The following is a 285,372-nucleotide window of genomic DNA, read 5'->3' on the forward strand; positions in this document are numbered from 1 at the left end:
CCAATGTGAAGTCACTCTCCAGTGTCCTAACCCCACAGGACCTTCATATCCTCGCCTCCGGGGGCAGCCACCCCGCTCCATTAAGGCACTCACACCCAAGGCCGTGCCTTAAACTTCCTGACCACTCAAATTTACTTCAACTTGGAAAACATAAACTTGAATACGCTACTTTCTAATACTCGTTTGGGTCCTTCTAACACTCTCATTCCTCTCTTCCCTTCCCATCTGTTCCTTGCTTCCGTGCAGTACCTGTGGCCTCTCAGATCTCCTACTCTCTCAATGGAAGCCTTGTTCACTTCCTGTGCAATTAAGCCCCAACTCAAGGCCCGTCACAGGGTCCACCACTGGTCCTCAACCGCATCCGCACTGCAGAGCTACCCCCTGGATTAATCTGTCCACCTTTGCTGCTCTCAGGCCCAGAAAAGCATCGCCCCAAGCCGCTAGAGGAAGTAAACGTGTCTCTTGCTGGGTCTGCAGCCAGTCTCACCACCACTGGTATCATAACAGGCCCCCTCATCGTTCCAGGGGAAGGTACGGGCAGTCAGAAGGACACGGCCTTGACTGGAACACACTAGTTCAGTCTCCCTATGCCCTCTGTTCTGACCCCGTCTGTGTTTCCACCTGTCTGGCTCTCTTTCCTCCTATCCAAAGCTCCACTTTCCACAAGTTCCAATCTTACAACCACCCATTGCTCCGCAGCTCCTCAGACATCTTCCTCAATTATCTCCTCTCCCCTGTATTTTCAAGCTTTCCCTCTCTTCTAGTTTTTCCCCTCAAGCATGTACATATGCCACATGCATGCACTCAGTAAGCCCCAGTCCCAGCTACCGTATCCCCACCCTCCTTCCTTCCACTTCTCTTAGGGCCCAATTCCTGCCTCCCAGTGACTCATAGTCTGGTCTCTGTCCCCACAGCTCCTTGAAAATGGCTAAAACTAGTTTGGCAAAATAAGCACTTACTTCCAGGTTGCTAAGTCCAATAGACACTTCTTGGCTCTCATCTTGGGTGACGCATCCGACAGCTCTGGCCCTGCCTCCTCCCAGCCCTGGGCGCCACTGTCTGTTCCTGCACTCTGTGCCCCCCCCATCCTGAAACCCCCTACAACCACCTGTACCTTTGTGCCTGTGGACCTCCACCACCTGCAGAACCCTTCTGTGTCTGTTCTTGTTTTCCAGACTCCTCCCAGAGAGGAGCTCCCTGCACTTGCCTGGTGTCCTGTGCTGTATGGCAATGACTTTCCTGTCGCCCAACAACACTGGAACTCCTCAGGTGCCTGGGTGGCTCAGTGATTGGGTGTCTGCCTCTGTCTCTGGTCATGATCCTGGGGTCCTGGGATTGAGTCCCCCATCAGGCACCCTACTCAGTGGGAAGCCTGCTTCTCTCTCTGCTTATGTCTCTGCCTCTCTCTCTGGGTGTCTCTTAAATAAATAAAATCTTTAAAAAAAATAAAAGAGAGAACTCCTTGGGAGCACTTCCTTCCTTCCCTATTTTTATTTTAATCACCCTGTGCTCACCTCCTTAAGCCCCATCACCTATTTCACCCAACCCCTCCCCACCTCCGTTCTTGTAACCATCAGTTAGTTCTCTATAGTTAAAGAGCTGCTTCTTGTTTTTTTTGTTTTTTGTTTTTTGTTTTTTTTTTCTTTCTCTCTCGCTCTCTTTTCAGGGACTGTCTTTATTTAACTTGGTGGTATTTGGCCACTCCCACCTTCATGAAGCTCTTTTTTTCTTTTCTTTTCTCTTCTTTTTTTTTTTAAGCTCTTTTTTTTCTTTAGGCCTTCATGACACCACATTTTCCTGGTTTACCTCCCACTTCACTAGCTACTCCTCTTGGATAACTGCTTCTCCTCTGTTTAACCTCAAAATGTTGGAAAATCCAAATTTCACCCTCAATCTGGTTCTATACTCTACCTACACACTCTCTCTAGGCCATCTCCCCCATTGTGTTAAATTCCATCTATTTGCTGCTGGCTCCCAGATTTCTATTTGAATCTGGCCTCTCCCTTGGGCTTCAGATGCATATATCCAGTTGTCTACTCCTCCACATGGATATTTAATAAGGATCTCAAACTTAATGTGGTCAAAATAGAACTCTTGATTCACGGCTCTAAACCTGTTCTCCTGGAGTGCTCTTTATTTCAGTATATGGCACAATCAATAATCACCTCATTGCTTGGCCCAAATACCTAGGAGTAGTGTGACCACCTGTCCTGGTTTGCCTGGGACTTGGTCCTTGTTTCAACCCTGAAAACTCTATTCCAGGAAACTCCTCAGTCTCAGGCAAGCCAAGATGGTTGGTCATCTCCCCCAGGAGTCATCCAAGATTTCCTCCATTTCCTAACATTCTACATCCAGTCAACAAGATCTCCATCCAGACAAACCCTCTTTCCACTTCCACTGCCACCTGGTCCAAGCCTCCATCATGTCCCACCTAGACTATCCCAATACCCTCTTCTTCTGGTCTTCCTCCTTCCTTATTTAGCTCACCCATTTTTCATGCAAAAGCCAGAGCACCTTTACAAAGAGAAAATAGAATTATAGCACCACACACACCACCAATTGGTGCTACCAATTATAGCACCACACAATTGGAGTGCTTGAACTCTTAGAATAAATCCAAATTTCCTTCCTCTGTAGGCTCTACATGATGTGGCCCTTGCTTCCTACCTACTGTCATCTCCTACTTCTCTCCCCCTTCTTCCCATCCCTCGCCTCCCTCCATCATCTTATGACTCACTCCTTCCTACCATTCAGGTATGAGGTCAAAGTTACCCTCATGACTGTCTCCAGAGTCATTCCCCATGTTTTTCCCTATCAGATCTCTCTCTTCCATTATCTTCAAGGCTTATATCATCACCTGATGTGATCTTGTTCCATTTTTGTGTGTGTGTATATCAACTCCCCCATCTAAGACGTAAGCTTGAGAGCAGAGATCTTGCCAGTCTTGTTCACATCTATGTTCTCAGCTCTTGGCTTGGCACATAGTAAGTACTCAGTAAAACTTTACTGAATAAATGAATATTCAACCAAGTACGGGGTCTCTCACTGTGCTCATAAAGGATATTGAATGAACAAATTAATGAGAGTCAACCAAGCTCTGGCTAGGCACTGGGCCCACCTTAAGTAAGCTATGGTTCTTTAGGAGTTTATGGTTTACTGAGAGACAGACACATAAATCAAACTTTTAAACTAGTTATAAGAGTTATAAACATGCTGGGAAGTAAGAAATGTCATCATCTTTTCTTTTCCTTTTATTTTGTATAACTAAGCTTTATACCCAGCATGGGGCTTGAACTTACTGACCCTGAGATCCAGAGTTGTGTGTTCTACTGACTGAGCCAAACAGACACCCCATAATTGCTTATTTTCTTAAATAAAAGGTGATCTGCTCTGAGTCCTCATCCCACTAGGGGATAGGAGATTTGATCTCAATCACTATTTAGCCACTCCCCCAACCTCTAGAGTCATAAGAGCTCCCAGGAGTCCAAAAGACCCTTTAATCTTCTGCCCATTCGGTCCACCCCCCATCCTAGTGCAAGCCTTCACAGTTCTTTGAAGGGTCATCTGATTCTCTACCAAGCTTGGACCTGGGGGAAAGTTTGGATAGGATAGCTGAGTGGGAGTTTTGTGGGAACAGTGTGCCAATCAGGCAATTCATAAGACCTCTTCCAAACCCCTATGCCTTTTTCAGCTTAGGGAAATTGTTCCAAATCTGCTTTTAGTCTGTGAATTCCATCTCTCAGCCCTTCCTTTCTTTTCCTCCCCCACTAGAACTACCCTACAAAATCTCCCTTGAATGGCTCCTGTGGCTGCTTCCTGCAGATAGAGAAGATGCTAAAAATGGTCAGTTATCCATGTAAAGCAGAGTTCTAATGTCTCCCTCCACCAACCTCTTTCAGAATTCTCTAGCTCAATTAATAACATCACCCTCCACTTTGTCACCAAAGATAATAAAGCTGATGCATCTATAATTTCTCCTTCCCCTCTAATCGGCCACCGAGTCCTGCCAACTCTGATACCTCTAACAACTCCTCCCTTCTGGTCTAACCATACCTCTGGTTGAGCTCATTACTTCATACCTAACTTGTTCAAGAACATTGTGCCTGATCTATTCTAGTTTCTCCTCAGTTCAATCCAGCTACCAAATGACCCAGGACATAATCCAGAAGAACCAGTCTGACCATGTCACTGCCTTGCTGGCTTGTCACTTCATGTAGAATGAAACAGACTAAATTCTAGCATGACCTTCAAAGTACTCTATCATTTATAGTAAATTTATCCTCCACTACTTTTCTCCATCCCATACAACCCATATGCTGCTTGACTTGCCTATTAGCCATTCCTCCAACATGCTTTCTATATTATTCCATTGTTACATTTTCTCTAAAGCTTTTTTTTTTTTACTTAAAATATCCTTTGTGGGCAGCCCCGGTGGCGCAGCGGTTTAGCGCCGCCTGCAGCCTGGGGTGTGATCCTGGAGACCCAGGATCGAGTCCCGTATCAGGCTCCCTGCATGGAGCCTGCTTCTCCCTCTGCCTGCGTCTCTGCCTCTCTCTCTCTCTCTGTGTCTCTCATGAATAAATAAATAAAATCTTAAAAAAAAAATCCTTTGCCTCCCTACCTTTTAACTGCTCCCTTCCCCCAACATTTACCCAATTAAGAGTACTCTTTTTCTTTTTTTTTTGGAAGTCTAACCCTATTTCCACCTCATCTATGAAGATTTCCTAAAAGGAGTGAAGCAGGGACTCTAGAGCCAGGCTGGGTTTAACTGCCTGTTCTTTGTCTTCTTCTAGTTACATAGCCTTGGGTAGGTGATATATATATATATATATATATCATATATATTCATAACAGAAAGAGGGAAATAGACTGCAAATCAGAAATCAGGGAACTAGAACACAAACACAGCAAAATAATAGAGAAAAATCAATGAAACCAAAAGCTAGTTATTTGTAAAGATCAATAAAATTGGAGAAGACATAAATTACAAACACTAGGAATGAAATAAAAGGAATCACCAATCCTACTGGCAAGACAAGGGTTTTGCTCTCACCATTTTCTTTTTTTTTTTTTCCACTATTTTACTTATCTATTTGACAGAGAGAGAGAGAGCATGAACAGGGGGAGGGGCAGGCAGAGGAAGAAGGACAGGGAGAAGCAGGCTCTCGATTTCAGGATCCCGGGACTCTGGGATCATGACCTGGGATGAAGGCAACATCTTAACCAACTGAGCCACCCAGTTGCCCTGCTCTCACCATTTTTATTCAACAATGTACTAACTATCCTAGCCAGTACAGTAATGCAAGAAAAAGGAAATAAAAGGGATACAGATTGGAAAGAGAGGCAAGCCTTTTGTTTTAAGGTATGATTATCAATGTAAAAAATACAAGGATACAAGATCAATATACAAAACTAAATTATACCTCCATATATTAAATGCAGCAAAGAACTGGACATTGAATTTTTTTAAAAAGTATAATCTATAATAGCATCCAAAAAGGGGAAATATTTAGGGATAAAAGTAACAAAATATGTACAAGATCAGTATTTTGAAAAGTACACAATGCTGCTGAGAAAAATTTCTAAAGATCCAAATAAATGGAATGATATACTATGTTTATGGGTCAGAAGATTCAGTATTACAAGTTGTCAATTCTACCTAAATCAATCTCTAAAGTCTGTGTAATCCCATTCAATAATTCAGCAGACTTTTTTTTTTTTCAGCAGACTTTTTTGGGTAGAGTTAATATTAATACGTGGCTCTAAAATTTGAATACAAATGCAAAGAGAGCTGAAACAATTTTTGAAAAGGACAAAGTGATTTCAAGATTTACTATAAAAGGGACTCCTGGATTGGCTCAGTGGTTGAGCATCTGCCCCTGGCTCAGGGCGTGATCCTGGAGTGCTGGGATCAAGTCCCACATCAGGCTTCCTGCATGGAGCCTGCTTCTCTCTATGTCTATGTCTCTGCCTCTCTCTCTATGTGTCTCATGAATAAATAAATAAAATCTTTAAAAAAATATTTACTATAAAGTTATAGTAACCAAGACAGTGTGGGGACCCCTGGGTGGCTCAGTAGTTGAGTGTCTGCTTTTGGCTCAGGGCATGGTCCTGGGGTCTGGGGATTGAGTCCTGCATCGGTTAAAAGAAAAAAAGGCAGTGTGGTGTTTATGTAAGCACAGAGATACAAACCAATGAAATAGAGGGTCTAGACATGAACCCAAATATATAGTCAACTGATTTTTTTTAAAAGATGCCAAGATTATTCAATGGAGAAGGGATAGTGTTTTCAACAATTATCTATGTGCAGAAGCATGAATTTTAACCGTTACTTCATATCATACATAAAAGTTAACTCAAAATGGATTATAGGGGCACCTGGGTGGCTCAGTCAGTTAAGCATCTGACTCTTGGTTTCAGCTCAGGTCATGATCTCAGGATCATGGGGCCAAGCCCTGCATTGAGCTCCAAGCTCAGTGTGGAGTCGGCTTGAGATTCTCTCTCTCCCTCTCCCTTTGCATTTCCCCAAACTTGTGCTCTCTCTCACCCTCTCTAAAACTAAATAAATAAAGCTTTTTTTAAAAAAATGGACTTAGTACACTTAATAGACTCATAGACTTAAATGTCAGAGTTAAACCTATAAAACTTCCAGAAGAGCAAAAATATTTGTAACCTCACATTAGGAAAAGAGTTTTGACAAATGGCACAAAAAGCAGGGACCATGAAAGAAGAAATTGATAAACTGGACTTCTACAGAATTTCAAAATTTTACTCTGAAATAACATTATTAAGAAAATGAAAATGACAGCCACACAGACTGGGAGAAAATATTGGCAAAGTATATACATGGTAAGGACTTTCAGCCTTTTTTTTTTTAAAGCCTCAAATACACTCACACACACACACACACACACACACACACACATGCATACAATCTTAGTTTAAAAAATAGACCAAAGAAAGGGGTACCTGGGGGGCTCAGTCAGTTAAGTGTCTGCCTTCAGGGCAGCCCGGGTGACTCAGCGGTTTAGTGCCCGCTTCAGCCCAGGGCATGATCCTGGAGTCCCGGAATCGAGTCCCACGTCGGGCTCCCTACATGGAGCCTGCTGCTCCCTCTGCTGTGTCTCTGCCTCTCTCTCTCTCTCCTCTCTGTGTTTCTCATGAATAAATAAATAAAATCTTAAAAAAAAAAAAAAAGAGTCTACCCTCTAAAAAAAAGAAAAAAAAAGTGTCTGCCTTCAGCTCGGGTCATGATCCTAAGGTCCTGGGATCCAGCCCCACATTGGGCTTACTGCTCAGTGGGGAGCCTACTTCTCCCTCTCCCCCACCGCCCCCCTCGCCTGCTCATGCTTTCTCTGTCTCATAAATAAATAAATAAATAAATAAATAAATAAATAAAATCTGTAAAAAAAAGAAAAAAAATAGACCAAAGATCTGAACATGTACATCACCAAGGAGGATATTTGCTATTACAAGTAAACATATGAAAAGATGCTCTCTAACATTAAGTATCAAGGAAATGCAAATTTATACCGGAGTAAGATTACCACTATAAATTCACTAGGATAGCTAGACTTAAAAAGACTTACAATATCAAAAGGACGTGGAACAACTAGATCTCTCATGCATTGCTGCCAAGTGGTACAGCCTGTGGAAAACTGGAAGTTGTTTCCTTATGAAGTTAAACATATACTTACCATATGATCCAGCAATCTCACTCCCAAATTTATCCAGAAGGAATGAAAATGTGTGTCTAATGTTCATAGCAGCTTTAGTCATGAGAGCCACAAATTGTAAACAAACCAACTGTCCACCTACTAGTGAATGAATAAATAAATTGTGGTGCAGTCATACAATGTGATACTACCCAGCAATTAAAAGGGTGGACTACCAATATACCCAACACCATAAATGAATTTCAAACATATTACACTACATTAAACAAGCCAGACACAAAAGGGTACAAACTCTATGTCAAATGCCATTTTTATGAAACTCTAGAAAAGGTAAAATAGTGATAAAAACCAGATCATTGGCTGCCAAAAGCTGCAGGTTAGTTGAATACGAGGGAGGGGCACCTGGCTGGCTCAGTTGGTAGAGCATGCAGCTCTTGATCTCAGGGTCCTGAGTTCAAGCCTCACATTGTGCATAGACCTTACTTTAAAAAAAAAAAAAAAAAGAAAACCACGTGGGAACTTTTCTCGGGTAATGGAAATGCTCTGTGTTTACCCAGTGAGGAAATGCTTTTCATAACACTGATCAAGTTCCAGTGAACCTCATGCTGTCACTTGAAATATCAGTAATGAAGACATGACATCAACTGATTTAAAGCCATTAAGTTTGGGGCACCTGTGTGACTCAGTGGTGGAGTGTGCCACCCCACAGGGAGCCTGCTTCTCCCTCTGCCTGCATCTCTGCCTCTCTTTATGTGTCTCTCATGAATAAATAAATAAAATCTTAAAAAAATTTAAAGTCACCACTAGTAATACTAGCTTCTCAAAAACATCCTAAGTACTATAAATAAGCATAATGCATACAGTGAAGATAGAGCTTTCTACACATTTCATTGCTTTTTTGAGACACATGAATCAATACATCACTTAATTGTGTGTGTTGGCAGGGAGCCTATCCACTGGGAGGAGGAGGCTATGGAAATTCTCACTTGAGTTAAAGCAAAATATGTTGTACATTTAAGACATTCTGGTTACTATGCTAAGGACCCTTCCAGCAAAGAGGTGACAGTCTGCAGGAAGAAGTGGAAGTGCAAAGCTACAACTCAGTGTGACATGAACAGTAAGAGAAAGGGGCCTGCAGGCTGTAACACTGAAAACAGCGTAATAAACTCCATGAGGATACAGAGATGGAGTCATCATCAGGGAAGCCTTTAGGGGGAAGATAAAACCTGATCGAGGAAAGTAAATACTCCCAAAGGACCCTGAAGGGGTCTATGCTGAATGGGAGGCCTAAGAGGGGACACTGGCTTAACATAACTTGTCATCCTGCTTGAAGTGGCCTGGGAAATTAATTGCAAGAACATGCACCTGCTTCAACCCTTTGACTTCCCAGCAGGACTTTTCTTCTGTAAATCATTATTCCTCTAAAAAAACTGCCATCTCTCAGGCAGTATTGGGCTACACCCGCCAAGCCAATCAAGCCGTGACTGTCTGCGGGCTGTCTCCGGAAGGTTGTAGCTGTTCAGAGGTGGGTGTCAACAAAATGGGGCAATTAGAAGTCAACAAAACAAAGCAACACAACTCCTCTGTGAATTTCTGAAGGTAAAACCCCCAAACCCCCCCAAAACAAAATATCTCCGAGGCTCCCTACTCAGTCAAATCAAGCAGAAACAAAAAGAAAGGAAAAGCACCACTATAATACAGTTGAAAGGTGGCCCCAGGGGCACCTGGGTGGCTCAGCGGTTGAGGGTCCGCCTTCAGCCCTGGAGACCCGGGATCCAGTCCCACATCCGGCTCCCTGCACGGAGCCTGCTTCTCCCTCTGTCTCTCCCTCTGTGTCTCTCATGAATAAATTTAAAAAAAAAAGTGGCTCTGTCACTGCAGGCAGAGGAAAAATGGATGCAAACACACAGTGGCCTGCGTTCTGCACACCTGGAAGTGGGCAGCCGGTTGGAGCCAACGCCAGCTCACCGGAGGGCAGGCCTGGGTATCCACCTGGCCGTGGCTCCCAGCTCTAAGAGGGCAACAGGGAACAGCATGAAACCCTCGCCCAGTAGTTCCTGAGGATCTTTTCCTCCTTCCAAGCCAGTCACATGCACAACTCTGTAATCAGACATAGCGACTCTCCCTGTCTCGGGGTCGTGCCATCCTCTGTGCTCACCGAGAGCCACTGCCCTGGTTCACAGGAATGCAATAGAAAGCAGAACGCTGGGCAGGTAGTTATGGGAGAGGAGGCCCTAACTGGAAAAACCCTGATCCAGAAAACTCAGCAAATATGCGTGCATCAGCCTCTTGGATTTCACCCCCAATCTCCTACTATCCTCCCTCTGTGGAGGTCACGAACAATCAGCTCATACAAATCTTGGTTCTCAAGGAGCAGTTGCCACAGAAAGGTGGAGCCGCAGCAGGCAGGCCTGCAGGGCAGCAGGGCCGTCCCCAGCCTGTTCCCACGCCCAGGGAACCACCTGCCAGGGAGCAAGGGCCTCCGGGCACCCCAAGGTCGGCTCGGCCTCCAGCGGCGTCCACCGCGCATCTCCAGGAATCCGCAGCCAATCTTGGGCCACGAGTGAATACGCGGAAAGTTCCAGTGCTGTGGGCAGGATACTGGGATACCGGGCCTGGGTGGCCCCGCGGTTGAGCATCTGCCTTCTGCTCCGGGGGATCTCGGGGTCCTGGGATCGAGTCCTGCGTCGGGCTCCCCGCAGGGAGCCTGCTTCTCCCTCTGCTGTGAATAAATAAATAAAATCTTTAAAAAGGTATATTTTGGTATTAATACAGAATACTAATTCTGGAAAAGAAAGGTCTCAGCTGACTGGCTCACGTATGAAATTCATAAGTGAACATGAACCTTATTAATAACACTTGAGTTAATCGACGGGGTATCCTTCCTCACATTGGAAAGATGTAATTACACTCTGCAGATTCAGAGCCTACTGCAGCTTCTCTCTAAGGATCTTTCAGTTTTGTGATTTGACATCAGCTAGGATCATGGCACACTTGTTCCTAATCAGGTATGGCTGTGTTGGTGTGATCTCAGTGAAGGCTGCATGGGAGGTGACTTCAGGAAAGTGATTGACTCAGGGCACCTGACTGGCTCAGTCGGAAGAGCATACATGCAACACTTGATCTTGGGGTTGAGTTTGAGCCCCATGCTGAGTACAGAGAGTATTTTTTAAAAAACTTGAAAAGAAAGTGATTAACTCATTCAAAAAAATTTTTTTAAAGATTTTTATTCATTTATTTGAGAGAGCACACGAGCAGGGGGAGAGGGAGAGGGAGAAGCAGACTCCCCACTGAACTGGGAGCCTGATGCAGGCCTGGCTGCAGCCCAGGACCCTGAGATCATGACCTGAGCCAAAGGCAGATGTTTAACTGACTGAAGCACCCAGGTGTTCCAACACATTCAAATCTACACACTAGGCACAGTTCTAGGCTCTGGACTCATTAACAAGACACACAAGGTCCCTGCTCTCACAGAGTTTACAGATTAGTAGAGGTGCAGCACCCACAAAACAGGTGAATATGTTAGCAAGACGTCAGAATGAACATAATTTAAAAGGGTAAACTGAAAGGGAAAGGAAGGGTTGTGGGTAGGTCCCTGAGAGGTCTCTTAGAGGTGCATTTGAGATCCAAAGAAGAGCTCTTCTCGTGATGAAAATGTTTTAAAGATTTTATTTACTTATTTAAGAGAGAGCATGAGCAGAGGTGGGGGAGGCAGAGGTTGAGGGAGACGCAAACCCCCTGCTGAGCAGGGAGCCCAATGCAGGGTTTGACCCTGGGACCCCAGGATCATGTCCTGAGACAAAGGCAGATGCCTAACCAACTGAGCTACCAAGGGCCACCTCATGATGAAATGTTTTTAAAGACCACCATTCCCGGGGCACCTGGATGGCTCAGATGGTTATGCATTCAACTCAAGCTCAGCTCAGGTTTTGATCTCAGGGTCATGAGTTCAAGCTCTGTGCTGGACCCCATGGTGGGCGTGGAGCCTACTTAAAAATAAAAATAAAAATAGGGGTGCCTGGCTCAGTCCATTAAGCGTCTGCCTTTGGTTCAGGTCATGATCTCCAGGTCCTGTGGTGCAGCCCCGGGGAGTCTGCTTCTCCCTCTCCCTCTACCCCTCAGCCTACTCATGCTCTCTCTCGTTGTCTCTTTCATTTTTTTTAAACAGCTTTTTCTTTTTTTAAAGATTTTATTTATTTATTCATAGAGAGAGAGAGAGAGAGAGAGAGAGAGGCAGAGTCACAGGCAGAGGGAGAAGCAGGCTCCATGCAGGGAGCCTGACATGGGACTCGATCCTGGAGACCCAGGATCACGCCCTGGACTGAAGGTGGCGCTAAACCACTGCGCCACCTGGGCTGACCTCGTTGTCTCTTTCAAATGGATAAAATCTTTTAAGAAATAAAGATAAGGGGGAATATAAAAAATAGTGAAAGGGAATAAAGGGGAAATGAGTGGGAAATATCAGAAAGGGAGACAGAACAAGAGAGACTCCTAACTCTGGGAAATGAACAAGGGGTGGTAGAAAGGGAGGTGGGCGGGGGGTGGGAGTGACTGGGTGGTACTGAGGGGGGCACTTGATGGGATGAGCACTGGGTGTTATGCTGTATGTTGGCAAATTGAACTCCAATAAAAAATAAATATAAAAAAATTGTTTAAAAATGTAAAAAAAAGAAAGAAAGAAAGAAAGAAAGAAAGAAAGAAAGAAAGAAAGAGAGAAAGAAAAGGACAACCATTCCCAAATATATATCCATATGAGTTTTCTTTGGTTTTTGCCTTCTGAGACAATGTATGAACTCCATCAAAAAAAAAAAAAAAAAAAAAAAGCAGGCTTGAGAGCACCTGGCTGGTTCAGTCTGAGAGCATATGGCTCTTCATCTCAGAGTTATGAAGTCCCATGTCGGGTGTAGAGATTACTTAAAAATAAGGTCTTAAAAAAAAAAAAAAAGAAAGCCACCAAATATCAGAAAGAAAGGCAGATTTAACTCAAAGCAGCCTACTGCATGCAGCTTTACCATCACCTCTTCCTCTGACCCTGAACGTCTTTGGGATATTTCTGAAAATTAATCCCGTCCCAAGCCACATATATGGTAAACCTAACATTCTGATGGGAAAGTATGTAGCAAGCTCTGGAGAGAGTTAAGAACTCTGGGGTCCTTTCTTCTCTCTTGGTGGATAGTATCTCTAATGAATGCACACCTCTGGCAATTGTACTGTTCTGTTCTTTTGCTGTGGAGGTCCTCATGCTTCATCTTCTAGGAAGGATCTATAAAATAATAGTAAACATATATATGTTATATATATGTATGTATATACATGCAAATAAAAGGGGGAGGAGACGGAGACAAGAATACCCTTAAGACGAAGGGAAAAGTAAAAGATTAAAAGAACAAAACCCTGGGTTGAGGAGCCCCAAAGGTGGAGAGGTGAAAAAAAATATTTTTTAAGATTTTATTTTTTCCTGAGAGACACACAGAGAGAGGCAGACACACAGGCAGAGGGAGCAGCAGGCTCCCTGTGGGGAGTCCGATGAGGAACCCATCCCAGGACTCTGGGATCACAGACCTGAGCCAAAGGCAGATGCTCAACCACTGAGCCACCCAGGTGCCCCTCAAAAATATTTTTTTAATAAAAATAAAATAAAATAATAAAAGAAGCAAACCTGATAATTCACTCCCAAGTCGTCCCGTGTAGTCCAGCTTTCTTAACCTGTCCTCATCAGATCCCGAGGGTATCTTCCCGATGGGTCAGGCAACCCACTTTTCATAAACCTGGTTTCCCTTATCTTCCCTGGTGAGATTAACGAGTCTGCCCATGCTAATACTGTGATGCAACTCAAATGATTATAAAGTGACACATACTCCCACCTCCCCCTGTATTCTCCATTCCATGTGTACAATGGTTTCTTCTTTAAAATCCCTGATTGGCAAACTTGTCACTAAAACATATTAAAAACAATATTAAGTCTTACTTGATGAATCCTCAAAGTGAGCCAGGTTAGAAGAGATCTATTTATCCTATTGATTACCCCTATTGCTATTGGTCTTGATACCACGCTACCTTTGTATTTTAAAATCAAAACTGACCCACACAAACTTAGCCTCCCTGGAGCAAATCAGGGAGAAAAAGACTGATGCTTTGTATTGATCACAAAGCATTCAAACTGTGTCAGTAAGGAAAAGAGCCCAATTACCAACAGAAGGATTCCAAACAACTCACATTTGTGTTAAAGTCCGTAAAATGAAGAAATAGCAAAACCTCTTAATACATAAAAAGAAATTAAGTCCCTCACCTCAGAAAGGTGAACTGGGCAGCATACTTATTTTTTTACAACATAAGAATGCTTTTATAGGTTTCTATATTAGATACTTTCATAAAGGTACATAAAGGAGCTAAAGGAAGTCTCCAAATTCTTAAATTTTTAACTGTCAAATTTTGAGGTCAGCATTAATATTTGCTTTAAACTATTAGAATGGGGGGGAAGCACAATTTCTATGATATCAAGAGTCATAGCAACAAATCTGGCTTGATATGAATATGGCTATTTTCATAAACCTTCCTGGAAATAACCAAAAATGCTTAAATTAACTCCAACTTGATAATAAAGGTATAACCTGGGGCCATCAATTCAATTTGTACTAAATACTGATTATTTGCAACTGTGTTTCTTTCCTTCCAGTTCAGAAATAGATCTGTAATAAATTTTCTTCATTAACTAGGATCTAAGTACCTAAACGAAGAATGCTATTATGCCTTAATCCATGAACAGGCTTGCTATGACCCAAATGTTTTCTTCAGGGTACGAAGTTTGAGTTTCCTGATGCAACATTGTAAATGGGAGTGCGCCATGATTTATAATACCATGGCTATCATTATTAGTAACTCACCAATTAGAGAAAAGTTGATTTCCCTACTACTTCAGAGAAACGCTGCATGAAGCCCAGCATGTGAATTTATTTTACTGCTTCTGTGCCTACTCTATTTTACAGTTTTCTCTGTAGCAGAAGTGGATGACTGGGGCCAATTTTTGAATCAAATCCCCAGTCTCTAAGAAGGGCATTTCATACTCTAAGAATCAAAATTTCGTATTAAAATGTAGTTTGTGGGGCACCTGGGTGGCTCAGTGGTTGACCATCTGCCTTTGGCTCAGGTTGTAATCCCAAGGTCCTGGGATCGAGTCCTGCATTGGTCTCCCCACGGGGAGCCTGCTTCTCCCTCTGCCTGTTTCTCTGCCTCTGTCTCTCATGAATAAATACACAAAATCTTAAAAAATAAATTAAAAAAATTTAAATGTAGTTTGCAATTCTATTTATCCCTTAAAACTCCTCCCCTTTGGGATCCCTGGGTGGCTCAGTGGTTTGGCACCTGCCTTTGGCCCGGGGCGTGATCCTGGAGTCCCGGGATCGAGTCCTGCATTGGGCTCCCAGCATGGAGCCTGCTTCTCCCTCTGCCTGTCTCTCTCCCTCTCTCTCTATGGCTATCATGAATAAATAAAACCTCAAAAATAAATAAATAATAAAAAAAATAAAACTTCTCCCCTTCAATAAGCTGAGGTGCAATTTCCATGCCACAGAACCTTTTTATACCACAGCAATTTGTTCAGTACCTCTTAAATTTATAGTGCCTCTATGGAAATACTTGATTTAATCTCTGCTCAGTAAGTCCAAAACTAATGTAAAATACTAGTACATATAAACTTGAGGGGCACCTGGTGGCTCAGCGGTTGAGCATCTGCCTTTGGCTCAGGTCATGATACCGGGGTCCTGGGATCAAGTCCTGCATCAGGCTCCCTGCAGGGAAGCCTGCTTCTCCCTCTGCCTGTGTCTCTGCCTCTCTCTGTGTCTCTCATGAATGAATAAACAAATAAATAATCTTTAAAAATAATAAACTTGAACCAAAATATCATGTAACATTTAATAATTGCAAATATATTTATTACAATTTACAGATTAGTTAAAGTTATATACACAAATATAATTTTAGCTATAAAATCCCAACAAACTGGTTACATTTAAGTCACTGGATCTGTAGAAGCCAATTTAGAGTCTTCTAGTCCCCTAAATTCACCTTCCTTAAATTATACAAAAATAAAATCTGATAGTTTTGATTTCAAGTTAAAGATGAAGAGGTGCTGTTATCACACTGGACACTCAGAAAAGGAAATTTTACCTGTCTATACAACGCCTTTCACATGCTACATTGATACTTAAAGCACCATTGCAAGACTTAAAATGTGTACAATGTTCAATCACAACTTCCAAGTTTAACTGTGTTCTAACAACTAGGATTGGGATGAAAGGACAAGAATTTTTTTCTCCTTCAGTCCAACTTAAAAACAGCCCTGTCTCTATCACTTCTTTTAAAGGAGGGTAGTAAATGGGAGAATCCTTCACCAAGCTTCTACTCATTTGGTGGTGAGGCTGGAATCCCAAGGGAACAAGTTTCTAAAATCCAGTAGATGTCAAACTATCCCATTATTTTCAAATATGCGGAGGTGCTAGGTTTCAGACTAAGCCTGTGAAATAAAACAGTATATACTTCAGTCTGGTTTTAAAAGAATGAATATACATTTTCAGAAAGCGCTATTCAAGGCAGGTGATGCCTTCTTTCCAACTGACACAGCTGGTGCCAGAAACCAGCCTGTTCTCACGGTGTTAGAGCAGGACTCTGCAAGGGTGTCCCCTGTGATCACCTACCATGGAGGTGCACAACACGTGCTGAATGAGGGCTCTGCAAAAATCTGAGTACTCTGGGTGTGTTTGTTTACGGATATATCTATTACCACTGGAGGCAGTTCTTAGAGCAAACCAGATAGAAAATAACGACCAGGTAGATTGTAAACTGAGGTAGTTAACTCTGCAAGCACTTCTGACAAAAAAATCTGTTCCCACACCGAGATAAGCTCAAACTTGAGAGGTCACCTGTTCTACTCGTGTTTTCTATTACCTACAACAAGGGGCACGTGGGGGTAAAAACAGACCACCAAGGAGCTGCTAACACTGCCTCAGCCTAACAGAGGCAGACCAGGGAGAGCCAAGTACATAAACCAAGGACAACCAGCCCCCGCAAAGCCCTCAATTCAAAAGGAAGCTTTGGGCTAAAATTAGGAAGACTTGCTATTATTAAGTCTACAGTACTGTCCTTTCCTGAAAGTAGAGACAAATTACTTCTCTCACTACGTAGAACACAACAGGTGTGGACGCTGACGGAGTCTGTATTTTACACTGCAAACTGGGAAATTCCTAACTACCCATTTCCAAGTTTCTAGTGTCACCCTGACAGGTTTGAAAAGTGACGGTGCTGAAGCATGGGATTAATAACACTGGTCTTCTGTTGAGAGCATGTACAACAAAACCAAATTGCCCCGAGAAGTCTCCTAGCTTCCTTCCTAAGAAAATTCTTGACTTTTAAATTTAAAAAAGAAATGTCTATGATGCAATTATTACTTTCTGGAGTCTTACAACGTGAAACATACAAAGAACCATGGAACTGGGACGACAGTGACACACACAGCACCCACTCCAAGAAACAGGTTGCACAGGAGTGAAACGTGTGAGATGGTAAAATTTGGCAGAAAGATGCAGCTTTTCCCAAGCAGCAGAGAGTACCACGCATGTTAAATTCTGTGGCAGTCCTTGGAAATATCTCGGGTAGAACTTAACCTTGAAATAAAAACCCACCACATACGTTCACCCCAAGTCATTTTGAGAACAAATGTCATTTTAACAAACGTGACACAAAATAATTTAAGTTGGTAGCATATACAAGATTATTTTCTTAAGCTCAAAGTTAAAAGGACCACATCACTGAAATAAAAATACAGAGAGAAAACATAAAAGCCCATTAACTTTAGAATGTTGGATGGGGAGAGCCCAGGGTTTTCGGGTAGGTACACACAATTTAAATTAGAATGGAAAAAATGGGCTTTGAACCCTATAAATATTGTTTCCCAAGGAAATAAATTTTGAACTATAAAATTCCACCTTCAGAGGTCCCCTTTTGGCCTCAGCAAGCACAGGACACTCCAAATACATCCAACTAAATCAAAAAAGGGAGGATTAGAAATCACACCATCTCATCCTTCATTTACCAGGACTTGTCTTCAAACCTGGACATTTCTGAGTGGGATCAGTTACCAAAAAAAAAAAAAAAAAAAAAAAAAAAAAAAATTAAACTAGGTCACTGGATCCAAGTTGCATATCCTCTAAAAAAAAGGACAGCTGCCAATTTTTGTTTGTAAAAGAAACCTCTCAAGTAAGAGGTAGCTAGCGTATGCTTGAGTTAGAGGCCGTCAAATCATCTTAACATTGCTTGAAAGCATTAAGTCCTTTGAAGCAGGTTTCTTGGAGTCTATTAAACATTCTTTCTCTGTGCTCAAATGTCAAGCAATATCCAATAGCATCTTCTGTTTCTTGAATTCGTTTCTGGAATCTGCACGCATCCCGTGCAAATTGTTCCCATGGTCCTCTGCGGTCCTCATCTTCACTTATATAATACTCAGTAACTTCTTCAAGGAAGGTTACCTATAAACACAAAGACTAATTTTAATCATGCTCTAGGATCTTAAAATCATCATTGAAGTAATTCACCCTTCTTGCTACTAATACTTTCAGAATATCAAATATCTTACAGGAATATTTGGTTTGAACCATTAACAGAAGAAAAAAGGAAGTTCTGATTGATTAGATGGCAACTTAGTAAAAAAAAAAAAAAGAGAGAGAGAGAGAGAGAGAGAGAGAGAGAGCAGGGCAGCCTGGATGGCTGCCTCAGGGGTTTAATGCCACCTTCGGCCCACAGTGTTATCCTGGAGACCCAGGATCCAGTCTTGTGTAGGGCTCTCTGCATGGAGCCTGCTTCTCCCTCTGCCTGTGTCTCGGTCTCTTTCTCTCTCATGAATAAATAAATGAAATCTTTAAAAAAAAAAAAAGTGAGCAAATGCCATCTTAATTCCCTTCACACATATACACACATTCCTGCCCCCCATCTGTCATCGTGTCATCCCGCCTCCCTCCTCTTGGCTTTTGGTGTTAATAAAATGAATCCAGATGGGGAACTGAAAATTTCCTTAAGTCATCAGTTTTGGGGTTTTTTTTCTTAATACTCAGGGAAATACAGTTCTGTGGCACTCTTCTTCCGAAATGACAAATGTTTCCCAACTTTTCAGAAATATTTGGAATAGTTATTAGTCAATGTTAGTCAATGCTTTTATTACAGCACAAAAGCTTTAAAAAGATCTTCACCGATTTCTAGTCTATTTTTAAATTTCTATTTATTTTTCGTAAAGATTTTTATTTATTTATTCATGAGAGACACAGAGAGAGAGAGAGAGAGAGAGAGAGAGAGGTAGAGACTTAGGCAGAGAGAGAAGCAGGCTTCATGCAGGGAGCCCGATGTGGGACTCAATCCGGGGACCCCAGGATCACGCCCTGGGCCGAAGGCAGGCGCTTAACCGCTGAGCCACCCAGGCATCCCCCTTTTTCCTTTTAAATACAATTTCACTTTTCAGTGCTTTGCAATTTTTACATCATGAACGTGTAGTATTACTCTTATATCATTACTGTTGTAATCAGACTATAAGAAAAGTTACTTAGTAAACAAAATGCAGCCTAATTAACCTATCTTTATGGCTATGTTACTAAAAGAGACTTTGTAGTTGAGATAAAAACCCTCTTTATATTCCTCCTCAATATGCTATCACTATATACATATGAAATTGTAAATACTATAAACACATGATTTCATGTAATGAATGACTATCCTTTTTAATCCTACTTAATTTCTTTTTTCAATCCTACTTAATTTCTAATATTGAAGTTTCTTTACAACACAGCAAACTAAGAAAGTAAATACATGCTTTAAAATATGTTCAATAGTTACATCAGCTAATCCCACCGTGGCCTACTCCTTTCATTCCCTTTACAACAAGTTAAGGAATGCCCTCGAGGACAATTAGCAGGAATGTAACATCTTACTAGATATTGCATTCTAGAGTTACTAACTCATTGTGTCACTAAAAATAAGTAATAACAACAGCATTTATATAGTGTTTACCACATGCTAGGCTTATTTCGGAGCACTTTACAGTTTTTATCTCATTTCATCCTCATATAAACCCTATACGGTACTTACTATAAGCACTTCCATTGTATAGATACCTGCCTTGTTGCCAATCACACAGCTTCCCTACGGTGTAGTAATCAGGACTTAAACCTTGAGTGTGCCTCCACAATGGGCACTATGTTGTCACTACACACGGGCGTTTTAAACTCCCCTCTCTGAAAGTCTCATTCTAAGAATCAAGCACTACCCATTACTCCCATATACCTAAAGAAAGGCAAGTAGTCAAAGACTGCCAAATAATTTCACCATATTCTAGACATAATCTTTTAACAAATGTTGCTTCTAGTTCATAGTCAATAGTTTCACATCTACTTGACTCAGCTCATTTTTGCTCAATGAGTAAGCTAAAATGAGACATGAGACTGGCTTGAGGTCTCGGAACAGTAACAGCTACAATTAAGGCGGTGATTTAGGAGTTTTATACAGTCAGCCCATTTAAATCATGCGATAATTCACACATTTATAATTGTCACTCTCAGCAGATAAACGCGTGAATCAAAGCTACGAGAAGTCAAGTTACTTTGCTGTATTCCCAAATTTCTTGGCCCTGACCACTCAGCAGGAGGGAACACAGGCCTCCAGATACCAAATGCTCATTCCGTTGTTCCTTTGTTCTTTAACCTATTCACTAAATAGGTCATTGTCAGGGTCCCCTTAAAAATAAAAAAAGATCTTTTATGACAGCATTAAAAAGTGTGAACCAAATATTCAATATGCCTTATTCTGCTTCTACAGGCAGGACATAAGGTAATCACCACGTAGAGATATTTTCTACCCAGGAAGAGTTTCAAAGGATTAAGCTAGCCATCTGGAACCAACAGATTAGGGCACTGTCCACACGAAACTTTCTCATGCGGCAGAATCTGAGGTCAATAATAATTTACTCTCCTTTCTCTTTCCAAGTAAAGTGTATAGTAAACTACAGAAACTTTCCCTCTACACTAAAAGATACCCTGTGTATTTGGGGGAATTTCTCTCCAATTAATTAACTTCCGCTGAAAAAACAGTGGAGAAAAAAAAAATAAAGCAATTCAAAGGACTTCCCCAAATAAAATTAACCTGGCAAATGTATTCAAAGAGTAAAATGTTCCACGAAGTTTTAAGACTAGCTTCAGACTAGCTTCAAGATTAGCTTCGGAACAGGAGGCAACTACTCAAGATAAACCAAGTAACCATCACTGTTACAAATGATTAGTAACCTGTAAGTGGCCAATGATAACTAGTATTGCGTTCTCAAGAATCAGCAATACTATTTCCTGTATTTTTTTTTTTTACTGTCAATCAAAATCATGTACATGTCACAAAGTTTTTATATTGTAATTTAGTCTCTTCTTTCATGGTAAACTTGTTACTTGGTATTATCATCCCTCTGGGCTCTAAGAGGAATGAAGACACTTATTCTGTAAATAAAATATTAAGTGTCTGCAAGTGACATACAATTAATACCATTTGAAAACTCTATGGCTGTAACAGGACCAGACCAATCTCCAGAAGAAATAAATTGTGTACACACAAGGTGTAATTTTCCTGACCCATAAAAGTTGAAGACTGCATGGAAACAGCCCAGAGCTACAAACGCAAATGAAAAAGGAGTTTTCCTGCTAACATCTATTCTACCCCAGCATCTTCTATTTGGATAGGAACAACATTCCACACGAGGGAAGAAGGCGGTGGTGCTAAGTCCGGTGGGGGTGGGGAGCTGTCATTTCTTAATCCAAGTATAGAGTCCTTCCTCAAAATATACACTCTTATGCCTTCAGGAGTCATGCTACTGTATTTAACCACGTCAAAACAGTATAAATTACCAGGCACGTTAAAAGAAAAAAAACAAAAACAAAAACAAACCTTTTTTCTCTTGATACGCGCGTGTCTTTCTCCAGAAAGGACTCCACCCTGTACCAAGTCTGGACCTTCACTTTCTCGGCTCCCTAATAGTTGCACCTCACAAGACAGGAAGGTGTGACGATCAGAAATGGCCACAGTGGGCTCAGACGGCTTCTCTGAGTCGCGACAGCCTTTCCAATTTTTCCCTGATGTTTGAAAAGGAGCCTTAAAATTTAAAAGGTTGTAGGGGTCTTCGGAATTACAGAAAGAGTTCCACAGTTGGAGACTCTCTGCCTCGTCTGCACTAGATTCCCAGTCATCTTCCTCCCCGGAATTATAGTCAGGAGACTCAGGAAGGCTTCCAGTCTGGGGAGAATTCTCTAGACCAGACTTGCCAGACAAATTCTTCTCCGAGTCCGAAGAGTCTCCTGGAACAATTCTGGCAGCAGACTGAATTGTTGCCGTAAAGTTTTGGGGATCATAAGGATCTACGCTATAGAAAGAGTTCCAGAGGTGCAGCCCTTCAGGGTCTTGTTCGAGGTCTGATGCGGACAGTGGGCTATCGCTATCGAAACCGTCATCTTCGGCTTCCTCGTCCCAAGTCTCACCTCCGGAATCAGAACTGGTTTCCAGATCACTGGACGTACCCCCCAAAATGTAATCTATCAATCTGTTACTACAGGCTGGTCTGGTGGAGGCGGGAATGCTATCTTCTAGGTCTGAGGAGTCCCCGACACTTACTTGGTCCTCTCCAGGCTCCTTCGACGCAGGTACCCCAGCAGGTACCCCCCGCAGACGGGCAGCCTTCCGAAGAAGGGCCCTGCCTTTCCAAAGCGAGTGGAGCCTCTTTGGCCGATAACACGGGGTCTTCCTCGGCGGGGTCCTGGGCCCTTCTGGGAACGACTCCAGCAGAGGGAACACACTGTGCGGGACTGTCCCCGCCGGGCTTCAGATCCATCCGGGACAAGTTCTGTTCCTCCTCCAGGCTGTGGTAGCCATTGTCTTGCTCTGGGGTGGGCAGCGCTTGCCCCTTGCTGGCCTGCTGAAGGAATTCTAGCCGTTTCATGCGAAGATGGTGGATTTCTGGCAGGCCCTCTCTAGACAGAGGCGGACGTCCCTGCCAGGAGGCGCAGGTGAGCTCGGCCTTCGGCCGCTCGGGAGGACCAGCATCCTCAGGCAGGCAGCGGCGCTCGGGGCTGAGGGTCTGGAAACCAGCTGTCCCGCCGCTTCCCACGCCGCTCTGACAGCCGAGCCCCACCCGGGGCAAGCGGTCCAGATGGGTGGGGCTCCACAAATAGGAGACGACGCCGAAGCCGCTTACACGCTGGACCTTTAGAGGCCCAGGAGCCCAGGAGCCAAGCTCCCGGGCGGAGCACAGAGGGGCCTGGGGGCCACCGGGCCACAGCTCCAGCCTCCACGGCTGCGGCTCCAACAGGAGGGCGTTTGCGGCGCGGTCCGGGGCTCCCGCCTTGGCTCCGAGGTCCAGGTCCAGGCCCGGGTCCGGGTCCGGGGACGAGCACTGCCGGTGCATCCCCTTCTGCAGCCAGTCGAGGGGCGGCGAACACGCGGGCTTCTGCGCCGGGGCCCCGGCTGGGTCCTGCCGAGCCTCCAGCGCGCCGAGAGCGCCGTGGCCGGCGGCGAAATCCACCCACCTGGCCGGGATCATCCCGCCGAGGAGCCGGCCCCAGGCCAGCAGCTTCCGAAGCAAGCTGGGGAGCGGCGCGAAGAGCGGGGAGAGCAGCTTGGTCCAGGGGTCGGGCCGAGCCTGCGGCGGGGCGGGGGCAGCCGGTCCGCGGTCCGCGGGCTGCTCCGGGGCGAGGGCTGCGGGCACCTGGCTCGGGCCGGGCTGCGGGCGCCGAGGAGGGAAGGGCAGGCGGAAGCGGGAGCGGGAGCGCGGGCGCGAGGCCTCCGCTGCCGGCTCCATGCCCTCGTGCGCGGCGGTCTCTCCGGGGTGCGGGTCGGACGCGGCTCCGAGAGGCCTAAGCGGTGTCGGGCTCGCCGCGCGGCCGCGTCGGGGCCCCGGGCCGGTCCCCGGGCCAGCGGAGGAGCCACACGGGCGAGCGGCTTCCGCCGCGGGCGGCAGAACACAGTCCGGAACGGCAGGCGCTGGGCGCGCTGGCCGAGGGGACGTTCATCCTGGCGGAACGGAGGTGTCCTGCTCGCAAGAGGCCTCCTGCGGCGACCGCGGCGCCCGCCCGCGACGGACGAGCCCTTAAAGGCCTGGCAGCGAGACCCCGGAAGGGCTGCGCAGGCGGGCGCGGGGCGACGCGAAGCCCAAAATGGCCGCGGGGCCGGCGCGGAGCAGGACAGCCGCAGGCTGGGGGACGGTACGCAGGATGGCGGCCGCCGACGCCGCAGCCCCGCGTCACCTCACGTCACTCCCAGGGCCCCCCGGGCGGGCCTTTCCGGACTCCTCCGAGCTGCCGCAGGTTGGCCTCGCGCGGTCCCCTGTCGGCTTCCTTACTCTCGGCCGGCCCCGCCCCCCCCGCCCCCCGCCCGCGCGCCGGAGGTTGCATCAGCCGGGCCGGAGCTCTGCGCGTGCGCACTCGGTCCTCGGTGGTCTCCTAGGAGACCGCCCCGCGCGGCCGTTCCCCGCCCCCCGCTCCCCGCCCCCCGCCCCGCCCAGCGATCTGGGCGAAAGGGGAACGTTTCCAGGTAACGCAAGAATTCCTGGAAGCAAAAAAATAATAATAATAAAATAATAAAATAATAAAATAATAAAATTAAATAAATAAATAATAAAATAAAATAAATAAATAAAAAATAAATAAAATAAATAAAATAAAATAAAATAAAATAAATAAAAATAAATAAATAAATAAAATAAAATATAAAAATAAAAATAAAAAAAAAGAATTCCTGGAAGCCCTTTTAAGGTCCCAGTACACACCCGAGGGTGCACACGTAGCTTACACTTGAATATTTCGGGGTTCCCGTATCGTTGAGTGCCAAGCAGATCATCTGCAGGAGACCTCAGCATAATAGGACTTGGCAGTACTGCGTAAACCGGTGTCTGGTGTTAGGACAACTAATAATTTGGAGTGAGGGGTGCGTGGGTGACCCAGTGGAGCACGTCCCTCGGGCGCGGGTCGTGACCCCAGGGTCCTGCGGTGGAGGCTCAGGTCACGTCCCTGCTGGGCAGGGAGCCTGCTTCTCCCTCTGCCTTTGTCCCTTCGCCTTCCCCTGCTCCTTCTCTCTCTCTGTCTTCCAAATAAATAAATAAAAACTCAACAAAAAGTAATTTGGAGTGAATGATAAGAGTGCAAACCCTCAAGTGAAAAACGGGTCATTCATATGCATCCCCCACCCCCACCCCTAGTGTTTTCAGTTTCTGAATCACTATTTAGCTTTGTCTAGGACCCAGCTTTCAGGATCTGACCCACATACATCCCCCATGAAAATGTGAGCTCTTGTTTTTCAGGTTCTGTCCCCTTTCAGTGGGACAAATCCGAGTCTCAGAGGAGTTAAGAAACGAGGGCCTCAGAGTTGTCACCCCATAGGCTCCCCAGCAGTCCTATTGACATCCTGAGCCCCCAGAGCAACAGGTGGGATGCAACAGGTGAAGAGGGGCGCACAGACCATTATCCTTGGAAAGAATTTTGTCTGGTAATTTTAATTGCTATATTTGATTCTCTGTCGTGAGTCGGTCTCCGTCCGTTTCTTTATTTCTGCCAAAAGTTTCTCGTCGACTCCTCTGAAGTCGAATGTCTATTCCAGGGAGAGTGTGCAGGATTGAGCAGGTAGGGAGGGCAGGAAGACCATTTTGGGAGCTAGGAGGAAGCAGACTGCTCTTCCCACCTCGATGGGGCTATTCAAAGAACAGCCAACTTCCTTCTAGGAAACTGAGAGGTCCTCAGTCTCTGGTTTTACCCCCTTTAGGATCGTATCCATATCTCTGGAAATACCTCATTTTTGATTCTAAGAACTTTAGAAAAATGTATTAGTAATGAAAGTCAGCTTAATAATAGAAAAGAGATCCAGGCATGCAAAGTAAATCCTTGACGCCTCAGTTTCTTGGTTGTCGAGTGAAGCTAACAATTCTTCTTTCAACAGGTTGGTGAGAGAACTAATTCTAACACCCAGATGGAGTAGGAGTATAAACATCAGCTAGAATCTGTTATTTATTGGCTAACATTTGTTTCCTGTTGTCTACACACTAAAGGCTCTGTATAGCCTGTCCACCCACTACACTTTACCAGCCTTCTCTTGGGTAACTTCCCTTCATGTATGTTAGTACTCTGGAACATTGGACTGGTTTCCTGCTTTTACTCGCGCTCTCTCTCAGCCAAGAAAGCCCTCTTGCTCCCTGTTAGATAAGTCATGCTTCAAGGTCCAACTCAAATGTCACCTCCTTCTTGAAGTCTTTGCTGACCTTCCCAGCCAGAAGTCTATCATTAGATACTGTTTGAGCACTCAGCATGCTACACTATGTATACCTGTAAACGTTCTTTCCTGCTGGCTTCAGTTCCTTGAGGGCTGTATCCCAATACCTAGACCAATGGGTCCCAAAATATGATCTGGGGCTCCCATTTTAAGACCCTTTCAGGAAGCCCTCAAGGCCAAAAAATGTTTCTAATAATACAAAGCTGTTATTTTCCTTTTCTTAAAAGTTTTTTTTTTAAGATTTTATTTATTTATTCACAAGAGACACAGAAAGAGAGAGGCAGAGACACAGGCAGAGGGAGAAGCAGGCTCCCTGCAGGGAGCCCAATGTGGGACTTGATCCCAGGACCCCAGAATCATGCCCTGAGCCGAAGGCAGAGGCTCAACGTCTGAGCCACCCAGGCATCCCTGTTATTCTCCTTTTTTACTCTCATTTTCTCATGAGTGTACAGTGGACATGCATCTTCTACAGGATACATGATAAGTGACCTGGCAACAGGTGGAATGCAAAAACAGATAGGAGACTTGAGTTGTCTTCTATTAAAAGCCAGATATTAAAGACACTTGGGGAAATGTAAAGCAAGGTCACTCTTCTCCAGTTTTTTGTTTTGAAAAATAATTTTTCATTAAATTTTTTTTTAAATATTTCATTCATTCATTCATGAGAGACACAGAGAGAGGCAGAGGCAGAGGCAGAGGCACAGGCAGAGGGAGAAGTGGGCTCCCTGCAGGGAGCCCGATGTAGCACTTGATCCCAGGACCCGGGGATCGTGACCTGAGCCGAAGGCTCAACCACTGAACCAGCCAGACACCCCTAAAAGTGCTGTGTTAACATGTAGTGGGTTTATGAATTTTTAAAAGATTATTTATTTATTAATTTATTTATTTGAGAGAGAGAGAGAACAAGTGGGGTAGGGGCAGAGGGAGAGGGAGAAGCAGGCTTCCCATTGAGTAGGAAGCCAAACATGGGGCTCAATCCCCATACCCTGGGAACATCACCTGAGCCAAAGGCAGACGCTTAATCAAATGAGCCACCCAATCTCCTCTGGTTTATTATTTTTTAACAAATATTTAAAAATTCCTCAGTTTTGAGTTCTTAGACAGTAACTCTTGGCAGATAGAATACAAATAAAAGTTCCATGGAGTCTTCAATAACTTTTAACAGTACAAAAGTGAACCCGAGACCAAAAAGTTTAGGAACCCCTTACCTAGCATGTTGACTGGCACATAATAGGTGACCAATAATGTTCACTGAATGAATGGAAAAGTATTAATAACTTAACAACATCTTCCTTATGGCTAAGCTTTTTCTTTCTTTCTTCTTCTTTTTTTTTTTTTTAAGATTTTACTTATTTATTCATAAGAGACACAGAGAGGCAGAGACACAGGCAGAGGAGAAGCAGGCTCCTTGTGGGGAGCCTGATGTGAGACTCGATGCCAGGACCCCAGTATCATGACCTGAGCCGAAGGCAGATGCTCAACCACTGAGCCACCCAGTTGCCCCAGCCTTTTGCTCTCCATTCTCAACTTTGTCTCTAACACTGCATGCCCCCAAAAAACATGTCCTAAAGCTTTCTTGAATGAGCCTCTTCTTCCCCATCTAGTAATTAATACATAACTTTATTTTCCTTACCTTGGAAGTTATTATAAAGGGAAAACAAAAAACCCACAATCATTAAGTATCAAAAACTATAGGAATATGTGACTTTGTCCTGTCAGTCCCAACAGGAAAATAAAGTGTAAACCAGCCTCCTCAAGCCTGCTCTCAACTAGCAGGCAGACAGGGGGGAGCTCTGGACACGGAGATAACAAGGTGTTGCCATAGCTGCATGTGTGCTGGTGAAGACAAGAAGTCCTGGGACTGGCAAACTGACTGGCACTTTGGCAAAAGATAACATTTAAACCTCAGTTAATTATGTTTATTTTAAAATATTTTGTGGGCCTGGTGTAAAGGGTATGTAGCTTCTGACTTCATTTTTCTGAGTCAGTACCACCTCCAAAATCTTATTTCTAAGTATCCCACACTTTGGCTAGTTGCCACCTCCCATCTTTCCAACACACTGCCCTCGTATTCAGCAGCTTATCAACCCCCAGAGACCCTCCTTCCCTTCCCTCCTTACACATCATGAATTCCGTGAGCCCCTTGCAAAGACCCCTCATTCTCTTACCCTTCTCTGGCAAAATTCCAACCCTAGTTAAACCCAACTACTGACTTATTCTGAGTCTACACACTTGAAGCTAATCATTGCTGAAGAAAAGTGCTCAGCCATGCCAACTGACTTGCTTCATATTTGTGATCGCAAATTTCATCAGTGCCAGGCACGGCAACAAGAGTTGATAGTTCCAGGGTAGTTTTGTTTCTCGCACACTCTGAGACGGTTTCACAATGCTTGTTCTTCCAATTTCCAGCATTCCGATAAACACGCATTCTCAGCTGAGGATCACACCTCATACCTCATTGAGAAACCAGATACAATTGTACATAAACAACTTTGTCTTTCCACCATTAAATCCACCAACCTACCTGCATTTGGAGCCACTACTCTGCCTTCACTCCCATGACAAGAAAAGGAGCCTCCTGGATCCTATCCCTTCATGTCTACCAAAGGAATTCTGGCCTCCCTTAGCCCTTTTCCTGTAACATATAATCTTCTCCCTCAAGCTTCTGGAGTACTCACATGCAGAGTTAGTATCACCTATCTTAAAAATTAAAAAAACAAACAAACTTGGAGCACTTGGTTGGCACAGTCAGTAAAGTGTCCAACTCTTGGTTTCGGCTCAGGTCATGATCTCAGGGTCTTGAGATCAAGCCCCATTGTTGGGTTCCAAACTCAGAGTAGAATCTGCCTGAGATTATCCCCCTCCCTTTGCCCTTCCTTGTGTGCACACATGTGCATGCACCGTCTCTCTCAAATAAATAAATCTTTTTTAAAAATTTAAAGTTAAAAAATTCTCCCAGATTCGTGCCCCTCCAAGTTTCTGTACCACCACAGCAAAGTTTCTCAAGAGTCATCTATGGTTACTAGTCTCTATTTTCTTATGACCTATTCTTTCTTCAACCTCCTCTGGTATGGCCTTTGTCCACACCGCTCCATCAAACAGCCCTTATCAGGGCACCTGGCTGGCCCAGTGGGTGGAGCATCAGACTTGATCTCAGGGTCACCAGTTCAACCCCCACCGCGGGCACGGAGCCTACTTAAGAAAACAACAACAACAAACAACCTTTATCAAGATCGCCAAGAACATTTTACCAAGTCCAATATTCCTACTGTTGTGGGTTGAACTGTGTTGTGTCCCCCTAAAAGATGGTGAAGTCCTAATCCCCCAGTACTTGTGAACATGACCTTATTTGGAAATAGTCTTCACAAGTCAGGATGAGGTCATTAGGGTGGGTCTAATTTGGTACGATTGTGTCCCTATACAAAGGGTAAATTTGGACACACACACACACATGCAGGATACACCTTCACGTGCAGGGAGAGCGCCATGTGAACACGAAAGCAGATTGAGGTGATGTACCTACAAGTCAAGAAACGTGACCATTTCCAGCAAACCACCTTCTGGTAGAGGAGGCATGGAACAGATTGTCCCTCTCCACCCTCGGAAGGCACCAACTCTGCCAAATCTTTGATCCTGGCCCTTCTAGCCTCTGGACCTATGAGCAAATTAATCTTGTGTAAGCCCCAGTCTATGGTGCTTTGCTCCAGCAGCCCTGGGATACGGACAGTACTTTTCTTTAGGCTCCCATGACAGCTCTGCATTGTTTTCCCTACAATTCCAGGGGCTTTTCCTCCACTGAATCTTGGCCTGTATCAGAGCGTGATCCACCTACATCTTTTTTTTCTAGCCTAATCTAGGTGATCTCAATCTAATACTGATAATGTCCATATCTAAACTCCAGGCTGAAGGCTCACTCCCATGAGCTTCAGATTCCATTCTCCGGCTTCTCCACATGGATATCCACACATCTCAAACTTACCAGGATCAAAACAAAATTCCTTTTTTAAAAAAAATTTACTTATTAAGTAGGCTCCATGGCCAACGTGGGGCTTGAACTCACGACCCCGAGGTCAAGCATGCAGTCTTTACCAACTGAGCCAGCCAGGGGCCAGAAACAAAACTCTTAACTCAGCTCCACCAAGCCCATCTTGCCCATGCTCCTAAATGCCTGCCCCCAGTCTTCCTCATCCAGTTGCCAAGGCCCTACATGTAGGGTCACCCTCACTTCCCCTTTCCCTCAACTCCACATTTCATCCATCAGCAAATCCATCAGCTCTACCTTGAAATTCACTAATTCCAGAATTTACTCCTCCCCATCCTCCCCACCCCATCATTTCCCTCCTAGACCACTGCAAGAGCCTTCTCTGCTGCTTCCATTCTTGGTTCAAGCAGCAGCCAGCATGACCTTTTGAAACATAAACTGGGGGGGGCAGCCCTGGTGGTGCAGCGGTTTGGCGCCGCCTGCAGCCCAGGGTGTGATCCTGGAGACCAGGGATCGAGTCCTGCATCGGGCTCCTTGCATGGAGCCTGCTTCTCCCTCTGCCTGTGTCTCTGCCTCTCTCTGTCTCTCTCATGAATAAATAAATAAAATCTTAAAAAAAAAAGTAAAACATAAACTGGACCACTATAGTCCCTTTCTCAAAACCTTCCAATGGTAGCACCATCGCACTAAAAATAAAATCTGGGGGATCCCTGGGTGGCGCAGCGGTTTAGCGCCTGCCTTTGGCCCAGGGCGCGATCCTGGAGACCAGGGATCGAATCCCACGTCGGGCTCCCGGTGCATGGAGCCTGCTTCTCCCTCTGCCTATGTCTCTGCCTCTCTCTCTCTCTCTCTGTGACTATCATAAATAAATAAAAATTAAAAAATAAAAAAATAATAAAATCTGGAGTTCTGATTGACTTTAAAACTGTTCAAATATCTCCTTGGGAAGCCCCCCTTCTGCCTGCCCGGCCCTTCCCCCTTCCTACCTCCGTCCTGAGACCCTGAATCTGCCTCCCTAGCTGGACAGTGACTTCCAGGCGGATAGGATCTACATCTTTGTCATTTTAGTGACCACACTGCTGGGTTGCCTTGCCTGACCCCAAAAAGGCCCTTACACTGTGGTTTGTTGAACAGACATGTTCCAGCCACCAAAATTACCCAACTTAAGAATGCTGCCTCATTTTTTACCTTTCAAGTCCAATCTAATCTTTGCCCCCAAAAACCAGCCAGTCAGGTTACTTCATTTTTGGCACCTCTCTCTGTATTCAGAAAACCCAGCCTCTTGGGCTTGTTTCTCTTTTCCCTGAGCACAAACTTTCTTCCTCTGCTCCCAGATCCTATCCCCACCCCCCACTCCCCAGGCTGGTTCAGATTTCTGCCCCATTTGGCCAAGAAATTTCCTTAACTAAGACTCTTGCCAGATTTAAGTTCTAACTTTTAAAAGGTCCACTGGGATTTGTCCAGAACTGCAGTGACATCTCAAAACCACTTAGAAACACAGCAGATAGCTAAAACTTCCTACTGTTTACTACTAAAAGTCCCTTGGAAGCCCCACAGAATTTCCCAGTGTGAAATAGGACACCCCACTGGAGGGTTTTGAAAACTTCTGGGTGAAATGCTTGAATGAGGGTCATATTGCCTCCTTCTTCCATCTGGACTACGGCTCTACTCTAATGACTTCATAGTTGTAAGCCATCTCAGAGGTTCAGTCTCTTCTGTTATAAAATGTGCTTGGTTAAATGTCACTAGGCAGTAGACATCTTGAGATCATAACCCGAGCTGAAACCAAGAATCAGACGCTTCACCAACTGAGCAACCCTAGGCAGTAGACTCCTTAAATGCATTGTCTTCATTTATCTTTGTAAGGCTCAGTCTGGTATGTGGTCCGCGGCCCAATGCACAACTCTAGGACCTCTATCCTTTGTGAATCGAGGCATGCCACTGGGTAGCACTGGTAACCATGGTAAACGTTTGTTGACAGAGTGAACTGTATTGACTTTCCACAATAGTTGTAATGAAAAATTACATTATATATAAAACACTCTGAAAACTAACAAATAATATACCAACTCAAGGGACTGTGTTAAACATTACCCATGAGGTTGCCCAAGGTTTGGAGTCAATCCTAGATTCAAATTCCAGACCCCAGGCTGACTGGCTGTGTCCTTAGGCAAATTACTTAATCTCTCTGAGCTTCTGTTTCTTCATCTGTGAAATGGGGATACTGCTACTCACCTGATCGAGTTGGCTAGATTTGGCTGACAAATGTTAAATGCCCAGTGTACAAGGGCATCTCCAAGTCACCATCTGTAAGTCCATCTGCTATTATTATTTTCATCATGTAAAGCAGGTGTTTTTTTTTTTTTTTTTTTTTAGATTTTATTTATTTATGAGAGATACAGAGAAAAAGGCAGAGACACAGGCAGAGAGAGAGAAGCAGGCTCCAGGCAGGGAGCCTGACGTGGGACTCGATCCCGGGTCTCCAGGATCACGCCCTGGGCCGAAGGCAGGCGCCACCCAAGTGTCCCTAAAGCAGGTGTTTTAATCTAAATATTGACAGATCTTGAAAATGAATAGTTTCGTTTTTCTCAAATGTCATTTATTGGAAAATACAATTCCAGAGAAAGTAGCAGATATAAGGATGTCTGGGAAGTGGGTACAGTACACAGACCTCTTTAAATCAGGGGCACAGAAGGTCAAAATAAAATGAGCTACAGGCAAAAAGCCAGTAACACAACTATGGTCCATTCATCTGGAGAAGTTCCACCCCTGTTCCCCACTTCCCCCCAGCCCTTCCCCTCAGTGGTCACTTTACCCTTGACATTTTTAAACTAAAAGAAAAGTTAAATTTCCTCACTACCCCTGTGGCTTCAGTGAATGAAACTTCTTTCTCCAGTTATGGAATGAGTCAGTAAATGGGGGAATTTCTGACCTTGGAGCTGAGAGGGAAGCTGGGGAGGGATAGTTGAGAGGATCCTCGATTACCTTTGTGCCCCAATCATGGGGTATATTCCGCCGATTGTGGTTCAAAAAGTTACCATCAAATTCAAAGTCTCTCCCTCTTTTTCTAAGGAATACAACCCTCTGGAGTAAAGCACGGTGTGAATCCGAAGTCCGTCTGGTTGGGAATAGAGTGTAAGAGCTAAGAGACCCAGTCTCCCTCCCAGCTCAGCTCCAGGGGACCAATCACGCCCTCCCATCCAGCCTCCTCACAACCAAAGAACATCACTGGAATCCCGCACCCCATGCCCCTTTACTCCACTTAGGGCATCCCTTTGGCTCCAGACTAAACAGGTTTATGGCCCCATAGAATGAGGGAAATTCTTATTTTAAAAATGTGACAGAAATGGAGTTTGGGGAAAGCAGCACATGAAAAAGGACTGGGTGACGGGTGACAAGACACCCTGGCATCTGCAGCTGAGGCCCCTTCCCAGGGCCAGGATGCCCTTGGGTGGACGCAAATCTGAGAGCTGAGGCAGCACTTTATCCCACCAGAGAAAAAGGAAGGGAGACAGACCTATGGAGGAGCACCCCCAGCATATTCGCAGAGACCATATGGTCCCCAGAGGGCCCGTGAGAATGGAGGGGTAGAAGACAGTATTTCAGGGCGAGTCCTAGCAAAGCAGGGGAAGAGGAGAGGAAAAATCTTCCCTGAAAGAGCCTAGGTCCCTGAATTACAGGTCCTCTGCAGAGCCCCATTCGGAAGGCCCTTCCTTACAGATGTAGGTATCACATCGCTCTCCTTTGGAGGCAAAATCAGAAAGGCCCCATGTGGGCCTCTGTCCAGCACACCAGCCCTCCCTGCCCCTCCCCGACCTGCCCTCAGAGAGGGAGGGCTCTCACCGAGGACCCACCGGGCCCCTCCCCAAGTTAGGTCCTAGAGATAGAAAAACAAAAAACAAAAACAAATAAGCAAACAAACACAAACCTAACAAAAAGTCCAATAAGAACCTTAATCATACAAAAATCCAAACAGTCTTCCTCTTTTGCCTTCCGAGGCATATGTTAAGTCCCTTCTCACAAGGCTTCCTGTCCAGTCAGGACAACGTTACTATTTCATTTTTTAAAAATAAAAATAAAGATATCCGCCCACCCTCCCCCAAAATGCTACTTCCTACAGCCCACCCCACTCACCCCTAAACCAGGCATTGCTCCCTTGACACAAGGTAAACTTAAAACTTTGCTGCCACCTCACAGCCTCCAAGGGGCTGCTTATCACAACCAACCCAAATTTGTTTGGCAGAGGAGGGGATAGCAGAGAGCATCTTACTCTCCCTACCTCCTATCACGGAGGCCTGACCCACCTGGGCAGAGGGGAGGCCTGCCAAGGGCCCCGCCCCTTTGCAAGGAAAGGGCACATCAAGCAGGGGAAGAGTCTACTTCCCCTGGCTTTCCCAGCAGCAGGTGGTCCCCAGGCAGGGCGGGGAGGGGGGTTTGCTTTGCTGGGCTCACAAGGTCTCATGACTTCGAGATCCTAGCGCAAACCAGCCAGTCTTCTCCTGGGCCAGGTCCAGCTCTCGAAGACGGATGTGCACCTCCCCGAGGAGGACATTCTCCCAGAATCCTTGCTCGCTCAGCACACTCAGCTGCAGCTCCCTCTGCTGCAGGTCTCCCCTGGGGATCCCGTCATACACCAGCTGCCAGCACACAGAAAAGGGAGACGCTTAGGTCTGTGGGGGTTTGGTCTGGCTGAGCCCCCAACCAGAGTCCAGGGGGATAGAGAAGGCCCTCGGAACCCAAGAAGAGCTTTAAAGAACTTTGCTCTTTGCTGAGAGGTCAGGCAGGTGAGGGCTTTTGACTGGGCTGCCAAAGGACCAGCAGTCTGCTCTTCCTGATGGAACAGGACAGGGCTGAGGCCACGTTCCAGCTGTGGGATCCTGACCCCCAGGGTCACAGCAAACTTGTTTACGGAAGGGGCCAGATAGGAAACATCTTAGGCTTTTTAGGCCAAAGAGCATGGTCTGTGTCACAGGTATGCAATCCTGCGGGCTGCAACAGGGAGAGCAGCACAACTGAAGGGATAGGTGTGGCCGCATTCCAATACAATAGGCACGGTCCCCCAGCCCCAGCCCTACCCTAGCACATGCCCCACACACCATCTCATTGTAGGTAGGGTTGCAGGTTTTCCGGGCCACCTTGGTTTTCTTCTTAGTCGTTTTCTGAGGATCAGGGAGGAGGTAAATCTTCACGTAGGGGTCCGGGTCATTCCCATCCTGGAGCACTTGCTACAAAGGAAATGACAATTGAAAAAAAATTTTTTTTAAAAGAAGATTCCTATGTCTGCGTCTTTATCCCCACTTCTGCGAACATACCCTGATCCCGACTCTGACCCCCCACAACTGGCTTCTTGTGAGGCACAGTAACATGCTTCCCAGTTCACTCCACTCTGAGAGAAATATCTCCCATGACAGTATTAGATGTCCTCCTAAAACATCAATCTGATTGCCTATTATACAGTCTATTCTTTTCATACAAATGCTCGGGGCATGCCATAGCTTGGTCTGTTTTGACGGAGCCATCATGTCCCTAGAGATCTTCCTGCCTTACCCAATGCCTTTGTCTATTTTGTCACTTGATCCAAGCAACCCCCAAGAGATGGAAGATGAGTCAGAGAGATGAAGGTGCTTGAGGAAGGCCAGCCAATTAGCGCTTCATCCAACCTGATCCTTTTATTTTTTATTTTTATTTTTTTTTCAACCTGATCCTTTTAAATCATAAATTTGATCTTGTCCTGCCTCTGCTCAAAAAGCCTCTAATAGTTCCCATCTCACTCAGGGTAAAAGCACAGTCTTGACTGTGGGACCTGGGCTTCTGTGTGCTGTGCCCTCTCCAACCCTATTGTCCATCCACTATTCTCCCCTTTGCTCTGTAGCCTTCAGCCACCACAGGCCCCCTGCACTTCCCAGCACACCCCAGGCAGGCTCCTGACCCAGGGCTTTTGGGTTTAACTGCTCCCTCTGCTTGGAACAATCCTCACCTCCTTCCATCTTTTCTTAAATACCTCCTCATCAATGAGGGCTTCCCTGACCACTCTTTATAAAACTGCCACTACTTCGCTCCACCCCAGTATTCCTTCTTTGCTTTATTTCTTGCCAGAACACTTACCACTATCTGTTATATGCTCTGTATGTACCCTCCCAACCCTACCAAGTAGATACTAACATTATCTTCATTTTAATAAGGCTCAGGGTAGGAGCGGCTGGTTGGCTCAATGGGTTAAGCATCTGCCTTCGGCTCAGGTCATGATCCTGGGGTCCTGGGATGGAGCCCCAAATCAGGGAAACTTCCCTCTGCCCCTTTCCCATGCCCTTCATCACCCATGCTCTCAATCTCTCTAAATAAAATCCTTAAAAAAAAAAAAAAAAAACTCAAAGTAATTAGGCTACTTGCCAAAGTAAGAAAAAGTACAAGAGATAAAGAACCAAATGAAGACCATGTGTGTACTTACCAAGCCCCGAATATGCATCACCATAATGAAGAGCTTATTGTTTTTGTACGAGATGGATAGCTTCACTTCCCCTCCCACTTTCCCAACGGGCCGGGCCCAGGAGCCATCTAGAGGGACAAAGAAACTCAAGAAAGGTCATGAACCCAGTTCTGTCCCCATTTGGTGCCATGCAGATGTTTCTGTTTTCTTTTCCCCATCCCAGTATCTTCATGTTGGGTTCCTGATACCCCCATGGGGGAACTACCAAGTAAGGTTCGTGAACATGATTTAGAATCAGGTTAAGATGGTCTATTCAATTTGTGTGTGTGATCACCAACTGAATATCCGGTCCCTGGGAAACCTGTGTGAGGAGTTACAGGACCCACAGCCTGAGTGGGAAGCCAGAACCTTGAGCTAGTAAGCAAAGGAACAGAGACACATCAAGGGAAGAGAACTAGGAAGGGGCGGGGTCAAGAGGAACTACCCCTAGGAATGGTTCAGAGAGGTTGGCAGGGACATGACAGAGAAGACAGTATACCTGAGGACTTGGGAGCTGGGCTGGTGCCTGCAGCCTTCTCATCTCGGGACAGGGGATGGAAGAAGGTATACACTAAATCACACTGAAATGGAATCAGAGACAGTCATTCTTCAATAAGACAACAGCCCCAGGGCAGCCCCAGGGGCTCAGCGATTCCCCCTTCAGCCCAGGTCGTGATTCTAGAGACCCGGGATCGAGTCCCACGTCAGGAGCCTGCTTCTCCCTCTGCCTGTGTCTCTGCCTCTCGGTCTCTCGGTCTCTGTCTCTCTCATGAATAAATAAACAAAACCTTAAAAAAAAAAAAAAAAAGACAACAGCCCCATAAAAAAAAAAAGGAAAGGGACTATTCCAGATTAAAAGAGGCCTATGGTGGGGATCCCTGGGTGGCTCAGAGGTTTAGTGCCTGCCTTTGGCCCAGGGCTTGATCCTGGAGTCCCGGGATCGAATCCCATATCGGGCTCCCTGCGTGGAGCCTTCTTCTCCCTCTGCCTGTGTCTTTACCTCTCTCTGTCTCTCACGAATAAATAAATAAAATCTTTAAAAAAGAAAAAAGAGGCCTATGGGGTGCCTGGGTGGCTCAGTTGGTTAAGCGTCTGCCTTTGGCTTGGGTCATGATCCCAGGACCTGTGTCAGGCTCCCTGCTCAGCAGGGAGTCTGCTCCTCCTTCCGATCCTCCCCCTACTCATCTCTCTTTCTTGCTATAAAAATGGAACAACCAAATGTAATATGTACTTCTTGTTTGGATCATGGCTCAAACCAACCAACTGTAAGAAGAATTTTGGGGATGACAGAGAAACTTTGAATATGGACTGTGTATTGGATGATATAATGATACTGTAGTTATATAAGAATATGTCTTTATTTTTCAGAGATGCATACTGAGTATTTAGGAATAGAATGTCATGATGTCTGTGAATGACTTTAAAATTACTTCATACAGAAATAGATGAAGCAGGGGGACCTGGGGGGCTCAGTAAGTTAAGCATCTGCCTTCAGCTCAGGTCATGATCCCAAGGTCCTGGGATGGAGCCCTACCTCGGGCTCCCTGCTCAGTGGAGAGGCTGCTTGTCTCCTTCCCTCTGCCCCTCCCCCTATCTCATGTGCTCTCTCTCTGTCTCTCAAATAAATAAATAAAATCTTTTTACAAAATAGATGAAATAAATATGGCAAAATATTAACTGTTTAGGTGGTGGACATATAGGCACACATTATTATTTCTCCGTTTTTCTGTATGTTTGAAAGTTCTCATAATAAGTTTTTAAAAAGGAAAGAAAACCAAAAATACTCGGTCACATCAGGTCAAAAGCAGTCTGTTCTCTGCCACACCCTCCCCATGGACACACATACCTTTCAAGCAGAGAAATAGTTAAGCCAGCCCTGGACAGAGACCATGAATTCTACTTTTGAGAAAGTTTTTAACTATATTAGGGAAAACAAAAACTAAAATGTATGAAAATACCTACTCTAGCATTAATAGTGGGGGAAAAATGGACATAATGTAAATATTTCTTAAGAAGCAAATGGTTAAGGAGATTTTGGTATTGCAAGTCAAAATATTAACTTGGTACAGATATTTAAAGTTATACTAAGTGAGAAATACATTACAGAGTGATCTTGAAGCTATGATCATAAATGGTTAAGAGTCACATTTGCATATAGACAAATAAGAAGGAAACATGGAAATGGGGTTAGATGATTTGTCAGGGGGATGGGGCTCCTGGTGGCTCCATTTGTTTTTATGCTCATTATAACACCAAATTGTAATAGCATCTGTTTAAAAAAAAAATCTAGGTAAATACACAACCAGCTCAAAAAAACTCCTTTTCCTCAAGAACCCCTTCCTTCCTAAGGTTCTGATCACTCCCACACTCTGGAAGCTTCTGATACGTCAATGTCTCATAATGTGTCTCTGTGCTTGAGGCTGCACATTGCCTGTTTGGGCACAACCCTCCCTCCCTTCCTCCCCCTCCTCCCGCCTGTCTCCCCTTCCTCCCCCTTCCTTGCCTCTCTCACGCCCCCTCCTCCTTCCCCTGCAGTCAGACAGACCCCAAGAGTCAAGTCCATCCTTGATGGCCAGCAGGCTTGCCCCCTCCCTGCTTCCCCCCACCCCCACCCCCACCCCCACCCCAGCGCCCCCAACTGCTGGGAGCAGAGGAGAGCCCACCCACCTCGGCCACCTCGGGGGCTTCGTGGGTCAGGTGCCAGATGTAGCGGTTTAACTCCTCCCTCCGCCGCTCAGCCACCGCCTCTCCCCGCGAGCGGCCGATCACGAAGCGACTGGGGAAGCTGTCGAGGCAGGTGGGCAGTGGGAACGCAGGAGGGGCCAGCAGGGGCAGAGGAGGAAGCAGCGACAGGCTTTTGTCACATTTCATTTGCATGTTCAGCGACCTGCCCCACACTTCCCAGCAGCTGGCCCCATTCCTATCATGGCTCCCTCGGTGGACACACTCTGGCCCATCTCACGTGGCAGTTCCAGGGAACCCAGGCAAGAAAACCAAGCTATTGGACAGAGTCCTAGGGCTCCCCGGAGGAGCTCACGGTTTTCCTCAACAAGGTAAAAATTCATTTGAAAACTCAAAACTCATTTTTTAAGAATTGTGGTGACATACACAGAATATAAAATTTACCATCTGAACCATTACAGTCCAGTGGCCTTAGATACACATTGTTGTGCAACCATCACCAACCATCTTGCACAACTAACCCTCTGGACCCGTTAAACAGCTCCCTATTCCTCCCTCCTTCCCTCCGAGCCCTGGTGACCACCCTTCTACTTTTGGTCTCAAGGCATTTTGACTACTCTAGGGACTCACATAAATGGAATACTACACAGTATTTGTCTTTTTGTGACTGGTCTATTTCCCTGAGCATCATGTCCTCAAGGTCCATCCATGTTGTAGCATGTGCCAGAATCTCCTTCCTTTTAAGACTTAATATTCCATCATATGTATACACCACGTTTTATCTATTTACCTTTTACTCTTTAAAAGCTAAGAAAGTTAGAAACATCTTCAGATCCACTCAGTCCTCTGCCTTTTTAGCTCTAGTTTTCTCTCCTGGCATGTGGACCCAAGCTCATTTTCAAGACTGAACAGAGTCCGGAAACCCGGCCAGCAGAGGGCACACCTGTTACCCCACTCATTACTAGGCCAAGAATACCAAGCAGCAGTCCTGCCCACCCTCTCTCCCATCTCCTTCCCCAGGATCCCCCTGTGCAGAGAGGAAAGGGGGCAGGTACCTGGGTAGGAGGGAAGAAGGGAAGAGCAGCCGCAGCTTATTGTGTAATTCCTGGAACTCCTCAAATGTCCGTTGGATGTAAGTGGCCTCATGAGAGTTCTCTCTCATCACCTTTACCACATATACCTGCAAAGGTCCAAGTCTTAGAAAATACCTGCCAAACGCTGTACACTCAATGAAGGGAGTAGGTAAGGAAATAGAAAAGGGAAGGGGTGTGTGCGTGTGTGTGCACGCGCGTATGTTGGGGAAGCCCACTTTCCAAAAGGAAAAAGGCAAAAGTGTCTCCAAAGAAAAAGATGATAGTACATTTGCAGGAATCTGAAAACAAACATTTTCTGCACATGTTTCATAGGACCCTTGACCCAGAAGGAACACACATCCAATTCAGCTCCCTGATTCTAGCACCCCACTGGGGCAGGGGAGAAGCTTGATCTGTGACTGCACTGCATCCAGCATGGGATGCTCACAACTGCATTGTCCACTATGTGGCTGTGAAGAGACAGAACCCCAACATGATGGGCTGGTGGGGAACAAGATGGGGCCATATTGGAGAAAACACTTACGTAGCCCTTGTTGGGGTGGAAAATCTTCTCATGGCGGCAGAGAAAAACATCAGTGATGCGGCCAGAGCTCTTGAGCGTGTGTGTTCGGGGGGCAAAGGAAAGGGTCAGCCGATCGTCTGAGCCTGTAAACTTCATCTGAGCCAGGTTATGGATGAAAAAATTGAGCTTTGTGGCTACACTGCCCAGGCTGGACTCAATCAACCTGTTGGTGTAGGAGGATGGGAAGAAAAGGATGTTACCATGGACCCAAGTCCCCACTGCTGGGACAGAGCAATCTCAACAAATATGCTCTGACACCTGGAACTAACTCAACTCAGAATCATTTTCCTTGTGAATTATCCTCACAGAGTATTTGACTGGCACACAATCATCTATATGCAATTTATTTATGTGAATCCTGGGGTCTTATCTCCCCTCGCTGCCCTCCTGAGCCAAAGATGGTTAAACCAAGGTAGGAAGGAATTAGGGATTCCACCACAGGGTCAGTATGAAAACGTCTACATACAGTAGACCTCCAGTACGCTGGAACCTCACCATGCACTGTTCAATCTAGAGATTTCAGACCAAAAGGAGAGGTTCTATGTGAGACATACAGAGAAAATGTAGTTTGCCAAATTCCGAAAAGTGCCTGACAAAACGGAGGCATCGCCTACAGGGACAGGACTATAGACATGAGTACAGAGACACTTCCTTGCTTCCATGCAGAGTACCTAGAAACACTGTCAAGTATGGGAAAATGGAATCATGGAATTCCATGTTTTGATAAGGGCAAAGGTTCTGATCCAGAGAGCTAAGAACTAAGAAAAATCCATTGACGTCCCATAAGCAAAGTCTTTGACCAAGACCTGGCAAGAATGTGAGTTAAGGGATTGCAGTAGCTCTATACACAAGAGTAAGCACCAAAGCGCAGACAGGCAACGGAGTCAGAGAAGTCAAGCGATTTACCTAAGTCGGAGGCTGAGGTAGGACAGCAGACACATGTTGTCAACTCTAGGCTCTGCCATCTGAGCTACACCTGTTTTCCTAGCCTTCCTCCTCCCCATCAGGCAGCCTGGAGATGAATGGCAGGGGGGGCAGGGGGCAGAACTGTTCCGTGCACAGGGTGTTACCTGGTGAAGTAGGTAGTAGCATTGGCTTCTGTGTCCTGAGGTCTCAGAGCATCATATACATATTTGAGGTCCTCTAGGTCTGAGAGCTCAGGGATCCCACAGGACAGCATCTAGAAGGAAAACAAAAATGGAGAATGGGCAACCAGAAATGTTTGCTCCTTCCTCCCATAGGCAAGATTTTCTATAGCTAGGCTCCCTAGCCCTCCTAGACGGTGGTGGACGGATGCTGTGGGCAGTGGCTGGAAGGCCACAGGAATTGAGGGGCTGGGGTGGGAAGTCGGACACTGCGCAGACACCACTGTTCCCGGCTGTCTGGGCCCTGCCTTATCTAGACCTCAGAGAAGTAGATCTCCAGAAATCCTTTGAATCAAGACAGGAAAGTCTTAAAGATGGCACCAGATGATAAGAAGGAGTTGTTCAGAAAGAGATGGAGCTCCTCACCAGGCCCAGGAGGTTGAGGAAGAGGTGGGTGTGCTTGCGGATGAGGTTGTAGGCTTGGCAGCAAAGGTCAACAAAATCATGGAAGCGGCTGGAAGGCTTGTCACCCCCGTTGATGACATATGCCATATCCGATGTGAAGACAAAGGGGGCGCGGTCCCTGGGCCAAAGGGAACATACAGGTAGAATGTCAACATGGAGGAAGAAGCCCCCCTACCTTGTGGGGTGCATCAGGGAATGGTTCCCCTCACTACCTGTGGGAACCGGGATAGATGGGGCTCTCTCTAACTTTTTCTTTTCCTACCTTAGTCTTAAAAAATCCCCAGAGATGTCCTTCATTGGTTCCTTGTCCGTGAGCTACCAATATTTTTCCTGGGTATCTAACTGTATTCCCTTTTGCTGCAGTTTGGGCTCATTTCCCTTTGCTCAGTCCTCAGCAGGGAGAGAGAAGAGCTGGTCCCCACCTCCTGCAAGGCCCTGCAAGGACTTCTTCACTTCTCTCTCAGGCTTTTTTCAAAAGCTGCTCAGCCCGGGGGCTCCAGTGCCGCCCCTTCCATGATGGGCTTGTGGTCAGCTTGGAACCATTTCTTTTGACCTCCTTGCCCTCCACACATGGCTGGGCTTCAGGAGATCACTTACCGCTTGATGTTGCCGAACATCTGAGCATGGCCCAGGAAGCGGCCAAAATCTATGTGGAACATGTGGCCGGTGGTCTTCAGCATGATATTATCATTGTGCCGGTCACAGATGCCCAAGACATATGTGGCCACGCAGCAGCCAGCACAGGAATAGATGAAGTTCTCCACAGCCTGGGGGGAAGGCAGGCAGATGGGAGGAGAGGACAGAAAGGGACCCCAAGGGCCACGGCCAGACTGAATTCGGCCAGCCCCGCTCTCTCCCTCCTGAGCCCCAACAGCACCTCATGCCTGCCAGTTCAGCCTTCATCACCCACGCACACAGAAACCTCTCTCCTGTCTTATGGGCTCTACGGAGATGGAAGGCTTCATGTGTATCTCCACCACTTTATCTGCAATTCAGCTTCCTCTGCACCTTTCTTTCTCCCAGAGAAATCGGTGGGAAAGACAGTGAACCTATCTGGGAGCCCAGATTTGCCCAGCCCAGACTGAAGAGACCCTAACAGACAAGAAGACTGGTGCTTTCAGTGTTCCCAAATGCTTGTGACCATCTCAACTCACGCACAGCACCGAGGCAGCTGACCCTGCTCAGAATTCTTCTAGACTTCTCTCTGCCCCATATACACCTCTCATTCCCAGGGTTCTTGGTAGCAGCTAAGTGCTAATCTAATTAAAGTCACTTCACTCCAAAGAAGAGCTGAGACAGTTTAACACTCCTAGGGGCGTTTTACACTTGAAAAATCAGACATCTCTAGTTGGTAAACTGTGTGAGAGATTTTTTAGTTTATAATGGGGTAGGACTGCAGGGTGGATGGCTAAGGGGTTAGATCCACCTTTTCCATATGGTAATTTGTCCCCTTATCTGTCTCTCCAAGAAGGACAAATAATGAAATTAGCAAATGGATATATTTCACCCTCTGAATCATCTTTGTGAGGTTTATGGAATTTCTAAGGATTCAAGAAAAGACTCCTCAGCAGAGTGCAAAAACTGGCATAGCCAATAAGGAATGTACAGGCTTGAGAATTAGAGAAAGCTTCCAGATATAGAATGTGCGTCCTCCCTGCTCTCTGTGCAAATTTCCCTCCATCCTTCAGGGCCTGGAGTTCCAGGCCTTCCCAGCTCCTGCAGACTCCTCTCTTATTGAGCCCCAACAGCCCGACCGCCACCCCCATTCACCCAGCCCTCATTCTTTTCTTTCTCCTGGGTCTAAGGGTCTTATCTCCCAGCAGCTTCTTGGCTTTCCACAAGGCCGGTTTCAAAACTAGCCACACAGAACTGCCCCCCTCCCCAGCGACTTGTCTATTTAAACCAGATGGCGAATCCACAGGAATCTAAGAACAGAAAGTCTATAAAGAAATCACAGAATGCACCTTCTGGAAGAAAAAGACTATTTCCAAGGCAGAGAAATAGATGAATGAAAAGAAACCACACAGTAAGGAGTACAACCCATCACCTCCCAGTCTTGACCTTCATCTCCATCAACTTGTCTTCCTGCCACAGATATTCTTTCTCCCTGGAATGCATCCTTTTTCTTTTCCTTTTTAAGATTTTATTTTTAAGTAATCTCTATACCCACTGTGGGGCTTAAATTCACAACCCTGAGCGAGGATCAAGAGTTGCATGCTCTACCAATGAGCCAGCCAGGCGCCCCTACCTGGAATGCATCCTGTCTTGACTCACAGAATAGCTATGTGGCCATGGGTAAATGACTCAGGTCTCATCACCTGAGTTATGTGGCATGTTTGGCTGCAGGAAGTCTCACCAGACCAAGAGAGCTCTCCTGATTTAAGGGATTTTCATTTGAAGGATGTGGGCAACTCTCTTTGTTCAGGAAGTGGCCAGGAGACAAATAGCTCTAGTTCTTTCCTACTGGAAGTCATCGGAAGAAACTACCAGCACAATTCTAGTAGAAAGCCTAGAAGAGCTGACAGGCTGCCTTTGGAGGACTGATATTAAACACAAAAGACACAGAGTGAGTTTCTCCGTGCATTCTTCTATCACATTTGTTATGACTTCTTATTACATTGGCCAGAAGACATTATAAGTCCAGCACCAAGCACAGCACCTCTGCATGGTCGCCACTTAATACCTGAAGAATACATGTTAGTGGGAAGTAGTATATGGGGTAGAGGAGTGGGAGGAAAGAATTCACACTATTCTTCTCCAAGGGTAGAGGGCCTTGTGACTGGCAATGCACAGAGGGTGGGTTTTGAGGAATGGGGAAGGGAACACTTGACTTTCCAGGCAGAAGGAACAGAATCATCTAAATTTGATTTATCTAAATCATCTATTTTCTCCTACTGGGGAAATAGGAGACTCCTAGGTTGGGGCATAAATTATCCTAAGAGGGGAGGTGCGATAGATGGGACTGCAGGGGTAAGCAGGCCTGGATTACAACAGGATCTGTGTGCAATGCCATAGATTGTATCTAACAATGTATAGATTGGATCTATCTTTTAGGACATACGGAGCCTTTGAAGAACTTAGAGCAAAGGTGTGACATGAGCAGTTAATACTTTATTGAGGGATCCCTGGGTGGCGCAGCAGTTTGGCGCCTGCCTTTGGCCCAGGGCGCGATCCTGGAGACCCAGGATCGAATCCCACATCGGGCTCCCGGTGCATGGAGCCTGCTTCTCCCTCTGCCTGTGTCTCTGCCTCTCTCTCTCTCTCTCTCTGTGACTATCATAAATAAATAAAAAAATTAAAAAAAATACTTTATTGAAAAAACAACCTCTGACATCAAGCAGAAGATGATGACAGGAGAGCATTCCAGTGGTTCAGGGACAGATAGCACATAGCTGAGAGAAATGGAAAGAAGAGGACAGATGTGGAAAGATGCTGGGGGAAGAATTAACAGTGCTTGGTATAGCCGAGGTGAGCCAGAAGGAAGCATCAAGACCCATGGCTCTGTCTTGGGTGACTTCAGAGACTCATACCATTTACTGATAGGAAACATACAAAAAGCAGGTTTTTCTTGAGAAAAGGAGACAGGGAAAGCTTGGGTTTGCCTATACGGAGTTTGAGGTTATGGGTAAAGTACAAGGGGAGATATCCAGCAAGCAGGTGGCTTAGGGCATACAGCTCCAGGGAGAGAGGAGGGAATGGCTTTGGAAGACGTCAGCAGGTGGGTGGTACCTAAAGTAATAAGAGATGATGAGCTGGCACAAGAATACAGAGAGTCCAGCAGGCCAGGAATTAAATCCTGAGGACACTTGATGGGATGAGCACTGGATATTATACTATATGTTGGCAAATTAAATTTAAAAAAATTTTAAATAAAGAAATAAAAATAAAATTTAAAAAATCCTGGGATATGCAAACATTTAAGGCCGTCTACAATCGTCTAGTTCAATGTTCACTGAACCTTCTGATTATAATTTGGCTGTCCATATGGGTTTTCCCTTAGGAATAAAATGCATAATAAATAAAATGCATTGATCCATATATATTAGTATCAGGGTCCCCTTGGAAGTTAAGTTATATAATTTAGCATTCTGGCTTATAGTAAATCTCTTATGAGGTGGTTATTATGACTTGTTCCCTCCCCTAAACTCAGTTAACCCAGATTAGCGCCATGACAAGCCTTGGACCACGGCAGGCCACCAAAGCCCTACCAACTAGGAATGCTCCACCTAAGGAACAGGCCAGCCTCCTTTCCTATTACTTCTGTCTCCTATCTAACCTTAATCCTGGCTCCTGCTTCTAGCCTGGCCTCAAACCAGCTCCGCATCTAGGAACAACTGAGTGAATATTAATTCACATTCGTGAAAAGAGGATTTGGATTAAAATAATCTCTAAAGTCTATTCCAACTAACTCTTGCTCTATAAAGTGCACAGAAGGGCACAGGAGGAACGGAACAGGATGCACAAATAGGAGAGATCCAGGCAGTTTCTTGAAAGTTGGCCCCCTCCTCCTCCCAAAACTCGATCTGCCAGGAGGACTCAACAAAGGTTTTCCAGCTGGATGCCAGGGGATTTTCTCTCCGCTTATGACAGTCATTTGACCCAAGCCCTCCAGATGTGGAGGCACCCATCAGCTGTGTCTTTTTCCTCTTGACACAGCTGAGCTGTCTCCACAGTGCACATGCAGACCTTGTATAACAGAGCAATGTGCCAGAGTCAGGCACCCACCCCACCCCCAGCCTCACCCCCACCCCCAATCTTACCTTCTCATACTCGTCTTCCCCGGGGTTGTGTTTCTGCAGCCAGTCCGCCAGGGGCCTGTCCTTGAAGGAACCAGTCACCCCATGCTCCACCTGGATCTTGCGCAGCGTCTCGGCATTGGGAATCATCTCCACCATCCCTGTGAGAGGAGGCATGGGTGTAGCACTCCCGGGGATAGCAATGGGGACTATGGGGACAGAACTACAGGAGCTTTGCTGCAAGCTTCCCTAGAAATTAGGCTCTAGAATATTTGGATAAAGTCTGATAATAAGGAGAAAAGGACAGTAGAGGGAATACTGTTCCCACGCTTCATATTCCACACTGGGATATCAGGGCTCTTTGCTCTCCCAAACTCATAGTTGCTATTCTTTTTTTGTTTCTAACTTTTACAATTGGAATTTTCAGATACATATATGTATACGTATATGCCATATCCGAACAATGTTCATATACGAACAATGTTCATATGTTCATCAATAATTATTCATATATATGTATGAATTTTATACATATACACACACATATATGAACAAAGAGAATGAGATCATGAATTCACACATAATGATCACCTAGTTTCAAAAATTATCAACATTTTGCTAATCTTGTTTTACCTGTTTCACTCAGCCAACCGTGCTTCTTCCCTCCTTACTGGAGTACCTTTTCTCTTTTCTTTTCTTTTCTTTTCTTTTCTTTTCTTTTCTTTTCATTTATTTATTTATTTATTTATTTATTTATTTATTTATTTATTTATTATTTATTTATTTATTTTAAGTAAACTCCAGGAGCACCTGAGTGGCTCAGCTGGTTAAGCATCTGCCTTCAGCTCAGGTCATGATCCCAGGGTCCTGGGATCAAGCCTTGCCTTAGGCTCCCTGCTCAGTGGTGAGTCTGCTTCTCCCTCTCTCTCTCTGTCCCTCCCTCTGTGTGCGCTCGCTCTCACACGCGTGCTCTCTCTCTCTCTCAAATAAAATCTTAAAAAAATAAAATAAACTCTGAGCCCAATGTGGGGCTTGAAGTCACAATCCTGAGATCAAGAGTCACATGACTCTATGGACTAAGCCAGCCGAGTTCCCCTTTACAAATCCCAGACATGTCTTTTCACTCATAAATGTTTCGAGTACCACTAACAAGGGCATAAGCACCATGCCATTAGCACACCCAAAAAATTAACAATCGGCCTTCAACCCAGTCTTTATTTACATTTCTCCCTATTGCCTGAAAAGTACCTTTTCACACTTGATTAGTTTGAGTTAGGACCCAAAGTCTACACGACATGTCTGGTTGTTACATCACATCGTTTTATTCCGGTTTCTTTGTCTCTGCTCTGCCTTCCTTTTCTTAATGCCCTTCCATAGCTTCTATTGAAATTATCTTGTCCGTTTCACTTTTCTGGAGAAGCACACAACCCATGTTGGGGAATGGGCAAAAGAGCAGTAAAGCAAAGGGGTGCCCTTCATGCCAGCTGCCTGGGCACAGCCCCCTCCCCCTATTCCCAACTGACCTCTCCCCCGGCCAGTGGAGAAGCAGCGGAAAATGACCATGCGCATGTCCAGCCCCTCTTGAACCCAGATCTTGTTCATGATGCGAATCATCTGCAAGGTTAGCATGTCCTGGCGAAGGTCATCCCCGCACTGGAGAAAGAAAGTGAGCAGAGCTCATCTCCACTGCCTCCCCAGGCTCCCAGATCCTCCAAGAGAGCCACGCTGGTCCAAACAGCGACAGAGGACCGCCCAGTTTTCCCACCTCCCATCTCCCATCTTCACTCACACCAGGTCAAACGACCAGAGATGTGCCAGTAATTACATTCGCCCATGCAGTGTTCTGGCTCTTGCTTCAACCCCGCGGCCCCATTTGAACCAAATTTAGATTCCTGATTAAGACCTTTTAAAATCTGAGCATTTATCGCTGGGATTTGGAGCTCACACACAGCCAACATATAAATTACACAGTCACATACACGCATCTCCTCTCCCCCCAGATGACATGTTCTCAGACTATGGTTTACTTCTCAGAATCATGAATGTATGAATGTATCAGGAAGGACCTGAGGGTTCATCTAGTCCAAACTGCACCTGTTCTCTTAATTTCCTCTTCAACACTGCTGCCAGGCAGCCATCCAGCCTCCACTTGACTACCCTCAGGGACAAGCAGATCACCCCTGTATCCATTCATTCTCGGGATGGCTCTGCCTCCTAGCACACCTCTGTAAACTGAGCTGCCAGTAGCTTTGCTACACCTGCCAACATCCTATTCCTAGCCTGTGGGGCCATGCAGAATTCCTTTTTGATTTGGCAGGCTCTCACATGTGAAGATGGTAGCTCGGAATGACAGGAAAAGAAGTGCCTGAGGCCACTCCTGCCACCCTTTGACTCCCTTCTCTACTCTCCTCTATCACTATCATCCCACCAGGCTTTCGAGGTGTCCTCACCTTGAAGATGATGCGGATGTTCTCACCCAGAGGATCCACATTCTGGAAAGACAGCTTGAGGGGGACAGCATTGGAGTTGAAGTAGGAACAGTCCTGCCACAGGAGAGACGGTAGTGACGAGGGTCAGGAAAGACAACGCCCTCAGGACTACGCACCATGGGTCAAGCTGCCACCGGCCCACCAGCTTGTAGTTTCTGCCAGATTCCTCAGGAGCCCGCACTCCTTCCACACACACCACCACCCCCACTGGCCCTGGGCAGTTTGTTACAGCCTCAGCTTCGGCACCTGCTCTCTCATCCCTTCAGTGTATTCGGCATACGACCTCCTAGGACAGGACTCCTGTCTATACCTCAGTGTACCCCTCTGCAAAATGGGTCTCACGACAGGACCAACTTTGTAAGAAATGTGAGCATGAGACACCATGCCCAGTGTAAAGCACTCAGAAGAGTACAGGCACAGGCACAGAGATGGTGCTCGGCAAGAACAGATGCCAGCTGCGGTCATGATCACCAGCCTGGACTTACACCCAGTGGCATCAGGGAGACACCCAACTCCCAACCCAACTCCTCCCTCCCGCGCAGCTGTCAGGTCAAAGTCCATACACACTAGAGCTGGAAAGAGGCCCCAAAGATACCTTTCTTCTTCATACCTCTCAATAACCAGGGTGTGGGTGCCTCACCTCCATTGAGCCCTCCCTGCCCCGAGAGCCCCAACCCCCCGTCACTCACCCTGGGCACAATGCCCTTAACCAGCAGACTAGGGCTGAGTGGCAAGCGGCAGGAGCCATTCAGGGCAAAGAACTGCCTCACCTCCTCCAGGCCCGTGCGGAGGATCCCCTGAGAGGGAGAGGGAAGGACAGTAGGGGTGAGTGGGTTGCCCATAAGCTCTACTCAGAACCAAGCCTCTCCCGGGGCTGGGCACCCAGTAGTAGCTGGTGTGAAAACCACCATCTGAGAAGTGTGGACAACTCCCAGGAGACCGTGAAGAAGGAAAACCACGCAGCCTGGGGTATGGCGCCTGGGACAGTGCACAGGCAGCAAGCCCAAACAGCTTACAGAGGCGAGGCAGATGACATCACGGTGAGAGGCAGGTGCATCTCAGAGGGGTGACGCTGCTCAGGCTGTTGCCAAGAAAGGCCAACAATCCGCACTTTAAATTCTCCCAATTTTTAAATGTTAGCAAACAGGAATACTGTTGGCTTAATACAGCCTGGTTATACAAACAGATAAAGGTCCCGCTCTGGGTAGCAGCAGCACTGAGCTATGACTCATGGCATAGGGAACAACGTCAGACTGGATTTCAGCCCTTGTTTGCCCTCTCCAGCTGGGTGCTCTCATGCAGTGAACAACTTATAAACTTCTACAAATGTGCTTAGCCTTCAAAGCAAACAGTTAAATAAAAACTGTAATACTTTGCAGGCTAACCAAAACCCATCCGTGGGCTGTATCCAGCTTGCAGACTGTCAATTTGTGGCTTGTGGGTTAGAGACAGAGGCACCTCCTTCCAGTCCCTAAATCGGAGACGGTCAAGTGCCATCCTGCTGGTGAGGACGTTGAACAAATTAATGACTTAATGGTTAAAAAAGCCCAAGACCAGAAGTGGGTGGAGGTGGCCCCGCCCCCCTCACCTGCCGTGTGGATGGGGTGGCCTCTCGGACTTGCTGCGCCAGCTTGGCCAGGGTATTGACAAGCCAGCACTGGCGGTTAAACTCCTCTCTCAGCCCCTTGCCACAGCAGCACAGCAAGGCTGCCAGCAGGTACTGGTAGCGGATGCTGAACTGGGAGTCTTTGAGGCCATCCTTTAGCAGCCTGCAAAGCAAAGGGAGCAGGGTGGGTCGGGACACTTGGGATCACAGGCAAGGGTGTGTGGATTGGGGGATAGGAGGGGTCAGACCCAGCTCCAGCTCCCTGGAAAACCCACCCCAAGCCTGGGAGGGAAAGCCCCTCTGCAGCTCCTTTGTCCTTTCTGTTTCTGCCATGTGTGGATGGAAAGGAGGGCCAGGGATGATCCACATGGTCCTCTTGGGACCGAGACCACAGGAGGAAAAGGTGCTAGCCTGTGGCCACATGGCAAGTCAGCAACATACTAGAGCCCAGGCGGCTCAGCTCCCCACCCTCGCACACCCAGGATTACAATATTCCTGAGCGAAGGCAGGCACATGTCTGCCTCCCACCTCTCCCCACACAGTTTACCAGAAGAAGTAGTGAGTCACTCTCAAGTCAGAGACCGCTCGTTTCAGGAGAAAGCGCACCAAAGGGCTGTCCAGGTAACACTCATACTTCAGAGCCTTAGGGGAAAGGAAATGTGAGGCTGTATTGACGGCCTGCAATCTACACCTGCCACTATCCTGCCAGGGACCCTGGGTTCCACAAGGAGGATGCAGACCAACTTGGGCCTGCAGAAGGATCATCAGAACCAGAGGGAGGCCGGTCTGCCTACCTGCACGAGCTGAGGCAAGTAGTCAAGGAGCTCAGCATCTGACAGCGAGCCGATCCACTGGACAGCCATACGACGCACCTCCTGGTCCGGGAAGCTGCGAAACAGAGCCCAGCCCCCTGACAACCGAGCTGCAGACTCTGTAGCATAGGAGTGAGCACCCTCATGCCCGGGCTTTGGAGATATAGGTGGAGACAAGCCAGTGGCCCTCAGAATCTGCCAAACCCACTTAGAAGGATCCTTAGCACCTTGTCTGGAAAGCAACTTTTTTTTTTTTTTTTTAAGATTTTATTTACTTATTCATGAGAGACACACAGAGAGAGGCAGAGACACAGGCCGAGGGAGAAGCAAGCTCCCTGCAGGGAGGTGGATGTGGGACTCAATCCCAGGACACTGGGATCACACCCTGAACCAAAGGCAGGCATCCCTGGAGAGCAACTTTTGAGAATGGCCCTGTCCCCTGGTCAGAGTGGGCATGGGGCCACGAAGGACCAGGAGAGTGGCCATTTTCATTCCTTGTATTTTTTTTTTACTTTATTAAAAAATTTTTTTCTTGTAAGATTTATTTTTTTTAAATAACAAACTCCTTCTTTTTTTTTTAAAAAAAAGATTATTTATTTATTTATTCATAGAGGCAGAGAGAGAGAGAGAGAGAGGCAGAGACACAGGCAGAGGGAGAAGCAGGCTCCATGCAGGAAGCCTGACGTGGGACTCGATCCCGGGTCTCCAGGATCACACCCCAGGCTGCAGGCGGCGCTAAACCGCTGCGTCACGGGGGCTGCCCTCCTTGTATGATTTAAAGAAAACTAGACAGTCTTCCACCCCATTCCTGAAAATATTTTCCTTAACTCCCACCATGCTCAAAATTCCTGTCGTCGAAGAGCCCTTACGTGGATTAAGGCATGGTGGTATCTTGGGACCATCCTTTAACGTAAAGCCACCCAGGCAAAGGACAGAAAATCACGGAGTTTTATGTAAGCGAGTACCCCATAGCAGAATTGAGTTGAGCAGAGATTAGCAAAAACGTTTCCAAAAGTCCTGAGGGCAAGCCACATGGATTGGGTACATTTTAATTACCAAGAGCAGTAAGAAAGAAGCCAAGAATACTGGGTACCATCTGGAAAAGGCAGCCCAGGGGTCTGAATCTGGGAGGCGCATGTCCCCAGAGAACCCTTCTGAGGGAAAAGAAGGAAGAGAGGCCTGTTAGAGTCGAACTAAGTGGTAGGGTTTGTGTTACACGGGGTGTGCAGGCATCAAGAACCAGCCCACATATAGGTAAGGCTTAGGCATCTCCTTACATGTAAATTTTGCCTCAAAAGAAAAAACAAACGTTGAGTTCTAGTTAACGATATACATAGGCCTAAGTATTTAGAGGGAGGCCTGATGTCTGCAACTTACACGGAAATGTATTTAAAAAGTAAGATGGACTGATGGTGGGATAGAGGGATACACACGCAAGAAAGCAAATAGAGCAAACAGAACAGTTAGGATCTAGGTAGTGGGCACATGAATGTTCACTGTAAAGCTGTTTTGTAGCATCCTTGGACAATGTTCACAATGTAACACTGCGGGGCAATGAGACAAAGAAAAAGCCAAAAAGGAGAAGTGAAAACCCCCTGGATTTCCTAGCCCACTGTACCACTTTCTCCAGTACTGGCTCAGGCTAGTGACGGGCAGTGCCAACCCTTAGTTCTGGAAGGACACGTAGTCAGGGAGAGGTGGTGTTAGGACTCACGTGGCATGCAGGAGCCCCAGGGCATCCTGGTGGTTCATGTGGGTCCACTGCTTCAGGAGAGCATAGATGTCGGGCAGGCAAGCCCACTCCCAGCTGGGGGCGCTGGCAAGCACCAGGGGGAGGGAGCTCACCTCCGAATGGCAGTAGTATCGCTTCTCCCACAGGCGCTTCTTGTCAGCATCAGTGAGCCTGCGGGTGGGGGTTGCAAGGGAGGTGAGAGAGCGCCCTGAAGCCACAGGGTAGGGTACTCACTCTCCAAGAGAATGCTACGCTCTCCAATTTGGTGGTTCCCAAACTTTGCGGCACATGACAATCACCTGCAGAGGTTTGTAAAGTTCCCACGCCTGGGCCACACTGACACCAATGGAGTCAGAACATCTGGGGAAACCAGGACATCAGTATCTTTTTTTTTTTTTTTTTTTTAAAGATCTTATTGGGATCCCTGGGTGGCGCAGCGGTTTGGTGCCTGCCTTTGGCCCGGGGCGTGATCCTGGAGACCCAGAATCGAGTCCCACGTCGGGCTCCCGGTGCATGGAGCCTGCTTCTCCCTCTGCCTATGTCTCTGCCTCTCTCTCTCTCTCTCTCTCTCTCTCTGTGACTATCATAAATAAATAAAAATTTAAAAAAAAAATAAAAAAAATAAAAGATCTTATTTATTCATAAGAGACACACAGAGGCAGAGACATACAGGCAGAGACACAGGCAGCAGGAGAAGCAGGCTCCCTCCAGGGAGCCTGATGCAGGACTCAATCCCAGGACCAGGGTCACACCTTGAGCCGAGGCCGATGCTCAATCACTGAGCCCCCTAGGGGCCCAGGGACATCGGTATTTTTTAGAAGATTCCTAGGTGATTGCAATCAAACTTTGAGAAGCAAAGTTTGTGAAGCAAGGCCCACCTCTCATCTCTGATCCTGCCATCTGAGGACATCTCAGACTGAGAGAGAATACACAGGTCAAGGGCACCCAGCCAGCTACCCTTCCTGTGGATTTCCCTACGAGCACCACTCCCAAGATGAGCCACCAGAGGGCAGTAGTCCTCGCAGGTCAGGGTCTGGATGCTGAGAAGCCTCTGGGGCTTCTCCCGCCAGCTGGAGGTTTTATAGCAGCCACAGCTAACTAAGCCTTGCCTGAGATCAGGTGTCTAATGGGAGAAGGGAGCTGAGGGGCTCGTGAAGCAAGGGGTCAGCAGAGGGGTGGGAGCGGGGGATCTGTAGTCACTCAGCTACTCTGGCTCCCTGGGTGGGACATGAGGGAGAGATGAGCCTCATCTCCATTCCCCAACCCCGGCCCCCCAACGTGGCCTAGGATCATGCAATGCAGATCAGGCAGGGGAGGAGCCCCATTCCACCAGCTCCTCCTTCCCTCGGTTCTTCACCCCACCCCTTCCAATCCTGGTAAGAGAAGCAGCCCCAAGGATGACATCAGCTTGGACTCCCTTACCCTTGAGGGCTGCCAGCTTGCCCCGACACCTGATCCTTTTTGGAAAGTGACAGGGCCAGAGAAATGCAAAGGCTGTGGGTGTGGAACGGGCAGGAGGTGGGGGCAGGTTGGTGACGACAGGAGCCAGCTGTCCCCATGGATAGCAAGTAGTAGACGGCATATCTGGGGTGTGGGGCAAAGCTCTGGTCCTCTGGCAAGCTGAGGGGGCCAGGTTCCCATTGTGGGGATGGGCATTCCTAGATCTAATCTCCTGAGCCTGGCCTCTCCACCTTGCCTAGCGTCAGCTCACAAAAAAAAGCCTGGAGGCTGCCTTCGCCACTGGTCCTGCTTCAGTGGCAATGCCCCCCCCCGCCCCCCCCATCCCACCTCTACTCCCAAAGCAAGAGGGCAGGAACTTGGAGCTGGCAGGTGAGACATCAGACAGGATGGGGGCCTGAGCAGCACATGGGAAAGGCCCCGGTTCTCACCAGTACAAGGACTCCTTCTGCATGATGTTTTTAAGCACACGTTGGTCTTCCTCCCGGAGGCTACTAAACACATAGCGGGGGCTGAACTTGTCTCTAGGGGGGCTGGTGAACTTGATGTCGAAGGCTGAGGTGGGGAAGTCGATCTGGAGGATGGCGTCAGTGAAGCAGGGAGAAGAGAACAGGCAGGTGAGTGGGGGCCACCGCCTTCCCAGGTCTCCAGCACCCTGTCACATGCTGGCAGTCCTGCTTTCCCCCCTCCCTCCCTTCCTTGCCTGCAGGTGGTTTGTAAAATAACCCTGTTGGGACTTGGTGGGAACTTGGACTTTAGGGAAAGTCCCTTCCAGCCGTCACTTCCAGCAAAAAATGAGAAGGAAACAGAGAGAGTGAGAGGAGAAAGGGCAAGTGAGAGGTTGGGTGGAGATGCAGTGGGGGGGAGGGGAGGCCCCAGGCCAGAACTTTTTTTTCCTAAGACTTTATTTATTTATTTATTTATTTATTCATTCATTCATTCATGAGAGACACAGAGAAAGAGGCAGAGAGGGGATCCCTGGGTGGCGCAGCGGTTTGGCGCCTGCCTTTGGCCCAGGGCATGATCCTGGAGACCTGGGATCGAATCCCACGTCAGGCTCCCGGTGCATGGAGCCTCCTTCTCCCTCTGCCTGTGTCTCTGCCTCTCTCTCTCTCTCTGTGTGACTATCATAAATAAATAAAAACTTAAAAAAAAAAAAAAAGAAGAATAGCATCTTGCTCTATGCTGCCAGATGTTCATCCTCCTAAACTGGATCTCAGAGCTGAGTGGGTCCTACATTCCCTCAATCAACAAATGTTTATTGAACCCTTATATGTGCCAAGTGTTATTCTAGGTCCTAGGCACTGAGTATAGTCAATTAAAATAGACAAAAATGCCTGCCTCTGGAGCTTTTGTTCTATATCATTATGTTTCATGCTATATCCACTTTGATACTCCACATTCCATACCAAAGCATCTCATTGATCGGACAACAGGGGAGCCAGAAAACGGTAACAAGACCTTGGATATGATCAGCTCCAGGTCTTCCTCCTCTCCCCAGAGAATGGCCCCACTCCACAGGAGCACTGAGTGACCGGCTGCACGGGGAGGAGGCAGGGGTGGGGGGCTTCCCCTCAGGCCCCCAGGCATATAGCTCAGATTTTATCAGGCTCCTAATATAAAAGCTCAATACAAAGGACTCCAAAGAGCTGAGCCCAGAATGGGGGTGGAGATGCTCAGGCCCTGCCTTCAGCCTCTTTAAAATCAAAGTTAACCTCCAGGAGATGGCACACAGATTCCACAGAACTCCTCCGCACACTGGGGTTCAACCAAATTCACCCAGTTCCTTCCAATGCATTAGCATCCTATGCCCAACATCCCAGCACTTTCTCTTACTGCCCAAGCCCAAACCTCAAGGCGGAAAACTTGGAGCTGACTCTTGAGTAGTCTGGAGCAATGGGTAGGAGGGAGCTGAAGCTGGGGTCTCACCTGCAGGATGACACTATCTGGCTGGTGGAAATTAGGTGCGCTCCAACGGGCACTGGGGTTTTCCTGTGTTGCTGGCCATAAGCCCAGAAGCTTCCGCCCACAGGTCAGGACTCTAAGGAGGATGGGGGCGGGGAGGAGAATCAACAAGTAGCTAAGGAGATGGTTTTCCTCCCCCTCCCCAACCAAAAATCTGCCTTTGAAGCCACTACCCAACTCTGTCATTCTCCCCATAGACTATAGGCTCTCCCTTCTTCCAGGTCCTATACAAGCACACTAACTTCAGGAAGCCTCTGGATGACCTCGGTTGCCACTGAGGCAGGATGCAGTGGAGAAGGGGGCTCTGCTGGGGGCAGCAGTGGGAATGCCCCCAGAGGCACAGAGGTGGACTAGATGACCTCTAAGGCCCTTTCAAGGACAGGGCCAGATGACACGTTACCCAAGCACTACTTTTCCACACCCCTCTCGCCCTTCCTGCACCACCAGTCCTGCCCAGAAGCTCTTGGTTATGTCAACTGTCCTGGTGTCTACTCCTGTGCCTTGGTCCCCTGGCTAGGGCCCTGTGGACTCTGTTGGTGAGCCCCACATGGCCAACCCTCCCAAGGGGCACTGGCCAGGGCAGCAGCCAGGCCCCTCTCTCTATCCCTCTCCTTCCCTCCCGAGGCCAAGAAGCCGCTGCCCTGGGAACCACATACTGCCTGAAGTTGAAGAGTGGAGTAGTGACCCAACCCAGGGCTTCTGGCAGACGCCTCTGCTTATTGGCCTCTGAGGAGCTCCCAGGCAGGGGGATGGGCAGAGCATAGAGCGTGGCACACAGCAGGGTCTCCCGAGGCAGCCGGTTCACCTGCACAGGGAAGCAGATCCTAGGGAGGAGAGGAAACCAAATCAGGAGGGGCCACTTTCGTGGCTTCAAGGGACAGGCGGCCCAGGAAGTTAAGTGGAGGCTGAGAACGCGGCCTGCCTCTTGGGATATCAGATGTGCTCCCCGGGGAAGCCTTGAACCAGGACAGGTCCCAAACTGTAGGCGAAACCTCCCCCGATGCTCCCAGAAGTACATCATGCTGTTTTTGTAATTGCAGACTCTCAGTAGTGTGCGGCTAACATCCCGATTTTGAGGCCACCCCCAGTGACTGGACAGAACTTGGATAGCCAGAGCCATCCTGGAGTTGAGGTGACTGTAGTTCCCACAGTGAAGCCATATGCCCCTTGTCCCGGGGTTTCTGCAGAGGGTCACCAAGAAGCTGCCCCTCTGACAATCCTTCTGCACTGAACCACCCTCGTCCCTCCCCCACTTCCCATGCTGAAACAAAACAAGGAAGAAGCAGGGTGTCCTTTGCCCTCAGGTCACCCTCCTCCTGACAGTCCTCCCACCTGTCTGTCCTCTCCCATCCCCTTCTTCTCCCAGCCCTCAGGGCACAAGATGGTTTGTTCTCCCCACCCCCACCTCACCCCTCCCCACAAAAAAAAAAAAGATTTTCAAAGCTAGAGGGATAAAGAGAAGGGGTTTCCCAAAGCCCCTGCAGGGAGAGAACACAAACTGGCCAGTGAAGCCTTGCCACTACCCAGTCCAGATGTGCTCTTCCGGGGCTCCTCCGCCCCAGGCGCACCCAGCCACTCCCTCCAAGTTCAGGATGAGGCACTGGGGTGGGGTGAGGGAGAGAGAGGAGGGGAGCTCTCAGGGAGGGAGGACCCACATTACCTTTTGGGGAAGCTGTCCCTGGGCCAAAGTCCACACTGTCACGCCCTCCTGGCCAGCCCAGGGCAGGTTCTACACCAGAAGGCACAGAGGCAGGGTGGCCACCCTCAAGGTGCTGAGTTGCCTGATTAAGCAGCCTCCCTACACTGCTGCCCCTCACTCCTGCAGCAAAATCTGCACCTAAGTGAGACTCCCTCCCTCCCACCCGCCAGAGACTGGCAGAGCCCTGCCGTCCCAGCTGCCTGTCCCCTGGGGGCCCACGGCTATAATTAGGGCCCCTGCAGAAGCCAGCAGACATGCCAGGCCCAGGCTTGGCTAGGTGGTGGAGCGAGGCTGCTGGGCCTATTTTGAGAGTTAGCTGATCCCTGTACTGAGGCGGCAGGACAGTCAGCTGATCCCACAGCAAAGTGGAGGGGGGCTGGAGCTGACCCCCATCCTGTCAGCCCAGAAGAGGCTTCCCACTGTGTATCTGGAGGCAGAGAGGAAACCACGACCCCTAGAACCAGCCAGAAACCCCTTCTCCTCAGTCCTCGAGTCCATCTAGCATTCCAAAGCCTCTTCCACGGATCATTGCCTGGGGTCAGTCAGGAAAACCATATGTTGGCTGCGGCCTGAACCTCCTCCCTGCCTGCGAAACCCCTCTTCTTCCCTCTGCAGCCATTCCTCAACATCACATGGCAAGGGCTGCCTCCTCCAGAAAGGACTCCTGGGATGTGCCGGTTCCAGTCCTGGTTTTGCCGCTCACAACCTCAGAACTACTCATGCCTCTGCACTGTTTCCTCATCAGTGGAGAGGGGAAAACAGCTTGTGTGATGTGTGTATACACTGTGTACCTTTTGCTGCGAAACACTGAGGGTTCTGCACCGGAACAGGGCTATGCAAATAGGATTTACATGTACAAATATGTCCATGTATCAGTCACTGCGTCAGTCACTTGGAACGGGGAAACCGGAACTGAGCAGGCTCCCCCAGCTAAAAAGATGACAAGAATGAAGAAGAAAGCATCTATTGTGTGCTAGGTACCGTGCAATGCCCTTTACCGGCAATGTCCCAGAAGTTCTCAAATAGCCCTGTAAGTTAGGCCCATCACTTCCCAAGGTTCCACCTATAGTAAGAAAGGGAGTGTGCCCAGGCCTGTGCTTTGAACCCTACAGGGTAGCATCTTCTCCCAGAAGCCTTGATCTTGACTATGAAGGCAGGGACCAGCCTTTAGGATTCGAGGCCAAACCTAAGACAGGGAGTGGAAGGAGACGCACAGGACAGGCAGGCTGAGGTAGACCAGGCCTACCAGGAATCTGATACTCCATGGCAAGAGGGTCTCGGGCTAATTTTGTGGGGTCTGCCTGGGGTGGGGCACTGTACGGCATGATCCCCTTGGCACCGGTAGTCACTGAAGCCAGAGGATCGGAAGGTGATGGTGAAATTCCAAAGCCATTTGAGGCAGCCATCCCTGCCTCCAAAGAGCCTCTCCTGCCCTGGCAGTTATTTGATTAGTTTTATTTACAGCTTTATTGCTCTATAACTTACATAAGTGTGAAGACAGAAGAAAGGGTCTGCCTCCCCAGCTGCCCCTCTGTAAATAACCCACCTCTCCTGTTGTTTGCACAGACTCTGCATTGGCCTATTTTGGCAATCTTGGCCTCCCCAAGCACCCTGTTCAGTCTCTCATCTGCACTCCAGATACTGAAGTTCCAGTTCTGCTCTGCAAATAAGGACTCAGATACAGTCAGTCTAGGGAAGTGAAGCTGGGGGCAGCCAACAAGGGGCTTTCTGACAGTCTGGAGGGAGGGCAGGGTGCAGCACAGAGAGGGCCCAGGGCGGGTGCACACCTGCAGTGCCACCACTTGGTTCACCTCCATTTCCCTCCTACTCTGCTTGGCTGATGCCTTTCTTCCCGGCAGCAACACTTGCTAATAAACGCTGATTAATACTACCTTGTGCTCGTGGTTTCATATTCATATTTATAATTTATCTCATTTCATTTTATCTCAGCCACAACTGCCTCTGAATTAAACAACTGTCCCCACTTTACAGTGTGAGGCACAGACAGGCCAAAGAGAACATGGGACTAGACACAGAGCTAGAAATAGAGGCTTCTTCCTGCAGCTCCCAGCCCATTATTCTTCTGTCTAGACAACCTGTTTTTTCCCTTCTAGAAGGAAGAAAGCACAGGCCCCTCTCCCTAGTCTATATGAAACTTTGGGAAGAAGGGAGAGGATGAGAATCCCTCAGACTAGTTAAACCTTTTAAGGAAGACAAGATCAAGACGATGGATTATTATGAAAGCTAACCACTAACTTTTTTTTTTTTTATGATCTTTTATGTTTTACAGAGAATCTTTGTGGATTAGAAATGGTACTTGTCCCCATCTAAGGGTTAGGGAAGTGGAGACTCCAGGCGCTGAGGGCTCTTGTGGGGGTAGGGTTAGTGGTAGAGACTGGTTTAATGCAGATGTGGGTTCCTCCGTGGGGTCTGCAGGGGCCGGGGCCAGGGCTTGGGCGGGGGCGGGGGGCCTTACTGCTGGTCCCAGATGATGAGGTGGAAGAGGTACTTGGAAAAGTGAGCCCTTCGGGTGTACAGGGGGTTGCATAGTTCCTTTCCACCATGGCTGAGGGAGCAGGAGAGGTAGAAATCTTCATAGCTGCAACAGAAAGAGAGGAAGGACGCTCAGCTCCCAAGCCCCATCACAGTCACCCAGCGTGTGCCAAGCTCCATTTCTCCAGCTAAGACTCCTCCTTGGTCTCTGGGAGCTAGAGCATGGGGTCATGGGGCATTTGTGAATAGGAGCTCCAGGAGAAGCAACTGGATCTGGATCCCTCCGCCCAGCTTCAGGCTCTTCCTCCCTCTTGATTGGGGACCAGCCCACGCAGCCGCCTTCTTACAGTTGGCGGTGGCAGCCCATGGGGGTGTCTGTGTGCGCATGCGCAGGTGACAAGGGGAGGGGGATGCAATCGACATATGCCGACGAGAATGCCAACACATGGGGGTCCCTGTGGCTGGTGACAGGTGCCTGACAGAAGAGGTCAGAGAAGGCCCTGGTTTCCCAGGCTGGCTCCTTTGTTCTCTGCCAATCTCCCAGAGGAATACATTAAGTGAGGAACAAAGAGAGAGGGGGAAGGGAGAGGGAGGGGGGTCTGGAAAGGGCGGGGGGTGCGGGGGTGGGACCAACCCCCCCCCCCCATGCCAAGGCACTAGGCAGAGGAGCTGAGGATTACCAAATGAAGGTCCCCCTTCACTCACCCCTGCAGGCCTAGGGAACACCCAACAAAGGGTCATTTCCCCCCTCCCCGCCCCCTCCCATTGTGCATCTGCAGGGTAGTGCAGTCATCGGCCTTGGGGCATGCACTGGATCTGGGAAGCTGCCATCTGTCGCAGTGTCTCCATCAGCGGGTCTGGGATGGGTGGGGGGCAGGGATGCCGATGCAACCAGCACTGAGAGGGCCCCGCAGGATCTGACTGCTGTGGCTGCCTCTCCATCTCCCAGGGGACCTTCTGGCTCTCCTTGGGATGTCCCTGCCTGCAATCCCCCTCAGGCACTCGGCTCATCCGGTTCAGCTAAGGTGCACTGCAATGCCACAGACCACCATCAACTCAAGACAGGGGGTTGCACCCAGACAGGGAGAAGCCATCTGAGAGTCAAACTCAGCTCGCTCCCTACAGGACAATCAGCCCTGGGCTCACCTGGTAGCCCAGGTAATGGGGATGCGGTGGGTGGCATAGACAGTGAAGGCCAAGGGCCCGGAGAAATGGCAGGCCTCCTGGACCAGATCGTGCTTGCGGCTCCCGTGCACAGCCGTCTGGAAGTCCGCATCAAATGTGCTGCAGTATAGCTCCACCAGATCCAAGATGGAAGCTGTCAGAGCTTCCACAACCTTCTCTGTGAAAGGAAGAGGTCACAAGGAAAGGTCACAAGGTCTCAGCAAGTGCCATCCTGTTGCCATGGCATTGGCTAGGATGGTACACACCGGGACAGTAGTCCCCAAATGCCAGTTGGTTTCCAATAGCCATGACAAAGTTCACCCATCTGTAGTGAAATGAGGGGAAAAAAAAGGCAGGATTGTATCATGACCTGCTCATAAGATGATGCTCAACTTTAAACATTCTCCTTATTTTTACTTATTGCTACTTATTTTGTGTTAAATGTCCTTTCTTTTGGGAAATACTGGGAATGATAATGGTCAGTGACTTTAAAAGTCATTCCTTGGCAAAAGCAAAGCAGTCAATTTCTATGTTGGTCCCTAAAATAATGTTTTGTGGAACAACAGGTTATTAATTCATGAAATCCAAAAGACTGGGAATCACCAACCAAGAATCCCAGAGGTGTGGGCTTCATAGAGCAAAGTCTGTTTAAAAGACTCACTCCTAGTGAAAAATTCTTTATCACCTTCTCCCCAGGCCCATTGTGAGTTGGAAACACAGGCATTATGAGCCTCCTGGAGAATAATGACAACCCTACACAAGTAAGAGCTTTTTCTCATCTGGAGCCCAGGGCTAACTTTGCCTTGCCACCCCCACCCTCACACGGACACCACCTCATCGCCATCTCCCAGGGACACCACAGGAATAACTAGTAAAAATAATGAGATAACATTTTGTGGAAAGAAATGTGCTCTCCAGCTGGAAAACACACAGATATACACACATGCAGAGGCAGACCTAGGCCCATAAATCAAGGGGCCAGGGACAAAAGAAATCTGGACAGAGAGCTGCTTTCAGCTGCCCCTGCTGAATAACGATGGAGACTAGTTTCCTTACCTCGGTTTTCCCTCACAGCCAAGACAGTGGGATCCTATTGGGGAAAAGCAGAGGGAGGGGAGCTTCAGGGCTGTGGCCTTTTCCAGCACAGCTGGAAGAAGGCCTTTTCACAGCTGTGCTCATCTGGATCAGACAAGCCTGAAATTTGAGGAGCAGAGACTCCTCAGGGAAGACCGCATCATGGTTTGTACCAGAGCCATGTGATGGATAGAGTGAGTGAGCCAGGCCAAGGTTAAAGTTGTGTCCACCCAAATGAGACGCTTCCCCCACTCAGGCCACTCCGGCCCAGGTCATGGTGCCTATCCTGCTGGCCCTGTGTATGGCCCACGGCCGCCACTGGGGAGTCACAGAGCCCCTAGCTCAGGAGAGGGTTTGGTTTTGCACCCTGATGGGGAGGCAAAGTGCCAGGCAATGCCTTGGTGATTATGAATAAAGTCTTTGGCCAGCCCAGGCTCCTGGTGATCAGTGCCAGGGCAGACCCTAGCCTACCCTCATCCTCAGGAAGAAGGGACACGAGAATTCTTGTGGTTAAACTCCAAACTTGCAGGAAGGAGGTGGAGAGAAGATCTTTTTAGTAAGTGGACATCCAGTTACCCAGTTTCCCTGCAAATACTGTTCTCTTCCCTCCCCCTACTAGTGCTCTGAGCCCGTTACCTTCTGAATCTTAGGCTGCATGCGGGAGGGGCAGGGGGGCAGCTGGTTGAGGGCGTTGGTGATCTCAGGGGTTTCCACGGCGGCTAGGGCATTGCAGATGGCCTTGACAGACTGGACCACCCTGTCAGCCTTCAGTGGGAAGTCCCCCTGTGGGAGGCGGCACAGCAAGGCTGGCAGGTGAGCACTCTTAGCCTCCAGCACCCGCCGCGCTGTTGAAGGAATGGGTTGGGGGGAGTAGGGGTTCCTGACCCTCGGGAGGAATAGTGGAATCTCACGCTTGACTGTCAAGCATCTGGCATTAGCCCCCAACGGTCACTCCTTTTGAATTAGATGAGCCATGCCCACGCTCCCAGGTCTTTCAGCCATCTCCCCTGAGCCTCTTCCTATTCCCAGACTCCCTCTGGCAGCTACTGTACAAACACATAATACAAACACATCCCCCGGAGACACAGCTTTAATAAACTCAATCCATAGGGAACAGCAAAGAAGCCAGAGACCCTGTTCAGGCCCCTTTGCCCAGGCAGCCTTATTTCTCGTCCTGTCATTTAGAATTTCCAGGAGGATTTCATCTCAGTACCACAGACAGGCTGCACTGCCACATCCTCCTCTGCCCTTGGGCCCCTGAAGTTTTCTCACTTGGAATTCCCTCACCTATCCTGTGCTGAATACCTGTATAAGTGCAAATCAAAGACCAGTGAAAATCTGGCCTCCTTCTCAGAGTGCCCCCCTCCTGCACTCTACTCTGTCTTCCTATCACTCTCTGAGAACCCTTGATGACTCATAGCCACCTGTTCTGTCTAATAGCTCTATGTTACTGTCCCATCTTTCTAGTGGGAATATGGGCTCCCCAAGACGAAGACCATGTTTATGCTCCTCTACCCACAGCAGCCATTAATGTAGGGCCAGACTAGTGCACAAAAGGTACTCAGAGACCCTCCGTCTCATCACAGTAAAGGAGGGGAGGAGCTTTGGGCAGCTGGGCCAGCCCTATGATTTATACTCACATCAGCCAGCAGGAAAGCATCCACTTCATTGTGGTATGTGTCGAACAGAAGACCCAGGGCCTGCCTGGGGAGTTGGGGACAGGCAAAAGTCACAGGAGAGGTCAAGACAGACCCAGGGTACTGAGAGACCTAGTCTCTTCCTCCCTCCCCACAGCTTAGGATTCAGATTCTAGTTTAAAGGGGTCCCCACTCTTTCCATAGGTTCACCACCCCTCATCTGGAGAACGAAGGCAAAGTACTAGAGGGAAGAAATGCAACACACCCTAGAGTGAGGCTCTTCTCCTATAATACTCTTGGGTCTCATCCCAGACACCTGTAAGAACCCCTGGCCCTGGCAGAAAGGTAAGTGGGGTTATGGGTTGGGGTACCCTCACAGTTCCTGGCTGGCCCACATCCAAGATGGCACCTGCTCTCACCTGCTGATGGTCTGTTTGACTGGCCTCTCTTGTAGATGGACGAGGTAGTTCAAGGTGGAGGGGCTCTGGTCATCATTCACCTGTGTAAGAAGCGTCCTATTCAGAGAGGAGCAGTACCTTTATTGCAACCCCACGCTCCTACCCTACTCCCACTGAAGGTGTTCCATATCACCTCTGCCCACTCCACGTCCCCATCCCTGTGCAGCCTCCCGAAAACCCAACCCCCGCACGAACCGTCCGGGCCAGGTCACTGCGTACAGCTTTCTGCTCCATCAGCTGTAGCCGGATGTCGATGTCAAACTTGCGACAATACTGAATGTACTCGTGGCTGCCCAGGGCATGCTTGCTGGTGGAGTGGGGGGACAAGACCATTAGCGCCCTGGGGACTCAGTGGGAAGGGGGATGTATACCTTAATCCCAGGAAGAGAGAAATAGGGAGAAGGGGGCAGTGAGGAGGTACTATCTGAGCTCCTGGAAATCTATCATTATAGAGCTCAGGGAAAGAAATGGAAGTCTGTCTAAAAAAAGCCATCTAATAACTTGTAACCTTAGTCTACACAAACACAGACTTTCCCAGGCATTTATTACCCATATCATCATCACAACAATCGTCCCAGGGCTGGGCCTTCTGGAGTGAGTGGGGAACAGAGACTTCTCAGGGGGACAGTGATGGAACCTCATTCTCTTGGCTCAGTATGCAGGACACTCTGGAATGCACCTGTGCTCTGGCTCGGGTGTGGTGCTCCCTGAGAGACACTCTCCCCACACCGTGGCCCTCATCTCCTGCCCCCCCACCATCAGCGACTGGGGTGCTGAGGCCAACCAAACAAACCCACCAAGATTCTAAGTCTGTTATTCCCAAGCCCAAAAGAGTCTGCTTCTCCCCTCCCTCTGTGGGTCCTGTCCGACTGTGATTAACACAAATCTCTACAGACTTCCTTACCCACATCCACCTGCAAGCCATTCACTGCTCCAGCAACAACATATGAGACCCTGTCTACCCACATTTCGGAGGAGGCCACAGGAGTCCATCCGTAAGCCAGACTTTTCCTCCCTCCCAAATCACACCATAGTCAGAAAGGAAACCCAGGATAAGGGGTAGAGTGAGTCTGTCCTGCAGGCCAGCATTGCAGGCCTGGGCTGGGTCCCAGCAGCTGGGTAACAGAAGCCGGAAAGGGACTTCCTTCCTCAGTAGAGCTGGGAATCTAGGCCAGAAATGGAGGGGAGAGGAGAGGAGTATGTGCAGAAGCCCAAGAGGTACTGGCCTGAGACCAGTCTGGGTCCAGCTAGGACCAAGCCTTGAATCCAGGCTCCAACCTACCAAGGCTGAGCAGTAGCTAAACCCCGGGGGCGAAGCGGCTGGGCTGGTGTGTCTGGTGGGAGTGCCCCAGGAGGAAGGAAGAGTGAAGTGGGGGTGGAGGAGGCAGCAGGAAACTCAGCCCTCCCCTGGGACTGTCTCAAGGTTCTTATCTGAGAGCAGCTTGCATCCTGGACCCACCACGCCCCTTCAGCATCAGCCCCTGCTAGGCATGAGTAGGAAACCACAGGGTTTCCTTGGGAGCTAACAGCCTTCTGGAATCCCCAGGGAGTCTGTCCATCCCTACCCAAGACAGCTGTCTTGCGCTCAGAGGTCTAAGCTTTTCTGTCAGGTGGGAGGGAAGGGAAGAGCCTTGGTGGAAGAGGGGGGCTTCTGAACCAAAAGTGACGGACACTGGGGTCCCCTGGGGACTTAACTGACCTTCTCTATGGAAGGCTTTCCTCTGTGTGTATTCGGCTTAAAGGGTAGGAGGGGCATGACCCCAGGACCACTGATCCAGTTGCACCTCACACTAAACACTCCAGCTAGGTCTTGGCAGGACATCAGAATCTGGCAGCTTATCTACCACCTTCAGCCCTGGAGGCTCAAAGACTTTGGAGTGTCCAGCTTTCTTCCATTTGGGCTGGTCCTTCTCTGCTCACTGGGTCATTCTCACATTCAGTCCTTACTACATTTCAGGGAAGAAACTGAGGATTGGGTTTTACAAGCCAGAACCCAAACCAGCCCTACTGCTGTGACCCATTATGCCCCTTATTCCCTTATAAGAGTGCCTGGGGCGCTCTCTACCAGGGGACCCTGAGTCTAGCCCCTCTTATTCCTCCAGGGAAAATGAGTACACATGGAACACACTTGAATGGTGGTCCTGGAGTGGCACCACAAAGGCCCTGCCCTTCCTTTCCCCAGAGTGAAAGAAACCAGTCAAGAACTGCTCTAGCCAGGGGCACCTGGGTTGGTCAGTGGTTAGGCGTCTGCCTTTGGCTCAGGTTGTGATCCTCGGGTCCTGAGATCAAGTTCTGCATCAGGCTCCCCATAGGGAGCCTGCTTCTCCCTCTGCCTGTTTCTCTGCCTCTCTCTGTGTCTCTCATGAATAAATAAAATCTTAAAAAAAAAAAAAAAAAACTGCTCTAGCCATTGGTCAAACATCCTTGCATCTAGAGAGAGTGCTGGCACTCCTGAGGCACTCCTAAGGATGGAGATCCAGGTCCCTCCTTTCCCCACTGCCAAGGCTGCTTTCTCTGAGTGGCCAGAGGAAGCAGGCAGTAAGCAGCCAGAATCTTAGGGAGGAAAGCACATCTTTGTTTTTTTCTCTTATCTGCTGCCTTCTGGCTGATTCTAGAGCCTGCCACACAGCCCAGGTGGTGTACCCTCTCCGCAGCCCTGCCCCAGCACCCAGAGCCCCAGGGCAGCGGATAGGGTTTAGCTGTAGCTGGTCCACCTCAGACTTTCCAGGAGGCTGCCCACTGGCAAGGCACTGGATGGAGAGGAGCTGGAGGCAAGCCTTTGCTGAGGAGGATAACCAGCTGCACATGCCAGCAGGGGAAAGGCTTAGGGGCAGGGAAAGGGGGAGGAGGGAACCATTGTAATTTCTCCACTAAGTTCCATAAGGGCATTTCTGCCCAGTCCTCCATCTGTCCCCGGCCACAGAGACACACAGTCTAGGAGAAGTAGCCCCTGACAGTCCCCTCCACCCCCACCCCCCGGCCCCACACACGCATCTCTCCACATGCAGACGTCTGCAAGCAGATAGGACTTCATCTTTGCCTGGTCCCAGCTCCAAGCTCTTTCCACAGCAGACTTGGCTCAGAAGCCGACCAGCCCTGCTGGAAGACACAGTGCCTGGGGAAAGTGCGACGTGGCTGTGCAAGGGCCCAGAAAGTGTGATCAGGGAGGAGCTGCCGGCCCCAGGCCACAGCCCAGCACCACCCTGAGGGAGCCCCCTCCCAATGCTACCACCCAGAAGGTAGGTGCCACCTCCTATCCGCTTTCCTGACAGTTCACTTACTTCTGCAGGAACTCCTCGAGCCCACAGGGCTTCAGCACGAAGTCCCCCACGTCCACATCCCTCAGTTCATCATGGGTATAGCACAGGGTCTGGTGGATGAGCAGGTCTACAGTGGAAGAACCTGTAAGGGAGGGGCAGGGGAGCAATGATGAGGAGTGCCAGGGCAGGCAGGGCTCAGGGTCCCCATGCTGATCCCCCTGTTCCTGACTAAGCACTCTTCAGCACAACTGCTATCCAGAGAAAGCAGGCAAACACACAGTCTGGGCTTGGGGAAAGTGACTGTGGGGCCCATAAAACTGGCCCTGGAGCCAGTCCCCTGGAGGAGCTTCCCCATTGCCCCTCATCAGGGGGCCATAGGTGGGGTGGGAATTGAGGTCACATTACTGTCCTCCGTGGCCCCCCCCTCAAGGGTTACTCATCCACCCTCCCCACTTACAGTTGCAGGTAAAAGTGAGTGGCTCCTGTAGGCTGTCACACAACACAGTCACCTTCAGGTTGACCTCATCCCCAAGGTGCTCTGGGCTCGGGGTGACAGCACTCCAGACATAACCGGTGAGGGAGTAGTCTTGGATGTCAGAGCCAGATCGAAGGCTGTGCAGGAAGAGAGGGAGAAGGACCCTCGCTGTGCCTTCAGAAGAGAGCAGTCGAGAAGACACCTGCTGGGACCCTCCCACCCTGAGGCCAAGGGCTCTTCTGTCGCTGCTCAGCCTGGCTCTCCAGGCCTGCAGGCCAGGATGGGGGCAGTGGGGAAGCTGCTCCTGGAAACCTTGCTCTCGACATATTGGCTACAGTTACAAAATGTTGCCCAAGCCCCACTGCATGGTAGGGACAGTTCTACAGTGACAAAGCTTTCCCTGCTAAATTCAAAGGGAAATTCTCCTGGCTCCATTTCCTTTCTCTTTTAGCTCCAGGTAAAATACTCTTAGCTCTATCAGTGGTGCACTTGCTCCTGAGGGAAACCAAGCCTGAAGCCATTAGGATAATGTGACTGTTGGATGGAGGGTTCATAAATGTCCAAAATGTGAAACTTCTAAGATTTCAAAAAGTCCGCCGACACCTGTTGTTGGAAGCACCTCGTAGCTGTGAATTGAGATTTATTCAGTATGACCCTCCTTCCTTCCTAGAGAAAGCTCTGAATGGGCTGGCCCTCCTCCCCAGCCCCTAAGAGCCCTTCCAGGCACCCCATTCATGAACTCTTACATATCCAGCATGTGGCAAAATGCAGCAACTTCCTCATCTCTTTCCTCTGAGACCTCAAATAATTCATGGCCGTTGGCAATAGTATGGGGCCGTGAGTCCACCTTTAAGAGAAGAACAGGCGACTCAGCACCTTTTCCCTTACGGCACCCTGTTCCCACAGGTTGCTCCCAGATCTAAACCCTGAAACTCTGGATGTAAAGGCTTTTCAAGCATTGAACATTCGGGGGCACAGGAAAATGTGGGAAATTTAGGAATAATACATCCGCTGTCCTAGGAGACCAGGAACCAAGCAGAAAGAGAGAACCTGACGCTGTAAGTTTGGGTGGGACGGACAAGGTGTGGCCAAACCTCCTCTCCCGGGGTTGGAGGCAGAGGCGCGGCATCTAATAAGCTCAACCCAGGTGAGGCAGCACATAGCACTGCTGGGTCGCTGGGCGGCTTTGGGGGGGTGCTCCCAGGGGTGTGGCGGAGAGCTCTGCAGACGGCTACTCTTCCCGGGCCTGGTGTGGAGGCCAGAGCACGTGGGCGGCCCAACCGTGCCCACGGAGGCTGGGCTCTGGGCAGAGGCCCCGCACCCACCGCAGGAGGCGGTGACAGACACACAGGCCTCCTCGGCCAATGCTATTCGAGCAAGAAAGTCTTCAGGCCGCTTCCTGGGCAGGAGAGAACCCGGAGGAGGCTTAGCTCCTCCTGGTTCCCGAGAGGCTTAGGTTCTGCCCGGCTGGCACGTCGGGGAGCCCGTCCGGGCCCCGTTCCCACCGAAGAACACGAGGGCGGTGGCGGGGGTTCTGTCAGCGGGGCCTCGGCGTCCCTCCCGGCGCAGAGCAGCTGGCGGCCGGCGGCTGGCGGCTGGCGAGCGCCTGCCAGGCCTGCGGCGGGGCCCGGGGAGGAGGAAGGGTGCGGGGAGCGGGCATGGCAGGTCTCCCAGACAGGCCTGCCCAGAGGTGCCGGGGTCCGGGGGCGCGGCCACTGCCACCAGCTGCTTCCGGGGAGCTCCAGGCCTCACCTCTCACGGTCTCGTCCTGCCCACCCCTGGGGCAGATGGCAGCAACTGAGCTCCGCACTTGAATATCCAAATTGTTTCCTCTGAGTGCCCCCTCTCATTAGCCCTGCTCCGGGGAGGGCGGCAGCGGGGCCCTGGCACGTGAGGCCCTTGCTCTGCCAAGTTCCAGCCCGGGTCCCACTCACAATAGTGCCACTGTCAGCAATTAGCCCCCAGAAGTGAGGCAGAGAGGCTGACGGAGACGGAGAGACAGGAGGGGAAGGCCGGGGAGAGGAAGAGCGTGGCTACCGAAGGCCATTCTCATGCCCCCAGTACCACTCCCTGGCTCCACAAGAAAACAAAAGCCACTTACGTTTGCCCTGCTGGCAGGCCCTGGTGGCATCGCCCGACGCTGGCTGGGGGAGTCTGCCAGGCAGAGGCTGGCAGTGGGGGTGCCAGGCTGGCATGTGGAGCCCACCATTTCCAGGGCTGGCCCCGCAGGCCTGGGATAAGGAGGGTCCCTCCGTCCGAAAGCCCGGTGGAGGCGGGGCGGCGGGATAGGCCGAGGGCCCGAGAGGTGCCCCCTCCGGGTGGGATGCGCCCCTGCCCCGAGCTGAGGTGGGGGGGACCAAGGCCGCATTTCCCCCCCTTAGAACTGGCACGAGCTCTTGGCTCTGCCCAAACTTCTTCCAGGACACGCTGGACCCAGGGCCCCCTCAGAACCCTGGTGACACACGGGGGTGACGGGGAAGGGTGAGGCCGTGGGAGGAGGCAAGAGAGATAGGGAGCAACAGAGGTGACCACCTACCCGGGTGGCCTGCCTCCGAGCAGGCCCAGCTCTGGGCGAGGAACTCGGAGCTGGGAACAGGAATCTCCCTGTCCCTATAAATAGCGGGAGCAGCCCCACCTCTCACAGCAGGGCCTTTAAAAAGCCCTGAGCTCCAGAGTCGTGCCTTCTCCCAGAAGCGGATTCTGCTCTGAGGGACTCTCTTAGCAGCAGCACAGGAAGGAAGGACCATGTGGCTTTTCCAGAGTTGTGAAGGATCCCAATTGCTGGGACACACGGTGGGAAAGCCCCTGTGTCCCTTAGACAATGGATAAGGAGGAAACAGGGATGGAATGAAGTGGCACGCCATTCCTACGGAAACCTCCAGCCACAAGGGTACCTCTCGACTCCTTTTGGGGTCAGGGCTTCCAGACCCAAGGGTGAAACTCCAAGTGTCCTCAGGTCCCACCCATGGAGATGCTACTGATACTTTTTAAATCAGAAAAAAAAAAAAAAAAAAAAAGATCAAAGCTGCCCTGGAACCTACCCTGTGCTTCTATGTAGATACTATGCCATTTTACACTATCCACTCATGAAAATAAAATCATTATTGTCATACTGCATTTCTTTTAAATATTTTTTAAAAGATTTTATTTATTTATTTGTGTGTGTGTGTGTGTGAGAGAGAGAGAGAGAGAGAGGCGCAGAGACAGAGGGAGAAGCAGGCTTCATGCAGGGAGCCCGACGTGGGACTCGATCCCGGGACTCCAGGATCACGCCCTGTGCCAAAGGCAGGTGCTAAACCGCTGAGCCACCCAGGGATCCCCTCTTTTAAATATTTTTACTGTGAAAGGAGGTAGACGGTGGCCACGGCAGCACAACAATGTGAATGTCGCTAATGTCACCAACCATACTTTGCAGATTGGCCAAGATGGTAAACCTTGTTATGTATATTTTAGTGCAGTGAGAGAGAGAGAGAGAGAGAGAGAGACACGGAGGGAGACAGAGAAATAGAACCAGAGAGGAGAGGGAGAGAGAGGGAGAAAGGCAGAGCCGGGGGTGGGAAGGGAAAGATGGAGACACAGAGGAAGGCAAAGCAAGGACCAAACTTTGGGACAGGAAAGACCAGAGCTGTGTGCCTAGGACTATCAGGCAGACTTCTTGAGCACGAAACACTGGTTAATACTGTGACTGAGCCTCAGCACTACAGCACTTTGGGCAAAGCAGGTCAGAAAGCAGAAGCAACCTGCTCCAGCCCACAGGGTCATTCAGCCACAGAGTCACAGAGAATCCCCTGAGCCCGGTGCGGAACTTACCCTGTGAAGCGAGCACATGCTAGGAACCGACATCACAAACACCTGCCCTGGCAAGGGCTGTTTTGGTACAAAGCTCAGCCCTGAAAAGGAGCCACATCTCTAGTGGTGTCCCTCTTCCTCTCCCCAGCCAGGGCCCAGGGGCCAGAAGACAGGGGAGAGAGGAGGAGAGGTTGACAGGGTGAGCCGGTAGCAGATTCGAATTTGGAACAACAAAGATTCAGAAAGAAGGCCCACTCTCTGTGTCCGAGTGGCACTGGGAGGGGAGGCAGAAGGGACACACTGAGGTCCTCACCGGGGCAGCGGAAATCCGGCGGTTCTTGCCTGGTGTCGTATTCTTTCCATTGGCATAGCGGGAGGCATAGGTACGGGGAGGCACCTGAGGGGGCATGGTCTTGCTCCGGGCCACGGGTTTTCCGGGAGTGTCCTTGCCGCTGAAGTCCAGGGGCCCCCGGCCCTCCTTCCAGCCCCTGGTGGTGTCACGCAACATCTCTGTATCATAGGTGGACTTGAGGTTGAGCCGTGTGATCGCATCATTGATACCGTCATAGTCCACAGGCCCGAGCAGGCGCCCCGGAGCCCCACCCCCCAGCTCCTCTTCCTCTTCCAGGATGCGACGCCCCAGCAGCTTGCCTGGAGGCTGCTCTGCCAAAGAAAAGGTGTTGACGTCATTGGGCTGGGAGGTCTTGGAGGATGAGGGAGACCCCTTTCTGGGAGGTAGGGGAGGGGTGTCCCAGATAGAGACTCGGGGCGGCAGAGGAGGTGGGGACAGTTTCTTGGAAGAGCCATCTATGTCCCCCTGTCCTGGGGACAAAGAGAGTCCCTCATCTGAACCATCGAAAATGTAGAGATAGTCTCCAGCCAGAGAGCCTTTGGGCCAGGGATCTGGGCCAGGCTGGGAGCCCTGGGAGGTAGAGTGGTTGGGTAACCCCTCCTGCGGGGAGAGTGAGTTGTAATTGAGGGTAGGATCAGAGCCAGAAAGACCACGTAAGAGCTTGAGGTCCTTCTGCCTTCCTGCCGGCTTGCTGTAGAAGTCTAGGACAGGCTCGTCCCAGCTGATGAGAGAGGAGTCTGTGTTCTGCTTGGCTCTGCTTTCCTCCTTGTCGTGCCGCAGCCGGGACAGTGCATCATACTCCATCTGCAGGGCTTCGGCCATGGCCAGCTCTTTGCGGCTGATGCCCACTGACTCCAGGGACTTCCAGTGTTCCCCACTGCCCTGAGTCGAAGACATGGTGAGGACGGGGGATGGAGGAGACAAGGAAGTCTTTTACTTTCTCTCAGTGTCAGGTGTGCAGGATTCCAGCATGGTGTCTGGGCACCTGCAGGTGAGGGGTTGAAAACATCAATCACTCAGTCACAAAAAGGCTTGAATTAATAACGTGACTTAGGTGACATCATCTGGGTCACTGCTGCTCCTCGAGTGTCTACAGCAGATGGGAAGAAACAAAAAAATGGAGAGAAGAAATGCAGACAACTCTATCCATTTAATACATCCATTCACCTTTCCATTTATCTATAGATGTCTGGTCCCTCACTCCCACATACCCTGGGAATGGCAGAGGAGGTCCGGTCCTCTCTCTCCCATGTACCCTGAGGGAGGAAGGAGGCACCTTGCATCAGGCGAGAGAAGACAGAAAAAGGGGCTCTTCAATCCATTTAAAGAGGACCGCTCTCATACACTGCTGGTGGCGAATATAAAATGGGGCAACCACTTTGGAAAACAGGCAGCCTGCTGAAAGGTAAACATCCACCTACCATATGACTCAACTAACCCACCCCTAGTCACTTACCCAAGAAAACTGAAAGCACGTATCTTCACAAAGACTTATACGCATATTCGCGGTGGCCTTATTTGTCATATCCCCAAACTGGAAACAACCCAAGTCTGTCCATCAACAGGGGAATGGATTAAACAATGCGATTCTGTCCACGTAATGATACTAACTCAGCCACAAAAAATGAGTTACCGGCACATGTCCTAACACGGATGCATCTCAAAATAACTATTCTGCGTAAAAGCAGCTAGACAAAAAAGCACGAATATGTAGGATTCCATTTATATAAAATCCTGGAAAATGAAAACTCTACAGTGATAGCAGATCAGTGGTTAACTGGGGAAAGGTAAGGTGGGAAAAGAGGCATGGATGACAAAGAAGCTTTAAAGGACACTTTTGGGGATGATAAGTATGTTCATTATCTTGATTGTGGCAAAGGTTTCTTGGGTATATAAATACGTCACAATTTACCAGATTGCACATCTTAAATATGTACAGTTTATTGTATGTCCATTATACCTCAGTAAAGCTATAAAGTGAAATAGAGTCCAATGAAACAGACTTTGTAATTACTCAGACTGCACTAAGTTCCTCCCCAAATAAACCAATGTGAGTAATAAAACAAAGCCTGGCAACAGGTGAGACCCAGATACCTGACGGATTACAGGTGTGCCACATCGATTCCCCTTGGCCCTCAGGACACCAGACAGGAAGCCAGGACCTCCAGGCCAGCTGCCACTGGCTGAAAGCAGCCCCCTTCATGTACTCCAGCGTTAGCATCCTTTTCTTTAGAAGCCATGACATGAAGATAGCCCTGAATGAATCGTTATCAGGACAAGGCTAGCCTGGCCCAGCAGTTCTCAACCCTGATTACACATTAAAAACACCAGGGGTCCTTTTTAAAAGTACTGATACCTGGGTACTCTTAAGAGTGTCTAATTTAACTGGTCTGCCGTAGAACAGTAGTATTTTTTTTTTTAAACGCCAAGAGATGCTGGTCTATAGCTGGAGCTAAGAACCACAGACTTATGTGTATATATGTTTCGGTTAGGTTGTGAGGTGAGTGTGAAGTAGCCACTTCAGATCCTTTTTGCCAGCAGCTAAGAAGTTCATGATTTCATAAAATTATCTAAAATTATTCATTCTTGGACAGCCTGGGTGGCTCAGCAGTTTAGTGCCGCCTTCAGCCGAGGGCCTGATCCTGGAGATCCAGGATCAAGTCCCACATCGGGTTCCCTGCATGGAGCCTATTTCTACCTCTGCCTGTGTCTGCCTCTCTCTCTCTCCCCATGTCTCTCATTAATAAATAAATAAAATCTTTAAAAAAAATTACTCATTGTTGTACTGCTTTATCCAGCAGGTAATTAACATGAAGCATGTTGTTTTTCTTTTTCTTTTTTTTTTTTAAGCATGTTGTTTCTTATGATTCGAAAGTTGAAAACATCAAAAGGACAAAAGGTTCAGACAGATACTGGGTGGCAAGTTCCATCAGCTCCCAAATGAGTTAGGATGAAGGTATCACTTGACCTGAGGTGCCCGCCCTGATGGTCTCCCCATTAGGCCCAGGCGAAGAACCCTGTCCCCAGAGGGCTGTGGCTGGCTGGCTTAGTGAATCTTTTTTTTTTTTTTTTAAGATTTTATTTATGTATTCATGAGAGACACACACACACACAGAGAGGCAGAGACACAGGTAGGGAGAAGCAGGCTCCATGCAGGGAGCCCGACGTGGGACTCGATCCCGGGTCTCCAGGATCACGCTCTGAGCCAAAGGCAGACGCTCAACCACTGAGCCATCCAGGCATCCCTGGCTTAGTGAATCTCAGCAAGTAGTTCGCCGAAGACTGAATAGCCCAAGCCCAGCTTTGGGGCATATGAAGTGACTCTCTGCCTGTTGAGATCTACATCCTTCAACAACTTCTTACAGATTACTTTTTACCAACAGAGGGTAAGAGGGAGTCTTACTATTTGAAATTCAAAGGAATTGGATGAGCAGATGGAGGTACCCAGAACACAGTTGCTGGGAGTTAGGAAACTGGCCCCAGGAAAAGGTTCTTGTACCTTAGATAGGAGACACCAAATAAATGCTCCAGCTGGACCAAGCATTTCATTCCAGAGAATACTGAGACTTAGGGGTGCCTACATGGCCTCATTTTCAGACAGACAGACACACACACACCCAGCTGTCTCTTCTCTGGCTGTATAATTTCCTGGACTGAAGTTTCTGGGCCTCTCTGTCCCTCTAGAGAAGTCAGGTCAACCTGTGCTCACCTTGCTGTCCTTGGGGTCACAATCTCCAAAAGGCAGAGTCTCCATCAGCAGTAAACACCAGGAACATCAAGTGTGAAGTCACCATGACAGCTGGGACGAGCCCTGAACACCTGCTGTCCTGGGATGAGGCTGATGCTTAGGACTCCCAGGAGTCTCTGTCCCCGTGGGCAGCTCAGCCCCTGACCATCTCTGGGCTCCAATCAGTGCCGAGGCTGATCAGTACATTGATTCTGGGACCCCAGCGTCAGTGCAGCTCCCCTGGAGCTCAAGTCCCACAAGGATGTGAGACACACCCTCCCAGTGCTCTCAGGGCTGGGCTGCCACTCTCTGTCACCCCCTTAACCACCCCAAAGAGGCTAGACCTCTGCTGAGATTCAGAGAGGGCCACAGAGCCGATGACCTCAGAGGCATAGTCCCTCTTATCTCCCCCTCTTCTCCACTCAGATGTGGGGCCTTCAACAAAAACTTCCAGGTCTGATTGGCCTTGGGTAATAGAAATTCCTTCTTCTAGTCATGGATGGCTGAATGAATGATTGCTCTGTCCTGAATATGCTGAACACCAGGCACAGGGAGTACAGCTCTGCCTACCCTGAGTCCAGCTTGATCCCAAATCTTTCCTGCCTGGAAGCTCTGTGTTTGGTAATTCATCTCTGAGATGGCTCTGAAGCTCAGAGGAACAGCTTCTCCTTGCGTTTCACTGGGCCCCACATCAGGTTATTTTACCTGCAGGACAAGACCCATGAAACAAAACTCCTGACTACAATAATAATAATAAATCAAATGGTTTTATTTTTATTTTTTTTAAAGATTTGATTTATTTATTCATGAGAATACACAGAGAGGAGAGAGAGAAGCAGAGACACAGGCAGAGGGAGAAGCAGGCTCCATGCAGGGAGCCTGATGTGGGACTCGATCCCGGGTCTCCAGGATCACACCCTGGGCTGAAGGCGGCGCTAAACCGCTGAGCCACCGGGGCTGCCCCAATCAAATGGTTTTAGAAAAAAGTTTATAGACCCCTATTCAACTGGAAACAGGAAGCATTTCTTTTCCACTGTTTTTCCAATCATGCTTTTTACCATAAATTCCATTCATTTTCTCTCCACAATAAAAAAGACTTAGGGACACCTAGGTGGCTTAGTTAGTTAAGGTGTCATCTCCTGATTTTCGCTCAGGTGGTGATCTCACGGTCGTCGAGCCCCACAGCAGGCTCTGCGCTGGGCATGGAGCCTGCTTGAGATTCTCTCTCCCCCTCTGTGCCCCACAACCCCGTTTGCATGTATACTTTCTCTCTCTCTTGAAAGAAAAGAAAAAAGAAGGATTTGCCTTTGCCAGGCACCACTATGAAGAGGAAAACTGAAGCTATTGGAAATAATCTCTCTCAACTTCCTGCAGCTCTCATGCATGAATTTATCCACACTTGCATGCAGTCTCCCTTTCTTCCTTTTGGTCTCGGGGAGAGTGGGTTCCTGCCTCCTGCTGAGGCACAACCTTCTTGTCCTCTTGCCCCATTCACTGGATCTCCTCCGGGATCATATCCCTTCCCCCACTGTACCTTTGCCCCTTCTCCTTAATGAGGTCTCTCTCTTCAGCACATACACATGTTCAGACTGCTTCTAGCCTTAAAAAGAAAGTATGAGAAAACAACAACAAAAACCCCACACCCTACACCCTAAGCACCTTCTCTTGCCTTTTTGTCCTCCAGCCAGTATCTTTTCTGTTCCTCCTTCCCAGTAGGCTCTCCAAGAGCACAAGACACATGTACTTTCCCAATTCCCATTTACCCTTCGATTTACTGTAATCTGGCTTCTGTCCCCATCCTTCCAACAAAAACCACCCCAGGAACAATACCCAGGCCATCCAATTCCACATGCCTTTTTTTTTTTTTTTTTTTTTTTTTTTAAGATTGTATTTATTTGCGAGTGAGCAAGCACAAGTGGAGGTAGGGGAGGGGCAGAGAGGGAGAGGCAAACCCCCTGCTGGACAGGGAGCCTGTGCATGTGGGCCTCAATCTCAGGACCCTGAGATCATGACCTGAGCTGAAGGCAGATGCTTAACTGACTGAGCCACCCAGGTGCCCTTCCACAGGCATTTCTACTGACCCAGACATGGCTGCTGCATTTAGCTTTCCAGACCCTTCCCTTCTTCCCTAAACTCTTTACCCCTTGGCTTCCATGACACTTTTTTCTTCTTGTTCTCTACCTCCTTCTTTGTCCACCCCTGAAATGCTGGTGTCAGGACTCCGTTCTCAGCCACTGTTAACACCCTCTGCTCGGGCAACCTTGCGTCTCATCTCTGATGCGTCCCACTCATGCGCTGGAGCGTATCCAATGGTGTATCTTGCCCTCAAGTTTATGTGCCCGCCCATACCTCAAGCCCCAAATGCCCCAAAACTGAACTACCACCTTGTCCTTTCCTTCCCACAACCCCTCCACCCTCCTGGTTCCCCACCTCAGCAAAGGGCACAAGCCAGTCCTCCAAATTAGAAACCCTACAGCCTCCCTGGATTCGTCCTTTGCCGTGTCCCCATAGCCAGTCAACAAAGTCTTCCGGCTCTTCCTCATTAAGTGACTTTGCCTCTTTTGTATTCCTGAATCTAGTCCTTCCTGCTAGATGCCCTAAGGAAGCCCTTATCTTCTCCCATTTGGGTTATTACAATAGGCTCCTCACAGTTCTTCCTCCTAATCTGCCCCTCTCATAAGGCATTCTCCCCAGAACAGCCAGAGGGCTCTTTCTGAAAGGTAAACCTGATCATCTCACTGCCTGCTTCCACACCTTCAAAGGCTCTCTATTTGCTTCCTTTATCACCACCCCCCATCTTCCTTTCAGCTGTAGTCATTCACTGCCAGGGACCCAATACCTTGCTGACTTGTTCAACATCCTCCTTCCCCTGGGCCTGCCCTTCCCAATTCCCTTTTGCTTTCTGCCTGTGGGACTCTAACTCACTCCTTAGCCTTTGCTCAGACATCACGTTCTCCAGGAAGCTTTCTCTTAGTCCCAGATGGGATTAAGGGCCGCTTCTTTATGCTCTCAATAGTAACTTGTGCGTACCTCAAATATAGTCTTAAAATAGTTTATTCAAAATTAAATAAGCATCAATTGCACTACTGGGTATTTACCCCAAAGATACAGATGCAGTGAAATGCTGGGACCTGCACCCCAGTGTTTACAGCACCAATATCCACAATAGCCAAACTGTGGAAGGAGCCTCGATGTCCATCGACAGATGAATGGATAAAGATGTGGTTTATATATACACAATGGAATATTACTCAGCCATCAGAAAGGACAAACACTCACCATTTGCTTCAACGTGGATGGAACTGGAGGGTATTCTGCTGAGTGAAATAAGTCAATTGAAGGACAGTCATCACATGGTTTCACTCATATATGGAATATAAGAAATAGTGAGGGCAGTCCCGGTGGCGCAGCGGTTTAGCGCCGCCTGCAGCCCGGAGCGTGATCCTGGAGTCCCGGGATCGAGTCCCACATCGGGCTCCCTGCATGGAGCCTGCTTCTCCCTCTGCCTGTGTCTCTGCCTCTCTCTCTCTCTGTCTCTATGAATAAATAAATAAAATCTTAAAAAAAAAAAAAAAGAGGGATCCCTGGGTGGCGCAGTGGTTTGGCGCCTGCCTTTGGCCCAGGGAGCGATCCTGGAGACCCGGGATCGAATCCCACATCGGGCTCCCAGTGCATGGAGCCTGCTTCTCCCTCTGCCTGTGTCTCTGCCTCTCTCTCTCTCTCTGTGACTATCATAAATAATAAATAAAAATTAAAAAAAAAAAGAAATAGTGAAAGGGATTATAAGGGAAGGAGGGAAAGTGAGTGGGGAAAATTAGAGAGGGAGACAAACCATGAGAGACTCCTAACTCTGGGACATGAACAAGGAGTAGAGGAAGGGGAGGTGGGTGGGGGGATGGGGTGACTGGGTGATGGGCACTGAGGAGGGCACTTGATGAGACGAGCACTAGGTGTTATACTATATGTTGGCAAATCGAACTTCAATTAAAAAAAATTAAATAGGCATGGACCTGTCACCTCCACCACCATCAAGCTCCTTAACTTCCAAATTCACCTCATTTCCATTGAGAAACATACTTGAACTGGGATGTAAGAAAAGAGCTTTCTGGTAGTAAAAGTTTTTAGACATAAGATCGGTAATCAGGATGCAGCTGGTGCCCTTCCTTGGGGTCCTACCAACACAGGACTGGGTATCACCTCACTGGGCTGGGTCTGGCATCTGTAAAGGCAGGTGGGCGGCCACACAGAACCACCTCACAAAGTACCTTCCAACTCTGGGCCCTTGATTCTAACCAAGTGGTTTCCTCAAGTCAAATTTCTCAGAGGATTCCAACGTCACCTCCTAGAGCAGCCTTAGCCCTGGGAGGAAAGAGAAGAAAGGCCCACGGGTGGGCCAGCCAGTGGGCCTGGCTCCTGAGGTTCTTCCAAAACTGGAATTCAGATGAAGAAAGCCAAGCTACCCCTGTCTAACCACCGTCCCCTGGTGCCTGGCCAGGTCTCCACCAGACTGCCTGTCAGCCATGCAGAGAAGGAGGCCCAGCCTGCAGACAGATCCTGCGCCCAGGGCCACACTGGCAGCTGCTCCTTCAGAAAGGCTCAGCGCTCTGCTCACTCTGAAGGTGAGGAGGTAGACAAGCAGCACACCCTGACCCCCACCCTGCAGGACCAGGAGAGCCACCCGCTAAGGCGGAGTGAAAGTACAGAGTGGCAGCCAGGCACAAGGGAAATCCAGAGGGGGAAAGAGGGAAGGCAGGGGCAACGTTCCCAACAACCTAGAGTTAGAGCGAGCTGGCGTCCTCTAAGAACTCAAGCCCCAAATTTCATTTTCTGGGACGGGTGGGGATACACAAAGTATTTTAGGAATCAGAATCTCATGTTTCCTGCCTCCGCCTCCCCTTCCCCAATTCAGCTCCCTCTCCGCCAGCTTCTGCAGGGTTGACAAATTAGAAACTGCTCTATTCCCTTCGTCCTCAAGGGCTCCTAGGGATGCTGTAAAAAATTCATGTAAATCCCAGGAAAGAAAGAAAAAAAAAATCCCAGGAAAGAGGTTGGGGTGGTGAGGGCCTGGGTCTTTGCAGCCCATCCAGGAAGAAGCAGCTGGGCCCAGTACTACAGTGTCACACAACTCCAAGGCACACCCACGCATTGGATTCTACGTGAATGCCACCCTCTGACCACAACAAAGAGAACCGTGTGAATGGCGCCCTCTGAAGTCGCACACCTAAGTGGCCCAGGCTGTGGTCTCCTCTCGAGTCCGTCTTTCAGAGAGCAAATACAAATTGTCCACAAGACCACCTTCAGCTGGGTTCCACTCACCACCCGCAGGCACTCTGTCTACACTTCCCCATAGGCAGGCTCTCTTTCTCTGCTTAACCACTTGATAGTAAGATGCAAATACTTCCCCTCTAAATACTTCAGCCTGAATCTCTAAAGATCTAGGACCCTCCCCTATATAAACACACTGCCATCAGGCCACTCACCAAATTTAAGGTCCACAGGATAATATTATCTAATACAAAGTCCACATCCGAATGCTCCCGATGATCATCTTGGAAGTTTTTCCAAATGTACAGATTCCTGGCCCCTCTTCTGGAGGGTCTGACTCAGGGTGAATCCCTGGATTCTGATCATTACAAACCCTCCCCAACCCCCCCCCCCCAGGCAATTCAGATATGTCGCCAGATTTGACCCTACAGACCACAGTTTTGGGACTACCAGAAAGACAGGTGGGAAGTGGGGAAAGGGACTCCACCAAGCCCCATGCAGTCAGCTGGTAGAGGAAGAGAGTATGCTTCTGGGTGAGCAGGTCAGTGCCAGGATCCAAGCAGCACCAGGCACCAAATAGTCCACATGGCTGCCAAAGGATGGCTGGAGGCTGGCCACGGAGGAAACAGGGTCAGAGCAGAGCCACACAATGGTCTGGAGTCAAAGGGTGGAGAGAAAGGAGAGGAAACTCCCTAGAATGAGCTTGCTCTGCTCAGTCCCTGTGCCAGAGAGGGTGGAGCCCCAGGGGCCAGCTGTGGGCGGAGAGGGCTTCCTGCTGCCTGGCTGTAGGGTGCCTTTTCAGAACTGCTCTGCTCAGCCTGAGGGGTCTTGGTCATTTCCCACCCAGACCCACAGAACTGAATCCCAATGGCCACTGAGTACCAGCTACACGCCAGGTGCCACACTCCTCCTCGAAGTATTCAGATAACTGTGGCACAGTCATGCAGGGAGCTCACCATCTAGCAAAAGTGACAGGCATCCCCATAAATAATTCAAGCCCCACCCATCTTGGGGCACAAAGCAGGAAAACACTGCATGTCTTGGCCCATCTTCATGGGGCAGGGAACATGGAGAGCTGTCAAGCAAGATGGTTAGAAATATATATATATATATATATGAAGGGTCTCAAGCCCCCAGCCTTGGGCATCCCACCTTTGAACAGTTTTTATTTAAAAAAAAAAAAATTTAGTGCTCGCTTCGGCAGCACATATACTAAAAAAAAAAATTTATTTATTTATTTATTTGAGAGAGAGAGAATGAGTGGTGGGGAGGGACAGAAGGAGAGGGAGAAGCCCTCTATCCCAAGATCATGACCTGAGCCAAAGGCAGACACTTCACAGACTGAGCTACCCAGGTGCCCCTGAGCAGTTTTTAATAAGGGAAGAGGACTCAGTTCTAGGACTACCTTGGAAGGGACCTTCAGCACCTTCTCTTAGAACAACATGGGTCAAGGAGACCATGCGGACTTAAACCCTTTGGCTTCCAGAGTTTTATCTTCAGAAGACCCCTGCCCCTTTCCACCCCCCAACACCCACACTCACCCATATCCCAAATCCCACTGGTTTTGCAGCCAGGGATCCAACCCCCACCTCTCCCTCCATACACTTGCCACCCTGTTAACCCACCCACCCCAGCCCCAAGAGGCTCGGCTCTAGGAGGGAAGGTCAGTGTGCCCTGCATCACGAATCCAACAGGAAGGTGTATCTGAAAGGTCAACTCCCTGTCTCAGACAAATACCCATCTGATGCTGGCTTCCTCACGGAAAATCTATAGGTCTTCAAGCCTCTTTGGTGTAGGCCCATCACTGAATCACATGGACCAACAAGGTCTTTCTCTTATCTACGTTCCCTCTCTGTGGGTATCACTTATTTCCAAGTGTGAAGACACAGAAAACAACCGTCTGTGCTTTCCTCCTGCCCACCCATCCACTCTCTAGCATCCTCTTGGCCAAATTAAAGCAGGTCCACATGGTTCAGTCTTTGTTCTTGGAACTTAACTTTCCATCCCTGGATTCCCTGGGCCTACCCAAGACATTCCACTTATCTGAAGCCCAAGTTGATACCAGGGTTAGTAGAGGGCTCTTCGAGTCCTAGAAGAACTGAGACAGGTGCTAGGGGCCTGTGTGACAGGCTAGATGGAGCTGGGTTTGCCTTCAGAGCCCTAGAGTCCTCAATCCCACCTCAGAAACCATGTGTGCAGCTGGTCCTGTGCACGCACACACAGAAGCCCTGAAAATCACAGATCCTACCACAAACCCTGCAAATTCAGGACTTGAGTGAGAAGAAAGTCAGGGATGGAATTGTTGAGGCAGCTTGTGGCTCCTTTCAAAACTTTCCTTCCTAGAGCTGGCAATGTAGATCAGAGACGGGGAGCTGGCACTCAGCTCAATGGAACCCCTGGCCAAGAGGGAAGAAAGGTCTTGGCAGTGTGCGGATCTCTAATCCAGGAACCATCCCGGGAGCCAGAGCAGCCACATCTCCTCTTGTCTGGTCTGCACTTCCTGCACTCCCTCCTCTCCCCACTCCAAGCCACCGCAGCCCATAGAACCAGCCCTTCTAGTTCTGATCAGCTGGGCTCCCTGTAAGCAGCTTGGTGATTAAGAATTACTCTTCCAAAAAAAAAAAAAAAAAAAAGAATTACTCTTCCAGCTTCCTTGGCCCTCTAGAGAAAGGCAGTAGGATGGGGTGGGGGGAAGGAGCTCCCAGGATGACCTTCCCTTGCCAATCTTGGGTCTCCAGCTGAGGGGATTCCTAAGGAAAGTTCTTTACAAACAAGATTCACACCAGCCCATCCCATATCAGAAAAACCACCCCAACATTTCTAAACATCAACGTCTAAGAAACTTTAATCTCTCTGAGGGTATTGGAGACCCCATGAAGTATAAAGGAAGCCCCTCTCGGAGGAGGATGTAAGAAAGTGGGTGGAGTGGGGGATGGGGACACAGCCGCCCTCGTGGTCTTTTGCCTCCCCTCCTCATCTTTGGGACACAGCGCCATTTGCTAAGAAGCAAACCAAGGCCTCCGGCAAGGCCTGTGCTATCACCTGTCACCTCCAGCTCAATCTCCAGTCCAGCTTCCCCAGCTCATGTCCTTTGGAATCCAGTTCTCCAGGATTCCTGTGTGGGCTGGGGAAACTCCCTGGAGGAGGCCAGCCCATTAAACAGAATCCAGAAAGCGGGTCACAGCTGTTCCCAAGCAGCTCTGGCGCCAAAAAGAGAGCAGAACACACCAAAGAGTCTCTGCTCTGCCTGGAGGACTCACCAGACGGAAGGGATGGGAGCCACATAGATGCTTGTGTCCCAAGTCCTCATGAACCTTAAGGCCTCATGGGTTGGGCACGCTGGGTGCACCTAACCCATCAGAGTCTGCAAGAATGAAGGAGCAGCACTTCAGATTATGGCCCAAGCCCATGGCTAGGGGAGGGGGATGTATCTTGGGATAACTACAGAGGCACTGAACTAACCAGTGTGCACTGAGTAATGCCAAGTGGGACCTCCTCCTGAAGGACACCTTTGCTGGGGATCAGAGCGTAGATTTTTAGGGAGCATTTCCAATTAATTCAATTCAAACAATGCTTTGGTTGTTTTCTGGTAGCAACCTCCCAGACATCTGAGAGGCTCTCTTCTCTCCTCCATGACAGCGTCCTCCTGTCTGTTAGAGATAAGCAGATGGAGGCCTACCAAGTGTCAGTGACTTTGCCCTGCGTCTCACACCGGATCTGTGGCAGAGTGGAGAGAGGTCCACAGACCAAATGTGGAGAAGCTACATGGCACTGACACTCCAGAACAATCTGAACCCGAACCCTGTGCTGTCCCCCAACAAGTACACACCTGGCCCAGATGTGCTGGAACCCCAGGATGAGGAGGAGAAGGACCCGGAAGACTGGTCCCCAGAATGATCCTACACACAGCCTGCAGAAAGTAAGGCCCACAGCACCCCCCCCCCCCGGCCCCCCACATGCTGCCTGAGGGAAGGTTGGAGGCGAAAGCCTGTAAGCCTGCATGAAGGAGCCAGCGGGCAGTCACAGGCTGTGTGGGCGGTGGGATGCCAGCAGCTGAGAGCCACCTGCTTGGCTTAGAGGAGGGCAAAGGGAAGTCAAGCAGAAAAAGGCTGAGCCAGTCTTCTATAGAACCTGAGGAGCTGAGGCCGGGGCCCCACACCATGCCCAGGGCAAGCTCCCTGCCCCCTCCCAGTAGGAAGGCTCTGCATAGGTTCACAAACCCTGCCCACTGTCCCTCTGCCACCACTATCCCTAGACCAGCAATCTAGACATGTGGCCTGATAATAAGGGTATCTTCAGTAGTGCTAACTCCCCGATGAAGAAAGAAAATCCCTGATAGACTACAGTCATTCTCAGGGACCTAAGCCATGGTAATCACATAAACTGCACATACACCCCCACACACTCGCACTTTGCCCACACTACTCACTCCCTTCCCTGTGCACACTCCACATCCCTCAAGACCTACCTCTCCCACCCCCTCCCTCTCCACCCTACACACACTCATACCTTCCCCACACGCCCACAAGCACCCCACACTCTCCATGCATACTCCATGCCCCAACCCCCACACCTCCATACCCTGCACGCCTCGCACAACCCCCATACCCTACACAATTACCCACATCTGCCCCTGCACATCTCCCATGCCTTCCCATCCCTCCAGCCCCCTCCCACATCCCCTCCACCTTGCTCTCTCCCTCATCAGGCCCCTGAGGAGAGGAGATGAGTAGAGAGGAAACTGGCTTAAACACCACAAGATCACAATCTTAGATCTTTGTGTTATCGCAAAGAAGTCAGAGAAAAGCAGACAGGAGGTTGAACCCGGAAGTAAAAGGGAAATAGGACCTTTCAGCGCCAGGGAGCAGCTCTGGGCTTTCAGAGTTCACATTCCAATACACCGGAGGCAGGCCCTGCCAGCCAGGAGGCCACTGGGGAGCCAGAATGCCAGGCAAGGGGACTCCAGGCAGCCGAGCCCAGCAGAGCCTTTGCCCGAAGGCCACGTAGCTTCCAGCAGACCTCAGGAGTGGTTGGTTATTTTCCTAAGTCAGGGTACATTGGAGAGGCCCTGGTGTCTTCACAAACCAGGGTGCTCCCCTCTCGAGCAGCCCCATTTTACAGCCCAGAAAACACACACACACACACACACACACACACACACACACACACACAAAACACCACCAAACATCTGACACTACTTTACAGGGGGGTGCTAGAGGCTAAGGCGTTAGTCCCCATCCAGGGACATTTGCATTTAAAAAGCAAATGTCGGGGATCCCTGGGTGGCTCAGAGGTTTAGGGCCTGCCTTTGGCAGGGGGTGTGATCCTGGAGTCCAGGGATCAAGTCCCCGTGTTGGGCTCCCTGCATGGAGCCTGCTTCTCCCCCTCTGCCTGTGTCTCTGCCTCTCTCTCTCTATGTCTATCATGAATAAATAAAAAATTTAAAATAAAATAAAATAAAATAAATAAAAAGCAAATGTCTCTCTCCTCTGAGGAGAGCGCGCCCAACCTAATCCGTTCTGGAAGGGGTAAGGGAAACTTCGAGAGGCTGGGAGGAATGATCCATTAAAAGGTAGGCGGGGGTGGGTCTCTGGTGCCAGCTGTGCCTCTTCAAGGCTTCCCTGGTCTCAGGGCCTGAGGCTTAGGCATGTCTTGCCCCCGTTCAGAACACATGTCCCCCTCAGTGTGGCCCAGCAGGCAGCCTGTCACCAAGTCACTGACCCCTGCCAATCCCTGGCCTTGGCTATTGTCAGCCAAAACTGACCCACGTGGCCACCAGACCTTCCCCCCATCCCCTCACCCCCCTCCATCTCCCATCCCCGCCGTGAAGTTCCCCTCCACTTTTCCTGGTAACAGACAGAAGGACCCTTCTGCTCAGGGTCAGCCAAGGACACTGAACCTCGAAAGAGACCAAGGATTCCATTTTACCCAGGTCGACAGAGAAACCCCCCCTGTTGCCCTCCTGTGCCTCTGTCCCGATGGTAGGTTCCAGTGTCCTCAGCAGGACCCCTGACAGCATTGTAGAGACTCCCTACGCTCTATTTTGCTCTATTTTCTTGCCCAGCTGAGTCTTAGGGCCTCAAAAGCCCTTGGTGCAGCAGGAGGTTCCTTCTTCCCAGTTTTCTGTCTCTCCTCTTCCCGCGCAGACTCAAGAGCTTCAGAAGCCTTCCCTGGTCAATTCTTCCAATTTCTCCTGACTTCTACTCTCTGTGTCTGCTTAACACTTATGCTATGTGTGTGTGTATGTGTGTGACACAACAGATTGAAATGGTGGCCCTGGGGTCTGGGGCACAAGAACACCACATATGCCTTAGATGGCATTAAAACAGCAGTTTTCATCTGTGCAGAGGGGTCAAGAAGACTTATTTTCTAAGCAGGAAGTGACCTAGGGGGTGGGGGAGCAGAGCAAGGAATCATGGCGATTTCTTAGGGTGTTGCTCTGTACATGCTCTGATGTCCTTCTATCTCTGATGCCCCACTCCACACAGGAAGGTCCCAAGGGAGACAGAGGTCTCCATAAGACATGGTCCCAGTCTACATCCAGCAAAGGGGACACTTGACAGAGGGGTAGACCAGCTGCCCACCCGGCACAGTGGCACATGCTCCCTTTCCACCAGTCCCATTTTCATGAGGCTTTGTCCATGTGACTCTCCCCCGAGATCCACAAGGGCAGCAATAGTCACAGGCCATTCTCAGTAGGGATTAGTTGAAACTGCTTTCAGCTGGATAAGTGTAGCCAAGGTGTGGCCGTGAGTACAGACATCTTAGGGCCGACGTTCCACAGGCCACCTTACAGAAATACCACTCCAATGTATGGAAACACCATTACAGTCTGCCAAGTTAGTACCCCCAGGGATATGCCCGCTGTCGTGACTGGAGTGGAGGAGCCTTTATTCTGGGGAAAGGGAAAGAGGAGGAGGGCAGGGCTGGGCAAGAGGCTAAGTGAATATGAATATGGCAGAAATATAAGGAAAGAAGGAGGGCAGCCCCGGTGGCACAGTGGTTTAGCACCGCCTGCAGCCTGGGGTGTGATCCTGGAGACCCGGGATTGAGTCCCACGTCGGGATCCCTGCGTGGAGCCGGCTTCTCCCTCTGCCTGTGTCTCTGCCTGCCTCTCTCTCTCTCTGCCTCTGAATAAATAAAAAAATAAAAAATAAATAAAATAAATAAAAAGGAAAGAAGGAGACCTGGTTTTCCCCTCTGCAATTTTGTCCCAGGTATCCTGTTTAATCCTCACAACAATCCTACTACATGGGTATTAATATCCTTATTTAATGGATGAGGTAAGTAGTAAGCAGAAAGGGGACTCATTAATTTACCCAAGGTCACAAAACTAGTAGGCAGTAGAATCAAGAATCAAATTGAAACCTGTCTGAGGCCAAAATTCATAGTGTTTTTCCCATCCCATAGAATGCGCCCCAGGCACCTCCCATTTTGCTGAAAGTGCAAGCTGACATTGTGATTATCCCAATACAACTCTGTACCCTCCCTCCTTACCCCAAAACACTCTTTTACCTCCCAAGCCACTCAAAAGCAAGCAAATAATAAACAAGCAAAAACCGAAAGACAACCCACCATCATACAGATAAGGGGACCAATGGCCAACTGTCAAAATGGGTGAAGAGGAGTGAGAGATCCAGGCCTCCACGCATGGAATGAATAAGTCATGGGGATAAAGGGCACACACAGCACAGGGAATCTAGTCAGTGATACTGTACTAGTGTTGTGTGGTGCCGGATTGTAGCTAAACTGGTGATGAGCACAGTGTAACAAATGGAGAAGTTGAATCCCTCTGTTGTACACCTGAAACTAATGTAATGTTGTGTGTCACTGCGATGGAGGGAGGGAGGGAGACAGAGAGAGAAAACCAATGACCAGAGGGGAGAAATGACTTGTCTGGAGTCACACAGCTAGACAGTGGCAGAAGCAGGACTAGAAACTAGAGGCATGTCCTTGACTCCCACTCCAGTGCTCTTTCCAGACTGAGCCACAACCAATCCACCTCCAGGGAAGGAAATACCCCCTGCCTTCCTAATCCAATCTCTCTCAAATTGGTCCATTCTTTTCCAAGCTTTGGATTACTTTTCTTAATGAAACAACATCGAAAGCACATATCAGGGGGATCCCTGGGTGGCTCAGCGGTTTAGCGCCTGCCTTTGGCTCAGGGCGTGATCCTGGAGTCCTGGGATCGAGTCCCGCGTCGGGCTCCCTGCATGGAGCCTGCTTCTCCCTCTGCCTGTGTCTCTACCTCTCTCTATGTCTATCATGAATAAATAAATAAAATCTTTAAAAAAAAAAAAAAAAAAGCACATATCAGGCACCCAAAATGATTATTCTTTCTCTTACCTGAATAACTAAAGTAGCCTTCTGAAGTCTGTCTCCCCACTAACCCCTAAAGCCCTATGCTCCTCTGGCAAGAAAACCCTGCAGCAGTGGCTCTATTCACATCATCCTTCTGAGGAAAAGGTTTCTAGCTCTCCTGCTCATTATCAGACATTCAAGACTCCCCACACCGAATCCCAGCCCTGTGCCCCGCACATTCCCTAAATGCTGAGGGTTATTAACCATTCCCCAGAGCCATGAGTTTTCCCACAAATCTTCAGTCATGCTAGCGCCTTCTGGAATACTCTGGCTTGCCTTCTTCAAGTGCCTGCTCTTATATTTGAGCCTTCTCTCACCTCCTATGACCTAAAGTGACTTTTGCTCCCTTTTGAACATCTTTAAATATATACAGCATTTACACTGTTTGGCATTATACCTACTAGTGATGGGAACAAAGATAATTTTTATTCATGTAGGTGATTTATAGATACAAAGCACTTTCACAGGGGCGCCTGGGTGGCTCAGTCGGCTAAGTACCTGCCTTTGGCTGAGGTCATGATCTCAGGGTCAGAGTCCTGGGACCGAGTCCTACACTGGACTCCCTGTTCAGTGGGGAGCCTGCTTCTCCCCACTCCCTCTATCGCTCCTGCTTGTGAAAGTGCGCGCTCTCTCTCTCTCTCTCTCTGTAAAATAAATAAATAAAATCTTTAAACAAACAAACACAAAGTACTTTCACAGACATAAGCCCATTCATCTTAAGAATAGGAACTATCTCTTATTTACCTTTGTCTTCCCCACGATGCTCAGCACAGTGTTTTACACCAGGGACACAGCCCTTAAATACTGTGTTCTGAGCATGGTCAGACCAACCCAGAGGAGAACATTTAACATCTCCCTGCTGTAGGGTTAGAGATTCTGAATGAGGAAGGCAAGTTGTAATTTATTTTTCCAGGCTCATACCCCATAGCATTTATTCAACTCTCAAGAGTTTAGAGGCCCCAAAATAGGAAGCACTACAGTCCCAGCTTCTATACTTCTCTGAAATGCTGCCTCAGATTACTCCAGCTCTTGAGGCAGCTGTGTGACAGCTGCCTCGTTGTGAGTTTATAGGATTACCTCCCGTCATAAAGCAACTCATCCATTCACTTGCAGTTTTTGGAGTACAATGTGGTTACCTCAAGGTCATGGACCATATTGGATTGAAGTTTATATCCCTCTAACATAACTGTAACTACCATCATTTACTAAGCCCTTACTACGTAGCAGGGGCTGTGCTAGAGTACACTGAAATGAACTAATTTCATTTTTACCACAGCCTTTTTTTCCCCCTGGTATTATTATTTTCCCCCATCTTACAAATGAGGAAACAGAAGCACAGAGAAATTAAGTAACTTTCCCAAGATCAAATGACTAATATGTGGGAGAGCCAGGTTTTGAACCATCCTCTTACCTATATACTGAATGTTGCCCTTCAGTTGATGAATCAGTAAATATAAGAATGAAGGAACAGAGGCACTGAAGATATTTTTGTTGGAGGAAGAATTAACCAACCATTGACTAACCCACCTTCTGCCTCTACGCTATGTTACCTGCAGGACTATCAGAAGAGGCTCTTTCAAACTCCCCCCAAGTTCAGGTGGATCTACACGTATAGAATCCCAGTCGGCAAAATAAAGATGCTCGGTTTAATTCTTAATGAACTAAGTTCTCCCAGAACACAAACTCCAGAAGGTCAGGGAACGTGTCTGTCTTCTTTACTCCCATGCACTGAGGAGAGTATCAGATACATTGTGAATAAAAGATAAAATACAAGCTCCTTCCATGGCTCTAGCCAGGTTAAACTACTTTTACTTCACCTGCTTTGCCTTTCACTTCATCCCCCACCCCAATTTCTACTCATTGTTCTGATCTTGGCTGACATCGAACTTCTTCCAGGAAGTCTGACTACCCTCAATGCCCCACTTAGGAGTTTTCAAAGCATCCCGTACTCACCCACTCACCCACTCCACAGCCTATATATTTGTCTGTAGTCCCCACTCAACTGAAAGTTCTGGAAGGCTCTCTGCCCTCATCACTTTGAAAGCCCTGAAAGTCATCAGTAAGCCTTCAAAAAAAACATCTGTTGAATGAATGAGTTCTTTTTAAACATTATCTTGAGAGACTTATGTCCCTTTGTGACCATAGCTTCTTCCACAGACAACTCTGAGAACAACCCTTTCTGTTGTCAACTGACTCTTGGGGAAACCCCCATCTCATTCAGAACTTGGGCCTCACGGACACTTTTTTTCTCAGAGGTCCCTTACAGGGGAGCACCGAAGGAAGAAACAACAGGTGTTGGAGGTATCCTGACCTGGATTCAAACTTTGGTTCTGCTCTAATTATCTTTGGCATGTTTCTTAATCTTCACTTCAATCGAGCCTAATTGGAATCTCAGCTATCCCATTGGTAAAGGGGAAGACACAATTTCATCCTCATGGTTTTCTCCAACATTAGGGGAAGGGGAAAGTAAAGATAATGTCTGAAAAGTTACAGGAGGACAACACCTGAAACTAATATAACACTGTATGTTAACTGGAATTAGAATATTAAAACTTAGGGGGGAAAATAAAGAAGAAAAGCTTAAAAAGTAAACACGCAAGCAAGCAAGCTACCAGTGGACAGACACTCAATGCTGCTGGCTATTCTTCAGCACACGCTCTTGACTTTCTTGGTACTTGAACTTTTGCTCAGGTGGCTCCTTTTTGCCTCCTGTGCCAGAACCATTTGCAACAGTGTCGTCAAAATTGCACTTCAGAGAATTTGCCAACCCCTTGGAACCACTCTATCTTTCAAAGTCTCCTGTCAGGGAATTATAGCTATCTTTTCTCTTAATCAAAAAAAAAAAAAAAATCTGCCTTCTTGAAGTCTAGAGTGGAAATGTGAAACCCTGGCCATAATATTTTTGGGGGTAAAATAAAGATGTTTTCTCCCAGGTTCCCATTAATACTCAATTTGCAAACAATCTCTCCTTTTTGGATCAGAATTAAATACGCTCTAATGGTGCTCCTTATCAGCTTAACTTCCTCTATTTACCCGTAGGAAAACATAACAGCATGGTGAATCAAGAAAGTGGTAGATGCTCTGCTTCCAGCAAAGCAGGGCTCTCAAGAGATGTCTCAACTGTGGAAGAGCCCCATCATTACACTTACCTGTCTTCTGGGTTAGTTTGGGCCCTAAGACAAGAAAGGCTCATATCCATTTCTTCTCCCTAGCAAGGCAAAATGTAGCATTTCCTCAAAATGGAATCTTCTTAGTTCTTTCCTCTTTTTCCCCTCACCCTATGTCTTCGGGTCTGCTGCCAAGGGTACCAACTACGTGAAGATAGAATAACTTGGCTGGAGAGAATGCCTCCATACAAACTTACTCCTGGTGGGCCTGGCCTTAGCCAGGCACCAGACATGGGCAATTGGCCATGTTGAGTAAAGCAGCTCTCATTACTGACACTCACCTCCATTTGGGGAGGATACAGGGAGAGGAGATGAAGAAGCAGCTAACTTCTAGGACAGGACCCTCAGGAGCACAGACTTAGGACACACAGAGCATAGTAGGAAGAATTGCCAAGAAGAAAAGAAAGCACTGCCTCCAAGGGGATTAATCTCATGGTGTCTAGGGTTGGTTGGCTGGAGAGAGGGAAAGGTCTAGGAAGGAGGGAATTGAACAGTGTTTTCAGGAAGGAATGAAGGCAGGAGTAATAAAGCACTGGTGAAAGGAAAACATTCTCTAAAGAGGCAGATGATCTCTGGTTCCTCTTGGAAGTACTACTGAGCCTTTGCTGGATGAGACATCCTGTGGGAAGTATCCCAAAAGAGGAAGGAGTGAATTGTTAGAGTCCTTCAATCATAGGTTCTGTACTCTGCCAGAGGATTATTGAGAACCTCTTTCCTCTTCCTTCTCCAGACTTTGAGGGCCTCTGCCTTGAAGTATGTTGTCTTCTGTGTCCTTAATGTCTTTAACCAACATAGAAATTCAGGGTGAGTGAATCCCATCACCAGTGCCCTAAGAGAATTCCCCAAAAATAAAGTCACTGGCAGGGTCTACGTATGACTCTGAAGTGCTGCAAGACAGGTCCTGTCATTGGTCATATGTGGCCTATGGGGCAAGCATAAAGTTCTAGCACCACTAGTATCTGTGACCTTGGGAGAGTGACTTCTTCTCAGGGAAATGAGAAGTCCTTTCCAGTTCTGAAGCCTTAGGTGGTCATAGGATGTGCAAGAATAATAGTCTCCTAAGTTTCATTTTATAAGACAGATGCAAAATAAAACAGATATAGAAATACAAAAACAAAAGATTTGCCTCAATTTTCTGGAGTACCCCAAGTCCCAATTCTCTTATTAATGTTGCCCAGAAGGTAGCAAAAGTACTTGACTTGATTATCCCCTGTCTTCTCCTTACACTGAAGGTAGGGATACGAATGAGAAAGCAGAGAAAAGCTGGCAAGGAATTCGCATACATGTGCCTCGACCCCCAAACACCTGGGAATTCAGAAGGAGCTATGCTGGGCCCCTGCCCTTGAGAAGTTTAATATCTAAGGAGTGTCCCAGTCTGGTGACATGACATGAGCGTTCAAGTCAGGGAATCCAGTATAAATGAATTCCATGACTCCGCTACCCCTTCTCGTTCTCCGAAGACCCAAGATGTCTCTATTGGTGGTATCGAAGTTATGAGCACAGGGTCTGGAGTGAAACAGCCTGCTTCAAATCCCTCCTCTGTCATTTATGAACTGATTGACATCAGTAAGTGTTAGCTATTATATTATTTGCCAGCTCAGCACTACCCTGTCAATGAATAGTAGCCAGAGTTTGAGGGCTGTTTCCCCCTTTCCTATAAATATTGTTAAGCAGTGTTTCCTTCCCTCTTGGCCCCCATCCTGCCAAAGCTTTTTTAAAGTACACCACCACCCCCCCCACCACCACCAAAAAAGAGAAGTAACCCAAGAAATAGGTACCTTGGTATTGGCACACTACTCTTCCCTTGTCCCACGTCCCAGAACATTCTCTATTCCATCCCTTTCTCCCATCCCTGTCCCAACTCTCACCAGTTCTCCCTCCCTTGTTACCAAGGTTAAAACTCAGGGCGAATGACACGCATTGATACAGTAGTCTGCAGTTTCCAGAATGCTTCTGTACACATGATCTTATTCAGTTCATGGTAAGCAGGGTATTTCACCCTTAAAACAGTCTTATGAGCCAAGGGTATTTTCTCTCCCATTTTACAGATATGCAAACGAATTCTTAGGCTCACAAGTTGTCCATGCTCACACAGCTAGGAAGTAAGTCACACCTGGACTCAAAGCCAAGCCCCCTGGCCTCAAAACCACCCATTGTTTTCTCTACACCTCAGCATTATCATGTCCAAGTTCACATTCTGGGAGCGTGGGGAGCATGAGCAGCTTGAAGTTTACGGCCAGTCACAAACCCCTCACAGGAAACGAAGTTCTCTCATTTTTCTCCCTGCTGGCTGTGGCAGGGCTGTCCAAACTGAAGGACTATACAGATGAGGTACCTGCAAAGCACCAGGCCAGATGTGGTGAGGAAACCAGAGAGGGGACCAAAGGCCCACAAGGCTGTGGGGTGTCTGCTAGAGGGCCATTATGTCATGGCAAGGACCAAGAGCATTCCAGGTCATTGGGCAATCCCAAAGGAGCACCCCAGAGAAAATTGTGAGGCCTCAGATACCCGTAGCCTTCCTCGGCCCGGCACACCTCCCTCACGGATGCTTCCAGGGAGAAGAAAATGCACAGGCTCCCTTCTGGCCAGGGCTGAGAGCTTGATCAAATTCAGACACACACACCCATGCACACTCAGCAGTAAATTCAGAGCCATGGAAATCAAACCTTAAGCTCACCGAAAGGCCAAAGGAGAAGCAGCCGCAGCCTCAGTCCTGGGCTCCGGCTCGCAGCCACCATCTCCTCAGATGCTAGCTGCCAGGCAGAGCTATAAAATGTGCCTCTACTTAATTTTTCCATGGACACAACCCCAGATGGGAGTGCCAGGCTCTGGAGGAGATGCAGTTCTGAAGTCTCATAACCTCTCTGCTGTAGTCCACAGCTGGACTTGGGGAAGGAGGAGTATCTGCGGATCCAGTTTGCCACCTCCTGTAATGTTGCTCTGCCAATACCTTTCCGAGGCCTAGTGTGGCGGTGGAGTAAGTTTTCATTCAAACTGATACAGGTTTGGAATTCAGAGCAAATTGCTTACATCTGCTTGGCCACATCTCGGACAGGTAGTTCAGAGAGAGAAGGAGGGCAGTGTTGGCCCACTTCTGGAAGCCCCCGGAATCTGGTGCCATGCTGGGGCCAGCCAGCCGGGTACGGAAATCCCCCACCCGAATTGAAGGGGAAAAACAAAACAAAACAAAACAAAACAAAACAAAACGCATCAGGGCAAGAGGGGGTGATAGAGATTCCATCCCAGGCGTGGCTGGTGGAACTGGGACAGGGGAGCCACGAAGCCCCCGAAAGGGGGTGGAGATGGAGGGGGAAGAAGGTTGGCCTGGAGGAGCCGGGGCAGTGGCAGATTCTGCACACACACACCCCCCCTCAGCCAAGCAGGGTGTGTGCACTGACTAACCTCATGCATTCGGTAATCTCTTCTCACAGCTAGGAGCTTGCCAAGCCCCTTGGCTCCCCAGCCTACCCCACCCCGGCTTGGCAGCGTCCCCCGGGCTTCCTGCGGCTGCGGCTGCTCCCCGACATCAAAGCCGCCGCTGTCGGGAGCCGAGCAGGGGACAAGCGCCAGCCGGGGGAGCAGCGCCTCCCGGGAGGGCCCGGGGGCTCAGGCCTGAGGGTGCCCCGTCCCCTGAGCTTCTCTGCTGCTGCAGCCCTTATAAGGCAGAAGCCGGCTAAGGCATGTGTGTATTCCCAGGCTGGATGCTGACTTTTCACCCGCTGCAAGGGAGAGCAGCACCCCACACCCCCACACCCCACACCCCCGCTCCGGGGCGGGTTTTGCTTTTTATTTCTTATCTTAAACAAACCCCCGAACCAGTGGTTGGTTCAGATCGCCTTGCAGCTGGGAGCCAGGAAGTGTGCTTAGAGGAAAGGGGTGGGGAGGGGTGCCCGGGCCGGGGCGGGGCGGCGGATGGAGTCTGCAACCTGCGGGGCGCCGCGGGCTGGGTCTGTCCCCGCGTCCGCGTCCGCGCCCGCCCGGCCCCGCGCATTGTCGCGCCTCGGCCGCTGCCAGGTGGGAGGGAGGGCAGAGCCCCCGCGCCCCCCGCGCCCCCGTCCCCCCGCGCCCCCGCGCCCCCCGCGTCCTACCTGAGCTCGCTGCGGGCTTCCCTGCGGGGCGCGACGTGCCGTGGGCCCCGCTCCGGGCCGCTCCCCTCTGCGCGCCGCGAGCGCAGGTCCTGGGGGTCCCGGGCGGGGGGCGCGGGGGGCGCGGGCGCGGACTCAGGCCACCCCGGGCGAGACAATAGCGGGAGCCGCGGGCGGGAGCGGGGGAGCCATGTCCCGGAGGCCCGGCGCTCCGCTCGGCCCCGACAGGCAGCCGCCCGCCGCCCTCCGCCCTCCGCCCGCCTCCCGCCTCCCGCCTCCCGCTCCGCCCGCAGCGCCGACTCGGCCGCGAGCGCGAGCGCGGGCGGGGCGGGCCCCGGAACCCCGGGCGCCGCCGCCTCCCCCCGCCCCCGCCCCCGCCCCCGCCCCCGCCCGCCTCCTTCCCTCCCCCTCCCCTCCCCCCTCCCCCTCCCCTCCCCCGCGGCCGTCCCAGCGTGCTCGGGAGCCGGCGGCCGCGCTGCGCTTCCCACTCGAGCGAGGCTCCGCACATGGCCGAGACCCTCCCCGCGGGCGCCCCCTGCTCGGCGCCAGAGGATGCCAGGTGGTTCCGCCGAGAACCCGCGGCCGGTCGGTGCGAGGACCCCCCCCGCCCCCCCGCCCCCCCGCCCGGGGTCATTCGGGTCGCGGCGCCTGCAAAAGCCCCACCTGCAGGGCGGAGGCGGGGGGCGCCGTCGTGCGACCTGAGCCCCGGAGGGTCGCGGCCCGCAGCAGGAGGGGGAAAACCCACTCCGTTCATCACCAGGCTGCCGCATGTTTGAAATTGGGACTCCTGGTGCTGCCTTCCAGCAGCGGTCTCCAGGAGAATTTTCCTGAAGACTCCCCCCGGACACACACCCAGGCACGCACGGGCACACACGCACCAAGAATTGGCCAGCTCCTCGTTTGCATTTGCTTTGCATAGTAACCGTGGTCTTGGATCTCAAAGTACAATTTCCTCCAAACTTGACTTAGTTCTTCCCCCACCCCCACCCCACCCCTGCCCCGGGGCCCTCCTTCCTTTCTGGCCGGTCAGTAAGGAAGGATCAACACCTGCTTCCCAAGCCTCCCTCCTCTACAATTCCCCTTCAGGTATCAGGGGCTCCAGGCTCCCAAACTCCTTTGGAAGCCTGAGACTCCCCAGCCAGGGTTTCCATGGAAACGTCTGCCAACCTACCCCTTTACTGGTCTCAAGGAAATATTTGTTAAAATGCTACTGTTTCAGTCTCTTTAGGGTTTACTAGGGTTTAAAAAAAATGTCAGGAAGACCTCTAAAATTTCCTCATCAATACAAAATTGTGCAAAAGCCCAACAAGATTCTTAGGATTCACAGAGTTCTAGAAATTGAAGAGACTCCAGAGCTCAGTAAGAGGATATTGATTAGGAAGGGAATTTGATTAACCAGAAGTCCTACAGGGGGAGGAAGGGTAAAAAGTGAGTTCACAAGTCAGGACTTCTTGGGATAGTTTTGTTCTCATAAAAGATGAAATCTAAGCGAATGCAAAGGACCCTTAATTGTAGGTGACCCTGAGCAAGGCAGGAGGAGGAGAAGCCCATGAAAGGGGAGACTCAAGCCTGTGTTTCTTCTCTCTGCCCTCTGCCGTGTGACTTCAGGTAGCCCACTCCACCCTCTGAGCATCAGTAATAACACCAGCTTCACTTAAACCACTCGGGGCTTTTGTGAAGAGCAAATGAGAGAATGTATGTGAACCATTCCGGTGACTATAGACAGAATGCTCTGCGCGTACATCAGTCATAATGGAAATGTGATCCCATTCCTAATCCTCAAGAGCCACAGGGGATAAAAACACTCATTCATTCATTCATTCATTCATTCACTCATTCACCACTTGTTCACAGTATAAATATCTGTGACCCTGTCATCAGGCTAAGCTCAGAGGCCTGAGAGAACAGAGTGACCTAGTGGCCGTCAGTATGTCTGTTGCTGGAGTGAAAATTTCCCAAATGGAGAGCTAACAGGAAATAGGGTTGAACATTTTATCAGAGACTTTATAATGCACTTTGGAACGGAGAAAAATATTTCCTTATAAGAGAAACCAGGGCGTGCCAAAAAATTTAGATTTTTTTTTCCCCCTGCAGGTGACAGAGAACCTAGGGTATAGACAAGTGGAGCTGGGAGTGATATGATCAGAAAAACCTTCTGGCATATTGCATAAGAGGATTTGGAAGATGCTCTGTGTATCTTCCCTTTGCTACTGCAGACTCAATCTTGGCTCTCTGGCTTCCTAGTAGGGGATGGCCCCTGGGAACCCTGGCAGGAGATTGGAAGGAAGGAGGTCGAATAGGTCTGGATATTTGTTTCTCAGGATTTCCCTCTCTTTGGAGTCACTGTGGGCTGGCTGCAACCCTCAACCAAAGTTCACAGCTCCCTCTGGGTGGTTCCCTCTCCCTCCCCTCTTTTCTCAATTCAGATATCTCAATTGCCTTCTCTGGCCTGGGGGTGAAAATTTCCTTTCCTGCTGGCCCTAAAGTACTGCACACTATTCCTGTGGCTTTCCTTTACCCTGCTGACCCTTTGTAAATAGTATCTTCAAAGTGGAGAGTGCCATTTGCTTCCTGCCACGTTAGGAGTACAGGATGACAGCTCAAGGAAGCTATGGCTACATTCAGAGTTGCAAGATCAGAGAATCTCGAAAACTGGGCCAGGGCTGTGACAGTGAGGATGGAAAGGAAAGGACAGACACACAAGATGGTTAGGAGGTCAAATCAATCATATTTGATTATAGATGTAATGTAGGTAGTGGGCAGAGGGATCTAGAATCACTCTCCACTTGATGCCATGGGAATTAGTGGCAGACGGTGCCGTGCACCAAGTGGGGGACTGGAGTAAGACAGGGCCCAGGTGTTGTGGGAGCGAACATGGGTTTAATTTTGGACATGTTGGGTTTGAAGCATCTGTGGAATGTTTAGTTGAGGATGTCTAGCAGAATGGATTTATGAAACCAAAATCAGAGCAGAGGTATAGACAGGTGATGGCAATTTTGGATTCTTCGGATAATAGATGGTTGTGGGGATCCCTGGGTGGCGCAGCGGTTTGGCGCCTGCCTTTGGCCCAGGGCGCGATCCTGGAGACCCGGGATCGAATCCCACATCAGGCTCCCGGTGCATGGAGCCTGCTTCTCCCTCTGCCTGTGTCTCTGCCTCTCTCTCTCTCTCTCTGTGTGACTATCATAAATAAATAAAAAAAAATTAAAAAAAAATAGATGGTTGTGAAGCTGTGGGCATGTGTGAGATTACCTAGGTGGGCGCAACAGAGAAAGGGCCCTGCCAAAGGAGCTGAGAAGAAACAACCATGTTGATAGGGAAAATCTGAGACCACAGGGTATCAGAAAGGAGGGTGGGAGGAAACGTCAGTGAAGTGACCAGAACACAAGTTTGGCAGAAGGGCAGGGCTAGAAAATGCCCTTTGCATTAACAGGAAAGTCACTGGGATGCTGGTATGAGAACAGTCACAGTTAAACCAGGCTCCAGTGGGTTAAGGAATAAGAGACACATGAGGACATTGAAGCTTCTTTCTAGAAGCTTGGCAATTAATGGAAACTATAAAGCAGTGGATAGGGGGTGAGGAGTGCAGGATCAAAAGGAAGATTTTTGTGATGGCTTTTTCAGATTGGAAGAGCTTAAACATACTCAAATGTTGAAGGGAAAGACCAAGGAGGTAGAGGATTAATAAAAACTGTGACAGAGCAGATGGACACACAGGGGGTGGATGGGAGGAATGGGGCTGCTTGGGATATCTGAGAGGAAGGGTGCACAGGCGGGTACTTGCATAGGTTGGTAAACCTAGAGGTGAGGAGTTAACTGGTAGCCACCTGATGGTCTGTAAGCAATCTCCTGATAGAGAAGGGGTCAAGCTGGGCTTGAGGACTTAATGAATGTAGATATGGTTAAAATAGCCACCAAAAGGGATGAGAATGGTGGCTTCTTAGAGAAATGGAATTGTCGGCAGAAGCAAGGATGTGGCTGGAATCAGGTATTCTGATACATAGTGGAAGTGCTATTTACATTTTCATCCTTTTCTTCTGCCGCCCTGGGAAGACCAGGTGTAGAATGTTAAATCGGGGCTGGGGTAGGATGTTGCAGAATTGGTACAGTTGGAGGATAGAGGGGAAAGGAGGTTCCTGACAAAAAAAGGAGGTGTCCAAGGAGTGACACAAAGCTGGAGAAAGACTGTGAATCTTGAGGAAGGGAGTTTAGGGGCCTGGCTACCTCTGGTTTTGCTTCCCTCCAATCTCTTCTCCAATACCTCAGCCAGAATGATCTTTCTAAAGCAGACACCTGCTTCCCTTGCTTAATTAACATCAACTAGCACAGAAGCTCTGTGAGGGCAGGGGTTCTTTAGGTTTTTTTTGTTTTTGTTTTTGTTTTCCCTTTAGTTCTTAAACTTCTGTATTCCCAGAGTCTGGAACAGTGCCTGGCACATAGAATGTGCTCAATAAAATTTGTCAAATGAATGAATGGATGACTCCACATAACTCTTGGATAAAGCTCAAACTCTTTAAGAAGGTCAACAAGGCCTCTCATAATCTGGCCCTTGCTTCTCACTGTAGCTTCAGAGGACAGAGACTTTGTCTTGTTCATCCTTGTATCCTCAAAATAGCACCTACCATATAGTGGGCATTTAATAAACGTGCGTTGAGGGGAACCTGGGTGGCTCTGTAGGTTAAGTGTCTACCTTCAGCTCAGGTCATGATCCTAGGTCCTGGTCCCAGGGTTCTGGGATCAAGTCTCACCTACTCATCCAGGAGCTTGTTCTCCCTCTCCCTGCCACTCCCCCTGCTCATTCTCTCTCTTTCTCTCTCTCTCTGTCAAATACATAAAGAAAATCTTAAAAAATAATAATAAATGTGGGTTGAGTGAATAACTCCCTCCCTCATTCCAATGAAAACTCCATGTTGTTTCTGGAATACATGTGATTCCCACCTACCGGTCATTCTACAAGCTCTCCCAACTGCTTGGAAAGGGCCTCCTACCCCAAACCCCACCTCTGTTGCCCTTCCCCTTATGTGGCTGTCTTTCTACATGGTAAGCAGAATAATGGCCTCTGCAAAAGGAATAAAAGGTCTGCTTCCCAATCCCTGGAAAGTGCAAATATGTTATCTTACATGACAAGAGGATTGTGCAGATGGGATTTCATTAAAGACTGAGATGAAGAGATTAGCCTAGATTACCCAGGTGAGCCCAATCTAATCACATTTGTCCGTGAAAAGCAGAGCACCTTCCCCGGGTGAAGTCAGAGGGAGATGTGGCGATGGAAGAATGGTAAGAGGGATACAACACTGCTGGCTTTTAAGTCGAAGGATTGAGGTCCTGAGCCAAGAAATGTGAAAAGCTTCTGGAAACTGGAAAATGCAAGGAAACAGATTCTTCCTCAGAGCCTTCAGAAAGGAACACAGCCCTGGTGACACAGTGATTTCTGCCTCGTGGGACCCATGGTAGAATTGTGATCTACAGAATTGTGTTAATCCACTAAATGTATGGTAATTTGTTACAGCAGCAATAGCAGACTAATACACCCTACAATTAACTTTCCAGAAAGTTACCCTAGAGTGCCTCCTGAGCATCTCTAAATACACCCAAGAGCTGCCTGGATTGTAGCACTAATCACAGAGTGTCAAAACTACTTGTTTGCTTTTTTCTGAATTGGGGAGGGGACAGAAGAGGGTAATTCGACTATAAGCTACTTAAGGACCCGGCACTCTCTGTTGGGTTTACCTTTGAATTTCTAGAGCTAATTTATTGCCTGATCCACAGCTGGTTTCAATAAATACTTGGTGAATGTGTGAATGAATGAGGACCTGGTTATTAGTCCGGGAGCAAGTGGTTGAAATGAATGAAAGGAAAGGGTGTGTGAATCTGTGCTGTGTTCTCTCAGGGCTCTGTTCTGGGCTAGGGTTTATCTGTAAAACAATTTTAAGCTAAAATCGCAAAAGGCAATGTTGGCACCATTTCCATTTAAAAATCCTGCAGTAGACTCCTCAAAAAAAGATCCAAATATTTTTGAAAGGTGAATAGATGTTGTAGATGGGGTAGGGGAGCTCTGTAAATATTCGGTGGTCAGACTGACTTCTTCGCTTCCATTGAATCCCACTGGCCTTGGCATCAACAGTCCTGTTTTTCTCTTACATCTTTTCACTGATCCAGGACATTTGAGGGCTGTCTGGTTCAGGGAGTATTTATCCTGAACTGTTGAGCTGGTGTCTGAGCTGTTGGTGCTGTTCAGGATTGTTGGGCTGCTGGCTTCCCTGTATTCTCAGAGAGAAGAGGGGTGGGAGGGCTCACTGGAACCCCAGGCTGCTCTCACTTGGTTTAGGGTCTCCAAACAACTTCTCTGTACCATGCATCTCCCTGGTACCTTGTAATGGTCTTAACTCCAAAGACTCTATACAATAATGATGGTAGACTGGGCTTTGTGTAGGCAGCTACACTGGGCATTGGTTTGGGAAACCCTGGGAAAGCCTCCCCAAATTAAACCTTTCCTCCTGACTTAAATCCCACCGTTAGAGATGTGCTATCTGGCTCTTCAATACAGTTGTATTCAATGCACAACTATCCATGTGCTTTCCCTGCCTTGTGCCACTGTGGGACTCTCAGGATGAGGAAGACACAAAAACCTCACTGTGTAAGGCGGCCGCCCCCAAGTCCCTGTGAAAACACTTTCCACTCCAAGGTGTAACTCCTTAAGGCAGCTGCAGGAAGAGGACTGTGTCAGGATTCAGGATGATGTCACCGAGAGGGCAAGAAGTGGGAGAATCGCGAGACCTTCCTTGCTCTACAACTTTTTCCTGCTCTGATACGGAGCCAGTGGTGATTTTCCAAGACAGATGAGTCTGGTGAATGGGGAGAGGGGTCGGGGTGAGGGTGAGGGTGCGGGTGGGGGGTGGGGAGGGAGGCGGGGAGTGGAGGGGTTGTGGCAGGTAAAAATGATCCGTCTACAAATTAGTGGGAAAACACCTGAGACTAATTTAACACCATCTATTAGCTGTACTAAATTAAAATAAAAACTTATTTTAAAAAGGACAAATTAGTGGGGGAAATAATGCTTAAGAAATGTGGGGCGGGGTCCCCAATATAGAATCTGTGGGTTTAGACTGCCCTCTAACGGGAGGATTAAGTTAGTTTGTGGGGAGTGAGAAACTTGAAGAAACTCCAGGAAGGGTCAACTGAATAGTACAAGATGGCACTCCTGCCCGGTGTGTGGAAAGGCAACGTGGGGATAAGCAGATCCAGTTCCTGCTCCCTCAGGTGGGACATTGCAATGTTAACAAACCAGACTTTTGATTCAACTTTCCAACTTTGCTGTTGCCTATATGATGTAGTTTTTTTCTCTGGCCTGAAATAAACCTGGTCAGCTGTCTCCCGCCTATCTCTACCTCCCTCCATTTCAGCCACAGTAACCTGTTCACCATCCTTCAAACCCAATTTACACTCCCCACTTTCCTTCAGGGCTTACTGTTTTTCTTCCCACTGTGCCTGGTTTACTGCTGTGGAAATAGCAGGTACTCCATAAGCAAATTGATGGGTCAATCTCATTCCATCTGTTCAACTTTTAACAGCGGGTTTATTATCCTGAAGGAAAGGGAATAAAGCCACTGGGGGGGGGGGGGGGAATCTTCAAGACCCTCTGTTCCTTCCCTATTAGGGATCCTGGACAGATACTGTTTCCCTTCCTTAAAAAGAAATGGTATAATGCATTTCCATATCTCATTCATAAAAACAGAGCAAGAAGTTTTTGCATTTAACAAAGTGGGTGCTCAAGAAATGTCTGAATAAGTAAAAGACAAATGTCTGCTGGCTCATTACAATTTACTCTGTATACCTCTGACAGTTACTTGCTTAAATCAAACTCTGACCATGTGCTTTTCTTGCTGAAAACTCGAGGGCCACCATCCTTGTTTTATAATCCAGGCCTTTCTATCCATGCCCATCTCCTGCCATGCTGTACTTGATCCTTATTACTGCATTTGTCACTTTGTTAAAGTGGTTTGCTTAAGGGTCTGCCTTCTTTCCCAGGCTGTGAGCAAGATCTGTGTCCTGTTTATCTTCTACTCTAGAGCTAGCGCAGGACCTAAGGCATAATAGGTGATCAATAAATGCTTGTTCAGTCATATCATTTCTTCCTGTTGCATTTTGAGTCCATTCCTTCTAATTTTACTTACAATGGGAAAAGCAATAGCATGGTAAAACTTTAGACTTAGAGGGTATCCTACAGCTCAACCAATCAATTCCCTCATTTCATAGATATGGAAACTCAGGCCTGCTCAGGCTCACAGAATTTGTGGGTCTTTGTTCTAAAAGAATCAGACAATTGTAGGAAAGAAATCCCTCCAAGCGAGGCTGAGCTATTTTATTATTCATTGTGTTCAGAAGCCTCAAGTTCCCAGAAATAAAAATGAATTCCCTTATCAGTGTTCAAAATTTCATAATCCTGTGTTCCACACCCTATGTGTCAGGGCTGATGAAACTGATTTTAGGGAAAACTAGGCTGATCTGGAGGTTTTTATTCTTAATACTCCATGTTGCTCCCACTGCAGCACACGAATACTGGTTGAGGATGGCTCATTTTGTGAGTCTGACTTGAAACCTGCCACTTGCCTGGGAGGTGGGGAGAGGCAAAGCTTCAACCGAAGCCTAAGTTCCTTCTCTCTCAATCTAAATTTGGACTCACCTTCCCACCGTTACTTCTATTTTCTCATATTAGCTACTGCATTCATGAATCAAATTCCTTCTTTTGTGCTGAGGAATGCTTATCTAACAGCCACATCGTCTGGCGAATGGCAATGTATTTTTCATTAAGGGGAAAGATACTGTAATCTGGTTCTGTAGAATAACGAAAATTAAGAGGTCCTATCTGCAAAGTGATAGATGGAAAACAGAAGAATTGTAGTAAAAAGAAGTTGCAGTTCTGTCTGAAAGTTTTCATGTTGGTTGCCTTGTCTTGTAAGTTATTACCATTTCGTTTCAGTTTTGTAGATTTTGGCAATTAATCAAACATGAAATATGAAAGAACTCGAAGGACACATGTCTTAAGTAAACGGAGAAAAAGGATAGAAAAATAAATGTTTGTTTTTCTTTACCTTGCTGATAAAAGCACTTTAAATGTGTTGCACCGGAGAAATAATTTATTAGAATTATATCAAGTAAACAGAAGAGCAAGCCTCCCTAAGAGCGCCCGGATAGCTCAGTCGGTAGAGCATCAGACTTTTAATCTGAGGGTCCAGGGTTCAAGTCCCTGTTCGGGCGTTTGTGGCTTTTGCCCCTTACTGGTATTACCAAATACTACCAAATGAAATTCTCGTGACGAAGCACACTTTACACTTCAAGTTGAATTCATTTTTTCATTGCTTTTAGAAAATGCAAGGTAAATGTGTTCTCAGGGAAAGAAAAACTATGTAAAAATCACTTAATTTTTTGGCAAATATGGAGGTTTTTGCACAGTTGTTTCCCGTTGAGATGGAATTTGTGTTTCTTAGCTTGTTCATAAGTGAAGGAAAAAAATAAAGGTGAAAGTTAAAGCAAAGCGCCCGAACAGGGACTTGAACCCTGGACCCTCAGATTAAAAGTCTGATGCTCTACCGACTGAGCTATCCGGGCTCTCATGAGAAAGGGCTCCTACTACAATGCCTTACATAAGAATAAAGAACCTTGTGTAATCGATTTTCATTACCTATATTTCGTGAAATTGTTTTAAACCCAAGAAAGCTCAGGATTTACACAACAAAGAGAAACAGAAGACTTAAATCACGTACTTTTCACCAGCGTAAGCAGGTACCTCAGAATTATGAGGTATTTATATGCCCCCAAACCATTATTACATAGGTTTCTTTGATTTGCAATCTCTCTAAATAGGTCCAGGATTAAGAGGACACAAGCTGTGTCACTTTTTGAAGCATTGCGGTAGCATCAGATCTATTTTTACTATTAGTAATAGGGTGGATATTAGTTCTTTTTTTTTTTTGGATATTAGTTCTAAAACTGATCGGAAAACAGAAAAGAAAGAGTCTAAGAGAGAATATAAATATACTGCTCGGAAGCTACTGGGTTAAACTGTGTAGTGTGGAGTGGTAGAAAGGACTCTGCAGAGGGATAGGACAGTGTGATTGTCCTGTATGTCCCTTGAAGACGTCCAAGTAAGTTTTAAGTGACGCAAAACCCTGGAGGAAGTCACCAGCCATGACTCTGGGGGCAGAAGCCTTGCAAGCTAGAAAGACAGGAAGCTGAACGTACCGGCAGAGAGATTTTATTGATCGTAGCATTGGAGGCTCTTCTCTTCCACAGCCGTCAGTAATCTGAGCTCTGCCTTCTGCTACAGGGCTGGCCTTGAGAATTACTCACCATGGGGTTTAGCGTGGGACTCTAAAGAATCTCCCTTAATCCCATCTGCTTAATTCCAACACTTGAGGAGTGATTGTTCTGGACCAGAAATTTCACTTTTAGGAATTTGCTAAAAATATGTTAAGTGTTGAAGTATAGATAGTGTTAGAATGCTAGAAAGAGCAGAATCTGTAGTCTGGTCTTGTTACATCTTTGCCATTAAGTCTTTGTGACTTCATAATTGCTTATTTTGCCATTTTTCCAAGAATTTGTTTTCCTCTATAACATGACTATTAATAGCTACATAATAATCCGTGTATTAAGGCTGTACCATAATTCATATAGCCATTATGTCATTTGCAGTATTTTCCAATTAAAATGCCATGATGATCCCCCCTACCTGTAATTCTTTTTATGCATCTCTGATTATTTCTTTAGGACAAATTCAACACTTAACATATTTTTAACAATTTTTAAATCAAGGTATACTTGACATATAACATTAGTATCGGGTGTACAACATATCAATGCCGTGTTTGTATATATTGCAAAATGATCACCACAATAAATCTAGTTAACGTGTTACCATACAGAGTAACAAGTTTTTTTTTCTTATAATGACAACTTTCAAGATCTACTCTCTTAGTAACTTTCAAATAAGCACTATAGCATTATTAATGATAGTGAATGTGCTGTATATAAGGCTTAACATGTTTGACTGGATTGGAGGGAGATGTAAAGAATATTGAAAACTAACAATACTTAATTCCAGACAAAAAGAATCACTTCATCCCCTAAGTAATGGGGAATTATTAAAAGTTTGGCTCATTTATGTTCCACTTAACTAGTCAAAGGAGCACACTAAAAACAATGACAAGGACTATCACATCAAATGTTCTCTATAAGAATCACATTGCCAGAATTAATCATCTGTCCAGAGCTAATGGACAGATTTCTAAAATTGGCTGTGTGCAGACAGGATGCTTAGTCATTAAATTAGGTATATTAGACTGCCTTTCTTTTGCTCAACACTCTTTGATTTTCTCCTACTACTTTATTGAGTGACACATGGAACTTTTTACAGCAGCAAAGTCCTCTGCATCTGGCCCCTGCCTACTTTGCTGGCATTTCATACCAGTCTCAATATACATATGATGCAAACCACAATTATTATCTACAATTCTCTAGTAGCCACATTAAAAAAGGTAAAAAGAAACATATGAAATTAATTTTAATTATATATTTTACTTAACCCAATATATCCAAAATACTATTTTCATATGTAATCAATATAAAACATTATTAATGAGATACTTTACAGTATTTTTTTCCTACTGAGCCTTTGAAAGCTGGTGTGTATTTTACACTTATAACACATCTCTACATGGAGTAGCCACATTTCAAGCCATGTGTACCTGGTGGATATTACACTGGGTACTGTGATTCAGTACCATGCCAATCATTTGACTCTATAACCAAGTTGATCAAAGTAGATTATTTTCAGTTTTAAGACCATCTCTTCCTTTTTTTTAAGACCGTCTCTTCTAAATTTCTTGTGTTTTTCCTTTCCTCATTATTTGTGCCATGTTTCTTCAAATGACTTCTCCCATTTCTGCCTCTTTAAATCCTATGCATTTTTTTTAAGATCCTACTCAAATGATTCCTCTTCTACAAAACCTTCAATGATTGTGTTAAATAGGCAGGAAAGATTAATTCAAGACACTAGAGATAGGCTCACATTTATATTCAGTAGAGCCATACATTTATTTTTCAAATTGAAAAAATAAAATTGCATCTCCATGTTACAACATGCACAAAAATCGATTTCAGATGAGTCAAAGGCCTAAATGTGAAAAGTGAATCTTTAGAGCGTCTAGGAGAAAATATATGAGAGTGTCTTTATGACCTCCAAATAGGGAAGGATTTCTTAAATAAAAAAAAAAAGGAAGTGAAACTAAAGAAAATAATAAATCTGACTTCATTAAAAAACTTCTGTTCATCAAGTCATTAAGAGTGAAAACAAGTTATAGATTTAAAGATTTATTCATAATACATATAATCAAGAAGGATTAATAACCAGATTTGGCAGAGAACTCCAAAAATCAGTAAAGACAAGACAAACCAATAGAAAAATGGGCAAAAGACACGGACGGGCAATTCATAGGTGAGTAACCATGGTTGATAAATAGGAGAAAACACTCAATCGTACTAATAATCATGGAACCTCCATATAAATCAAACCACCATGAGAAATTCTCACATCTATCGGATTGTTTTTTTAGTAATCTGACAATACCAAGGATTGGATGTGGAGCAATAGAATATTTTATTTATTTTTCTTATTTAAATTTATTAGTTAACATATAGCTTGATATTGGTTTCAGGAGTAGAATTCAGTGGTCCATCACTTACATACAACACCTAATGTTCATCACATCAAGTGCCCTCTTTAGCCCATCCCCCACCTAGCCCATCTGCCACCCACCTCTCCCCATCAACCCTCAGTTTGTTCTCTATCATTAATCTCTCTTTTGGCTTGTTTCCCTTTCCTTCTTTTTCTTTTCTCCCTTCCCATATTTCATCTGTTTTCTTTCTTAAATTCCACATGAGTGAGATCACATGGTATTTGTCTTTCTCTGACAGACTTATTTCACGTAGGATAATACACGTTTCATCCACGTTGCTGCAAATGGCAGGATTTCATTCTTTTTGATGGCTGAGTGTGTGCTTGATTTCCGTGTGTGTGTGTATGTATCACATCTTTTTTTTTTTTTTAAGATTTTATTTATTTACTCATGAGAGACATAGAGAAAGAGGTAGAGACACAGGCAGAAGGAGAAGCAGACTCCATGCAGGGAGCCCGATGCGGGACCCTGGGATCACGACCTGAGCCAAAGGCAGAGGCTCAACCACTGAGCCACCCGGGTGCCCCATATCGCATCTTCTTTATCCATTCATCAGTTGATGGACATACAGACTTTTTCCAAAGTTTGGCTATTGTTGACAATGTGAGCAATTGAATCGTATACACACCCATCAGGAGCGTATACTTCTACAACCACTTCGGAGAGCACTGTACTATGATCTGGTAGTGCTGATAATGTGTTTGTGACACAGTGATTCTACTCCCTAGAATGCACAACTACAAGAAATGTCCATGGCAGCATTGTTTGTAACAGCAAACAACTGGAAACACCTATTCATGAACGGAGGCGATGAATAAAAATTGTGATGCAGTCATTACTATTATGGGGTGGATTGTGTCCCCCCTACCTCCAGATTACTAAATTGAAGTCCTAACCCCAAGCATCTTAGAATGAGACTCCATTTGGAGGCAAGCCTTTCTTTTATAGGAGTGATTAAGATAAAATGAAGTCATATGGGTGGGCCCTAATCCATTATGGCCGGTGTCCTTATAAGAGGAGGTTAGGACGCTGACAATTTACAGACCAAGGAGTGAAGACAAAATAAGAAGGCAGCCATGTGCAAGCGAAGGAGATGTATCAGAGGAAACCAAATTTGCCACACCTTGATCTTGTACTTTTAACACCCAGAACTGTGAGAAAACACATTTCTATTAAGTCACCCAGTCTATGGTATTTTGTGATGGTAGCCCTAGAAAAGGACAGTTGCTATATAACAATTAATTATACAATTCAGTCTATTACTATACAGCATTACTAAATATTGAAAATTAATTATGCAGGATTTAACATTGCGGAATTTCACCATGATCAGCAAAAAATGCAAGTTGCAGTAGAATACATACAGTTTGGTGCCATTTATAAAAATTTTTAGATATTTTTAAGGAATATATACATATATAAATCCTAAAAAATCTAAAGAAGCGCATGGCCGGGGTAAATACCAAATTCAGGATAGTTTCCTTTGGAGTTGAAGGAACTAGATGTCATAGGAGAAGGGCCTATTGGAAACTTTTTCGTAATAAGTAAAGTATATCGTTCTTTAGGGGAGAGTGGTGAGGAAAAGATTATATTCTTCTTTATATCCTTTTGTATATGTGAAGTAGTTCATTATAATTTTTAAAGAAAGGCTAAGATCAGTAACACTGACTTCTAGTTCCTTTAGAACTCTGAGGGGCTCGAGAAAAAATCTGATTTAGCCCTTTTATTTACAGACTGGGGAAACTGAAGAACTGCGTAGCTTTCTGGTTTCTAGAAATAACTAGGCTAAACCCAGATTTCCTGTCTCTTTATTAAATAAATGGTTTTTGAATACAGTTCTTCGAGAAGGAAGTGGTGATCACTGAGTCAGTTATGAGCTTGTTAAGCTGATTTCATTTTCTTCCCTCATCCAGGTCACTTGATAAGGAGAAGAAATGCTCAAGTCACAGTTTATTTTCATTAGAGCGAGTCACTTGGTGAAGTTTTGTGAACTCCTTGGGAAAGGAGAGCGAATGTTGCCAGGTATTGACTATCATTAGGTGGGATAATTAGTGGCTTAAGAACAACATTGGAAGATGAGTTATTCATCACGAGTCAGTGTCAACCATGAGGGGGAAAAGCTCTATTTTAAACCACGTGACTTTTGATAAAGACAAGTTAAATATGTTGATTTCAAAGGGCAAAAAGTAAAAAAAAAAGAAAAAAAAAAAAGGGGGCTGACCTCCTGACCTTCCAGGCAAAGTTCACTGCACTTACCACATTCTTTTTATCTGGACTGTCTGATTCTTCCACTAGACAGATTCCAGGGGGTTATTTGCTTTGGAATCTTCTAGGTTTGGTGCTTGGCACACAGTAGGTTTTCAACAAGTGTTTGTTGGCCTTAAACACAAGGAGTTGCCGGACAGGATCATAATTCCAAGAGTCCAGGAGACAGGAGAAGAGACTCAAGCTAACTGGATACTATTTTAAAAGATACAAATTATTGCTTGGGAATTAAAACAACAACAACAACAACAAAAAACACTTAATATTAATTGCACGAAAAAGAGAGAAGCAGTCGAGAGTGGCTCAGCTCAGCAAAAAAAAAAAAAAAGCCCCTCCCCCCCCTCTGTTTTTTTGAGACAGGTGGTTGCTGACTTCAAGCTCTTTGGGAGCAACTGTGGAAAGGGCATTAGTCCTTCAGTTCATTTGCAAGAAGCTTAGGTCTCCGAGCTACGCGGAAGACGATGCCAGAAGCAGAGCAAGGGCAAGGCGCAGGGTGCAGAGTCGGGGAGGTCATCGCCCCCTTTTCCTTGGCGCGGGCCCGTGCCCAGTCCGGGGGCCGCATCTTAAACGGGACAAACAAGTACTTGTTCAGACCGCGGCGACCTCTGGTTCTTCGCACCGCTTTCAGCATTTATCACGTGCCTCGCTACTCGCGTCCAGTCCGGTCCCGGCGAGCTGTTCGCCCCCGCAAGCCACCGCCTCCGGGGAGCGCAGGACGCCAGCTCCGAGGCGCAGACGGGAAGCGACTCTCTCCCCGGCTTGGGCTCCCCTCTATGGTAGGGGCAGGTCAGTCTCTCCTACCTCTCTAGCCCTCCAGTGGAGCCTCTATGGTTCCCGGAGGCCCCCTCACCGGAAGCCCGTGGGAGGGGACGGCTTCCGCAGACCGGAAGTTGCGCCCTCACTGCTCGCCGTTTCAAAATGTCGCGGAGGCCTCGGGGCCTGTGACTGGCGCCCCCTCCCCCCGCCCCGGGCTCGGCGGGGGAGCGACTCATGGAGCGGCCGTGAGGTGTGGCTCTAGGGTCTCGGCGGCCGCGGGGGGGGGGAGGGGGAGCGGGCGAGGCGGGGGAGCCGGGGGTGGAGGGTTGTGCGGTGGGGCCCCGCGGAAGGTAAAAATGGAGGTGGAGTCCCGCCGCCGGGTACAGCCCAGGGTCGAGATGGTCGGCGGCGGATGCTTAGCGGGACGCAGCGTGGGGGGCGGAGGCACAGGGCCGGCCCCGAGGCGAGAAGCGGCTGCAGACTGCGGGGCCGCGCGCCGTCGCGGCGGGGGCGCTTGAGAGCTTGAGTGATGGGGCTGTTTGGGGCCACACCCAGGCCCGCCCAGCAGGACCTCCGCGGACGGGGCTCGGGCGTCTGTGCCTCCAGCCGCGCACCTTCCCGCTGGTTCTTGTGCGCCCTGAATTCCGAGACCCCCGCCCCGTTAAAGCGGCACCCGGGACCCTGCTGCTGCCCCCTCCGCGCCGTCGGGAAGGCGCTGGTGCCGGCCGGGCAGCTCCGAGCGCGTGCATCCTCGGTGCCAAGTGTCCCGCATCGCCGCCGCTTAGGTTTTGGCTCCTCCCTCCTCCCTCCCTCCCTGACAACGGAGAAGGTAACTTAGAAGTATTTATGTCACAGTATTTTCGTTTCTCACCGTGCGGGGCAGGATCACACATTTTTGTGGTTTATTAAAAAAAAAAAAGAAGAAGCAGGCGTGTATCTCAAGTGAGAAAACGCACGTGGTCCAGAAGCGTGTAAAGTTTGGCTGGCTCTTGGCCAACTCTAGCCGGTTCTCTTCTCAGGCTGGCTGTCCATGATGGCTTCATAACATCCTTCCTGACTTTTCCCCTACGGTTCTCATGTTTTTATTTTTACTTTTTTTTTTTTAATTTGTTACTTTTTTAAAGACATTTATTTATTCACGAGAGGCAGAGAGGCGGAGATATAGGCAGCGGAGAAGCGGGCTCCCGGCGGGGAGCCTGATGTGGGACTGGATCCCTGAACCTGGAATCACCCCCCCCAACGGAAGGCAGCGGCCCAACCGCTGAGCCACCCAGGCGTCCCGGTCGGTAGTCATATTTTTAGATGTACATTTTTAAAAATTTTTGTTTATTTATTTATTCACGACACAGAGAGAGAGGCAGAGACACAGGCAGAAGGAGAAGCAGGCTCCATGCAGGGAGCCCAACGTGGGACTCGATCCCGAGACTCCAGGATCACACCCCGGGCCGAAGGCAGGCGCTAATCCGCCGAGCCGCCCAGGGATCCCCCAGTACTCATATTTTTAAACAGTAGGATCATTTTGTATGCATTGCGATGCGCCTTAAGTTTTTCAGATAGTATCAGGGACTTTCCATCAAATAGACATATAATACTTTCGTTTAAACACTTGCCACGGTACTGTTTTAGAGGGTTGTACAACAGTTTGGCCAGCCAGTTCCCTACTGATGGGAGTTTTAGGTTGTTCCTGGCGTAATGTTCTGCACACTGTGCTGGAGTATGCTCTTGCTGCATACACATTTTACCTTGTAGATGTGTAGCTGACTTGGTAAGAACTAAAACAACGTCTGAATAGTACAGTAGTTTTATTTTTTTAAAGTTGTTTTTATTGCCCTCAAGTATATAGTTGAAAGAATCAGACAGTAGTGTTTAGTAGAGGTCCTTAGGGCTTTAAAGAATTAAGAATGATTTTTTTAAAAATTTTTATTTATTTATGATAGTCACACACACACACACACACACACACACACACACACACAGAGAGAAGCAGAGACATAGGCAGAGGGAGAAGCAGGCTCCATGCACCGGGAGCCCGACGTGGGATTCGATCCCGGGTCTCCAGGATCACGCTCTGGGCCAAAGGCAGGCGCCAAACCGCTGCGCCACCCAGGGATCCCAGAATTAAGAGTGATTAATTCTGCTACCTTCTGACAAATTTTTGATTTGTCTTAAAATCACACTTGTTTTCAAAGGTAGAAATTTGGAGATGAAGCATAGGAGTCTTTTGGACTAAATGATGGTAAAACCAGTCTTCCATTATCACTGAGAGACGAATAAACTGTTGTCTGATTTCAGTCCAGTAGAGGACACAGAAGCACAAATATAATGTGATAAGTGGTAATAGAGGGGCTCTAGTGTCATCAGCTTCCCTTGGAGTGTCAGCCTTGACCAAGGAAGTGACTTTTTTTTTTTTTTTTTTTAATGATAGTCACAGAGAGAGAGAGGCAGAGATACAGGCAGAGGAAGAAGCAGGCTCCATGCACCGGAAGCCCGATGTGGGATTCGATCCCGGGTCTCCAGGATCGCGCCCTGGGCCAAAGGCAGGCGCCAAACCACTGCGCCACCCAGGGATCCCGGAAGTGACTTTTGACCTAGGTAGAAGAATAAGAATTTTCAATAATAGAGAGTAGGTCACAGAAGAGGAGAAAGGACAGGTGTCTGATATTATCTGAGTCCATTGGCAGTGGATTTCAAACTTTTTAAACCATGACTCCCAGTAAAAATAAGTTTTATATTGTGACCTAGATACATAGGAGGGGGGATGGTTAAGAACTCTGGTTCTGCAGCCAGGGTTCTTGGACTCTAAGACCATGATTTTGAGGAAATTATCTTCCTCTCTACCTCAGTTTCCCCCTTGAAAATGAGGACAATGATATATCTACCTAATAGGATTTTTATAAAGATTAAATGAGTCATTGCAAAATGCTCTAAAGAGTGCCTGATACCAGGGTGCTTAACTGTGTTGCGTTGGTTATTTTTGGTTATTTTCAATAACAGAAACAGGTTTCACAGAACAAAGCTTTGTTACTTTTATTTTCTGTACTATTTCATTAGTGGAGGGGATCAGTAATGACTCACTGGGGTGCAACTTGTAGTTTGAGAATTTCAGTACAAAAAATGCCTAGGAGGTGAGTAGTAAAAGGGCTTGACGCATTCAAGAAACTGAGTCATCATTCATCACAGTGGGCATTGTAAGTTGGAGACAGGTCCAGATGTATAAGCTCATGCACACATACCCAGTGAGGGGAGTGAGAATATGGAAATGGAAGTGCTCCCTGAGTCAGCTCTACTGGCCCATGTGCAGTAGTTCTTCAGTCTTCAAATGCACTGAAAAACCAGAGTACTTTGGCCTGCCCTGGGATACCCTTAGTTCTGTTGTGTTGTGGAATGAAGTGGTGGAATTGACTTCTCTCTCTCTCCTTCTTTCTTGCTTTCCTTTCTTTTCTTTCTTTTTTTCCTGCATTTTATTTATTAGAACAAGAGGGAGGGGCAGAGGGAAAGGGAGAAGCCGACTCCCCGCTAAGCAGGGAGCCCTCTGTAGGGCTCACTCTGAGGACCCTGAGATCATGACTTGAGCCAAAGACAGGTGCTTAACCGACTGAGCCATGCAGGCACCCCGTGGCTTCTCTGTCAATAAACCCATCTCTCTTGAGGAAGTCCTCTTGGGTTTTTGTTTGTTTGTTTTTTAAGTTGAAGTATAAACACACGATGTCGCATTCATTTTAGGTGTATACAGTGTAGTGATTTGACAGCTCTATACATTATGCTGTGCTCACCACAAGTGCAGCTACTACCATCTGTCACTCTACAACGCTAGTACAATACCATTGACTGTATTCCCTGTGTTGTACCTTTTATCCTTGTGACTTACTCATTCCATAACCAGAAGCCTGTATCTCCCATTCCTTCACCCATTTTGCCTGTCCTTCTATCTCCTCCTTTCTGGCAACCATCAGTTTGTTCCAGGGAGAGTTTTTTTGAAAGCAAGAAAGCTGCAAAAAGAACTTTCTTCCCGGGATCCCTGGGTGGCTCAGCGGTTTAGCCCCTGCCCTCAGCCCAGGGCGTGATCCTGGAGTCCCGGGATCCCACGTTGGGCTCCCTGCCTAGAGCCTGCTTCTCCCTCTGCCTGAGTCTCTGCCCTCCTCTCCCCCTCTGTGTTTCTCATGAATGAATAAATAAAATCTTTTTTTTTTTTTTAAAGAACTTTCTTCCCTCATTTATTTATTTTTAAAGATTTTATTTATTCATGAGAGACACAGAGAGAGATAGAGGCAGAGACACAGGCAGAGGGAGAAGCAGGCTCCATGCAGGGAGCCTGACATGGGACTCGATCCTGGGATTCCAGGATCACAACCTGGGTTGAAGGTGGCACTAAACTGCTGAGCCACCTGGGCTGCCCCACCCTCATTTATTTAAAAGTAGGCAAATTCTTTTCAGCTTTTTATGCTCATCTCTGAGGTTTATTATTAGCTGGAAAGAAACCTTTCCGGAGAGCCAAAGCAGTTCCAATTAATAATGTAGATTCTTTTTTTGTAACAAGTATTTTCTAAGAGTACCAATTTTTTCAAGATACAGTAGATAAATGGAATTTTTGTGATTTCTTTCTATTTGGTGTATGCCATTCAATAAAGTAAAGACTATTGTTTTAATTCAGTATTTTTTCTATTTTTTCTAACTTTTTAATGGAAATATTTTTTTAAAGATTTTGTTTATTCATGAGAGACCCACAGAGAGAAGCAGAGACATAGGCAGAGGGAGAAGCAGGCTCTATGCAGGGAGCCCAACGTGGGACTCCATCCCGGGACTCCAGGATCATGCTCTGGGCTGAGGGCAGGGGCTAAACCGCTGAGCCACCCAGCTGTCCCTTAGGTCAGGATTTAAAAAAAAATTACCACCGTGCCTTTTTACTACAATTAACACTTTCTTTATATCTACTATCTAGTATATAATTTAAAATTTTAGGATTGTTTAGAGAAAAATAGAATTTATAGATGGTTTCTTTGAATCAGGACTTGAATGAATAAGGTCCAAATGCTCAATTGTGTTTGTTTTTTAGCCTAAGTACGTCTGCCTACTTAGCCATACCCCTCCCCCCATCTGAAATCCCTATGTTCTGAGATTTCCTACATTCTGGGTTTGGCTAATTGTTTGCTTTTGGTATTATTTATTCCTTTATCCATTTTTCCTACAAACAAGTAGTTAGATGTAGAAGCTTGGTTAGTTGTTTTATTGTCAAGAATACTTCATAGGAGGTTCTGAGTGCTTCCTGTTGGTTCATATCAGGAAGTGCATGATGTGTGAATGACTGTCTCTTTTAGAGAGTTTTGTTAGTGGTCAGGTATACTCAGTCGTCTTTGTGTTTTAAGGTCCCCCCCCATCCCCCAGTCTTTTAAAAGGTTTATCATCTATTAATGGTTGTTGAGGTGATATTTAATCTGAGACTAGAAGGTCTCAGATGAGTCAGTCTTGCATGGAATTCACAGTGCTACAAATGAAGGAGCAGTATGTGCAAAAGCCCTGAAACAGGAAGTAAATGCTCTGAGAAACTAAAAGATCAGTTGGTGAGGTGCAGGGAACATGGAGAAGAACATGAGGTACCAGAGGAAAGACTGGCAAGAATAGGGCTAGATTCTGTGTTTAGAGCAGTAGCAAGCTTTAGAGCAGGGCCTGGCACTGTAGGATTAGGTGTTTGCCTTTTTTTTTTTTTAAGATTTTATATATTTATTCATGAAAGAGACACACACACACACACACACACACACAGGCAGAGGCAGAGGGAGAAGCAGGCTCCACGCAGGGAGCTCAACATGGGACTCAATCCTGGGTCTCCAGGATCACGCCCTGGACTGAAGGTGGCGCTAAACCGCTGAGCCACCGGGACTGCCCATTTGTTTGCTTTTTTATTTTATTTTTTTAATCCTTTTAACTCTATTGTGGAATTTTGTTTGAAGCAGTTTAGAGAGACCGGTTAAAAGTCTATTTCAGTGATGCGTGCTGGAAGTAACACTTTCTGGTTTGGGGAAATAGTCATGGAAGTGAAAAGTGGTGGTTTTGAAAGATTTAGAAATTAAAATTGATAAGGTTCAATGATGTGATAATGGTAAGAGGGAGAGATAAGACTCAACTTTCTGGATTTATTTATTTATTTATTTATTTATTTATTTAGAGTGCAATGGGGCTGTGGGGGGAGGAGCAGAGAGAGCGAGAGAGAATCCCAATTGAGTGAGAATCCCAATGGAGAAAGAATCCTCGGACTCCCTGCCCAGCAGGGAGCCTGACTTGGGTCTCCATCTTACAACCCTGGGATCATGACTGGAGCTGAAATAAAGAGTCCGTTGCTTAACGGACTGAGCCACACAGGTGCCCCTTAGCTTTCTGGTATGAGTTACCGAATGTGACTGCTCATTGGTAGCATAGAAAGAATAATAAGCTCTAGACTCTGGCAAGTTATTTGACTTCTTTTAGGCTCAGGTTCCTCTTTTAAGGAGCAAGTAACAGGCCTAACCCTGCTGTAATCAAAAGAGACTCCCAAGTGGGAAAGTGACAAGATCTTGCTTTGGATTCAGAGTTTGTCAACTGATCTCATTTCTCATATACGTTCTTGAACAGTGCTTTTGCTCATGTTTTCTCTCCCATTCTTTCTACTCTTCTTTCATTTTAAAATCCTTCCACTCCTGTCTCTATTCCCTCTCATTCCTCCTCTGCTTTGCAATCAAATAATGTGTCCTACTCTTAACTTTCATGGCCCTTAAAGCAGTGTCTTTTTAATGGCACAACACTTTCTACCAGATGTTAAGGCAAAGTAGGAAAACCTTGTTGATGTTAAATTCTTCAGATCTGCCAAGCAGTCAGTTCCTGTTCCTGGTAAGATGCTGAACTCCTCCCTCTCAAAATCATCCCTGCAAGTTTAATAATAAGAGAATGCTGTGAGAAAGAGATGGGTGACATGGGCTGTTTTGAACTTGTGCATGTATGCATGGGGAGGCAGTGTTTGGTCTGGGACAGGAGTCAGTCAGACATGGCTGTAGGAGACTAAAACCATCAGGGAGGGAACTGTTGGAATACTGGTCTAGTTTCTCCCCTGTCTCATTACCTTAGAATTAACCTTTTTTAATCCTTGTGACCCAGAGTCCTACTCCATCTCTCCTCAAGAGTGAATCATGGCATTACAGAAGTGTATACTTGTGAGAAGCTGACAAAAAAATAGGTGATGACTGACTTTAGTCACTTCTCTCTTACATTCTAAATCCTTAGGTCTCCCAAAATCCTATCATGGTGCTGCTTCTCCTTGGGGAACAAAGGATGAATCTTTGATCTGGGTAATGATTGTGTGGGGTGGAGAGTGATTGTGCTTTTCTGGTGCTTGGGGCTTTCTACTTTTGTACTTGTTCTTTATTTTTTTTTTTCCTTTAAGATTTTATTTTTGAGTAATTTCCATACTTACTGTGGGGCTTCAATTTATAATCCTGAGATTAAGAGTCACACACTGTTCTGGCTGAGCCAGCCAGGTGCCCCTAGTACTTATTTTCTACCTTACTCCACCTTACTGTAGTTAATATGGGCTGGAATCTGGTCTTGCCCCATATTGTTTGCCTGTCAGAGTATCTGCTATCCTCTAGGGAAAAATAGCAAAGACAGCTGAAGAGCACAGGTATTTTAAGAGAAGAAGAATAATGTGTACATTATTGGAACAAAAATAATAGGACGGATGGATCTAGAGTTTAAAGTTAGACTGATAATTATTGTAAAAGAAACAGAACATCTTAACAACTTGAAATAAGAATAAGCTGTGACTGAGAGAACCGAGCTGAAATCTTAGGGTTGAAAAATGCAATGATTGAAATACAGTATTTCCACTGAGGCCAAGCCTCAGTATGGATACAATTGAAGAATGGATTAGAACTCCAGATTGAGAAAATCTAGAATTAAAAAAAAGAAAAGGATAAAAAAAAAAGGATAAAAAGGAAAAGCTGAAAGGTAAGGAAAATAGATGGGAAGTACTCACATCTAAATAATAGGAATCTTTTTGTTAAATTTCATTTTTTAATTTTTAACTCTATTTTTTAAAGATTTCATTTTTAAGTAATCTCTGCACCCAACATGGGGCTCAGATTTGCAACTCCCAAGATCAGATTGCATGCTCCACTGAGTCAGCCCAGCACCCCTAAATAATAGGAATCTCAAAAATGAAAAAGGAGGGGCACCTGACTGGCTCAGCTGTTGGAGCATGTGACTCTTGATCTCTTGATTATGAGTTCAAGCCCCACATTGGTTGTGGAGCCTAGATTTTAAAAATATTAAAAAATATATATTTAATAAATATTTTATTTAAATAAAGGAGAACATGCTTGAAGAAATAATGTGAAAAACAGTTCTCTTTTAGAGTTAAAAAAAGGGGGGGGGGTGCCTGGGTGGCTGGATTGGTTAAACATCTGAGCCTTGATTTCAGGTTATGATCTCAAGGTTGTAAGATGGAGCCCCTGCTGGACAGGAAGTCTGCTTGAGATTCTCTCTCTCCGTTGGCCCCTCCCCATGTGCTTTTGTGCATTTTCTCTCTAAAATAAATCTTAAAGAAAAAAAGAATAAGAAAAATAAATGTCCTCAGGAAGAAAGTTTACTTGGAAGACTAAAGATGAGAGATCACGGAAAATTTGCTTCCAGGAACATTATACTGAAATTTAAGAGTAACAAAGCAAAACAAGCCTCAGAGAGAGAACAGATTACTACAAGGAATAAAAATTGACGCCAGAGTTTTGAACAGCATCATTAAATGCAAGAAAACAAGTGTTTACAGAATTCTGAAGGGAAATTTAGAATTTTATACCCAACTGCATTCATTTAAGAAGGACGGGATGATAAAAATATTCTCAGGTGTATGAAGTCTTAGAAGCCCTGCCATACAGAGACCCACATTGAACCCAGTTCTGGATGAAGTACTAAGAGTTTCAAATCTAGAAAATGTTACAAGAGATCTAGGAAGTAAGGGGGATTATAATTCCTTGATATTTATTGTAAAGGCTGAGACAAAAAAAAAGAAAAAAATATCTAAGAATTTAAAGTCCAGATGTCATGCTAAGTTCTTATTAGCAAGGAGACGGAGATAGAATTTTTCAGAAAGGTAATAACATATTAAGCATAGGAAGAGTAGAACAAACAAGAATGCTAAGTCAAGATGGTAAAAACGATCCATATGTATTAATAAGAGTGAATGGACTAAATTTACTAGTTAAAGGTAAAAACTGACAAATTGGATGAAAAAATCCAAAGTCCAGATACATTTATGTATGTATGTATTTATTTATTCATGAGAGACACACAGAGAGAGGCAGAGACACAGGCAGAGGGAGAAGCAGGCTCCATGCAGGGAGCCTGACGTGGGACTTGATCCTGGGTCTCCAAGATCACACCCTGAGCTGCAGGCGGCGCCAAATCGCTGCACCACCAGGGCTGCCCCAGATACATGTATTTTACAAGGGACACACCAAAAGTTTAAGGGCATGTAAAAATAGAAAGTAAAAGTTGAGAAAATACATACCTGGATACTAAAAGAAGGCTGGCATGACCTTACTAATATTAGCGAAAATGTGTTTTAGGACTGAACATCTTGGGATGGAAAGAATCACTATATAATGATGGTATAATAATAATAAGATGTCAATTCACCAAGAAGATACAGCAATCAATTTCAAGCACATATGTCTCTGATGAAAAGTCCTTAAAATAGATGATGCAAAATTGGTAGAGAACTACACTGGGATAAATGGACAAATCCACCATTATAGTGGAAGATTTCATTATATCTCTCTTAATTATTTGTAGGTCACATTAAATTAGTAGATATACAAGATTGTAAAAAGCCAACAGGCTTAACTTAACGAACATAGAGTTTTGCAAGCATACATTATAGGATTGATCACCACTTAGGCCAAGTGAAAGCCTTGAAAATTTCAAAGAACAGGTGTTACAGAGAATGGTATCTCCCCACAGTGCTGTTAAATTAGGAGTTAATCACAAAAACATTTAGAAAATACAGTATGCATACGCACAGCTATCCAGCTCATGGATTTAAAAATATTAAGGAAATTGAAAAATACCTACAGCTGAATAATAAAAGTTTCTATAGCAAAACCTGTCGATTGTATTAAAAAATATTGCTGGGATGGAAGGGGGAAGAAATTTATAGAGTTAAATATTTAAATTAGAAAGGGTAAGCTAGATGTCCAACTTAAGAAGTTAGCAAATGATCAACAAAATAACTTTTGTATCATAATAAGATAGGAATGGAAAGGAAGATGCATCTGTACACAGATTAAAAGAATACCATCGACCATATGCCAGTAATTTTGAAAACTTACACAAATGGAAGAAAAAATAAAAACCTCGAATAACCTTAAATTTATTAAATTAAAAATAATTAAAAATCATTCCATGTGACACCTGGGTGGCTCAGTAGGTTAAGTGTCTGCCTTCAGCTCAGGTCATGAGGTCCTGGGATCAAGTTCAGCATTGGTTTCCCTGCTCAGCAGGGAGTCTGCTTCTCCCTCTGTCCCTCCCTGCTGCTTGTGCACTCTCACACTCTCAAAATCTTAAAGGGATGCCTGGGTGGCTCAGTGGTTGAGCATCTGCCTTTGGCTCAGTGTGTGATCCTGGGATCTGGGGGATCGAGTCTGCATCAGGCTCCCCGAGGAGAGATTCTTCTCCCTCTGCCTATGTTTCTGCTTCTTTCTCTGTGTGTCTCTGATGAATAAATAAATCTTTATGAAAAAAAATATGTTTTTTTAAGGTTTTATTTATTCATGAGAGACACAGAGAGAGAGAGAGAGAGGCAGAGGGAGAAGCAGGCTCCATGCAGGGAGCTTGACATGGGACTCGATCCCTGGACTCCAGGATCACGCCCTACGCTGAAGGCAGGTGCTAAACCACTGAGCCACCCAGACTGCCCTAAAAAAAAGAAATCTTAAGACAAAAATCTTCCCACAAAGAAAACACTGAGTTTTATGTTTCAGAGGTGAAGTCAGTCTACCAATGTAAGGATCAAAACATCTCGGTTTTTTAGAATTTTTTTCCGTGCCAGTAGAAAAAAATAGGGATTATTCAAAAGTTAATTCTATTAGGTTGGCCAGCCCTCATAGTCAAACTAGACAAAAACATGACCATGGAAAATTGTAGGCCCATTTCACTCTCTAATAGTAGACTTTATAACCTAAAAGTAGCAAGTCAGAACCAGCCGTGTACAAAAAATAATACCCCCAACCAAGTTTGGTTTATCTCAGGTGTATAAGATTTAATATTAGAAAATTCATAAATGAAAATCAAAAGTCGGGATGCCTGGGTAACTCAGTGGTTGAGTGTCTGTCTTCCGCTCAGGGCATGATCCCGGAGTGCTGGGATCAAGTCCCGTATCGGGCTCTCCGAGGAGCCTGCTTCTCCCTCTGCCTATGTCTCTGCTTCTCTCTCTGTTTCTCTCATGAATAAATAAGTATTATTTATAATAATTTATAAATTTACAAAAAATTTATAAATTTTTAAAAAAATTCAAAAGTCACTGTATTAATAGATTAAAAGAAAAAAATCATAATCATTTCAAAACATTCACTGATAAGATAAAAATCAATCATTTCAATAGATTCAGAAAGAATATTTTATAAATTACTTATTCATGGTATGTTTTTAGTTAATGAGGATGAAAAAAAACCCTTCTAAACAGGTAAAGAGTAACTGTTAAAGAACAATAAACATTAAAAAAAAAACAGTAAACATAAGGAAACATTAGAATCATTTCCTTTAAAATTAGAGACAAAGATACCCACTAATACTGTGTGTGTTTGACATTGTGTTAACAGTCCTAAGCAGTAAAAAAGACATTAGAGGAGGACAAGGATTGGAAAGGAAGGAATAAGATTTTATCTGCATATGATATAATCCTTTACATAGAAAACTGAAGCATCTACAAATTATTAGAAATAATTATGTAAATTTAGGTGACTGGATAGACCATTAAGGAGTCATCTGTATTTCTGTATATATGCAAAAACTACTAAAATCATAATGAAAAGAGAAGGTATCACAGTAGTAGCAGAATATCAACTTTAGAAAATTTTATTTATTTGAGAGAGAGAGAGCACAAGAAGGGGGGGGGGAGTGGCAGAGGGAGAGGGAGAAGCAGGCTTCCGGCTGAGCAGGGAGGCCAGCTTGGGGCTCCATCCCAGGACCCTGGGATCACGATCTGAACTGAAGGCAGATGCTTAATTGACTGAGCTACCCAGGCGCCCCTCAACTTTAGAAATTATTCTGACACAAGTGTGTTAGCTTTCTAAAGGGAAAATTGTAAAATTTTACTAAAAGAAATTAAATAAGTCTTTAATAAGTAGAGAAATATATGTTGTTAGTGATTAGAAAACCATTTGATCTGTATATAAAGGTAATTTCATCTAAAATCCCAACAGGGATTTTTATGGAACTTGATAAAGATGATACTAACATTTATATGGAAGAGATAGAGGACCAGGAATGTAACTGGTGCAGCCATTTGGCAAACGGTGTGGAGGGTCCTCAAAATGTTGTAAATAGGATTACCCTATGATCCAGTAATTGCACTACAGGGTATTTACCCCCAAAATACAAAACACTAATTCAAAGGGCTACATACCCCCTGTTCATTGCAGCATTATTTACAATAGCCAAATTATGGAAGCAGCCCAAGTGTCTATTGATAGATAAATGGATAAAAAAGATTGGCATATAAGCACAGTATGTTGGAATGTTATTCAGCTATAAAAGAGAAGGGAAATCTTGCCATTTGCAACAGCGTGGATGGATCCAGAGCTTAATGGTAAGCAAAATAAGAGGAAAGACAAATGCCATATGATTTCACTCATGTGGTATTAAAGAAACAATATAAAGAGCAAAGGATAAAAAGACAAACTAAGAAAACAGACTGTTAAAGAGAACAAATTGATGGTTACCAGAGGAAAAGTGGGTGGGGGATGGGTGAAATATGTGATCGGCATTAAAAAGTACACTTACATGATGAGCATTAATGTAATTTACATTACTGATTAATGTAAAGAATTGTTGAATCATTATATTGTATACCTGAAACTAAAAGAACACTGTGTTAACTATATTGGAATTAAAATTGAAACTTAAAGTTAGGGGGCCAAGAATAGCTGGTCACTTCTTAAAAAGAATAGGGAAGAGAAAACTTGCTTTGCTGGTTAGTAAGACTCATAAGATAGGAATGAAGACTTTTAAATTGAATAAACATAGATCAATGGGAATGTGAAGGGGGCGAGATCAGTGGAATAGAACAGGGAACTCATAAACACTCATGTATTTAAGGAAAATTTGATATACAGCAGAGATGGCTGGCAATCAGGAAAGAGGCATGTTCAATACATTGAGCTGGAAAAAAATGGCTCCCTATAGGGAAGAAGAGTAAAATAGATTTCTAAAAAAAAAGTCCACTACAGATGGATTAAGAATTTAAATGTCGGGCAGCCCCGGTTGCGCAGCGGTTTAGCGCCGCCTGCAGCCCAGGGTGTGATCCTGGAGTCCCGTGATCAAGTCCCGTGTCGGGCTCCCTGCATGGAGCCTGCTTCTCCCTCTGCCTGTTTCTTTTTTCTTTTTTTTTTTTTCTGCCTGTGTTTCTGCCTCTCTCTCTGTGTCTATCATGAATAAATAAATAAAATCTTTTTTTTTTAAAGCAGCTCAGTTTTTATTTTATTTATTTATTTATGATAGTCAGAGAGAGAGAGAGAGAGAGAGAGGCAGAGACATAGGCAGAGGGAGAAGCAGGCTCCATACACCAGGAGCCCGATGTGGGATTCGATCCCGGGTCTCCAGGATCGCGCCCCGGGCCAAAGGCAGGCGCTAAACCGCTGTGCCACCCAGGGATCCCAAATAAATAAAATCTTAAAAAAAAAAAAAAAGAATTTAAATGTCATTTTAAAAATGTTATCCTTTTACCATACACACTCACAAATTTTAGTATGTGAGGTGAATATGAGACCTTGAGGAATGAAAGATTGCTTAAATCAGGTCATTGGCTGAAAAAGAGATGATAAATATAAATTTGATTTTATTAAAATTAAGTTTTCATAAAAGTATCTTCTAGGAAATGGAAAAAATGTTACAAGTTAGAAGACAATATTTGCAGGACACCCAATTTACATAGAGGTAATATTAAAAAAATATAAAGAACTATTATGAATTAATGAATATAACAAAATCCATTAGAAAAATGTCCAGAAGACATGAGCTGGTATTTCATAGAAGAGGAAACACAAGGCTGATAAGCATATGAAGAGATTTAGCATCATTGTCATTAGTGAACAGAGAAAAAGTCAATTCCTATTTGGCAAAAATTAAAAAGTATTAGAGGAAATAGATTCATAGAATATTTTATACATTCCTGATGGGACTGTGGATTGGTACAAACACTTTGAAAATAGTTTGGTGTCAGTTCCTAAAGTTGAGTATTCATACATGCTATGATCTAGCAATTTCTCTTGTAGATATACTCGAGACACTTTTTTTGCACATGTACAAGAATATTATTAGTAGCATTGTTCATAATAGTGAAAACCTAGAAACAACCCAAATGTTCATCACACTGGAATATTATATAGCAGTCAAAATAAATGAAAAATAAAGTATGAATCTTAAAAACATGCTAGTGAAATAAGCCAGACACAAAAGGACAAATACTGTGGTTTCACTTAGATGAGGTATCTAGAATTGGCATATTCTTAAAGATAGAAAGGATTGTGGTTATCACGGCCTGGGGAGAGGAGGTCATCATGAGAGTTCGCTGTTTAATGGGTGCAGAATTTCAATTTAGTTGATTAAAAAGTTCTGGAGATGGATAGTGTTGATGGTGTACAGTACTGTGAATGTACTTAATGTCACTGAATTGTACATTTAGAAATGGTAGATTTTACGTTATATTTAGTTTACAATAAATTTTAACTAACGTGACACAAGTAGGAATTTTAGTGAAATAAAAATCTAAGATTACCTGCTTTTTTTTTTTTCCTTAAATGCGACTGAACTAAAAATATTTACTCCTTAGCATTCCATTTTGATGCAGTAAAATGCATAAAGAAAAAGGGAAGAAAATCAAAACAGGATTCAGGATGATTGTTGGGGAGAGATAGGGGTATTACAGTTAAATATAGGTTATTGTCAAGCATACTGCTTTGTGGATACTTACTGCATTAGGAAGAATCAAGGAAAAATGGGCCATGTGTGGGTAAACAAAGTATGTTGAAGGAAAGGATTATGATTAATTCTGTACATTGAGGTCTAATGGGCAAAAAATATTACTCAGCGGAGATTTCAGAACTCTTGAGTTTGAAATCTTGACTCTAGCAGTTCATAGAATTCTATTATCTTGGGCAGATAACATCTCTGCTTCTCTTGTGTTAGATGTAAAAAAAGCTGATAACATTACCAATGTCATAGGTTTATTTAAGTGTTAAATGGGTTAATCTGTGTGCCTGTACAGAGTAAGCTCTATGAAAGTCTGTGCCATTTGTTTTGATTATCTAATGCTATGTAATAAACCACCTCAACAACTTAGTTAAAACAGTGGCCATTTTATTTATTATGATTCTGTGGGCTGAGTTGGATGGTTCTTGTCTGGCATGCAGCTGTAGTCAGGTGTCAGGTGCTTTTGGAATGTCCTGTAATATGTGGTGCTTTGGAGGGAATGGCTGGAAGAAGACTGGGCTCAACTGAACCTTTTCTCCACATGGCCCTTTTATGTGATCTCCAGTAGAGTAGTCAGATTTTAGGGGCCTCAAAAAGCACAAAAAATGAAACTGCCAGGCTTGGAATTGGCACATTATCACTTCCACTGTATTCTGCTAATGAATGTTGCAGAGCCACTTGGAAGATGTGGTTCAGTGGGGACCATTTTTGGAAACCATCCACACTGCTTATTTTTATTTTTAAGATTTTATTTTTAAGTAAGTGTAGATCTAACGTGGGGCTTGACCTTACAACCCTGCTCCACAGACTGAGCCAGCCAGGTACCCCTCCCTCCGAAATCCACACTGTTAGTGATATTTATATCTATCGTGTTTCTCTACAGTGTGTAATAATTGTCAATTTAGGCAGCAGGTATTTATTAACAAATAAATACAAATCCCTGCTACTTGCTGCTTATGTTTTACATGATAAATAAAATGTATAGTGTGTTGGTTGGTAACAAGGATAGTAAAGAAAACTAAGGCAGAGAAGGAGATAGGGAATACTGGGGGTTGGGAGTTGCAGTTTTAAAAATGGATGGCCCCCTTGGTAAACTTGACATTTGAACAGACAAAAGGGGGAGGTTAGGAGCTAGAGAGGCAAGGGTGGGAGCAAGAAGACCTTAAAAGGGTAGTGCAGTTGGGAGGTAGGTGGTTTGGATTCATGCAGTAATAATGGAAGTGGTGAGAAATGGTTAGAGTTTGGATATATTTCAAGATACAGCTTTAGAATTTATTAACTGGATGTGGAGTGTGAAAGAAAAAGAAATCAAGGATGGCTTCAAGGTCATTGACCTGACCTACTGGAAGGATGGAGTTGTCATTTGCTGAGATGGGGAAGACTGCAGGACTGGCAGGTTTGGGGAGATCAGGATTGGTGTTTTATGTATAAGGTTTGAAATGCTAATTAAAAGCTAGCTGCTTTAAAATTGTAAATTATGCTTATATCCTATTTGACTTCCCATTTTGTAGCAAGGGAAGCAGTTGGGGGGGAGAGGAATTTCTATTTTGTTAGAGTTAGTAAGTACTCTCAGAAGATTGAGGAATTTTTTTAGTTTTAGCCAGAATATTTGTCAGTTTTTCCAGGCCCCTTTCACCGTTTCCCCGATGTGTTTATTTCATAAATCTCATTGATCATTTATTACCTTTTTTGCAGTCAAATGCTCTACCCCTGAGCTATACCCCCATTTATTACCTTTTTTGTTAGAAAAAGGCCTGAAGGTAAACTTAAGCTTATTTTAAAATTTGTTTTTCCTCTTACACCTTTTTTTTTTTTAAGGAGAGATGGTAGAATGTGATTCAATTCATGCTACATCTTTCCTTGATGCTATATGTCCACTTTGTTTTATTTATTTTTTATTTTTTAAAGATTTTATTTATTCATGATAGACAGAGAGAGAGAGAGAGAGGGGCAGAGACACACACAGGCAGAGGAAGAAGCAGGCTTCATCTTGTGACCCTGGTATCACGACCTGAACTGAAGGCAGATGCTCAACCTCTGAGCCATCCAGGCATCCCTCCACTTTGTTTTAACCCATTTTGTAAATATTTAGTTGTACTCTTTGGGGTGGGCAGGTATTAAAAGTTGCTTTAGTTGATACTGAGCATTTTGACTATCATTTTCTTGTGGTCCCTTGCCAAGACATGTTTCAACATGTTGCAAAGGTTTTTCTTGATGTGCTCACAGAATCTTAACTTTATTACTTGGTAATTCCCCCAGCTCTTACATCTGTTGTCTTCCAGGGGGTGCTCTTGAGCACTACCCAAGAGAGGAGGAGTTCCTGAAACTCCGATATTCATTGGGTAGATAATGGTTGTAAATTTGACTTCCCCTTAAAACAGTTTACTCATTATCATCACTGTGGAGGTTGGAGCATGCCTGAACCTGTTTCTGTTTCAGGCTTCACCTGAGGGAAGCATGGATGGTTCTTAACCTTAATTAAGCCTTTGAGTTTTTTTTAGGATCTGAACTTAGGGATCAGAAGAGTATCAAGAACTTCATATGAATATATTGCATTTGTGTAGGGCGCTCTGATATGTGTCATTTTTTTTCTTCTGCTATTTTGTACATCTTGAGAGAATTTTCTGCTTTAGAAGAGATTTCATAATGCTTTTTTCCTTTCAGATTTATCAACAGACTGCGATTTCTTCACTGCCAAAATGACATCATTTGCCACCTCTGCCCAGTGTTCAACTTCTGACAGTGCTTGCAGGATCTCCCCAGAACAAACCAATCAGGTAAATCATTTTTAGGCATTCCTAGTATTCTGTATTCTGACTGTAGGATTTATGTAGAACAAAAAGGATTATTTTTTAAAATGGCTTATTAGGGAAACCAGGAAAAGGTGTCAGTGCTCAAAATTTGAATTGATTATTGATTAAAGATGTAGAGTTTACAGATTGCTCAAAATATTGGGACATTTTGAAAACTATTGCATTTTAGGGTATAAGTGGCTTGTGGAGAATTTGGGGCCAAATTATATGTTTGTTTTTTCTCTCATTTCGTTTTAACAAGCATGTTTTCTTTAAAAATTAATTTTGAATATAGCAAATGTATTCTTATTAAAAATTCAATTTTATAATGTGTTTATAATGTATTTATCATAGAGACTCCTTGACCATCTATCTCTTCCCTTCTTCCCCTAAAGTCCCTTCCTCCTAAGACAACACTGTGTCTTATTCCAGATCTTTTCCTCTAACATATAGAAATACATAATTTTGTTTTGTGTTTTCATAAACATTGCACAATATTTAATATATACCTTAGTATATGATGAAGTGGAATTTAGATTTGTTGGGGGAAAATGTGGCTTATATAATAGATAGTTTTGATGTAATTGTCCATCTCTGGAAGGAAACAAATGAAGTCCTCAAGCTTTGTATAAAAACAAATTCCAGATAGGTGAAAATTTAAATGTAAAAAGCGAAATAATATTAGAAGAAAACTTAGGGGATGCTTATGAAAAGAGGGGCCTTAAATAAGACAAAACCAAAGAGGCTGTAAGAGGAAGAGAGACAAGTTTGACCATAAAAATTTTAAAGATTGTGTGGCTAACGACAGATTCCACAGTAAGAGTCAAGATAACGTCAAAAGTTACATCTCTGGTGTGTTTATGCCACATTTGGCTTATCTGCTCATCTGTCGGTGCTATTTGGGTTGTTTCCATTGTTTGGCTAGTGTGAATAATGCTTCTGTGAACACTGGTGTACAAATACTTATTTGAATCCTGCTTTCAGTTCTTTCGAGTATATAGCAAGGAGTCGAACTGCTGGGTCATTTGGTAATTCTGTCTTTAACATTTTGGGGAACTGCCAAACTATTTTCCATAGCAGCTGAACCATTTTATCTTCCCACCAGCAGTGCACAAGGGTTCCAGTTTCTCCATATCCTTGCCAATACTTATTTTTTCCCCTTTTTTTCTTTTTGTTATGGCCATCCTAGTAGGTGTGAATGTGCTGTCTTTTGGAAATGTGATTTTTCAGGAAGGTAACAAATAGTAGTCTGATTATCTGCCAGTATATTGTGTATTGGAAGATTGTATGTTATTAGATCATAAGTATCCAACAGGGTTTGTTAAAAAAAAAAAAAAAATTTAAGGTTTTCTTGTTCCTTAGGGTTTCAGAAACCAATTTAGTTGAAATGTAAATAATGGGTTTATTTTATGTTTATATCAGGTACGACCAAAACTTCCACTTTTGAAGATTTTGCAGGCAGCAGGTGCACAAGGTGAAATGTTCACTGTTAAAGAGGTAAGCCATTAAAGAGAATTCTCCATTTTAAGAACAGCTGAGAAATAGAAGCTGATGAGAGAAAAAAAAAAAAAAAGTAGAAGCTAATGAATGTATGGTTCTGAAATCAGGCCTAAGAAAGAAAATTCTACTCCTGAGGTACTAGAGAGGCAACTTTTGCTTTATTTTAAAGACCATTGAGGGCAGCCAGGGTGGCTCAGCAGTTTAGCGCCCGCCTTCAGCCCAGGGTGTGATCCTGGAGACCCGGGATCGAGTCCTGCATCAGGCTCCCTGCATGGAGCCTGCTTCTCCCTCTGCCTGCTTCTCCTTCTGCCTGTGTCTCTGCCTCTTTCTCTCTCATGAATGAATAAATAAAATCTTAAAAAAAAAAAATAAAGACCATTGAGCTAAGTTGAACTCCATATTTTCTTTAAATTTCCTTTTGAAGTATTTGTCAGCCAAACAGAAGACTAACCATGAAATCATTGATCTCACAGTTAAAATGCAAAGCCTGTACAAGATTTAAAAAATGACACTGTCTATGTCTATGATTTATAGGATGTACTGCCAGGCAGGAATTAAATGCAGTAGTTTTTCATTATAAATATGTCAGATACTTTTCTGAGCACTGTGAGTTATTTTAAACACACCTTTAACTTATTTAGACCTGAAGGTTTGTTTGTTATTATTTATTTATTTATTTATTTATTTATTTATTTATTTATTTATTTTTAAAAGATTTTATTTATTCATTAGAGACACACACAGAGAGAGAGGCAGAGACACAGGCAGAGGGAGAAGGAGGCTCCATGCTAGGAACTCCATTTGGGACTCATCCCATCCCCAGGATCACGCCCTGGGCCGAAGGCGGCGCTAAACCTCTGAGCCGCCCAGGCTGCCCTGTTTTGTTTTTTAATAAAAACAAATTGAATTCCTTTAAGTAGAGAAGACTCAATATTAAAATGTTAATCTCTTTGAATTGCTTACATTTATTTGGATAAAAATCTAACCTTTCCTAATTGAAAGAAACAAAATTATCACGCTTTTAAAAAACTTTTCTGAAAACCATAAGCAACACTGTATTCCCGAGCCATTGTATCTCTCGAGGAAACAAATTGGAAGCATTTTAGATTTTTTAGAATAGTCATAATTTCCTTTATAGTTTTATATTAAGCACATCATTTTGAACTATATCTCTAGAATTCTTTTTTTTATTTTTTTAAGATTTTTTTATTTTTTTAAATTTTTATTTATTTATGATAGTCACACACACACAGAGAGAGAGAGAGGCAGAGACACAGGCAGAGGGAGAAGCAGGCTCCATGCACCGGGAGCCCGACGTGGGATTCGATCCCGGGTCTCCAGGATCGCGCCCTGGGCCAAAGGCAGGCGCTAAACCGCTGCGCCACCCAGGGATCCCTAAGATTTTTTTTTATTGGTGTTCAATTTACCAACATACAGAATAACCCCCAGTGCCTGTCACCCAGTCACTCCCACTCCCCGCCCTCCTCCCCTTCTACCACCCCCAGTTCGTTTCCCAGAGTTAGCAGTCTTTACGTTCTGTCTCCCTTTCTGATATTTCCCACACATTTCTTCTCCCTTCCCTTATATTCCCTTTCACTATTATTTATATTCCCCACATGAATGAGAACATACAATGTTTGTCCTTCTCCGACTGACTTCTCTCAGCATAATCCCCTCCAGTTCCATCCACGTTGAAGCAAATGGTGGGTATTTGTCATTTCTAATGGCTGAGGAATATTCCATTGTATACATAGACCACATCTTCTTTATCCATCATCTTTCGGTGGACACCGAGGCTCCTTCCACAGTTTGGCTATTGTGGACATTGCTGCTGTGAACATCGGGGTGCAGGTGTCCCGGCGTTTCATTGCATCTGAATCTTTGGGGTAAATCCCCAGCAGTGCAATTGCTGGGTCGTAGGGCAGGTCTATTTTTAACTCTTTGAGGAACCTCCACACAGTTTTCCAGAGTGGCTGCACCAGTTCACATTCCCACCAACAGTGTAAGAGGGTTCCCTTTTCTCCGCATCCTCTCCAACATTTGTTGTTTCCTGCCTTGTTAATTTGCCCCATTCTCACTGGTGTGAGGTGGTATCTCATTGTGGTTTTGATTTGTATTTCCCTGATGGCAAGTGATGCAGAGCATTTCCTCATGTGCGTGTTGGCCATGTCTAGGTCTTCCTCTGTGAGATTTCTGTTCATGTCTTTTGCCCATTTCATGATTGGATTGTTTGTTTCTTTGGTGTTGAGTTTAATAAGTTCTTTATAGATCTTGGAAACTAGCCCTTTATCTGATATGTCATTTGCAAATATCTTCTCCCATTCTGTAGGTTGTCTTTAGTTTTGTTGACTGTATCCTTTGCTGTGCAAAAGCTTCTTATCTTGATGAAGTCCCAATAGTTCATTTTTGCTTTTGTTTCTTTTGCCTTCGTGGATGTATCTTGCAAGAAGTTACTGTGGCCGAGTTCAAAAAGGGTGTTGCCTGTGTTCTTCTCTAGGATTTTGATGGAATCTTGTCTCACATTTAGATCTTTCATCCATTTTGAGTTTATCTTTGTGTCTGGTGCAAGAGAGTGGTCTAGTTTCATTCTTCTGCATGTGGATGTCCAATTTTCCCAGCACCATTTATTGAAGAGACTGTCTTTCTTCCAATGGATAGTCTTTCCTCCTTTATCGAATATTAGTTGCCCATAAAGTTCAGGGTCCACTTCTGGGTTCTCTATTCTGTTCCATTGATCTGTGTGTCTGTTTTTATGCCAGTACCACACTGTCTTGATGACCACAGCTTTGTAGTACAACCTGAAATCTGGCATTGTGATGCCCCCAGCTATGGTTTTCTTTTTTAAAATTCCCCTGGCTATTCGGGGTCTTTTCTGATTCCACACAAATCTTAAAATAACTTGTTCTAACTCTCTGAAGAAAGTCCATGGTATTTTGATAGGGATTGCATTAAATGTGTATATTGCCCTGGGTAACATTGACATTTTCACTATATTAATTCTGCCAATCCATGAGCATGGAATATTTTTCCATCTCTTTGTGTCTTCCTCAATTGCTTTCAGAAGTGTTCTATAGTTTTTAGGGTATATAGATCCTTTCCCTCTTTGGTTAGGTTTATTCCTAGGTATCTTATGCTTTTGGGTGCAATTGTAAATGGGATTGACTCCTTAATTTCTCTTTCTTCAGTCTCATTGTTAGTGTATAGAAATGCCACTGATTTCTGGGCATTGATTTTGTATCCTGCCACGCTACCGAATTGCTGTATGAGTTCTAGCAATCTTGGGGTGGAGACTTTTGGGTTTTCTACGTAGAGTATCATGTCATCGGCGAAGAGGGAGAGTTTGACTTCTTCTTTGCCAATTTGAATGCCTTTAATGTCTTTTTGTTGTCTGATTGCTGAGGCTAGGACTTCCAGTACTATGTTGAATAGCAGTGGTGAGAGTGGACATCCCTGTCTTGTTCCTGATCTTAGGGGAAGGGCTCCCAGTGCTTCCCCATTGAGAATGATATTTGCTGTGGGCTTTTCGTAGATGGCTTTTAAGATGTTGAGGAAAGTTCCCTCTATCCCTACACTCTGAAGAGGTTTGATCAGGAATGGATGCTGTATTTTGTCAAATGCTTTCTCTGCATCTAATGAGAGGATCATATGGTTCTTGGTTTTTCTCTTGCTGATATGATGAATCACATTGATTGTTTTACGGGTGTTGAACCAGCCTTGTGTCCCGGGGATAAATCCTACTGGGTCATGGTGAATAATTTTCTTAATGTATTGTTGGATCCTACTGGCTAGTATCTTGCTGAGAATTTTTGCATCCATGTTCATCAGGGATATTGGTCTGTAATTCTCCATTTTGGTGGGGTCTTTGTCTGGTTTTGGAATTAAGGTGATGCTGGCCTCATAGAACGAATTTGGAAGTACTCCATCTCTTTCTATCTTTCCAAACAGCTTTAGGAGAATAGGTATGGTTTCTTCTTTAAATGTTTGATAGAATTCCCCTGGGAAGCCATCTGGCCCTGGACTCTTGTGTCTTGGGAGGTTTTTGATGACGGCTTCAATTTCCTCCCTGGTTATTGGCCTGTTCAGGTTTTCTATTTCTTCCTGTTCCAGTTTTGGTAGTTTGTGGCTTTCCAGGAATGCGTCCATTTCTTCTAGATTGCCTAATTTATTGGCGTATAGCTGTTCATAAAACGTTTTTAAAATCGTTTGTATTTCCTTGGTGTTGGTAGTGATCTCTCCTTTCTCATTCATGATTTTATTAATTTGAGTCTTCTCTCTCTTCTTTTTAATAAGGCTGGCTAATGGTTTATATCTTATTAATTCTTTCAAAGAACCAACTCCTGGTTCTGTTGATCTGTTCCACAGTTCTTCTGGTCTCGATTTCTTTGAGTTCTGCTCGAATCTTTATTAACTCTCTTCTGCTGGGTGTAGGATCTATTTGCTGTTTTTTCTCTAGCTCCTTTATGTGTAAGGTTAGCTTTTGTATTTGAGTTCTTTCCAGTTTTTGAATGGATGCTTGTATTGCGATGTATTTCCCCCTCAGGACTGCTTTTGCTGCATCCCAAAGATTTTGAACGGTTGTATCTTCATTCTCATTAGTTTCGATGAATCTTTTTAATTCTTCCTTAATTTCCTGGTTGACCCTTTCATCTTTTAGCAGGATGGTCCTTAACCTCCACGTGTTTGAGGTCCTTCCAAACTTCTTGTTGTGATTTAGTTCTAATTTCAAGGCATTATGGTCTGAGAATATGCAGGGGACGATCCCAATCTTTTGGTATCGGTTCAGACCCGATTTGTGACCCAGTATGTGGTCTATTCTGGAGAAAGTTCCATGTGCACTTGAGAAGAATGTGTATTCAGTTGAGTTTGGATGTAAAGTTCTGTAGATACTGTGAAATCCATCTGGTCCAGTGTATCATTTCAAGCTCTCGTTTCTTTGGAGATGTTGTGCTTAGAAGACCTATCGAGTATAGAAGGAGCTAGATTGAAGTCACCAAGTATAAGTGTATTATTATCTAAGTATTTCTTCACTTTGGTTAATAATTGATTTATATATTTGGCAGCTCCCACATTCGGGGCATATATATTGAGGATTGTTAAGTCCTCTTGTTGAATAGATCCTTTAAGTATGATATAGTGTCCCTCTTCATCTCTCACTACAGTCTTCGGGGTAAATTTTAGTTTATCTGATATAAGGATGGCTACCCCTGCCTTCTTTTGAGGACCATTCGAATGGTAAATGGTTCTCCAACCTTTTATTTTCAGGCTGTAGGTGTCCTTCTGTCTAAAATGAGTCTCTTGTAGACAGCAAATAGATGGGTCCTGCTTTTTTATCCAGTCTGAAACCCTGTGCCTTTTGATGGGTCATTAAGCCCGTTCACATTCAGAGTTACTATTGAGAGATATGAGTTTAGTGTCATCATGATATCTATTCAGTCCTTGTTTTTGTGGATTGTTCCACTGAACTTCTTCTTAAAGGGGAATTTTAAGAGTCCCCCTTAAAATTTCTTGCAGAGCTGGTTTGGAGGTCACATATTCTTTCAGTTGCTGCCTGTCTTGGAAGCTCTTTATCTCTCCTTCCATTTTGAATGAGAGCCTTGCTGGATAAAGTATTCTTGGTTGCATGTTCTTCTCATTTAGGACCCTGAATATATCCTGCCAGCCCTTTCTGGCCTGCCAGGTCTCTGTGGAGAGGTCTGCTGTTACCCTAATACTCCTCCCTATAAAAGCCAGGGATTTCTTGTCTCTTGCTGCTTTAAGGATCTTCTCTTTATCTTTGGAATTTGCAAGCTTCACTATTAAATGTCGAGGTGTTGAACGGTTTTTATTGATTTTAGGCGGGGATCTCTCTATTTCCTGGATCTGAATGCCTGTTTCCCTTCCCAGATTAGGAAAGTTTTCAGCTAGAATTTGTTCAAATACATATTCTGGCCCTCTGTCCCTTTCGGCGCCCTCGGGAACACCAATTAAACGTAAGTTTTTCTTCCTCAGGCTGTCGTTTATTTCCCTTTATCCTCATGGTCTTTTAATTGTCTCTTTTTCCCTCAGTTTCCCTCTTTGCCATCAACTTGTCTTCTATGTCACTCACTCGTTCTTCCACCTCGTTAACCCTCGTCGTTAGGACTTCTAGTTTGGATTGCATCTCATTCAATTGATTTTTAATTTCTGCCTGATTAGCTCTAAATTCTGCAGTCATGAAGTCTCTTGAGTCCTTTATGCTTTTTTCTAGAGCCACCAGTAGCTGTATAATAGTGCTTCAGAATTGGCTTTCTGACATTGAATTGTAATCCAAATTTTGTAACTCTGTGGGAGAGAGGACTGTTCTTATTCTTTCTTTTGAGGTGAGGTTTTCCTTCTAGTCATTTTGTTCAGTGCAGAGTGGCCAAAAGCAAGTTGTATTGGGAAAAGGAGAAAAAGAGAGGAGAAAGAAGGAAAGAAAAGAGAAAGAGGAAAAAAAAGGAAGAAAAAAATGAAAAAAAAAAAAAAGAAAAAGGAAGAAAAAGAAAGAAAGGAAAAGGGGGTGGGGGAAGGAAACAAATCAAAAAGCAAAACAAAACAACAACAAAAAAAAAAGAAAGAAAGAAAAAAAGAACCACGGGGGAGTATCTTCTGATTCTGTGTACTCTAAGTCCCTTGGCTTCCCCTGGAACTTGTCTGTCTAGCTGGTCTTCTGGGGGAGGGGCCTGTTGTGCTGATTTTCAGGTGTTAGCAGTTGGGGGAGCTGCTGTGCCCCTGCCTGGTGCAGGGCTCAGTGGGGGTTGTTTACCCTGTGAGGCCCCAGGAGCAACAGACCCAGTGGTGGGGCCAGCTCTGGAAACCTGGATTCAGCTCCGGCAGGAACTCCGGAGCTCTCCGTCTGCAGGGCCTGGAGGCTCTGGGGTGGGGCCGCTGATCTGCTCAGCTCGGGGCAGTGGCGTCCTTGCTGTGCTGTCCTGCGCCCTCCGGGCCTCTGCCTGTCCGGCGGGGGTGGGGGGGGGAGGGGGCGGATCCTGGGCTGTGTCCCGGCGCCCTGTGCTCTGGGCCTGCGCTGTTGGATTCGCGCTCCCGGCCGCGCAGCCCCCTCCACGGAGCCCCTGCCCGAGGCCCTCCGAGCTGCTCCCGCCCCGCAGCCCCCTCCGCGGAGCCGCCCCTGAGCCCCCCCCCCCCCCCAGCTGCTCCGGGTCCGCTGTGCGCGCTGCAGCCCTTAGGGAGCTCGGCGCACTCTCCTGGGGCGCAGGTGTCTGTTAGTGTCCCCGGGAGCCCGAGGGCATCCCCGCCCTCCTGGGTCCTGCTCCACCTCCCTGGAGCCCCTTTCCGCCCGGGAAGGTCGGTGCAGCTCCTGCGTCTCCGGGTCGGGGCTCTCCTGACCTGGGGACACTCGCCCCGGCCTCAGCTGGGCTCCTCGCGGGGCCCCTCCCCCTTGGAGGCCTTTTGTTTGTTTCTTTCTTTTTTCCCCGTCTTCCTACCTTGATAGAAGCATGAACTCTACTCACTGTAGCATTCCAGGTGTTCTCTCTTTAATTCTCAGGCCGAATTCATAGATTTTCAGGATAATTTGAAGGTTTTCTAGGTAATTTGGTGGAGACAGGTGATTTGGAGACCCTACTCTTCCTCCATCTTGCCCCTCCCCCTATCTCTAGAATTCTGAAACTATTACCGAAGTATGGATTTTTTAAAAAATTATTTGAGAGAGAGAGAAAGAGTGCATGGACAAGTGTGTGTCAGGAGGGGTAGAGGGAAAGAATCTTCAAGCAGACTCCATGCTGAGTGAGGAGCCTGGCACAGGACTATCTCCAACGATCCATGGGATCATGACCTGAGCAGAAATGGAGAGTCAGACACCTAGAATGACTGAACTACCCAGGCACCCCAAAGTACGGATTTTTATATCAGTAAAGTTGTTGTAACGAATTGTGCTATCTCCTTCAATAACATGGTAAAATTTTCCTGGGTTAAGAAGAAATTAAGTACATATTGGTCAGAATGTTTTACTGTGGAAAAAGTTGGACAGAGTTTACATGAAGCTCTCTATTATGAATTTTGACCCTACCTGGTGCGTAGAGAAGAATTTCCTAATTTTTAATTTTTTAAATACTGGTTCTTAGTTTGTGTGCATTGGGGCAGTATGGTATGAGAGTTGAATTATGTACATGTTAGTTTTTTTTAGTTTAATATATTTATTTTTGTCTTATTATTTTAAGATTTTTTTTTAAATTTTTTTTATTTATTTATGATAGTCACACAGAGAGAGAGAGAGAGAGAGGCAGAGACACAGGCAGAGGGAGAAGCAGGCTCCATGCACCGGGAGCCCAACGTGGGATTCGATCCCGGATCTCCAGGATCGCGCCCTGGGCCAAAGGCAGGCGCCGAACCGCTGTGCCACCCAGGGATCCCTATTTTAAGATTTTTATTTTGAAATAATCTCTAGCTTTGTGCAGTGGCAGTATTGTAGCCAATGAGGTTTATCCGAAGCGTGATTGATTATTGCTAATTGAAAACTGTAAATAATCTCTACACCCAACGTGGGGCTTGAACACACAACCCTGTGATCAAGGGTTGCACTTATGGACTGAGCCAGCCAGGCACCCCTAGTTTAATGCCTTTTATTTTTATTTGTTTGTTTATTAAGATTTATTTATTAGAGCATGCAAGTGAGCACACAGGTAGGTGAAGGAGCAGATGGAGGAGAAGAGAGTGTTAAGCAGAGTCCAATGTGGGGCTCGATTCTCACAACCCTGAGATCACAATCTGAGCTGAAACCAAGAGTTGGATGCTTAACTGACTGTGCCAGCCAGGCACTCCATTTAAGGCATTAAAAAAAAAGATTTTATTTATTTATTAGAGCATGAGCTGGGGGAGGAGCAGAGGGACAAGCAGACTCCCTGCTTAGCAGGGAGCTCAACACAGGGCTCCATCCCAGGACCCTGAGATCATGACCTGAGCTGAAAGCAGATGCTTAACCGACTGAGCCACCAGGTGCCCCCTATTTGTTTTTATTTTTTATTTATTTGTAAAGATTTTGTTTATGTATTTATGAGAGAGAGAGAGAGAGGCAGAGACATAAGCAGAGGGAGAAACAGGCTCCTTGCAGGGAACCTGTTGCAGGACTTGATCCCCAGACCCCGGGATCATGCTCTGAGCTGAAGGCAGATGATCAACTGCTGAGCCATCCAGGCGTCCCCAAGCACCCCCTATTTAATACATTTCATTTTATTATTATTATTTTATAGGTTTTATTTATTTATTCATGAGAGGGAGAGACACAGGCAGAGGGAGAAGCAGGCTCCATGCAGGGAGCTCGACATGGGACTTGATCCCAGGTCTCCAGGATCACACCCTGGGCTGAAGGTGGCACTAAACCGCTGAGGCACCCGGGCTGCCCTATTTTTATTATTTTTAAAATATTTTATTTATTTGACAGAGCACAAGCAGTGGGAGCGGCAGGCAGAAGGAGAGGGAGAAGCAGTCTCTCTGCTGAGTAAGGAGCCTGTTGTGGTGCTCTATCCCAGGACCCTGGGATCATGACCTGAGCTGAAGGCAGATGCTTAACGGACTGAGCCACCCGGGTGCCCCTGCCTAATCAATTTTAATAGCAATCTTACAGGAATAGCACAGAAGACAGACGACATTAAAAACATGAATTTGCATATAGGACAACTGTTAGGAAAGTATAGTGAATGAATGGATCTACTGTATGATAAATATGCTACCAATCCCATATAGTTACTGTTAGTAAGAAATTTGCTTGTTTAAAGTAAATCCAGGTGTGCCTGGGTGACTCAGTCAGTTAAGCATCTACCTTCGGCTCAGGTCATGATCTCAGGGTCCTGGGATTGAGCTCCACGTCTGGCTCTGTGTTCCGTGGGGAGTCTTTCTCCGTCTCCCTTTGCCTGTCCTCTGCTTGTGCTCTCTTGTGTGCATTCTCGTTCTTTCTGTCTCTCAAATTAATGAATAAAATCTTTAAAAAAAATTTAAAAATCCAAATTGTCCCGAAAAATATAACAGGTTTATTTATAATTGTTATGAAGTTGAACTGCTGAAACATGTTTACTGAAACATGAATGTCTTAGGTCCCCACATTTATTTTTTTATTTTTTTAGGCCCCCACATTTATATTAAAAAATTCACACATGGGGATCCCTGGGTGGCTCAGCGGTTTGGTGCCTGCCTTTGGCCCAGGGCGCGATCCTGGGGTCCTGGGATTGAGTCCCACGTCAGGCTCCTGGCATGGAGCCTGCTTCTCCCTCTGCCTGTATCTCTGCACCTCTCTCTCTATGTCTGTTGTGAATAAATAAATAAAATCTTAAAAAAAAAAAATTCACACATGTAAAAATGGAAAAAATGCCAATACCTGATTTCTGTTCCCTATTTTTCCACTTGTAGTTGTATACTTCGGTACCTTTTGACCCCATGGGAAAAAAGTCTAAAGTTCAGAACTACGAAGAAAAAAAATTTGTTTTAAAGAATGAAATGTTTTCCATCAGAGTTGATTCTTAGGCACATTCTCTGTGACATGCTAGCTGTATGTCTTTTGATGTAATCGTCACATGTTTGGTATGGATAGCACACAGATTGGTGTCTTTAAAAAGGCCCACCAGATAGGCCTCACTTGTCTCCTGCAAAGCAGCAATAGCTGCACTCTAGAAGCATAGATTTCTTTTAAAGTCCTGAGCAATTTTTTGCAGCAGATGCTAGAAAGGAAGTTTGTGAATCAGGAGTTCAGTGGACTCTTAATAATGTCCAATTTCATGGAGTGCCACAGTCCCAAGGCTGTAACCATGAGGTTTCTTCACCCCGCCAGAAGAGGGCATACTCTTCCAAATTTCTTTTTGTAGTCAGTTGCTTCCTCAGCGCTTAGCACCAGTCAGTTTATGAGTGGTCTGCTTTGTACAAGCCATGGTATAGAGACCTTATTTACCTGCCTCCTCTCCCACTGGCGCTTGAGGAGCCTAGAGATTATGATGGTGTGGCATGGCTGCAGGCACTTAATTACGTACACATTTATAGATAATAGTTTCTATTGTATTAGAAGACCTTATTACTTTGAATACTTAGAGTGGATTTATTTCTTCTGAAAGTTTGACAGACATAAATTAAATCTTTCTTCTTTTTCTTCCAGTAAATACTCTTCCCCATCTTATTTCTCCCTAGATACTTGATTATCCGGGCAAAATGTTGCTTGGTATAGAGGGGAGCCTAGGAGCATTATTGTACCAATATAATGGGAACAGTATTCGGAAAATCTGTGCAGATATCTGATAATTCCTGAGAAGTTGGGGCCTAAAGTTAAAGATAGCTGCTTTGATTTGCCTGTAATCTGTGGCAACAGTTTTTACTGTCATTAAGTGAACTTAAATATTAAGCAGTTTAAAAAAATCTGCATAGGGAAAACATTAGGAAAAAATAAATAATTCAAACTTTTTTTAAAGATTTTATTTATTTATTTGAGAGAAAGACAGAGATAGTGACAGAGATAGCAAGAGAGAGCACCAGCAAGGTGGAGAGGGAGAAGCAAGCTTGATCCTAGGACCCCAGGATCATGATCTGAGCTGGAGGGAGATGCTTAACCAACTGAGCCACCCAAGCATCCCTAAAACTTACGAATCATGAACTTGTCTGAGTTTCTTCCATTTTTGTGAACTCTGTGGAAAAAATCCAGATATACTAAATTTTTATTTGATAAACACTATTTTATGCAGTTATAGTGCTGATGGCTTATTAAACATTGTACTTCATTTGTGAAAAAGAATGAAATGAATATGCATCAAAAGCGTCTTGTGAAAAAAACAAAACAAAACAAAACAAAAGCGTCTTGTAGTTGTGTGTCCCTGGATTTGGAAAATATTTTTATGACCCAGGCACATTTAAAGTTTATTACTTCTAGTTTTAGAACAGACCTCTTTATTTGAACTGGTGAGATTTTTTAACGGGATAGTAGGTAAATTCAATACTTTTCTCACTGTCAGACCACTACGTTTCTATTCTAAAAAGTAAGAATCTCTTGATGTCTAGCATGGTAATAAGTGGATGAACCTAGTGATTGGGGACAACTGTCTTGTTGTAGGACTCCTTACACAAGCACTGACAGTCACGCTCATATATGTTTTGTCTTTCTTTAGCAAACTAACTTACCTATCTTCTCATAATAATTTTGTGATTTTTGGAGCAGCTGGACAGACCTCTCATGCTGCTTTATTGCCATGCAGGTCATGCACTATCTAGGCCAGTATATAATGGTGAAGCAGCTTTATGATCAGCAGGAACAGCATATGGTGTACTGTGGTGGAGATCTTTTGGGAGAACTGCTAGGACGTCAGAGTTTCTCCGTGAAAGATCCAAGGTAAGAAGAGTGAAGGTTTGTTTATCTTTTTGGGTGCTTATAACCACTCAATCTTTATAGGATATTAATGGTTATTTATTCCTTTAGTCAGTCAATATTTAAGGGCCTACACATGTCAGGTAGCCTGTGATTCCCTAAGACCATGTTAGTGAGCAATAATCTCAGATTCTATGGAGCTTAAAGAACAGTGAGACTGTAGATGCTTTTCCCCATCTTCATGAGATTATCACACCAGCACATGGTAAAATTATACTGTGGATGTTACAGAAAAAAGGTACATGAAGCTGTGTAGGGGGTGGGATTTAGGATCTTAGGGGTTGGGATAAGATTCCTTTAGGAAGTGATATTTGAGCTGAGAGCTTCAGGATAAGTGAGGAGTGAGAGGTGCTGCAGGAGAGGGTTGGAGGAGAGCTTCTGGCAGAGTAAACATTGTGTGCAAAGGCCTGAGTAGGATGAGCTTGATGTGGCTAGGTTAGAATTTTGTGCAGCAGCTGTTATAGAGAGGAAGAGTGAGCTGATGAGAGAGATGTAGCATTGCTGGTTGATGATGGGCTTCATAAGCTCTACGGTAGAGCTTCTCTGACCTGTTTGACTTTCTCCAGCTGCATAGAGTTACAGAGTTATAGAGTCAAAAGGTAATTAGTAATGAACCAATGTTTTCTTTCTCAGCTTTGTGATGACAGAGATAGCGAGAGAGAGCACCAGCAAGGTGCAAAGGGACAAGCAGGCTTGATCCTAGGACCCCAGGATTATGACCTGAGCTGGAGGGAGATGCTTAACCAACTGAGCCACCCAAGCGCCCCTAAAACTTATGAATCATGAACTTCCACCCTTTCCCCAATTAAAATTGTAAAACTTAATTCTTTGTAAGTAGGAAGGAAAGAAGGAAGGAATGGTCTCCAAAGGAAATCTTGTGTTACGGTTAGCTAATTAAATAAAATGTAAATTAATCAGTTTCTTTTTTTTTTTTTTTTTAAGATTTTTTATTTATTCATAGAGACAGAGAGAGGCAGAGACACAGGCAGAGGGAGAAGCAGGCATCATACAGAGAGTCTGACGTGGGACTCGATCCAGGGTCTCCAGGATCACGCCCTGGGCTGCAGGCGGTGCTAAACTGCTGCACCACCGGGGCTGCCCTATCAGTTTCTTAATAGGGGCAAAGTAACACAAGTGCTTGGACATTATCATCTTGACATTTAAATAATTACTAACCTATTGTGGGGAAAACATTCTCTTCTCCATGTGTTATAGAGAAAGTTAGAAGATCACATATCTGATAGACATGGAATATTTTAATGGAAAACTATGGGGTTATTAATTTTTTTTTTGTCTTTCACAGCCCTCTCTATGATATGCTAAGAAGGAATCTTGTCACTTTAGCCACTGCTACTACAGGTATGTCACATCCTATTTCTTCAGTCTGTATCACAGCTTTGAGCTCAAAGGGGGCAAATGATGGGAAAACAAGGAGGATCAAGATGGAAATGAATTGCTATGTTGGCATGACTGGGAGAGATACTGTAATACAGAATGTTATTAGTATGTTAATTTTTCATTGTGAAAAATTTCAAATAGACTGAAAATAGATTAGTATAATACCCACCTCTTAGTAATTGTTAACATTTTGCTACATTTGCTTCATCTGGATATACTTTCTTTTTCCTTAATTTTACTTCTTTTTTTCATCTAGACATACCTTTAAAATCTCTAACAGTTAAGGACCTTTTTCCTTTAAACGTAACTATAAATGTCATTCTTACATCCAACAAAATTAATAATAATAAGATGAATAATAGGGGATCCCTGGGTGGCGCAGGGGTTTAGCGCCTGCCTTTGGCCCAGGGCGCAATCCTGGAGACCCGGGATCGAGTCCCATATCAGGCTCCCGGTGCATGGAGCCTGCTTATCCCTCTGCCTGTGTCTCTGACTCTCTCTCTCTCTCTGTGTGACTATCATAAATAAAAAAAAAAAAAAAAAAAAAAAAAAAAAAAGATGAATAATAACTTCATAATGCTATCCAATAGCCAGTGTATGTATAGTTACCCCCAATTATCTCAGAAGTATCTTTTTTATTTGGCTTGTTGAAATCAAGAGCCAAAGTCCACACATTGCATTTGGTTGGTATGTCTCTAAGTATCTTTATAAAACAATCCTCCTTTTATTTTTATGTCATTTATTTGTTGAAGAAATGGATCATTTGTCCTGTAGAATTTCCCACATTCTAGTTGAGGTTGCAGATTTTGTCCTTGTGATGTTAACATGTTTCTCTGTTTCTTTTATTTTTGGTAAACTAGTGTAATGCTGAATAGTTTCAAGTTTAGATTTTTTGCTGAGAAGGTGTCATAGGTGGTGCTTTGTACATCTGTTGCATCTCATCTGAGTCATATAAGGTCTGCTTGTCCCTTTTTCAGCGATATTGATTCTGTGGGCTCATGGTGTTAACCCAATCCATCTGTTAGAAAGGTCCCTGAAGAACTTTCATCTAGCTAATGATTTTAGCTTTCTGTTATATGAATGCCAATTTGTCTAACACCCTTTGTTTAATTCCATATCTTTTAAATATTGTCCTTTGAGTTTAATTTATTAGGTATGTGAGGAAACGGGCTGCTTTGGGGTCTGAAGTATGGTGTATTAGAGATCAGTGGATCAACTGGATATAACTGAAATGTAACACTATCTCTTAATCATTTCCAAATAATGAAACTTTTCCCTTCCATTCCTAAGTGAAGCGCTTTTGTGAGCTTCAAATTAGATTTTAGGTAACCTTATCCTTTGAAGAAAGCCCAAGTTTGTAATTCTTTTAGATTGGTTATCTTTCCAGTTTACTGAAACAAATAATTGAGAAGAATCCATTCTTAATAAAGGTTTATGATTTAACGTGAGAACAGAGAAACTATTTTCATATTGAAATGTGATTTTTAACTTATATTGAATTTTGGAGCCTGTTGACTTCATTGAGCCATTTGCTCACTTTACCCACTTCACCCAGCTGTAAATTTCTGTTCAGATGGAAGGCCTTGCAAATAATATAGTGTCTTTATTGAAATTCAGTCACTTGTGAAATAGTAAGGCTTCCCTGGGATACTCACTGCAGGCCCAAAATACACAGAAGAGTGATTGATTGATTGATTTAAATTCAGTTTGGCAACATACAGTGTAACACCCCATGCCCATCCCATCAAGTGCCCTCCTTAGTGCCTGTCACCTAGTCACCTCATTGCCCCCATCCCTCTCCCCTTCTGCAACCCTTTGCTTCCCAGAGTTAGGAGTCTTTCATGGTTTGTCTTCCTCTCTAGTTTTTCCCCACTTGATTTCCCTCCTTTCCCTTATAGTTCCTTTCACTATTTCTTAAAAATATGGAATGCTTCACGAATATGCTGTCATCCTTTCACAGGGGCCATGCTAATCTTCTATTTTATTTTATTTTATTTTATTTTATTTTATTTTATTTTATTTTATATTTTTATTTTATTATTATTATTTTTTATTATTTATTTTATTTTATTTTTTTTTTAAAAGATTTTCTTTATTTATTCATGAGAGAGAGAGAGAGAGGCAGAGACATAGGCAAAGGGAGAAGCAGGCTCCCCACAGGGAGCCCGATGCAGAACTCCATCCTGAACTGAGATCATTCCCTGAGCCAAAGGTAGATGCTCAACCACTAAGCCACTCAGGCGTCCCTCGTTCCAATTTTAGTATATGTGCTGCTGAAGCAAGCACTACACAGGATTTTGTATTTGTTGATCTACTCTATTAGAATTTGTTTTCTGATCTTTTCTCTGAATATCTGGAGTGGGTGTAATTCTCACTTTTTCTTTCTTGCACTACAGTATTTAACATGTCATATATATATATATATATTTTTTAGATTTTATTTATTTATTGACACACAGAGAGAGGCAGAGACACAGGCAGAGGGAGAAGCAGGCTCCATGCAGGGAACCCGATGTGGGACTCGATTCCGGGTCTCTAGGATCACACCCCAGGCTGCAGGCGGTGCCAAACCGCTGCGCCACCGGGGCTACCCTAACATGCCATATATTAAAGTGAACATTTCTATAACATTATTTTTTTTAAGCTATTTATTTGAGAGAGAGCGCACGCAAGAGGAGGGAAGAGTCAAAGGGTGAAGCAGACGCTGCACAGGGCTTGATCCTTGGACTCCTGGATCATGACTTGAGCTGAAGGCACATGCTTAGCTATAAGACTGAGCCTCCCAGGCACCGCTTGATAACATTTCAATTGAATTATCACAACCACCCCATGAGGAAGGTCTAGAGATGATGAAACTGAAGGGTTTTAAAATATTGTTTTATTTGTGTTTTTGTTTTTTGCTTTTTTTAATAGAATGAGCGATTTGTCCAAGATTGGTTGCCACTTACAATTGGTAGAACAGATATTTCTGACTGACCATTTCTTGCTCTTTTCATTGTGCCACACACTTGATATTATAACAGAATTTGCTCCAGTTAATTTTTCTTAACACAAATTTCTCTCTGAACTTTAAATCTTCAAAACATTTTATTCTTAAATTTGTCACTTTGAAATAATTTCAGTTACAAAAAAAGTAGTAGACGTATTATAAGGAGTTCCAAATATTCTTTACCCAGATTCCCCAAATGGTAACATCTTATATAACCCTAGTACAATGCTCAAAACCAGAAAGTTGCCACACAGTAATTTTGATAATTGTCTGCTCTGACTTGAACTTGCATTGGTGCTTGTGGTTGGTCATCTCTGTTCTAAATAAATTGGGTTGCGTGTATTTTATTTAAAAAGACAAATGAGAAAAAATGTGTTTTTTTCTTTTTTTTTTTTAAGATTTTATTTATTTATTCATGAGAGATACACACAGAGACAGAGAGGCAGAGACATAGGCAGAGGGAGAAGCAGGCTCTCTGCAGGGAGCCCGATGTGGGACTCGATCCTGGGACTCTAGGATCATGCCCTGGGCCAAAGGCAGGCACTAAACCACTGAGCCACCCAGGGATCCCCAAGAAAAGTGTTTTCTGTATCATCTATTGTACACCTTTGCAAGTGAGTTAAACCTTTATTTTGATGGTTGAGAAAATGCCATTGTTTAAAGTAAAGTGGTCCTTTATGAATCATTTGTCCAGATCTCCATATGTATATGAACAAAATGAAATATATGACAAACTTTGTTATTTTAAAGTTCCTTTGTACATTATAGTTTTCCCAGATAATTTCTTTTTGCTTCTTAATATTTTAATCTAAGGAAGGTAGTAAGGCGTTAGAACTATAAATGACAGTAATCAAGTTGCTTTATTAAAGAAATGCTTAATCTGTGTTTTCTTGTTTATCTTTGAAGACCACTGTGGTCAGAAAATGCTTTCTCTTGAACTCCTCAGTATTCTCTGTTTACCTATAAAAATGCTTGTATAAAATCATGCTCTTTATAATTACAGTTTTGAAATTGTTTTGTGCAGAACAACTGAATTACCAGACCAGTTGTAGGATCAGTATTCTTTTCTCTGGCAGTCTTTATTACACAAGGATGAGGTTTACCTTAAGTATCTTATCTCTGGACTTGAATAGTAGTTAGTGAATCCAGCCCTTGGTAGACTTGTTTGGGAACATTTCAATTACATATAACCTCATATAATGAGCGGTCTAGATTATTAAATTTTCTACAGCTTATTGTTTTCCTGTAGTTAAGTTTTCATTTTCCATTTTGCTTGGAAAATTTCCAAGTCCTATCAGACAATCTAAGAATTTCACTCAGGTTACTGTTTTTGCTTTTCATTGACTTTGGGAAAAACTTTATTTGCTTTCGCTTCCCTCTTAGGAAATGTTTAGAATAACTGAAATATAAAACTTGTTAACTACAAAATTACTCTGTATTCAGGTAATGGGAATTTAAATCAGGAAATCTTCATTGACACTGTAGAATGTAAGTTTACATGAGGTGCTATTGTGTTATGAAGCAAGTGGGGAAAATTCTAGATTTTCAGATTTCATAAGCCTGCATAACTTTTAATAGTTGAAAATAAAAATTAAGGGCCAAACTTTTTTTGCTGTTGTTTACAAGTTAGGTGGATTACCTGTGGGAAGAAATGATAAAAAATATTCCATTATTTCTTGGTTGGAATCACTTTCATATTAAAATTTGAAATTTTGCTCTGAACATTTTTAGTTATTTTTCATTTTCTTCCAGATTACATTTTGGTAATACATTTTGAATATAGCCTGTCTTGGTCTTTACCATTTTTATCAGTTTTGATTTTTCCCTTTTGGATGAGAGCTTTGTCCAACCAACATGGAGAAGTACAGCTTTAGGGAGCAAACCTGGCTCCAGGGTTGTTTGCTGAGGTCCTTTTTATGTGGAAAGAATGGTTATTACCAGGGAAGGTTTTCCTTTTGTTTTACTTGCTATCCAGATGCTGCTCAGACTCTCGCTCTCGCACAGGATCACAGTATGGATATTCCAAGTCAAGACCAACTGAAGGTAAAATCACCACACGGTGACTTCTTTTGTTGTACAGAGTGGCCCCTTCTCTGTACCTATGGATCTTGGACTCCCAAGACCTTTCTCTAAATGTGGTAAGAATTTAATAAGAAAGGTTCTTGGGAGTTCACAGACCAGGGACAGAGTGAAACTTCTCTGTTCTGCCCATAACAGAGTTCCAGTCTCTGAATCTTTCTTTGGGATGTAGCACTTCTGATCTTCAGTTCCTCCAGTTGCATTTTCTTTGGGGTTTGTGTGTGCCTGTGTGTGTGATGGTATATGTATATAGGCGTTTGAAGAAAACTGCTTTATTAGACTTCAACAGGCTTGTTGCAGTTAAGTTCATGTCAGACCATTCTGAAAGCTTTCCCAAACCAGACCTGGGAAAACTTTATGATCATTTTGGTATGTGCTGAGGGTTTCACACGTTTTCTGAATTATGCCTAATTTTATAGTCTAGAGGTTTTATATTGATTGATAGCCTGTTTTTAACAGTAGATTTTGGCCTTTTGTGCAGAGATTTTTTTCCCCCCAGGTTTGGGATTCTCTTAGCTCTGCTCACAGTGGGTTGAGGAGAGGTGTTGCCTTTATCTGATGACTGTTGTGAACTCCAGAGATCTCTTTCTCGTGCGTAACCCATTGTGCCGCACAGTAACTGGTGAGCCAGAATGGAACTGCTACATCCCCTGGTCTCAGTCATTTTTACTGCACTAATAGAAGTCTTTCCCTTTTTTTCAGCAAAGTGCAGAAGAAAGCTCCAGTTCCAGGAAAAGAATGGAAGAAGGCAATATTCCTACACTGCCTACCTCACAACATAAATGCAGAAATTCTAGAGAAGGTAAGTTTTGGATTAAAGCTATACAGACTTTTTCTTTCTTTTTTTTCCTCTTCTTTTGTTGATGACATCTAGAAAGGGGATTTATTCACATTAAGCACTATCTATAATTGAGACCATTCTATAGACCACAAAAAAATAATAATGCACTTTCTTTGCATATGAAGTTGGAGGGAGCATATGTCATACTTACTCATTCTTTTCAGAATACTTTTTCTTAAGCTTAGTGACCATTGTTAACTTTGAAGAGATGGTAGTGCACTTTTAGCAACTTGTGTTTACTGAGATGGAGCAAGACTAGGAAGGTTAACATACTAATAGAAGATTGCTGCAGATTTATCGGTTTGCCACCTGGTAAATCAGCTGCCTTGGCCTTTTCAATCTTGACATACTTGTATATATTCAGTCTGGTTAGGATTTTTATTTTGGTTTGTTTGCTTGAGGCAAAGGCTAATTTTGTAGAGTTTTGAAGTTTGCCAAGATGATATATACTTGGTATGTCTAAGCCAAGAATGAGACCTTAGAGACCTTAGAAGCCAAGTAGTTCCTCTGCCCTTGGATGGTGGTCCTCAAGATCTTTAATATCCACCCTTGATATGCTATGGTCAGGTTAAGTGAGTTAACCAGTATTTTAGTTTTTCCCAAGCTCTGCTTTAGAAAATACCTCCTAAACTTTTTCCTACAAAGGTATATAAAATCATAAATTACTCAGAGGTATTAGATGGCATGATAGTTTCTAGTTTAGGTACCTGGCTCATACTTGGAGCAATGACAGGTTAGACTTTAACAACATCCCGGAAAGTGATACTGCTGAAATTGTTTTATATGTTTAAAATTGGATCCATTTATCATGCAACTGAATTTTGAACTACCTAGTTGCCTTGGAGCTTATTCCAGTCTGTATGGTATTAAATGTGTAATTTTTTCCTTAAATGCAGATTCTTGCTAATTTGCTACTCAGAAGGCTATTTGAAATATAAGAATCACCAATTCAAGAGACTATTACGTAGTTTGTGCTGTACATTTTGAGAGTAAAGAGCTTAGTAGTTTCAGGAATGTGTGTAGGTAGAAAGGACAGGCTTTGTATACATGGAAGAGATGTTTCTGTTCCCTTTACAAGATGTTAGCTTGACTAGACGAGGATAACTTTAATATGGCATCATCTCAGGAATTTAGGTTTTGATAATTTTAGTAATGAGTAAGTAAAAAGCTGAACTTTCCCCTGAATTTAATGGGCAGAGTTCAACATAACTTGTAAGTAGGTAAGGTCATCTTTTGTTCTGACAGGGACAGGGACATTGCAAAAGTTTTCAAGCACATGTACCTCAGCACATTAAAACACCTGTGGTTGCTATTGGCATGGCTGGTGCATTTGGAAGAGGTAGAGGAGAGGGAGAAAGTAGGAAAGGAGGGAAGCACAACAAAAAAAGATGGGATGTGTGGTAGCAACAAACTTATGTTTGTAACCACCTTGAATGTCATTTGGGTGTATAACACGAGATCTTTTAGTTGGAATATGTGGTGCCTTCTTATGTTTCGAGTTTGCAATATTTCTAGATCTTAGATAACTCCAAAAGAGCCCATTGATCCAGAAAGGACATAGGTATATATTTACTTAGACAACCTAGAGTTCAGTGTTCTGTAATGGTTGTTACCTATCCAAACATGAATTTGTGAGGAACATCCATAAATATGTGGTAGCAGTGAGACTGCCTTGACAACCTTGTGAAGGCCCATTTGGTCTGGACTGCCTTGCTTTTATCTCAGGTTGGGCATTCTGCCACCACCATTTGCAGTTCAGTGAATTAAGCTATTATCAGGCATCATGTACTAGAGCAAGTCCTTCTTTAGTTATTGCCATGGTATGAATGCCTAACATGGCAGTAAATGACCATTTTGAAATCCTCTTAGAACAATGTCATTGTTTGAATGCCTTCAGAGTTTAGATTTTTTGATAAGTAATGATACTAGAAGCAGATGATCATTTGCTAATGAACAAGGCCTAAATTCGAGAGGTGGTCGGGGCTCTGTGACTGAGATACTTGATTTTGGTTTCTTTCATACTGGCCATAGAAATTTCTCTTTGCCTGTCTTATAAAGAGATTGTTAAGTGTTGCGAAGTGAGTTTTAATTCTTAGTGTTGTGTACGTAGTTACTTTCCTTTCCATTTGACTGCTGTAGATGAAGACTTCATAAAAAACTTAACCCAAGATGAGACATCTAAGCTGGACCTTGGGTTTGAGGAGTGGGATGTAGCTGGGCTGCCTTGGTGGTTTTTAGGAAACCTGAGGAGCAACTATACACCTAGAAGTAATGGCTCGACTGATTTACAGACAAATCAGGTAAATGTCACATTTGAAGAGGAACTTTTTGTTTTTTTTTTATGGAAGAGTAACATTCTTGGTTACTCTTGACCACACATTGCATTCTGTAAGAATTCTCATTCAGTGCTATGACTTTAAGTACCATCTGTGTGCATCTGATGCTCAAATCTGTATCTGCAGCCCTGACCTCTTCTCTAAATGCCCAACTTCTAAATTCAGCTGCCTACTTAACACCTCCAGTTAGATGATCTGACATTTAACATGTTCAAACCAGAGCTCTTGATTTTTTTTTTCTAAATTTTTCCCCATACATTTCTATTTAGCCTTTCCTTTTTCACAAATCTACCTTCTCTCCAGTTATTCCAGCCAAATCTAAGGGATATTATTGATTTCTTTCTCTGTCACACATCACACTCAGGTTATCAGTTCTTTATCCAAAGCAAATCCAAAATCTAACCACTTTTATTACTTCTGGTGTTAACACCCCAACTTAAACCATAATCATTCTATTCCTTTATCTTATTTTATATTCTCTCTTACACTTCTCACTTTGAAAAACTATTATTCTATTTTGTTTATGTATTTGCTCCCACTGAAATGTAAGTCCAGGGCACTCTATTCTGTTACCTTGTACCTAGGAAAGTATCTGACACCCAATAGGAGTTCAGTGAGTTTTTGCTCAGGAAATGAATGGATATAGAATAGTGGCAAAATACTAAGTTCTTTCCTAGGAATATTGGAGAAAAGCATGTCATGGAATATCCATAGGTGAATGCACAAAGAAGGTTATATTTAAAGTTGTTCAGGAATCCAGGAAAGAGGATAGAAGATACGAGTTACCATCAGTATTTCTCATATTCCAGTAAACATTTTTTAAAAAGATGTTAATTAAGTAATTAATTTAGAGAGAATGAGCGAACAGAGGGATGGAGAATCTCAGACTCCTTGCTGAGCACAGAGCCCAACATGGGGCTCGATCTCACAACCCTGAGATCATGACCTGAGGCCAAGTCAAGAGTTGGATGCTTAACTGGCTGAGCCACCCAGTCACCCCTCAATAAACATTACTGAACATAAAGGAAGTAATATGTCACAGTTAATGGAATGTTTTCTAGATTCTTCGAGTACTATCTTTGGAAAGGAATTTAGGGAACGGATTTTTTTTTTTTTTTTTTTTTTACTTGAGCAATTACAGAGTCTTTAACTTTTGAGCTCTTTGGTACAGTTTCTTAGATGTTATACCTTATTTACTGTTAAAATAGAAAATTCCTTGCCAGGCTCCCTATATCCATTCATTAGTTTATACATAGTGGGTGCTAGGTAGGTACCTGTTGAATAAATAGATGTTTGCTGAAGAAAGGCTATAGGTATTCTTTGGAGATGTGTGAAGATACTGACTTTTGGGTCATTTCTGTTGGTTCAGTGTCATCGATAAGCCTCTGACTACAGAAACTCACATTTGTTTTTTTCTTTTAGGATATAGGTACTGCTATTGTTTCAGACACCACAGATGACTTGTGGTTTTTGAATGAATCTGTATCAGAGCAGTTTGGTGTGGGAATAAAAGTTGAAGCTGCAGACACTGAACAAACAAGTGAAGAAGTAGGGAAAGTAAGAGACAAAAAGGTATGTTTGGAAAAATTTCATGTTGTATTTATGGGCACATAGTATAATCTGTTCAGATCTGGTATGTGACTCTGTACCACAGAAGACTCACATAATACCACTCTTTTACTTTTTAATGTTTTCCTGTATCCAGTTTTAAGATTCACATTGTCTTAAAAATACACTGTCTTGAAAATAGGATAGGACTGTATTGGTATAACTCCTTCTTCCTTAAAACCAAGAAGCTGCCCTTTCCTACTTGTCTAATCTCTCAGAAGTGGAGTTTTTTATTCTGGAGACCTTACTTTGCTAATAAGGGGCAGAGTTGTTGTTGTTGTTGTTTTTGTTGTTTTAAAGATTTTGTTTATTTATTAGAGCATGCACAAATGTTGGGTGAGGAGGGTCAGAGGGAGAGGGAGAAGCAGACTTCCTGCTGAACAGGGAGCCTGATGTGGGGCTTGATTCTAGGACTCTGGGATCACCACCTGAGCCAAAGGCAGATGCTTTAATAGACTGAGCGAGGTGCCCCTTCAAAGCAAAGTTCTAAATGGCTACAGCAGCCTGTAGGAAAAACACTTCCTGGTTCTTGGACATCTCAGTATCTTCCATAGTCATTCATATCTAAATGGAAATAGACAAGTGAGTTCTCCTTACATAACTTAGAGTTTAAGTAAGAGGAAAGAAGAGAATTAGAACTCTGAATACACATGATGTGAGTACACCAAGGTAAAGAGTCATAGAAACATGTGCTCAAGTCTCAAAAGAAATTGGACAGCAGATCTAATGTTGACATTGACAAGATTCTTAGTAAACATCTATTGAGTAAATATAGCAAAACACAGACCTAAATAGGTTCATCTTTTTAGGAGATCTTCATAGTGATTTGGGTTCCTGAAGGATATCCTGGTATGTCTGTAGGCAGATTGATGCGTGGGTCCTGCTAGAATAATTGTATGAGTAGCATTAGAAGAGACTGCAAGTGGCTTGAAAGAAGACAAAGGTGACATTTGGAAACTTCCATTGAGAGAGATGGGACTGGGGGATCCCTGGGTGGCGCAGCGGTTTAGCACCTGCCTTTGGCCTAGGGCGTGGTCCTGGAGTCTCGGGATCGAGTCCCGCATCAGGCTCCTGGCATGGAGCCTGCTTCTCTCTCTGCCCCCCCCCCCCCCTCTCTCTCTATGTCTATCATGAATAAATAAAATCTTAAAAAAAAAAAGAAAATCTTAAAAAAAAAAAGAGAGAGATGGGACTTAAATACTTGAACTTGTGTGAGAAACTTGTGTGCCATACTGAGGTTCCTAGTTGTGCCATAATTAATTTTACTCCATTTACTAGATCACAAAATAGGGTCTTAATTTTTAGAATTTTAAATTCTAAATTTAAAAATTTAGAAGATACTTCCCATATTTCTTGACTTTGTTTCCTGGTCCATGGGCACATTTTTATAGGAAAACCAGAGTATCACATAACTAGTTTTACTTTTTTGTTGTTTTTAGGTTTACTTTTGAATACGAAATTTACTTTTCATAAAATACTTTGTTTTCATTCTTCACATCTCAGGTCCTTATTTTATGTAGTGTCTTTCACTTCATTTTTTTCATGCAGTCCTTATTCTTGTGTCTGCCTGCCTAGATTCCCAAAATAAAAAATTTCCACATTTAACGATTTGTAGCTTTCCTATTCTGATACTGTTTATTTTAATTCAGATCATACATTTGGGTACCCTCTTGTATTTGGTGACCCTTTTGCACACTTTTCAATCATTTCTTCTACTGAGCTGCCAGCTGGGCATGCACAGTCATTTATGCCATTTTCTTTTTTAAGTGCTAGTGATAGAGGCAGAATGTGAGCTTTAAATTGAAGCTCTTCTGTCTCTTTTGCTCTCAGGTTATAGCCTCATCTTAACTAGGTGAACCTTACTAATGAAATGTCTTTGCCTTGCAGGTGATTGAAGTGGGGAAAAATGATGACCTTGAGGACTCTAAGTCCATAAGTGACGATACTGATGTAGAAGTTACCTCTGAGGTATGAGGAGCTGTTTTGCACCACACGTCTTCACTGAGAATGTTCTAGCAGTGCATTTGTGTTGCAGAAGGCCATTTCCCCCATTTCTATCTCCCTTTCCTTGATGTTAAGACATGTTGGCTTCTCTATATCTTGTTAGAGGTATTAGAATTTGGAGAAGAGGAGAATAAGTTGATCTAATCCTCTCCCCACCTTGAAAGGGGTGACTTAAATGCCTGTCTGTATGCCCTTCTCCCTGCTAACAAAATTCTTTGGATGTGATGCAGTGGATACACAGAGTTATTTAAAATAGTCCTGTACTACTTTGCCCACTAAACAACTCTCCATAGGTAGATCTATAAGCTATCTAAAATTCTTTGTCAAGGATAAAGATCATATTTTCACTGCTTTCTTAAAAACAAATTAATGGAAAATGACTTAATTTCTACACAAGTTTACACTAATGGAGGGCTAGTAAATGAACATGTAACATTAAGCTATTAGGTATTAGGTGTGGATTTGTCACCAAATGTGACAACTGATGTTTAGACTCAGACCTTACCTTGCTTTTCTTTTTTCATTCTAGTTCTCCACTTTCCTTTCAATGCTTCCCTCAGCTAACTTGCTGGAAAGGAGGGTGGTGGGGGAAGGAGAAGGGAGGGGATTTTACAGTTTGCTGCTTGGGGATAGAAAAGTTGTAGGTTGTCTCTGGTGTTGATCCTCCCCCAACTCCCAGCCCGCCACTGTTGACCATTATGATAATGCATTGCAAATTAATCTGTGCATAGCTAAGTAATAAGGTGGAATATATTGGTCCATTAAGTGTTCTTGACCATAATACAAATAGCAGAGATAAGTGTTTCCATCTTAATCAGACTTCTATGGCTACTTGGGCCCAGAAAACCTATTTAAGCAAATAGACTGTATTTCATCAAATCAAAGATGCCATTGAATTTAATAAGCCCTATTATTTTATGTACTACTAAAGAAGAAAAAGTGATGCCAATTAGACTGTGACACACCATTAGTTATGAGTTCTAAGTCTTTATGAAGTCCTTTTGAGTATCTGTATAGCATTTCATTTTTTTCTTTAAGATTTTATTTGTTCATGAGAGAGACAGAGAGGTAGAGACATAGGCAGAGGGTGAAGCAGGCTCTTTGTGGGGAGCCTGATGTGGGACTCGATCCCAGGACCCCGGGATCATGACCTGAGCAGATGCAGATACTCAACCACTGAGCCACCCAGGTGCCCCTAGGACCATCCAGTTTAATAGATTATTGTGTCCCCTGTCTCTTGGCCTAGGCAGTTGAGTTATGCCTTCTAAACTTGAAGTGTGCAGCCTTCATTCCGAAAATTACCAAGTCTGCCTGTGTCAAATCATTGGTCCTGTCAAAAAACCAGGCAGTTATCCACATTAAATACTCTTGTTCTAGGTAGCTACCTTTGCATTAAGCAAGGCATTTAAAATTCGTTGAGCTCTAGTATCTCCTAATTTGAATATGGAGAAGTAGGCAAAAAGTTACCGGCATCCAAGGATGGAACATTCATTTTTCAGAGGGTAGGGCTTAGGCATAGAGTTTGTAACCTCTGATCCTGAGAGCAGTGTGAGAGCTTGAGTAATGTAGTTTTCAAACCTCATTTTAATTTTAGGTTCCTTTTTGCCAAATTTTATAACATTTCTTAATGGGAAGGAATGTTAGCTTTTCTTCATTCTTTAGTGTCTTGCTCAATAAAAGAGTAAGTTGTACAATGAGAAATGAACTAAAAAGAAGGCAGCAGGGAAAAGCAAGCAATGTAAATTCCATCCAGACTAGCTAGATCTCCAGAATAATGAGTTTAGCTTTCTTAAAGATAGCTGTTTCATATTTTGACTTGAAATGGCTATTGTAAAAAAAAAAAAAAAAAAGAAATGGCTATTGTGTCACTGTCCTTGTAAAACTTCTCAAGACTTTCTTACATGTGGCTGTGGGATTTGTTCACATGCAAGGCTAGACCACTGATGTGGAATGTCTGGATTCTGACTAGCTTGGTGAGATGTTGAGATTTGGCCTACTCTCCCTTTTTCTCAGTTTCATGTTCACCACTGACTATTAATTGGCTGCACTTGTCGTTTTAGGATGAGTGGCAGTGTACTGAGTGCAAGAAATTTAACTCTCCAAGCAAGAGGTACTGTTTTCGTTGCTGGGCATTGAGGAAGGATTGGTATTCAGATTGCTCTAAGTTAACCCATTCTCTCTCCACGTCTGATATCACTGCCATACCCGAGAAGAAGGAAAATGAAGGCATTGATGTCCCTGATTGCCGAAGAACCATATCAGCTCCAGTTGTTAGGCCTAAAGATGTATGTACAAAGGAAGAAAAAAACCCCAAGCTTTTTGATCCCTGCAACTCAGTGGAATTCTTGGATTTGGCCCACAGTTCTGAAAGCCAAGAAACCATATCAAGCATGGGAGAACCATCAGATAACCTTTTTGAACAGAGAACAGATACAGAAAACATGGAGGATTGCCAGAATCTCTTGAAGCCGTGTAGTCTGTGTGAGAAAAGACCACGAGACGGGAACATTATTCATGGGAGGACAGGCCATCTTGTCACTTGTTTTCACTGTGCCAGAAGATTGAAGAAGGCTGGGGCTTCATGCCCTATATGCAAGAAAGAGATTCAGTTGGTGATTAAGGTTTTTATAGCATAGCTGACTCAGTGAATTGTAGAGAAATACTAACAGAGCTAGGGCATGTATCAAAATGTCAGTATTCAGCATCTCTACTCAGCATAACCCACTGCATCTGTTTATTTATTTATGTAAACATCTGTGTTTCACGACATTTTTGCTTCTATACGTAGAGGAATTTTGAGAATGAGTTCTTTAGAACTAGACTGTCAATTTGGGGGACTCCCGTTAACATGAAACAATACGTTCATTACTTTTACTCTCTTTAAAGATGAGGATCTGGGAGAAAGCAACTCCCAGTACAAACAAAAGTACATTAATTCACTCGCTTACAAAGTTACTTGAAGATTTATTATTTCTTCAGTTAATTTTATTCCCTGTTCTTTTTTTTTTCTGTTATGGAATGTTCTTAGGCATCAAGATAGGGTGGCTGTTAGAAAAATATTAGAGCTAACAATGAAAAATACATAAGTAATTTGATTAGTGAAGTTATGTAGTGCTGTAGATCACTTTATAGTTGGAGTCAGGCTGCACAATTTGGATAAGCCAAAAGAAAAGTCTTGAAAACGAGATTTCTTCCATGTGTGCCTAGAACACTGTTATTGAGCTTGCTTTTTTTTTTTTTTTTTTTTAAGATTTATTTATTCATGAGAGACACACAGAGAGAGGCAGAAACACAGGCAGAGGGAGAAGCAGGCTCTTTGCAGGGAGCCCGATGTGGGACTCAATCGCAGAATCATGCCCTGAGTTGAAGGCAGATGCTCAACCTCCGAGCCACCCAGGCGTTCCAAGTATTGAGCATTTTTGCTAACATACCTCTGAAAGAATTTTGAAAAAATATATATAGTCTTTTGCACATTTTACACCTTGGGGTATGATTAGCAAACAATATTCTTTTCTGGTGAGTTGTAGACATCTGAGCAGCCAATCTAAAACAAGCCCTGGACCGTTTCTGTCCCCTTAGAGTGTTCACCTGTGCCCCTTTCTAAGCAGTTCCTCCTCCCATTTCCTGGCTGTCATTCTAGGTTAGTTTTCCTTTTGCACGCGTTTAATGTGACCTCTAAATTTTTAAAATTAAGTACTTACAAAGGATACTCTATCCAATATATTGTATATGTGCCTTAAAAATATTTTTCTCAAAGCCTTGGAGCTAGCTGTAGGTTTAGCTGATGGAATTTATAGGAAAAGTCCTATCATTTAAAGTAGCAAAGCCTGTTCTCATTTTAAAATTCACCAGCCAGATCAGATTTCATTTTCATGCAGAAGATGTTTGACTTTATTTTTAATTCAAATAAATGCATTAACACATTTCTGGCACAACCTTCTCAATTATAGTCCTAAGATCGATGTGGTACAGAGTTTTAAACTAAGCTCTCTGCTTTACTCTGTCCTCATTGTCCCTTGAGAATTTTCTGGTTTTGTTGTTGTTGTTCTTTTGTTTGATTGTCTCCAGAGTGTTTTTTACATTCTGAGGCAATGCCCCATAGTAAGATTCTAGATGGGCGAGAGTCAGCCTTTCTTTTGGAAATTCGGAACATAGCAGTTGTGAAAATGAAAATAATTAAAGAAAAATGTTAGATCTGAAGAATCCTTATCTGAGCACGTAGTCTTAGAGCAATACATATGGAAATTGAAGATCTTTAAGCTGATGTGCTTATCCATATCCTTGTCTGCTGTCCCCATGGAAAAAAATCCTTTAAAAAAAAAAAGATTTTATTTATTTGAGAGAGAGTAAGTACATGTGAGAGAGCGCAAGTGGCGGAGAGGGAGAAGCAGGCTGCCCATTGATCAGGGAGCCCAATGTGGGGCTGGATCCTAGGACCCTGGGATCACAAACTGAGCCAAAGGCAGCTGCTTAACTGAGCCACCCAAGTGCCCCTCCCCATGGAAGAAATCTTGATGTATACCCATGGGTATGCATATGAGATTTTGAAGACCATGGCCCTAGAATTAACAAATTTATGGATTGAAAAATCACCTGGGTTGCTTGTTAAGAAAAGCAGAAGTTACAAAAAAAAAAAAAAGGAAAAAAAAAAACAAAAAAACCCAAACTCAAACAATGCCTCCCCGTCTCTCCGTCTCTCCCTGCCCCCTACCAGGGGTATCCTTCCATTAGAACATGTATTCCTGGTAACTGATCAAGTGGTCCACAGACCACACTTTGGGAAGCCCTACCCTAGGAGGAAGGGTTTTCCCATTTACAAGAAGTACAATGAACAGGATCACTTTTAGCATCATACCTAATTTCTTGACAGGGAGTTTTGTTAAAAGTTCTAGAAGTTTAAAACTAGAATGCACTCTTCTACTCAACCCCTGTTACTTTGCACTTGAGGCTAAAAGATGAAATGATAGCCAAGAGTCACAGCTAGTGATGCAACTGTTACTAGAACCCGAGTCACTTGTAAATCCTGAAACCATACTCCTCATTATTTGCTAAATATTTAAAAGGTGTTTGTTGAATTTGGATTCAAGATGCTCATCGTCTTAAAATCTGACAAAATGTGACTTGCAGCCAAAGTAGGACTTTAGGAAGAATAATGACTTTAAACACCTTTTCCCCAAAGAGAAAAGGTCCACTAAATATCATCTTTTCTTATATAATCAGATAAGGGAGAGGACAGATGAAGGTGCAGAGGAACCTGAACCATTTTGAACCAGTATTCTTCCTTCTTAGGGAAGGAAACCCAACTCTTGCTCTCTTTAGGTACCAGGGACAGTTTTCCCCCCTCAAAGTAGAGCAAGTTGTCGGACTTCAGTGCTCCATTCGACCTTGCTGAATGCTCTGCCACTGCAGCAAGCTAAAGGTCTCTCTTCCCTATTTTGTCCTTAGTGCTTCTCTTTTCATAATAGTTTGATAGCCCTTAATTTTGTCTGATTTTTGCCAGTTAGGGGCTTTTGCAGGTGATGACTTAAAGGATGGAAAGGAAGAGCTGGGGATCTGCACTTGTACCCTCTGATTCCTCTTATGTAAAGCTGCAGTTTTTTTGAGAACTTAAGGAAAAATTTAAAAATTGTATTTATTTGTAGATATTTGATGTTAATTTTCATACATCCTTGCCTAGCACAGGATCTTCTTTATGCTACTCAGCTTTCCTTTACCCCTTGCTCACTTGGGATTTTATACAGTTCCTGTTACCACTAAATACTTTGCTTAGAAGATCCCAAGCTGCATGTTTGAGCTGTGAATATTAGAATAAAACTACATGTGGGTTTACTGTCCCTCTAGCAGGAACCTCGTGAGTGACTGCAATTTATAGGGCAAGAGCTGATATTCCTCAATTGCTTATCTGAAGTCTAGGATGCTGCTTCTCCGCTTCACCCTGAATCTATATTTAATGTCTTGTGGGAGCATAGGACAGCAAGGAGGAGTCCTCATTTCTAGGGGTAGAATGGGCCAAGGATCCTACAAAGAGCCAAATAGTGTTGTCAGAGCAGTTCTTTACTTGCAAGAGACTTTAAACCATCTTGATTTCATTTTTGATTTTGTTTTTTTTTTTCAATGCCACTGCGGTACAGTTTTATTTTACTCACTGCCATGAAAGCGAAACATGGTTTGTATGTGAAGTCTTCGTAGTTTTACTTCTTTGAGATAAACTCTTAATTTCTACACACTACCATTTATCTTTTAGTTGTGGTTAGAATAAGCTGCCAGTTTATCCCTCTTTTCCAGCGGCCCATCTGACTTGTCTCCTTGTCTCCCCCTCTCTCAGGTGCTTGAGTTGAAATCTTGATTGTGAGGAAAGGATCTGCTAAACTAGGTGCAGTGGAATTGTTTGTTTCTGCTGCATCACATCATAGACTTGTGATTGATCTTGTGATTAATGAAATCATCCTGCATTAGCGCCAGATTTCTTTACTTTCCTTTTTTTTTTTTTTTTTTTTTTTTTTTTAAAGTAAATCTCTACGCCCAGCGTGGAGCTTGAGATCAAGAGACTCATACTCTACTGACTGAGCCAGCCAGGTGCTCTAGCACCAAATTTCTTATTTTAATTGCCATTTAATATGTATGACCATGTTATCCTGGACAGAAAGCTCAGCAAAAATGACAAATCCTTAGAAAAACCATGAATTTCTAGGTTATACCAAAAATGTCTCCTGTCTCATTGAGTTAATGAATGAGTTACTGTACTTGCACCATACGTATAATATTTGCTATGCTTTTGTGTTAAATACTTAAATCAGACTTTATGAAAATCTTAAGACGAAGCCTTCAGCTGCATATTGCCATTTCCCCACAGTCCACCTATGAAATAGCAAAGATTCACAATCCTAGGCTTGAACCAATGGGTCTGTGTCTGCCGAGCCAGCTTACAAACTGCCATGAACTTTTCTAATATAAGATGAAATCACTGCCAAGCATTTGAAATATGTAGTTGTTTTAATAATAATTTATGTATACTTAGGTGTATATAATGCTTTGTGGAACATTGTGTTGTTTGTAAGAATTTATTTTTAAAGGTCAGGATCATTTGTAACATTTTTTTGTAAATGTTAATTCAGTGCATTGTTGGCTCCTTTGAACAGTCATTGATGAGAAATCGATGAATGTTAGATCTTGGATTCTACGAAACTATCGTAGCGTTATCTCTTGGTTCTCTTTAGAAAGGAGGAAACTTCTTAACCAGATATTTGTTTTTTTTTCCCACAGAGTCATGTGAACTTCTGAAAGTACATGCCTTTAGATACTGTGAAGCCATTGTTTTCCTTTTAGCCAAGTATCCATTTAAATTGTTGATTGGCATCCTAAAGAAAAACTTATTTTGATGGTTCTCTTCATTCATGGGTATATATTATGCACATATAGTATCAAGACTGCTAATGCCTTTGCTGAAAGTGGCTATAGAATAGGAACTAGCTATGTTTTGAACTTTCACTTCAAAGATAAAGAACCTATAAGCTCTTCCCTGTGCCAAAAGCAATAAGTACAGTGTTTACAAATGTGTGGAATTTTGCACTGCCATAGGGTATGTTGAGGTTACTTTGCTGGAAACTCCCAGATGGTGATTAGTACAGTTGCCGTTTAGCATATGAGGAGAGATACTGAGGCTCTAAAGCTAAACTGAAAGTGTCTGAGATAGTGGTTCAGGTGACCCCCTGATCTAATTTGAGGACACTTTTTCCAGATTGCTCTGATATGTCCTATCAGTGGACAGTGCTTTCCTTGGTCACCATTGCTACAGTTTTCCTTTAAAGGAGCCACCAGATCTCTTCTCTCCTATGGGAGCGGGTCCCCCCAGCATTCTGAGATCTTTCGATAGAAGGAATGTGCAATCCCAAGTAACGTCATTGTTGGCAAATGTGGCATTGTTAAAGAAAATAGAATATTAAGAACCCCTTGGGTTTACTGTGCCTGTATCAGAGCTTTTCAAATGACTGAAAATGTTGCAGATTTGTGTGTCTGCAGACATAGGTAGCTGATACTTCTGGGTAGCTTATCTGAAGTCCTCCATGCTGCTTCTCCTGCAGATTGTTTTTCTTCACCCTGGATCCATATTCAGTGTCATCTGGGAGCATAGGGCAACAAGGCGTAGTCCTCATTTCTTGGGGTAGAATGGGTCAGGGATCTTAAAAAGGGTCAAATAGTGCTGTCAGAGCAATTCCTTTCTCAGAATAGTTGCTATAATTTGGCAAATGCTTTCTTGAAAATTGACATCCCTATGACACTGACAATTTATTAGAGCACCTAATGTCTTATCCCAAGGCATTTTTTTTAACAGTAACTAATGTCATAGATTTCTCCTTTTTTCCTTCTTCCCTTTTTGTTGCTCTTTTTTCCTCAGAGTTCAAAGTGATCTACTTCTGGATATTACTTTTATATCAGAGGCCTTCTGTATCATCCCTTGGGTTGCTGCAACCATAGTATCTTTGGATAAGATTCCTCTGTTCCAGTCAGTTCTGGGGAATTTTTTTCTTTAGCGGAGGTAGGTGGTGGATAAGGAAGAGAAGCTGTGACATCAGAGCTACTATCTAATAAAAAACAGCTTGTAGTTGAGGCTTCCTTTGTGTCCATGATGAGAAACGGGAAAGAGCACCCCTATTGTCTCAGCACTAAGAAACTGAGGGCAGCCTTCCCTCTTCCTACAGGAGGCTCTTCATCCCCTCCCCCCCATAATTTGCCTTGTTTTTCACTTCCTTATAAAATGTCTCCTCTCATATTTTTCCTTCCTCCTTTTAAAAATAATAGAAAAGGTTTTAAAAGGGGAATGAAATGTTTCTGGGTTCCTTGGCACTTTGGCAAGGTAGAAATTCTAAGCAGCCTCTGCCTAGGACTTTGTCCATAGTCTGTAGCAAGGCACTGTTAAGTCCCTTGGATAGGGATAAAGGGGTAAGGCCCTTCCACCGTCTGTCCCACTCTTGACATTTTTCTTACCTTTTAACAGAACACACATAACTACGCTTTCTACCTCATAGTTTGTTATGGAAACTAAGGATGCTGGAGCAGCTTAACCTATATACACTGCCTTGAATGACATGTTAAAAAAAATGGCTCTACCAAGCTCTGGGGTATATATTCAGAATACCTCATGTCCTGGAAAGTGAGCACAAGCTCCCCTCAAGTGCCTGCCTAGCAGAGCCTATGTTGCTTCCTTGTACCTGCGCCTCTGACTCATATAGCCTTTCCTTGCTCTGAAGCTCTTGACTAGAAAAGAATTCTGTTTCTAGGTTCTGAGAGAAGTGTGTGTAAATTTGGATAGTAGAAGTGCTCTGTTGTGGTCTGGATGGACAAAAATTTTCTGCATGCACTTGAGTAGGTTGCCTAAAATGCACTGTCACTATACAGAAAACATGCAGTTTCCCAAATAACATATCTGATCAGGTAAGCATAATCAACAGGAGTGCAGCAAATATGGTTTCATAAAGTGGGCAGGAAAAAAGCAATGTAAATAACTTTTTGAATAGTCCCCAGCTCACTAAGGAAAGGAGACATTTTCACATGTTTTTGCCTAGTTTTAAGCACCAATAAGTTAATGACTCTGTATCTTTCTGGTTTTTGCACTATGAAAGGCCCTTAATACCAGTTGATTCTGTTTGCTTTTTTTGTGTATTAAATATTTTTCATTTTGCCATTTTGTGGTGTCATCATTGGGGAAATTTGTATATAGCACAATCTCACTTTGTTTTTATATGTAATCTTTAGTCTGATTTGGGGACAAAGAATAGATTTTGCAGTAGAAGTTACTGTACTTAAAATTGATGGGGACTTTTGGTACTCCAATTACCTATGAGAGTATTGTGTTTCATTTTTAGCTTCCCATTCCTGAAGGGAACCTCAAGATTTTGCAGAGTATTTTTTTAACCTTGAGCTAGTTAGGCCAAGTGGAATTTCCGCAAACTAGAGCCCTTGAGAATTAGACTGTATCAAACCTGCGTGCCTAAAACAAACAAACAAACAAACAAAAAAACAAAACAAAAAAACAGAACCCTGCATGCATAGAGTGATTTAAGGCAAGCCTTCTCTCTAGGCACAAGTCTGTACCTAACTCTTCGGAGCCCACAGGTATATCATCTTGTCTACCTTCTTTGCTGCTGGAGAGAAAATTCAAATGGTGAGATGACAGATTTGCCTCTGTTGACAGAGGTGCTAGGTGCGGGGGTTCTATTTTGTGTTTTGAATTGGGGTTAGTTTAAGAGTTACTGAGGGTTTGTCACAAAGTATATATTCATCACTTATCTGCCTAACATCTGCTGAGGTCTCTAGCAGTGGTTTTTTTTGTTGTTGTTTTCTTTTTTAGATTTTATGTATTTATTCATGAGAGACAGAGAGGCAGAGACATAGGCAGAGGGAGAAGCAGGCTCCATGCAGGGAGCCTGATGTGGGACCTCATCCCAGGACTCCAGGATCACTCCCTGGGCCAAAAGCAGGCGCTAAACTGCTGAGCCACCCAGGGATCCCCATCTAGCAGTGGTTCTAAAATTGGGGGGTGGATATAGCCCTCTTTGAAAAGCTAATGAAACTTACTAAATCTCTTATTTAAAAAAGCACAACATTTTACATTCACTTTGAGCAGTTTCATTGATGCCAATGGTCTGTGGCCCTCAGGTTCTGTTCTGTGGAGGGATATTGAAGAAAACCTGCCCACAAAGAGCTTGCTAGCCCACATTTTTCAAAAGCTCATGTCCTTACAGCTAAGACCGTTAAGGTGAGTGAAACATCTGGTCATTTGTCCTGAGCTCATGGCCACTGCAGAGCAGGTGCAGATTGGTGCACACTGAACAACTTTTAGGGGCATACTTCATAGGCCATTTTATCTAGAAATACGTAGTATACACCTGTATGAGGAGCACCTGGGTGGGGGTGGGGGGGGTGACACTGGAAATAACCAGGGAGAGCATTTTAAAAATGAAAGAAGCAAGAGGAGCATTAGAGCCAGGATTAAGGATTAAGCCAGTTTCTGTGTCCATGCAACCCTTTCCATGTTGTGTGACTTCTTTAAGGTACTTTGTAATGATTTCCAACTGCATAACATTTTGTTTTCTGGATTTTGCATCTTACTCATCTTGAGTCCTGGTGCTGCAGGTTAACCGTTGTTGAATGTAGTCTTGAGGCCAGAGGAAGACAGGCTGAAACCAGTAATTGATTTAAATTGCCATTAGCAGATAAATGCCAACTTGGTGTTTGGCTTCTGGAATTCGCACAAATCCGTCCTCCAATGGTATTTCTAAAATTAGTGTTACTAGAAAGATTTCAGGTCATTACAGGTTTGGGGACGCAGGGATAATCTCATGTACCTCCTCAACCCTAAACTCATTTGTTTGCTTTCCTCTTCAGAATAAAATATGGGAGGGAGTTAAATTCAGTATCGCTTATTACTTACTTGGTATTAATATGAGCCAGATCATGCTTGGTACTGGGAGCAGCACAGTGAATTAGGAAGCTCCCTAAAGTTGCCTACAGCCTAGCAATGGACTTAGGGACATCTGGCAGTTTCCACGTGGGCCTGGGACACGGCAGTGAAAGAAGTGCCTTGTGAGAGCAGGGCTTGTTTTTGCACGTTCAGTTCCGTATGACTGGAGCAAGGTGTGTGGTTGGAGGAGTGACAAGAAAAGGCACTGGAGTGTTGGAGGGGCTGGATGATAACAGTGTGCTATGCCAAGCCAGGAAGTTGGAGTCTTATCCTGAAGGTAATGGAGAGCCATTAAAGGATTTTAAGCAGGTGTATGACATGATCTCATTTACATTATTGGAAGATTCTGGCTTCATTGTTGAGAATGGACAGGAGTGCTGGCCAGACTAGAAGCAAGGATAATAGGTTGTGGCAGCAATCTGGCTGGAAACGATGATGTTCCTGAGAAAATGCAGTGGGCCTGGAAAGAAGAATAGTAGATAACATTTACTAAACACATAGTAGGTGCTGACTTGGCATTTCTTACCCCATGGGTGTATTTAAGGTTTAGAGGAACTAAATGACCTGTTCAAGGGAATTAAGAGTTACAGAATCAGTCACTGCTTAAAACCATTGTGTCTCAGACAAAAGTCCAAAAGAAGTGCGTGAAAGGGACACACTTCCTGAACAAATGCCTAGAGGTGTGAGGGAAGGAGAGGAGTCATTAATGGCTTGGGCAGTTGGTAGATGGCTGTGCCATTCACTGAGGGTTAAAAAAAAAAAAAAAAAAAAAAAAAGGCAGCTTGGGTAGCTCACCAGCTTAGCTCCGCCTTCGTCAGGCTCCCTGCATGGAGCCTGCTTCTCCCTCTGCCTGTGTCTCTGCCTCTCTCTCTCTCTCTCTGTGTCTGTCATGAATAAATAAATAAAATCTTAAAAAAAAAAAAAGGTAGGTTTGTGGTGATGGTGGTGAGGTACGGAAAAAATAGTGAGTTTTGTTTTAGATGTGTTGATTTTGTGCATATGAGAAGATCCAAATGGAAATAGACTTGAGCTGTAAATATTCTTAGGTCCTAGGGATACTGTGGTGAAGATGACGAATGTGGCTTCACTCTTGTGGGTTAGGAAAACTAGCTAACACATAGTATAGGGTGCCTGGGTGGCTCAGCGGTTGAGCGTCTACCTTTGGCTCAGGTCGTGATCCCCGGGTCCCAGGATGGGTCCCACATAGGGCTGGCTCCCTGCTACAGGTAGCCTGCTTCCCTCTCTGTCTCTCTCTGTGTCTCTCATTAATAAATAAATAAAAATCTTAACAAAAAAGGTATGGCTTTAAACACTGTGGCTTGTGTAGGAGCACACATGCTGCTATGGAAAATAGAGAAGAGAGGCCCCATCTAGTCAAGGGTTGAGGAATGGCCTCCTTGAAGAGATGAGCTGAGAGCTCAAGGAAGGATGGGAGTTGGGAGAGGGGGGAACATTGAGATAAGAGCAGATGTACAAGGGCCTTTAGGTGAGGAGCTCATGGTGTCTGGAAGACCAGAAAGTCCAGTTAGTTCAGTGTGGTTGAAAGCAGGGAAGGTGGGGCAGCCCGGGTGGCTCAGCGGTTATCGCCGCCTTCAGCCCAGGGCGTGATCCTGGAGACCCAGAATCGAGTCCCACGTCAGGGTCCCTGCATGGAGCCTGCTTCTCCCTCTGCCTGTGTCTCTGCCCTTCTCTCTCTGTGTCTCTCATGAATAAATAAAATCTATTAAAAAAAAAAAGGGAAGGTGAGAGTGGAATCTGATGGAGGAGGCAGTTGGGGGAAGTTTGAAGAGAATGGAGAATGTGTGAAGTGGAACTCTGGGAAATGGGAGTGAAAAGACCAGGGAAACCTGTGAGGCCATTGCCTGACATCCTGTCTCTGGCCTGAGGCTCCTCAGCCTCAGCACTATTGATTTTTGGGGGGCTGGGAAATTTTCTTGGGGTGGGGGTGGGGGTGGGGGTGGGTGTTCTGTGCATTGTGGCACCCCTGGCCTCTGCTCACGATGATAGGTCACTTAAGTTGAGAATCCTCTGTGGCTGAGAACCAATAGGCCCAGCCACTGAGGGTTTCAGGAGAAAAATCATACAAGTTGCAGATGGCTGTTACTGTGCACTCATGCCCTCAGCCTGGGCTCTCAATTCTTCCTGGTTCTCCTGTTGTTTCCCTAATAGTTGAAGTGATGGTTCTCACCTAGAGGATAGGAAGAAGAAAGTGAAGACAGGTTATTTAACTTCTCTAAGCCTCAGATCATGGGGCAATAGATGTTAAGTCAGCACCTATGGAGTGTTCAATGACGGTTAACTATCATCATTATTTCTGGGAGGAGGCTGATAGGAAATGGAAAGCCTGAATGAAATTGAAGGGACACTATGGTAGGAGTGGACTGAGCAGGTTTAAGGACAGGACAGGCTGCTGTGTTCAGAGACGGATTGGTGTTCTAATAAAGACTTCAAAGATTGTGGTAGATTGGATTATCAAAACGTCTTCTCTCTACCACACTTTGGAGAGGATTATGCGCTCTGCCCCAATGGCACCAGTCTTGTCAATGAAATGTGAGTGGGAATGAAGTATACTACTACTACTTTTCTTTTGTCTTCTCTTGTCATCTCTTTTTCTTTTTCTTTCTTTCTTTCTTTCTTTCTTTCTTTCTTTCTTTCTTTCTTTCTTTCTTTCTTTTTTTTGAGAAGGAGGCAGAGGGAGAGGGAGCGAAAAGCTTAAGCAGGCTCCGTGCCCAGCGTGGATCCCAAAGCAGGGCTCAGTCTCACAACTCTGAGATCATAACCTGAACTGAACTAAGAGTCAGATGCTTAACCGACCGAGCCCTCTGGGCGCCCCAAGTATACGGCTTCTGAGCAGAGGTTTAGGGACCATTGCGGGAGTCAGTTGATAGTCCTTTCCCTTAGCATGGAGCTCTTGTACCCCAGAATGGGGGCTGCTTCTTCAGTCTGGCTCCAAGGATGACGAGAACAGGAAGCAGAGCTGTGGCTGTCCTGCAGTGGGCAGCGAAACACATTTTATAGGAAGCCACTGAGATCTGGGGGGGTGTTACCACAGTGAATTTGAGCTGACTGGTACAAAGGTGGAAGGATCCTAGGTGAGGGTAAGTCCCAGCATGGCATAGAGTGAGGGTTCAAGTGTCATGGAAAGGAAAGTTTTTGATGTTGAGGTAGCCAATGAGGGAGGGTCCTGTGAGGCTGGGGTGTTGGATGAGTCATTCATACAACACTGATATATTACCCAGGATGGTCACAGGATTGTAGGAACCCAAAGTATATAGTGAATGAATGGAATATCTGGAAGATAAGCAGATGACACAATAAAGGGGGGCCCCAAGTGTCAAAAGAGCAGAGATGTCTTTGTGGAGGGGTAATGGCCTGGATACAGCATAGGGGAAACTGACCACAAGATTCTCTGGGGGAAAGCCGGATATCTTAAGGCAAAGCAACAGGAAAGCGAAGAGTTTGTGAATGCAGACGGGAATGTTTACTATGAAACAATTCATATAGAGGAGTAGTTCAAAACTTGTTTGAGGTCAAGAGGTGGATGGATCCCCTCCCCAGAGAACTGATATATATGTAAAATTTTATATGCAAACCCGAGGAAGTCTAGACTCCCTAAAACTTCCCCTGGACCCTAGATTAAGAACCCTGTTCTAGAACAGCAGCTCTCAAACCTTATAGCAAGCACACAGAACCACTTGGAAGGCTTTGCCGGCAGATTGCCAGGCCCCATATCCAGAGGTCCCACTCGGGAGGTCCAAGTCTCTGTCAGGTTCCCAGGCAGTGAGGAACCACAATCTGAGAATCACTGCTATAGTTTAAAACTATAATTGAGATTTGGGGGAGGGAGAGGAAGAGTATGGACTGGTTAAGGACAAGGTCATGGGATTAAGGATGGGTTTTTGTTCCACTGGACATCTAGCTCTCAGGCAGATCCTCAAATGTTTCTGCCACGCACACAAAACATCTTGCTCAGATGGAGAAGAGAAGGGAGAAAGGAGCAAGGACTCATTAAAGGTTTAGGTCAGGTGTGCAAAAAAAAAAAAAATCTCTTTTAGGTTAACATGTCTTTAAAGACAATTTTCTTCCAACACACAGAAGGGAAGTGATATCCAGCACCACTTAACTGATGAACACATTTAGTCCAGGTAATCCCATCTTGCCTCCTCACAATCTGGGCCTGAGTCACTAGTGGGAAATAAAACCATGTATTTGAGTCAAATGAAAGAAATGTGAAACTTCTAGTGCCCTAAATTGGGACATTTTAACTCAAAAACTCTAGCTATATGCTGCTTGAAACTGGGTAAAGTGGCTAAGGGACACATTTTGGTGAAAACTCTGCTGTCTTCTTTCTCCGTGTGTGTGTGTGTGTGTGTGTGTGTGTGTGCGCGCGCGCGCGCTAGAGAGAGAGAGAGAGAGAGAGAGAGACACGGAGACAGGGACCGATACTTCTTACCATTAGGAGTTCGGGATACTTGGTCCTGAATCAGAATTACCCCTTAGCTACTCGCACATAATGTCTCTAAGCTTCAGCTCACTGATCTGGAAAGCAGAGTGTGGTGGACAGAAGAGCTCATGCATGTGAGGTGCACAGCTGCTGAAATTTCCTCCTCCTCTTGCTGGCATCAGAGCTGGGGCGGCAGGTTCCCCAGGGAGGAGCGCCCAATCAGAGCTCTGGCCTCTTACCCACAAATGTAACCATGTCATCCACCAGAGGGCACCAGGAACCTGCAAATCTAAGAGGAAGGGCTTTTGCCCTTAAAATAGTTGATTGGGCCTGAGGATAACCCCTTAGGTTCAAGTCTTTATTTAAATATTCTTGCTCCTGGTGCTTGAGGGAATCATTTGTAAAATTTCTCTAAAATGCAGGAGGGAAAAAAATAAAAATAAAAATAAAAAATAAAATAAAATCCAGGAGGGAGGGCACCTGGATGGCTCAGTGGTTGAGTGTCTGCCTTTGGCTCAGGTCACGATCCCCAGGGTCCTGGGATCGAGTCCTGCATCAGGCTCCCCGCAGACAGCCTGCTTCTCCCTCTGCCTGTGTCTCTGCCTCTCTCTCTGTGTCCCTCATGAATAAATAAATAAAATCTTAAAAAAAAAAAAATCCTGGAGGGAAATCTGGAGTAAGAAGTTGAGAGTAAACGGTGCTCTTACTCCACAGGAGCCATCAGAAGAATTGTATTTCCATTTTTAAATTTTGTCCATTTCCACCATCCATTCTCTGTCCCTTCAGACTGTCTATAAGCCCGTTACAAATTATTCTCTCAGTGAAAGCATTGGAGTTCCCTTCTCCCTGGTTTATTCCTGTTAACTGGACTGCTGTTCTTCCTTTGCTGAGCAGCCTCTCCCCTGTTCCCCCAGCAGTGGGGGATGGTGGCCGGGAGCTATTTCTGAGCCTCCGCCTTACTGCCAAGCCTCGGCTCTTTCCCTGAATCTCTTTGGGGTGTGAGTCTAGTGATGGACAGGTATCCATCACAAGAGGCTGTGCTCTGTGGAAAAAAGCACTTTTTTTATCTGAGGAAGGGGAACAGTCAGGAGAAGTTAAGGCCACCAGTCTCTAGAGCCTCCCTTAAAACATCACAGATTTTATTTTATATTTTTAAAGACTTATTTATTTATGAGAGAGAGAGAGAGAGAGGGGCAGAGACACAGGCAGAGGGAGAAGGAGGCTCCTCGCAGGGGTCCTGGACCCCAGAATCACAACCTGATCCGTAGGCAGATGCTCAACCCCTGAGCCACCCAGGCATCCCCGTCACAGATTTTAGGGGGAGCAGTGATATCCAGTGTACACACTGCTTACTCTTTACCTGTCAAGTTTATTCTTTAATTGGGGGGTAAGGGCGGAAATCCAGCCTCAGGTCAACTTCCAACTTGGTACCTAGGAATGCTGGCCCAGACCAGAAAAGCCTGAAAGAAAACCAAAAGGGTATGTCATGCATCATTTTAGGAACACAGAAGTATAGAAAATTTAGGGTGGGTGGAGAGGACCCCCAAGAATCTAGCGCAACCCCTCCTTGCTGGGAGAGGAGAAACAGCAGGACCAGGGTCACAGGGTTGGTTCCTAGAAGACTGGCTCTTCTCTCAGGACCAGCACTTAGCTCTATGGGCAGACATGCTGGTTCCTACCTCACCATCCCCTTTACTCAATCAGTTGTTGTCGCTGACATTTACTGTATGCTTAGTATGGGGCAAGTATGTGTTTGGTTTTATCTCCTGTAATCTCCACAACAACCCTATGAAAGTAGTGTAAGGTTATGTGAGGGGCACCTGGGTGGCTCAGTCGGTTGGACGTCTGCCTTCAGCTTGGGTCATGGTCCCGGGGTCAAGCCCCACGTCTGGCTCCTGGCTCAGTGGAGAGCCTGCCTCTCCCTTCTCTGCTGCTCCTGCTGCTTGTTTCTCTCTCTCTCTCTCTCTCTCTCTCTCTCTGTCAAGCAAATAAAAATCTTAAAAAAGAAGAATTGTAATGTCATGTGAATGCAGTATACTATCCTCGTTTCACAGAAGCATAGAGAAGCCAAATGAAAGATAGGACAGAATTAGCCATCATTCCATTTCAGTATTTCACAAGGACAAGTTTTGTTTTGTTTTGCTTTAGGGACTGTCCCTTGCACAGTAAGGATATTTAGCATCTCTGGCCCCCAAGCACCAAGTGCCCCAGCCGTTAAGGTACTAATTATACCTTCCAGAAACCCCAGAAGGTACAGTAGAGGGGGTCCTGCTGCTGGTGGGAACCGCTGACTTAAATGCATGGCCACAGGAAAGGGAGGATTAAACAAAATTGCTCTGCTGCTCTGGTTATTTTTATATTAATGAAAGTCACTAGATGAAGATAACGGGACAAGGGGAAGGAAATCCCGGGAGGCGAGCAGAACTGTGTAAGGGAAGAGGCTAAATTATAAAGGAAGGGAATGAGCACCAGACAAGGAGATCTTCATTTATGCTCCCTGCTAACACCTGGAGTGTGCACGAAGCCTGGCCTCACAAGCTCATACCTGTAGAGACCAGGCAGACCAGAAAGGCAGCTGTGTCAGGGACAGTTGGGAGGGCTGGGGCTACAGGAGAGTCTGGAGAGTCATGCCTACATAAAGGGTCTTTTCATGTGGTAATGTGGGCTCATGGCTCCCAGCCTTTCCAGAGACTCCACCAGACCAGATTTTTATAGGAAATCCCTCTATTGTTTTTGTTTCAAAGATTTTATTTATTTATGTGAGAGACAGCGAGAGAGAGTGAGCACAAGTGGGGGCGGGAGGGGCAGAGGAGAGGGAGAAGCAGACTCCCTGCTGAGCAGGGAACCTGATGCGGGACTCCATCCCGGGACCCTGAGATCATGACCTGAGCTGAAGGCAGATGCTTAACGGAGAAGCCCCTAAAAACCGGTTTTTCACATTAGTTAGGCCAAGAAAAAGAATTCCTGCAGGTGAATTTGGGGAGTCTGTGACCTGCGGGTCAGGCCATTCCCATGTAAAGTGCCACAGTGTACACCCACCGTGCGGGTGACAGAAGGGGTGCAGGCACTCTCCTCCCCGCTCCTCACTGCAGACGGCAGGGCAGTCTGGGCAGAGGACTGGGAGCGTTCCCTGAGGACACAGGGCAGCGGAGGTGGGACTGCTGTGCAATATTCGGTCCCTCTGCATCTGAGATTCTGGGACTCTAGGTTGTTGCCTTGAAGGCAGAGCTGGGAACATGAAAACCCTAGAGCCTGACCAGCGCCTAAGGTGCGAGCAGCGGAGGCCCTGGCCATGGCTTCTCAGTTTGGTCCTGTGTTCCCCGTGATGGGAGGAGCGAGGAAGACTCCTCCCCAGGGTCTCTGCTCCCTGGAGGCCCTCCGCCCAGGTCCGGTACCTGCACTTCACAGACGGAGCTGCCCTTCTGCCCTCTCAGTCAGTGGGACCCTGACGCCAACGGCAAGAGCTAAACAGCCAGTTTTCCAACTGCGCTGTCCGGCTACACCGAGTTTAAGTGTGAACGCACTTTTCCTTAGCACCGGGAGCTGTGTCTGCTGTCTCCTTCTCTGCTCATTTTCCTTCCCGTTAATCCAGCAGAAAGCAGCACTCGGGGCAGCAGTCTCCCACGCTGAGCGCCGGCGCCCAGAGCTCCTGTCGGACCGCAGTGCCTTCCTCTTAGGGTCACGACGGGGTCCCGCGGGTCCGAAGGCGACTCCGGCCTCCAGCGCCCCGCTCTCCCTACCGCTCTCCCTACCCGGGCGAGGGTCTTGCCCTCTGGGGGCGGTGCTGTGCCTTTAAAAGCGGCGCCTTGGCAGCACGGGCGGTCGGGCCGGGAGGCTGCAGGGCCTTGCCCACCACGCTCCTGTGCAGGAGGCAAAAACCCAGGCTGCACGTGGTAGTAGCGAACACGCTAGAAGCGTCTGTTCCGCTTCCCCAGAGCTAATCAGCCTGCGGCTTCTCACGTCCGTCCGCAAGCGTCTCCTTCAGGGCTTTGCCTACATCCCTGCCCCAGGGGCCGGGGGCAGCTCTCAGGAAGGGAGGGGGTGGCCCCAGCCCCCATGCCCGCCCAGACCACGTTTTAATGAGCCCCAGAAGCTTCGGTGCTACAGCCGGGGAGGATGGTGGAGGTGACGGCTGCTGACGAGCCATGCAGCGTAATGTGCACAGTGCATCTGCGAGCTGCCCCAGCCGAGGGAATTTCTGCCTCAGCCTCCCTCTGGCATCCCCAGGAGTCCACCCCTTAGTCTCCTTTACTTCTCCCTGCTCACTGCAGCCTCATATGTGGAAGCCCTGTCCAGGTTGGCTGCCTGTCCTCCCCCAGGACCAGGAGAACTCAGCTTGGCTGGTGCCGGGTGGGGGGGCCTGGGCAGTGGTGTGCAGGATTTCCCCTCTAGCCACTTTACCTGTAACAAAATTTCAGAATTGTCAATGGGATCGGTGTTTCTAGACATTTGGCTATCACAGATGAATAAAATAAAAAATTTAAAGACACAGAACAACAAAAGCCATATTTATGTTTATAAGATGGGGGCTTACCCATAGGGTTGCTAACCTTTATCTCCTCAAACGAGTATATTTTAAAAACAACTAGTAATAGTACCAGTTACTAGTGTGTGACCACTACGTGTTCAGAAAGGAAAGGACATGTGAATGCCATATATGTATGAAGGATGTAATCTGCGATAAAGACAGTCTCTTGAAAGGCATCCTAGAACTTCACGGGGAGAGGATGCCTTATTCTTGTTTCTCTAACCTCATCCCGGACGCGTCATCGTTGTCATCGTCATTGTCACAGACTTCGTCCACCTCACAGAGGACTGGCGCTGCTGGGTAGTGCTCCCCTCCCGCTGTCTGCACCCATTTCTGTCTTTCGTGCTTTGTTGTGAAAGGAAGATAATCGTCAGGCTAGGAAAAGTTGTGAGAGACTTTGAAATGGGCAGAAAAGATTATTATTGGCTGTCTGGTCTCCCTCTGGATGATCTTTGTCTCCTTTGTCTTTGAGCAAAACTGTAGAAAACCACTAGGAATGCAAATGATTTTGCCCATAGAGATACAAATCGTATCCAGCAGAAATGCATCTGATCACTGCCCCGCAGACACTGACCAGTTCGGGTCTATTCAGTGAATTAAGTGCCGCCTTCTTCTTCTTCTTTTTTTTTTTTTAAACATTATTTATTTATTTATTCATAGAGACAGAGAGAGAGAGAGAGAGAGAGAGAGAGGCAGAGACACAGGCAGAGGGAGAAGCAGGCTCCATGCAGGGAGCCCGACGTGGGACTCGATCCCGGGTCTCCAGGATCAGGCCCTGGGCTGAAGGCAGCACCAAACCGCTGAGCCACCCGGGCTGCCCAAGTGCAGCCTTCCTGATGGCTTGTCTGGATTCCCTGAGCACTTGTGACGTCTTACTAGGTCCCTCGTGAATTGCTGAATGGAACGGAATCACTGACATGCGTTATTTCTACATTTGCACAAGGGTCTTGATTTGATCTTTAAAACAGTTGTCCATGGCTGGTGGCTACCTCGGCCGGTGGGTTGGAATGGGGTCACGGACAGCATGCACCTTGCCTTCTTCTGGGTTTCTGAGCCCCAGGGCACCCTGTGTTTTCACAAATAAAATAAACAAAATCTTCTGATTAAACTTCTCATGTTACAGTATTAGTGACCTTGACTCCCCAAGGATTTTCATGTGTCCAAAGAGGGCCCTGGGGGGAGAAAATAATGCTTTACCCAGAGGAATGGCTATAATGGTGGGATTCCAGAGGGATGCGGTACCCAGGTACAACTGTGCATATTCAGGGCCAGGTGCCTTTAAAATCACCTGCCCTGAGGGGCACCTGGGGGGCTCAGTCATTTACATGTCTGCCTTTAGCTCAGGTCAAGGTTTCAGGGTCCTGGGATTGAGCCCCACGTTGGGCTTCTTGTTCAGTGGAGAGTCTGCTTCTCCTCTTCCCCCTCTTGTTCTCTCTCGCGCGCTGTCAAATAAATGAATAAAAAAATCTTTTAAAAAACCCACCTGCCCTGCTGGGGTTCTGCTGCTGAGGACAGCTTGATTTTCCTCCCCCTCTTCCTCTTTCCAGTGCTGGAAGCACCACCTTCCCATGCTAGGGCAGGTGGTTTCAACCTTGTAACCAGGATCTTAAAATATATATGTATAAAATCCTCTCCTCACATCCGTGAACTGGATGCATTTATTCCTGCTCTTGATGAAGAGCTAGGAGAGGTTGAATGATTTGCCCAAGGTTGTGTTAGGATTTAAGTCTAGGGTCTGAATCCAGAGCTATGGATTTGGGCCATGGAGTGGTCCATCTGGTCAAGACACTTTTCCCTCCCCCACACCCATCGCCGCTGCTGAAATCCACTGCTGAGTGTCACACGTGGGTCAAAACATTGTTCCCATTAAAATGGAAATGACCTGGAAGACACAGCACACTTGCAATGAAAATAATGTCAGAAACAAATTGATCCAAGGGTTAGAGCGCAGCCAGAGAAGAGCAGGGGCGGGTGACCTGGGAGCTCCTTCCAGCAGGGGCCTCTGTGTTCAGCGGGGATTGAGGCGGGTGGAGGGAGGTGGATAGATTTGACAGGAGAAGGAAGATGCCAGGGAGGGTCAGACAAGTAGGTTGGTGGGAGAGTGGCGAGCACTTAATCTCTCTCTCCTTGGACCTTGAAAACTGGGGAAGACAGCGAAATGTGCAGGCCTCAGGAGCTGGCCAACCCAGTAAATAGTTTTCTGAAGGTTAACCAGACAGAGCTCCTCCTTTGCAGTGTGCTGGGCCGAGGAGACACCATGGCCCCTGCCAGGTGTGGCCGGGCATGAGGATGCTGGGATGGCCCTTGATGCTATGGATCAAGGACCCTGAGTCAGGCCAGGACAGCGTCTGTGCCAAGCTGGAATACAGGAGGCGTGGACACACGGAAGTCAGGTAAGTGGGTGTCTTGGTGATGGATGGGAGTTCCCTGGCAAGTGTGACCGTTCCCTCCACTGAGTCTGGCTGGGCTGACCCAGGGGCTCCAGGGCCCCCTGTCATCCACTGATTACTTTGTGATTAATGCACTTATTCCCACCTCCTGTCCCTGCTCCATGTGCACCCAGCTCCCATGGTGGACCCTTCTGCACTTGGGTAATTTACTCAGAAATTATCATCCCTAGAATCTCTCAGCATGCTTGGTGTACAGGGAGTGACCAGGGTCTACATGGGGTTCCCCTGCAGAATTCAAAACCCACGACAGACAGACCAATCACAGCAGTAGGGAGAGACTTACGTGTCTGTGGTGAGTAAAGTGGGGCCTAGCTGAAGCCAGAATCTATCCTGCAGGCATCTCCGCTCCCTCCCTGCACATTTCTGGGCTCAGCAGGAAAGGCATGAATCCCCACACGGCAGTCAGGCAGTCAGGCAGTCATTCACCGGGGCTGCCTGTGGGGTCTCAGTGCAGTTCCACACAGGAAAGCAGCCTAACCCTGATTTGTGTGGGAACCGGAGACCTGCAGACAGAGAAGGGGGAACCTACCCTCCACCCCAGCACCACACCAAGTAGACCCTCCCCTACCAGAGAAAGCAGATGGTCCCAAATGGACAATCTCACTTCTTTCCAAACACTATTTTCACCTTGGCTGGGGGTTCTGAAACAAAGACTCCATGTCAACTAGCTCGAATGCTGGTTTGGCTGCATGGACGTTATGACCTATCAGAGTCGGAAAGACAGATCACATGCTGTTCACAGTCATCCATTCAGCAAATATTTACTGAGTACCAGACAGGAGAGAGGGGTTGTTTGGGTAAGTTTACTGGAAAAGCAGCACACTGTAAGGCTGTATGCCGTTCACTCTCTGATGCTGTAGCAGCACATCTGTCCCTATGCCCCCTGCCGCCCCCCTCCCTTCCTCAACAGGGCGCATCAAAAATGCTTTTTGCTCCAGTCAAGGAAGCTTTATAAGGTAAAGGATGGGAGACTAATGCTCTGTTTTCAAAATAAGGCCGGGATTCTGAGTTCTTGAAAGAAGAATTTTTTTTTAAAGATTTTATTTATTTATTCATAGACACACAGAGAGAGTCAGAGACACAGGCAGAGGAAGAGAAGCAGGCTCCATGCAGGGAGCCCGACGTGGGACTCGATCCTAGGTCTCCAGGATGACACCCCAGGCTGCAGGGGCGCCAAACCGCTGCGCCACCGGAGCTGCCCTTGAAAGAAGAATTTATTAATTCCCCACGAGGCCAAACAGGAGCTTTGGGAAGAAATTGATCTTTTAGTGGCAAGGGATATTTGGCTTCAGACCTTATTGGAGGAAGCCAGGTGCTGTGAGTGTGGGAAGCCCACATTCAGAGGGCTAGAGATGGTCTCCTGCAAGGAGTGCTGGGCCCAGAGCTCAGCCCTGCCCTCTGCAGAGCCCGCAGGCCTCCCTTCCTGGGTATGCACTGAGGACACAAGGGCATCCAAGGGTTCCGAAGTGCTTACTCCCTCATTCCCTGACTCTCCTCACTTGCTCCCTCCAAACTCCTCTCCCAGTGAACTCCTCCCCCATCGTGGTTCCCCATGCCCCCACTCAGGCATAGCCTGGAGGTCCGTGCACAAGGGAATGTTCCCAGGTTGGGGAACCAGGCGCGGCCTGGCTGAATGAGAGCACATACCACCACTTTGGAAAGGAGCCCCGGCCAGCTGGTCCAGTGGGATGCGGTCATGGCAGTGATAATGGCCTGTGCTTACACAGTGTGCTCTTCTAATCGGATATTTACTCATAGTAGCTCATTAACAACAACCCCATGAAATAGGCATTGTTACGATACAATTTGACAAGTGAATAAACTGAGGCACAGAGAAAAATGATTTGCCGGGTGTCACACAGCATATGGTGACAGAGACTTGAATCTGGGCAATTTGCCTCGAAAGCCCACATACTTAACTATCTATTCTGCCCTCTTAGATGAGCATTCTCTTCTGTTAGACTGTTTTGAATGCAAGTGACAGAAGCACAGTCCAAGGACACTCCAGGTGGAGCGTGCAGCAGTTGCAGAGGTGGAGAGGCCCAAAGGAGAAGGTGAGTGACAGGTGAGGGCTGTAAGTTACTGGGAGCAGAGCTGGAGGGAAGTCACAGCAGGGATTTTCGGTTGAGTCAGGTGCATGGAGGCAGGGGCCTTGCTGCAATGACCCAGAGCTGAGGACACAGGTCATCTTGTCCCTGAGGCCAGGGATGAGGAGAGACACCAAGTATGGCCTGAAACCTGGGCTCTCCTTGGCCTGTACTCCCCATCCGCTCTCCTACTCCCAACTCTCCTCTTTCCTCATCTACTTTCTATGGTTTTCCAAACCCTTTTCTGCTTCCAGCTCCCCTGGAGAGCCAGTGCTCCAGGGAGGGAGCTTTGATTTGTCTCAGCTCTCGGGGAAGGGTGGTCTCTTGTACAGATTAAGCGTGTAGCTGGACACCCACCCGCATGTATGTACTGTTCTTTTAGATAAGATCCAGGGGTGTCTGGCTGGCTCAGTCCATAGAGCTTGTGACTCTAATGTTGGGGTCATGAGTCCCACATTGGGCATAGAGACTATGTAAAAAAACGCCCCAAAGATTCAGTAGGATGAGTGCTGTGCCAGGTACTAGGAGCTGTAGTGGGCCAAGGAAGTGGATCTGTGGATCAAAGCCTCTTTTCTTTAGGGCAGGGGTCTTTGATTCATCATTTTCCCCTTTGTACTCCCACCTCTGCCAGTTTTACAATTGGAGTTTTCTCTGAATCTCCACAGTGAGCTGACATAGAAGACAGAGCACCTCTCCTGCACATCTATCTATTCAACCACTATATTGGATGCAGCTATGGGGTAGGGGGACAAGGTGGCCTGGGGGCCTGGCCAAGCATCTATCAGACAGTGAGAGTGGCTTCCTCCCTCTGCTCCTGCATGTGAACTTGAGCAAGCCAGGCAACCTTCCAGGGCTTCTAGAGTTCTAATGTGTGAGGCAAGGTGGCCTCTAACTGCCCCTTCCAACCTCGCACACAGGGAGCAGCCCCAGGACAGGTGGCACTGAGAGGAGGCCCAATGAGCAGAGGCCCAACTCTTCTTCCCCTGAGATGCTCATCAGGTCAGAAGGCTCTCCTGTCCCCCCAGCAGAGTCCAGCTACAAGTACTTCTGGCTGTTCACCGTGGCATCTGTTAGGTTCCTGCAGTTGGGGCTCGGGTGCAGGGAGGAGAGAGGGGACTGGAGGGGATACAGTGTCAGAGCGAGTAGGGCAGGGGTGGCAGCTCTGAGTCAACACACTTGGTAGATATGGGCAAAGCAGCTATGAATACAGCCTTTTCCCTTCTCTCCAGCTGGCTGCTGTGCTGACAACTGCAGGCAGACGGACAGGGGGCAGATCTGTTCAGGAAGCAGGAGACAGGGGCACGGGGCGGGCGGAGGGGTCAGAGAACAGTGCTGTCAGCCCATATCTGGGAGGCCCGTGTCCTGTGAAAGACGAGGAGGCCCTGGCTTGAGATTTGGTCTTCACCCCCTCTGCGAATGCCTAGGAGCCCCTGAGAACCGGAAGAAGGGATCTTGGAGATCTCAAGGACAACCGCTTCATTCCACAAGGAGGAAGGCAGAACAGGGAGGGAGAAGGCCAGGCTCAAGGTCTCAGGGCTCCTGGACTGCAGAGCTGAGAGCTAATTACTCACCGAGGGTTTCAGACATTGCTGATCATCTCCCGGAAGTGTCTCACCTAGTCGTAACCAATGCATGAATAAGGTAGGGTGGCTCTGGGTGTGACTTCTGATGGCAGGAGCCCCCAGCCCTTGACATCAAGCCTGTTGGATAGTAACTCTATGTGGTCTGGGCTCTGCCCCTAGTTCCCGTGTGACCTTGGCCATGTCTTCTGCCTTCTCTGGGCCTGGTTTCCTCATGTGGAGTAATGATGCCTGCCCTTTTGTGCTTCACAGGGTCAGAGGCTAAAATGGGACCATTATCTCATTTCAGACATCTGCAACTCGATTACAGACTAACTCTTCACCCCACTTGCTGGGAGAGATTCTGAAACGTCCCTGTGAAATTTAGAAGTTCTGGGCTTCATTAACCTGCATCATTTTTCTGGGAATGCAGGCAGGACGGGAAGACCACAGGCAGGGGCTAGCTGAGTGACGCAGCCACGAGTCTGGGAGTCCCCACCCCTGCCTGAGTAGCGCTGCTGTTTGATGGATCCCAGAGGCAAAAAGAGTCTACGTTTATGGAGAGGTTTTTTCTTTTACGTTCCAGGTTTTCCGTATGTGTCATTTCATTTGAGTGTCACCACCCACGCAATCATGCCGACGTTCTCATTTGATACTGAGGCTTGGAAGTATGTCAAGTCACCCAGCCTTGTGTCACACAGTGACAGTGGCAGAGCCAGGTCTCTCCACCCAGGGTTTGCTGGGCTCCATGCAGCTTCTCTGCCCTCTGCTTCTGCTGGCCTTGTGGGCCTGGCCAGAGAGGGTGCTGCGGAGGCACTGGAGCCAGGGCTTCCAATGGTAGGGTTGGTGGGGGACCCTGGGGGGGTGTGGGGTGGGGGGGTGCTGCGGCTGCCACAGGCTTTGCCAGGGCCCCTCGCCAAGGTAGCTTTCAAGCCAGCCCCTCCTTTAGGAAGCCTTCTGGAAGCCCCCAGGGGAGCAGTTCCTGACTATGCTTCCACAACACCTCGCTGGGCCTCTTTGACAGCATCTCCTTGTGTTAATATGTTAATGTTCTCGTGTGTTGTAGGAAATAGAGTTACACCAGGGCTTCTACCTCATTACCCTGCAAGCTCCTTCGGGACACGGACTTCATTAGGCACTGCCCGGGGCAGCTTGTAGAGGCCCTGCAGAGACTGGTAGGTGATCAATGAATATTTGTGGAATGAACTCTTAATCGTGATCGCTCTGCAGACTGTCCAAAGTGACTCCATGTACATCATCTTATTTCCCCATTCATTCAAGTCATATGTGCCCATTGGGCCTCCAATGACATGCCTAGACTTCACTAGAATCCAGGATGCGGAGATAGATTCCACACCTTGCAGGAGGAGCTCATGGGGGAGGGGCGTGGTGTGGGCAAAGGCAGGAGGCTAAGAGACAAAACAAAATAAAACCTGGAAACACAGACAATTGTAGGATGTGCAGCTAAGGGGGCGAGCACAGGTGTTGGTCAAGGCCAGAGGAGGCCCCCAGACTGGGGATGGGGGCAGGAGGAGGAGGGATGGGGAGGGGGTCGGCCGAGGTGACGGGGCAGGGCTTGGGGGGCCCCCCCCAGGGAGGCCACCAGGACGGTGGGGGAGGGGAGCCTCTGGGGAGCCTGTTTGGGGGGACTGTACACATTTAGTAGTTTGGTATGGCAGCCTGGTGTGAAGAAGGAATTTTGAGAACCTAGGTGGGAAGAGGGGCAGACAGAAACAACACCTTTTATTTGAACCTGAAGTTGGTTTCTATTTCTCAGATCACTCCCACATCTATGGTCTCAGATCAGCCTGTTACCAACTGGGCCCGTTGTCCACTCAGCGTGTGTTACCTGCTCCCGTGGGGGGCACACGTGTGTTCCCTGTTCCCACGGGGGGCAGTGTGTGTTAGGTGCTTCCACACCCAGCACGCGCGTGTTACCTGCTTCAGCCCCCACCACACCCCTGAGAGTACGTGCTGCATCACCGCCTGCGAGTGGAAGGGCCTTTGGGGCCTGGAGAACTGACTTGTCTGGGAGGGGAGGACGGGGCGCTGTCATCGCTCTACTCTCGGGGGTTACTGGACATACGTCTGCTCCTGTGACATAGGGTGGACTTGGGACTTGAACTCAGGCCTCTAGACTCCCAGCCCAGTGCTCTGCCCTGGAAGCTTCTCTGTCCCTTCAGGCCAAGGTGTCTGAACTACAGCCAACAGCCAGACTGTGAGTGAAGACCAGCTCAGGCTGCCTGGGCGTTTCTCACCGATGAGCTTGTGCCTCTGACCCGGAAAGGGCCAGGCGGTCACTGCCAACTGCAGCGACCAGCGGGGCTGCAAGTGCCCTTCAGTGGGCCAGCTGCGGAAGTGCAGGAGCTAGCCCCTCCCTCCGGTACCTGTGCCCCAGCCTCCCCTGCAAGCCTCCTGTCTTGCTGCTCAATTCAGTCTGCAAAGTTCATCCGGTGATCCTAAGAGTCTCTGGCCTCCCTCCTGGTGCTTCCTGTCCCCTTGCACCCACCTGTCCTGGGGTTTGCAGTCACCAATGAAGCCGAGGCCTCTCTGTTGGCTTCCTCGGGCAGGGTGCAAACTCCGGAGCCCTGAACCACCCATGAAGTCCTTCGTTTTCCTTCCATTCTCAAAATTCCCTCGACTATGGTCGGCTGTAGAAACATAGTCCCCTCTGTCTTCTTGCCTCAAATGGACTTACTTCTGGGGAAGCAATGTTCTTTGTGGCCACACCTGCTATTTCAGCCTGCATCAAAGTCCTCTTCTTTTGAATCCCAGTTTCTGAAATACTTTTTGCTTTTCCTTCTCTTCCTCTCCTTACTACCTGTCTTGTTCTTCCTTCCCAGAGGTTGCTCAGAGCACCACCGTGACAGTGACCCTGGCACTGACCCCACCACCCTCCCTGTAACTACAAACAACTAACCCTCGGTCCTCCAGCTGGATGCCCAGTCTGTGGCCTACTTTGCCCCCTGCCTGTCCCTTTCTACCATCTGGCTCTGTCAATCCTAAAATCTTGCCTGGTGACCCCCATTTGTCACCTCAGATGATTCTGGGATGAATCCTACGTCCACCTGTTCCTTGTACTCACAAATCCTCAGCCACTGGGGCAGGGAGCAGAGTAGATAGGTAATTGGTTCTCAGGGTAATCTGGCTTGGATTTTGGCCACTGCCCACAGCCATGTGACCTTGACCGAGACTTAACCATATTTCTTTGAGGTGTTGTGCAGAGATCATGAGATGCAAATTGTAAGGCATCTAGTATAGTACAATAACCTTTCAATGAGTGGTAGCTATTTAACTACTAATAGTAAAGGCTTTTCAAAGGATTCCTACGATTGTGAGTTTGAAAGTGGTTGGAAATTCCAAAGTGCTTTGTCTTCTCAACTGGAGACTCCATGAGGTCAAGGGCCTTCTCTTTTGTCCATGAGGTCTGGTGTTTGGTAGACTCTTTTTTTTTTTTTTAATTTTTATTTATTTATGATAGTCACAGAGAGAGAGAGAGACAGGCGCAGAGACACAGGCAGAGAGAGAAGCAGGCTCCATGCACCGGGAGCCCGACGTGGGATTCGATCCCGGGTCTCCAGGATCGTGCCCTGGGCCAAAGGCAGGCGCCAAACCGCTGCGCCACCCAGGGATCCCGTTTGGTAGACTCTTAATGTACATGCAGTAGTTCCCCCCGCACCCATGGTTTTACTTTCCATGGTTTGGTTGCCTATGCTCAGCTGTGGTCTGGAAGCAGGTGATCCTCCTTCTGACCTATCCTCAGAAGATCAGTAGTAGCCTAATGCTACGTCACTGTGTCTACATCATTCCTCTCACTTCATCTCATCATGAAGGCGTTGTATCATCTCAAGAAGAGTGAGTACAGTACAGTAAGAGATCTCAAGAAAGAGACTGCATTCACATAAGTTATTACAGTGAATTATTATAATTGTTCTATTTTGTTACTAATTATTGTTAATCACTGTGACTAGTTTATAAGTTAAACTTTATCAAGGTATGTATTTTTTTTTTAATTTTTATTTATTTATGATAGTTACAGAGAGAGAGAGAGGCAGAGACACAGGCAGAGAGAGAAGCAGGCTCCATGCACCGGGAGCCCGACGTGGGATTCGATCCCGGGTCTCCAGGATCGCGCCCTGGGCCAAAGGCAGGCGCCAAACCGCTGCGCCACCCAGGGATCCCTCAAGGTATGTATTTATAGGAAAAAAACATAGGCTACATAGGGTTTGGTACTATCTGTGGTTTCAGGCATCCACTGGGGGTCTTGGAACATATTTCCCACAGGTAAGGGGGGAGACTACTGTATTTATTTTTGGATGAATGAATAAATCTATGCTATCTTTAATTCTGATTCTAGGATTCCTTTTTTCATATTAATTTTTTCCTGATTATAGAAGTAACACATGTCCATTACAGAAAAATCAGAAAATAATTTCAAAAACTGGGAAACAGAAACTAGCTATGGGCTTGCTCCCTCGAGATGGCCATAGTTGATGTTTTGGTAAATTTCCCTGCAGCCTTTTTTCTGTGCTTATACATATTTAAAAATTTTTATATATATTTTTTCAGTTGACCAAATGAGCATTTCCCTGTGCTATTAAATAATCTTCACAAGCATAATTTCAAGTGCTACGTATATTATTCTGTGATATGAATGATCACAATTTATGTAACCATGATGCAGTGGTTGGATATTCAAGTTGTTCCAATTTTTCACCGTTATAAATAAAGCTTCAATGAACATCCTCCTGCATAAATCTTCGTATATATCCTTGAATTAAGATTTTTCTACCACAAATAGATTCTAAAAAGTCAATTGCTGGATTTAAGAGTGAACATTTTAAGGCCCCTGATACTGTTAAATGATTCTTCATAGAGTTTGCAATAGTTGATTTTCCTCCCACTATCAACATAGGAGAATTCTCACCACTCAATGTTGTCATTTAATATAAAATAATTTTTGCTAAATGGAGAAGTGATAATAGAATTTACCTTTATCTGGTGATGTTCCCACCTTAGACATACATGGTGTATTCAGTTATACCAGAGCTTTTCCATGGCAGCACTATTGATGGTTGGATTGTATGATTCTTTGTTGTGGGGGGCTGTCCTGAGCATTGCAGGGTGTAACAGCACCCACAAGCTCTACCCACTCTTGGCTGCCTAGTTCCGATAATCAAAAATGTCTTCAGATATTACCAAATGTCCCCTGGGGAACAAAGTCACCCCAGTTTGAGAATGACTGAGTTATACCCCACTAACTATTTATTGGTGGCAAGTAACAGAAACTAACTCTAAGCAAAAATCGAGACTTTATAAGAAGAATCCTAGGGTATCAGGGACCCCAAGGGCATAGATATAACTGGGTCTTCTCTTTCTAGGTCTGGCTCATTCTTTTCTTTTGCTGCAGGCCAGCTTCTTCCGTATTTTTGCCTGTGTAGAGGAGAATGGCCATCATTAACATTTCTGAAGCTTATAGCCCTCTCACTTATGAGAAAGCCAGACCTCACTGGAATCTCTCAATTCCAAATTCTCAAGGAAGAATTGGCTCAGCTCAGGTGGTCTTCTACTGCTGGTCTAACTGCATGGCTGTAGCAGGAGCAGAAAGCGGGACTCTTGCTGTGACCACGTGGATGTGCAGTTTCTAGAAAAGGGGCTGCTGGGCTGCTGATCCTCTGAGAATCTCCTGTATGTCTGTGTATCTGGAGGCAGTTTATCAGCTGTGCCCAGGCATTACTGTACAGACATCCAGACTGCACACTTTCCTGGGAGGCCAGGGACTATATGTCTCAACTGGTGTCCCCCTCCCAGCTCTTCCTAGACTTGCAGGCATTGGTTTAGGGCACTTGCAAGATGGAGGGGCCCATTTCTCTGTGGCTGATTGACAGGGCATACTCAAGCAGGTTCAACTGAGCGAGCCAACTTTGGAGCTCGGTATTTGCAAGTCCATAAAGGTGTTTTATGGGGAAAATAGTGGCTGGTCCTCCTTCATAAAGCTGGTTTTGGAGTGTGCAGCCGCTGAGGCAGAGGAGCCCTGTGCTATCCCCACACCATGCTAAGCTCCAAAGCAGTGTCAGACAAGAGCAGACTGGTGCATGGGCAGCATGCTCCTGAACCACGGAGTGGAGACATTTCCACCCACAGATGGCCTTGGACCACTGGAAAGTGGCAGAAGGGAAGGCTGTTCCCAAACACATAGGAAAGACCAGCTTGCTTCATCCTATCCTGAAAGTCCTTCAATCTCACGGATGCCATTCCCACCCTTGCCATCCTGTGACCGTGGATGAGTCACTTCTCTCAGGGTTTCAGTTTCCTTATCAGAAATAGGAGGATCTCTGCTTCTTCATAGCACCTAAAAAAGATCTTTGGTAGGAAAGTGCTGTCAGAGTACATGCAAAAGCAGCACAAATCTTATTGTAGTAAAGGCATTTGTGATCATTAATTTACCTCCTTTGAGGCCTCCTGTTGCTCAGCAGAGGCCCAGCAGGAGCCACTGTTTCCTCCAAGGCAACCCTCTTAGACCTGGAGCTGACTCCAGATTTCTGCTGCAATATGACTATTTCAAGGAAGTTTCATCTAGAAATCTATGAGGTTGTATGTGAGTTGGGTCTCACCCGTGTGACCATGGGCATGTTAATTAACCTCTCCAGGCTTCGGGCTCAGCCTCTGTAAATGGGCACGGTAGTGGCATTTACCTCTTAGATTAATACGTGTAGAGGACTTGGCAGAGAGCAAGTGCTCACTCAGTGTATTCATATCACAATGTGCCAGTCTCCGTGCCAAGTGCTGAGAAAGAGAGACGAAGAGAACATGACCTGGCCCTTATGATCCTCGTGGGGTAGCAGAGGAGGTAGGTACTAAGGCATGTCATAAAACAAAATGGGAAATCCAATGACAGTGATCCATCTGCCCCGGAGTTGGGCCCCTGTCCAATTCCCTGTTCAAGCCCAGGCCCTGGGGCTCCAGAGGGGCCAGGTAAGGCAAGACACAGAGAAACACCACTTTGCCAGGCTCTCTGCAGAGCACACATTCTAGGACTTAACTGCTCCCAGATTCGGGAGGAATGTACTCCTCATCTCTCGGGCTCATAGGGAACACTTTGGTAGGGGGAAACCCTCTCTTTAAAAAAAAAAAAAAAGGATAATTGCCCAACATTTCCAACTGTAGGCAGTGGTTAGGTTGAGGGCACCTTGCAGATGGGATAGAATGCATCAGCGAAGCTGATAGCACACGGATTGTGTATGACGTGGAAAAGCACTCACGTGGTATGTTGTAGAGTTGCTGGTCCCTGATGGCCCAACCCCTCTGATCAGGAAGGAATCGCAGGAATCACACAACTGTTAGTTGTGTGAAAACCTGCCAGCCACCTCAGACCAAGGAAAGGGGGTGGTCAGGGGGCTCTATTGAGAGAAGGCAGAGAGGGATACCTGGGGGGCTCAGCGGTTGAGCGTCTGCCTTCGGCCCAGGGCATGATCCTGGAGATCAGGGATGGAGTCCCACGTTGGGCTCCCCGTAGGCAGCCTGCTTCTCCCTCTGCCTGCGTCTCTGCCTCTCTCTCTGTGTCTCTCATGAATAAATAAATAAAATATTAAAAAGAGAGAGAGAGAAGGTGGAGGTTCCTCAGTGCTGGAGAAGTGGCTGCTCCACAGCCAAGGAGTCAGTGACTCAAACCCCAGAGGGACAGTGATGCACTCAGAGGGAGAAGGATCTGGACACTGACAGCAGATGCAAGGACAGTGCATAGAGCGGGACCCCAGTCGGGTGGGAGGAGGGTCGCGGGGAGGGGATGGCCAGGGGGAGGTGACTAGTTAGTAAGGAGTTTGCTGCCTGCGGTGGAGGACTTTGCTGGATGGGGCATGGCTTTGCTGTCCTCAGCTGGCGATCAACCCTAATAACCTAGAGCCTAAAGCCTCGGCCTCCCTCATCTCCCAAGGCAGACATGACAGAGGGCCTTGCCTCTCAAGTGTGTGTGTGTGAGAGAGAGAGAGAGAGAGAGAGTCAGGAAGCAGAATACAGAATTCCGGCGTCGTTATGATTGTAGTGAGGTGAAATCACACACGCACATGTGTGCAGACAGGAAATGAAAACAGGTTCTTTAGGGCAGTAGAGGGGCAGTTTGCCTCCCTTTAGACCCATTCCCCATTTCTCTTCGTCTTGCTGAGGTGTGTTCTGCATCCACACATCTCCCTCTGCACTTGTTCGCACCCGTGTCTGTCCCCATCCATGTCCATGTCCATACCCACGCTTACACAGACCTGTATCCGCCTAGATGGTAAGAAGCAACCTTCTCACTGCAGGTAAATGTCAGCTTCCAGAAGTAAAGAAAAAAAAAAAAAAAAAAAAAAAAAAGTCCAGCAGCAGTCCTGCTGGATTGGCTGCCCCAGGCCTGGCTCTCCTTCCTTCTCACCTTACCCTTCCTTTCCTTTCCCTCCTGTACCTCTTTACTCTCCTGTGTGTCCCCTCTCCCCCTCAGGTGCCCCCAGAGCTCCCCATTCGTACTCTCAGTCTGCCAAACCCACCCCCACCTGAGTGGGGGTCCTGAAGTTTCTGACCAGGTTCCTTTTCCCAAGAGGAGGAACCCCAGCTGCCTGCATTTTGATGAGGATTGGAAAGAAGACCCAACTTTGGGGTTCAGAGGGAGGCGGAGGGGGCAGCTGTGGCACACAGGAGGTACCACGCACGACCCTTGCAGAGACTAGGCCTACTTTGCCGTCCCTTCACGTTGTCCGGGGCAGTTTCTCCATCTCTTGGCTTCCACAGCAGCCTAAACGTACCAGTGCCTCCCAGAGCTACTCCTCATCTCTGAACTTTAGAGCCATAAATTTAAATGCCCACTGGCCACCCGACTGTCCCTTGGCTGTTTCACATGCTTCCCGAAGCTAGTGTGTCTAAGACCAGAGTCCCATCCCACATGCAGGCCAGGTCTCCTCCAGCAGACCCTCCATGGGGCCCCTTACCCAACCCCCAGGGCCTGGGGCCAAACAGAGAAGCCCTCCCAACCCTCCTCTGTCCCTCACCCCAGTTCATCATCACCGATTTCACTTGTCTCTGTCTCCCTCCCCATTGAGCTGCCTTGGTTGACTTTTCTTTCTTTTTTTTAAAATAGGATTTATCTGTGTTTTTGTGTTTTTTTAGAGCTGTTTTAGATTCACAGCAGAACTGAACAGAAAGTATTAAGATTTCCCACATCTCCCAGCCCCACACATGCAGCCTCACTCATTATCACCATCCCCACCAGAGCGGGGCCCACGAACCGACACTGACACGTCATCACCCACAGTCCGTGGTTGACATGAGGGCTCACTCCTGGTGGTGTCCATTCCATGGGTTTGGACAAATGGTAATGACAAGGGTCCATCACTGTAGTCTCATACAGAGTTTCGCTGCCCCCCAAATTCTCTGTACTTCACCTGTTCATCCCTCCCACCCCCCACCCCATGGCAAACACTGCTGTTTTTACCATCTCCAGAGTTTTGTCTTTTCCAGAATCTCCTGTAGTTGGAATCACACAATACGTAGTGTTTTCAGATCAGCTTCTTTCACGTGGTCACATGCATTTAAGCTTCTTCTATGTCCTTTCATGATTTGATAGCTCATTTTTTAGTGCTAAATAATATTCCATTGTCTGAATGTACTATAGTTTACTTATTCAACTACTGAAGGACATCTTTGCTTCTAATTTCTGGCAATGATGAATAAAGCAGCTGTAAACATCCCTGTGCAGGTTTTTGTGTAAACATGAATTTTTAACCCCTTTGGGTAAACACTAAGTAGGGTGATTTCTGGATCATACTCCAAGAGTTTTGATAAGAAACTGCCAAACTGTCTTCCAAAGTGACTATACCTTTTCACATTCCCACCAGAAACGAACGAGAGTTCTTGTTGCTCCACATCCCCAGCAGCGTCTGGTGCGGTCAATGTTCTGGACTTTGGTCATTCTGATAGGTTGTGTGGTGTTTTAATTTGCATTTTCCTGATGCCATATGATGTGGGGCCTCTTCTGTGCTCATTTGCCATCTGCGTATCTTCTTCAGTGAGGTGCCTGTTCAGATCTTCTGCCCATCTTTTTAAAAAATTATTTTATTTACTTATTCATGAGAGACAGAGAGAGAGAGGCAGAGACACAGGCAGAGGGAGAAGCAGGCTCCATGCAGGGAGCCCGACGCCGGACTCAATGCCAGAACTCTGGGATCACGTCTGAGCCAAAGGCTCAACCACTGAGCTCCCAGGCATCCCTCCCGCCCATCTTTTAATCAGATTGTCTGTTTTTTGACTCTTGAATGTTAAAAGTTTTTTGTATTTTCAGATAGCTGTCCTCTATCAGATGTGTCTTTTGCAGGCATTCCCTCCCAGTCTGTGGCTTGTCCTCTTATTCTTTTGACAGTGTCTTTCACACAGCAGAGGTTTGTAATGTTAATGAGTCCGGCTCATCCATTTTTTCCCTCATGGGCCATGCCTTGGGTGCTGTACCTACTTTTACGGGGACCACACCAACGGTCTCCTGACTGCTGGCTCCTCCGGGTCCTGCATCTCCACCCCACCCCCCTGCCCTGCGCTTTGAGGATCTCTGTGAACTCCATTAACACAGGCCTTTCATGTCCTCAGATGGTCTCACTGGCTGCTACCTTTGCCCAGCCACCTCTGGCCCATCCTGTGAAATTCAGCTCATGAATTTCCTTAGGGGCATCTTCCCTGAGGTCCTTGTCCAGCTGGGCATCCCTCCTAGCCCCTGGCTTCTACTTCCTCCCATGGGTCACAATTGTAAGATTCAGCTTCCTGCTAACATGTAAGGTCCTTAAGGGCAGGTGTAATTTCTTTATTGATCCACTGTTTATCTCTGCCTCGGACTGTGTTTTGATCATGGCACTAATGATTATTTTTTTAAAAGATTTTATTTTTAAGTAATCTCTATACCCAATGTGGGACTTGAACTCACAATCTCAAGAGTCACAGGCTCCACTGACTAAGCCAGTCAGGCACCCTAGTAATGCTTATTTTAATAGCAAATACATCGACAGTGGTATGTGCCAGAAACCCTCCAAAGCAGGTTGCATATTTGACTTAACTCTGCAATAACTCTGTGAGTCAGTATTCGATTACTTCTAGTTCATACACAAGGTATCTGAAGTATAGTTTGCCCAAGATCACAGGGCGAGTAAGTGAAAGAGCTGGGGTTCAAACCCAGAAAATCTGGCTGCCAGACTGCTTCTCAAGTTCATTATACCTTTGTTGAATAAATGACTGTATCAGCAAGAAAGACAGAGACAGAGATGATGAGGAAATAGTACCAGAGAGCAGGTGGCTAAAGATCAGAGTGAATGAAAGAGGCGTTTGCCTCTGAAAAGCTCCTTAAGGTTGTTGATTGACTGATGGGATGGCTTCTGGAACAGGGACGCTATCCTGCCCCAGCCCCTCCTTCCTTCTGGGATGAGCAGCACGAGGCAGATAATTGATGAGACAGAGCCTGAGTCTTCTGTGAGGGGTGCGTGTGCTGGAAGGTGCCACGGGGCACGTTGGGCCTGAGCCTCAGATAATGACTGCGGAGATGTTTGGGACAGCAATTAAAGACATTCCGTCAGTCATTCCCAGCAGCTCTAGCTCAGCCACAGTCTTTTAAGGGGAAGACACTGGAGCATCCAGGGGGCCCCGAGGTCACGGCCCCACTCCTGTGTCTGACCCAGTTCGGGTCACATCAGGGGTCTCCATTGCAGCGGGTCCTCCTCCCCTTCCCAGTCACCCTGTGCCAGGAGATCTTGCTCTCCAGTTGTGTCATGTATAAAAGTGATTTTCCCAGGCAGTGAAAATATAATTGAGCAGCCTTGGGGAATGTTCTGCTCCTCCCTGGGGAACACCTGGATGTCATGCCCTCAATCGACAAGGCTGGTTCCTTGAGCTAACTTGTTCATTCTGTGAGTCAAGGCATTCCTGTTGTTCCTGCTCTTTGAAGGAGAAAAGCGGCACTTTTTACACGGGGAACAGAGACTTGGGGGGCCTCTGGAAAGGCAAGCCCACTTTGACAGAGCTAAGGGCGTGGGGCAGGTGCTGACTCCCAGAGAAGCTGGTGTGAAGGCCGAAGCCCAGCAGAGATTGCGCCCACTGTAGAGGCTGCCAAGCTCCTAGAAAGCCAGAACCAAGATGGTGGCCCAGGGCCTTCAAGGAGACGGTGGACCTCCCTGAACGAGACTAGATTCCTGCCTCCTGGAAACATGAGGAAGGTGTGGCCAGGCAAGTGCAGGACAGCCTAAAATGCTGGCAAGGAATCTGGAGGCTGGATAGAAATGAGCCTTTCTTACTCAGGAGGCTAGAGTAACTCCTGAGGTCCAGGGCAAGAGAAGAGCAGATGACAAGCATACTCAAGTATGCTCCCAGTACTCGCCCCTTGAGAAGACATAAGGGAAGAGTCCTGGAAGGGTCAGAGGTTCCCCAGACCCAAAAAGTTGGGGTCCCTGAGCTTCTCTGGCTAACACCCACCTCCGAGAGGGTTGAAGCAAATACATGGAAGTAGGGATTTGGGAAGCTTGAGCAGTGCCATCCAGCCTCACCTTTTCTCTGCTTGGGGAGATGTCATATCATTGTGTTGGACATTCCTGAGGGATTGCCCTTAATTTCTTACAAAAATCCCCCTTTATTATTTTTATTTTATTTTTAAGTAATCACTACACCTAATGTGGGGCTCAAACTCACAACCCCAAGATCAAGGCGCCCCACAAAAGTCTATTTTTAAAACTTTCCCTTATTATGTTAAGAGGAAGAAACCCAGGTGCCTGGTTGGCTCAGTTGGTGGAGGTAGAGCATGCAACTCTTTTTTTTTTTTTTTAAGATTTTATTTATTTATTCATGAGAGACACAGGCATAGGAAGAAGCAGGCTCCCTATGGGGAGCCCGATGCAGGACTCGATCCCTGGACTCCAGGATCACGCCCTGGGCCAAAGGCAGATGCTCAACCGCTGAGCCACCCAGGCGTCCCTAGAGATGACTTTTTAAAAAAAGTTAAAAAGAAAGGGAAGAAACCCTTTTTATACCTTTAGGTTAATTTATGTGAAGCTCAAGAACTGGCAAAATCAATCTATGGCAAGAAAAATTAGAATAGTGGTAGCCTCTGCTGGGAACTTCCTGGTGTGATGGGAATGTTCTATGTCCTGATTTAGGTGTTTGTTACATGGTGTATACAGTTGTCTAAGTGTACTGAACTGTAGACTCAGGATGTCAAATAAATACACAAAATAACCCTATCTCACTGTTTTTAGGAAAGAGATTTTCCCACTCTTCTAGACTGTAGATAGGTGGCTGGCTAGGCCCCCTGGGAAGTCGTTGAGTGTAGTAGAAAGCACACTGGCTTTGCAGTCAGTCTCTGGTTCTAATTCTATTCTCTCACCATTGTGACCTTGAATAAGCTGCTCTCTGATTTCCTAATCTTTAAAATGAGCTGGGAGGGGCGCCTGGGTGGCTCAGTCAGTTAAGCGTCTGCCTTTAGCTCAGGTCATGATCTCAGGGTCCTGGGACTGAGCCCCCCTCCCCCCCCACACACACACCGAGACAGGCTTCCTGCTCAGAGTGGAGTCTGCTTCTCCCTCTCCTTCCCCCTCCCTCCTCCTCCCCTGCTCATGCATGCACATGCACATGTGCTCTCTCTCTCTCAAATAAATAAAATCTTTAGAGAAAAGTAAAATGAGCTGGAAAATTGTTATAAGTAATAAGCTATACAGCAAATTGCCTGGCATGTAGATGGTACCCAGACATCACCTCCTACAAGAAGCCTTCCCTGCCTTCTCCAGCCTGTGTCAGATATATATTCCTCATTTCCACATAACCAGCCTCAGTGTGTGTATAGTTCAAATCTGTGTCTCAACAACAGTGCACATCTCTGACAGTCACAGGCCTCTGTGGTTGCTTATTAAATAGTCACACAGCAAATATGGAATCCATCTACAAATACCAAGAGTCACCTTTATTGCAGTATATTTTTAAAGATTTTATTTGTTTATATGGCAGAGACAGAGATTGTGACCAAGAGTGCATGAGGCATAGGGAGAAGCAGACACTCCACTGAGCAGGGAGCCTGATGTGGGGCCCGATCCCAGGACCCTGAGATCATGACCTGAGCTGAAGGCAGACGCTTAACTGGCTGAGCCACCCAGGTGCCCCTATTGTAATATTTTTATCTTTCTGGTCCCCACCCCTCCCCCAAGCCTCTCAGATCTTGAGGGCAAGTGCTGGGTGTTGCTCAGCTTTTTATCTCCTCTGCTATAACAAGTGCTCAATACATGTTTGACCAGTGAGTGAGCAAATAATATATAAATTAGTACAAACGTGAGTCATTGAATTGATGCATGAAAGAATGCACGCACTAGTGAATGTATGAATAAATGAATGAGTCCAGCAGGGCTTAAGTGAGGTGAATGGTGAATCAGAGAAAGAGGAGAAAGCTGAATGAAGGAAGAAATGAAGGCTGTTTGAGGGACACATCTGAGGGCTCAGCCATTGGAACTCTCCAAATACAACTATTCCAGAGACTTCTCTCCCCTTCCTTCCATCCACCATCCACCACTGCTTCGTGGACATAGCTGAGCTGAGGGACTGTGAGGCAGGGCAAGCCTCCAGGAGGCAGGGAGCAAAGTCCATGGCTCCCCCCTCGGACGCCGTGTCCCCAGCAGATCACCCCTGTCTTGTCGGCAGCAGCACAGAGCGGCTGTCAGGAGTTTGCATTATTTATCTGCTCTGTAACATTTACTGGGATGTAGTGTTTAATAACTGTCACTCCAATATATCTTTTCTTAATCCCTTCAGATCTGCTGCTGTAGCAATTTTAAATATTTATAAACACTCTTCTTGTATTCGGTGGTTGGGTTGCAATTTTCTTGTAATTAAAGATTTACAAGACACTGCTTGAGATTTACAAAGGATTGGTATAGATCAAAGGGGGAGCAGGGGAGAGATCCAGTCCTGGAATCTGTTGCTGGGGATTCCCAAGCTGGGGTTTGCTCTTCCCCTGGGAAAGGTGGAGGCTCCTTCACTGGCCCCCACTGTCACCTCCTTTCCCCTCTTTTCCCACAGCTCAGCCTTCTAGTAAGCAGACCCTTCAGTGAGATCTAGGCCTCGGTGTGGTCCTGCCTCCCTCTGGAGCCCCCATCACCACATGCCAGCCTGGGGCTGGGTGCTGGGGGGCAGCAGAGAGCTAGGCAGGAAGCGTCCCTGCTGACATGGGGCTTACACTCGAGTGGCAGAGGCAGACAATAAAGGTCAACAAATGTTTTTTAAAAGAAGTTTATTTTATTTTATTTTTTAAATTATTATTATTATTATTATTATTATTATTATTATTATTATTTTGAGACAGAGTGAGTGTGCATGAGCTTGCAAGCAGGGAGGGACAGAGGGAAAAGGAGAGAGAATCCTAAGCAGGCTGGATCTCACGACTCAGAGATCCTGACCTGAGCCAAAATCAAGAGTCGAACACTTAACTGACGGAGCCACCCAGACACCCCAGAAACTGACAGATTTTTGAAAAATCATTTTGGATTTTGAAAATTGCTATGGAAGGAGTAAGCGGAGAGGGACTGAGGATGGGAAACTAGTATCTGAGTTCTTTCCCTTGAGCAATAGAGATTGACTCAGCAAAAAGAAATTTCTGGAAGGATAAGGGGAGTTCATAAGGGATCAAAGCAAAGGATGGAAGAGAAAAAGGATAGGGGGAAGCGTAGGAACCAGGGTTATTTTGTGGCAGGCACCAAAAGACATTCTCTTTAGAGGGTGGCCTTTGGGAAAAATGTCTCCTGACAGTGTTCTTTTTCTGTCACATGCTGCTCAGGAGTCACAGTCCAGAGACGGGGATGTTCCCTCTTGGGCAGGGGAGAGAGGGACTCCCTGCTCACAGTTTCACCAGGACTGGTTCTGTTGGGGGAGAGGTAGTTACCCAAAACGTAGTCTGAGTGATGAAACTCAAAGAAGGGGTCACGGGTGATGGCATGCTGAAACAGCAGGTGCACAGTCATTTATTTATTTAAAAATTTTTATTTAAATTCAATTAATTAACATGTAATGCATTATTGGTTTCAGAGGGAGAGGCCAGTGATTCATCAGTCTTTTATTTGTTTTGTTTTTATTTTTTAAAATATTTTATTTATTTGAGATAGAGAGAGAGAGAGAAGGACGGCATGACTGGGGGAGGAGCAGAGGGAGAGGGAGAAGCAGGGAGCCAGACACGGGCTCGATCCCAGGACCCTGATCATGACCTGAGCCAAAGGCAAACGTGCAACCAACTGAGCCACCCAGGTGCCCTGTCATGAGACTTATATACCACCCAGTGCTCATTACATCACGTGTCCTCCCCGGTGTTCATCCCTTAGTTACCCCATCCCCCCACCTACCTCGCCTCCAGCGACCCTCAGTTTGTTTCCTATGATGAAGTGTTTCTTATGGTTTGTCTTGCATTTTTCCTGTTTGTTTTTTATTTTTTATTTTATTTTATTTTTTTTTGTCTTGCTCTTTGATTTCATCTTGTTTTATTTTTCCTCCTCTTCCCCTATTTTTGTTTGTTTGTTTGTTTCAGGTGAACCTTTATCTCAGAAGGCTTCCCAGGGGATATCTGAGCTGACATAAAATGATGAGAAGGGACCGGACCCATGAAGAACCGAGGGGAGAATGAGCTAGCGAGGGCCTATGGTAGGAAGGCGGTGGATTTTCAATGGTCTGGGTGGCTGGTTCTGTCTGCCCTCACAGACTGGGCTTGGGAATGGGCCCATCTCTAGGTCCACACAGGCATACCTGGGCCATATTATAGAGCCAAAATTTTGTTTATTCTAGATGGAATGGAGTAAAAGTCTCAGGCCCAGGAGGCATTCTCTAGCTCCTAAAACAGGGAAACTAGTGAGGGCAGACTCTGGGTCATGTCAAGTCATGTTTCTGGAGGCCTGTGGGGGACCAGGCATTGTATTCAGTTCTGTAGATTAAGGATGGATAAGATATGTGCACAGTCCTCAGGGTGCTTACACCCTTGTAGGGGAGATGCACACTCATCACAACAGCAGGACAGTGATAGCAGTAAGCCTGGAGAGGTGATTGAGAGCTTGCTTCTTTTCTATACCATGTGTTTAGTGCTATAAATTCTCTGCAAGGACCTCTTTGATTTTTGTTTTTTTCTCTAAGTCTCTCTTTATCAAGTACAAGATGAGAATAATATTAATACCTTATTCACATGAAATTTTTCTGGGGATTAAATGAGATAATATATGTAAAGTGCTTACATATATGTGGCACATAGAAATAAGTGCATGATAAATGTTAGCTATTATGATTAATAATAAAAGTCCTGTGAATACTACTATCCTGACACCAACAATTTTGATATGTTGTATTTTTATTTTCATTCAATTCAAAGCACTTCCTGATTTCCCTTTGCTTTGGCCCATGAATTGTTTAGAGGGGTGTTACTTAGTTCTCATATATTTAGGGACTTTCTAGTTAACTGTTTGCATTGATTTCCAATTTATTTCTCTTGTGGTCAGAGAGCATACTTGGTATGACTTCAATCCTTTAAAATTTATTGAGTGTTATTTATCGCCTAGAAGATGATCTTTCTTGATCAAAGTTTCGTGTTTACTTGAAAGAATATGTGCTCCTGGAATTGTTGGGTAGAGTGTTCTGTAGAAGTAACTAGGTCCAGTCAGGTGAGAATGTTGTTCAAATCGTCGATAGCCTTACTCATGTTCTGACTGCTTGTTTTACCAATTATTGAGAGTGGGGGATGGAATTCTCTGATAGTAATTATGAGTTTGTTTTTTCTTGAGGTTCTATCAATTTTCCCCTTGCATTGTGAGACCAATTTCATGACTTTGGAGCTCTGTTATATGGTATATAAATGTTTACAATTGGTATACAATAAAGAAAACTATCTGGCCCAAAAATGTCAATTGGGAGAGTTGAGAAGTCATAATCTAGAGCTAGTGAGATAAGACTCTCTAATGTGCCCTCTTCAGTGCCCCATATGTCAGGGCACCATTTCCGGCTTGTATGAGTGGTGAGCACTGTTAACCTTAAACCTTAACCCTTTCGGTTTCCTCCCCTCTCCCCCTCCATACAGATTCCTCACATGCACCTGCTGACGAGCACTCAGCTGAGTAATGGAAGGAGATTCTCTTTGTGCATCTCCAGAGTTCACCCTCTGTGCAACTCTTTCTCTCCAGTTTCCTTCCTGCAAATTCTACCTGCCCTGCACCCTCAGCATTGTCTCCTCAACTCCAGGAGACCACCAGATGCCACCTGGGAGTCCCGCCCTCCTGTGGCCTGGACATCCTCTGAAGTTAGGGAGCCTGAACAATCATAGAGATGATCTTATTTATTTCCCATCTCAAAAGGATCACTGTGCTGCATCGCTGGCATGCCATGTCCTGTAGAGGGTCGTTTCAAATAGTTTGTCTGGTTTTTGGTTGTTTTAGGGTGGGAGGGTAAGTCCTATCCCTGTTGCCTCATCTTGGCTGGAAGCTGGTCCCCTTGCATTTTGAGACCAATTTTATGATGCTGATGCCACATGTGGCAAACTCAGTAGGAGCATCCCAGTGGAGGTCCTGAGGCATCAGAAGCAAGCATACACTCAGTTTGTCAGGTCACTCTTCTTTTCAGCATTAGTTTTGGCTTTGTCCTGGCCCTGATGGATAAGACCCCTGACCCTTGGATAACACATGAACTTGCAGCCAAAGCTACTCATCATGTGGACCAAGCCATAAATTCAGACATGCACAGTAGCACCTCCTCATTGAGCAGAAATGATATCAATAGAACTTGGCCAAGCAGATACCAATGGCTCATGTAAGTTCTAGTAGCAAGTGACTCACACTCTTGAGTGTGCCCACTCTTGTGGCTCTGCCTCCTCTTTCTCAATCTACACCCATAGATTCATGGAAAGTTCACCAAGGAGAGAATGATCAAGATTGCTTTGCAAGACTCTTCATGATATGCTATTATGCACCCAAAGTAAGCTACCTTAGCATTATAGCTCTTCAGAAATGTCCCTGAAATAGAGAAAAGATATCCTCCTGGTGGGAGACTTTGAGTAGTACAACTTGTTGACTACTTTGCTTAGAAGGAAAGATGGCCTGAGGTAAGGTTCTCACTAATTCATGTGCTTTACTAATGGTTTGGCCAGATGGTCAAGAACTTGAAAGGGAGGGATGCCTGGGTGGCTCAGTGGTTGAGCATCTGCCTTCGGCTCAGGGTGTGATCCCGGGGGTCCAGGATGGAGTCCTGCATCAGGCTCTCTGCAGGGGGATTGCTCCTCACTCTGCCTGTGTCTCCGTTTCTCTCTCTGTTTCTCATGAAAAACAAAAAAAGAAAAGAAAATCTTAAAAAAAAAAAAAAAAAAAGATGGGGCAGCCGGGGTGGCTGAGCAGTTTAGTGTTGCCTTTAGCCCAGGGCCTGATCCTGGAGTCCTGGGATCGAGTCCCACGTCGGGCTCCCTGCATGGAGCCTGCTTCTCCCTCTGCCTGTGTGTCCGCCTCTCTCTCTGTTAGAGTTTTCCCTTAGCAACCCCAGGTTTTACTCTGGGCTTTTGAACCGAGTGTCCACGGTGTCAAGTTGAGGGCTTGGCAAAGGCCTAACTACAGAGTCTCACTTAAGACTAACTTACCAGGGGATCCCTGGGTGGCTCAGCAGTTGGGCATCTGCCTTCGGCCCAGGGCCTGATCCTGGAGTCCCGTGATCAAGTCCCACGTCAGGCTCCCTGCATGGAGCCTGCTTCTCCCTCTACCTGTGTCTCTGCCTCTCTCTCTCTGTGTCTCTCATGAATGAATAAAAATAAATAAAATCTTTTTTTTTTAAAAAAGACTAACTTACCATTGTTAAATGCCCACCATCCCATAAGCAAAAATCTGCCCTGAGTTCCTGACTTGGTTCAATAACCTATGGGGGCCGGTCAGCTGCTTTAGGCCAGGTTGGTTACCTCAGACCCCATCCATGGAGAGGTTATGATTTGTTCTCCTGAAACAGACAATTTTTCCTAGTAGAATGAGGGTCCTTGCTATCCAGGGTCACTTTTGTCATGATGGGGGTCTGCAGAGCTTTGTTTTCCCAAGGAATAGATTCCTGGAATAGAAGCAGGCTGTGGCAGACAGATTTGGCTGCCATGAGTGGATCATCAAGAGGGTTAAGAGACAGACTGGGGGGTGGTACATGAGCCAGAGCTGGTTATAGGAATGAATGAAGAGCCAAGTCCTGAAACATTTATGTTTTGCACAGAGTTCAGTGATTGTTGTGGTGTCTGTGTCAGTGTGTGTGTGTGTGTGTGTGTGTGTGTGTGTGTGTGTGCGCGCGCCAATATCTCATTGTTCTGATTAGCCAGGGAGGGCTTTCAGGCAAGGGATGATTAAAGAGTTCTCAGAGGGAAGGGAAGAGCGAGGTAGTCTCTTTATTCAGGGGCTAGCATAGGTTCTATCACAGAGTAGTTTCATTTGTTGAATCAGAAAGAAGAACAGGAGAAAAGTGAGTAAATCTGTGTACCTTCAGCTTAGAAGGGATCTCAGAGATGATCCAGCATCATCCCTAATTGTATGGAGACTGTCTTTGTTGACCTCTGCCAACTGGTAGCCCTCTCATGTTCTATATGATGATTGTTCTAGCTACAATTTTATCAAGTACTTTCTTAGCCTTGTAAGGTAAGGTTAACCTCATCTAAGCCTCAAGACTCGAGGAGGTAATTATGTGTATGTCCCAGTGAAGAAAGTTTCAAGTAACTTCATCAAAGTCAGTAAACGAGAGAGTCAGGAATTGAAGCCAGATGTATCTGACTTGGTAGCTTCCGTTCGCAAACACTCGGCTGTACTCGTCGGAATATGTACTGTGACAGCTCTCACCACCTCACAAGATAACGCAGGCTCTAGATATAGACACAGATAGAAACGATAGCTTATGTATGGGATATATATAACTTAGCCGGCTTTGGCTGTTAGAAGATTCCCTTACGTCAAGCTGAAGCCTACCTCCCTGTAACTTGTGCAGCCTGCTCTGAGCGTCCTCCGAGGACTTCTGAGCGCCACGCTCCGCTCTCGTCCCCGCCACCATCCTACTGCTGTCTGAAGCTGGCTCTCACAGGCCGCGGTGTGGAGGGGTGTCATCTGGCCCCACCTCTGGGGCGCTCGCTGACCGCTGGCCGGCCCCACTCTATGGATTCTTTTAGCATATGGTGCTAAGGCCGGGCAAGGTGAGGCCTGCCCAGCACAGAGACTTTCCAGACCATTGCCTCCTGTCTAGACACTGCACTATTATTAATGCCGCTTCACCTCGCGCTAGCTTTTTTGGCAAGAGAAATTCTTCCACTGCTCTGGCCTGTTTGGCCAAATGACTGTGGAACTTAGCTCAGAGCAGGAAGTAATATGAGAGGGCAGGGACGACAAGCTCCCTTGGGTCTGGTCTGAGTCACCCATGATTCTGGTCTCTGGGTCTAAGTGCTGGGCTGGGAGGGCAGGAGGGGAACTTGCACATGAGCTGGAGCACTGGTCCTGATTTGTGGGGTGAGGCTTGGCAACAGTCTCTTCCGGAGCAGAGTTGTGCTCTGTGTGTGTGCGTGTGTGTGTGTGTGTGTGTGTGTGTGTGTGTGTGATGTACCCGAGTAATCTAGAAAACAGTTGTTGAGCACTTCTCTCAGCCTCATCTATCTGGGCCTTTCCATTCTTACTTTGGGTGTGATTGAATCTCATTTCCCTGGAAAAAGCATCTTCTAGACCGAGCTGAGCTCTGCACATGAGATAACCTCCAGACCACCCCCATACCTCCAGCCCTCAGTGCAAAAGATAAGTCAGGAGGCTATAGCCATAGGCAGTATACTGGGCAGGGGGGAGCCAAGAGGTCCAGAAGCCAAGTTCTGGCAGCCTGTCCAAGGCTGCAAGGAGTTGGCATGCTACTGCTCCCCCTGTGCCTGGGCAGAGTCCTCTGGGGCCTGTGCATGTGGGGTTCTCCACAGATGTGTTCCTTGCACACGACCTCTGCTAATTGCCTTGGATTTCCTCCTAATGAAGATGTAACGTGGTTCCTGATGCATAGAAGGGGATGAGCACAAGAGATCCTGGACACTATCTGACTCATTTCCTGGAATGGGTAAGAATGGGGAGCCAAATGCACCCAGGGGCAAAGAGAAAGGGCGGCGTGGGGCTCTGCTCTCCCCTACCCGCCACATCATGGCTGTTGAGAGAGGGCAGGCATCTCGGGCTACCATCCCAACATTGCCGTCAAGTGGTGGTGTGTCAAAGGGCTACATTTCACCCACCTGCCACATGAGGGAGTGGCTCTGGGACCAGACAGACTCTGGTTTGAATCCTGGACCTGATCCTGGGTAAATCACATAAACTTTCTGGCCCTTTGTCTATAAAATGAGGTTAAAACTCTTCACCTCCTGGGATTTCTGGGAGGATCGGAGATAATGTATGCAAAACACCTGTTCTCACAAGGATGCTTGAAGAATAGTAGCTATCATTGTAAGGAGCCCTTGCCTGCCACTTCCACCCTCTCAGTGAGAGCATAGGAGTAACAGGCTGATGGAAGTAAAAGCTCTTTGGGGTCCTGCATGCTGTTACTATTTAGTATAATAACAACAGAGTATTTACATAAAATTCCCTAGTACTCCGTGTTCCTAGAATGTACGGTTCTGGGGGTCCCAGGAGAGTACCAGCACTTTGGGATGGATCCCCTTTTGTATGCCTCTCCCCTAGACCATTGCTCTTTCCTTCCAAATGTTCCCAGTTTGGAGATTCACTGTTTATCAGTTGTAGGAAAAAGATTCAGGATGCTGTAGGGGAGATTTTTCTTGTGCTGAGTCTCTCCACTCTGCAGGGAATGGCCAATTATAGCCCAGCTCGGAGAGATGCATCACTGTCACACCTGGCTCCCAGGGCCCCCTGGTCAGGCTGGCTCCCTGGGCCATAGGCCGTAGATCATAACTGTCTCCTAGCAATAAGCAGGAGGGCTGAGGGGGAAGGACATGATCACTGGGCAAAAGCTGGGAAGCCAGGGAGGCCTTGAAGAAACCATAAACTTTTCATTCTTCGGTGTCACAGGACAGTGGACAGCTAAATAAATTCAAATACACCAATAATCCAGAGACTTGGATCAGATTCCAAAGGAACTTCAGTGTTTGTGTTTCATTTGCTTGGTCCTCGCCCTGTTTTGCCTACCTTCATTTCCCATAACTCTGGGGAGCACTGAAGGCCAGAAGACAAGGAAGAAGTCAAAAGACCCGGCTAATTTTAAACTTGACATTAGTGGCTACATGTTAGAACACGTTATGTGGGTGGAAGGAGGCTGGAAGTTGGCCAGCTCTTCACTCCTCCCGTGTCTCATTAGTCTCATGATTCAGGCCTCCGTGCACTTATTCACACATTCATTCACTCATCAAAAACTTATAATGAACAATAGCCAAACTGTGGACACCAAACAGCCTCGGTGTCCATCGAAGGATGAATGGATAAAGAAGCTGTGGTCTATGGATACAATGGAATATTCCTCAGCCATTAGAAACGACAAATACCCACCATTTGTTTCAACGTGGTTGGAACTGGAGGGTATTATGCTGAGTGAAGTAAGTCAATCGGAGAAGGACAAACATTATATGGTCTCATTCATTTGGGGAATATAAAAAATAGTGAAAGGGAATAAAGGGGAAAGGAGAAAAAAATGAGTGGGGAATATCAGAAAGGGAGACAGAACATGAGAGACTCCTAACTCTGGGAAACGAACTAGGGGTGGTGGAAGGGGAGGAGGGCGGGGAATGGGGTGACTGGGTGACGGGCACTGAGGGGGGCACTTGACGGGATGAGCACTGGGTGTTATTCTGTATGTTGGCAAATTGAACACCAATAAAAAATAAATTTATTAAAAAACCAACCAACCAACCAACCAAACAAAAACTTATAATGAACACCTACACCGAACCGGGCTGTGTTCTAGATGCCAGGGATAAAATGTGAACAAGACTCTGTTCCTTTCCCAAGACCTAGTGCTTTAGGAACACAAGCACGTCACCCCGGAATGCACCCAGTGTGAGAAGCCTCTCATGGTCCCCATGGTGATGCCTGGCAAGAGGCTCCAACTCAGAATCGGGGAGGCCAAGGAAGGCTTCCTGGAGGAAGTGACATCTAAGCTAAGACTACTCATCTATTCTAAGGATGAATAGAACCAGCTAGATGAAGAGAGGAAGGATGGTGTTATGGGGAGAATGTTCCAAGTTGAGAGAACACTGTAAGCAATGTCCCAAGACAGATAGCTAGGATGGTATGTTCTAGCAATTGAAACTCATCCATGTGGCTGGATCTCACACAGCAAATGTACTGAGAGGTAGGCAGGGCAGGGTGGTGAAGTGCTATGATGATGGTGTCCAGGAGTTTAGTTTGAGGGCTGTGGGGAGCCATGACACATTTTAAGCAGGAAGGTAATAGGATTGGATTTGAATTTTGGAAGGAGCCTTTTGGCTGCTGATTTCCTGCCACATGTAAGAAGGGAGGCCAGGAGGCCAGGTTGGAGGCTGTCACAATGGTTCGGGGGAGAGTGGACGGTGGCCTGGACTTCCACACCTGTCTCCTCAGCCAGCCTCTCCCCCTTTCATCCCCTTGCCCTGAGCTATGACCACCTCCCCACCCCTGCCCCCCCGCAGCCAGCTCAGGAGGGGGTGGCAGCCCTGCTCTCTTTACCCCAAATCTTTCTCATTGCTGAGTGCTCCTGAGCTGGAGCTATTACATGAGCACCATTGTTCTTGGGCATTTGCTTTACTCACTGCCTTGGAAGTTCTTGGTTTTTTGTTCTTCTCAGGCCTGCTGGAGGACAGGGCTCAGCAGGGCCCAGGAGATGGCCACGGAACCGCCCTGGACACAGAGTTGGGGGCTCTGAGGAGAAGGCAGGGGGGACAGGGCCACACTCGTTCGGACTGGACCGAGGTTCTCATTTCGAGTCTGGAGGTGCCGGGGAGCCCCTTGTTCTCAACGACCTCTTAAAAACAAAGCAGGGTGGACAAGCTGGAGCCCTTGTGCGCTGCTGGTGGAAATGCGAAATGGTGCGGCCGCTGTGGACAGCGCTACGGTGGTTCTTCAAAAAATTAAAAATAGGGCAGCCCCGGTGACTTAGCGGTTCAGCGCTGCCTTCAGCCCAGGGCATGATCCTGGATCTGGGGATGGAGTCCCACATCGGGCTCCCTGCATGGAGCCTGCTTCTCCCTCTGCCTGTCTGTTTGTCTCTCTCTCTCTCTGTGTATCTCTAATAAATAAATAAAATCTTTAAAAAAATTAAAAACAGAATTGCTATACGGTCCTGTAATTCCACTTCAGGGTATATACCCAAAAGAAGTGGAAGTGAGGTCTCAAAAAAGATGTTTGCACACCCCTGTTCACAGCAGCATTATGCCCAATAGCTAAAAGTTGGAAGCACATCAGGTGCCCATTGATGGAGAAATATATAAGAAAATGCGGTTTATACATACAAGGAAATATTATTCAGCCTTACAAAAGGAAAGAAATTCTGACACAGGCTACAGCATGGATGGACCTTCAGGACTTTATGCTCAGTGAAATAAGCCAGTCACAAAAAGGCTGTATGGCTCCATTTATTTGAAGTCAAATTCACAGAAACGGAAAGTAGCATGGTGGTACCCAGGGGCTGGCGGAGGGGACAATGGGGACTTGTTACTTAATCGGTACAATTTCAGGTTTGGAAGATGAAAAAATCCAGAGCCTGGTTGCAGAACAGTGTGAATACCCTTAACATTTCTGAACTGCACACTTAGAAACGGTTATGAAAGTAAATTTTTTAAAAGATTTTTATTTATGAGAGAGAGAGAGAGAGAGAGAGGGAGCCCGATGTGGGATCGATCCCCAGATCCAGGATCACGCCCTGAGCAGAAGGCAGACGCCCAACCGCTGAACCACCCAGGCATCCCTATGACAGTAAATTTTATGTTATGTGTTTTTTTAACCACAATTAAAAATTAAAATAAAGGGATGCATGGGTGGCTCAGCGATTGAGCATCTGCCTTTGGCTCAGGGTGTGATCCTGGAGACCCAAGATTGAGTCTCACATGGGGCTCCCTGCATGGAGCCTGCTTCTCCCTCTGCTTGTGTCTCTGCCTCTCTCTGTATGTCTCTCATGAATAAATAAATAAAAATTTTTTAAAAAATTAAAATAAAGAAACCATATCATTTACACATTTTTTTTTTTAAGCCAAGCAGGAACAAGGGTGGGTGGTGGGGGTATTAGCAGCTCCCCTTCTCCGAGGGCAGCAGGGAGTGAAAGAAGGTGAATCCAGATTGGGACTCCCCTCACCGGGGCTGCCCCAGGTAAGGACGTTAGATCCCCAGACTCCCCTTGTCCTCACTGGGCTTTGGGGGGTACTGAGAGGCAGCTGGAGGAGGAGGAGAAGCAGCTGAGCATTTAGCTGGTACCCACATGGCCTAGGATCACAGCAGCCAACTCCTCAGCTGCATCTCTTCTGCATGTACACTCTTCCCCTTCGAATACATATTTACAACTTACTTCCCCCTTTGTATAAATCTTGGCCTGTTTCTTCTCTGCAAAAATAATGGGGAGGCTAAGAGGTGGGAAAAGTGGTCCCACACTCCTCTAGCGGTGTCTCTCCCTCCCTCTTGCTCTTGCCTAGTTTCTCCCCAGAAAACTAGTTGAGGTGCAGCAGGAGGCAGGGCATGACAGCGGGGAGGTCCCTTCGGTCCCTATGGGGAGGAGACACCGTGGAGGGAAGGCTGCTGAGATTTCCCTTTTGCTCACGTGTCACGTTGCCCTTCCTCATGCCCCCTCTGCTAAAGCAGCCGGACGCCCTGGGGTCCCAGCATGGGCCTGTGGGCAGCCCACCGCCATGGGCTGGGCCTCGGTCACCCAGGGCTTGCATGGCTTCTCAGATGCACCCTTCTCTGCTATCTTGGGGGTTCCTCCAGCCCCAGGCCCCGCCCTGCCATCTGGCCTGACATGTTTGCGCTGTGGGGTCCGGACCACACACCCGAGGGTTGAGCTCCTCCACGTGCTGGGTGCTCGGTCTTCCTATGCTTTGGGGCTTCTCTCCACCAGGATGCGGTGGGTGCCGTCAAGGGGAAGGGGAAGGCTCAGGGCTGACGGTGTCTTTCTTAAAAACAGGCTCCCTGGGATGCCAGGGTGGCTCAGTGGTTGAGCGTCTGCCTTGGGCCCAGGGTGTGATCCTGGGGTTCAGGATCGAGTCCTGTGTCGGGCACCCTGCATGGAGCCTGCTTCTCCCTCTGCCTGTGTCTCTGCCTCTCTCTCTCTGTGTGTCTCATGAATAAATAAATAAAATCTTTTAAAAAACAAAAACAGGCTCCCTCTTGGCAAGGCCTCCCTAGTCTTCGTTGGTTCTCTTCTTCCAAGTTCTTAATCTGAGCTCCCCTGATCTGACTCCGGCTCGCCACTGTCGTGTGTCACCGGCATAGTCCAGGGATGCTTTCACCGGGGGAGACTTGACTCCCTAATCACAGGGTAGACTCCTGGGCTTGGGGAGGGGGTGCGGGGGGCAGGCTATTCATTTCTTCTTTGACGCAGGTTTTGTTTTGTAAAAATGCTGGAGCGCTTCATCCGTTCCCACGGGCCTCAATTCTTTTTTCTCTCCAGCTCATTTACTTCTGAGGGAGCTGTTGTGTCATGATCCCTGTTGATTTTCTCGTCTCCGGTTATTTATTGATCCCCCTCTGAGCCTTATTTTCTCAGTGGCTCTGTGGGTGATTTAAACACTGCTTTAAAGTTGGGGCCCCAGAGGCGTGATGTCAGGGCTTTTGTATCGTATCTGTTTGGGGGGGCGCCGAGCACCCGCGGTGAGCAGAGGCCGGCAGAGGCCCCCGAGGCTGTGGACGCCCGGGAACCGGCAGTGGAGTGGGGGTTAAGGCCAGAGAGTGGCCGGCACCGGTGAGTATTCTGGGTAACGGTCACCTTCGTGTCCCTGCACAACCTGTGGGAGCTGGGGAGTTCTCTCGCGGGTGGTGAGGGCCTCTGTCTCCCCATTTCGGACTCCCAGTCTGGGGGCCTGCATCCCTCCCGCCACCCCACCGGAGGAGCCCACGAGCCCCGGGGGTGCTCCCCGAGTTCAGAGCTGACGAGTAGGGATTTCGGGTCAGTCTAAGCAAGAACTTTTTTTTTTTTTTTAAACAATTTCTTTTTTTTTTTTAATTTATTTATGATAGTCACACAGGAAGAGAGAGAGAGAGGCAGAGAGAGAAGCAGGCTCCATGCACCGGGAGCCCGACGTGGGATTCAATCCCGGGTCTCCAGGATCGCGCCCTGGGCCAAAGGCAGGCGCCAAACCGCTGCGCCACCCAGGGATCCCTAAGCAAGAACTTTTAAACAAGTAGCATTGCTAAACCGATGGGCTGCCTTATGAGGTGATGAGCTCTCTGTCACTTAAAGTATTGCAGCGGGGATGAGATGAGGAGGCAGCCGTAGAGCGAGCTTCTGTACAGTGAGCTGTGAGCCGTAGGGCTGGAGGACCCTTCCAGATCCGAGAGCCCATTAGTCTCTGTCTTTTGTATCACGGTAGCAACTCCCGAGGACAGGGCTGGCTTTTATTCGTCCGTGTCCCCCCAAGCACAGCGTAAATACCGCCAAAGCACCTTAGCTGATGATTGAGCAAGTGCCTGCCTGGGTTCGTTGAGTGTGGGAACCAGTCCTCATCGTCCCAATGGGCCTCAGCTCCTGGCCCCTCTAGAAGCCAAAGGAAAGGTGATTTCCCCATAGTCCTTCCTGTGGAAACCAGAGCGGGCAGCTGCGCCCCCGAAAGGAGAGAGGCCCTGAAAAGAGGGGCAGCTGGCACAGGCATAAAGGTGATTTTGAATGTATTGAGCTCTTAGTACGGTGACTCTCAACCTTGACTGTCCATTTAAGTCACCCAGGGAGCTTTCAAAAAAGGTAGCAATGGCTGTATCTCACCCCCAGGGACTCCAGTTTAATTGGTCTGTGGAGTTGGGCTTCAGTTTTTAAAGCTCCCCAGGTGATTCTAATGCGCAGCTAAGGCTGAGAACCACTACGTTGCTAAGTGCCAGGTGCTTTACATGTATTTTCTCATTAATTCTCACAACACCTCATGAGTCAGGCCATAGCTTCTTAGAGCATGGTCCTGAATCCTCAGCACCACCTTGGGAACCTGTGTTAGAAATGCAGATTTTCGAGCTGCACTCCAGACTCACGGGGCTGAGCCTCTGGGGTTAGGCCCAGCAATCTGGGGCTTGACCACCCTCCAGGTGGTTGTGATGTGAGCTCCTGGTTGTCTGTGAGGACCAGAGTTAGGGCTTAGCCGCCCTCATGCACAGATGAGGGGGACAGGCACAGGCACAGTCACTAGTAAGGATCACAGCAGGGATTTGAATCCATCCGTATTCCTCTGTCCAGACCTGGATGTCGCCCCTTTTATGTGTGGTCCTCTAGGGTCAAAGCCAAGACACAGCACACTGCTTGTGGGGAGGTGACTGGGTTCTCCTGCTAGACCTGGGGTGATTCTTTCTCCTTCTCTTCACTGTCAATATGTAGCTCCATCTGGAGCCCAACTGCTCTTGCCCTAGGGAAGCAAAGGGCAGACTACCATAGGATTCACTCTAAAACAGTTTTATTAGGTGCTTAAAATAGCTTCTAGCAGATGGTGTGTAGAATGGGGGATGGGAGCAGAGCTGCAAATGACATTTACAAAGTTGTGTGTGTTTGTGCAAGCACACACATATGCACGTGTGCACACAGCTGGTGTGTGTACACACAGGGTGGGAAGAGGTGGTCAGAGAACTTGATGAACTGTGGAGGGGGAACTAGAGGAGATTTAGAACAGGATGGTTGATTCTAATCTACCTAAGATTAAAGAGGAAAAAGGCTTGGGAGACTGGTCTTCCCAAGGCACTTGGGGATCCTGTGCCAGCCCAGGGCATGCAGTAGCCAGAGAGATGTTGTGGATCTCTAATGTGGCTCTTAGGGTTGGGGAACCCACGGAGTTGACATGGGGGTGCTGCAGAGTTCCAGGAAGCTTGCCAGTTTTGATGAGCTGAAGCCTGAAGTTAATTGAAAGTTAGGGGCAGACACAGAAGCCCTTGCTTTGCAAATGAAAATACTGGGAATTCATTTTCCTCATTTTCAAGGAAATATCTTTACGTGTAAGTCTGAATCCCATTTAGGTGCAGAGATGATGGGTGTCATCAATCAGATCCTCCCGAACAGACTCTCACACTAGTGGGGGTCTCTGTTTCCCGTGGCAACTCCCAACTGGCTTTGTACTTGTGAATGTGTCTCTTGGACCTTCTAATGTGGTGATTCTTGATTTTTCGGAGTTTCGGACCCATTTCAGAGTCTTATTAAATCCAAGTTGCCTCTCTGCAGAAACCTTTACAATCATATACACAGAAAAATTTGTCAGCAAATCAAAGAGGCCCATGGGCTCTCCAAGTCCATCTTTGAAGCACTGACTCTAGTGGAGGGCCCTGAGGTGGATGGCCCTCCTCTTCGGATGGCTCAGTCCAGCCCAGCCCTGAGTGAGGACACTAGAGCGCTAGTTCCCTTGCACCCCTCACTGTGATGTGAATGGAGATAATGACATTGAAGCCATTAGAGGGCAGGAGCTGGAGTCAAATGACTGTGCCTGGCTTCAGCTGCGAGAATTGGGACTTCACCAAGTGGTGGCCGGTGGCCATTGGGCTCTGGAACTAGGACTTGCCGCAGCCCACTCTCTCTGCTGAGGCTCCTCTGCTCAGTGACCCCCACTCCTATGACTCCTGGGACTCTTGCTCCTGCCCACCACACATCCATTCCTTTAATCCTTGCCGGCACCAGTAAGAGCGTCTCCTTTTTATCCTCTGTCATTTGTGCCTGATTGTTACCATCTAGCATCCCATAGCCCCCAAGAGGAGTGCACTCCATTTGCTCCCTTGTTTTCGATGTAGAAGGTGGATAGAGCATGGGAGTTTGGAATTAAAACGCCTGTGTTCAAATTCCAGCTCTACCCTTACTTATTGGTGTGTGACCTTGGGTAAGTCATTTAAATTTCGAGCCTCAGTCTCCTTACCTATGAAGTGGCGATAATAATCCTATTTGGGCTAACTCCTTCAGTTCTTAAAAGCAGATGAGAAAGTAGATATCCATGAGCTTTGTAATGGGCTGCAATGGGCCTCACATTAGCCTTGTGAGGATGAGCCTGGGTTCCTTCCTCCCTCCTTATAGGCTGACAGCCTGCCCCTTTTTGATCTCTGACGATGGCAATGAGGGGATGAAGTAGAGATCTTTACCACGATGCCAACCTACTCGTGTTCTCTTGTTGCCAAGGGAGCTGCCATTTTTCAATGATGGCTCTTTAAGAGCTCTAAGACATCCACCAGCAAGACCACCTCTCTCTGCACAGTGATGCTGAAGATGGGAGTGGTGAAATGTAAGAACTGGAAATTTCTACAAATGAGGCAGAGAGGAACTCTGGGTTCCTTGGTTGGGGACTGTAGAGGCACAAAGACTCTGAGTGTTTTCTGGGGACAGGGTGGGGGCACTGACTCACGACTATAGCTGGGGAGTGGAGGGTCACAAGCAGTAGAACTAGCTTTTGGGTGACGATAAAAGAATGGCTCAGGCAAGCATTGTGGTAGGACAGTGATCCGGGCCACTTGGCCAGAAGGAGGCCACCAGGACCACATTTTCTAATCGAAGCTAAAAAATAGGTACAAAGGCCAGATGAGGCAGCCACAGGTACTCCTGCCATCTAGATACTTGCTTGGTGCCTTGCTCGGCTCTGAGGAGCTCCTGACTTGCCCAGTTGATGTCTGGGCTCAGAAGCAATGGAAACCCACTGGCAGAGGCTGCTTCAGACATAATTCTGACCAACAAAAAAAGAACCAGTTGGTGGGGAGAGACCAGAACCCCTGGCGGAAGCCACTACGAAGTTCTAGAGTTCACAGTATCTAAGGAAGGGGAGGATGGGGGGCAACAATCAGACACACACACTCCCCAGACCCCTACAAAGCATGCTTCAAAATTCAGAGAAAGGAATCAAAAGTGTGATTCTCAAGAGAATAGAGTTCAAGAGGTTTTAACACTGAAGTCCTGACAATGAAGTCACAAATTATCCTGAGTGTAAAAAAAAAAAAAAAAAAAAGAAAGAAAGAAAGAAAAGAAAAGAGGGCAGCATCTAAAAATAAAGGTGGCTGCACAGGGGATCTCTTCAGTGCGTGCAGATTTTAGAAGTTCTCGCGTTCTTGAAAAACTACTGACATACTTTTAAAGTATATGAATTTGAATTTGAATATAGTCGAGCAGCGTTGTTAAACCTGGGCCCGTGGCATCAGATGGTGTTTGAATCCTGGCTCTGTCACCTACTAGCTGTATGACCTCGGATAAGTCGTTTAACCTTTCTGGGCTCTGATATCTAAATTTGTAAAATGGGGGTAGTAGTATCCCCTCTATAAGTTGGCTGGAAATGAAATGAAATGGGGCACGTGAGTGCCTATCAGAGGGCTGGCATGTAGGAAATGCTCAGTAGCCACCATTACTACCATCCTATAAAAAATACAGGAGATGCTCTTGATCAGCGGGCAACTGCAAAAGGATCACACAGAAGGGTAAGAATTGTATGGGGAGGATCAAAGGCGGGTTGATCTGACACTTGGGAAAACTCTGCAGAACACACAAGGGTTCTCTTGCTAAAATCATCAAGAAGGAAGGTAGATGTCAGGCCTGGAACAGCCAGCGCGTTGTTGGCACTGACAGAGGAAGGTAGGGTAGGGACTCCTACTGTCCCTGCAGCCTCTCCCTCAGAGGCACCTGCCTGGTGACAAGCACAAGGTGGCACTGATGGCCAGTCAAGGTCATTCTGCATGCCCTTGAATGTGTTCCACTCGCCCTTGCTGGGCAGGGCACAGACAAAACCTGCCAACGTGATGGAGCTACTTTGAAGAATCACTGTGACAGGCAGAGCAGTTATGAGTCTGCAAAAGAGTCAATGTGGCTTTGATTTTCAAAAATGGGCAAGAGGATAGATTTAGAAGTAGAGATGCTTAGTGCCCATGCCCAGTAAAGCTCTAGAAGGGCTGACTAAACAGAGAGGATTATTAGAGAGGCCCACCTGGGACACCACAGCCAGAGGATTCCCTCAAGTCCAGTCATGCCACACCTGCCCAGGACCCTGCTGTGGTGCCCCTTCTTATGAGAGGGAAAGTGCACGCCCCTCCATCAGCCTGGCGAGGCCTGACCTGACCCCCCAGCTACTCATCTGAGCTCACAGTTGCCCCCTTTTCTTTTCTTCTCTTGCTGTGGCCAAGCTGACCTCCTTGCTCTTAGCTTTCACCCTTGGTGGTCTCTCTGCCTGGATTACTCTTCCCCCAGACAATGGCTTGGCTCCCTCCCCCAAGTTTTGGCTCCAAAGTCAGCTTCTCAGTGAGGCCTTCCCCACGCACCTCATATAGGGCTCCAGCCTCCCATCCTCTTCCCTGAGTTATGCTTTTCTCCATAGTTCTTATCACCATCCTACATACTATTGATTCGTACTTATGTGTCCTGTTCATCAACTTGCCCCACTCACAAAAATGCAAGGTCCTTGGGCCCAGAGATCTGTACCTGCATCCCCATTTCCTACCACTGTGCCAACCACATACTTGTGTTCAGTAACTGTTTGTTGGTTGGCACAGAAAGAGGCTGCTAGACTAGGGTGACCAGTCATCCCAGTTTGTCCAGGACTGGGACACTTCCTGAAACGAAGGATTTTTTTGGTACTGAGACCAGTAAAATCCTAATCGGTCACCTCCACCAACTTAGCCAACCGCGTTTCCTCCTCTGATGCCGGGGCTAGAGGCTGGCTCTCAGGAATGCCTCCAGCTCACTATCTCCGCGTTTCACACGGTCTCCCACAAAGTCTGTGTGAGGGTGCAGAAATGTGGGCCGCAAGATAGTGTGTTTGAGCAGTGTGTAGTCGGCTGACTGGCCATACCAGACACGCTGCATGACGCAGCCTGTCAGCCTGGTGGCAAGGCGGCTGCGGTGAGCCACAGAACTGTGTCCCGGTTCCACAATCTGAGCCGTGGCTGAGCACGTGTGTGAGCACGTGGATGAGCACAGAAGGCAGGGGAACCTCGAAGTGGTGTGTACTAGAAGGGGAAGCTAATATGCTCAACAATTAGGCCAGATTTTGAAATCATCTTGACAAGTGGAAGTAACAGGCCCTATGAAACAACTTAAAATTTAAAGGAGAATAAATATAGCTTTCTATTTAGGGTTAAAAAAAAAAAAAGCCATCTTAAACGTACAGAAGAGACCAGGCTTAATAGTATTTAGCTTCCACGCTAGACCGACACAGGCTTGGTCGGAAGCAGAGGTTCTCCCCGCAGAGTCCGCCTCTAACCCGTCTAAACAGACTTCGCGGGTGTGGTGGCACTGTCCTCCCACCCGGCCCAACACACCTGAGCCACGCACCGGCTCCGGCTCCGTACCGGGGAGAGGCTGCTCACTCTCCTTTGCTGGGCTCCTGGCTATTCTAGGACACAGCACCCTGCAAAGCGCCTCTTCCTCCCTTTCCCCAGCTGTATGTCCCTGTGGTGGCCTCTCTGCGACAGAGGAGAGGCCACCCCCTCCATCCTCTTCCAGCTCACCTAATTGCTCTGGGCTAGCCACCCTGTTTAGGCCTGGGGATTCAGCTGAAAGATAGGTTCATATAACTATAGCTGGTTCTCCACCCCGCCCCCCCCAACCAAGAAGGAGGGCTTCATTGTCAAGGGCGAAGCAGCATAAGCCATGACAACTGGGAGGCTGGGAGGCGGCAGTGCAGTGAAACCCAGGAACTGTGAAGACTGGAAGGCCAAACCGTAACCCCTTTCCTGGGGAGCCCACCGCACCCACCGATTCCGCGGGGCTTCCTGCCTGCCACTGAGAAGGCTGTGCGCAAGGAGGGCAGCAAAGAGGTCTTCTACCTTCCGCACTCTGAGCTAGCAGGTCTAAGGCACGGGCCCACAGCTGTGCGGGGCTGCTCTTCGGGTTGCCATGACCAGCCTCGGGGCTGGCACAAGGGTTCTTGGGTGGCAGTGGAGGTGGTGAGGGGAGGGGGCTGCAGGGCTTCCCAGGCTTCCCAGGGCTCCAAGGGTGATTTAAGGTAACAGACCGTGATTCTTCGTGCCATGGGCCCGCCAGAAAGGCAGCCAGTGCTCATTGTCCTCGAGGAAAGGATAGGCACTGATTTCCACCTCCCGTTTTTTTTCATGCTCAGCACAGGCCCTGCCCCACGTCTTCCCCCTACAGAGCTCTGGAGCAGGGTATGGATCCGACCATCAGGGCTGCAGAACAAGCTGGACCCCACAGGCCAGCTCCAGTCAGTGGGCGGGCTGCCCGGAGTAGCTCACAGGATCCCAACGCTCATCGGGAAGGAGCACCAGGAGATATTAGGAATGTGGACCAGGGGTGCCCAAATGGGAAGGGAGCCGGTGTGTCATGTCTCTGCTTTCCCAGGTCTCTCCCCTCAAGAGCACATAGCTGGCCCATGAGAAAAAGCATGCAGGAATGGGGCCTGCCGACCTCGGGGCAGAGGGTGGGCATTTGGTAAAGGGGCTGAGCAGCCCACCAGTTGGCGGGGGAGTGGGGGAGACACGGGCCTCCAGACCCACTGGGGCCAGAGCCTATACCATTACCCACAAACACACCGGGGCCTGCAGTGGAGGGAGTGAAACATTCTAGCCCTCACAGGCCAGACGCCGGGGTCCCCTTGACCAGCAGCAGCAGCGTCGTCACCTGAACCTTTCCAAAAACCCCAATTTCCAGGCCCTCCCAGATCCAGAGCAGGAGCTGCAGGGGGCCCAGCCCCCGGTGGTCACCAAGTCCTCAGGTGGTTCTGACAGAAAGAGGGGCCCTCAACTGGCTGTCACTGAGGGGCCGCAGAGAGGGCCACTGCCCTCGGGCTGCTCTCTTTCCAGGTTCCTTGGGGCCTGGTGCTCCTGCTCCTGGTCTGGCTTCCACCTGCGCACACGTTTGCAGCCTCCGCGGCGGCTTGGAGACAACTCGCAGCAAGCCTGCCATCTGCGTCTTAGCGCAGGGGAGCTCGGCTCAGGGGTTGCTCCTGCGGTCTCCGGAGACCCACGGCTTCCCAGCCCCCTTCCAGAAACAGGAGCTGTCGGCCAGTGGCCTCTGCTCTGGAGCTGCTGCTCCCCTGACCGGCCACAGCAGCCCCCTCCCCTGGGCCCTCCTGCCTTTCTGACAGATGCCCCCTCTTCACATTTGGCCTGAAGAAGTCAATCTGTCTTAAAAAAAAAAAAAAAAAAACCTGCAAAAGCAAACCAGGCTCATTGCAAATGATACCGAAACGGATGGAAAGATCCATGCAGCAATTTCTTTCTCCCACAGTTCTCCCCTCGCCAAATCCTCTATCACCCCACGCCCCCTTCTGCCCCAGTGAGCCGAAGTTCTTGCGATCTTGGTGATTTGCAATTCTCTGCATGACTCTGCCTCTTGGGTTTGTTTAATTAGAAATATACCGGGAAGTGCTTCCTAGGCAGTGGCATGTTAATTGCTTATCACGGAAGGAGAAGGGGCGACAATGTTTGGTGATGGAAATTTCCACCCTCTCCACCTCTCTGAGCTTCTTCTCCGTTTTCTTCTCCCACCCTCCCCCATCAGCCTCTCCTGCTCTCTGCCCTTCTGCACACCCCACCCACCCCCGCCCCCACTCTCAGGTCACAGTTACAGGGGGACTCTGGGGAGCAGGCCCGGATTCAGACCTACAGGGAGCACCTGTGCCCTCTGTCACCACCTCCCCCTCCCCTCCCAGCCCCTCCCCCCGCCACCCCCGCCACCCCCTGGGCTGGAAGAGATTCCAGAGGAGAGAGCTTCACAGTCACACTTGGTATTCAAAGATTATTTTCCTTTTGTTTCCTTTCCCCCCTTATTATTGTTATTCTTGTTTATTTTTATTTTTTACAAAACAGGAGAAAAGAGTGAACTGGGTTGGGGGGAGGCGACACATTTCTCCACAAAGGTACAAAATTGCCTCTAGAAAGTCCACCTCAGAGCGCCAACCCAGGCTTGCCAAGACGAGGCGTCCCTGGGCGTCCCTTCTCTCCCCAGACGTCCTTCGGATGCGGTCGGGAACCCACTGTGGGAGTGGTCCCCCAACGTGGGGAGGGGAGGCCTCCCTCAGCCCTTGCCCAGGAGGGGAAAGAGCAAGCAATTAAGACTATACAAAGAGCAGGGGGCGCATCCTGTGGGACACAGGCAGGGAGCGCGTCCTGTGGGACGCAGGCAGGGGACATCCAAGCAGAGGCCCCTGGGCCTCTGGGCGCACTGACAACGAAGGAGATGGGAGGCTCTGGCCAGAGTCCTTCCTGTTCCTTGGAGATGCCCTGCAGAATGTCAGCAGACAGGCCCCACAAGGGAAGGGCAGCCCCTGGAGCTGAGAACCCCATCTGTCTTGGTCCAGCTGCCAGGCCTCAAGCATGCGGTCCATGTCACTTTCCTGGCAGGGCATCTGGCCCAGATTGCTTCCCTTTGGGTAAAAAGTAGTCCTAGTTATTCCTCTACTGCTGCGAGCGGCTGAGCTTCAGGAATTTTGCAGCAATGGTGGTGACAGCATTTCCCCTTCTGAAGACCTGGACAGCTTCCTTCCTGGGTTCCAGGGCAGGACAAGGGGCGCAGACACCACGCGGACGGAGGGGGTGCTCCAGCCCCAGAAAGCCCAGGCTGGAAGGAGAGCCCGCCCACCCACTCCCTGCCTGGGCTGACCAGTGCCAAGGTGGGCTGCTAGTCCGGCTGCCAACAGGAGGACAGCAAGAGCCAGGATGGCTATGAGCCCAGGTCGGTCCCCTAAGGCTCTGTGGCAAGGAGTGGCCTCTTTAGTCCTGGTCCATACACATGCCAACTGGGTGTGGGCATCAGCAAAGGCCACTTGCAGGCAGGCCCAGTACTCTGTGGCCTGAAGGAGGCGGGTGATGTTGTAGCTGTGGGTGCCCCTCGGCAGGCGGGCCAGAGCAGGGGCGCCCTGGCCCCGGAGGGAGGAGGCGCTGGACCAGGTGAGGTTGGTAGAGACTGTGTTGGGTGGGGGGACCCAAGACAGCAGGATGTGATAAGGGTGGGTCTCCTGTACCCGGAGCTCCAGCCCCCATCCCTTGTCCCGGCCGGGCTGCAGGGGAGCCTGGCCCACAGCCACACTAACCGTCTTACTGTCAGCCCCCACCAGGTTCTGAGCCACACAGGTGTACAGCCCGGCCTCTTCTGCCGTCACCCTCCGCAGCTCTAGGGTCCCCTCGGGGTACACCCGGTACTTCCTGCCCGCTCGGGCAGCTGTGAGTCGCACCCCGGCCGGGGTGACCCAGTAGATCTCGGGTTCTGGTTCGGCCAGCGCCCGGCAGTGGAGCGCCAGGCTGTCTCCGCTGGCCACCTGCAGGCTGGGAGGGAAGCTGCGGGGGGAGATGAGGGGCAGGCAGTGGTCCGTCATCTCCCGGAAGGGTACCTCACGGACGGGGCGGCGCTGGAGGTCCGGCGGCTCGGCGCACAGGGTGGACTGCGGCTCAATGAAGCGAACGCGGGTGCCCGTGGCATTGGCCCAGCGGATGACACAATCACAGCGGATGGGGTTGCCATGGAGACCCACCTCCTGCAGGTTGGGCAGGGACTCCACCGTCTGCTGGTGCAAGGCACTGAGAGCATTGTTGTTGAGCATGAGGGTCTCCATCTGCGGCAGGTGGTGGAAGGCGCGGGGGTGGATGAAGGACAGCCGGGGGTTGTTGGTGATGTCCAGTTTGGTCAGCTCGGGGAGGTTGACCAGGGCGAACTTGTCGATGGAAACCAGCTCCTCCATGTTGTTCAGCCCCAGCTCCTTGAGGTGCAGCATGTTGGCAAAGTCCCCGGGCCCCACCCGCTGGAGCGGGTTCTTGTTCAGGTCGAGGAACTTGAGCCCGGGCACCTGCTCCAGGGCCCGCCGGGGCACCCGGGCCAGCTGGTTGTCGTAGAAGGAGAGGCTCTCCAGGCTTTGCAAGCCCTCCAGGGCATAGTCGGAGATCTCCCGAAGGTTCATGCCTGCCAGCACCAGGCTCCGCAGATTGGCCAGCGGCCGGAAGTTCATGTCCAGGATGGCGTCTACCTTGTTGCCACCGATCATGAGGATCTCGAGGTTGGGCAGCATCTCAAACCAGCGGCTGTCAATGGCCCTCAGCAGGTTGGAGTTGAGGTGCAGCCGCAGCAGGTTGCCGAGGCCGGCGAAGGCCCGGGGGGCGATGCGGTAGAGCTGGTTGTGGTTGAGATAGAGTTCCTGCAGGCTGGCCAGCCCCGCGAAGCTGTGGTCCTCCAGCCGGGTCAGCCGGTTCTCCTCCAGGTGCAGGCTCAGCAGCCGGGGCAGGGCACGGAAATCACAGTCTCGAGCGTCCGAAAAGCTGTTCTGGGACAGGTCGAGCTCCGTGAGATTGGCCAGGTAGTTGAGCTCACTCTGGTCCACACGCATGATGCTGTTGCTCTGCAGCAGCAAAGTCTGTGTGCCCGCGGGCAGCCCGGGGGGCACGGCCGTCAGGAACAGATCGTTGCAGTCCACGGTGGTGGCCTCGCGGTAGGACGATCGGGGCGTATACCAGGGCCGGATCTGGCAGGCACACTGAGGAGGGCAGGGCACTCGCCAGGGGACCACGGGCACGGCGGCGGTGGCACTGGCCACCCAAGCTAGCAAGAGGGGGGCCACGAGGAGCCTCATGATGGAGCCGCAGGAGGAGTCTGGAGTCCTTCCACTCTTAGCAGTTCACAGGCTGAGGGTCAGCAGCCCTGCCAGGGCCTGGGGAACCACCCTCCCAGGACAGTCATTCTACGTGGGGATGGGTGGGCACCGCTTCTTACCCTCCTGGGCATGGCTTTCCATCCTTGTCCGCTGGGGCTGGGCCAGCTCATTCATTGCCACGCCCCATCAGGGCAGCCCTGGAAGAAGAGGATGCAGAGTCAGGAGGTGGCAGAGAATGAGAAACTACTCCCTCTGCCCGTGTCACCCCTGTTTGACTTCAGAGGGCAAAGGGGCTGAGAGGGGTGGACCGGGCCACAGCCAGGGCTCCCGGGTTCCGTCCTCCAGCCTTGAGGCCTTAGTGTCCTTTTCTACCGTCTTTTGGGGCAGTGAGAAACTGTGAGGCTTTGGGGAAGGAGGGAGAGACGGAACCAAGAAGCTTCCAGGATAACTCAGGAAGGGAGGGGTGTGCCTGCGTGCGTGCGTGCGTGCGTGGAGTCCTGTCATCTCCACAGTCCTTCTGAGCCAAGATGTGTGGAACAGATTCTCCTACCTTTCTCGCATCTCCCCCCTCCCTCCTTGGCTCCCTGGGTAAATGGAAAATAAAGTGAGAGTTCCCAGGCATCCCTCTGAGCAGTGTGGGTATTACCAGGGCTGGTGGAAATGGCACACGTTCTGGATTCCAGGGTGGGCTCTCGGGACTCTGGAAGTAGGAAGGCAGTGGTCCCTGAGCCCACACCCAGACCAGCCAGGGAAGTGGCTGGTCCTGCCTGGGGTCTGTTTGGGCTCTCCTCATGGATGGCTTCCCCCCTGGAGGCGGGGCTTTCCCCTTCCCAACAGCCTGACTGAGCTCCCCAGAAAGAGGTGGGGGTGTAAGACGCCTGGGTGTGGGCTCCTCAGCCCTGCAGGTGAGGTACATGACTCGGTTTTTCTTGCTATTCTCCAGCTTACCCACCATGCGCCACACTTTCCAGTGGAAGGTACCCTGACACGCCCACCCCCTTCCCATAGCTCCTTCTCACTGTCTCCTAGACAAGCCCGACTTTTTCTTTGAGCCTCAACTTAAGGTCACCTCTTACAGAAGCTTCTCCCAAAGCTTCTCCCCTGGCTGGCCAAGGAGCCCACCTTATGTTCCTATAGCGCCGCATGCTCCTGACCCGGATCACATCTCCTGGAAATGGCTCCCCAGCTGGGAAACTGTCCTGGTCATCACTGCAGTTGGAGCGTACAGCAGGTGCCCAGTGAATATTTACCGTATGAATCAACTGCTGTAGCTCCAGGATCCCATCCCCCAGGATGTCTCACCCCCACCCCCAGTCCAGAATCTAAGCCACTGCTCTTTCCCACCTCCTAAGTATGGGTAATCCAGGCTCTCCCACAGATCCTAAGGCCAGGTAGCATCACCCTGGAGGCAAGTCCAGCCTTGGCCTACCACCAACATGGAGGAAGAGCCCGGAGGCCTTGCTGGGCCCAGTCCCCTCTGGACCAGAGGTCCCATTCGGGTAGTCTTCCAAATGCAGGTATCAGGGAAGCAAACCGGCACTTACTGAGCACCTGAAATTTGCCAGGACCCTTCAAAGACTCTTATTGTATGTAACCATCATAATGGGTCAACAGGATAAGCATTAATACCCCCAGTTTGCAGATGAAGAAATTGAGGTTTAATGAGCCTCTTTAAATGAGGTTAAAGAATTTGGTGCAAGACACATAGGTGGTCAGAGGCAGAAGATGGGAACCCATCCAAGTCCAGGGGTTGTGTGTTGACACCAGCCCCTTTGTACCTAGGCCGGGCTGTGGCTGCGGCAGGCTGCCTGGCCGTCCTTGTCCCCTGGGGCAACGTCTGCTACCACCTTCTAGACAGGTGTCTCTCTGCTGGCCAGAGGGGCTCTGTGCCCACCTTGCCCTGCTTCCAGGATGCTGGGGCCAGGGAGGGGAGCAGCTGGAGGCGGGGTACCCTCTCGTGAGCAGGAGAGCGCTACGCCTATTTACATTTGACGACTTCCCACCTTCCTCTGCAGCTATTTCTGAAGGTGGGAAAACAATCGTGGCTGAACATGCACAGAGGTTTTGCGTGGGTGTGTGTGTGTGTGTGTGTGTGTGTGCTGACACATAAAACTCAGAGCAAACAAACACACGTGTACACATGCATGCATGCCTGCAGACGTGCATGGAGGGGAGCCCAGGGAACTTGGCTACCTGAGCCAGGCACTGGTAGGCGGGAAGAGGATAGGGGACTCTGTAGTGTACTGTGAGGGTGGAGAGGCAGCAGGAACCAGGGACAGCCCTGTCACGGGGCTGGACCTAGGCAAGTGGTCCTGCCCCACATCCGTACCAGAGGCCCCCGCCTCCTGCCTGCACCTGGCATGGGGGAGCAAAGTGATCTTACTTCTCAGAGCATCTGCTCCTTCTGTCTAAAAACGAGGTTGTCATTAGGATGACGGGAGCTGAGGGTGGCACACACACACGGAGCTCGGTAAGTGTCAGTTCTCTTCCAGCTCCGGTCATCCCCCAGGGCTGGGAGACTCGCCAGCTACACGACTTCTCAGGAGGAACAGAAATTGGATCCTGTGGCTCAACAAGTCCCTACTGAGCTTGCCCACTGTGGCCCAGCCTTGCCTCAGGGTGGCACGGGGAGCAATGGGCAGAGCTAGATCACACCTTTGCAGAGTGATGCACTGCGGCAAGACTAAATAAATACAAAATGATCAGAAGTGCCCAGGATAGTTCCAAAGGGCAGAGAAGCCTGCAGGGGGTAGAGGGGGCTCTTCGGCTGGGCCTGAGCATCCACTCTCCTGGCTTCAGCCACTGACCGAGCCACAGGCATCTCTCCTCCAACATCACCTTTGTCCTAACACCTTTGTCCTACACATGCTCAGCTGTGTGCAGGGGAGGAAGGAACCACTTAAAACATAACCGAAAGCCTTCTGAGACACCTTTCCCTCCACCCTGGGCAGCACCCTCCTCCTCAGCCAGGAGCCCAGGGCTGGGGTTCAGTGCCCAGAGAGAGGCAATGGCTTGATGACTCACATTTGGCCGCACCCCTGATCCCAAGGCTTGGCAAAGGCCCAGACAAGTCCTCCCTCTTGCTGCTGAGCACGCAGCCCCTTCCAGGGAGGAGCACTGAGCTGCCCACTACCTGCCATCACTGGTTCTGGCCGTCTTGCACATGCCCACTCATGCCCACTCACGCCAGCTGATTAGCAATTTCTGCCGGGAGCTGCAGAGGAAGCTAATTGTCTTTTATCTATAATCTCTGGGGTGAGCAGGAGTTCAGATGATAGTGTGGACATTCTCCCCAACTGGATTTCAAGCTCCTTGCGGCAGAGGCCATGTCGTACATGATTCTGTGCCCCCGCAAACAGTGCAGGGCTGAGCGCACAGAGGGTATTTGTAAATGACACCAGGGGGGAAACGGATGATCCTCCCATCAACCCCGAGGGTGGGCAGAGAGGGACTATTTAGTCTGGTCCTGCAGGGGAAGCAGCTGAGGCATGATGTGACTTGTCGGAGGTTGTACAGTTTCCACGTGGCCAGGTCAGGGTTCAAACCTAGGTCTCGGATTCTAGAACCTGAGCCACAGCCCAGCCCAGGCTTGCTGCCCGGAGGATCCCAGCCCGTCTCACAGGAGCAGAGCGCAGGGCCGGCCCGGAAGGCCTCAGATGTAAATTCCTTCAGAGTTGCCCTGGGTCCTCACCACCTCCTCCCGCACGGCCACTTGGTGGGCCCTGTGGATACCACTCCTTAATTTCGGGCTAGAGTGACACCCCTCCCTCCCCCACTTAGGGGATAGCACAGGGAAGGCACCGTCTCTGAGTGTGGCTGGCCCTGGCACCACAGGGACAAGCCGAGGCAGGATGCCGCACACAGACCTCAGCCTGCCTTCTGACTGGGGGCTGGGCCGCTGGCCAGCCTCGGCCTTTGGTGATGGAAGACTGCAAGCCCTGGGGCTGCAGTCAGGGAAGCAGGGCTGTCCACTCCACGGGCAAAATCTCCAGGGCAAGAGCTGGCACTGGCAGCTACGTGGGACCCGCCTCCTCCAGGCAGCTGCTCTGGATCTAGCATAAAGTGTGGAATGGTCCGTTACACTCAGATCCTCGGCAAAGAGCTGAATGAAGAGTGTGGGAGAAGCTGTTGTCAAAGGCTGCTCCTTCTCCCACCCTGCCCCGCCCCGGCTCAGTCCCTGGCACTCCGGGGCCTGGGGCCGGTGGTGACAGTCCCACTCCTCCAGGTGGTTGGTGGATAGGAGGCTCTCTCTCTCCCCTCCCGGGCAGCCCCCACCAGCCTCCCAGAGTCAGAGCCAAGGGTCCAGGGGGAGGAGCGGTGGTGGTGATCGATGGCCTGGCCTTCGCTGCGTCAGTGCCAGGTGCCCCCTGAGCCGCAGAGACAGATGGGCAGCAGAATTGAGTGTAGCGTTGATCAACTCCGGCCTCCCCACCCGCAGATGAGCGCTGGGTGGGAGGGCTGCTGGGGGAGGGGGACAGCCCTCCCTCTGCGCACCTGGCCTCCTGCTTCTCCAGGGAGGTGAGCCGGGCTCCTCACTCCCACCTCTCATTGAATCGCAGACTCGCAGGTCCTCAGAGGGAGGCGAGCCAAGCGTTTATCTAGCCTTGCAGAGCCTGAATTCCATAAATAACTTATGTAAAGGAGGAGCGGTGGAGCGGAAGGAGCCTGGGCTTTGCCATCAGAGTCTGAGCCTGGCTCCACCACTTGCTGTGTGACCTTGGGCCAAGCACGCAGCCCGGGTCTGAGCCTCAGATGCCTGAGCTGGGAAGCGGGGGTAGCACCCCCCTGCCAGAACCTGGGGAGGCGCACTGGAGGTCAGGGCACGAAGTGCTGCTCCTTCCCTTTCACGCCCACCCCATCCCCAGCTGCCTCTCATCCCTTCTTACCACCTACTTCTCAGCTCTCACTTTTTGTGATAAATTAAAAAAAAAATAGGGCAGCCCCGGTGGGTGGCGCAGTGGTTTAGCACCGCCTGCAGCCCAGGGCATGATCCTGGGGTCTCGGGATCGAGTCCCACGTCGGGCTCCCTGCATGGAGCCTGCTTCTCCCTCTGCCTGTGTCTCTGCCTCTCTCTCTCTCTGTGTCTCTCATGAATAAATAAAATCTTTAAATATATATATATGTTGAAGTGTAACACATGTACAGGAGCGTGTCTACATGGCACTCATCCCAGGTGCACAGCTCCATGATTTTCCCACCAGGAGGTACCTGGGCAGCCACCAACCAGAACAAGATGTAAGGACTTCCAGCACTCCAGTAAGCTCCCAGGTGGCCCTCCCGGCCGATGGCCGACACCCACCGCACGGAACCGCTGTCCTGGCTTCCATCACCATCAGTCAGTTTCATCTTTCAGCCCAGAATTCCCCTTCCCTCTCCATCACGACTGGGGACTGGGGTCTTTGGAAATGGTTGACTCTGACTTTAGGGAACTCCAGAACTTCAGACTTGAAATTCTCTTATGTCATCTTCCTGCTTCCAAGTGGGCTACACTTCTCATGGTCTCACCCCCCTCCTATTTTTTTTAGATTGAGAGAGTGAGCATGTATGAGCGAGTAGTGGGAGGGACACAGGGAGAGGGAGAGGGAGGGACATGGGGAGAGGGAGAGGGTGAGGGAGGGACACGGGGAGAGGGAGAGGGAGGGACACGGGGAGAGGGAGAGGGAGAGGGAGGGACACGGGGAGAGGGAGAGGGAGAGGGAGGGACACAGGGAGAGGGAGAGGGAGAGGGAGGGACACGGGGAGAGGGAGAGGGAGAGGGAGGGACACGGGGAGAGGGAGAGGGAGGGACACAGGGAGAGGGAGAGGGAGAGGGAGGGACACGGGGAGAGGGAGAGGGAGAGGGAGGGACACAGGGAGAGGGAGAGGGAGAGGGAGGGACACGGGGAGAGGGAGAGGGAGAGGGAGGGACACGGGGAGAGGGAGAGGGAGAGGGAGGGACACGGGGAGAGGGAGAGGGAGGGACACGAGGAGAGGGAGAGGGAGAGGGAGGGACACGGGGAGAGGGAGAGGGAGAGGGAGGGACACAGGGAGAGGGAGAGGGAGGGACACAGGGAGAGGGAGAGGGAGGGACACAGGGAGAGGGAGAGGGAGAGGGAGGGACACAGGGAGAGGGAGAGGGAGAGGGAGAGGGAGAGGGAGAATCCCAGGCAGGCTCCACAGCCAGTGCAGAGCCTGATATGGGGCCAGGGTCTCACACTTAATCAGGCAGGGATGCTGGTTCCTCTTATTCTCCTTTCTCGTTCTACAACTTCCAAATCTGGAAATTGCTCTATACCTGAACAACACCCCCCACCCCAGCCTGCTCCAGTTGAGTCCTCACGGCTGGGCCATGTGCCATGTGCCCGAGGCAAGAAGATGCCAGGAGGATGTCCTGCCCCACGCACCACTGGTCTCTCCTCCAGCCTCCCTTCCCCAAGGCCCCATAGGGCCCTGGCCACCTCCTGGGGCAGTGCTGTTGCCTCTTTTCCACCGCCCAACCCCTAGGTCTTCTCGTTATAGAGTGTAGGGCACAGGCATGAGGACAAACATGGGGGTGGCCAGGAAGCAGAGGCCCAGACTCACGGCTCAGTGTCCCCGGCCCTCTCCACCCGGCTGTGTCAGAGGCTCTTACACTCCACTTGCCCCACATGCAACATCTCCCACCAAGCCTGCTCTTGCTTCTGCCGTCCAACAGTCAGTCTCCAAGACCCAACATCTCCGCCACCTTGACCTGTCCCTTTCTCATCTCCCGCCCCTGCCACAGTTGCTTGCACTTAGCACCCCATCTATGATAGGCTCCTCTGGTGCCTCCTGCTCAGCTCTCAGTGGCCCTCTTGTTCCCAGACACCCCCGCTCCTGCGAAACTAGACTTGCTATTTCCTTCCACACCTGGGGGCCCTTCACTCTGCAAAGCCCCTTCCAACTTCAACTGTCGGGTCCTCTTCAGCCAGACAAGCTCGTCCCAAATGCCACCGCCTCTGTGACACTTTCCTAGGGTTCCATTCCCTCCGAAAAGGGTGGTCTCTCCCACCACATCACAGTCCCCAAGACTCTTGGGACAGACCTCCTCCCTAGTAGCACCCTCCTTATTGTCAGACCTTGGGTCTGTCTTCCCAACCAGGCTGTGAGCTCATGGAGGAAAAGGTGCTTTGTTACTGATTCGTGTGTCCTCAGAGCCCAGTGCCGGGCACACTTTCCCTGTGGGGGTCGGAGGTATTCTACTGTATGAACTGCGGATCTCAACACACGTAGGGGGGCATGAAAACAATTTAAAGTGAGTCACACACACAAAAAAATAATAATAATAAAATAAAGTGAGTCACAATCTGCATTTTAAAAAACGAAATACTGGGATCCCCGGGTGGCGCAGCGGTTTGGCGCCTGCCTTTGGCCCAGGGCACGATCCTGGAGACCCGGGATCGAATCCCACGTCGGGCTCCCGGTGCGTGGAGCCTGCTTCTCCCTCTGCCTGTGTCTCTGCCTCTCTCTCTCTCTGTAACTATCATAAATAAATAAAAATTTTAAAAAAATTTTTTTTAAATAAAAAACGAAATACTACTCTCCATTCCCTGTCTCCTGGCTGTCCAGGACAGAGGGTGCTGGAGTTCTGGTGTCTGGAAGGGAGGCTGCCTCTCTCTTTCTTAATTAGCAGCGGAGGGTGCCAGGAGCGAGCACGCCAGGCCATTGCTGCTGGTTGCACTGCAGGGCAGGAGGCTGTAGGGAGCGGGGAGTAGGCCGGACCTGCCGCCACCCGGGGCTGCCAGGTGCTGCTGATCATCCGTCCACCCTCGGGACGCCTTCCCTGACCCTTGGCCCTTCTCCTGGCTCCCCCAGTGCCCCAGCAGCCCCCCACCATGAACTGCTGGTTCCTTGTCGGTCTGCCTCCCTCACTGGACTGTGAGCCCCTCGGGAGAAGGGGCTGTGCTCGGACTTGCCAGCTCCTTCCATAGTCTGGCACCTCGTAGGAACCCAGGCAGCATCTGCAGGAGAACAGTAGGACGGAAGGCAGGAGGGACAGAAAGGCAAGGAAGGGCAGGTGAGGAGGAACAGGTGTAGGGGGTGCTGCTTGTGTCGGTGCCCTGGAGACCAGGCTGGTCTGGTCTGCGCTCAGGCTCTTTTGCCTCCTTTCCTGCCACCTGGAAGGAGACCACACGGCTCCTGGGGTCTGCACTCCTCAGTATGCAGCCTGGCTCCCCTGCCCCTGGCTTGAGCCTTTTCTCTGCCTCAGGCTTCTGTCTCTTGATTCCACATAATCCTACGATGATCCTCGCCCTGCTAGAACTCTTCTAGGCTCTCCCTTGGGAAATCCTGTGGACTCCACCAACCCCTCTGAGAGCTTAGCCTGGTGATTCAGGGGTGGGCTTTCCAGGCAGCTCTGCACTTGAATCCTGGTGCTGGCTGTGTGACCTTGAGCATCCTCACTGGAGTTCTTGCTCTGGGCATGGGGAGAGAGCTTACCTCATAGGGAGCCTGAGAAGGACGATGTCTGTAAAGTGCCTGGTGCTCAGTGGAGCCCCCCTCCTGTTCTACCCACCTCTGTGTGTATGAAGCCCTGTCTCTGGCTTCTAGACCATCTTTGCGCCCAAGCAGCACTGGGCTGGCCCTGTGGCCTCTAAGGCAGGCACCCTCTCCTAGGCACCCTAGGTTGCTACTCCTTCCCTGTGCAGCTAGCTGCCCTCCCAGGGGCCTCCAACTGGGGTCCTGTTTCTAGTCTCCAGGACTGCTCTGGGACTCAGTTCATTGATAGGTCCCTGAGGTCTGACACAAGTCTCACCCAATAAACCGCGGGGCTCCTCCTGGCTTAGGTGAGCCATGCATCCGTTTCCCCCAGATGCTCCCTGGACACTGGGAGAGGGCACCTCCTAGCAGCAGAGTTCTAGATGTCCCAGTCTGATGGCAGCCCATAATCATTCCACACTGGCTGTGGATTCTCACAAGTCAGAGGGGCGGCCAAGCCTGGCTGCTGACCCATGAGCTGCTCCAGCCTCCCTCCCTGTAGCTCCTCGTGACCCTCCTACAATCAAGTGGGAGTGCTGGGCAGATCCTGCATTATTCTGGAAGGGCTCTCTCCCCCTCCACCACCCTCCACAGCCAGGGCCCCAGGACATCTCTCCAAATGCAGCAGACCCCTGGGAGCTAGGTGCAAGGGCAGCAGGAAGTGAGAGAAAATTTTGGAGAGATTCAAGCCATATGCTTTCCTGCCCCTGGAGCCTTTGCCCAAGCAGGGGCCTTGCCCAGAATGCCTCACTTGTGCATATTGGGACTTCCTTCCCACCCTTGAAGTTATCCCTGACTGTGGCCTCTCCTACAAATTAATCAATACCTTGCTCCTTCTCCCATCCCCTGAGAACCCCAACCTGATAAGATATTGGCCTCCTGTCTCAGACCGTGAACTGTCCCAGCTCTGAGGCTCCATGGCCCTGGAAAGAACAGAGCATCAGCATTGTCCAAGGTGAATGGGGAGCTAGATGAGGGATTTCCTCTCTCCATAGTATTGGGGTGCAGAGGGAGGGACCCCAGGGCACACGGGTGGGGGGGGAGGTCAGGGTGGAGGAGCTTGGAACCCGAAGAAAAGGAGGCAGAGTGAATAGGGAGCAGACCAGTCAAACAAGGAGAAAGGCCAAACCTCTTCTAACGGAAAAGGAAAACGAAATCAAAATGAAAATTGATGAGGCAGAGAGAAAAGGAGACTCATTTCATCAGCAGGTTTGCCAGATGAAGCTCGGAGATAAATCATGCGGCAGAAGGAGTCGTGGTGCCCGCGTGGGGCTCTGGCCTGCTCCTCACACCTGTCTGGGCAGCCTTGGGACAAGTGGCTGTGGCCGAGGCCCTGCTGGGGGGCTATTTGCTCCCCTAACTGCTGTGGGAATGGCCTGTCGCTCCTCAGCACCTCCTTCAGGCCTGCCCTTCCATTCCTTCCCTGGGTTCCCCGGGTCCCCTCCCCAGGGCCCCCGGCCTCTGCCTCAGCAGTGTGGGTCAGGCCTGTAAAGAGCACTTCTCAGAAGCTCCATCCAGTCTTCTCTGCCCCTCGCCCAGGTTCCCTGAGGCCAGGAGTGGGGGAAGCAGAGGACATAGGGCGGGATCGGGCTGGGTTCGAGTCTCGGCTTGGGGACACACATTGGGACATGGCCTCTCACTTCTCTAGGTCCTTGGCTCCTCATCTGTGCAGTGAGGTGGTTGGGCTCCTGGAGTATGGCTCTCAAACTTCGGTCGCCAGACCAGCCATGGCAGCATCACTTGGGAACTTGTTAGGAATGCAGGTCCCAGGGACGCCTGGGTGGCTCAGTGGTTGAGCATCTGCCTTTGGCTCAGGTCGTGAACCTGGGGTCCTGGGATCGTGTCCCGTATCAGGCTCCTCCTACAGGGAGCCTGCTTCTCCCTCTATGTTTCTACCTTTCTCTATCTCTCATGAATAAATAAATAAAATCTTAAGAAAAAAAAAAAGGAATGTAAGTCCTGTACCCTACCCCAAGGACAGCTACAGCATCAGGCGCTCAGAGGGTGGGACTTGGCAACAAGGGTGGAACCAGCCCTCTGCCGGAGGAACCACCGGGTGCTCCTGTTCAAGAGGCACTGGACCAGATCATCTCAGAGGCCCCTCCAGCTGAGATCAGAGCTCTGCAAACAGGACCAGCGCCAGCCAGGAATGCTCAGCTACGGCCACGTGGATGACGAGCTGCTTACCACTCTGCTGGCTGTAAAGACTTGGTGTTGCAGACCCTCTCGCCCTTTCTTCCTGGCTGCAAGGAAACTCTTTACCCATCGAGCATTACTAGGACCCCGACTGTGTGCTGGCACGGCGAGGGGGCAGAGACGCAAGGTGGTGGGAAGAGCAGGCAGGGAGTCACAGATTAAAAAAATCCCATCTACTAACATTTGATAAACGTGGTCATGAAAGTATATTCTGAGGGCAGCAGGGGCACAGCCTAGAGGAGGTAACAGGATTCTGCTGCATGTGGCAAGGTGGGCAGATTTACTAAAAGTCACTGAATTGTACACTAAAAATGGGTGGATTTGATGGTACGTGAGTTGTATTTGACAGAGCTGGTTAAAGAAGATTCACAGAAGACGTGTTACCTGCATCCACAGGTCAGTAGGTGCACAGAAGGTGGGAGGCATTCTATGCATATTGGGGGCACCAGGAGCAGAGGTCCTGGGATAAGAACATGGAGGTAATTCCAAGAACTGAGTGGTACCCCCTTAGGGCCTGAGAATGTGGGTGATGTGGTGAAGCGGCTGGAGCAGCCGGCTGGGGCCAGAACGGCCCAGACATGATAGAGCAGAGAGTGTGGCCAGAGGGGCATCCAGGCAGCGGCTGCTACAGCCACCAGTAATGGCCTGCAAGGGCCGCGTGCACCTTGCGATGTAAATTCTTCAATATCTGTGATCCTATGTGATTCTCACGATAGTCCTGGAAGGTCATAGGTGTCCTTACCTCATTTTTTAAAAAGATCTTATTTATTTATTTTAGAGAGAAAGAGTAAGAGCAGGGGAGGGGCACACAGAGAGGGAGAGAATCCCAGGCAGACTCCCTGCTAAGCATGGAGCCCAACATGGGGCTCAATCCCACGACCCTGAGATCATGACCTGAGCTGAAATCGAGTTGGAAGCTTCACCGACTGAGCCCCTGGGGGGCCCAGAGTCATTACTCCATTTTAAGGGAAAGGATACTAAATGAGTAGCCCAACGAACGAGTATGAGAGCCCGGGTTAGAATACACAGTGTGCTTCCAAGGCGGGTCCTTATTTTCTCAGTGGGACAGCAGTGCTGCTACTGGCAGCTACTGATTGAAGAGTAATGGTGAGCCCAGCCTCAGGCCAGCGGCCTGACATGGATGTGCACTGAATGCTCAGAGGCACACTATGAGGAGGTTATAGCCCCATTTCACAGATGTGAGAAGCAAGGTACCATGATCGAGAACATCCAGCTGGTAGAGACAGGACTCAGACGAGGTTCTGGCTGGTGCCAAAGCCTAAACACTGCCCTAAAACCTATGCTCTAGACCCCGACCCCACATCCTCCTCCTCCACCCCTTCCCCCAGTCAGTTCTCTTAGGACCCAGGATGCAATGAGGGAGATTTCCAGTGACCTCTTACTCAACTTCCCTTGGCCTCAGCCAACACAAGAAAAAGAAACTGCCCCAGGCCTCTGCTGAGCAGCCCTCCTTCCTTGGAAAGGGAAGGCCCTGTCCAGTCTGCCAGAGGCACCCTCTCTCCTCCGAGCCTGTCCACGCCTTCCGAGCCCAGTGCATCTGCTGGGGGACCGAGGGCTCCCAGAGGCCCCAGAGCCCAGTGGATGGAAATGCTTCCATCCGTGATCAATAACAGGCATAATTCAGCGACTGCGGCAAGTACAAAGGAGTGTAGGTTAAATCAATATTTAGAAGCCTCAAAATTAAACTAATTAAGAACAAGTCTTAATGATTTTTACTGTCTGGGAATAAAAAAGATAAAAAGCCCACCTATATTTCACGATTCTGCCTTAGTGGCTTGTAATACTTTGGGAAGAGCAGAAGATGAAGCGAGCCCCCAGCCAGCTGCTTCTGCACTGCAGGAGAAGCAGCTCCTTGGCCTTCGCGGCACGTGGGGAAGGGCGGGGAGGGCCGAGCGCAGGTTGCCAACAGCATGTTGTAGAAGGCCGCTGGCTTGGGGTGAGGACCGTTATGGGGGGAACTATGACCTCCCACCCCCAAAAGACATATTTAAGTCCTAATTCCCGGTACCTGTGAATGTGACCTTAATCTCGAAATTGGGTCCTTGCAGGCGTCATCACGTGAAGATGAGGGTGGTCCCTCCTCCAGTGACTGGTGAGGGAAGTTTGGATGCAAAGAGGCACAGGGAGGATCCCAAGAGATGACACAGACAGAGACCGCCGCCGGCCGCCGGCCAGCATCCGAGCTGGGAGGAGGCGAGCCAGGAGCCCGCGGGGGAGTTTCAGAGGAAGCCTGGCTTTGCCGCACCTCGACTCCAGACTTCTGGCCTCCAGAACTGAGACAGTACAGTTCTGTTGTTCTGAAGCCCCCCCTCCCCCCCGGTTTGTGGGACTGTGAGATGGCAGCCTCAGCAAACCCATACAGGGTTTGGATCCTAGTGGCCGCTCTGCCATTTGCTAGCTGTGGGAGCCTGGCAAGACGCGTCACCTCTACGAGCCTCTGTTTTCTCCCCCAAAAACAGGGATAAGACTGGTACCTCCTGTTTTGCGCAGAGACGCGGTACTCAGGAGACGGGGAACACGAATGTGAAATGTGCACTTGGAGCGTCTGTGCTGCACAAATGTCACGTAGGCTCAGCGCTGGCCTGAAGAATCTGGGAAGGGGCCCAGGCGCCGTCAGATGGGCAGGAAGCTCCTGCCAGCACTGGCCTGGCCCAAACACCCGGCAGCCCCCAGGTGTGAGATGTCTGCCTTGTTAGAGATATATCCATGAACGGTACTTTTATCGTCTTTCTCAACAGTATTTTATTTGCTGCCCACTTGGCCCTGGTTTTCTCATCTGTAAAATGAAAGTGTTGGACAACATTATTTTATAGGTATTTTCCAGCATTATTTTCTGGGCTTATTTAAGTATATATTTTAAAAGGATAGTATGTCTTAGCAGCCCGACCTCGTTCTCGTCCTTAAACATTTCTCTGAAACCCAGCACCCAGGGCAGTTCCGATGGGCGCCAGCTATGGGCCGTAGCCAGAGATCAGGAGTGTTCTGGGGCTTTATGCCCCGCTGCCCCTACTGCCTGGGTTAATGGAGGGGGACCCAAAGCACTTTTCCTCTGTCCTCCTTTGAGGGTTCCAGGCATGAAAGAACAGGAAACCACGTAGGCAGCAAATAAAATCTGTATTGATCATGAGATGGCTGGCATCCCAATCTGGCTGGCTCCCAGGACTGTTCGTCCTAAATAAACGTTCCTAATGATCCACTCGTACTCAATACCGGAGCCGTGTCTTGTTAAAGTGCGGTGGAACAGGGCGGCTGAGCATGGAGTGGCTGCCACTCTGTCGGGACCTCTTCCAGGTGTCTGGGGGCAGATAAGGTTCTCAGGTAGCTTCTCTGGATCCTGGAAGGAGCTGTGCCTTGCTGCAGGTTCTCAAACAGGGAGGCCAACCTTCCGGCCACGTGACAACCAACACTCTTCCCAGACGGTCTGAGTGTGGAGAATGAGCATCTGTTTGCACACTGCCCTCATAAGACAGGTGACGCCAGCAGCATCACCATGGTAACGGTCACCACGGTGCCATCGTGGTGGCTGCCCCACCTGCAGCCTACCATCTCCATCAGTAGCACCAGCCCCGTTGTGCCACCCTGGCTGTCATCACCATACCTGATCACCCCCACCATCTATCTCCACGTCCCAAGTGTCCTACTCATCATATGAAAATTTGTATGGTTTCATCACTGCGACTTGTACAGAATCTGAAACAGATACAGATTTTGCCCCTGGAAATACACATTAGATGGTGAGACCCTATAATGCTAGCATGAGAATGACTGAACTCACATGTCCACAGAGGTCCCCCCAAAAGAAGCATGAACATGGTTGTATGATGTACACATGGAGAGCACTGGGGGAAGGGAAGTAGACAGGGGACCTCCACATTCTGCGTGGGGGAAATACAAACGACAATCTGTTGCTTCTTATTATCCCTGCATTTTTCAACTCTGACTACACCATCAAATCATATAAGGATCTTTTATTTACTTATATATTTTTAAAGTAGCTCGATGCTAGGGAGTTCCCAAATGTGGGGGACTCACAACCCTGAGATTAAGACCTGAGCTGAGACCAAGTGTCAGATGCTTAACCAGCTAAGCCGCCCAGGTGCCCCCATATATAGGGATCTTTTAAAATATTCTGATGCCTGCATTCCACTCCAGTCCAATGAAATCAGTCTCTGGGGATATGATGCAGGCATGGTGTTAAAAGAAAAAAAAAGGGATCCCTGGGTGGCGCAGCGGTTTGGCGCTTGCCTTTGACCCAGGGCGCGATCCTGGAGACCTGGGATCGAATCCCACATCGGGCTCCCGGTGCATGGAGCCTGCTTCTCCCTCTGCCTGTGTCTCTGCCTCTCTCTCTCTCTCTGTGCCTATCATAAATAAATAAAAATTTAAAAAAAATCTCTCTAGGATTTCTTTGTATGTAAATCTTACATCAAAAGAAAATAAAAAACCCTGTAAAACAAAATTGAACTCCATTGTCATTGATGCTGAAATATTTAGGGAGAAGTGTACTGATGTCTGCAATTTACTTTGCAATGCACCAAAAATAAGATGGATTGATGGATAGATGGCAGAGGGACGTGAGAGCAAGTCTAGGAATAGGTTAAAGGTAGAACCTAGATGGTGGGCTGTTCACTGTAAAATTCCAACTTTGCAGTATATTTCAAATTTTTCATAATAAAAAATTCCCAAGTGGTTTAAATATGAAGCCAGGACGGAGAACCACTGCATCTGATGGAAAAATCCATAAGCATGTGTGTTTTTCTTTCCTTCACCCTCCTTGTGTGAAAGAACATTACCCCCCCACAACCCTGCCCATCCCTCCGGTTCTCATCAAACCGATCAGAATCTCCCCCAGGACCTTCCAGCCCTTCCTAGGTCGGGGCACACACAGGAAGTATATTTGTGCGGTGCAGCTGGGGCAGCAGAGGTGGCTGCCTGCAGCAGGGGTGAGCAGCCCAGGACAGGCCTCATGGGGCCACCCTGAGGGCCCAGGGCTGTGCCTGGGACCCACCATGGGGCCTGCCAGTCGGCTGGCTTGGCTCTGCTCATATCCCCCCGAGTGTCCCCTTCCTAAAGCCCTGGCTCAGCATTCTTAGCAAGGATTCAGTGTTTTTCCCAAAAAAAAAAAAAAAAAACACAGAGTAGAGGCTATTGCAGCGTGTGTGTGTGTGTGTGTGTGTGCACACGCGCGCGCACCGCAGTGGGGAGGACACTGCAGGCAGGAGCTGACCCACCTCATCTGCATGCTCCTCCACAGCCCACCGCCCTGTGGCCTGTCCCCTGTCGGGGGAGTGCCATGGCAACACCGTGCCCTTTAAACACCGGAGTCTGGGCTGCCATAGCACAGCAGCATCAGGCAATTTAATTAAGGGGCTGGCAGCAGACAAACTTTGTGAGTTAAAGGCATTTTATTAAATCCCATTGTATTATGCAGCTCAGATCCCCCAGGAGCTGCAGAGCTGGGGGAGGACAGAGAATTTGCTGGGGTTTTCTTTTCTCTTCTTTGCTTTTTCTGGCCTCCCTCCTGCTTGGTGAAAGCACTCACCCAGTGTAGGGGCCCAGCCGTGACCGCCACTCCTGCCTGGCTTGGGCCTTGGCCTAGGTCTGCAGGCAGCAGTCGGGGCCCATGAGCAGCAGCACTGACCCCATGTGTCGCCATTCACAGAGCACCTTCACCAGCAGTACCTTGGGGCCAGGCCCCTGATCCTGTTCAGCATCCATCACACACACCTCATGCTGCCCGCACCAAGGTCTGTGCTTCCCAGGCATTATCTCCCTGAATCCTCCCACACCCCTGGAGTAGGACTGCTGGCATTCCCCTTTTGTAGCAAGGGAAACTGAGGCTTACAGATGCTAAGCAGATTGCCCATGATCTTGTAAGTATAATATGTGGCAGAGAAGCCAGCCCAGACAGGCTAACCACAGAGGCCATGGCTCAAAATGTGACCCCCTGCTACCTCCCAAGTCAGGGGATCTTTTCCTCTGTCACCCTGCAGAATGGGTTCCACCAGCCACCCAGCCAGGGGAACCATTCCAGGGTGAAGCTGGGTGGGAGTGGGGGTTCCAGGACGCTGACCCCTCACCCACCAGGCCTAGACTGTGTGAAGGTATCTCATGAAAGGTTACACCCAGGCCCTGGGAACTTGCCGACATGCTCAGGGTCCAACCACTCTTCCTGGCCACCCATGTCCATCTAGGACCCAAGATGAAGAACCCGAGGACACAGGTAAGAAACAGGTGGGAACGGAGAAGGTGTGACTTGCCCAGAAACCACAGGATACCCAATCTGCCCAAAGTGGAGCATGGCTTTGGGCCTGTCTATGGGGGCCTGACACCAAGCTCCTGCTCCTGGGATGGGGAAGGGTCCTCTGGGGTTCTGTGAGCCGCCTGAAGGACCCCATCCTGACAAAACTCTTCTCTGGTGGGCCTCCTCAGCCCCTCACCTTTGGGAGCCCCTCCTGTGTGAGCAAGCATGGGGAGTCCAACATGACCGCCAGGCAGCTCAGGAGAGGCCCATTGTCCACTAGGGCTCCAGTAGGCCCCCGGCCACCAATACCTCCTTACCCTCCCGAGTTGGTCAACCAGGTCTGAGGGGAGAGCCCAGGCTTAGGAGCTGTGCCAGCAAGGAGGAAAAAACACCTCTCCCTGTGCAGACATTCCCTGCTCCCCACCCTGGGCATGGCACCAGTGATGAGTGAGACAGGATGTCTGCCCTCCAGATCTGTCCTGGGGGGACGGTCCTCTTGAGCTGTGTCCTCAATTCTAAAATGGGTTCAGTGACATACACCCTGTACAGCTAAAGCAGATGCCAAAAACCTAGCTAATTTCACTAAGGCCCCAAAGGCCTGGCCCCTCATCTCTTACTCCTCATAACTCTATTATCCCCATTCTGCAGATGGCAAGGCTGAGACTAAAAGAAGTTAAGCCTCTTTCTCAAGGTCATAGAGTAGTAAAGGGCAAGACCCCGTGCTCTTAACAACATACATGTATGTCAACCATGCACATTGTAGGTATGTGTACATCGACATACACGTATTACATGATGATGTATTTTAATCACGGCTTTGAGATATAATTCATATACTATAAACCCACAATCACATTTTATCTGGAAAGTAAATTTGATAACTGGATTGGCCACCAGACTTAAAGATATGTTCTTGTCTGAAAGGAAGGCACAGGTTTTGCGAATGTGGGCCGTGTCGTCCTGGAAGGGGCTCCCGGGAGCTGTGGCGAGGCCTGGGCCCTCTGCCCCTCCCCGACTCTTGCTCTTCCTCCAGCACTGTCCTCTCCCTGCCCCTGCCAGACCTTAGGTTTCAACTCAGCTCCGGGGCCTCCTCTGTCTGTCCCCACTGTCTCACTCCACCTAGCAGAGACGGAGCCAAGGCTGTGGGTGCTGGTCCTGGTGACCGCTTTGAGAAGTCCCTGGAGGGGTGGCTGTGTGTGTGCAGGGCCTGCCCGGGAGGACGGAACTGGCCGCAGGGGAGGACCAAAGGGCCAGTTCAGTGGGTGCCACAGTCCCAGGAGGGCTGTCTCCCAGGAAAAAATCAGCCTCCAAAGAGTTTGGCAGTAAGAGATCTGGTCTGGGTGGCAATTCAGAGGTTCTCATCCCAGCTCTAACACTTACTGGCTTCGGGACAGTCTCACTGAACCCTGTTTCTTCTCATCTATAAAGTGGGGACAAGAATGTCCGTCTTGAATTTCAATAGGTACCATTTATTGAATGCTTACCATGTGCTGGGCCTTTTTTCTTATTTAGTGGACACAGAACCCCACCCCACCCCCCACCCCCCTGTAAGAGTGAAAGGGAAGTGGTGGCTCAGAGAAGTTAAGCAACCTGCCCAGGATCACACGGCTGGTACATGTAGAAGCTGTGGTTCAAATCCGGCACCGTGTGATGCTGAAGCCCTCAACTGGGAGGGAGCCTATGGAATGATGTGCGGGAAAGTGCTTGTGAACAGAAATCTCCAGAACAACGAAAGCAGGGGATCTTCCTGCAGACCTTCACAAAGCTCTGCTACAGAGAGCTTTAGCAGCTTTCATCCAGTGAGTGAGAACGAGTGTTCTAGGGGCTCCTCACCCTTCCCTCTGCCGGAGCAGCGTGGGCTGTATACACGTGTATGTGTGTATGTGTGAACATGAGTGTACCTTGCACAAGTGCACGTGAATGTTGGGGAAGGCGGTGAGCAGAGAGGCGCATGCCCAGCTCGGTGAACCAGCTTGCAGGGGGTGAGTTTGAGGCTGTACTTTGCCAGTGCTTGCTCTCCTGGGCACAAGGCCTGGGGAGTGACAACTTGTTTTCATAGCCATTTTCCCAGGGAATTAACAGGGGAACATTCTCCTCTGTAATATGGATAAAAATAATAATAATTAACACAGCTGTAGCTTGAATTTCTCCAGTGCCTCTCTCCCCAGACCTCGAAACTCTGGGCAGACAGCAGATCTGCTGGCTTTATAGCCACACCCCAGGACCCAGGAAGCCTCAGCGTTGCCACGCTCACTGACTCCTCCAGCTGGGAGGCCAGCTCCCGTGCACATGAGACTGACCTGTCCCAGGAGGAGCCCTTTGAGTGCCATGGCAGGGCTGGGAAATGCCCTGGGCCTCCCCGCTGCATCCCCAGGTTCTGGGATCCCCCCTGTGCCCAGAAGTAGGAGAGAGGGTAAGGGAGGGAGGGAGGTGTCCGCCGTCTTTGCCCAACCTCCGAAAGCACCCCCATCAATCCCCGACTCCCCCGCACAACCTGTTCTGCCTCGCGGAAGCTGCCTTCCTGCTCCTACAGCCAGTGGGGACACGTCCAGCAGGTCTGGTCCCTGCGGAGGACAGCTGCTGGCTTCTCCGGTCGAAGCCAGGAGTCATTACACACCACATGTCTAGTTTAAACAGGTGATAAGGCAGCTTTATTAAGAGCACACATGCTTCCAGCCAGGGAGGGATGGGAGCTTCCAGGGGTGGCTGGGGGCGGGGGGTGGGGGGGTGGCGCTTGCCTCCATGGGCTCTTCTCCAAAGCATTTTCCAGTGAATTCAATGCAGGGTGGCGTTCCAGGGCTCCGAGTGGCGTGGCGGGAGCCTGACAGAGTTCCAGGGGCCGCTACCTGAGTTCCAGCCGCCCCCTTCCTGACTGACTCAAGCAATTTAAATATGCAGAGACCCCAAAGCTCTCACTGGCCCAGTGGCTTCAGCCTCCCCTTACACACTCTTTCAAGCAATTACTGGACCTGAGTACCATTTCCTTTGCTTTCTTCAAATACTGCAGGACAAAGGAGGGGCCAGAAGGGGAGACACGGTTAGAAACTACGTTTATCATGAATGTGTTCCCTCAGCATCTCCAGAGAGAAAGCAACTGGATCTCTGGAGTCCACAGATGGGCTGAAGAGTGTGGAAGTACTTACAACTGTGTGCAAACACATGTGTGTGCGTGTGCACATGCACGCAGGGGTGATTTTTCCCGGAGAGAAGGGCCAACACTTGCATCAGATTCTCAGGGCGGGCCTAAGACCCCCATATATTAAGAAGCGCTGCTCTCTTCCTCGGTCAGTTCTGACAGTGACGGGCTGGCCAACTTTTCCATAAAGGTGACTTCCTCTTTTGGAATCCAGCACTGGATTTTGAGGGCTGGATTCCACCTGCTTGAAAGGGGGGCCTGCGATGAGTTTGAGGATGCAACGGGAGCGGAATGATGACAGCGTCTTTTGCCAGGCAGAGCGGCGGCAGCCTCTAAGCCAGAGGCAGTGATGAAGTGCCTTCCCCCTCACCTCGTTTTTCTCATTGTGACAGCTCCGTATCTACTGTTGCCTGTCACCCCTGTGACAGCCTTCTAATGATGAAGGCAGCATCAATGTCATATAAATTCCTCCAGAACCCCGGGGCTAAAAGCAGATCAGGTTCAGGAAGCCGGGAACCAAACGCTCTGCACGGCAGAGTGGAAAGAACAAAGGCTTTAGAATATGAAAGACCTGAGTTCGTATCCTACTTCTGTCTCTTATGAGTTGTGTGACTGCGAACAAATTATTTAACCTCCCCTCCGTTTCTGTACCTGTAAAATGGGAATAATACCTCATGAGGTTATCTTGAAGATTCAAGGAGGCAATGCTGCCGATCTGGCATAGTGCAGGCACGCAGAAGGAGCTCAGCAAATGAGTTCCCTTCCCCAGCAGGCACAGGTGGGCACCCACACACCTCCATCCGTCTGCTGCATCACTGTAATACCAGAGGAAGGGGGCCCTGGGGGCCTGGCTGCTTGGCAACCAGTGGATGGCAACCAGAGGCCACCTTCCCCATATTGACCCAAATCTTCTGATCCTTCATGGCTCCCTGGGGCCCCTCCTTCTCCATGAAGTGTCCCTCACAGGGCTCTGTCTTGACATCCCACAACTGCCATCTGCATGTTCTGTCTGTATCACACTCTCCTTTCCATCTCTTTCCCTGTCATGAGAGAGGTCACTGCTCCCCTTGATCAAAGGGCAGACCCCTTGGCTACTCCAGCAGTAGCTGTACCCCCAGGCCCTCCCCTCCTCTTCTCTTTCCCCAGACTCTAGAGGGACCGGCTGCTCTCTTTCTGCTTTCAGGTCTTTGAACTTGTTGTTCTGGAATGTCCCTCCATTCTCTGCTTAATTAGCCTCCAAGTTCCAGTTCAATTGTCATCTCCTTTGTGAAACATTCTCTCCCACCTCTTGTTCCCACAGCACCTACCCCAGTTTAGCAGGAGCCATGGAGTGGACATCGACCTCCACAGTCCGGGCTTCTTCAGAGCATGGGCTGGGCCTGTTCCATCCTGGCTCCCCTTCACCTTGCATTGAGTCTGGCAAGCGGTCTGCAGTCAATAAACGTGGGCAGGGGTAAAATAACAAATGGTGTGCTTGTCTATGGGTGGCAGTGGGGCCCCCTAACCAGAGGCTTCCTGTGAAGGTGGCAGTCCCCACTCAAGGGTGGCTAGCTTGGGTCCTGCTGAACTAGGGCCTAACCCCATGTCCAGATTAGATACCTAGTCAGGTGACAATTAGAGGCTGACATGTGCATCCCATTTGGATTCCACACTTGGCTACTCCAAGCCATGAGGCAAGGGCAGAGGAACCCTGGAACCTTCTCTACCTCACACCTGCACAGGAGAGGGAGAGGATGGCAAGGGGATGAGGAAGGGGGTTGACAATCGTGAACACTGGCAGTGTTTCAAGTCTAGTTCTGAGACTGGCCTCCTTGACTCATCTCACAGATGAAGACACCGAGTGAGGCTTAGAGGTGGCTTCCTTGCCTAGAGCCATGCATGACATGGCACAGAGCTCAAATCAGAGCCAGGTTGGTTAAGCTCCAGAGTGAGTGTTCTTTTCTTTACAAGACGCTGTCTTCTGCAGAAATCATCACATAGCACCCAGACGAAACAGGACTGGGGGAAAGGCTCACACTGAAAAACTGTGTGTGCATGTGTGTGTGTGCACATATACCCGTGTCGTGTTTCTTCTTCACCGATGACAAAGACAAAGAGAATGGCTGGGGGATGGTTTGAATCAGTTGCCAAAGTGGTTTTGGACAGACCAACACGTCTGGATGTGGGTCAGAGGATTTCACACTGTCTACAAGGTAAAACTCTAAACAAGTATCCCTGTCTCCATGAGGTACAGCTATTTTAGCATAGTGGTTTTTTTCTTTTTATTATTTTAAAGACTTATTTACTTATTTTAGAGAGAGAGAGAGAGAACCATGGGGGTTGGGGCAGAGAGAGAGACTCTCCAGCAGACTCCCTACTAAGCACAGAATCCCATGCAGGGCTTGATCTCATGACCCTAAGATTATGACCCGAGCCAAAACCAACGCTTAACTGACTGAGCCACCCAGGCGCCCAGCATAGCGATTTCTTCCTCTAACTCCCTGACAGCCCAGAAACCTTTATCCTGCCCGTTTCTAACCCACCATGTTTGTTTACTTGCACTACTTGGCCAAAGCCTCAACGCCCAAAACGTGAAGAGGAAGTGCAGGGATGGGGGGTGGGGAGGAAGCCCTCCAGAGTGAGAAAAGTGGGGGAACTCCAGACACAAGGGTGAAAGGTGGGGGGAGGAGGGGGGGGAAGAGCCAGAAGGAGGCTGCTTGGATTGAACCAGCCCATCTCATTAGGGACTTGAGTTGCCTTTATTTTTGATTAGAAATATGTGATTGGAAAAAATATGGGACTTACTTTATGCTTTTTGAGGTTTTCTCCCCTATGTGTGTTATTATTATATTTTTCATTTTTTTAAAGATTTTATTTATTTATTCATGAGAGAGAGAGAGAGAGAGAGAGAGAGGCAGAGACACAGGCTGAGGGAGAAACAGGCTCCATGCAGGTCTCCAGGATCACACCCTGGACTGAAGGCGGCACTAGACCGCTGAGCTGCCCAGGCTGCCCCATATTTTTAGTTTTTGGTGAGAGTTCCTTTCCAAAAACCTAAACTTGTTTCCATTGAAACTGAGAGAATGTAGGGACCATAGGTGCCTGGATTAGTGCATGGCTGGGGAGCAGTAGAGCCCCTTGGGGAGAGGGTGCAGGCAAGCTCCAGAGGGCTGGAGGAGTGGGGCAGGGTAGAAGGGAGAGGGGGAAGGGACAAAGGATCAGCTGCCTAAAGAGGCTGGATGTCCTCCCGGCTTCAGGATCCAGGTGAGATTCCTGGGCAACCCCCAGCACCTGGATTCAGAGCCAGGGCCCTGCAGCGGGTGCAGATTTGACAACTTCCTGTAGGAGTGCCAACGAGGGTGGCTGGCTGGACTCCTGCCGATGTGGGAAAGGAGGTGCCTGAGAGGGTGGCCTACAGTAGCTGGAAGATTCTGCCTCCAGGTGGGAAAGGAGGCTGGAAAGGAAAGGCGAAAGGAGCCCTCAAGGAGCCAGGGGTGGCGAGGTTAACAGATTCCTTCCTTCTGGAGAGATTTCGTGCCATGTTGAATAAATAGAATACGACGCAATTGCAAAAGACACATTCTACAGTGTATTAGATGCCACCACACCGTTACCGTCTGTCAGCCGCCATCAGGGTGACTGATGACTTATCAAAGGCCACTCTGACATTTCCAAATGAGATGTTGTGATAGAGGTGCCATTCAACAGAGCCCAAAACCCAGAGAGAACCTGAATGTAAATGAGGAACATTTGTCACCTTTGTCTCACCTATTTAAAGGTTTCTTGTCTGACAACAAGGCCTTCTCCAGGGGAGAGCTCAGGAGGGAGAGGGGAAGAGAGGGAAGGAGGGGAGGGAAGAGCAGATCCCCATAGAGCCCACAGGAAGGGAGGGGCTGCTCCCTGAGGAAAGCAGGAAGCCAGGGGAGATGGCTCCCGACTTTATGCTGAGTCACCCTGTCCCATTTGGTGGCCCCCATGTGGTCGCCTGGCACTGGGAAATCGGCCAAACTGACACGCACCGTACCTGCAAACGTGCACCAGTTTGAGGAGATTGAACCTCTCAGCAAAGAATGCAAAATGCCTCATTAGTAAGTTATGCTGATTAAGTTTTGAAATGATAATTTTGGGCGATATATTGGGTTAAATAATGGGATTAATTTTACTTGTTACTTTTTCATGTGGCTGTGAGAATATTAAACTCACACACGTGGTTTACATTATAGTTCTACTGAACAGTGCTAGCCTCTGACCTCTCCAAGTCCCAACTTCCTCATGTTGTCACACCTGAAATTGTGGTAGCGTGTTCTTGGGAGGTTGTTGTGAGGACTGAATTGTGTGGTATGTGGAAACCACCTGGCCTGACACCAGCTACACGGGCACAGGTGCCCCCCACCCCGTTCCTGGGGGCCAGGACTGGATGCCCTTCTAGCCTCATCACCCATTAGCTGCACGCTTAGCTCTTCCGCTCTCTGAGAGAATCTGGAAAACTACGACCCTCTGTAGACCTCAGTTTTTCTCGCAGCTGTAAAAGGAAAGGATTGGGGCATGTCACTTGAGTCCTCCCCAAAGTTGGACCCTTCATATGAACTACCTGATCTCTGTAGGCCTCTTTCCTCACCTGGATCATTCTGAGGGGCAAGCAGCTGTAGTGGCTGGGTGGGAGGGGGTGCAGCATTGGTGCTCCTATGTAAATGGAGCACCCTATGTGTCCTAGGGTGACATGATGTGCTTGTGCCTTACAGCAAAGACATCACTACCCTCTGGGTTGGGGTCTGAAACCAGCCAGGGGCTGTGCTAAAGCTTCCATGGCATCTGTATGTGATGCCTGGGGCTGTGACCAGCTGAGTGAGCCCAGGTGAAGAATTCAAAGTGCTCTGATCACAGGGTATGTCTACAGAAGATGAGGGAGGCCTTAAAACCTTTAGTCAGGGACACGACAGCATTGCCTTATCCCTGGGGAAAGAAATATCCTTCCTACGGAGATCTCTCTGCTCCCAGCTGCCACCCCCAGCTCCCAGCTGCCACCCCCGTCCTGTGGTTCCGACTCCTCAGCCAGTGCACTGGGGACGCAGGGACTGTCAGGATCACCAGGGGCGACCGAGGCAGGATGCGAGTGCTGACAACAATCTGAAAATCCAGGGTCAGCCAGTCCTTGAGGCCTCTGACAAGGCCAGAGCTGGGAGCTGATGGATTCTCTCTCTGATCCTAAATGCTAAAGCCTTAAATAGCAAGAGACAAGACTTCTGCTTGGTGGACCCAGACCAAGTTGCAGAGGGTGGTCCATGGTGCCCCTGAGCCACAGCCATCCAGCCAGAGTGCCCATTAATCATGAAGATTCCTGGAATCTACCCAGACTCCCAGCATTGGACTCTCTGAGGTCAGACCCAGAAACCTCTGTGCCTAACACACTCTGGAGGTGGTCTCTGATAGCCACAGAGGGAGAGGCCAGGTCTACTGACTCTGAGGAGGACAGGACACTTCCCTCCCATCCCCAGTGGGACACCCACTTCTCCATGAGGCCAGCTTCCTCACCATTGACCCCCTCAGCAGCTGGGCATGAGATGTTCGAGCACAAGTGAAAGACCAGGTATGTGTTATGAGGGGAGGGAAAGCTGAGGGTGGTGACTGCAATGCTTGGATGCTTGGGGGTAACAGCTCACGCTGCAGCAACAGGCGTTACCGTAACCATAACGTCCCACCAGGAGGAGGTAACTGCACTGGAGTGGCTGGTTTCTCTTCCTTAGAGACAAGGGACAGGCAAATGATCATGGGTTCTAAGCTCCCTCTGAGGGGACCAGGTGGACCCAACCTCCCAGCACTCTTCCCTCAGGCCAGGCCAAGGAGGGGTGGGAGGGAGGGAGGTGCTGCCACTGTGGCAGGTGTAGAGGCAGCGCAGGGAGGGGAGGAATTGGAGGCGGGTAGCCCAGCTAAAAGCACTAAAGGCTTGACAAGCAGTGGGGGAGAAAAGGGAGCCCGAACTGGATGGGTGGGGAACTAGGGTTGTAAGAGAGGAGGGGAAAGGGGATGCAGAGAATGCAAAGAGGAGGAGAATGTTGGAGAAGAACAGCTTTCTCCCTGGAGACAAGAGGGGCCTGGGCTGGACACAAAGCCACAAGCTCTCCCAGGCCACCCTCACTGTTGGAGGAGTCTGCACCGTGGGGTTGGGCATGTCAGGGCTGGTGGCGTGAGACACAGCCCCATCCAGTGGCCCTAGGAAGCTAAGGATGAGAGAGGGGAAAGCCCTTCCTCTCCCAATTCCCAGTTGTGTGTGCTTTCCACCTCCCCACCTGCCTCCACTGGGTTGAAGGGTGGTACCCAAGAGGCAGGAGGGACCACCAGACCCACCACCACCACCTTCCCATGTGCGATGGCAGGGTTCAGTCACGGGGTCACGTGGGCACTCAGGACTTGTTTGCTGTTTTGCAAACACTTTGACCTGCCTGGAGTTGTCATGGCACAACACAGTTTTGTCACCACCTCCTCCACTTTGCAGATGAGCAACAGGAGGCCCAGGGACTCCAGGCTACCTGGTGGTGGTGGCAGACTGGACTGGACCTCCACTAGCATGTGAGACCGGGAGGAGGTTTTGCCAGAGTCACAGAATCCAGAGGTGGAAGCTACACAGCCCAAGGCCCTGGCTTTGGGATGGGGAAGGTCAGGGAAGGAACGTATGTGAGGCCATGGAGCAAATTAATGAGAAAGCAGGGACAAGACCTCAGGATTCTCAATTCCAAACTTATAAGCCTCAGCCACTGGGGCTCCTGGGGCAGAAGCCAGGAGCTAGGGCTGATTCCCTTACCTGCTGCTGCTCAGGACCTGGGGTCAGTTCTCCCTGAAGAGCGATCTACTGAGGGTGTGGGGCCCAGGGCTGAACCCCCAGACTGTGAAGTCCTTGAGGGCAGGCCGGGTCTTACTTGTCTCTGTATCCCCGCACCTGGTATGGCTCCTGTCACCCCGCTACAGCCGTGAACAAGGGATGATGGGCAAACGAATGAATCAAAGCAGCCTAACCAGAGTGGAGGCTCCGGAGAGAGAGAGAAGTGTGATAGAAGGACACAGACTAGGACTTGGGACTTTTTATTCTTCTTTCTTGCACCTGCACTAAGCCAGGCATTGTGCTGAGTGCCGAGCCTGCGGCATTAGAGGAAAGATGTATCTGGGGAGGGAGGACAGAATTCAGTAAGAATAGCAAAGCATGACAGATCTCTGTGTGACCTAAAGCAAGTCCCCTCCGTCTCTAGGCCTTCGCCGGCTTAGTGGGAGTCGGCGTTAGACCACCCACCAGACCCCCATGACTCGCAGGTGGCAGGCCTTCAAGCCCCCTCCAGCTGCAGAGAATCACTGCCTCACTACACCAGAGCAGTGGGGTGCGTGGGGACGGGCACCGCAGAGGTGCCCTGGCCCAGGGGAGGCAGCCGGACGCTCTCAGAAGCGGGTCCCCGGAGACTGCGCAGCCGGAGTTAACTGGCTGTGACAGAGGAGCAAGCCAGTAGTCAATTCTGTTCAATAAAACTTTGATTGCCTGGGAGCCTTGTAAACAGGCAGCTCCCCTGTGGGCCGGAGGCACTCTCCCTCCCTCCCTCCCTCCCTCCTGCCGGCACTTGCTTTCCCCTGCTCAGTGCAGCCACAGCCCAGTGCCAGCCTGAAAACGTCCCTCAGCCACTGGTGTAAGGTGGGCAGCTGAGGGTTAAATGCCCCCTGGCAGGTGAAGAAGGCCCAGGGCCACAGGGCAGTGGTGGGGAGGAGGAAGCCGGAATCACTTAGCCCTCATTAGTCCAAATTAAAATCAGGAGTGAGATGACAATTACAATTTGCAGTGGGCTAATTGTTTTCCCTCTGAAGCTGATCGTTTTGCAGATTGGGGAAATTAATTGTTTGAAGTCCCAGGTGGATTGGCTTTGAACCCAGCTGAGGCCTGGCAATCTCTGCCTCCTCTTGGACCGGTCCTCCACCCCTTCACCATCCTCAGGGCAGCCACCCAGCCTCAAGCTTCTGCCTTTTGGGATCCTCAGGCAGGGAGAGACCGAAGGGTCTGGGGGTCCGGGATGGAAGGAGGGGAGAACACGTGGGAAAGGCAAAGGCAGGACGGGGGAAGCAGCTGGTCAGAAGGTCCAGTTTCTCCGAAGCCAGCAGAGCTCAGGGCTTCCAGCCCAGATGCCAGGAGAGGGTGCTCTAGCCTTCAGGTGTCTCTGCCTAACTGCACGCAATCTGACCAGCTGAGGGATGGGCTCCGGGAAGCCTCCTGAGACTTGCCGGAAGTTCTCACTTCTCCTGAGCATTCAACAAACACCAATGGCCCACTATGTGCCAGGTGCTGTTTAAGGAGGATCAGGGACATTGTAGTGAACAGCAGAGACACGGTCCCTTGTCTCATGAAGCTTGTGATAGTGGAGGAGGATGGACAATGAATGGAGACTCAACATGTAAGTGAACATGACATCGGGTCCCAAGGGCTCTGAGGGAACACGGGCAGCAGACTGGCTCTGCAAAGACATCTAGACCCCCATCCCTGGAACCTGTTCAATTTGTTAGCTCTACACAGCAAAAGGAATAGTGCAGATATAATTAAGGTTGAAGACCTCAAGATTAGGGAGAGTATCCTGGAGTATCTGCATGGGAGAAACCCAATCACATGAGTCCTGAAAAGTAGAGACCTTTCTCGGGGGCGGGGCAGAAGAGGGGTTCCAAGCATTCAAGCATTTCATGTCCTATTTGCTGGTTCTGAGATGTCCACCCAGGGACCAAAGAAAGGCGTCTAGGAGTTGACAGGTGGCAAGGACACAGGGACCTCAGTCCTACAACCTCAGAGGACAGGATTCCACCAGCCACTTGAGTGAACTCGGAAGGAGACTCCAGAGCTGACATCTGATTTTGGCCTTTTGAAACCTGGAGCAGAGAAACTAGCTGAGCTAACCCAGATGGACTCTAACCTACAGAACCATGAGACTCCACATCAGTGTTGTTTTTAAGCTGCTAAATTTACGGTAAATTTGTGGCAGCAACAGAAAATGAGTTTGGGAACCAAACCCGGACTGAGGGTAGAGTGGCTCCTCTGAGGAGCCAGGGAAGGCCTCCTGGAAGAGGGGACGTGTGGGCTGAGACCTGAATGGGGAGGAGGCAGGGTGGGGTGACTGATTCATCCCCATTTCCTGGCATTAGCACTTAAATCCTGAATCCCCCACAGGCCCCATCCATCCCGGGCAAGCCAAATGGTCAGTCACTATAAGGCAGAGGGAACAGCCAGAAAAGGCTGAGGTGGGGGCCTCTCAGCTGGGCCACCCCAGAGAAAGCCTCCTTCCTGACAGAGGTGTGAGGGTGCAGTCGGATCCAGGAGCAGGTGACGGGTCTGATGGGGAATCCCACTCAGAAAACTCTTTAGAAGGGGGGCCAGGCAGCTCTGGCTAAGGTGTAGGGGGTGGGGGGCAGGCAAGGACTCCTGGCACCTCCCTCCTCCCAAATTCTGGGCTGCTGAACGCCCACACCTCTGGGTCCCAGCTCAGGGCTGCTTCCTCTCCCCACCTGCCTTCCGCAGCTGGCCTCGGCAGCTCCCAGGTGTCCCCGGGGCCAGGGCACCAGGTGCCTTCCCGCCTTCCCGACAGGAGCGCTGCCAGCGGCTCACAGCAGGGGAAGGATTCCAGGCGTCTTCAATTAGGCCGACAATGGGAGGCCGGGAAGGAGGGAAGATGAAGGTTGTGGACGCCTCCTGCCCTGTCAAAACAGCACCTAGAAGCCTGAGAAATGCCCAAGAGATGGAGGGACAGGGAAGAGATGGGCAGTGGGCCTCCAGCGCCGCCTGCTCCTGCTCCCCCGAAGCACCGTGGCCCTGCCTTCCCACATACCCACCCCCTCCCACCTGTCCAGCTGGTCACCTCCAAACCCTGGAGGCAGGCGAGAAGCAGCTGTTGAGGTGCCCAACAAGGGGTCAAGGTTGGTTAGTGGAAGAGCAAAGGAGGACTGGAGTTAAAAAATTTTTGGCTCTCTGTCTGGTTAGCTGCGTGGCGTCTGGGCAAGTTAATTGCTCTGGGTCTCAGTTTTCTCTTCTGCACAATTACAGTAATAATACCTACTTTACAGGGTGGTTGTTGTAAAGATTAGAGATGTCAAAAAGTGCCCCTCATGGAGCAGGTACTGGATGAATGATAGTTATTTCGATTATGAGCACTGAAACTCCTCTCCCAAATCCCAACCCCCTTTAATCCAACATTTCTCAAATCAACATACCCCAGGACCACCTGGAGTGCTTGTGAACATGCAAATAACCACCCCACTCCTCTGCTCCCTGACCCCAGAAACCTGCAGACTGAACCAATTCTCAAGCAGGTGAATCTGATGCAGGCAGCTAGGTGCACACTTGCGGTCCCGGGCCAGGGTCTGCCTCCCGGGGGAGAAACTGGCCTAGGCTGTTCTGCGCATTTCATTTTTTTTTTTTTTTTTTTTTGTAAACAACATTCATTTATTTTATTTTATTTTTTTTTTTTTTTTAAATTTCAATCCTTTTTATTTATTTATTTATTTATTTATTTTTTTTTTTTAAGTTTTCTTTTTTTTTTTTTTTTTTTTTTACTTTCATTTTTTTTTTATTGGTGTTCAATTTACTAACATACAGAATAACACCCAGTGCCCGTCACCCATTCACTCCCACCCCCCGCCCTCCTCCCCTTCTACCGCCCCTAGTTCGTTTCCCAGAGTTAGAAGTCTTTACGTTCTGTCTCCCTTTCTGATATTTCCCACACATTTCTTCTCCCTTCCCTTATTTTCCCTTTCACTATTATTTATATTCCCCAAATGAATGAGAACATATAATGTTTGTTCTTCTCCGACTGACTTACTTCACTCAGCATAATACCCTCCAGTTCCATCCACGTTGAAGCAAATGGTGGGTATTTGTCATTTCTAATAGCTGAGTAATATTCCATTGTATACATAAACCACATCTTCTTTATCCATTCATCTTTCGTTGGACACCGAGGTTCCTTCCACAGTTTGGCTATCGTGGCCATTGCTGCTAGAAACATCGGGGTGCGCATTTCAGAAGCGGCTGGCACAGATGGAAAGAGCTAGCTGGGAGGTGGAGGCTTCCCCCCAATCTTCTACCCTCACCTGGAGGTCTGTGCCGTGAGCGGCTTCCACACCTAAGCAAAGTGAGGGGGTCCTCTACTTCCCGGGATGTTTTAGCACCTCAGAAGGTCAGAGCTGGAAGGCACCTGCACATCTACCTCATCTAGCTTCCTTGTTTTGCAGTAGGAGAAACTGAGGCCCAGAGCAGGGAAGTGACTTGTACAAGGTCACACACTGGAACTCCGGGCTTCTGGTTCTGATGTGCAAGGTGAAAGTGCCACAGGAAAGCTAGTCCCTCTCAACTCTGAAGCTCCATGTTGGAGGTATTATCTATTCTAGGAGTTGGCTCCTCTGGCTCCAGGTTGGGGAGCCCTGAGGGAACCCCAAGGCTGGTCACTTTCCTTGATCACTAGCTGACCTGATTTCTCAGCCAGGAGTTCTATAGAAATTTTATGGCAAAAAAAAAAAAAAAGAAATTTTATGGCATCCCAACCCCAGGTCTCATTCAGTTTATGGTCTACTTTGATGGGGGTTTTCTCTTTCCTATTTTTCTTTCTTCCTCCTCCCTCCCTCTCTCTCTACATCCACCGAAGCACAGATTCTGTACCTGCTCTCGGCCAGGCGCTGGGGATAAACAAGATGAACAATATCCAGCTCTGTTCTGGGGAGCTCTCAGCCCCTAGCAGCACAGATAGACACTCACAGATCTGACACAGCCCAGGAGCTGTGAGATGTGTTAGGGGAGCCAGTGGTGCAGGGTAATGGCGGTTAGAGCAGCCTGCTGGCCCCCAGACCACCACCTTTCCCCTGTACTGCTCCTGCCTTGGGCTCTCTGTATGTTACAGGCCAACAAATATACAGTAATTTAGGTACAATACAGCACTACTATTAAAAATTGGGAAATAAGGAAAAACATATGGAGAAAATGTAAACAGTCTCTTGTTTTTGAGAAAGCAAAGGTGAGGGGAGGCAAGAAGGCAGAAAGAGTATCTTAAGTGGGCTCCATGTCCAGTGCAGAGCCTGATGCAGGACTCGATTTCATGACCCTGAGATCATGACCTGAGCTGAAATCAAGAGTCAGCTTCTCAATGGACTGAGCCACCCAGGCCCCCCCACAACCACCACAATCTCCTTTTCCACCTCCTCATGCTAACCACTGCTATGTTGGTGTATATCCATCCATGTTTCCTCCTATGGTGGTAAATATTCTGTCTCTCTTCCTGGGTTTCAGGTCATCTTTCTTATTTTGGTGCAGCACATCTTTTAGCTACTTTTGAAAAAGAAGTAAGTTACTTGAAAATTTGCATGTTTGAAAGTACCTTTACTTGTTCTCCATAATTAATTGACAGGTTGACTAGAAATACAATTCTAGATTAAAAATAACTTGCCCTCGCAGGTTTGAAAGCATTTTTCCATTATCTCCTTGCTTCCAGGGTACTGGGGAGAAGTCTGCTGCTATCCTGAGGCCTCTTTCTTTCTAGATAGTTGTAGAATCTTCTCTTTATCCTCGATGTTTTGAAATTTCGAAATGTATCTCTGTGTGGGTCTTTTTTTCATTACTTATGCTGGGCACCTAGTGGGTCCTTGCAATTTGGAAAGTAATCATTTTCACTTAAGGAAGAGGAATATGTATGTTCAATTTATGAGAGCTCATTCTTGTTCTCTGCATTTTCCTTAAAAAACAAAAATTACCCCAAAGTCCATCAAGTGATAAATGGATGATTAAATGTTTAATATCCATACAATGCAGTATTATTCAGCCATGAAAAAGGAATGAAGTCTGATCCATGCCACAACATGAATGAAACTTGAAGCATTATGCCAAGTGAAAGCAGCCAGTCACAAAGGTCACATGTTGTACCCTTCCACTTATGAAATGTCTAGGCAAAGGTATAGGGACAGAAGGTAGGTTTGTGGTTGCCAGGGGATGGGAGAGGAAAGAATGGGGAGTGACTGTTTACAGGTATGAGGTTTCTTTGGGGGATAATGAAAATGTTCTGGAATTACGTAGTGGTGATGGGTGCACAGCCTTGTATATAGACAGAAAACCACTAAATTGTATATTTTAAAAGGGCAAATTTTATGGTATGTAAGTTCTCACATTTTTTAAAAAGGCCCCTTGAATGTACTGTGGGCACAAAATCCTCTCCTCCCTCTGAGGATGTCCAAGGTGGTGGTGGCAGTGATGGTGGTGATGATGGTGGTGGTGGTGGTGGTGGTGGTGGTGGTGGTGGTGGTGTTTATGTTTTCTCTGGCTCTACATATTACCTGCTTTTTCAAGTTGTTTTCTGTTTACTTTGGCTTATGGTTTTTAAATATTTGATGCTTTCCTCAAAAATCTAATAATCCTTGGCTGCTGGTTCACATTTACTAGTGAGGCATTTTGAAGCTGCCTGGAAGCTCTACTTGCGTGGCCAGAGCTTGTTAACTGCTGGTCTCCCCACAGGGGCAGGGGGGTATCAGTGGAGCCCCCAGATGTGGCCATCTGCCCAGCCACCAGCATTTCTAAAGCCAGCAGGAGGAAATGCAAGGGGCTCTGCCACGGGCTTGCAAACTTGCAGCAAACCCCCATTTTTCAAAATATTGTCCCATCTCCGCCCATGTCCCTAAGCCAACACTTGCTGGGGTCAGTCTCCCTGATGAATAAAGTTCTCTCCAAGATGCCGTCAGGTAAAGCAGGGGTAGCTCTGTGGTGAAATGGGGGTGAGGAATCACTCTGGGGGATTACTCTCCTGGTTTGGACCCCACTCTATACCCTATCTTCAGATGTCACCAATTTCCAAGCCTTTCTGTGGTTCTAGGGCAAAAATCTGCCCCTTTCTCATTGGTTCCTCCATCTGGGTCTCCAGGTTTCTCGCTATCTACACAGGTCACTTAGCTTCTCAACTCCCAAAATGGCATAGGCGTTGCTGATTGGCTGTGTTCTCCTTCCCTTGACCTTGTGGCCTTGCATCTTTTTGACTCCTTTGCTCTTACTTGGGTGTGGCAGCAGACAGGAACATGAAGGTGCTCTGTCTACCAGGTTTAATCGAAGTACTTCTTTGCTTTGTCGTTTGAAAAACAGCAGACAGTTGGCGCTATCAGGTTTCTGATGAGACGATTTCTCCTGTACCAGGCAAACCCGACCTGACATGAAATAGTGCAGTGCTGAGCTGCATGGGCCGAGAGCCTGATCCGGGAAGATGTCCAGGTACAGGGCTGAGTTCGATGACTTTGCCCGGGCTAGCCATCCTCTCTGCAGCTCTGTCCTACTCAGCTGCATTATATGGGGAGAATTACAGGGCAGTCTCTACTCCATGGATCCATGAAGGGCTATGATGGATCCCTTGAGATGTCAAGGGTCTAGTATACCTCAGTCGCTATGGAAACTGGTTCCCTGGTGACAGTCGGGCTTAGTGATATCCACAATGGTGTGATGTAAATGGATTCTGGCTCTGGCAATGGGCAGAGAGCAGTCCTTACAGAGGGGGTCATGCTTACCCTAAGGGCCAGCCATCGCCTTCAGGACATCTCCTGGGTCTCTCCCTGAGCACCTAACGTGGGGTCTGGCTTGGAGCACCTCAGCTCAGAAGAGGAGGACAAGAACCAGGAAGGAGAGAGTGAGCCTGTTTGGCCCAAGATCTGGAATCACTCGGTGCCTCTGGAGCTGCTTCCCAATTAGCCCCCCAGGACTTCGGTTTCATGTTCACCCAAGCGAGGGAGAGTGGGTTCAGAGCTCTTTCAGTGGCCAGCCTTCGCAGCGCGTGCTGGGGTGGGCAGGAGATAGTTCAAAAGTCGCTTGTGTTTGGCTTTGAAATGTACCAGTATCCCCCTTCCCCTACATATTTACTATGCAAATGAGTTAATACAAATTAAGTGCTTACAACAGCCTGGCTCATGGTAAGTGCCTTATAAGTGGTTGCTATTATTATTATTATTATTACCAAGATTGTATTTAGCTTGGATCTGTATGAAAACAAATTTGCACGACCTCCCTCTCTGCAACTCCCTGGACTTAGAAAATGCATGAGATAGAGACCCAGAGATTGAGAACTCCTGGGTTTTTGACTCCTCTTTACGCGACAGGGAATACACCCCCGTACAAATATTTTGCTTATTGATTCTCCCCATTCACTATATCCGGGAGCTCGCGGCTTGTCACTTCACCAAGAACCAATGGGCTGCTTGTGAGGTCTCCCCCTCCAGGCTGCCCTCATGATAGTCCCTCCCCGGTGGAGGGGTGAGATGCCCAGCTGCTCCTTCTTCCTGCTCTTCCTCCCTGCTTTGTCCCTACTGCTCCAGAACATCCCTGGTCTTGAAATGGCCTTGGCTTGCTTGGGCTGGGGGTGGGGGTGGGGGCGGGGGCAGGGTGCACTCTCCTTTCCAGCTGTGGGCACCCACCGGCTCTCCTGACCCCCTCCAGCTGCTCCTCCTCACTTTCTCTCACGGCTCCCTCTCTCCAGCCTTCTCTGTCCTCCTCATGCCTCCTTTTCTCTAGCTTTCCCCTGAGCCGGGAGTCCCTTAAGGGCAAACTGTCAGTCTTTGTAGCCTGAACGTCCAGCACAGGGCCTGGTACATGGTAGATGCTCAAAATATCTGTTTCCCTTCTTTTTGGAATGACAGAGCCCTCCTGTGTTGTCTCATTTCTGTATTTGCTTCGTGTCCTCTTCCTGTCCCCCCTCTGCCCCCCACACCCTTGGGCTGCTGCCCCACCTGGTGGGTGTGAAGGGGACGGGGTTTCCCAGGTGCTGGGAAGCCTGTCTGACCTCGGCTGCAGGGATGACCTGAGGGGGTGCTCCGCTCAGCCTGTCACGACTGCTACCTCCTGATGAGGAGTAGGCTTGTTCTATGCAATTTCCATCTCATTTGTCTTTTCATTTGTACCTTAAATTGGCCACTTTCATCTGGAATGTGCTTAACTCTCTGGCAGTCCACGCACAACAAATGAGTGGCCCCAGCAACTGACAGACCGGCAGGGGAATGGGCGCTGGTCCCCCACGGCAGCAGGATAATGGGTACTGAGCCCCCAGAAGCACTAATGCTTGAAGGCCAGTGACCAAAAGTGATCCCCACAAGGCTCGAGGAAGGGAGCACAGAGGGGAAGCTGCAACCAGAGGGGTTTATTGTTAGGACCTGGAAAAATCTATTTTCTTTCTTTTTTAATTTATTCCTATCTATCTGCCTGCCTACGCACCTATCAGGGGAAGGGGAAGTGCAGGGAATGGGAGAGAAGTTGTTTGGGTTTTTAGAAGTAGGCAGTATGAGATAACACTGAGTGAAAGAAGCCAAGAACTCCAATCTTACGAAATTCAGAAACAGTGAAGCTAATCTATGTCGCTGGAATGCTGATTAGTGGCCACCCCTTCAGGTGTTATCTGAGCGTCAGGGTGTGCGAGGGAGCCTTGGTGGGGGCTACAAGGGTTCTGTGCCCTCATCTGGGCTGTGGTCACATGGTGGGTATTATAAAGCCTGTGTACAAATGCATCTAGTTGCACACTTAACGATTTGCGTGTGTATGAGTTCCACCTCAGTAAAAATGAGGCAAAAAAAAGACAACAATGGTTTTCAGATTTTACAGTGCATAAGAATCACATGGGAACTTATTTACAATGCAGTGTTTAGTTGGTCTGGAGTGCTGTCTGGGAATGCGCATTGTTAACATCCTCCCCAAGGGTGGTTTCTGAGATAGGTGGTCCACAGACAAGACTACACAGGGGCCTGGCCATCTGCCCAGTCAAATGGTCTAAGTGCCATCCTGCTGGGAGCCCTGAGGGTTGGCTGGTTAAGGATTCCCAGACGCCCTTGGCAGGGAGGGTAAGAGGTTGGCCACACTGCAGCATAAAGGAAACAGTAGTGGGAAACAGGGGTGCAGTTCTCTGGGCTAAGAAGGATTGGGACAGGGGCACCTAGGTGGCTCAGTCAAGCATCTGCCTTTGGTTCAGGTCATCATGCTAGAGTCCTGGGATGGAGCCCCGCATGGGCTCCCTTCCCTGCTCAATATGGAGTCTGCTTCTCCCTTTCTCCCTGCTTGTTTTCTCTTGCTTGCTTACTCGTTCACTTACTCTCTCTCTAATAAAATCTTTAAAAAAAAAAAAAAAAAAAAGGATCAGAACAGGGATGTGTCTCCTCATCAGGGAAAAGCATTATTTTGAGCAAGGGGCCCTCTCCAGTACTCCTGCCCCTGGGCACCGTGGCCCAGGACGGCTGGGCCTTCATCATGGAGAACCTGCTGCTCAGAAGCTGCAGTGGCTAGGGAAGCAGAGGTGGAGCGCCACGGAATGGCCCACTGACTCTACGGGGACTGGGGACTCGGTATGAACAGTCGTGCATTTCTCAGCAAGCACCTGCTGCCGGACAGGAAGGAGGGATCCAAGCCTGAAGACACATGGCTAAAGAGGAGACCCTGGGGAGAGTGCAGACAGGGTGGTATTGCCACAGCCGAATGCCAGGACAGGCCGAATGTCTGTAAATGTATGCAAAGGATGTCTGCTGAGCTGACCTTGACTTGAAGGCCTGGGAGAGCTGAGATACAGGGATGGGAGCAACGTCTGAGGAGCATTTACCATATGCCTGACCGTTTACAAGCACCATGGCATCTGGCTTTCATGATAATTCCTTGGCCTGGCTTACTTATGTCCACCTTACAGAAGATGAAGTCAAGACGAAGACACATTCACCAACTCTTCCAAGCCACAGATTCTCAGTCAGCTGGACTCTGAACTCACTCAGGTCCATAGGACTCAAGCCCCTCGGTCTTTCCCTGCCCCCTGCTACCTCTCCCTCTCAACCTCTAAGGGTGACAGCACATTTAGGAATTTGCAAAAATGCTTTCTCACACATTATCTTATTTGATTCTTGCAAACATCTTGTGTTAGGTATGGATGAAAAACTGACCTTCAGGTAAGGAATAATCTGTTCAAGGTCAAACAACTGATAACTTGCTGGGAACAAGGCCTTAGGCACGGGTCAGATGGCTAGAAATGTGCCTCGTCTGGACACTGAGAAACAGAGCCCAGCCCTGTTATAAGTCATCTGGGAGGATCTGGGGATGCTACTGCCTAGGGCACAGCTTGGTTTCATGATGACTGGAAATTGGTTTTACTAACCTCCCCCATCTAGGGACTGAGATGGAAAGCTGGCCTCAGCAGGGACAAAGAGGCCGGGAAAGCTCTGGTGAGCTGCTTAAGATTATACAGGACACTAAGGTGGGAGCTGAGATCAGAACCTATGTTTGCTCAACTGGATCATTTCCAGAGGCCTTTCGGGATATTCTTTCGATCTCAGGTGCTTTGCCTCAGAGGCCCTCCCCTTCATCCTTCATTTGGAAAATGAACTAGCTGATGCCAAAGGTGCAAAGGAAGCATCAGCCAATGTTGGGGGTTGAGGGGAGAGGGCACGACAGTAGCCCCTGGGAGTCTTCACAGTTCCTCTGGCAAAGAGCATCCAGGGGCATCAGCCCATGGACCTGGGGGCACGTCAGCAAGGTGCAAGTAGGGACTGGGATGTCACACTGGATCGCTGCCCTGACCCCACCCCTAAGGGATTTCCCTAGGCATTTTCACCGGTGAACACGGCCATTAAAGGGATCGACATACAACAGGTGAGGAACACATTGATTAGAAAGCTGTGTTCTGGGGTGACCTGGCAGCATCTGGACTGCTCTGGCTTGTCAAGTGGCAGCCACCATGGACCTTCCATTCTGCTCACATGTGCACTGGAGGATTATCCCCTTGGTGGCTTCCTTCCAGCAAACATTCTTTGCCCATCCTGGTTTCTTCTCACCGTCTACTTTGGGAAATGAAACCAGTGTTCTCCAAGTCAGATCTAATTAGACCAGCAAGTCGGTGGCACAAGGCTCATCAAAGCACACACCAAGCACGAGTGGAAACACTGTTTGGATTATCCTGCAAGCCACTCCTTTGCCTATTTGTCTCCTTGGATTATCCATTCTCTGCTTCTCGCCTTCCATCACCTCCCTAATGGAGAAGCAGGACGCAGTCCCCACAGGCTGGCATTCATCTTCCCAGCCTGACCCTCTTGCAGGCTATTAAGCTGCAGCTGCAAGATCGTGGAGGGGAGAAATATGAGAGCAGCGCAGAGAGACCAGTGGAGGGCAAATGGGACTCTTTTAGAACCGGGTCCATTGGTAAGTCAGGCCAGGAAGAAACGGTCTCAAGCTCTGGGAAGAGGAACGCTCCCCAGATGGCAAGGCCAAGAGAACGGACCTCCTCGCTGGGTTGCTCACAGGAGGCCAGGCCAGGAGGGTCTCTGCAGAAGGGTGGGCGGCGTGGGAAACAGGCCAGGGCTGTCCCTGCCTCCATGAGAGATTTAGCAGTTCTCCCTGCCCCTGGTCCTCTCCTCCCAGAGCACTGCAGGAGGAAGTACGGAAGCCGGCAGCCCAGCCCTATTATGGATTCAGGATTCCAGCTTCGCCCGCCCTCTGCTGCAATCCTTCCATTCCTCTCCCACTGCCGCCCTGGCACACTCTGCAGAGCCCTCTTCTACATCTGCTGCTCTCCGTGCTCCCAGCGGCACCCTGTCCTCCGCGAGGACGAGCTGGTGGGCTCATGGGGCCTGCGCGCGGGGCAGGCCTCACCTCCTTTGCCCACCCCCTCGCTGCCCACTCCCTCTGGCTTCCCTCGGACTTGGGAGAAGGTTTCCTCCCTGAAACACCCCCCACTTCCCCTCCCCTCCTTGGGCAAACCTAGTCCTTCACCCCCCCTCTCCCAGACCTTTGAAAACCACCATCAAAATGCTCCTCTGCCCGTTACTCCCTCTAAACACAGCGCTTCACGCAGATGCTCCGTGAGCCGCTTCTCAGTCTCCCAGCTCTGCTCCATTCAGCAGCATTTCTCAGCGGTGGCTCCGGAGCTCTGGCCAGAATCACCCCGCAAGGCTAAAACCCTTCCTTCTGGGGGTGCTCTCCCCGGCACCTGTGCTTCCAGTGCTCACCCTCCCTCTGGGACCAGCCCCTCCTTACCGGCCTCAGCCTCATAGAGCCTCCGGTCCCCCTGGCCCCACTTTCTGACCTGCCCTTCCTCCCAGCACACCCTCTGCTTCCCCGGCTACCCCTGCCCATCACTGTGGTTTACTCTTCTTTGGCTCCTCCTCTGAAGTGCCTCTGACAACACACAGTGGTGTGCACCCCCAGGGGTCTGAGGACATCATCCCAGATGACCTGCCCAAAGGTCAAAATTCCTCTGAAGTCCTTTTTATGCCACTTTGTGAACTTCCCCCTCGCTCTCTATTTGCTTCTGTCCCAGTCCCTCCCCAAGTCTGAGTCACTGGTGGGGGAGGGGCACGGCTGGGAAGCACGTTCCCAGGCTTATTCTTCAGCTGGGGCCTGTGTCTCCCATCCTCCAGGACACCTTCTCCAATTAACATGGTCTCTTGTTTTCCCCAATGACCACTGGCTTCAGGGCCTGTACAACGGAGTTTGGCATTTAATTATTTCTTAATGGCCCTCAAGGAAGTGCTAATGGGTCGACCTAAGGACCTACCCCGTTTTATCTGTCCTCTGAGGTGTGACCCTGGGTGAAGCCTTGACTGGAATAAAACCACAGGTTCCCTTGGAGGCCCTGGGACACGTTTCCCCAATACCCTCTGTGAGTCCCACCCTGGAGACCGCACTTATCTCCAATGTGTTGCTGGAGGCTGGGGCAGGCTCCCTGTCACCTTGCCCCTCCCAACAGGGGGAAGGCAGAGATGTGTACACAAACCCATCTCCTGGGCGCCATGCCCAGGAGAGACTGGTCTGACTTGTGGTTCCTTTCCAATCACTTAATCGCATTTGGCTCTCCACACCTGAGGTTGAGGACTTCCAGCAGCTCCACAAATCCTCCTTAATTAAACCTCCAGAGGGCCCTGCCGAGTGGCAGTAACTCGGCTCTTCTACAGGCACAAACAGCCTGGCGGACTTTTCAGCCTCGGGTGGGCACGTTCGGGACCCAACCGGTTGTTTCTGTGGGCTGAACCAGCGCAACACGACCCAGAAGCAGCATAGCCTGACCTGGGAACAGCTGAGAGGGCAGTGGTGACAAGAAGCAGGAGCCTCGAGGATTTCCCTGCATTGTGCTAAAATGAGCAACCTGCAAATTAGATGCAAAATACCATGCGAATATGGCATATATTAATTTGGAACCAATAGCTCTGGGCATTTTAGGCAATTAAGTGCCAGCCCTGTGTGTGATCATATTTACTGCCCCAATTTTCCTTTTCTGATATTCCAAGAAAACCCTAAAGTACAGTTATGTAAGATATTGAGAGGGACCTATATTCTCTCGCAAATGTCCAGGCACAGGGATAAGTTAGATGTGGCTGCTAAGTGGATATAAGATACCATCTCATCCACATCCTTACTGGCGAGCCTCTACTGAGCACCTACTCAGTGCAAAACACCAGAGAGGAACGTGAAGTGTCCTCAACGAGTTGAGCTTGGTACGATAGACAACTATTGGGTGCCTACTTAACATAAATTAAGTGCCACTTACTGTGTAACCCTGGACAAATTTGTTGTCTCCCTTGAAATGGGGTAACGCCAATGTGTTGTGTGCATGAATAGTTAAACTGCAGGACATCCCTATCACAGGATACCACTCAGCAACACAGAGGAGCAAACTACCAATATAGGCAACAGCCTGGATGAACCTCAAGGAAATTATGCTGATAGAAAAAGAAAAGCCAATAACAAAAGATGATAGACTGTATGCATCCATTTATGTAATACTTGTGAGCTAACAGAATCCTAGACATGGAGGGCAGAGGAGTGGCTGTCAGAGTTTAGGGATGGGGTGTGTGTGGCTCTAAAGGTTGGCACAGGGAGCCCGGTGATGGTACAGGTAAATAACCTTGATTGTGGTGGTGGTTACACAAAGCTACACACACACAAAATGAATGCATATATGACTGGTGAAATTTGGATGAGCTCTATGACTTACATCAATGTCAGCTTCCTGGTTTTGGTATTGCACTAACCTGTGTATGCCGGGAAGGGCTGGATGAAGGATACTCAGGCCTCCCTTATACATTTCTTTGCAGTTCTAGTGAACCTATGCATATTTACAAAGTTGTTTTTTTTTTTAAATAGGATATAGTACCTACAGCATAAGGCTATTTTTGAGATCTGATGAGTTAATACCAAGCACTTAACATAGCATGTAGCACATCATAAGCCTTCGTTATATATTGTTGTTGTTACTACAACACACCAGGCACTGGAGTGCTAACATGAATAAGGCACAGTCAGTGTCCTTGAGGAGCTTCCTATCCAGCAGAAGAGGGAGACACAGCAAAGAGAGATTTTTAATAGGATATGTTGAGTGTGCCCACTATATGGGAGGAGTTCTGTGGGTTTGGGGGAAGGTTTCCTGGAAGAGATGTCATTAGAGCCAAGTATTGAAGCATGGCAAGAGTCACCCAGGCAGAAGGAACAGTTCGAGCAAAACTTAGAGGTATGAGCAGCATGGGATGGCTGAGGAACCAGGGGCAGTTGGTCTTACTTGGCTATTTGGGAGGCGAAGAGTGGCAGGGGAAGAGGTCGGCTAAGTAGGCATAAGTCAAGCCAGGAAGGCTGTGTGTGTTTCAAGAGTCCAGATTTATTTATTTATTTTTTAAGATTTTATGTATTTATTCATAGACAGAGAGAGGCAGAGACACAGGCAGAGGGAGAGAAGCAGGCTCCATGCAGGGAGCCCGATGCGGGACTCGATGCAGTCAAACTGCATGTCACATTCCAGACCCACCTTCTTCCCACCTGACATGGGTTTCTGGATTTTGGGGACTGTTCTGGTACCACTCCTCCTCCCTCTACTGTGGATAATCCAGTCCCTCTTTTCTACAAGCCTGTGTACGGAGCAGTACAGAGAGAGCATAGAAGCAGGGCCACAAGCACCAACCCCAACCTATGGAAAAGCCACTAAGCCTTCCCGAGCTGTAGGTTCCCCTACTGTGAAACAAGGGTTCATAAGACACCAGAAGCTGGGGTGTGGCTCAAGGGACACAGCAAAATCCAACACCATAATGTACGTGAAAGAGCTCTGTAGGTTGTAAGGAAGCGTTCAGATATCAGAGATTATTGTTATTGCTCCTGAAAGAGCTATTGGTTCTTTCAACCTGCACCTCTGGTTGGAAAATCAGAGTAAACCCCCTTTGAATCTAGGCAAAGTCTTTAGTTAGAAACAGACAGAAAAAGGAAAGGAAAAGAGAGAGGAACAGGGGCCAGGCAGTGGTTATCTGGTCTACCAATGCCACACTCAGGGGCAGCTTTTCCCATGAGATCCTTTTGGTATCTAAAGGTCTTTCACTAGGAGAGAAAATGAGTGTGAAAAGTCAGAGGTGACAGAACATGAGAGACTCCTGACTCTGGGAAACAAACGAGGAGTAGTGGAAGGGGAGGTGGGCGGGGGAATGGGGTGACTGGGTGACGGGCACTGAGCGGGGCACTTGACGGGTTGAGCATGTTTTGTTTTGTTTTGTTTTTAAGATTTTATTTATTTATTCATAGAGACAGGGAGAGAGAGAGGCAGAGACACAGGCAGAGGGAGAAGTAGGCATCATACCGAGAGCCTGGCGCGGGACTTGATCCAGGGCCTCCAGGATCATGCCCTGGGCTGCAGGCGACGCCAAACTGCTGCGCCACCGGGGCTGCCCGAGCACTGGATGTTATACTATATGTTGGCAGATCAAACTCCAATAAAAAGAAAATATACAAAAAAAAAAAAAAAAAAAAAAAAAAAGGTCTTTCACTAATGAATTCACTCCCTAAATGTTTTTTGAACGCCTAATAGGTGCCAGGCACCAGTGCCATAATGGTGAACTAAACAGATAGGGCCCTTGCTCTCATGGGGTCACAGTCTACTGGCAAAGACAGACATTTATCTAATAAACACCCAATTATATAATTAGATATCATGATGCATCTTATGGGAAGGAAGCATAACGGGACATTGTAAGAGTGTCTACCGTGGGCCTGATAAGATTCTGGAGGTACCCTCCAGAAAGGACGAGCTATTTGGACAGGAAAAGGAGGCTTTTCAAAGGAAGGGCTATTTGGACTGAGATCTGAAAGATCAAGGGAATCTAGGGAGGACACGTATGGGCGGAAAGAGTGACTGAGGGTCAGGAAACAGCGTGCGTCAAGGCCATGAGGCCAAAAAGAGCCTAGCAGTCAAAGAACTGGAAGAAGCCAATGTGCGGAGTGCAGCACAAGGGAGGGCACAGGGAAGCACGTGTTTTAAGAGTACAAGAAATGGTGACAGCATCAGACTTGTGTCTTTAAAGGTCATTCTGGCGGCTATTTGGAGACGGGGCTTGAAGTGCAAGGGTAGATGCATGTGTACCAGTCACATGGTGACCCCAGCACAGAAGGCTGGGGTAAAGTGGAGGCTGTGGAGACGGGGAGGGATGGCTGGTTCTTGGTGCTATCCAGGGAGACAGGCACCAGTGAGGGACCAGATGCAGGGGGGTGAGGAGAAGTGTGGACAGTCACTCCCAGCGTACACAACTGGCCAGAGGAGGTGCCATCCACAAACACAGGCAACACTGGAGGGGGATGTGGCAAGGGGTGGGAAGGCAGCGAGGGATTTAGGAGGAGAATCATGGCTGTCTTTAGATACACCAAGTCCGAGGTTTCCTGAGACTTCCAACTGAGTCAACTGGGCAGGTGGATGTAAGGATATGGACGGAGATGAAAAGATGCAGGCTAGAAGTGTATTTTTGAATGTCAATTGCACGTGGCTGATAACAGAAACCTTTCATGAGATGGCCTAGGGACAAGTGTCTAGTTGGGAAGAGAATGTCTTGAACCAGACCAGATAGAACGCCAACGCTTAGAGATGGAGAAGGGAAGGATGAGTCAGCAAGATGACTTGGGAGTGAGCAGAAAAGCCAGGAATATGGGGCCAGAGAAGCCAAGGGAAAGGAAAGTGTCAGAAAGGAGTGAAAAATGCTTCTGAGAACTAAAATAGGCTTATGGAGAGCTGTTTCGGGAGAGTGATGGGGGAGGAAGCCAGGCCCGTGTGGGGCATAGGAAGAAGGGGGGGGGCAGACGTGAGGAGCACTTGGTCAACTCTTCCAAGAGACGTGGCTCAGAAGGAGAAAGGACACAAGGTACGAGCAGGGAGTGGAGCTAGGCTTGAGGAAGGCTTTTGCTTTTGTTGTTGAAGATGGGAGAAGCTTGAGCACAGCAGGAAGGATGTTCTTGAGGAGCCCAGAGGAGGGGATCAAGAGCATAGGTTGGCGGAGAAGTGGACTGGGATGGAAACATGGCGTCCTCTGCTGAAGCAGGACGGGGGAGGGAGGACTGGCACACAGGCAGGTGTGTGTGTGGGCAGGGGGTTGGCGTGATGCGTTGAGGGGTCCCACCTGATGACTTGTATTTCTCTGGCAAGTGGGAGGTGAGGTCCTCTGCTGAGAGTGACGTGTAGGTCGAGGTCTGGGGAAGAAGGTGGGAATCAGGAGAGAGACAGCCAGGGGGGTAACGTGGTGGGAACACCAGGTATTTCTGAAGAATAAGGTGGGTTAGTGACGGTGAATTTCTGGAAATACCGATCTGCCTCATTTTGTGTCTTTTCTAAGCGAGTGGAGTTATCCAGATGCAGGCGGAAAGCAGCAGATAGTGATTAATCCAGAACTGGGGATCTGGCAGACTGGGGCAATAAAATGACAGAGGGTCAAGAGAACTTGGGAATTTTGGAGGGGGTGGTTCTTAAAATGATGGGACATGGGATGTATCTGGACTCAGAGAAGGGAAGGCAGAAGGAGGCAATTGGTGGCAAGAGACAAGAGGAGCCAAGGGTGCCAAGGGACCAAAGATCCCAAAGAGCCCACAGAATGGTTGGGTGGGAGCCACTGGACAAGCAAGCTTGGTGGCCAGGGGGAGGTGGTGACCAGAAAGCAGAATGCTCTACCAGGTGATCTTTGGGTGATGGCAGATTTTCAGATGACTGGCTGAGGTGGGAAGGTGCTAATGGGTCTGGGGGTAGTAAGAGTGACCCATGGAGTCAATAGTCTCACCCAGGACAGTGCGTGGACTGGGAAAGGGAAGAATGTCTATGGGCAGATGACAAAGGCTTCACTGCGGCATGAGAAGAGTGGCTGGTGATGAGGGGAGGATGCAGCCTGATTTTATGAGATTTGGAGAACAACAGTGTTTTAGAGAAGAAATTATATTCCCTTGCATCTGAAGTACATTCTCCACAGTGAAAGTTCAGGAAAGAAAATGGAAGGAGTCTTAAGAGGTAATAGACACGGCACAGGGTCAGAAGTTAGGAGACTCATATGTAGTCCTGATGAGACTATCATACTGTGTGACCTTGGGCAAGTCTTTTCCCCTGCTTGAGTCTCAGATTTCTCATCAATAAAGACAGTTAGGGGGTTGGCTAAGCTAAACCTTTCCAACTGATGTTAGGGAGCCATGAATAGGTTCAGGTGTGCTGAGATATTAACACCCAGCCCCCCCACAGCCCTTGGGTCAGAGTCCCTGAGTCGACATCTGTTTACATGTGCTATAACGCAAGAAGGTGGGGGAAGCGTGGGCCAGACACTCTCCAGGGCCCCAGCCATGTCTGACATTCCGTTTTGCCCATCTCCGCTGCTCAGTCTTGGAGGGGGCTTTGGGGAGGCTGTAGAAGAACAGACAGGCTCCTGCTGCAGGCACAGGTCCATGTGCTGGCAGAGATGGGAGCCAGGTCTCCTAGCTGCCCCCTGCTGCTCTCGCCTCTGGCCCAGCACCAGCCGAGGGAGTCGTGACGTGCTCAGGTGCCCAGGTGAGGGTAGGTGCATCAGCCTCTCTTCTGTCTGGTGGCTGGGTGGTCCCTGATGGCCCCCTCAAGCTTCAGCAGTGGCTTACAAAAGTGGAGGAGCAGCCTCCCACTGGCTCCTTCACCCACTTTCCAGTTGCAAAAACAGACTCACTGTTTCTGAGGAGTCAGGCAGCAGGTCTCTCTGCACAGGCCCAGACAGAGCCTTCACAAAGCCTTCACCTTTCTCCTGGGGCCAGCCACTTCTCAGAAATCCATGGACGGTCCACTTCTGTGGTTGACTTTGGACTACCCTCTCTCTCCTTCCATCTCCTGCCAGGTGCGCTATGCTTAGAGAAGGTACACACGGCCTAATTCCACCCTAATCATAAAATATCAGGAAAGACCCAGCGCTTGACCTAGCACTTTGTACACAGTAGATAATAAATATTTACTGAATAAATGAAGACTATGCTCAAATATTTAAAAAAAGAAAACCCTACCAAGCCCAATGGGATTTTTAAAATTATTGATCACATTGCTCCTGCTTATTTGTGTAGATAAAAGATCACTTTTAAAATTCTTCAGTATTTACTGGTGCTTACTAGATGCCATGCATTTTACAAGTCTGAGCTGATTTCCTTTCCAGAATCCCATTTTACAGATAAGCACTCCAAGGCTCAAAATGAGGTTAAGAAACCTGTCCGAGGTCATAGAGCTGGTAAGCAGTGGCCACAGGATCCTAACCCAACTTTAGAAACCGTGAGCTTTGTGGCGCACCAGGCTGCCTCTAAGGATACACAGAACAGAGTGGAGAGAGACGGGACTAAAGGGGGAGGCAGAGAAGTGTGCAGGGGGGCGGTAGCAACGCAGTCGGGGGCTCCCTACCGCCTTAGCCCTGGGAACTGCTTTTGAGGTTGGGACAAGTTTTGCTGAAGAAAAGTGACAAGTGTCAGGCCCTCGCTCATCTCGCCCCCTTTGATTGCTGGGCCGGCCTACCTGTGCAATCTGGCGTTTCATTGGGCGCTGCCGGCTTGCGTCTCTGTCCTGGCAACCAGCCTTCCCTGCTTCCCTCCCCAGGGCAGTGACTAGGGGCCCAGGGAGCAGGCAGGGGAGCGGCAGGAAACCCAAGCGCTCTGACCTGCCAGGGATGAACTGGGCTGTTGCCTGCCCCCCACGCCTGTCCCCGCTGCCTGACAGGTGAGCAGCTGTGCTCTACATCTGTCTGTACATCTGTCTCCCTCCCAGGGGCCCGGAGAGAGCTGATGCTCCCGAGACAGGAGGCCCTGGATCTCCCTTACTCCAGAGATTAATCGACAGGAACTAGAAGGGCGGGGCGGGATGAAGTGTGCCTCTTTCCCACCCAAACGCCACCTCCCGCCACCCCCCACCCCCCACCTCACCAGCTCCCCCAGCTCTGCCTGCCAAGCTCTGCAAATTACCACACATGCCAATAAGTCATTAGAAACCAGACCGGCAAATGCAGGGTTGCCATGGTGACCGATACCAGGCGCGGGCAGCCCTGGCCGACCCGTGGCTCAGGTGTGCCTGGGGAGAGCCAGGAGGGCCCATAGGCCTGATGGAGGCAAGGGAAGGTGCTCTGCTGTCAGGGTGCGGATTCTGGGCCCTTCCCCCTCCGGGGCCAGCCCTGCTGCCTGCCAAGAGCTGGGGTGATGGGGTGAAAGCACGGCAGGGCTGCGGGAGGGCACGGGGAGGGCACTGGGAGGGCAGGTGTGCCGGGCGGGCCGGGCCGAGCCGAGCCTCCACCTGAGGAGGAGGGCGCAGTGATAAGGCCCAGCTGGGGTGGGCCTAGGCCCGAGCCGACAGCCTGGCTTTGGAGGGAACAGCTCAGGGGCGGGCTGAGGGCAGGGCCAGCGCTCATGCCACACTCTCCACTCTCCCGTTTTCCTGAGCTCAGAACTCACTCTTGCTTCCGCGGCGCCTAGCGCAGCACCGGGCCTTTGTAGGTAAAGACACACACGCAGCGTTGGTTGAAAATGGAGAGCGATGAGCGAAGGCTTGTAAGCACCCGAGATTTCAGACAAGACAGGAGCGGCCCCGCTCTTTCACTAGCTCAGTGTGGTCTCCGACACAGCCCCTTCTCTCGGGCCTCAGTTCCATCAGCTGGAAAATAACGGATCACGTCTCACACATTGTGCATCTCCAAGCACACTCCCCAGAGCTGGCGAGTCGCGCAGGGGCTCCTCTGAAGTTCTGGGCCAGGAGGAGGCCGAGGCCGTGGGGTTCGGGTCCACCGGCTGGGCTCTACCTGCAGCAGCTTTCTTATCAATCCCCTGCTGCTGCTGTAACGTCTTACCACAAAATTAGTGGCTTCGGACAACCAATTTGTCATCTCATGGTTCAGAAGCCAGAAGTCTAAAATGGGTCTCACTGGGCTAAAACCAGAGTGTCCGTAGAGCTGTGCTCCTCCTGGAGGCTCTAAGGGGAGAATCCGCTTCCTTGTCTTTCCCAGCACATTCCCTGCCCACATTCCTTGGCTCGCGGCCCCTTCCATCTTCTCAAGATGTTAGTCTCCTCAAGTCTTCCTCATGCCTCATTGCTCTAACAATGCCTTCTGCCTCCCTCTTCCACATCGAAAGGACCCTTGTGATCGATTACATTGGACCTACCTGGATAATTCACGATAATCTACTTGAAGGGCAGCTGACTAGCAACCTTAATTCCTTTCACCTGCAACCTTAATACCCTTTGCCATGTAACAATCATAAGTTCTGGGGATTCACAGGCAAACATCTTTGGGAGGCCATTAATCTGCCGACCACACGTTATACAGTTGACCTTTAGACAACAGAGTGCAATGCACTGACCCCCCCCATCCTCAGTTGAAAGTCCGTGTATAATTTTTGACTCCCCAAAATCTTAAACACTGAGCTACTAATAGCCTATCGCTGACCTTCCAGAAGCCTTTCTGATACCATAAAGTGTTGATTAACACATACTTTGCACATTATATGCATTATATACTGTATTCTTAAAGTAAGCTAGAGAAAAGATGTTAAGAAAGTCAAAAGGGAGGGATGCCTGGGTGGCTTAGTCAGTTAAGCATCTGATGCTTAATTTCAGGATCGTGAGTTCAAGCCCTGTGTTGGGCTCCATGCTGGGTGTGAAGCCTACTTTAAAAAAATCAAAAGGAAGAAAGAATACATTTACAGCACCGTGCTGTATTTATTGATATCATAATTTAAGTCCTCTGTTTAGAAGATAAATCATCTGTCAGAACCTATATTGATACTGTCTTACATGATACAGAGAGCTGTAGGTGTTATACGTGTTACTAACGCTGGACATGAAAAAATGAAGATGATGTGACAAAGAAATTCATACCTATTTACAAAAGGGTTTTTCCAATATATTTATTGACAAACATCCATGTGCAAGCAGACCTGCACAGCTCAAATCTATGCTGCGCAAGGGTCAGCTGTATACTTTATTTTGAAAAAATGGATCAATTTCTGTAAATGTTTGAAAGCCACATGACCAGAAGACCCTCAGTTGCCACCAGTTTTAAAGTGTTATGACCCGGATGCCTTCTTTTCTCCCTAGGGGGATCCTGGAGAGGAAATTCAGAGGAACCCTGCAGACTGCCCCTTGAGTGTGAATGTTGGCAGGCTTGGGCTCTCCTGATGGGGGCTGCAGAGAGATGGGTCTCTACATCCACCAGAAAAGGGGGACCCAGGGAGGAAAGCATGAGGGACATTTTGGGGAATTTGGGGAACCCCCCTCTTTCCGCTCTCACCTCACCATTCCACATGCACCCCTGTATTCAGAATCCTCTGCTGTCATTTGTTCTTATTTTTATTTCTAGGTAACATCAGATGGAACTGTGTGTGCATGTGTGTCCACACATGCATGTGCATAGTGGCTCCCATCACACTGAAATGTGTGTGATTCTCTGTGGCCGTGACCTTGTTCGTTGTTGCTTGTTACCCACCCCCACCTCTTGGCACTGCAGCTGGTACAAAAGGGATACTGATTTCATAGTTATAAATTTGAGATGGCATCCTTCCTTCCCACACCCTGACCTTCAACATGGTCTGTCCTCCTCCTAGGTGTATCCAGACGAGTCCCCAGATTATTTCTTTTCTTTTTTTTTTTAGATTATTTCTAACCAACTCCGGAAACAGTACCGGGTTCAGAAGGCATAGGTCTTAGAATCTTCCTGTGAGCCCCTTCCAAAGCCCATACTGATTACCTCTAGCGTTTGCAGGTGGGACACGCCCTGACTTGCCCCTGGGGGACCCAGTGGCCTCCCATTCTCGTCCCATACAACATTGCCTCTGTTCTTACCTCTGCAAGACACCCTGTGTTGACCGCCTGGGACCCGGTATGGCTTGACAGCAAAACTCAAAACTGGGCATCAATCACAGGCCTGGTGTTTGAAGATTTTATGCAAATTCCTCACCCTCTCTCAGCCTTATTTTTACCCTTGGTATAAGCCGACAGCTCATTCTCGTGGCTCCTCTGTCACATGTCCCAGGGGATGCTGGAAAAGAAATGTGATGTGGTAGGGAAAGCTATTCTTTGGAGGAGAGGCCCTGGGGACACGGAGGAGAAAAGGAACTCACATTTATTGAGCCTCTACTTTGTAGCAGGCACTTTACACAGATTAGCGGTGGTTGAGAACCAGGGCTCTGGAGTCAGGAAGGTTTGGGGCTGCATCTGTCACTTGCTGGCCGTGTGTGGCCTCCAGCAAGTTACCTACTGTTTCCCAGCTTGGTTTCTTCAGTTGCAAAGTGGGGGAAAATCGTATCTACTTCACAGTATTCTGTGGATTAAATGAGATAAATGAGGTAAAGCTTTCAGCACCTCCTGGGCACCCACCGATGTTAGCTCTTGGCATTAACGACCCCAAGAAGTGGGCACCATTAACCTGGATTCACCGGTGAGGAAACGGAGGCTCAGGGAGGTTAGGTCAAACGCCCAAGGGCCTATGCTTAGGGAAGGGGCTCTAGCCCAACTCTAACTGATTCTGGCCCCTCTGGGCTGTGAGCCACAAGGAAGAGAGGAGCCTCAGCCTGCGTCTTCCCGGTGGTTATGCCAGGAGCCTCCGTGGTAGAGCTGGTGGGCTCTCCTTTCTCAGGCTGCCCAAGGCCCAGAGGAGCAGAAGGCTGTTCTGCAAAGCCTCAGGCTTTGCCCTCGTGACCCTTGGTTCCCACTCTTTGGCCCTCGGCCGGGGAGGGGAGGATCTGCCTGTGTGGGCGAGGGCACTACCAACGGATCCTGTTCCACTCCAGAGCAATCTCTCTCCACGTAATGGGAGTGAGCCCAGCCGCCAAGACCCAGGCAGCCTCTCTCCAGGGTGAGGACAGACTCCCCCTCCATGGGGGAACGCTTGCTCCTTTCAGCACTTTACTTCTAGTCCACCCTAAGTGAGCGTAACTGGAATAACCTACCCAATTGGGAGTAACCTACCCAAGAGGAGCCCAGGCAGTGAGGGGAAGGGAGAAAGGAACCTGGCTGCAGACCGGGTGAAAACTGGAGCTCATGGGAATTCCAGACAAAGCAGTCCAGACACGAGGCAGGGGTGGAGGGGTTGGGGAGGGGTTGGGGGTGTTGCTGGTGGCTGGCAGCAGACCAGGAGGGTACAGAGGTATGAAAACACCTGGAGAGCTGTCATCAGGACCTGCTTAAAGCAACACGGCTCCACGGCACAGAGATGGCTGGCTCTCCAAAAGGAGGAGCACCAGGCAGTGGTTTTCATTCTCTAAAGGGCTGCTCTTCCGTCCCAGGATGGTGAGGAAAGGACTGCACCAGGGACTGATCCTTGGATGCTTGCATACTGGCTGCCTTACCCCTACGGGTGCCCTCTCAACCCCCGCGTTGGTCACACGTCTCCACCTCCTGCTCCTTGGGCTGGAAGCTTCCCTGAGGGAGAGCCATCCGCTCTGCAGAGCCACACCACACCCCCTTCCCAGGTCCAAGGCAGCGGCACCTCCCTGAGGAAGCGTTCCTATATACTCCCACACAGAGCTCGTAGTTCTGATAACATTTATAGTCTAAATCACACAGTTTAGCACTTGGTTTTAAATAACTGTCTGGTATTATTCACTTGTTATTTCTTGTGAATATAAGTTTTGCCTTTCCAGCTGACTGGTAGGTAGGTTTCCTTACCAGTAAAGACTGTGTCTCATGCTTCTTTACCTTCTCCCCTACCCCAGAGCCCACACTGCCTGGGAGACAGTACCCAGGGAAAGGGCACTTAGTGGGTAAGTACTGATGGACTACACTGGCTTTGATGGCTGAGGAACCGCCTGACCAGCCACCCAGTGAAATACTGAAATGGACGGGCTGGAACCTCAGGTTTTAAAAGGTTGGGTCATGTCACCCCTGCCCTAACCCCTGCAAAGGCTCCCCATCTGGCTCTGAGGAAAACTCTTCACTCCAACTCCAGCGTTCTCCAAGATCTGGCCTCCTAATGTCCCTCAAATCCAGCGCCTGCACTGGCAAATCCAGGCACAGCCCTGCCCCTGAGCCCCTGCACCAGCTGTTCCCTCTGCCTGAGGCCCCTTTCCCATCTTGCCTCCTGCTTAATTCTTTTTTCTTTTAAATATTTTATTTATTTATTCATGAGAGACACATGGCAGAGGGAGAAGCAGGCTCCATGCAGGGAGCCCGACGTGGGACTTGATCCCAGGACTCCAGGATCATGCCCTGGGCTGAAGGCAGGAGCTTAACCGCTAAGCCACCCAGGGATCCCCCAACCTCCTGCTTAATTCTTACCCACACGTCATCTTCTCAGCAAGGTCTCCCCAGGCCACCCTGTACAGAATTACAAACTCTCCTCTTCCTAACACGGACTCTCCCGTCACCACTCCCTCCTTGCTTTATTATTCTTTTTCTAGCACTTGCCACTCTCAAGCACACCATTCATTTTACTGTATTTCCCAGACCATAAAGTATAAGCTCCACAAGGGCAGAGATGTCTGGTTGCTTACTTCCGTCGTCTGTACCCCCAGTGCCTGGCACAGATGCTTAGTAAATACTTGCTGAATGAAGAGACCCCAGTCCCACCCTGTGTCTGAGATGGCTCAGGTACAGTTGTGCTCAGAGATGGGCAATGGGCAAGAAAATTGTGGAAGTCCCCTCTAGAAGTGAGATTCCAGCATTCCACTCCTGGGCCAACTCTGGGGAAGCACCTCCCCAGAGGTGCTGGGGAAGAGACTGGAGAAGTCTGGAGCTATGTGAGCCCCAGTTACCTTCATCCCACTAGGAGGTCCATCCAGAAGTAGAAGTGGGGGTACTGCCAGGGAAGGTCAAGTGTCAAGTTCCCCCTCTGCCTACCTACAGCTGCCCAGAAGCTGCCCCTCTGTGGTCACTCCCTCTGCTGGACATCATACCTATGTACTCCCAGGCCAGAGACAGACCCTTTCATCACCTGCCTTTGAATGTTCATTTTGAGAACACTTTATAGAGGAACATAACCTTTTCCACCTTTCTTCTTTCCTCCTCCTTCATCTTTAAAAAGAAAGGTTCAGGTAAGATAGATCCACTTTTCCTGGGAGACCCATGCTGGCTGTCTAACACTGCTGCCCCTTCTTACATATGTTTTTTTTTCCTGAATGATCCACCCTGTGACATGTTTGTAAATATGAATGATTGTACTTGTACCTCCCAAGACACATGAGCCTCCCTTGTTAGAGACACTCCACTGACAGCACTAATTCCAAACCATCCCCACCTAATCTGCCTAATCTGGGGTCTGTGCCCCATCCTCATGTCTCCCAGAAGTCACCTTCATATTGGTTCTTGGCACTGTGGCTGTGGGGACTGGCTCTTAGGGTCCCCCTTCTCTGAGGCCACTGGCTCCCTGTGGCCCCAGAGAGGCTTAGCTGAAACAGAAGGAAACAACGCTGGCTCTCGAAGAACTGTGACCTACAGGAGCAAGAAGAGGGGAGACCCTCTCTGAAGGTCCCCCAAAGGGGACAGGTAGTTCCCAGCTTGCTCAAGACTTGGGAACTTTTCAACCTAGGGAGGAAGGGGAATGGGCAGGATGCCCTCAGAGAATGCTCCAGGTCCAAGGGGCACTGGATTCTGGGAGTGGTTAAGGAGATTGTTTACTCTGTTTTTTTTCTAGTTGTGCTCTTTGAGCAAGTTACTGAACCTGAGTCTTGGTTTCCTTGCATTTAAATTGGAGATAATAAAAGTACCTACCTGATGGAGGTGTTCTGGAAGATTTAATGGGATAACATACGTAAAGCACTTGGCACAGCACCGGGCACCTAGTAAGTGCTCAATAAACGCCAGCTGCTATAGTGAGTGCTGTGTTGGGGTGAGAGGCAGAGGCTGTGACATGGATGTTGCTCCAGAAACCCTCTGCCTGTTCTTCAACTCAGGACTCACTTCAAGTCCATCAAATGCTGATCCGCAGGGAAAGAGTGGGTGGAAGAAATATACAGAGAGAAGCCGAGCTCTAAACCAAACCTGGTTGAGCTCACCTCCTAAAAGGCAGCTCCCTTAGCCCATCTGAACGTCTGAGAGGCCGTGGTCGTGAGACCAATCTCAGCAGGGATGCACCAGATCCTTCGGCCAAAGGCCAATGATTTTAGGCTGAAAAATGTGGGGATGTCCTGGGCAACCTACCAGCCCCACTGGAAGCTCAGCTCTGAGCATGGAAACAGAGCCAACGTGGGACATGGTCAAGGTGTTCCTGACAGCCCTAGAAGTCAACGCACATACAGCACGGCACCTCTTCATCCACGACTCCAGGGCCCCAGACACCCTCGGCACCATGGTCCCCAGACCCACCATCTGTGCCTGGCTGACTCCTTTTCAAGCCTTGCCTCAACTATCAGGTCCTTTGAGAGCCACTTCCTCACCTGTGGACAGGGCCAGTCACCTCTCTATCTGCCCATCCCTATATTATAGCACTTGCTTCATTATTGTAAGACTGATCCCCATTTAATAATAATGGTAGTCACAGAGCACTTACTATGCCAGGCACAGTTCTGAGCTTGCTACATGTAGTAACTCATTTAATCATCATAGCGAGTCTCTGAAGTAGATACTATAATTATCCCGTTTAGATATAAGGAAACCGAAGTACAGAGAAGTTGGGTGACATGTCCAACGCCACCCAGCTAGCAGTGGAGCTCCACCCAGATGGAGCCTGGATCTGAACCCTAGCTGTGTGGCTCCAGACTACACTCTTACGGTGCTCCTGGAAAGCAGGGGCAACGTCTGATGGGTCACTGTCCCTAGCACCCAGCATGGGGCTATGCACACAGTAGGTGCTTAGAAAACATGGGCTGACTGCATAAGCAAATGCCTGTTTAAAGCTACCTTGGTGAATATTTCAGCCTCTGAGCTGCAGGATGGAGAAACCAAGCCTCTCAGGGAAGTAGAAGATAAAGGCGCCCTTGTCATCCACTCTCTTAGCCATCCCACCGCACACGGTTGCTGCCCTGTCTGCTTCTGCCTTGTGTCTTGCCTTCTACTTCTGTTGTTTCTCAGTTTATCTTTGGCCTTTGTGCTCCTCCCCTTTTGTTCCTTGGTCACTTTCCTGCTCCACCCAGCCCCTACCCTACCCATTGTCCTTCCCAGTAGCTCTTGCACGCTTCGAAGCCTCCCCCCACCACCACCCCGACCCCCGTTCTTGGCCTTGGAGTTTTGAGAGTCCAGACTTGCCCAAGGAGGCTGAGAACAGCATTGATATTGACTCATTACACTGGCCACGGACCAAGCTTCTACACCCTGATCCTGAAGGAAAACAGCAACATCCCATCAATTCTACCTGGATGCAGAGTGGGGGTGCGGGCAGGGGGTGGTACCTGCCTATAGCTTGTCCCTAATCTGTGTGGGATGAGGAAGATCCACTGCCCTCCCTGCCTCCTCTCTCAGGCTCCCGGCTCCTCCAAAAAGCCCTCCCATAGCACTTGAGAAAGCTTATTCATACAACCGCGCAGCAAATCCTTTATTTTCTAATACTCTGAGCAGAAGAGGTGCCCTTCTGAAAAATTCAGTTACAACGTAACTTCGGACCACAGTGCAAGTGGCCAGTGGTCACAGGCTCCTGGAGGCCAAAAGAACTGCAGATAATCAGTTACTGCAAAACGGAAACCAATGTGACCTGGGGCAAGTAGTTTATTCTCTCTGGTACTCAATATCCTAGCTATCAAGAAGGGGATGATGATCTAGACTTTAGGTTGTCAGGAGCATTGAATGAGATCATTTTTGTAAAGCTCAGGACAGACTGGTGCTTAGTAGGTGCTAAAAAACACATCTGTTTCTCCGTTCTCTAAAACACTGGCTGTCTACTCCACCTCTCAGACAAAGAGTGTGATACAAAAGGTCCAGCTTTCCAGATCAGAAATATCCAAAGGACAGGATGACCCTCGGTCTCCAAGCTCTGTGGTAAGTGTATGTTATAGGGAACTGGGCCCATCATGCTAGAGGTCACTCACTGCAGTGATGATGTCAATTCACTAGGACTGTCCACATTACCCTCCCCTACCCCCAAGCAGTGGGTCTTTGAAAGAGTCCGGAGGGCACAGAACTAATCAGCTAGGAAGTCCAAACGCAACTTCATTTCTCCCTTGGGACATGCAGGTTTGTTTAATTGCTATATCCTCGGCTCTTAAAATAGTACATAGTAGGTGCTCAATAAATTGCTAAATGATTTTTTTTTTTAAAGCAATAGACTTTCTTTTTCTTTCAAATAAAAACATGGGTAGGGATGGGTTAGGAGGTAAATGGCAGGGTACTGGGGGCATGGCAGGGAAATGCAGCTGCCAGGCCCGCCAGCCCAGGCTCCTCCCCTGCAAAGGGGATACAGCAAAGCCAACAGTGCTTGTGTCCCCACCTTCAGGATGTTCGGGAACCAAGCTCACATGCCTGGCTTGAGGTTTATGCTGCAGTTTTCAGAAGAGAAGGTGGGGGGGGGGGGGCGGCAAAGGTGGAGACAGAGATAGGAAGGGAAGGAGGGAGAGATCTTGGAGAGCGGTGTGAGAGGGAGATAAGGAGATGCCCGTGGAAGAAAGAGAGTGAGGGGAGGACAGAAAGAGGAAGGAGGCACAGGGAGAAAAGAACGGAAGTGGGGAGCAATCCTGGGCAGTTACACAGGAAGCCTGCTGTCTCAGCCTGCTGGGGCATTCATCTCAGCAGACCCCTGAGTTCCCACTGCCTTGGCTGTCTCTTAGGGGTTAGGCTGTGCCAGGGGGAAGGTGTGATCTGGGGGTGCTCCTAGATACCAGGTGTCTGCTGCCAGGCCCTGGGCAGGTCTCAGTCCCTGAAGCACCATGGCCCATCTCATCTAGGTCCAGGGGGACCCCCTAGGCAGGAGACTAGGAGGAGACTCAGTGTGAACCAGCCTGAAAAGGGCCTGGAAGGCTCAGACCCCTAGCTGTGCCATTCTTTTTCCACCCTCTCCATACAAGGACACCTGGCCAGCCGGGAAAGTGGGTCAGGCCACCTACATCTGACTTTTTTCTGAAAACACGCAAGGGAGCCTCAAGGCCCTATACGCAGCCTTTGCCCACCCCATGCCCAGTGATCTTTGTTGGTGGGACCTTTTAAGAAGCAGCGGGCAGTGGGAACGGATCCTGGCCTTCTCACTCAGGAAGAAGACACCCGCCGGAGCCCATCCCAGGCTGGTGGGGAAGAGGGAGTCTGCAGCTGGACAGGGAAAGACCCAAATCTCAACGACGGTGACGGCGCTGCTGGGGAGCCGCCTCCACCCCCTGACCCCGGGAGCCTGTTCTCTCTACCACCCCAGCCCCTGGGGTCTTCCTCCTGCGCACTGACCCGTCCATCTCTGGCGACCGCGCGCGGTGCCCGGCCCGGCCCACCCCATCCGACCCTGCCGGTCGCCCAATTAGAGGCTGCGTTGGCTCCAACAGATGGGAGCTGCGGCAGCCCGCGGAACAGAGCACAAAGCCCAGCTGACATTTTCCTTCCTGTTCTTTCGGCGGGGGAGGAAGAACAGGGGCGGGCGGGGGGTGCCCAGCAACACCCCTAGTGCCCACCCCCCGCGCCCAGGTCTCCTGCCACGCTTTAGCGGCTCAGCGCAGCCCCAGGTGGGGGCGGCCCCCTCGCCCAGCGGATCCTCGCTGGCTGCAGCCACTGCCTGCGCCGCCCCTGCCTGCAGGGCAGACAGACCACCTGTGGCTGGACGACCCCTCCTGCCTCCCGGGCTCGGCGGGGCCCAGAGCGGTCCTTCCCACAGCCCCGAGGCTGGGCCCAAGGCCGGCCCCTCCCCCCCTCCCGCCCCGATGTCCCAGCCCGGGCTGCGGACAGACCCAGCCGGCCCGGGAGAGACCTGGCTCCTGGTTCCAGGTACTTCGGGCACACACCAAGGCCGCCTCGTCCCTCCGCACGGACACCCGAGCTCCAAGGACCGGGCGGTCCCCGCGGCCCCGGAGAGCGTCCGCTCCGCAGGTCCGCCTCTGTCCCGCCCGCCCCATCGCCTTGGCCACCTCCCGGCTCCCCGGCACCTCCGGGCGCCGCTGTACCCAGCAACAGTTTGGGGCGCCTCGGTCCTCCGGGGAGGGGGAGGGGGAGGGGAGGGGGAGGGGCGCCGGGGGCTGCGGCCCAGCCGCCCCTCCCCCGCGGCCCCGGGTGCAGTCCGCGCGGTCGGCCGCGCTCGCCCCTCTCCAGCCCCTCCCCGGCGGCCCCGGCTCCCCTCCCCCGCGGCCGCCCCTCCCCTCCCCTCCCCCCTCCCCCAGCCCCAGCCCCAGCCCCCGGCCCGCCGCTCCCACCGCGCCCCCCGTCCTCCCCCGGCCACGCCGACCGCCCCGCGCCGCCCACGGCTCGGCCCGGGAACGCACACTCACCCGCGGGCGCCGTCCGGGCTCCCGGGGCCGCCGTCCGCCGCCCGCGCCGCCGCGCCCCTCTCGGCTCCGGCTCCGGCTCCGGCTCCGGCTCCCGCTCCCGCTCCCGCTCCGGCTCCGGCTCCGGCTCCCGCTCCCGCTCCCGCCCGGGCTGGGGCAGGCCGGGCGCGCCCTCCCTCCGCGCCGCGCGCAGGCCGGGCAGGGTCTCGGGCGCCCTCGCCGCCGCCGAGTCGTCCGGGGAGCGCTCCTGGGCCCCAGCCGGCGAGCGCGGCCGCAGCACCGCGGAGCTCGCCGCCCCCGCCCGCGCCCCCGCCGCGCCCCCGCCGCGCCCCCGCCCGCGCCCCCGCCCGCGCCCGCGCCCCGGAGCCGCGCAGCCCTGCGAGTCGTGGCGGAGGCTGCGGGCGGCAGGCGGGCGCTCCTAACGCGCCGCGCGGCCGCAAGCGCACCCGGCAGGCCCTCGCCCCCCGCGCCCCTCCCGCCCCTCCCGCCGCCGCTCTCCCCGCCTCCGCGTCTGCACGCCCCGCCACCCCCCTCCGGTCCCGCCGCCAGTTTAACTCCTGAGTGG

The 285,372-nt window shown here is 48.0% G+C and overlaps 4 protein-coding genes, 2 long non-coding RNA genes, 2 other non-coding genes and 2 pseudogenes across 28 annotated transcripts; 4 read left to right on the top strand and 6 right to left on the bottom strand.

Annotated features, from left to right (window-relative positions):
- Positions 1-15,573: 15,573 nt before the first annotated feature.
- On the bottom strand, positions 15,574-23,978 carry PPP1R15B (protein phosphatase 1 regulatory subunit 15B). Its single transcript, XM_025421161.3, is given in 3 exon segments — positions 15,574-18,196; positions 21,639-22,397; positions 22,399-23,978. Coding segments are annotated over 3 exon segments (2,124 nt in total). The 5' UTR covers positions 23,542-23,978; the 3' UTR covers positions 15,574-17,974.
- Positions 23,979-32,559: 8,581 nt separating this feature from the next.
- Positions 32,560-98,283, bottom strand: PIK3C2B (phosphatidylinositol-4-phosphate 3-kinase catalytic subunit type 2 beta). Of its 5 annotated transcripts, none has more exons than XM_025421155.3 (33): positions 98,144-98,283; positions 73,497-74,520; positions 70,141-70,241; positions 69,377-69,531; positions 68,941-69,061; positions 65,855-65,966; positions 65,621-65,700; positions 65,205-65,268; positions 64,201-64,347; positions 63,547-63,580; positions 62,473-62,668; positions 61,310-61,432; positions 57,791-57,958; positions 57,099-57,210; positions 55,601-55,743; positions 53,694-53,882; positions 51,962-52,055; positions 51,715-51,809; positions 51,150-51,330; positions 50,251-50,358; positions 49,523-49,615; positions 48,596-48,725; positions 47,097-47,233; positions 42,934-43,103; positions 42,298-42,454; positions 41,857-41,966; positions 40,748-40,949; positions 40,186-40,310; positions 39,116-39,233; positions 36,948-37,029; positions 36,431-36,537; positions 35,079-35,207; positions 32,560-34,619 (listed from the first exon to the last, which is right to left on the bottom strand). In XM_025421155.3, the coding sequence occupies exons 2-33, from the start codon at positions 74,430-74,432 to the stop codon at positions 34,431-34,433; spliced, it is 4,908 nt and encodes a 1,635-aa protein (XP_025276940.3). In that variant the 5' UTR covers positions 74,433-74,520; positions 98,144-98,283; the 3' UTR covers positions 32,560-34,430. The 5 variants fall into 5 exon arrangements, with proteins under 5 accessions (XP_025276940.3, XP_025276942.3, XP_025276941.3 ...); XM_025421157.3 differs by lacking the exon at positions 98,144-98,283 and adding an exon at positions 85,788-85,891; XM_025421156.3 differs by lacking the exon at positions 98,144-98,283 and adding an exon at positions 82,743-82,881.
- A 9,042-nt stretch (positions 98,284-107,325) lies between these two features.
- On the top strand, positions 107,326-107,398 carry TRNAK-UUU (transfer RNA lysine (anticodon UUU)). The gene has a single exon. It is a non-coding gene; the product is annotated as a tRNA-Lys (tRNA).
- Positions 107,399-107,676: 278 nt separating this feature from the next.
- Positions 107,677-107,749, bottom strand: TRNAK-UUU (transfer RNA lysine (anticodon UUU)). Its single transcript has one exon. It is a non-coding gene; the product is annotated as a tRNA-Lys (tRNA).
- Positions 107,750-114,003: 6,254 nt separating this feature from the next.
- On the top strand, positions 114,004-171,353 carry MDM4 (MDM4 regulator of p53). 12 transcript variants are annotated; one of them, XM_035711165.2, is made up of 12 exons: positions 114,004-114,145; positions 131,770-131,882; positions 133,320-133,394; positions 145,580-145,713; positions 147,053-147,108; positions 152,112-152,179; positions 152,918-153,017; positions 155,196-155,356; positions 156,815-156,964; positions 158,888-158,968; positions 161,065-161,114; positions 169,661-171,353. In XM_035711165.2, the coding sequence occupies exons 2-12, from the start codon at positions 131,805-131,807 to the stop codon at positions 169,683-169,685; spliced, it is 978 nt and encodes a 325-aa protein (XP_035567058.1). In that variant the 5' UTR covers positions 114,004-114,145; positions 131,770-131,804; the 3' UTR covers positions 169,686-171,353. The 12 variants fall into 12 exon arrangements, with proteins under 12 accessions (XP_035567058.1, XP_035567059.1, XP_035567060.1 ...); XM_035711166.2 differs by lacking the exon at positions 169,661-171,353 and adding an exon at positions 165,330-168,686; XM_035711167.1 differs by lacking the exon at positions 169,661-171,353 and adding an exon at positions 166,268-168,686.
- On the top strand, positions 141,800-141,921 carry LOC112643283 (U4 spliceosomal RNA; annotated as a pseudogene).
- Positions 149,064-149,151, bottom strand: LOC112643281 (U6 spliceosomal RNA; annotated as a pseudogene).
- Positions 166,711-176,416, bottom strand: LOC125754582 (uncharacterized). The gene is made up of 2 exons (XR_007409220.1): positions 176,270-176,416; positions 166,711-170,925 (listed from the first exon to the last, which is right to left on the bottom strand). It is a non-coding gene; the product is annotated as an uncharacterized LOC125754582 (long non-coding RNA).
- A 7,931-nt stretch (positions 176,417-184,347) lies between these two features.
- LOC118353564 (uncharacterized) lies at positions 184,348-189,743 on the top strand. The gene is made up of 3 exons (XR_004812775.2): positions 184,348-186,098; positions 186,600-186,708; positions 189,567-189,743. It is a non-coding gene; the product is annotated as an uncharacterized LOC118353564 (long non-coding RNA).
- Positions 189,744-222,341: 32,598 nt separating this feature from the next.
- LRRN2 (leucine rich repeat neuronal 2) lies at positions 222,342-285,033 on the bottom strand. 6 transcript variants are annotated; one of them, XM_025421144.3, is made up of 6 exons: positions 284,811-285,033; positions 276,609-276,808; positions 276,331-276,526; positions 273,948-274,146; positions 246,577-246,697; positions 222,342-225,394 (listed from the first exon to the last, which is right to left on the bottom strand). In XM_025421144.3, the coding sequence occupies exon 6, from the start codon at positions 225,174-225,176 to the stop codon at positions 223,038-223,040; it is 2,139 nt and encodes a 712-aa protein (XP_025276929.1). In that variant the 5' UTR covers positions 225,177-225,394; positions 246,577-246,697; positions 273,948-274,146; positions 276,331-276,526; positions 276,609-276,808; positions 284,811-285,033; the 3' UTR covers positions 222,342-223,037. The 6 variants fall into 6 exon arrangements, with proteins under 6 accessions (XP_025276929.1, XP_035567018.1, XP_025276930.1 ...); XM_035711125.2 differs by lacking the exon at positions 273,948-274,146; XM_025421145.3 differs by lacking the exon at positions 246,577-246,697.
- Between the last annotated feature and the right edge of the window lie 339 nt (positions 285,034-285,372).

The sequence above is a fragment of the Canis lupus genome, chromosome 38, assembly GCF_003254725.2.
Source record: "Canis lupus dingo isolate Sandy chromosome 38, ASM325472v2, whole genome shotgun sequence".
Taxonomy (NCBI): domain Eukaryota; kingdom Metazoa; phylum Chordata; class Mammalia; order Carnivora; family Canidae; genus Canis; species Canis lupus.

Excerpts from the sequence above, each read along its gene's own strand:
- PIK3C2B (XM_025421155.3), bottom strand. The coding sequence starts at position 74,432 with ATGTCTTCGACTCAGGGCAGTGGGGAACACTGGAAGTCCCTGGAGTCA. Across the intron at positions 52,056-53,693 it reads CTGGGGCTCCTGCATGCCAC|CTTCCCGGACCAGGAGGTGC; the intron begins GTGAGTCCTAAC and ends TCTGTTTCGCAG. Across the intron at positions 35,208-36,430 it reads TGATGCATATTCGGGGCTTG|CAAGTGCTCCAGGATGGGAA; the intron begins GTAAGTACACAC and ends TTTCCTTTGTAG.
- MDM4 (XM_025421148.3), top strand. The coding sequence starts at position 131,805 with ATGACATCATTTGCCACCTCTGCCCAGTGTTCAACTTCTGACAGTGCT. Across the intron at positions 145,714-147,052 it reads TTCTCCGTGAAAGATCCAAG|CCCTCTCTATGATATGCTAA; the intron begins GTAAGAAGAGTG and ends TGTCTTTCACAG. Across the intron at positions 155,357-156,814 it reads CTGATTTACAGACAAATCAG|GATATAGGTACTGCTATTGT; the intron begins GTAAATGTCACA and ends TTTTTCTTTTAG.
- LRRN2 (XM_025421147.3), bottom strand. The coding sequence starts at position 225,176 with ATGAGGCTCCTCGTGGCCCCCCTCTTGCTAGCTTGGGTGGCCAGTGCC.